Source organism: Ovis canadensis, chromosome 12 (assembly GCF_042477335.2).
Source record: "Ovis canadensis isolate MfBH-ARS-UI-01 breed Bighorn chromosome 12, ARS-UI_OviCan_v2, whole genome shotgun sequence".
Classification (NCBI taxonomy): Eukaryota; Metazoa; Chordata; class Mammalia; order Artiodactyla; family Bovidae; genus Ovis; species Ovis canadensis.
Genome location: NC_091256.1, coordinates 54,016,158 through 54,304,515, shown reverse-complemented (window position 1 = coordinate 54,304,515; position 288,358 = coordinate 54,016,158). Strand labels below are relative to the sequence as shown.

Below are 288,358 nucleotides of genomic sequence, written 5' to 3'. Positions count from 1 at the left end.
CAGCGTGGCCTGACTGGAACCATCCTGCAGTTGAGCAAACAGAGGCCTTTGGGGCGGCTGGCCCTGACCCACCCGGCTTCTTTCCCAGGACTGCCCCATTGCCTGGGCCAACCTCATGCTGTTTGACTACAAGGACCAGCTCAAGACAGGCAAGCGCTGTCTCTACATGTGGCCCTCTGTCCCAGGTGGGCCCAGGCCAGGAGGGAGAGGTGGGAGTGTGGGGTGTGTCCGGACGTGGCAGCATTCCCCTTGCAACTCCGTCTGTCCCTGTGTCCAGACGAGAAAGGGGAGCTACTGAACCCCTGTGGGACCGTGCGGAGTAACCCCAACACTGAGAGTGCGGCCGCCCTGGTCATCTTTCTCCCCGAGGTGGCCCCTCACCCTGTATACTACCCTTCCCTGGACAAGGTCAGTGAGGGGGTCCTCGCCATTTGGGGTCCAGGGCCCACCCTGCCCAGAAACCTCAAGGCTAAAGATGAGCTGTTCCCACCCTGCCTCTGGGGCACCCAGGTCATGGTCCCTGCACCCTGTGAATTGCCCAGGGCTGGGGGCTGGGTCCCCACACACATTTGAGGGCTTCCTTGACTGTCTGGAGTCCTCACGTGCCCTAGAGTGGTGGTTCTCAACTGGGGCCACTTGGCGTCTCAGGGGACTTCCGGCAATGTCCAGAGACAATTTTGGTTGTTAAACCTAGCTTGGGAGATGCTCCTGGCATGTCATGGGTGGAGGCCAGGGATGTTGCTAAACGCCCTGTAGTGGGCGGGATGATCCCCACCACTGAGGGTCACTCGCCACGAAGGCAGCAGTGCCAAGGTGTTCACACCGACTCCCAGGGGCCCCCCAGGCTCTCCCAGGCCCCAGGGGCACTGCTGATATCAGGGTCACTTGCAGATCCTGGAGCTGGGGCGGCTTGGAGAGCACGGACGCTTCACGGAGGAGGAGGTGAGCTGGGGGCCGTGGGCGGTGGGTGTGGACCTGGCTGCAGCCCTCACCACTGGCCCCCCACCCCAACCCCGCCCCGCCTGTGCCCCTCAGCAGCTGCAGCTGCGGGAGATCCTGGAGCGGCGGGGTTCCGGGGAACTGTACGAGCACGAGAAGGACCTGGTGTGGAAGATGCGGCACGAGATCCAGGAGCACTTTCCCGAGGCTCTAGCCCGGCTGCTGCTGGTCACTAAGTGGAACAAACACGAGGACGTGGCCCAGGTGGGCGGTGGGGGCGGGGCCGGGAGGGGAGGGGGCGGAGCCCAGGAAGGGCGGGGTTGGTGGGGCGGAGGCGGGGAGGGGCGGGGCCTGGAGCCAGACGCAGCCCTCGCTCCCTCCCTGACCGCTCGCATCCTTCTCCAGATGCTCTACCTGCTCTGCTCCTGGCCTGAACTGCCGGTTCTGAGCGCCCTGGAGTTGCTAGACTTCAGCTTCCCCGACCGCCACGTGGGCTCCTTCGCCATCAAGTCCCTGCGGAAACTAACGTGAGTCCCGCGGGCTTCCTCATCCTCAGAGGGCAGCTTGGCCCCCACCGCCCTGGGCCTAGGCACCGGGTGGAGACTTGCCCTAGGGGTCTGCTCAGGTGAGGCGGGCCTCCCGCCCCAGCCCCGCCCCCTCGCCAGCCGCAGACCCTCTCCCAAGACGCGGAGCTCCAGGCCCCAGCCGGCCTCCCTTCTCTGCAGGGACGACGAGCTTTTCCAGTACCTGCTGCAGCTGGTGCAGGTGCTCAAGTATGAGTCCTACCTCGACTGCGAGCTGACCAAATTCCTGCTGGACCGGGCCCTGGCCAATCGCAGGATCGGCCACTTCCTCTTCTGGCACCTCCGGTAGCTGGACTCACCTGCAAGGCCACGGGGAGGAGGGGCCTCTTGCCTGCTGGCCTCCCGTTTCCCACCAGCTGGCCGGCCGGGGTGTCCTTGGCAGCCGGGTCCTATAGGGCTGGGAGGGGCTGTGTGGCCCCTCCAGGCGAGGCTCAGCTCCTGCTTCCTCCCCCCAGCTCCGAGATGCACGTGCCGTCGGTGGCTCTGCGATTCGGCCTCATCATGGAAGCCTATTGCCGGGGCAGCACCCACCACATGAAGGTGCTGATGAAGCAGGTGAGGTGTGGCACCCCACAACCCAGCCTGCACTCCATGACCCCGCCTGAGCTCCGCTTCCAGGCAGAGTAGCTCCATGCCCCATCGCTGTAGAACCCCGTGGGCCCCGCAGCGGCTCGGAGCCTGCTCCTCACAGGACACCCTCCCATCCTCCCGGCCAGGGGGAAGCACTGAGCAAACTGAAGGCCCTCAATGACTTCGTCAAAGTGTGCTCCCAGAAGACCCCCAAACCCCAGGCCAAGGAGCTGATGCACCTGTGCATGCGCCAGGAGACCTACCTGGAGGCCCTCTCCCACTTGCAGTCCCCACTCGACCCCAGCACCCTGCTGGCTGAAGTCTGGTAAGTCCAGGTCCCCGGCCAGGGTCTCCCCTCCCCCAACCCCACGCCAACCCCAGGCCTTGGGGAGGGCCGGCTGCTGACTGCTCTCTGCCCCTTAGCGTGGAGCAGTGCACCTTCATGGACTCCAAGATGAAACCCCTGTGGGTCATGTACAGCAACGAGGAGGCAGGCAGCGATGGCACCGTGGGCATCATCTTTAAGAATGGGGACGGTGAGCAGGCGGGCCCCAGGGAGGCCATGGCTTCCACACACCCTGCCATACTGCCCTGGGTGGGGAGGGGGACCCTGCTGGGGGTGGAGGACTCCTGGAAGGTGAGCTGAGGAAAAGACAGAGTCCCGGGACTCGGGGGCCTGGGCACGGCTGGGATTGGTAAACCCACTGGAAACTCATGCTGTTCCTCCCCGGGGCGACTGTGCAGACCTCCGCCAGGACATGCTGACCCTGCAGATGATCCAGCTCATGGACATTCTGTGGAAGCAGGAGGGCTTGGACCTGAGGTGAGAGGCCTTCCAGTCATCCACGTGTGCCCGTGCCAGGCCTAGGACTGTATCCTGTTGCAGGGGTCCCCTGTCAAAGCTGACATGACTGCCTCAACCTGAAATAAGACTGGCTGGTCTAAGAAGAATTTTGTTGTTTTTGTTTAGTCACTAAGTCATGTTCAACTCTTTTGTGACCCCGTGGACTATAGCCCACCAGGCTCCTCTGTCCATGGGATTTCCAGGCAAGAATACTGGAATGGGTTGCCATTTCACCCTTTAAGGGAGCTTCCCCACCCAGGGATAGAACCCCTGTCTCCTGCATTGACAGGCGGATTCTTGACCACTAAGCCACCCAGAGGGACCAGTTTAAAACTCAGGGTCAGGGAGGCAATAGGGCCACAGGATGAGGATAGAGAATGCCAGCCCTGGCCAGTGGCACCTGTCTCCCTCTATGGTTTCCTTTGCCCCCCAGCATCCCTGGCTTTCTGCTCCATCTTCTCCATCCAGTCATGGGGATTTTTCTTTTTGAACAAACATGGGCTTAGCCAAGGTGCTGACTTTTCCTCTCTGCATCTTGGGTTCTGGTATGACCTCTCTAAGGAACTTTCCCTGGAGCCCTGGGAATCAAGGGCTCCTCCCCAGCACCTCCTCTTTTGCAGCAACTTGAGTAGCATCTCCTTTGGCTTTTGTGGGTTAAGCTCCTCAGGGTCAAACAGCCCTTGGGACAGCCCTTGACCACTATGTCTGCCTGCCCCTCCTCCCACCCGGCTAGGATGACCCCCTACGGCTGCCTCTCCACTGGGGACCGCACAGGCCTTATTGAGGTGGTGCTTCACTCGGACACCATTGCCAACATCCAGCTGAACAAGAGCAACATGGCGGCCACGGCCGCCTTCAATAAGGATGCTCTGCTCAACTGGCTCAAGTCCAAGAACCCGGGGTAGGTTTTGGGCCCTCGGGACAGACACCCTCTCCTTCCCAAGGGGTGGAGTTTGGGAATCAAAGGCAAGAAGGGCTTGTGACAGTCTCTGGGGCTTCTTGCTCAGCCGAGGACCATCCCATAGACACTGTTGAGAGGTGGGGCAAGTCTCTGTTCCCATAGGTATAGGTTAGTTACTGCCATGTAACAACCACTCTGAACTTTGCTGCTGCTGCTGCTGCTAAGTCACTTCAGTCATATCTGCACCAGGCTCCTCTGTCCATGGGATTCTCCAGGCGAGAATACTGGAGTGGGTTGCCATACTCTTCTCCAGGGATCTTCCCGACCCAGGGATCTTATGTCTCCTGCACTGGCAGGCAGTTTCTTTACCTCTAGCACCACCTGGGAAGCGTTCCCTCGCCTCCAAACTTCAGGAGCATAAGTCACAAATCTGCAACTTGAGCTGGCTCAGCTGAGTGGTTCTTCTGCTGGAATCACTCAAGTAGCTAATCTCATCAGGTAGCTTGATTTGCCTGGAGGGTGGCGCATCTGGGGCCTCTCTTGCCTTAGCTTCACTCTGTGGCAGTGAAGAAGGTTCAGGAGCCATAAAGTGCCTTAAGGACCCAGCTCCAGAATGCGCCCAGCATCACTTCCTCCATGTTCCATTTGTGCAAGCAAGTCACAAGGCCAGAGTAGAGGGAAGGGGACAAGGACTTAGTAGAAGAAGCTGCAAAGTGGCGTGGCCATGGTTTCCTTCCCCAACCCCAGGGAGGCCCTGGATCGAGCCATTGAGGAGTTCACCCTCTCCTGTGCTGGCTACTGTGTGGCCACCTATGTGCTGGGCATCGGCGATCGCCACAGCGACAACATCATGATCCGAGAGAACGGGCAGGTGGGTGCCTGTTGGCTGGCCCCAGGCCCTGGCCTTTCTGCTCTGCACAGAGCTACCGGCAGAACCCCCTCCAAACCCTCCCAGCTCCTTTGGGCCAGGCACCCTCCTTTCTGACTCCTTTTCGGTCTTTGCTCTCCCCTCCCCTCAGCTGTTCCACATTGATTTCGGCCACTTTCTGGGGAATTTCAAGACCAAGTTTGGAATCAACCGTGAGCGGGTCCCGTTCATCCTCACCTATGACTTTGTCCACGTGATCCAGCAGGGGAAGACGAATAATAGTGAGAAGTTTGAAAGGTGGGAGTGCCTCAGACCCCTCGTGGTGCTGGGGGCCCCAGGTGGAGTCAGCTCATCCCTGGAAGGGACAGTGCTGGGGGTGGGTTAGAGGAAGCTGGGGCTTTGTGTACATGGCTCTTTCCAGGGCAAGAGTAGGCTGGCCGGCTGGCTGGCTTGGGTGGAAGTGGCCAGGAGGACCCAAAACCCCCTCCCCGGCCTCTCCCCGCAGGTTCCGGGGCTATTGTGAGACGGCCTACACCATCCTGCGGCGCCATGGGCTCCTTTTCCTCCACCTCTTTGCCCTGATGCGGGCGGCAGGCCTGCCTGAGCTCAGCTGCTCCAAAGACATCCAGTATCTCAAGGTAAAGGCCAGGGCAGGGCCCCACCGGGCAGGAGACCAGGGAGCCCAACTTCCTGGGGCCCCCCAACCCCCAGGTGTGATGGACCCACAGGGCCCATCAGCCTGGGACCTGGATCTGGCAGGAAGCAGCCGGCATTAGCCCGTGTTCTGCTGGTACCTCCTTTGGCCCACCCGCCCGTCCTCCACAGGCTGAGGGTATTTCCACTTGCACAGGCGGGTTCCCTCTGTAGTTAAAAGATATTTTTCCTTCCTGTGTCTTTCCAGTCTGTGAGACTCTGGGGTGGGGAGTGCAGGGCGGTGGGGCCACAGCCCCTGTCTGGTGTTCTCTTTGGTGCCCAGTTCCCGGGATGCAGCGGCTCCCCTGCTTCCTCCTCCGGCCAGCTTCCAGGGGAGAAGGCCAGGTCCTGTCCACATGGGGATTTGGGGCCAAGACCTCCTGGCACAAGCTGACATCTTATTTTGAGGATGGGTTGGGGGGCTTCCTTGGTTTGGGGTCAGAAGGAAGAAGCTCTTCCCCAGAGAGATGTTGTGGGGTGCTCTCCTGACTCCTCTGTGAGGAGGGGGTGTTACCTGCCCAGAGAGGGCAGAGGTGCAGGAGGGCTGGGGTCCCTGTTGAGCAGGGCCCAGCCCATCAAGGGGACACCCATTCCTTTGATTTTGCCCCAGGATTCTCTGGCATTGGGGAAAACGGAGGAGGAGGCTCTGAAGCACTTCCGAGTGAAGTTTAATGAAGCCCTCCGGGAAAGCTGGAAAACCAAAGTGAACTGGCTGGCCCACAACGTGTCCAAAGATAACAGGCAATAATAGCCCCTCCCAGCCCTGCGCCTGGAGACGAGCAAACTGTCAGTCTTGGGAGGCGAGCACCCTCAGCTACCCTCCAGGGCCAAAAGGTTGGACTGCATCCTTGGGAAAGAACCTACACGACTGCCTTTTGTTTACACTGGTTATTTATTTATGACTTGAAATGTTGCAGGAACTGAACAGCCATAGAAATGTACCCTAGAGCAGGGGCGGGGCGCTGTCCTCCGCGTGCCCATCAGAGCCCTGGGCTTTGATGGGAAGACACTGTGAGCCACACACCTCAGGCTGCATCTTGCCGAGGGTCTGTAACCTCAAGTCTTCCAGCTGGTGGATCTGGAGCCAGCCAAGACTCCTCTCTCCTGCGCGAGGGCTGTCTCCTCCCCAGGCTCCCACTGCGCTGCACACGTGTCCACGCCTGGCGGTCCAGACAGGGCGCCCACGCCTGCTCACCACCTCCACCTGCGTGCTTTCCACTGACTGAGTTCTGGGCAGTTCCCAGAGGCAGCCTGGGTGCCCTCCAGATTCAGGGAGGGTACTTCTGGATACGGGAATTCTCATCTCTGCTGTAAAGCGATTTTGTTTGCGGGTAAGAAAAAAAAGTAACCCAACTACTTACTGACCTCTGTAGCTCGGGGTGAAGGTGGGGGGATGGCCCTAGCCCCCATTAGTAGAGCGCACACTGGTTCTCAAGCCACATTAGAAAGACGAGAGCTTGACTGAGCTCACCCTGGTCATGGATCAAGAGGCAAGCTGGTGCAATTGTATGTAACCTCTCTCCCCCAAAGCAGGTTTTAGGTAGTGAAAGACCTACCTCCTCTCCGAAACACTCACTTTTGAGACTCTGCTCCGTGGACCTAGGTAGCAGAGGCATGAGTCAGGGGTGTGGGGGCATCTTTTCCTCGGACAGTACTTAGCCAGAAAATGGTTCAGGCTCAGCCTTGGGTACATCTGAGGAGCTTCAGGAATGCAGGTCCCTGGGCCTCTGTCGGCCTTTTGGAGCTAACTCTGGAGACAGGGCTAAGAATCTGGGTTTCCAGTACCCCACGGGTGGGCATAATGGAATCAGCAGCTTACTGGGGACCCACAAGGCAACACCACTTACCTCTCAATGGCCTTGCAAAGCTCAGCAGTGCCAGAGGTAACTGTCCTCTCAACAGCCCAAGCACACAGCTTCCAGAAGAGCCCAGGGGACTAGCCTGTTTCTCTGTTCATTAGAGGTGGCTGAGCCGCATTGGCCCTAGAAATCCATGCCACCCACAAAGCTCCACTGACCAGACCCTGGTTCCCAACTAAGTGCTGAATTCATCACACCCACCTCACCTGTCTGGGAATAGGAAAAGCTGAGTGTACATCTGTCTATTTATTTAAATGTCTGTTCTTCCTGGCATGGACAGCACACTGTGTATACACAGCAATGTTTGGTTTGGATGCATGGCCTGTGTGCCCAGCAAGAAAAGTATTTTCTATGTTTTTTTTTTTAAACCATTTGATGTTTCTGTATGTGGAAGGTGAGTTCGACGTAACTGATGAAGGTTCAGACCAGTAATCTGAAACCTTGAAGTGAGAGGTAAAAACAGATTAAAAGAAACAAAAGCCTTTGTATGTTATGTTCTTGGCTCAGAAAGAAACCAAGGGAATGTAGGATTCATATGAAAATGAGACCAAAGAAAAGCCGCTCTCCCGCTGGAGTTAGAACCAGACTTTATTGTATGTATACACTTTCTGACCTATTGTCAATATACACATCTGAAAAGTGATACCACGGCCGCTACAGACAGCGCGAGAACAGTCCTGTCTCTGCATTGGCGTTTACCCACGGTCTAAACAGAGCAGCTACAGTGACAGTACATGGAGGGGTGGCCACACATGACACGGGACAGCTGGCAGTGTCCTTGAGACTAGCGGTTATGATCACAGCGTAGTGTTCAAAATGATTTTCTCCCAGTTTTAGAAATCTAAAATTTTACATGTACATTAAAAACCAAGTGCTGTAGGGTTTTAGCTCCTGACTGCTGTTCTCTCCTTTCACCACCTACTGGGCGTGGGTTGTATCCCTGGGGCGGGCTCTGGGAGGAGGGGGCACAGCAGTTGCTTGGGAATGGAGTGCTGCCCTCTGGCCACTGGGCGTCATTTCAGCAAGGTTCTGAGTATGGATTCCCCTAGGCCTGTTGCTGTCTCCAAACCAAGCAGTTAGAGGGGTCTGCACCATCTGGACGGTCAACATACTCTCACCAGCAAGGAAAACTACATCTATTTGGTACAGACCCCAAAGCTGCACCTCCGGGAGGAGCTGCTGGTCCTCGGAGAAGCGAGTACACACAGCCAGGGACCCCAGCTCCCCTCAGCCCTCTGCCAAATCAGAAATGGGTAGAATCCCAAAGAAAAGACCTGACCTTTTCTAGCCTCTGAAGAGGGGTCCCTGGCCCGGTCCCCTCCTGCCAGGCAGCACAGTTTTGTGCCTGTCTCCTTGTCCTGGGTGGGGGTGGGAGGTGGGGATCAGGGGGGTCTCGGTCCCTCCCACGCTCAGTGTCCCCACTTCACTTTGCATCCAGCCCTGGGTTATACTAGCACAAAAGACACAAGGAATCCCAGTTTATTTACAAAATATTAAAAAGTCAGTTTATCATCTACATATTAGCCCCATTCTGCCATTTTATACATGCACTAGTGTGGAAAAATAAAAACTTTAAAAAAAAGAAGAAAGGATTACCAGGTGGGAGTGAGCAATTCTAACTCTTTGTCAAGGAGTCCAGTCACTGCAGCTTTTCTGGAGTTGAACGAGCATCAGCTCCTCACATAACTTAAGAGCGATCCCGGCGAGCGGGAGAAAGGGGGGTGGCGGGGGAGGGAGCCTATGGGCCTACACACCAAGCAGGGCAGAGACTGGCGGTGGGGAGGGTCTGCAGACCTACTGGCCAGAATGACTTTGTACATCATGGACCCTGGGGGTGGGCAGCGGTGGCAGCAGAGTCTCCGGAAGCAGGAAGGAAGACAGGGTGGTGGGGCTGGTGGGGGGGGTGCGCTCAGTAGCTGAGGGTGGAGTCGTCCCACTCCAGCTGCTGCTGCCGGTTCGCAGTCTGCGGGTCCCCGTGCTCCCCCTCGTCCTCCTCACTGCTCTCCGACTCGGCACTGGTGATGTCGTCCTCCTCGTCCCCATCCTCGCTCTCCTCTTCCTCCTCCTCCTCTTCCTCCTCACTGCTATGCTGGTCCTCGTATGTCTGACAAAGGGACGACCCAACTGACCGGGTGCTGAATCCAGCCCCAGCCACTGCTGGGAGTCACATCCCACGACCCAGCCAGAGGGGCCAGACTAGGCTGGAAGAAGCCTCACCACAGACAAAGGGAAACAGCTCTGGTCACCACCCACAGTGTGACCAGGACTCTGTATCAGGCCCCATGGGCCTCACTTTAACTGCAGGGTTGTGGTAAGGACCACACAAGCACAGAATCGTCGGGGGTGGGGTTGGGGGGTGGGGTGGGGTGGATGAGGAGCCCCACACCTACCTCCATGGGGTTCACGGTGATGGTCAGGGCAGAGTCGTCCCAGTCCATCTCGTTTTCTTTCCCGGTGTCCTGGTCCCGCATGGTCCTCTGGTGTGCAGCCCGGATCCGGAACACCCCCAGGATGATCATGAAAACCAGGAAGCTGACGCACACCACAATGACGACGGTGGCAGTGCTGGGAACGACTGGGGTGAGAGGAGACAGGACGGCTGTGATGACAGAACCCGTCCTGGGCCCGTGTGCCCTGGGCCTCCCTATTGCTGGCTCCATCAGCCCCCAGAGAACAGACAGATCTCTGAGAAAATGCTTAGTGCAGCGGTTTGGCCCCTTGCTGCCTTGTCTGTGCTCCAGTTTCCTTGTGTGATGGGGAATAAAAGCTGGGTTGGCCAGTGGCTGTTCTGAGCCAGGCGGAAGCAGGTGCTGAGCTCACAGCAGGAGTTGGGGCAGGGCAGCACAGTCCTACCTGCAAACGGGTGGGGGTTGGCCAGGTTGTGACCAGAGAGGTCAATGAAGGAGCGGTGCTCGGGATGGACGAACTGCGGCTGGGCGGCTATGTGGCTGGCGTGCTCCATGGGGTTGGCCGTGTGGATGACATTCACCTGCAGAAATGGAAAGGCAGCCCGGATGTGTCTGGGGAATGGACATGCACTTGACCAGCACCACCAGTGGGCCCTGGATGGGTGCTGGTGGGCAGAGAAAAGGACAGAAGAAGCCAAGGAGGGTGTTGTAATGATCTGATGTTGTCACACAGCCAAGAAAAAGCCTCCTCTTGTAATAACTCATTTTTATTGTGCCTAATAAAATAATTCATCCACAACAGACTGGAGAAGGCACAGCACCACCAGTGGCCCTTTACCTCGGGTCGTCTGAGAAGCCTGGGCACAGACCATGTCCCTCTTTTCTCAAAATCACAGCCACATGAGAGAGGACAAATCACAGGCTTTCTTTTCTTTCAAATCCGCTACCCTCGGCTCAGAGAATACCCTCGTGGACTCTTCAGCCTTGTGAGTCTAATTCTGGGGCTGTGGGGTCACAGTGCAAGGGCTCAACTGCTGAGAATAACTTCTGGTTCACTCCTCTGGGGCACAGAAGCTCTGAGTGACACTAGACATGTCAGAGTGGCCACCTGGGCCAGAGTCACCATGCCCATGTTCCTCGCAAGGCAGTCCTGCCCTGGGCAGAGCATTCACTCCTAGCAGGGCCAGGCCTCTGCAGATAACCTCTGGATCCTGGGCACTGCTCCTTCGAAAGCAGTGTTAGATCTCAAGACACACCCTTGCTCCTCAGCCCAAGGTATCAACTGCCACTCAATCCTGACCACCTCCCTCCAAGTCTCAGGCTGAGGGAGCCTGTGAAGGGGGTACCGTGCTGGATCCCAGCTCACCCCATGTACAACCTGTCACCCTAAACCTGTGCAGGTCTAGCCTGGAGCAGCCCCACCCCCGACTGGAAAAGGTGACCCACCCCCCAATGAACCCCAACAGTGACCACTACAAATGCCCTGGAAATAGAATTTGCAAACATCAGGGTCTTAAGTGGGATGCTGAGTCACCACGCCACTGGCCTCTCTCTGCAGAGGCCAGCTCTCACCTCCACCTGGAACTCATTGCTGACATAGCGACCATTCAGCTCAGAGCAGACAAGCTTGAACTTGCGGTCAAGCAAGGACCTGGTGTGCCAGTTCCGATAGCGCAGGAGGTGTAAGATCTCCTCGTAGCTGGCCATGGTGTCAACACCTGCAAGCAAGGAGGAGACAGCAGTGTGGAGGTTAGGAACACAGGCCGCAGGCAAATGCAGGCGGTTCCCAAGGCACTCAGCCACGCCTGGCTGTCCAACTGCGGGGTATCTCCCCCTGCTGAAGGGCGTGTGCCATAACGTGCCCAGACGTCCACCCTTTATGGGGATGCGGCACCAGGCAGAGCTGCCCTCCCCTCCCCATCTGGAAGCCAGTAGCCACCGCTCAGCCCAGTCAACATTCTCCCTTCCCGCCCCCTCTAGGGCTCCCTCCAGGTTTTGAGCGCGGAGGACAGCTCCCAGCTGTCACTCTTCCCACCTGTGAAGACCACGCCCACGTCAGAGCTGCTCATTTCGATGCCCTTCTGCTGCAGGCGGGCCGCGTCCACCTCCAGGCTCTCCTGCTCTCCATTCAGTTCTTCTCCCTCCACTGTGACCTCACAGGTGTCCAGGTCGTGCACGATCTCCTCCGACACCAGTGACTCTTGAACTGCAAAAATAGCCCAACCGGAAATAGCAGAGGCCGCAGAGCCTGGAGCGGGGGTCACAGCGACGGCCCGCCTGCTCATCCGCAAACTCACAGAGCCCTTTTAGGGACCATGGATGGAGGTACAGGACAGTCACTTTCAAGAGTTGGGGGTGTTTTATGCGTCTAAGGAGGGCTGTATGAATAGTGAGAAGGCCTGAGAATGGGGGGCAGTCTGTCCTGCTGGGACTGCCAGCCAGCAGGAGCATCCCCCAACTGTATCCCCTGCCCTGGTCTCCATCCTCTCAACCCCCAAGATCTACCCCAGACTCTGATGTCAAGCTAGAAAAAGATCAAATGACCCCCCCCATAAGTGGGTTTCCAAAGATCGGAAGGAGCTCCAGCCTACAATCAGATTCTAGAAGCAAATCCAAAACAGCAGAGAAACATTCAAGTTTCCAAAACCACAGAAGAAAAGAGCCAGGATTTTTCACTGGCAGCCACAGTGGGGTTTCAGCTGCAGTTTCGAACTGAGGCAGGGATGACTGTTCTGGGCTATCACCTGTTGGGTCCTCATCCCCTTCCCCTTCGGGCTCCACTTCTCTCGTGATGGTGCTGATGATCCGAAGCTCAGGGAAGAGGAAAACCCCCTCTGAGCTTTCAAATTCAGAAGCCGCTCGAGCAAAATGGTGGACGCCGCTCAGACTGATTTTGGGCTCTTCTGGCTGCAAAACCATCACGTAGCCATCCACCGGGGGGATGGAGATGCAGGCGGCCTCGCTAAAACACCTGTCAACAAGGGAGGCGAGGGGAGGGTCAGGGCTTGAAAAGATGGCTTCCCAGGCTATACTCCCGGAGGAGGAGATGGCATAGGGTCACTCCAGCATTCCTGCCTGGAGAATCCAATGGACAGAGGAGCCAGGCAGGCCACAGTCCATGGGGTTGAAAAGAGTTGGACATGACTGAGCGTAACACACACACACACAACTCAGGCCACACGAGGGCGCTTGGAGGTGGCGCAGGCAGGATTCCACAACCACCTGGGGGACAAGACGCTGGCTACTCCCAGAATGTACTTCCAAACATCACTCAAAGTTTCTGGTAACGAGTGACCATAAGCTTACAGAAGGGAGGCTGGTTTGTCCTAAAAAACTTAAATGCACACGTTTTCTTCTCAAGGATCGCTGGGCAAAGAAAGACAAGATTTACTGCTAACAAATCATCACCTACTTGACTATGCTGGTGATTTTGAGTCTTCGGATCCCTGGGGTGGGGAACTGTCGTGAATTAAGGTAGGAAATGTGTTGCATGGCCTTATCAAGCTCCCCCACGTCCTCTCCCTCCAAGGTCAACATCGACTGACTAGGGTTGGCCTGGATCTGTAATGGCACCAAAACAGACAGGAGAGAAGTAAGGTTCTGTCCGCAAGGAGGTGAAACCATGAACGCGCTGAGAAAGAGAATTAGCTTGGGATTGATATGAACTGGTGACTTAGGAGAAGAAAAGCTTGTAGGATTCAAATGACCATGACCCTATGACATGACAGTAAATATCAAAGGCGCAAACAGATCTGTGATATAAGAAAAAAAAATGTTTGGTCTTTGTCCCTGGTTTCTGGCACAGACCTCCTAAAACCCTTGGGATTTCTCGAGGGATAGGAACACCTTTTGTTATTCCTGATTAAGCCCCTTTCAACCCCAGAGTTTACCTTAACGAGGTGACTCTTGGTGGAGCCCTAGATAGTTTCTCGGCTGGGGGGGGGGGGGTACTGGTTGCTAGAGAAATAAACTGTGCGGTGAGAGTGGGCCTTCAGTCCTGCCCTTGAAGGGAGAGAGGCTGGAGACTGTGTTAACTGATCACCAGTGGTTACTGATTTGATCCATCATGCTTATATAATGGAATCTCTACAACCCCCATCCCCCAAACAACAGGGTCTGGAGAACTTCTGGGTTTGCAGACAGCAAGGTGCTGGGGGTGGGGTGGGTAGAAGCCTTGTGCACTCCCCTCACCCCAGGCCCTAAACATCTCTTCCACCTGCTTGTTCCTGAGTTGCATCCCTTACAATAAACCAGTAACCATAAGCAAAGTGTTCTGTGGGGTTTTCTGAGCAGTTCTGCAAATTATTGAAACTGAAAAGGGGGAGGGGTTTTGGGAACCCTGGACTTGCAGCCAAGCTGGATGAAGTGTGGGTACCAGGGGCCTGGAAGCTTGCACCTGGCAGCTGAGGAGCAGGCGTCTGGTGGGCAGTGGGGCCTGGTGCCCAGTCAGTGTCAGGATGGAAGCAGACTACAGGACGACTGGGGAACAGGGGCCCAAGGAGCTGGAGAATTAGGGTGTGGTGCCGGAGGTGCTAAGAATAAAAACAGATCAACCCTTGTACCAGCGGCCTCTGCACTTGAGGTCAAGGAAGCTGTGGGTGCAGGGGAGTGGGGTGCCAGGCAGGGGGGTGCCTGTGTTACCTTGACACCTCTGCCATTGCCTTCGGGGGTGTGCAGGTCTAGCCCCTCTTTGCAGGTATACAGACAGTCAATCACCTTCTTATCTGTGAGCTTCCCAGAACGGATGGTGAGGCCAGCCAGATTACCTCGGAAAAACTGGGTCATGCGCAAGTCACCACCTGTGGAACGTGGGGGAGGGAAAGCAGAAATTGTGGGGGCGGCCTGGGGCCTCCCATCTCACTTTTCAATGTGGTGTTACCGGTGGTGGTGGCTTGATGGGTGGACATGCGGGTTAGTTCCTATCAGATCCTGTTAGCCTTGCAGCTGACATGGAAGCACAGTGAGGAAATTAAATGGTTTATGATCATGCATGTGGCCCGGAGAAGAGAGGAGCTGGTGGTGATGTGTCAGAGGTCCCATGACTGTCCCCATTCGTGTGGCCACTCCCCAGTGAGGGGGGTCCATGCTGCACTGGTCACCGTGGCACACAAGGGACACCGTACTGGAGCCAGTCTCTTCAACCACTGCCTTCTCAATCAGCTGGGTCAGATGCTGGGCTGCCTCTTAAAAACTTATTTTTGGCTGCACCATGTGATGCAGGATCTCAGTTCCCTCACCAGGAATCATACCTGGGCCCCTGAAGTGAAAGCTCTGGGTCCTGACCACTGGACCAAAAGGGAATTCGCCTTAGGTTGCTTTTTTTCTAGCTGAGCATATTCCCAGAATATATACAAACTCGGGGATGAACATACACAAGCAGGAGCAGAAAGATGAATGTTAAAAAACACCATCCTGCACTTAGAAGCCTAGTATCAAGGCCACTCAGATGGCTGTTTCATTGACTGGCAGCATGCCTGTCTCCAACTACTGAGGATGAAGATGTTATAAGAAAAAGCCAGAAAGCGGCCCTTGACAGGTTGTCACAAAGAGCCAAAACCAGGAGGTAGTAAACCCTGTGGCTACACTGAAGGAGAAGAGCCTGACTGTCAGCAGCATGTCTCAATTCTGACAAGGAGATTACACACAACATCATTGTTAGGGATTGAGATCTCTAAGAAACATTATTTAGAATTTATTATCAGGCAGGACAGAATATCTAGACATGAGTCTTTTCCTGTCTGGTGGTTCAGACACACAAGAAGCAGGAGGTAGCCTCCCAAGCCTGGCCTGTGAGATTTCAGCAAGGTGTCTCAGGCAGTGGGATGGGGTGAGATTTGATGGAAGGGGTAAAAGATATTCCCATTAGTGCCTCGCATGAATGAGTCATTTGCTCTCACTTCAGCTGGGATCAGCACGGGCAGAAAAAGGAAATCCCATGATGCAATGGGGCAGCATAAGGCAAAGCAGCAGCTCAAGACAGTGTCTGGGACCCAAATGCAACTGGGGTGTCGCATGCGGAATGGGCAATGAATGGAGGTCTCGTCTTTAAATGAAACACAAGAGTGAACCGTAGGCAAAAGAGTCCAGGGACCTGCGGAGGCCAGAGGCACAGGCTCAGTTTCATTGTCACTTTCAACTCCTGAATACTCTGTAGAAAAGCAAGACAGACAATATAAAAGGACCAAGAGGTTAGGCTCTTCAGAACTGGACCTTGAAAATTAGTTTCGAAAAGTTACCAAACCCAAAGAGAACACTTCGCCTGTCATCCCTCTTGACACACTCCACCTGGATGAAGCTTGTACATCATCACCTTTTACGACCCCAGTGCTTCTTCCCATCCTTTTAAAAAAAAAGTTTAAGTGTAGTTGATTTACGAAGTTAATCTCTGCTGTACAACAATGTGATTCAGCTACACACACACCCTTTTTCATATTCTTTTCCATTATGGTTGATCAGAGGATACTGAATATAGTTCTCTGGGCTATACAGTAGGACCATGTTCATCTTTTTCCAGTCGTTTATTTCACCTTCCTATAGCCTCCTTGCCAAAACACAAGTTGGATTCAAAATAAGACAGTGAAAGCCGTGCGCTCAATTCACTGATCTCAACCTGCCCAGGCAGGACCCAGCCAGATGGTGGCTGACGCTGGTGGTAGAGATGGGCCCTGTGCAAATGGTAGCCCTCCCAGACCACAGCGCCAGCCTTCCTGACAGGGACACATGCATCGGCACCCAAAGGTTGGTATGTAGTAAATGTGTATGACTTTTGAAGGCTCGAAGGGAGTACATAATTGGTCGAGACTTTGACTTCCAAGGGACAGAGGAAGGAAGGCATTTTTAACCAGTTTTTCTGAACAGGAAGGGAGTCAGAGATTAGGGAACTTAACCCAGAGAAATATACTCAGTGATGGCTCGGGGACAGCAGCTGCTGCCCCCACCAGGCGCCCACCCACCCAATAAGAGGACAGAGTCTCCACTTTCTAGACTGCTTCCCTGTGTCCGCCCCACCTTGCAGAACAGGCCTCTCCACCTTTAGCTTTAGCTGCAGATGAGTGCGCTCCAGGCCAGGTGTGCACAGGTGAGCCCTGGGGCCCACACAGCTCCTCTGTCTTCACAACCCACAGTTAGAACTGATGTTTCTGTTGATGTTCTGTTTCTCAGACCTCCAGCCTGAGTTCCCCATGGTGAATTTGAAAAGAAAGGGATCTCAAATCCCCTGAAAGGAAAAAGGAGATCTTTTTTCCTGTTAACTACAATTTTTAAAAACTTGTGTTTGGTTTGGAGATGTAGGGAGATTTTTCTGGCTGAGGATGCCGAGAGGGCTGAGGCAGAAAGAGATGAGAGAGGGTGAAAGGGACGGCCATCTGACAGCAGAGGCACCAGGACACGAACAGGAAGGCAGACTGGAATGTGACCCATGCAACAAAGTTCTCAGAACACAAAATAACACTTAGGTTGGCCCTTATATTCTTATTCAAGTCTTTACTGAGAAACTGTGGAAGCTAACATGAACTGAAATTTTAAGACTAACAAACACTTCCGATATGCCTAACAATTTATTCCTCACTCCTTGGTCTCATGTTCCCATTTCTTACGAACCGACTGTCACCAGAATTAAATCTGGGGATTCACTGAAGAAGTTCACTGTGAATACTGTCATATTCCTTTTCATTTGAAAGGATCTGCAGGAAAATTATGAAATTCAGTCCTCCTAAAAGCAGCAAAACTGTCCTGGAAACTGTTGTTGTTCAGTTGCTCAGTCGTGTTGGACTCTGCAACCCCATGGACTGCAGCATGCCAGGATTCCCTGTCCTTCACCATCTCCCAGAATTTGCTCAAATGATGTCTTGGAAATTAGGCTCTTTCATAAATTTCTAGTCTAACTCCAGGTAACAACACTTCCACAGATAAGGAAAAGGAGGGCTGATTTAGCAGGTACATGTGATGATGATGACACCCTGCAGTCACACAACAGAGTCAAGGGCAAGGGGTGGAGGCAGGGCCCCATGAACCTCAACGGCAGACCAGGGGCCCATGAACTTGGGTGGGAAAAATCACATGCTTATTTTCACTAACTTCTAATACTTAGTTTTCCCTTTCCTTATAAATGTCAGCTACAAACGACAAAAATATTGGAAGAAACCGTGACTTTGCAAATAGAAATCAGGTCCCATTGCAACGACAAGCCCCTTGCTATTCTGACTCACAGCAGTTAACAGATGTGCCTGGTCTTCACACGTAAACAGTGGCGCAAATGTACTGTTTCACAAACAAGGGCTTTAAGCAGTTTCATAACTGTATGTACTCCAATCTAATTAGTCATCTTTGAAATCCTATATATTTTATTTTATAGATTCATAAGAAATTATCCTTCTGAGAAGGGATCCTCAGGCTTCCCAGACTACCAGAGGAATCCATGGCACAGAAAAGGTTAACACTCCTCGTTCGGTGGATCAGAGACCCTGGCCTGAGTGCACCAGCTCCAGGGGTTCAAACCCTAGTGCCATGTGATCGGCTGATTAACACAGCTTGCTTCTTTTCTTCATCTCAGTTTTTCAGCTGTGAAACAGGAATAAAAAGAGCTTCTGCCCCATAGACGTATCACTTAGAATTAATGAGATAATGTATGTTAAGCCATAAGCACACAGCCTGCCATTTAGTAAACAAAAATAAGCTGTATCGTCTTGCTGGTGATTGTCAACACATCCCATCTCGGTCTTTTGGCAGAGACGCCCACAGACTCTTCTCTAGTCCTCACTGAAGTGCTTCTACCAGGCTACCAAGCACAAACACTCTACCAAGCAGAGACATCCACAGACTCTTCTCTAGTCCTTCTACCAGGCTACTAAGCACAAACACTCTGATGTGCCCTCTGGGCCAGAGAAACTCACATTATCTGCTGTTTCTGTGCTTTTGTAAACTTTCCAATCAACAGACTAATTTATAAACATGTGCCTCAACACACTCTCTCTCTGTACAATGCTCCCTCCCAGGCCCTCAGGAAGGGCGTTCCCATCCTTCACTGCCTCCAGCGTCCATCACAGAGCTGCCCCAAAGCCTTGCACAGCAATGCCCCCAGAAAGGCAACACCAGGCAAAGGAATGAAAAGGTAAAGGACAGGACAGCAAGGAAGGAGAATTCTGAGAAGAGCCTGCTTCTATTAATATCAACACAGCAGAGAAAAAGTAAGACTGAAGGGAAAAGGGGTGCCCGTGACCGTTACCTTGCCAGCAAGCCCCAACCATGAGCTGGGTTTCGATCTTGGATGGATGAAGTGGGTAATCTTCAGTGACAGAGAAGGGCTCATGAGGGACACCGTCCACGTAGAGGGTCACACTGGGAATTTCCACGTTGAGGACATAGTGATGCCATTCCTCGTCACAGACCTGTGGGGCCAAAGGAAGTGTTAGGTGTGTAACACCCCCTTCCTTCTCACCGTCTCACACAACTGGACACGAGAATGAATTTCTGTTTTCCTAGAACGGAAAGGATTTAAAGCAACAACAGGGACTTCCCTGGTGGTCCAGTGGTTAAGACTTCACCTTCAAATGCAAAGGGTGTGGGTTCCATCCCTGGTCAGGGAACCAAGATCCCACATGCCTTGTGGCCAAAATATCAAAACATAAAACAGAAGCAATATTGTTAACAAATTCAATAAAGACTTAAAAAATGGTCCACACCATCAATAAATTTTAAAAAAAGCAATAAAATATGTCTCTTCCCACCGTGTCTCACCCAAAGGGCCCAGGTGACAACCACCTCAAGGACATGTCAGACTCGGGGGGCAGGGAGGGGCACTTCAAACAGTGAGCTGCCCAACCCTCTTCTGCCAGGAGCGTGACACCAAGGAATTCTATTATTGGCAGGATGGACACCACTCGGGGGGGCTGGCAGTTCCTTTTCTGGATCAAAATGAAAAACACCTCCTGTCTCAGAACGAGGCCCGCTGTGCATCATGTGCTTTCCTTTCTCGCTTCAAAGGTGATGCTCTATACAAGTAGGAACATAAAGCTCAGGTGGCCAAATTCAACTGAGTTCCTCTCCTATCACTGAGTATCTCCCTTGCTGTCACACAGGGAGTGCTGGTCTGCCGTCTCCGAGGCCCCAGCTGGTCTGGCACTGGCCTGATTTCTGGCTTATATTTTATGCAAGAACAGGGACAAGCAGAGGAGGAGATACTGTTGGATGAAATTTCTAAACATGCCTTTCAAAAAGTTTGCCCAAAGCTTCCCTGGTGGCCCAGTGTTAAAGAATCTGCTGACAAATGCTGGAAATGCGTTCAATCCCTGATGTGAGAAGATCCCACATGTGGCAGAGCAACTAGGCCTGTGCGCCACAACTGCTGAGCCCACGTGCTGCAACTACTGAAGCCCACACATCTTAGAGCCCATGCCCTCCAACAAGAAAGGCCACTGCAATGAGAAGCCTGCGCACTCCAGCGGGGGAGAAGCCCCTGCTTGCCGCAACCAGAGACAAGCTCAAGCAGCTATGAAGCCAAAAATTAAATAAGTGAATGATTTCTGTTTTTTTTTTAAGTTTGCCCAATTTACCTTTTAGTTCTAAGAAATTGAACCAAGGAGAAATCAAGAGCTTAAACAGGCCACTAACATCAAAATGAATGAAGACATTACCAAAGATTACTCCCAAAAGAAAAGCAACTGCTTTTGAGCCTGAGGAAAAATTCAAACCTATAACATTGTATATATGTTTACTATATGCTCATGATATGTGTGTATATAAATGTGTCATCACGTATTTCTAAATAAAGGAATTACACAGTAATTCACTTTTGAGATAGGTAAGATCTTAATTTTAGTTTAAATCTTTATTTCAAACAAGTTCTGTAATAGAAGTTTCTTCAGAAAGTGATTTATATTACATTCCTAGTTTTACAAATATTACAGGTTTCTAGGGGATTAGTGGAGAAGGCAATGGCAACCCACTCCAATACTCTTGCCTGGAAAATCCCATGGACGGAGGAGCCTGGTAGGCTGCAGTCCATGGGGTCGCTAGGAGTCGGACACAACTGAGCGACTTCACTTTCACTTTTCACTTTCGTGCGTTAGAGAAGGAAATGACAACCCGCGCCAATGTTCTTGCCTGGAGAATCCCAGGGACAGAGGAGCTTAGTGGGCTGCCATCTCTGGGGTCGCACGGAGTTGGACACGACTGAAGCGACTTAGCAGCAGCAGCAGCAGGGGATTAATAGAATAACACTGTACTTAAATATCAGTAATATTTGGTCAAAGTCCATGAGCATATTCTGAGAAGAGAGTAGTCAAGTTCAAGTGCATCACTAAGTCGTGTCTGACTCTTGTGACCCCATGGACTGTTGCCCACCAGGGTCCTTTGTCCATGGGATTCTCCAGGCAAGAATACTGGAGTGGGTTGCCATGGCCTCCTCCAGGGGATCTTCCCAACCCAGGGATCAAACCCGTGTCTCTTCTGTCTCCTGCACTGGCAGGCGGGTTCTTTACCACTAGTGCCACCTGGGACCACTCCAACTACTCACTTTACATCAACAACAGCCTCGCTCCCCTTTGTGTGTGTGTGTGCTCGGTCACTCAGTTGGGTCTGACTCTCTGAAACCCCATGTGCTGTAGCCCACCAGGCTTCCCTGTCCACGGAATTCCCCAGGCAAGAATACTAGAGTGGGTAGCCATGTCTTTCTCCAGGGGATCTTTCTGACTCAGGAGTTGAACCCAGGTCTTCTGCATTGCAGGCAGATTTTTTATCAACTGAGCTACGCAGGAAGTGAAGATAGCAGTAGAATTAATAATTTTTTAATTTCCTTGAAAACAGGGAGATGAGGAGAGTAAAACCCCAAGCCACAGACAACACCCACGACAATACTGCTGATGAGGTGACTACATGAATGCTGAAACAAGCAGGTGGAGAAAAGCAACAGGGTTTCAGATTTCAGGAGATACCAGAGGGTGTGAAGCCACATAAAAACAAAAAAAACCTTTATAAAGACAACAGAAGGGAGAGTTCAAAACTTAAAGCTATGGGGAAAAAAAGTCCTGCTGATCAACTATCTCTTTTCAAAGTGTAGGAAAGCTAATTTCATGTAAAACTGAGGGTGGGGGAGTGGAAATGATCATGACTCAATTCCACATGAAGTTTTTAAAAGGAAAAGAAAAGACAACCAAAGGGAATAATATCCCTTCAGGTAATGAAACCATACCTGAAAGTCATACCTAACAAAAGAGATGAGAATGATGATCTATTATTTTAAAATATGCTAAAAGACATTAGGAGAATGACATAAAACAGTAAAAACCAAGTTCATAATTAAAGCAACTCACTACAAATTCAATGCAATCCCTATCAAGCTACCAGCGATATTTTTCACAGAACTAGAACAAATAATTTCAAGATTTGTATGGAAATACAAAAAACCTCGAATAGCCAAAGCAATCTTGAGAAAGAAGAATGGAAATGGAACTGGAGGAATCAACTTGCCTGACTTCAGGCTCTACTACAAAGCCACAGTCATCAAGACAGTATGGTACTGGCACAAAGACAGACATATAGATCAATGGAACAAAACAGAAAGCCCAGAGGTAAATCCACACACCTATGGACACCTTATCTTTGACAAAGGAGGCAAGAATATACAATGGAGTAAAGACAATCTCTTTAACAAGTGGTGCTGGGAAAACTGGTCAACCACTTGTAAAAGAATGAAACTAGATCACTTTCTAACACCACACACAAAAATAAACTCAAAATGGATTAAAGATCTAAATGTAAGACCAGAAACTATAAAACTCCTAGAGGAGAACATAGGCAAAACACTCTCCAACATAAATCACAGCAGGATCCTCTATGATCCACCCCCCAGAATTCTGGAAATAAAAGCAAAAATAAACAAATGGGATCTAATTAAAATTAAAAGCTTCTGCACAACAAAGGAAAATATAAGCAAGGTGAAAAGACAGCCTTCTGAATGGGAGAAAATAATAGCAAATGAAGCAACTGACAAACAACTAATCTCAAAAATATACAAGCAACTTATGCAGCTCAATCCCAGAAAAATAAACGACCCAATCAAAAAATGGGCCAAAGAACTAAATAGACATTTCTCCAAAGAAGACATACGGATGGCTAACAAACACATGAAAAGCTGCTCAACATCACTCATTATTAGAGAAATGCAAATCAAAACCACAATGAGGTACCACTTCACACCAGTCAGAATGCCTGCGATCCAAAAGTCTGCAAGCAATAAATGCTGGAGAGGGTATGGAGAAAAGGGAACCCTCCTACACTGTTGGTGGGAATGCAAACTAGTACAGCCACTATGGAGAACAGTGTGGAGATTCCTTAAAAAATTGCAAATAGAACTGCCTTATGACCCAGCAATCCCACTGCTGGGCATACACACCGAGGAAACCAGAATTGAAAGAGACACGTGTACCTCAATGTTCATCGCAGCACTGTTTATAATAGCCAGGACATGGAAGCAACCTAGATGTCCATCAGCAGACGAATGGATAAGAAAGCTGTGGTACGTATACACAATGGAATATTACTCGGCCATTAAAAAGAATACATTTGAATCAGTTCTAATGAGATGGATGAAACTGGAGCCGATTATACAGAGTGAAGTAAGCCAGAAAGAAAAACACCAATACAGTATACTAATGCATATATATGGAATTTAGAAAGATGGTAATGATGACCCTGTATGCAAGACAGCAAAAGAGACACAGATGTGTAGAGCGGACTTTTGGACTCAGAGGGAGAGGGAGAGGGAGAGGGTGGGATGATTTGGGAGAATGGCACTGAAACATGTATACTATCATGTAAGAAATGAATCGCCAGTCTATGTCCAATGCAGGATACAGCATGCTTGGGGCTGGTGCAGGGGATGACCCAGAGAGATGTTATGGGGAGGGAGGTGGGAGGGGGGTTCATGTTTGGGAACGCATGTACACCCGTGGTGGATTCATGTCAATGTATGGCAAAACCAATACAGTATTGTAAAGTAAAATAAAGTAAAATTAAAAATTAAAAAAAAATGAAAGCAACTCAGAAACGAGGTGACAGGATACAGAAATGATTTAAATGAAAGGGATGGTTACAGTAAAAAAGGTGAAGAATATCAACAAAAGATAAAAAAGAGTCCCCAGGGAGGAAAACCAAAGCAATGAAAAGGAACACCGAAAACCCTGCATGAAATACCCAAACATTTGAAACTAGATACTAAAAGGGAATAACACATATTTGGGAAAACAGACCTAAAACCACTAAGACGTATTCATAAAATTAAAAAGAAGAGGAAAAGAAAGAAATACATCCTATGATCATCCAAACAAAAAGGCTAAACATTTTATAAATGAAAGAAAATCAAGTTGTTGTCAGAGTTTAATAGCAACATTTTATGTTAGAATTCAGTGAAGAGATTTTCTGTTCTTAGAAATCTTACATCTGAGCCAGAGATGAGATATCCAGCCAAAGTGACCTTCAGTATAAAGGCCACAGACAAACTACTAAAACAACATGTAAGAACTTAGGAATTAACTGTTCCCATGAGCCCTTCCTGGGAACACACTTCCTACCACCCAAGTGACCAGAAAACAAATGCCACAAGGATAGTGATACTGACCATTGATGGCTGCTTACATCACGAAGAGAAGAAACCAGACCCAGGGCTTAAACAGATCAGAAACATTAAACCGCATTCTGATTAGGTCTTTTAGAGCCCACTCCCAATGTACAGGGTACAAAGAAAAGAGAGAAGGGACCTCCTGGGTGGTCCAGTGGTTAAGAATCTGCCTTCCCATGCACGGGATGCAAGTTCGATCCCTGGTCAGGGAACTAAGATCCCACGTGCGGAGGAGCAACTAAGCCCACGTGCCTCAACTACAGAGAAGCCCACGCACTCAACGAAGAGCACACGTGCTGCAACTAAGACCCAACACAGCCATGAGGAGGTAGACAAACAGACAAATAAATAAATATTCTTAAAAGGAGGAGCAGACAGAGGAGCATGTTACATTACACCCCAGGGAAGCAAATCTAAACTCTTGAAGACTATGGGACTAAAGCCTGATTTTATTACCAAATGAATTCAAGGGAGAAGAGTCTATAGATTAAAATAAACTCAAAAAGTCTATCAGTCACAGTCAATCTCAATATGTGGCCTCTTATTGGATCCTGATTCAAACAAACAAAACTGTAAACACAAAAACACCTATGAAACAACCTGAACACTGGATGGATATTGAGAAATTATTAACAGTGGAGGTAACAATGAAATAAGACTGACCAAGAGCTGATAACTGCTGAACCCACCTGAAGGGCGTGTGGAATTGTGCCTTATACTCATCTGTCCACTCTTACCTGTGTCTAAAATTTTCCATGATAAAGTTTCAAATGTAAACAGAAGAAACTGAACACTGGGATGCCCCTGGCAGTCCAGTGTTAGGACCCTGCTCTTCCCCTGCAGGGGGCATGGGTTTGATCCCTGGCTGGGGAACTAAGATCCCCCATGCCGTGGGGTGAAGTCAGAATTTTTTTTTTATTTAAAAGAAAAGAAGAAACTAAATACATAAATGCAGACTATGATTATGAAAACAGAACTATACCTAAAATGTCTACCTACGCTGCAAAAAATTTTTTCTGGATACCTTTCTTAGTGTCTTGAAAAAATTTATGACAATGGTTTCTGAGAAAGAAATGATCTAGGTAAATAAAAATGACAACAGTAAGAGATGAATGCTGTCACCTGGACAGTGACCTCATCTTTCTACCAAAACACACTTTCTTCCTCTCATATGGGCTCTTATGTGTCTATCTTGTAACAGTTTCAGACAATGTTATATTTCACCAACTATAAGCACATATAACACTATGTCCGCTCATATCTACTAACTCCAGGAGACAAATAAATTAAGCCCAGGCCAAAGGTTTCCTTCTTGTCCCAACTGTAAATCATGAGACAAAACAACCTGCTGTGATCGTAATGGAAAGGCTTTCTCAGTTCACAGCATCTCCTTGTTTCCTATAATGGCACCGATTCTTTGCACATGACACTTGCTTTTTTACCACTGTAACTGCTAGGAAATCAGCCTTCCAAAGATATGACATCATCACAAGAAGTATAATATGATCTAATGCCAAAACTGTAAACTCCCAAGACCTAGCAATTCATGTGATGTCTGAAAGATGTCAAGACTGCTGGTTCCTTGAAAATTTAAAATATCCCCTGAATTTGCTGAGGCACCTAGAGTCCTGGGCACAATTTGGGAGCCAAAGACTTAGACAATGAATAAACAAATAAAAGGATCTCAATTTTTAAGTAAGTGCTGCTTATCTCAATAAATTATAACATAGTATTTTATATTTGAAACATACTATTTCTTTATATAGGCACTCCTTGGAGATACCACAGGTTTGGCTCCAGACCACAGCAATGAACCAAGTATCACAAGAAAGTGAGTCACATGAATTTTTTGGTTTCCCAAAGCATAAAAAGTTATGTTTACACTATGCCATAGTCTATTAAGTGTGCAACTGCATCATGTCTAAAAAATACCTGTGTCTGTGTGTCTGTGTATTTTAGTCGCTTAATCATGTCCGACTCTTTACGACCACATGGACTGCAGACTGCCAGGATCCTCTGTCCATGGAATTCTCCAGGTAAAAATCCTGGAGTGGGTTGCCATGCCCTCCTCCAGGGGACCTTGCCTGACCCTGGGATCAAAGCCAGGTCTCCTCTATTTCAGGCAGATTCTTTACTGTCTGAGCCACCAGGGAAGCCCAATTTAAAAATACTTTACTAAAAACTGTAACTATCATCTGAAAATGCTTAGGACTTCCAGGGCAGTCCACTGGTTAAGATTCCATGCTCTCAGTGCAGGCGCTGGGGTAGGGGGGGCACAGGTTTGATTCCTGGTTGGGGAACTAGGATCCTGCATGCTGCAGAGTATGACCCCCCCAAAAAACCCAATATCTGAGAAGTGCAATAAAATAAGGTGTGCCTGTATAAATATTTTATGTATAAAATACACACATGTAAAAAAACAAAGTCTTTCAATGTAAAGGAGTCCAATGGATTTAATGTGCCAATTATCCTATTACCCACAGACACAGAAATCGTAAAATCTTCAATACACCGTGCCCATAAATTGTTGGTCCTGTGCAAGGTTTCAGTGCCCATTTACTCTCTCTGAAAAAAATCCGATCAGTGAGTTCTCCATTCCCTCACCTGACTCAGCTTCCAGTGGAACTCTGCAGGTTTGTATTTCTTCTCTTCTGAAGGATCCTGACGGAGGAGGAAAACCAGCCGGCAGCCGTGGACATAGAGTGAGTAATGGTGTCGGTTCATCTCTGCAGAGAGAAATTCTACTGGTAAACCGCCAGCTTAACTCACTACTCACCAGGCAGCTTTTGCAGAAACTAACACCTGTGCCCAGCCATTTTTATTCTGGCTGGCCAAAAATTAATTCTGTTATTTTGCTGACACTTTGTGGGTTATTACATTCAATGGTTACACCTGACACATCTGTAAATCTTCTCCAGCACCGTGAGTTTCATTTTCACTTTCTGCATGAGAATTAATCACTAAGGTTTTTTGTCTTTTTGTTAGTTGAATATTCACATCATCTGAAGTATAACTATATTCTGAAGAACTACCATCTTATGAGACTCCAGTATACATGTCACTCAGACAATTAGAGAAAGTATCTGCATAAAATTCACCAAAGAATTCTTTTTCACTCAAAATTTCATGATGCACCATTTTAATAAACTTGTGTTTACAATATACACAAACTTGGAACAAAAACCTAAGAGCAAAATGTGAATAACAATTGTTAAGTTGTGCAGCGAATCCTTGATCAATTTTAAGTTCTAACAACTTAACACACTGATGTTAATCATATTACTCTCTAAAAATATGCGTCTCCAGTCAATAATGTGTTAAGACCCAAAGGAAAATAAAAGCTGTTATTTCTTCAGTGGATTTTGAAGACAGTTTTACCAACATAAACGAACTCTCCAGGGTAGGCCAAGGCAGGGTTTAGGACAGACACACTTGGGTTTTGGGCTTCCCAGGTGGCACTAGCGGTCAAGAACCCACCTGGAAATGCAGGAGACGTAAGAGCTGCAGGTTCAATCTCTGGGTTGGGAAGATCCCCTGGATGAGGACACAGCAACCCACTCTAGTATTCCTATCTGGAAAATCCCACGGACAAAGGAGCATGGAGGGCTGCAGTCCATAGGGTCACACAGAGCTGACATGACTGAAGCGACTTAGCATGCATGCATGCATGCAAATACACACACTTGGGCTTTACTGAGAAGTGGAGCCTGATCCACTGAGTAAAACTAACAAACGCCTAGATACCAGGGCCAGATCTTGAGCAGAGAACCACAAGGGTCACCAACAGCCTGTGGGAGCCTTTGGGGTTAGAATAAATGCGGGCTCCAGGCTCCACTGCAAGGATGTCCCTTACAGCAAAGCTGACCTACCTGTTTTGTCTGAGCTGCAAAGAATCGTCTCCTTCTTCTTGCCAAATGGCCCGTGCCTCATCCACACAGAGATCGTAAAGGGCCCCTTGGGGTTGACGGAGATGATGCCATCCGGGACCCTCACCGCCTGAGTGCCGTTGAACTCGAAGACCTGGTCGCTGTCGTGGCCGTTGTCCGTGGGAAGGCCGACGGTCCAGTTCCAGGAGCCTCCTGGGGAAGGCAGCAGCTCAGCCGTGCCAGACGCAGCACCTGAAGCAACACAGAGACGCTTACTGTGCACTGTGCGATGAGCTCAAATGGGATAAGCATTTCAAGGCCCACAAGGTACAGCCTTTATTTTAAAACTGCTATTGAAACACACTTAACTTAAAATGTTGTGCTGCTGTGAGGTACACAGCAAAGCGATTCAGTTACACATGTACGTATTATTTTTTTACATTCTTTTTCACTATAGGTTGGTACAAGATATTAAGTAGAGTTCCCTGTGCTACATAGCAGGTCCTTTTTATCTGTTTCATAAATAGAAATGTGTATATGTCAATCCTCTGCCCCTTCTCCTTTAAAAAGCATAAGTTTGTTTTCTACGTTTATGCATTTATTTTGTAAATAAATTCATGTGTATCTTCTTTTTTCTTCTTAGATTCTACATATAAGTGATATAATATGATATTCATCTTTCTCTGTCTGGCTTACTTCACTTAGTTTGATAATCTCTAGCTTACTCCTTGAGGGGAAAGTTATGACCAACCTAGATAGCATATTCAAAAGCAGAGACATTATTTTGCCAACAAAGGTCTGTCTAGTCAAGGCTATGGTTTTTCCAGTGGTCATGTATGGATATGAGAGTTGGACTGTGAAGAAAGCTGAGCTCTGAAGAATTGATGCTTTTGAACTGTTGTGTCGGAGAAGACTCTTGAGAGTCTCTTGGACTGCAAGGAGATCCAGCCAGTCCATTCTAAAGGAGATCAGCCTTGGGATTTCTTTGGAAGGAATGATGCTAAAGCTGAAACTCCAGGACTTTGGCCACCTCATGCGAAGAGTTGACTCATTGGAAAAGACTCTGATGCTGGGAAGGATTGGGGGCAGGAGGAAAAGGGGGCGACAGAGGATGAGATGGCTGGACGGCATCACCAACTCGATGGACGTGAGTCTGAGTGAACTCCGGGAGTTGGTGATGGACAGGGAGGCCTGGCGTGCTGCGATTCATAGGGTCGCAGAGAGTCGGACACGACTGAGGGACTGAAATGAACTGAAGTCCACCCATGTTGCTGCAAATGGCATTATCTCATTCTTTTTCATGGCTAAGTAATATCACACATACATACTTTATCCATTCATCAGTTGATGGACATATAGGCTGCTTCCATGTCTTGACTATTGTAAACAGTGTTGCTCTGAACACTGGGGTACATGTATTAAGGTCCCATATTTATCCTAATGGTTAAACAATTTGCTAATTCAGTTTTCTTTTCCTCAAAACTAAGAGTTTTTATTACTAAAAAGATTAAAAAATAACTGTGGTTATTATCTTTAAAAAAAAAAAAGGAGAAAAGAGGAGTTTTAACTTTTAAAAACTGTGAATCACTATGTTGTATAGCAAGTAGACTTTAATCAAAAAAAAAAAGAAGCATTACTTGTGATCTCACCCCACTGTATACACTGTTAACATTTGGGTATAAACACTTCCAGTCCTTTCTTTATGAATATACACGTTATTAAAATATGTATAATGTGTATGAAAATATATTATAAAAATGGAGTCCTACTATGTACTTACATATATGACCATTCACAGTCTAGAGTACAATTTAAAACGTCTGAACAGTACTTTATTGTATAGAATTTGTACAATAATTTATTTAACTGATCTGTCCTGTGCACAGTCACCTCTAATTCTTTTCTGTGATAAACCTTGTGTCGACGAGGACCTCTGTATGTATGTCTCCATGATTATTCCCTTAGGATAAATTTCTAGAAACAGGATACTAAGACAGAGTACATGAGACATTTTCACAACAGCTGTTAAACATTGCCAGGCTCAATTTTTTTTTAATTTGTCCACAGAGAATTCTGCAACCTCTCCCAGCCCCTGGACCCTTAACTTTCCTATTCCTAGGATCAGCAGGACTAGGCTGGAACAAACTGGTCTTTCAAGTATCATCCGATCTCAGTCCAAATCTAAGCTCAGGCTCTTTTTAAAAGTGTGAGGTGACTCAGCCTCCCTCAGTCTCAACTAATTCCTCTGGAAAGATGAGAAATGTAACTCCACTTGCCTTTGTGGGCCTGATGGGATGATAAAGAAAATAACATATGTGCAAGTAATCTAGTGTATAGGAAGCACTCGGACAGGAAATTCTATCTTTGAACTGTTCTGCTGAGAAAATGCTTATTTAATATCAAATAAATAATGGCAGCAGCAATATGGATGAAGCAAGAGACTATTGTACTGAGTGAAGTTAAGTCAGGAGAGAAGGAGAAATATTCTATGACATCCCTTATATGCGGAATCTTAAAAGAAATGATACAAATGAACTTACAAAACAGATACAGACTCATAGACTTGGAGAAGGAACCTATGGGTGCCAGGGGTGATGAACTGGGCGGGTGGCAGGGGGGTGGGTGGGGAGGTGGGGATAGTCAGGAAGTTTGGGGTCGACACTGCTATATTTAAAATGGATAACCAACAAGGACCTACTGTACAGCCCAGAAAACTCTGCTCAATGCTATACGGTGGCCTGGAGGGCAGGGGAGTTTGGGCAAGAATGGATACAGATATATGTATGGCTGAGTCCCTTTGCTGTTCACCTGAAACTATCACAACATTGTTTGTTAACTGGCTATACCCTAGTACAAAATAAAAAGTTTTAAAAAATAAAAAGCTAAAGAAGAAGAATGGCATTATGAGAAAGCATGGTTTTTACATTATACTTACATAATTTAAAACAGAAAGTACTCCAGACCTCTTCACTTACACATTTTTAGGTACCTGATTATGAGAATTTGGACTCAGAGTCAGACACCCAAGTATATTCACCACAGGGATGAGCCAACAGAGAATATACTTTTTCCCTGTTGCTGTTTCTTCATATGACAATTTCCAATTATGTAAGAAAACCAGTTGCCCAAGTCTGTTATCACTTAGTGAAGAGAAAGGTGAACATCAGAAAACTTCACCTCCAAAGCTCTTACTGAGCAGCTCCTGGAACACAAGAGGCCCTTCTGATCATCAAGAAGCAATTTAAGTTCGTGGTGTTCTAGGACTTCCTGGGCGATTCAGTGGTTAACATACCATGCTTCCACTGCAAGGGGCACAGGTTCAGTCCCTGGTCCAGGAACTAAGGTCCTGTGTGCTGAGCAGCGTGACCAAAACATAACATAATAAAGTTACTGGTGTTCTACCACCAGCTGCATGAACGATTCTTCCTCAGCATTTTCCCTGAAAGGTATCCACACCTCTCCTCTACCTGACTTACATAAACCCAAAAAATATCCAGACTGATGGTGAAGATGGAGAACGAGCCTTGGGTCAAATTCTCGACCATTCTGTGTTCCACCTGCTCCATGCCTTGTTTGTGGGAGACAAAGACTATATATTCAATGCAGGTTTAGTTTTCATTTCCTATTTCACATTTGTCAAAAGCTATCACATTACCTAGTTTTTTTTCTTTAGTCCTTAATAATTTCATTTCATTTAAAGCACACTCCTTACAGAACCCTTATTTGGATGATTCCCAACGTATGTTAGAGAAAGACATGCTTGAAACCAGTGGGTCTTAAGGTAGCACACGCACACACCCTTCTGAATGGGCTTCTGGGATCTGGGGTTCTCTCTTGCCTCCTTACCGCAGAGCCGGTGAAGTGATTTCTCGGAGTAGGTGTCACGGTCACAGCCCTTCCCGATGTGGCTGGTCTCCAGCTCCACCACTACCTGCACCGAGGCCACCGACTCGTCACACGTTTCCAGGTGGACATTCGGAAAGAGTGTCAGAGCGCCGGTGCCAGGCTCATATTCGACCCTGCTGTTCCACCCTGCGTGGGCCCACAGGGAGGGTGGGGTAGAGGGGAGAGGAGGAACACTCCTGTTAGGTCTCCATGGTGGACAGACTTTCGCAGCAGGTGCGAGAGCAGCACAGAGAGGGAGGCTCACCTTGCCACCCAGGGGTGCAGGTGGGCTTGATGCTGATCTTCACCAAAACGTCTTCTGCCGCTCTTTTCTTCCCGCAGTCATAGGCCGTGACAGTCAGCTTGTACTGGTGCTCTTTACCATAGTTCAGCTTCTCTGTGTTTTTTATGTAACCTTCCAAAGGGAAAAACAACAGTGAGAACCCAGACCCATTCTGTTTCCCTCCTCCTGATTTTTTTAAAATTGAAGTACAGTTGATGTACAATACTGTGGCAGTTTCAGGTGTACAGCAAAGTGATTCATGTATATATACATTTTTTTCCAGATTATTTTCAAACCCACGTTGTGTTTTACTTCTGTCATCCTATGCTGAAACACAAAATGCACGTGCTTTCAGCCCTGGAAGTACTAACACAGAAATAAACTGATGCTTCAGATAATTAACACTCAGTTTGGCTTTCCTGAGCTTGAACACACACCAAATCCACCTTGAAAGATTGTTTACACAGAAGAATGAGTCTACAGAATGCAGCCTCCATTCATTCTTACAGCTGTATTTGATTTTATATTTAATATGTAAGGGCTTCCCTGGTGGCTCAGTGGTAAAGGAGACATGGGCTTGGTCCCTGGATGGGGAAGATGCCCTGCAGAAGGGAATGGCAACCCACTCCAGTATTACTGCCTGGGAAATCCCACAGACGGAGGAGCCTGGCAGGCTACAGTCCATGGGGTCACAGAGTCAGACACGACTTAGTGACTAAACAACAAGATAATGTATAAAAGCATAAATAGACAAAATAATCCAAGTATTTCAAATATTAAATACTTTTTGCTAAAAGATTTACTTTGTTAGAGAGACTTCCTACCCTCGCCAAGCAGGAGAGAAGCCTGCTTTCTGAACATGAGTGCAGATATCTGCAAAGTGTTTGCATCATGTCCATCATTTCATCGAAGATTCTGGACTGTGTGTTAACAATGGAGACACCACAGCATCATCAAGAAGCCATAACCAAATAAAGAAGCTGAGCTCCAGACTAAGTTAATACTGTTCAATTACTAAGGATGGAGGAGGGGCTGGCAGTAAGATATCAACTGCATTTTCAAGATGAGGCAGAAGATTCCAACCTGATGGAGAACAGAAAACAAGGCAGATTGAGAAGCAGTCTTGTTCAGATGCAAGCTGGCTGAAAGGTAGGGAAATGATAAAAACATCTTAGGCAGTGGATTTTTATTAGATTTTGGTGGGAAAGGAGAAAAAGGATCATCCTAAAAGAGAACACAAAACTTTGGTGTCAGAAAACAGGCTTTCAGGGGACAGAGTAAAAATTTAAACGTAATCTAAACAGATATTTCTCCAAAGACATACAGATGGCCAAAAGGCACCTGTATGAAAAGATACTCAATAAGGCTAACTATTAGAGAAATGTAAATCAAAACTACAGTGAGGTAGGGAATTCTCTGGTGTTTCAGTGGTTAGGACTCCGAGCTTTCCTGCAGGGAGCAGGAGTTCCTGCTCAGGTAACTAAGATCCCACAAGCCACTCGGCATGGACCGCCCCCCACCCCACCCCCCCCCCCACACACACACACATACAACTGAGTCACTGTGCTGTACACCTGAAACTAACACAACATTGTAAATCAACTATACTTCAATTAAAAATAAACCTTAAGTGTGAAGCAGACACACCAAGTTAGGTCTTGCTATGGACTGAATGTGTGTGTCCTCCCAAATTCTTACACTTGAAGCTGTGGCTCTCATGGTAATATATCAGGAGGTGGGGCCTTTGGGAGGTGATGAGCTTTAGGTAAGCTCACAAGGGAGGAGCCCTCGAGATGGGATCAGTGTCCTTACAAGAGAAAGAGACTAGGGCTTTCTTCCTGCCACCTGGGGACACAGCAAGAAGCAGGTCCTCACTAACACTGGATTACTGAGCACTCTATCCTGGACTTTCCAGCCTCCAGAACTGTCAGAAGTCAGTGTCTGTCAGTTTGTGTTCGTGGTGTTTGGTGAGAGCAGCCTGAATGGACTGACTGTGAGTTTCACTGAAGTGCAGACAAAGGCTGGGTTTGAAGCCAACCGGTGTAGAGGGGGCTGCCTGCCCCATCTCCCCCTGGGGGAGGAATGCGTCCGCTTCTGGGTTCTCACCATCTTTGTCGACAGTGAATGGCACATCAGGGGTGACGATCTCATAGCTGCAGATTTGGCTGAACTGGGGGGAGCAGTCTGCGTCCACCGCCTCCACCCTCAAGATGCTGTCGTACTGCCTCCCCTCCACCACTGTGGCTTTGTAGGACTTCTCCTTGAACACGGGCGCATATTCGTTGACGTCATTCACCTGAATGTGGACAGTTGCTCTGGAAGAAGGAGAGGAAAAAAGCTGTCAGTTTTGCTTTTTTGTATTTTTACCCGAAGAATAAACTTCTGCCCTATGGTTAAATTTCCTTTTTTTCCGATATCCTGTTTTATTGACTTCTATGACGGAGATGAAAATTAAACTGCTCACTGTTTTTAATTTAGCGTGGGGACAACAGAAAGTTAAAACGGGAATTTGGGTTGATGCTACCAAGTCCTACCACGTAAGGCAGCTGGTCCATAAGAGACTTGGGAGACTTCCCTGGTGGTTCAGTGGTGAAGACTCTGTGCTTCCAAAGCAGGCAGCACAGGTTCAATCTCCAGTTGGGGAACTAAGATCCCGTACACTGCATGGAGCAGTCAAAGAAAACAAAACAGAGAGACTTCGGATTTTCTTGACAATGTAGGGCAGGGCACGCACAAGGGAGGTAACTATATACCAGGTATCTGTTTGTGCTCAACCCAGAAAGTTAAAAATATTTTTTACAAAATCTGGGGGAAAAAAAATTAGGAAGTAGAGGTAAAAAGCAGAGATAGAAAATGGGAAATTACGAGCATTAAAACAAGTTTTATCCTGCTTCTAAGGAACAGAGAGCATCAGTAAACCACTGCTGGGATATCATCCCCTACTGACCAACAAATGGAGGACTTCAACTTGCCCTCCCTGATCAACCACATCCCATCTCCCCAGTGTGGGCACAAGAAAACTAAGGCATCATCAGACCAAGCTACTGAAAACCATCAGTCTCAAGTGCTACTGACCAGGGCATGTTTTGAATCAGACAAGGTCCCTGACTGAAACAAGCCCTTTGTCAGGGAAAACGGTAACATCGCACTTTGTAAAACGCAGGAGGCATGATTCACTGGCATGTATCACTCCAGCTATTCACCAAGACCCTCCCCACCCCCCTGGCACCCGTCCATCCCGACCCTCATAATGGGGTACATCACCTCACCCCCGGAGCTTCTTTCCTTAACCAACACAGTAAGCAGAAACTGATACTTGGAAAAATTAAATTTGCTTAATGCTGGGGGACTAGTAAATGGTGGAGAAAAGACCCTGGAAAAAGACTAAATCTAGGTCTTGCCCAATCGTCTCCATGACACCAGTAGTTCTCAACTGGTAGGAAGCATGTGAACACACCCAGGATTGGGGGCAGAAGTAAGCTTTCTTTCACCAGCTCAAATGCATTTCATGCCCTTAAAATTTGTAGAAAAATAAAATACATATATATAAACATAACAAAATAATATCTTCCTCCAGGAAAAGTGGGCTTGTAGAATTTTCAATGGAAGGCCCAAGTGTCCGATACTTGTTAGATGTTGAATAAAATTACTCATTCATTTATTCAACATCTAACAAGTATCAGACACTTGCTGGGAGCCATACACAAGGGTAAACACACAAGATTCCTGCCCTCAAAGAGTTGACAACCTCAATAGGGACAATCAGAGGCTATCCTCTACCTTGTGTTTTAAAACTAGAAGTCGTGGGACTTCCTTGGCAGGACAGTGGCTAAGACTCTGCACTCACAATGCAGGGAGCCAGGGTTCGACACACACTCTCTCTCTCTCTCTCTGTCCCGCTCACTTACTTGTGAGATCTTTTTACACTGGCCCCGTCTGGCCCCTTCCCACAGTCATAGGCCTGGATGGTGAACGTGTAGTCCTTCTGCAGCTCACAGTCCAGCTTCTCTGTGGAGCGAATGACCCCCTCGCCAGTGGATTTATCCACCACCACTGCGTCAAAGGGCACATTCTGTCCGTGAATCTTAAATCCACAAATCTCACCTGGGGAGTCAAGGTGGCATGGGTTAGGATTTCTGCCACACAAACCCAGGGTGCGCTCCCCTCCTCCCCTAAAGAAAATAAACAACGACAATTCGGCAGCCAGGGGTTGGGGGGGCGGGGAGGGTCTGTGGATAAAGCGAGGGCGCTTGTGCTTTCATAGGGGGTAAGTTCTGAGGGCTTTAGTAAAAAGAAGCATGTTCTGGCTTTCCAAGCAACTTGTTTAACTTTGCATCCATTCATGCAGGAATACAAAAGAGAGAAAGAGAAAATATAGACAGGCATTTCACAGGAGTACTTAGGAGAGCTCCGGGGTAAAGTAGTTTCATTAGCAAACAGCCAAGGCCTGGTAACACAGAGGAGCTGCCCAGGGACCTGGGAGGGCCAGGCAGTGGTTTTGATTTGGACTAGAGAGGAGGCTAAAAGGCACAGTTAAGTGTTGAGAAAGGGAGAAGCGTGAGGCATAGGTTCAGCACCAGAATTACAGAAGGTCTGTCCAAAAAAAAAACAAAAAACAAAAAAAACCTAAGAAACAAGTCTTCCTGTGCAATGAGCCTGGCTAAAATTAGGGAATCAAAACAAACTACTAAATGAGAAAAAGGTAGAAATACCAACTTTTCAGGCATCCATTTCAACAGCTATCAGCTACGACTGAGATACAGTCGCCACTCTGGGGAGGGATGTGCTAGACTGCCCTTGGTTTTGGACTTTATCCTATAAGACCTGAAGAAGAAGCCTGCCTGGGAATCGAAGTGCATCCAAGTTCGTTTATGAGCTTCATTGGGCGTTAAAGTGTAGGTCTCCATTCTGGCCCAGGGGAGAACACATATAAACATTCTGATGCGTGTAGAATATATTTCACGTAGAAACAAAACTTCCAAAATTACAACAAGCAGAAAATGGTTACATAGTGAATCTCTCAGATCCAATTTTTTAAAAAAGAATAGGATTATCCATATAGTTCAAATGGATGTCTGATTTCCAGATATTTCTAACCAAGGGTTTGGTTACATACAATTTCCATCAATAGACTTAAAAAATAGAAACAACGTAGGAGAATAAATAGGGGGAAAAGAGCATGACAGTTTCTTCTGTTTGAGGGCTGATTCCCAATTTCATAAACATAGTTAGTGGGTTAATGTTCATAAGAGGGATAGAAAGAACCCTTTATCACCTTCTTTGGTGACTGTCACCTCAAAACTCTCTAAAGGGAGAAAAGATAAACCCATGTCAGTAATACAGGAAAGAACGAACTCGAAACAATAAGAAAAAAAAAGTCAAAGATGCACATATTACACAGAAAAGCTTGACATCATTTAACAATACACTCAGTAGCCAGTGGCTAAAATTGTTGGAGCAAAACTGAACCTTCAAGAACAAAAAGTCTCTGCATCGCACTTACCACAGACGACACTAACCTAGGGATGAAATACTGCTGTAAAGCTTCCTCACAGCCACAGGTGTCATGGGGATCTCTCTTTTCAGGAATACTTGGATGACAACAGTGTCTACGTCAGTCTACTTGTTTTCTAGTTTTCGGATTTTCATTTTGAAGCTAAGTTCTTGGTGGCTGAATACTGAAACGTTCAACTCATCATTGGACTTAAGGCAATAGTGGGAGGAAGGGTTTTATTTCAACCCCTTTGTTCTTGGCCTGAATAAATAACCATGTTTTCTCAGCTAAGGTACCCAAACAAGGCAACCTGTATCCATACAGAGACCTCTTCTCCTGGAACATCTGCTTAAACATGAACTGAAGCCAGATTCAGTGCTAACTGTAGCGATGCTGCCGTGATCGTGGTTTTCACTTCCTGAAACACCTGTTCTTCCAAGTCAGTATAAATCCTGCTCACCTCCCCCTACGACCCACTACAGAGCACAAACGAGAAGGTCAGGGGTACCCTGCCCCAGACTTGGCGTGGCCTCGCCAGGGAAACCAAAAGGTTACCCAGCCTCAATTTCCTGCATTTTTTTTAAAATGTATATCCCTGAACAATATTGTTTCATTGTGTTTGTGACGTCCAGTTCTTGTGACTTGATTTTTCACTCCACCTTTTCCAGCCGTGTGCATCTGAGATTTATTTTTGCTAGCACCTGCGGTTACAGAGTTCATTCACTCTCACTAGCACACACAGTTAGAAGCCAGTGAGTTAAAACATACGTGCTTAAAACATTGCCCAGCATAAAGAAAGCCTTCCACAAACATTGGCTGTCGCTGTAATGATTTCCCATTGTGTGAACACACTGGAATTCCAGTGGTCTGCTGTATGAACAAGGCTCAAGCCAGCCACGTGGGGCTGCTTAAAATTTAACTGAAATTCATATTAAAAGTGCATAATATTGGGCTCCCCTGGTAGCTCAGTGGACAAGAATCCACCTGCGAGTGCAGGAGACGCCGGTTCGATCCCTGAGCCAGGAAGATCTCACATGCCTCACAGCAACTAAGCCCAGGAGCCACAGCTACTGAGTCTGTGCTCTAGAGCTCAGAAGCCACAACTACTGATGCCTGCGTGCCTTACAGCCCGTGCTCCACAACAAGAGGAGCCCCCAGCACTGAGAAATCCATACACCACAGCCAGAGAGTAGCCCAGCTCGCCACAACTAGAGAAAAGCCTGAGCGGCAATGAAGACCCAGCACAGCCAAATAAATAAATACTTTCAAAAATAAATTTAAAAAAAATTTTTTAAGTGCATAATAATAAAAACTCAGTTCCTCAGTCGCACTGGCTGCATTTCAAGTGCTCAAGAGCCACAAGTGACTAGCAACTATTCAGTGGTGATGTAGACATGAACATTCCATCACACCGCAAGCTCTACTGGGCAGCGCTGCTCAGGGCAGGGGGCAGGCAAAGCGGCAGGCCAAGTCCAGCCAGTGCGTACTTCTGAATGGCCTGCGAGCTGAAGATGGTTTCTGTGTGTTATTTCATGACACAAGATAATTATAGGAAATTCAAACGTCAGTGTCCATAAGCAATGTTTTACAGGGATGCATAAAATATAGACCTGCTAATGTCTGGTCTCGGGCTTCTTCCCCCTGCCTCTCCCCCACAGTGGCACAGCTCGGTCACTGCCAAAGAGACCACCCCCCCATGGACTGCAAAGGCTCAAATCCTCACTGCCAGCCTTTTAGAGAATGACTGGCTGATCACTGCTCTTTAATCCACCATGAGCAGAAACTGCTGGGTACCAGCTGTGTCCAACTGTTTTCCAGAATGTGGTAATTCGCTTGACTATGTTTGCACTTTTGGGGTATAACTAATAGAGTGGGATATATATTAAGACAATGTCAAGTTGCCCAGCTTTAATTCAGTGGTATAATAACATCTCGGGTTTTTGTGTGTGTGTGTGTGTGACTTGGGAGTCTGCTGTTCTAAAGAGAAAATGGTAAGACGTCCTACGTCACTCACAGTGAGTGACAAGGCTTTCCCAGCAAGGTCACTGCATAGGGAAGTAAGGTTTAAGACCTCAGATGAAGCCTCTGACCTGGGTGATGCTGCCTACACAGTGCAATGCTGAGTAAGAATTCAAAGACACTCACCGGGGACCTCCCTGGTGGTCTACCGGCTAAGACTCCGCACTCACAGTGCAGGGAGCCTGGGTTCCATCCCTGGTCAGAGAACTAGACCTCACATGCTGCAACCAAGATCCCATCTCCCACAGTCAAGAGCTGGCACAGCTTAAAAAAATAAGACACTCAGTCAAGCACTGTCCTTGGGATTGCTTCTGACCACGGGACCACAAGAAGTGGAACTGTCTTCTAGAAGCTGTAAACTACCTGCTTCATGCTACCAGGCTGGGAGGAGGGGACAAACTTAGGCATCTCTCAGCCTTGTCAAAGAAGGACATCTCAAAATCAGTTCTCGTATTCTACTTCCTTTCTGTCCTGTTCCTTCCCACTCAATCCAGACCATGTACTATTGCTCCAGGCTTCCCAGGTGGTGCGAGTGGTAGAGAGATGGGGGTTCGATCCCCAGGTTAGGAAGATCCCCTGGAGAAGGAAATGCCAACCCACTCCAGTACTCTTGCCTGGAAAATTCCATGGATAGAGGAACCTGGTGGGCTACAGTCCATGAAGCTGCAAAGAGTGGGACACGACTGAGCAACCACCGCTCCACTAGATAAATCTACAGCTCTGCTCTCATTATGTCTGAAATCCCCCACTGGGTGCCCTGGACAACCGGGCCCTCTAGCCCTGTTGGCCTCAGAATGGACAAAACCTCCCGTTTCTCTCCACTCTTCATTCCCCTAAGATCATCTAAAATAGTCAAAAGGAGCTTTAGTAAAGAATTTTTAAAAAGCAAAACAGAAAGATATAACAATGGATGAACCCAGCAGAGCAGAGCTCTCACTTCTCTCTCTCTGGCCATGTCCAGCTCTCATCTGACAGTGCTGAGCCCTCACTTTTCACATTGGTCCTTTTGGCTTCCAGCTGGCCTGGATTCTTTCTCAGTCTTCTTCCAAATCTTAGTTCAAGCTCTTCCCCACACAAGAGAGGGTGTCTCTGGAGCTGTTCCTGCAGCCTCTCCAAGACTGGTGCTGTCCTGCCCTCCTGCTGCAGCCCCAGTGGAGGTCACCAGCGCCAGCTCAGATACTTCAGGTTCTCTGGTGTGACAGAAATCCACTCCAGCCAACTCAGCGACAGGGCCTTCACTGAAGAGCCACCGGGAGCTCATGGAATTGACTGCAGGCCAGAGACAGGGACTTGGAGATGGTCAGAAACCAAGGCAGCTCCAGAGGCCAGCGAAGAAGAGCCACACTGTTCCACAGCAAGAAGGCCTGGATGGAAGGACCATGCCCACAGCTGGTATCAGCACCCATCCCTCTGCTGGACATTCACATCCCAAGAGAGAGTGTCTTTCGGCCCGGCCTGGGTCATGCCTGTGCTTGGCTGGGGGAGCATGGTAACAGGTTGTAGACCCACCAACCTGGACCCAATGGGAAGGAGACCAGAGGCTGCTGAGGGAAAACTGACATTTTCTGAGCAGCAAGTGTCCACTACAACGTCCCTGCTAATCCACCTCTCCTCCTTGACCCACTTCTCCCTCCCTGGCCTTGGCACCCTTGCCCACCAGCTAGACGTCCAGGCTGACTCTTACTTATGGTGACGTTTGAATTCCTTGCTTACTGGTCCAGGCTAGTTTCTGGAACCAGCCCACGTGTGGCTCTAATCAAAACAGCTTTTCCAGGTAGCTCAGATGTATAGTAACAAAAAGCACACACCCAAGGGTTATGCCCTAATGGCCCAGGCACAACAACCCAAGGGCTATGCCTTCCCCAGAGGACTGTGATGGCTCTCACATTCCAGTGCGCCAGGAACTGTCCGAGAAACTTGCTGAACATATCCTCTGCCAAGCCCCCTTCCCTGAAATTCAGATTCAGCAGCTCTAGGGCAGAGCCCTGTCATCTGCGTTTCTAGCAAGTGCTCCCAGGAGGCTCCAATGCCGACAAGCTGCAATCTGCACTTGAGAGATTGGCCCATCAGTGGTTTCTGAACCTCACCGGCTGGTTATAAATTTCTAAGCTGTGTTCCTGCAAGTACAGACTCAACTGGGCAAGAGCACACAAGGGAACCTGACGGATGCGCCCCAGGACCGTCTGGATGCAGTACTAGAAACCACGGGCGAGGTGACATCCTGTCTACTCAGCCTGGCAACAGAAACCATGCAGCTCTGGGCTCATTTCCAAACCTCTGCTCCTTCGACACACCAAATGGGCTGACTCTTAACCCACCTCTTTGGGACCCCTGCCAGCTCCCACCTCTGTTCCATCCTCCCCACTGCCCGTTACTGCCCAACCACGTATATCCTTCCCATCCTTGGCAGGAGCTCAAGTCTGCCTTTGGAAATCACATCCTTATCTTTCCATGAACTCCAGTCCACCCAGTGCTGCCCCTCTCACTTGACAATGACCTACAGATGTCCAGGCACCCCTGCTTAACTCTCGGACGATGTTGGTCTCACCTTCCCACCTAGAAGATCAGTGTTCTGAGAAATGCTTTTTTGCATTCTCTGGGAGGCCTAGCAAAGCTACCTAATATTTAATCATTATTGATCTCAAACCATTCCTTGTTTATTTAAAACTGCTACTCAACCGATTACTGCCTTGCACTAGGCTGAGTTACACAAGATTTCTGACATTCCAATTTTTCACATATTTTGACATTTTCAGACAAAAATGGCATTCTCATGTGACTTAACCTAATATATCCAACTCATGGCTGCAGACACAGTCCCAGCCCAGCTGCATGTGTTGACAAAGCAAAACTGGGTGGAGGTGTATGGTGGTGAAGCCCGTGGGCCACCCTCAGGGCACGTGAGTCACAAGAATTACACAGAATATGGAGAAAAGCAGCCCAGGCGTGAGCCAGTTCTAATTAAATGTCAACAGAAGTCAAGCTCCAGTTCTTGCCCTGAAATTTCTTTTCGACTCCTTTCATATCATAATTGTTTAATCTTGTAAAATATCTATACTCAGACTAGGAAGGCAGGAGAAAGAATGCTTCTGTAACCACATATGAAAGGGAAGAGCTTCAAAAAAGGTAGGGGGTGGGGGTGGATGCAGGGCTTCCTAGGTGGCAGGGTGTAAAGAATCCACTGGTTAATGCAGGAGATGCAAAAAATTCAGGTTGGATCTCTGCATCAGGAAGATCCTCTGGAAGAGGAAATGGCAACCCACTTCAGTATTCTTACCTGGGAAATCCCACGGACAGAGGAGCCTGGTGGGCTACAGTCTATGGGATCACAAAGAGTTGGACATGACTATGCATGCATGCAGAGTGTTCAGCTCCCAATACAGGCAACTCACTGGGGTCAAAAGCGTCACCATAAAAACAGCAACAATGTGGCTGATAAAGTGGCTCCAGCCTGTACCTGCCCATTAAATGCATACAACGTACACCACATGTTTTATCCCCACCTCTACTCGGGCTTTTAGCGGATTAAAGAAAAGGGGCTGACCTGAAGGGCGTGGTTTTCATTTTCTAAAACGCTTGACCAATACCAAGACGTTATTTGCCTAGTCTTACCCCAATGGCACTCATCTCACATGCTAGTAAAGTAATGCTCAAAATTCTCCAAGCCAGGCTACAGCAATACATGAACCGTGAACTTCCTGACGTTCAAGCTGGTTTTAGAAAAGGCAGAGGAACCAGAGATCAAATTCCCAACATCCACTGGATCATGGAAAAAGCGAGAGAGTTCCAGAAAAACATCTATTTCTGCTTTATTGACTATGCCAAAGCCTTTGACTGTGTGGATCACAATAAACTGTGGAAAATTCTGAGAGAGATGGGAATACCAGACCACCTGACCTGCCTCTTGAGAAATCTGTATGCAGGTCAGGAAGCAACAGTTAGAACTGGACATGGAACAACAGACTGGTTCCAAATAGGAAAAGGAGTACGTCAAGGCTGTATATTGTCACCCTGCTTATTTAACTTATATGCAGAGTACATCACGAGAAACGCTGGAGTGGAGAAATATCAGTAACCTCAGATATGCAGATGACACCACCCTTATGGTAGAAAGTGAAGAGGAACTAAAAAGCCTCTTGATGAAAGTGAAAGAGGAGAGTGAAAAAGTCGGCTTAAAGCTCAACATTCAGAAAACGAAGATCATGGCATCTGGTCCCGTCACTTCATGGGAAATAGATGGGGAAACAGTGGAAACAGTGTCAGACTTTATTTTTGGGGGCTCCAAAATCACTGCAGATTGTGACTGCAGCCATGAAATTAAAAGACGCTTACTCCTTGGGAGAAAAGTATGACCAACCTAGATAGCATATTCAAAAGCAGAGACATTGCTTTGCCTACCAAGGTCCGTCTAGTCAAGGCTATGGTTTTTCCAGTGGTCATGTGTGGATGTGAGAGTTGGACTGTGAAGAAGGCTGAGCACTGAAGAATTGATGCTTTTGAACTGTGGTGTTGGAGAAGACTCTTGAGAGTCCCTTGGAATGCAAGGAGATCCAAACAGTCCATTCTAAAGGAGATCAACCCTTGGATTTCTTTGGAAGGAATGATGCTAAAGCTGAAACTCCAGGACTTTGGCCACCTCATGCGAAGAGTTGACTCACTGGAAAAGACTCTGATGCTGGGAGGGATTGGAGGCAGGAGGAGAAGGGGACGACAGAGGATGAGATGGCTTGATGGCATCATGGACTCGATGGACGTGAGTCTGAGTGGACTCCGGGAGTTGGTGATGGACAGGGAGGCCTGGCATGCTGTGATTCACGGGGTCGCAAAAAGTCGGACACAACTAAGTGACTGAACTGAACTGAACCCCAAGAAAACAATGTGGCCCAAACTCTGTGCATTTCACATGATCGTCTGATGAGTGACAAATTACAAACACACTTCGGTGACCAGGATTCCCACATTTCACGGGTGTTTATTTAGAAGCTTAGACAAGTCATCTGCAGTGGTTACCCACACACAGGCCCTGCTATGGGATTGTGACCAGGGACCAGAATGTTTATCGTGTCGTAAAGTCAGTGTCATGAGAGCCGACCTGGTGAAGCTAAGAACCACACTGGGGTCAGGCTGCCTAGTTCCAAGGCTGAGCTGTCTGTCATTTGTGGGCTGAGTGATCTCAGGCAAACTCATTCGGCCCTCCTAGCAGAATTCACGGATCACTGACTAGTCCCAGGGACTTCTCTGGTTGTCCAGTGATTAAGACTCCCACTTCCACTGCAGCAGGCACAGGTTCTATCCCTGGTCAGGGAACTGAGATCCTGCTTGCTGTGAAGCATGACCAAAAATTAAAAATAAATCAAAACAAAAACCCAAACACCAACTAGTCCCGGGGGCTTGGGATTAGATGGAGAACCCGGCAGTCATGCTGCTGACAGATGTGCTCTGAGCCTCCGTTTCCTCATCTGGAAAATGGGGGCATGACAGTCTCTACCACATGAGACTGCTGGAAGGAATCAAAGGAACCATGCAGAGCTGGAGAACACCCTGTGCCACACCGAAGAGAGCTCAATAAATGTCAGCTGTGGCTGCTGCCACCACCATCCTGATGCTAAAGTAAACTCAACGTCACCACCAACTGCAACCTAAGATCAAAATAAGGCTCAGACCTGTCCTCCACTTTACCCAAAAAGCATTTAAGAAACTCAGTGAGAAAATGGACTACTACTAAGACTACTAGAGGAAGATGGAAAACAGTTCTCATGTAATGTTATGTGAAAAAAAAATTTTTTTAAGATTCTTAACAGCAGCAGTGAACACTGAAAATAGCACCTACTACATACCAGGCATTGTTTTAAGCTCTTCATATTTATAAATAAATAGGCTAATATTCTCCAAAGCCTGTAAGGTATATGATATTATCTTCATGTTACAAATGATGAGAATGAGGCTCAGAGATGTTAAGTAATTTGCCCAGAGCCACACGGCCAATGAGCCTCCAGCCAGGATTCAAGCACTAGGCTGCAGGATTTGTGTTCCTTATGTACCTGTCTGCTACAGCCCGGTGGGGGCAGTGCTCTGCATAGCAGCTGGATGGGAGTTGGATCGGTACCTTGGTAACAGAAGAGAGAGGGAGAGAGGAGGTCTCTTCCCTGGATTGTGCAGCTACTAACTTCAGTAGGAAGAAGACTATGCTTCAGGAAGAGTAGATGAGCACCAGTTCCACCTCTAGGTGTATAATTGAGAGCACTGAACATCCACACAGAGACTTGTACACGGATGTTCACAGTATCACTACTCACAGTGGCCACAAAGTGCAAATGATTCTGATGCCCATTACCGATGGATGAATAAACAAAATGTGGTCCATCCATACACTAAAATATTATTTGGCAATAAGAAGGAATGAGGGACATGCCACAACGTGGGTGAACCTCCAGGTCATCATGCTAAGTGAAAGATGCTAGTCACAAAAAGCCACGTGTTCTTGTGTGAAATATCCAGAATACAGGCAAATCCAAAGACACGTAGTAGACTAGTGGCTGCCAAGGGGAGTGGCTGCTAACAGAGGCAAGTGTTTCTTGTTGGGGTGATGAAATGTTGTAGAATTAGACAGTGGCTGACGGTAGAACAATCTTATGAATACACTAAAAACCAGTGAACTGTATACATTACGGTACATGAACTGTATTTTTTAAAAAAAGACTATAAGACCAACTGTGCTCCCCTCTGAAAATCTCCAGAAGGAAAATATTTATTTTTTCTGTCCACTATGGCAAATGTAATCAAGGTACCACTATACTTGGCTCTACACTGCTTCTCCATATAGTTTTTTAAAATCCCAATATATAACTTTGGCACATCAGTAAAAAACACCTGAGAATCTCTAAAAACATAAAACTTCATAAGTACTATTTCATTTAAGATTATATGTCAAGGATTTTTTTTTTTTTGCAATACTCATTTATATTTTAGCCAGAAACAATTACACAAACACTAACAACTTATATCAGGGGCCACACAGCATGCAATACCTAAAAAGTTAGATAAATCTTACATTTAATAATTTCACAATTAAAATGGTGTTTTTATTCCCCCAGTAGTAAATCCATATATCAAAATAAAAAAATTATAAAAATGAACCTATCTTCAATTGTGAGGGTAATAAATATTTTTGAAAAGAGAATTTACCATAAGGATCTATACTGTGCCCACCAAAAATAATGTATCTGAACTTAAAACAAAATTCACATTTTACTTAGGTTGAAATAAACTATATCCCCTGGAGAAAGGAAAGGCTACCCACTCCAGTATTCTGGCCTGGAGAATTCCATGGACTGTATAGTCTATGGGGTCACAAAGAGTCGGACGCAACTGAGGGACTTTCATTTTCAAACTATACAAAATTGATTTTCTTCACCAAAACTAAGAGCAATATTTTCTGTATTATTCCTACACACACCACAAAACACTTATTTTTGTAGGTTTTCTAGGTGTTGCTTAATACATTGAGTTTTAATAAATGACACAATAAAATTAAATTCAACAAGAAAAAAGTGACATATAAAATGACTTCAAAGTTAGTACTCAATGTACATTCACTTCCTACTTCCCGTCCTCTGTCACTCTCTGTGCTGCCTAACACAGCATCACAGTTAGGAGCCACCATGCCCGACTTGGAATCTGGCCTCTCACACATCTAAGCCGTGTGACCCAGAGCTGGTAAGTTAGCAGCTCTGTGCTTCAGCTTCCTCTCTTTAAAGAGGGGTGACAAGAAGTATACTTACCTAAAAAGGCTGTTGAGGATTAAACACAAATGCATATTTGTACAGTACTTACAACAGTGCCCAGGACACTGAATGCTTTATAAGGGTTATGCATCATGAGTGATATAACGGGACAGAGCTCCACCAAAAACAGGACTGGGTACAGCTGAGAATTTGTAAAGAGAGGCCTGGGGGAGTAGATGCCAGAACTCCTGACTGCAATTGCTTCTCAAAATCAATCAGATGTCAGAGACATGCAAGTACCCTCAGGAACATAAGCTAGATGACCCTAGTAAGGTTAATGACAAGGCCCCGAAACGTCACACCCACAAGGAGGAACTGTATATAATAAACAAAGGTGTTGCATGCAAAGTGTGTGTAAATATATCTATGCAAATACTCAAAAATTTAGTGATGCCCAGAGGAAACCACAGGCAATGCTAAAAATGATTTTAAATCAGGGGAGGGGAGAACAACCAAAAAAAAAAATAATCACCTTGGCTACCAGACAGAGACTGTGTGTGTCTTCCTAGCACAGGGCACTTCCTCTACCATGCATCTAATTGGATTTCTCTCTAAAAACCAATAAACAAGTAAAACTAATCAAGAAGGTCTGTCCCTACCACTGACTCAATAGCACAAGCTGCTTCTCAGGTTACTCCACTGGAAATGGGATGTGGCACTTGAACAGAAAGAAGAGAAATTCAGTTTTTAAGTAGCTCTTCCGAGACACCCTTGCATTCATGTCTCCCATTTACCATAGTAAATTCAATGTATGGAATGATCTGTATGAGCCAATTGAATTTTTCTCATTTGTTTTGAGGCAAACAGAACAAACAGATTTTGTTCTGGAAAAACATCAGGCAAAAACCACTCTTTAAAAATTAACTTCACAACGTCTCTTTTGACTCTGAGGCAAAGAAAGGGAGAAGCAGCCTGTTCCTCCGCCTATTAAGGACGTGACCACGGCCTTGACGTAAAGCAAGAACAGTTCTGATTTGCAAAGTGCTGTTGGAAGCCATCGAGACAGCAGATCTTCAGAGCAACCCTCGACCTGTCCCAGTGAACACTGAGCTTACAATCTTATAAAGTAACTCATGCTGAAGATTTACTGAAAGTAACATCTAAGCCAAATGAAATCACTTATAAAAGACTGCTCAATATTCTCAACTAAGTCTCTTCAGGTAACTGAAACCTAGGTAGTGCAAGGAAAATCATGACCTGTAATCACGTATATCAGGGGCCCCCAGCTTCTGGAATCTGAAGCCTGATGATCTGAGGTGGAGCTGATGTAATAATAAAGTGTTCTATAAATATAATGCACTTGAATCATCCCCAAACCATCCCTTACCTCCTGCCACAGCCCATGGAAAAATTGTCTTCCATGGAACCTGGTCCCTGGTGCAAAAGGCTTAGAGACCACTGTTCCAGATCCTTGCTGCTCAGAGACCAGGAGCACCAGGAAATAGGTTAGAAAGGCAAGGTCGCAGGTGCCCCCAGAACCACTGTATCCAAGCCTGCATTTTAAGCACGATCCCGTGCTCTGCACAGACACAAAATCTTGAGATGCACTGATCTGGATGCTCTCTCACTGGTTACATCAAGACAAGGAACACAGCGATGCAATTAAATGTTCTGCCTTTCAACAAGTACAGGCTTTGCAAGGGCAGTCAGGTACCCCTGTGGTACGTGGGGGCTACACACAACCCTTAGCTATCAAGACATTCTCAGAAAGGCTCAGAAACAACCCAAATGGGACACATGAAATGCTTCCCAGACTCACGACAGGGAGTGAACAAAGACAGGCTGGTACCTGCGAAGCGCAAAGGAGCGTCTTTGTCCAGGGCGATGAGAGGGGGGTCGAGGAGCACGGTGCTGTCGCTCTCCGTAACTAAGCCATGATATGTGGGCTCCAGCCACGGCTTGTGCTTGTTGACTGTGTTTAGAAACAGAAGAAGGAGAAAGGACATAGGCCAGGTTAGGATCGTTATTTTCAACACCACCGCTTTTGAAAACATACATCCGTATCATTAACAATAAAACCCTCATGAGTCTGAAAGGCCACACTGCTATTTTTTGTGGCCAAGTCTGGTAACAAGACCCCAGTGGGATGAACTCCTAAAGAAATGCAGAAATTATCTGAGGCCAACCCCCAAAGCAACCAAAAATAAGAAATGAACTGCTCTAGAAACTGAAAGAAAGAAAAAAGATTGATGGTTATATGGACAGTTTCACAGACTAACTCATACCACCTCTGTTTCCAGCCGATCCTAGAAGAGTTACAAATAAAAATGTTATTTCTTGGATTAAAAGATACAAACTAAACAACAAGGCCCCACTGTATAGCACAGGGAACTGTACTCAAAATCTTGTAACAAATCATGGGTTTGCTGTTCAGTTGCTAAGTCATGCACCCCCATGAACTATAGCCCACCAAGCTTCCCTGTCCTTCACTATCTCCTGGAATTTGCTCAAGTTCCTGTCCACTGAGTCAGTGATGGGAAAGAATATGAAAAAGAATATACAGATATGATAAAGATATAAAGATAAAGAATAAAGATAATGTATATGTGTATATGAGAGAGAGAGAGAATATATATACAAGACACCTCAGACTGTAGCCCACCAGGATCCTCTGTCCATGGAATTCTTCAGACAAGAATCCTGGGATAGGTAGCCATTCCCTCCTTCAGGGGATCTTCCTGACCTAGGGATTAAACTCGGGTCTCCCAAACTGCGTGCGTGCTAAATCAAGCAGATTCTTTACCATCTGAGCCACCAGGGAAGCCTACATTTAAGAGTATATACTTAAATATATACATATATTTTTAAAGACAGAATCACTTTGCTGTATACCAGAAACACATTATAAATCAACTATACCTCCAAAAAAACAACTATTTTTTAAAGAGATACAAACCGCTACATATGAAATACAGAAGCAACAAAGGTAGACTGTATAGCAGAGAAATACAGCCATTATTTGAAAATAACTTTAAACAAATGTAACCTATAAATACACTGAATCACTCTATCTTACACCTGAAACATAATATTGTAAATCAACTATACTTCAATTTTTAAAATGTTATTTCTTTATGATAATAACAGTATTACTTAAAATTAGCATTACAAAAAGAAATGTAAAACAAATGGGTGAAACAAGATTTATGAATATAAAATTACAAATATAATGAATTAAAAGAAAATGATACGCAAAATTCCTGAAAAATCTGACTGAAAACAGTGATCAAGAAAAACCTGTTTTAAAAAATAATAATAATCTGCTCTGGGATCAGGACAGCCTGGACCCAGAGCCCAGCGGCCCTCTGTAATGTGCTGTGTGACCTGGAACACGAACCTGATCTCCTGATCTCAATCCCCTTTTTGGAATGTCTGCTTTTGGCTGCCCTGGGTCCTCACTGCTCCATGCGGACTCTCTCTGGTTGTGGCACTCGGGCTCACTGCAGTGGCTTCTCTTGCTGCAGAGAACAGGCTCCAGGCACAAGGGCCTCAGTACTTGCAGCACAGCGGCTCAGGAGTTGCGGCGCACGAGTCTAGTTGCTCTGAGGCATGTGGAATCTCCCTAGACCAAGGATCAAACCCATGTCCCCTGCATTGGTAGGTGGATTCTCATCCAGCGCACCACCAGGGAAGTCCTCAATTTCCTCTTTAGTGAAGCCTGGACCCCCATCCCCAACAACCCACAGGGCTGTGGTGGACAACAGGAGAAGTGATTGTTTTTCCTTCTCAGTTGGGTACTAGCACTGCTCCTTTCGTGTTTAGGTTAAGAACATCTGCTCTGACAGCCCGCTGATCTGCGAAAATGAATTTGTGGTTTCTGTCCATTTCGTTTTTCCCCAGCTGTGGCCCCCAGAGAGTCTGTGCTGAGACTTTCCTCTGGTTGAGGCCACCAAGCCCCTCCCTGGGTTCCTCTCTCCACCAGCCTATTTTGAGCTCCTCTCACAGTTAGAACCTTTCCATTTTCCTATTTTCACCTTCTGAGTATTCACATTATAACCTCAGGATATAGATTAACCATGGAATGACTCATGAAGCTGATCTGATTAAAAGGAATGTTGTTGTTGTTCAGCCACTAAGTCATGTCTGACTCTGCCACCCCGTGGACTGCAGCCCACAAGGCTTCCCTGTTCTTCACTACATCACATTCATGTCCATTGAGTCAGTGATGGGGAAACAATGGAAACAGTGAGATGTTTCACTTTATTTGGGAGGGGGCTCCAAAATCACTGCAGATGGTGACTGCAGCCACGAAATTAAAAGATGCTTGTTCCTGGAAGAAAAGCTATGACCAACCTAGACAGCAGAGACATTAACTACTTTGCCAACAAAGGTCCGTCTAGTCAAAGCTATGGTTTTTCCAGTAGTTGCGTATGGATGTGAGAGCTGGGACTACAAAGAAAGCTAAGCGTTGAAGAATTTATGCTTTTGAACCATGGTGTTGGAGAAGACTCTTGAGAGTCCCTTGGACTGCAAGGATATCAAACCAATCAATCCTAAAAGAAATTAGTTCTGAATATTCATTGGAAGGACTGATGCTGAAGCTGAAACTTTGGCCACCTCATGCGAAGAGCTGCTCACTGGAAAAGGCCCTGATGCTGGGAAAGATTGAAGGCGGGAAGAGAAGGGGACAACAGAGAATGAGATGGTTGGATAGCATCACTGACTCAACGTACATGAGTTTGAGCAAGCTCTGGGAGGTGGTGATGGATACTGAAGAGTGCTGCAGTACATGAGGTTGCAAAGAATCGGACACGACTGAGCGACTGAACTGAACTGAGTCAGTGATACCATCCAACCATCTCATCCTCTGTCATCCCCTTCTCCTCCTGCCTTCAATCTTTCCCAGCATCAGGGTCTTTTCTAATGAGTTGGCTCTTCACATCAAGTGGGCCAAAGTACTGGAGCTTCAGCTTTAGCATCAGTCCTTCCAATGAATATTCAGGGTTGATTTCCTTTAAGATTCACTGGTTATTAAACTTTATTTCCACATAGTTGGGGCCTATTTCTTGAATGAACTACCCAGATTCTCTTTGGGCAGTCAACCAGAAGTGACTGAAACTAAATTTGACTGTTTAACTGTTTTTCATGCTGTTGTGACCGTGATGTGGTCCTACTTTTTTTGTTTCAACCATGATGGGACGAGGGGAGACGGTGAGGATCAGAAGCACCTGAGCCCCACTTGCACTAACTCCCACATGACCTACTGAAGAAGCAGAGTGCTCACATGTGAAATTCCAAAGGAGCAGGCCTGTGTCTGCGAGGGGGAAGATGAGCGACCCGCTCTCTCCTTAATGACGCCTCCACCTGACATTTTATACAGGCTGCACCCAAACCAACAGCAAGTTTCCTGCTTTCACTTTCAAAGCAAACCCAGACCCACAGGGAGTTGGCTAAAGGGTATAGAGGGTTTTGGTTTTGCAACGAAAAGAGTTCCAGCGGTTGACTGCACAACAGTGTGAATGAATGAACCCAATACCACTGACTCCAACACTTAAAAATGGTGAGGACGGGAAATTTTATGTTATGGGTATTTTACCACATTAAAAAAAATTCCACACCCACAAAATAAACCCAGATGTAGCCCTTTCTTATCCCCTGTGCTGTCCACTGAATAGTGAAGTGAAACAGTCATGTCCGACTCTTGTGACCCCATGGACTGTAGCCCGCAAGGTTCCTCTGTCCATGGGATTCTCCAGGCAAGAATACTGGAGTGGGTTGCCATTTCCTTCTCCAGAGTATCGTCCTGATCCAGGAATCGAACCCATGTCTTCTGTATTGCAGGCAGATTCTTTACTGACTGAGCTAGGAGGGAAGCTGTCCACTGAGAGCTATTACAAAAGCCCAGTAATGGCCTCCTCCCCATCTCTTGCACTGACTCGTCCCACAGCAGCTGGCGTACTGCTGTGATCATGGGGGTGGCTCAGAGCCTGCACTCTCAGAACCCATCTACACCAAAGGTCCTGAGGACCCGAACAACTCTGCCTTAGGAGGGCTCGTCTATCTATCAGTAACAATAATAATAATCAGTGCTGAAAATTAAAACCAAAGAAAAGCGTTAGTACTGATATTTATTAATTCATTTTCAAAAACAAAGCCACTGTGAATTGAAATAATATATTAATGAAAATAGATATATATTTTAAAACAGAGTTTACTAGGAAGACTGGCAATGCTTTACATTCTGCAAATCCTTTCATGGCCCGGCTTAGCAGAAGACAGCTGGGTTCTCACCTCCACTCCTGCAGCCGACTGGCTGCATTACGATGTGTCACGCAGCCTCTAGGAAACTTCAATGTGCATTCATGATAAAATGAGGCAAAAGCAAGTGATGTCTTAATATAATTAAAACAGCTTTGACCTCTCGGATGCCCTGACAAGGTCTCTTGCCTCTGGCCTCTGTTGAAGCATTTCCTCCTCCAGCGCCAAAGACTCTGAGTGCTGGAAATAAAGAGTCCCCATAACAACGACCAGAGACCTGGAGTGCCAAAACTAAGACTCAGTGCAGCCAAAAAAAAAAAAGAGATTCCCCTCTCCAATTAAGACAGAGCCCGCTGCTCTGCCCCCCACCCCCACTTCCTCTTTCTTTCCTCTGCTACTCCTCCTGACCACAAGCAGTCAGCCTAGGACCTGGGGCAGGCTACTTGGCTTCCCTGGGCCTCAGTTTCCCCATCTTTAAAATGGGGACAGCAACAGCATCCACCTCTGAGATTCCCACGTGATCTAACCCGTCCCATGTAAAATGCTCAGGACGGGGTCAGGCACTTGGGGGAATGCCATAAGGGGCTGAGTTGTTGTTAATTCTCCTGTAAACATACACACACAAAACCAGGGATTCCGGGAGGGTGTGACCCTTTTTCTCTACTTATTCCCAGGACTTAGGATCTCATTCCTCAGGAACTATCTAGTAAGTGAGTGAGAATATACCCATGGATGGTACAAATACGCTCAGTGCCCTGGTTCATAAATTTTCTCATAGAGAAGAAAGTTTTGGTGTGGAGAATTGAAAAAAAATGTATTGGTGTTTTAGATATTGGGAAGATGTTTATTGTCTGTTTCTGGCAGTTGGATGTTCCAGGAAAAGGAGATAAGAATGTTGGAGACATCAAAATATTGAGGGATCTGCCTGGACAGGTACGTTCTCGTTAGATTACGAAGGGAACTGTTAATAATATGAAAGGGAACCTAGACCACACAGACCAGAACCATAGTGCCTCTGGAAAACGCCCCTCCTCTCACGACAGCTGCCCCTGGAACCAGAGACCCAGGAAAGAAGAGCGCTCGGCTGGCTGCAGCACAGCCTCCCCTTCTCCTCCAGAAGTGCCCCCCAGGGGAAGGCTGGGAGAAAGAGAGAGTTAGGGAGTTTGGGACAGACATGTATGCGCTATTATATTCGAAATGGATAACCAACAAGGACCTACTGTACAGCACAGGGAACTCTGCTCAACAGTATGTGGCAGCCTGGATGGGAAGGGAGTTTAGGAGGGGATTGGATACATGCATATGTATGGCTGAGAGGCTTGGTTGTTCACCTGAAACTATCACAACATTGTTAATCAGCTCTACTGCGATATAAAATAAAAGTTGAAGGAAAAAACAAGAAGTAACCCCCAGGACCCAGGACAGTGGTGAGTTAAGTGGCCTGGTGCTCTACACGGGTCCCACAGTTAGCTGCAGACTTTGAGAGAGGGTTCCAGAGAGCACAGAAAACAGCCTCACTTTGCAACCAGGTTGATTGCTTCCCCTTACTGCTGAAACTCCTCATCCTCTCCAGATCTTGTTAAACCATCCTACAAGATAGGCTGGAACACTGGCTGGAGTTACAGATCTAAGACAGATAAACAGGCCATTTTAAAGAAAGCACTCCAAAAACCTCCGCTGTTTGTCACTAATCTCTCATTTGAAAACACAGAAGGCTAGGAACTTCCCTGGTGATCCAGTGGCTAAGACTCCACGCTCCCAGTGCAGGGGGCCTGGGTTTGATCCCTGGTCAGGGAACTAGATCTCACATGCTGCAACTAAGACCCAGCTCAACCAAATAAATAAATACTAAAAGGAAAAAAAACTCAGAGGCTATTAGTTCAATTCACTATTGATAATGTACTACTGAAAGCAATATTCAATTCCTATTTGTTTTCACATTTAAGATTTTATTAATAAAGTTACAAGCACAGTAAATAAAATTGAAGAACTCTTATTTCAATATGTGAGTCAATAAAACTCCTGAGACTTAAACTAAGTGGGTTTACTTGGTAAGAAAGTAAAAAGTACCAAGCCAAGCAAACTGCAGAAAATCTGTGATGAATTTCTGGCTACCCTAAGTGGAAAGGCCTGCAACTGAAAATGGCTAATGGTTCAAGGGGAATAATGATTGAACAGCTATAGTCCCAGCTCTTTTATTTTTCCCCACTATTCTAATTTTATAGCTCAAATTTCTAAATTGCTACTTAAGCTGGCAGTAGAATGAAGAGATTTGGCCAGTTCCACTGACTGAGCTTTTAAATATTTAATAAGTGATATTTTTAATATTTCATCACATTCAAGTGCATTATAAAATATTGATGGAAACAAGTGATTGATGTTTCTGTCATCATCCAAAAAAAGATCACAAATAAAGACATTAGACTACTGGCCATAAGTCCAGGAGCGGGTCACCGTATTTATAGTCTTTACCCAAGTCATTTCATTGCATTCTAGATCATTTTAAAAAGCCAACTAAAGTTTGAATGGCCCAGCATTAACCAAAACCACAGAATAGCAAGGCTAGCAACCAAACCTCTGCATGTGTGCTCAGCTGCTTCAGTCGTGTCCCACACTTGGCAACCCCATGGACTGTAGCCCACCAGGCTACTCTGTCCATGGGATTCTCCAGGCAAGAATACTGGGTTGGGCTGCCATACCCTCCTCCAAGGGATCTTCCCAACCCAGGGACTGAACCTGCATCTCCTGTGGCTCCTGCACTGCAGGCAAGTTCTTTACCACTAAGCCACCTGGGAAACCTGATTAAACCTCTAAGTGTAGGGTGTTCCTGGGGTAGATACCTATCATTTTAGGACATGGCAAGTTTTTATGGTTGTGGTAGATTTTAATCATTAGAAACTGCCACTAATTGAAAAATTAAAATGAAAGAATACAGCAGTCGACTCCAGGGTTAACCTGAAATATAAAACTTATGTCTCTCTAGCATTGGGTTGGCCAAAAATTCGTTCAGGTTTTCCATACTTAATATATCCCAACTCTCTGGACTAAAAAGAATGGCCCCTTATCCAGGTCACACAAGTCACAGACCCAGGCAAGGTGGTTTCAAAGCCTTCGTGCAGTGGCCTTGACATCAACCCAGCACTTCTTTGGTTACAAAGAGAAATCTATTGTTTTTCAGAAATCACTGTTTGAGGTGTGACCCTCCTCACTCCAGAACACCTAGCTTGGTCATATAGGGAAGATACTGACATCATAACATATAATGACAGGTGACTTAGTTTTAAGAGTCTGTAGGCATCTCCCGTAAATCCTAAATGATGTTACATGTTTTTGTTTGCAGATTCAATGTTTAACCTCAATTCATCAAAAAAAATCTGCAATTAATGAACACTGCCACTAGGTGGCAACATGGCTCAGTGGTAAAGAATCCACCTGCCAAGGCAGGAGACACAGGAGAGGCGGGCTTGATCCCTGCAGGTTGGGACGATCCCCTGGAGTAGAAAATGGCAACCCACTCTAGTATTCTTGCCTGGAAAATTCCATGGACAGAGGAGCCTGGTGGGCTACAGTCCATGGCGTCACAAAGAGTTGGACACGATTAAGCGGCTGGGCACAGGACAGGCTTTGATTTAAAAATCCAGCTCTTATCAAGGAATGGGAATGTAATCTGAGTTAGCAGGCCGTTTGTTAAAGATGGGGGCTTCCCTCGCAGTTCAGTTGTTAAAGAATTGGCCTGCAGTGCAGAAGACCCAAGTTCACTCCCCGAGTGTAGAAGATCTCCTGGAGAAGGAAATGGCAACTCACTCCAGTATTCTTGCCTGGAGTTGTTAAAGATGATATGCATAGATAGGTGTCATAAATGATATGAGTATAAAATATCCACCTGATTTTTTCTCAAAAATATTGAAAATATTAAATATTCTGAAATATTCATAGCCCCCTAATCAAAATATATTGCCTCAGTCATAAACTCTTATTTAAATTAAACCATCCCTGATTCTTCAAAGCAGCTTAACATCAAAGGTCCCGTTGGCTTCCCATCATCACTGACTGGGACTCTAAGACATCTTCCTTGAACACCTACTATGCACGCACACACTGAAAGGAGCTGGGCTCTCAGGAAATCAAGTTACAAGCTTGGGAGCACACAAACATGTCACCATTCTACATTCTAGACGATGTGGCTACAGTGAAGGGGTTATGCGGTATACCAGGAACTTCATCAGTCAGCAGGAGCCAAGATGACCGAGGAGCCACCATCACCAACGTGGCAATGCCCCCTGCAAGAGGAAGGACAGGGCCCTGGAGCTGGACTTTCCGTCCAAAAGGGACACAAGCAGCTCCTAACTCATGGCCAGAACCAGCCACACAGCACCATGAAAGCTCCCGGGGGTAGGGAGGTGCCATTCTACCCTGTGTCTGGTGAGAGAGCTGGGAATACCTGAGGTCAACTCTAGGAAGTGAGTATTCCCACTGGAAGTACCAGGGGAGACCCTCTTCCCCAGGAATAGCCCTAACAAGACAACAGGTTTCTCGGGAGTAAGAGTATTTTATCAGAATAAAGATACATATAAAGGTACCTTTAAGAACTCAAAACAAAGTTGCTATATGATCCAGCAACTCCACTCCCTCAGCAGGTATCTGACAAAACTATAATTTGAAAAGATACACGCACTCCAATGTCCAAAAAAAAAAAAAACCGAAGCACTGTTTACAAAAGCCAAGACATGGAAGCAACCGAAATGCCCATGGCTATGTAAAAGGATAAAGGTGTGCTACATATACACAATGGAATATTACTCGGCCATAAAAAGCAAGAAATAATGCCATCTGCAGCAACGTGGATGAACCTAGAGATTATTGTATTAAGTGAAGTAAATCAGACAACGACAAATATCATATGACATCATTTATGTGTAGAATCTAAAAGATTTATACAAATGAACGTTATTTATAAAACAGTAACTGACTCTGGAGAAGGCAATGGCAACCCACTCCAGTACTCTTGCCTGGAAAATCCCATGGACAGAGAAGCCTGGTAGGCTGCAGTTCATGGGGTCGCGAAGAGTCGGACACCACTGAGCGACTTTACTTTCACTTTTCACTTTCATGCATTGGAGAAGGAAATGGCAACCCACTCCAGTGTTCTTGCCTGGAGAATCCCAGAGATGGGGGAGCCTGGTGGGCTGCCATCTGTGGGGTCGCACAGAGTTGGACATGACTGAAGCGACTTAGCAGCAGCAGCAGCAGCAACAGACTCACAGACATAGAAAACAAACTCATGGCTGCCAAAGGGGAGAGTGTTAGTCACTCAGTCGTGTCCAAATCTTTGCAACCCCATGAACTGTAGCCCATCAGGCTCCTCTGTCCATGGAATTCTCCAGGCAAGAATACTGCAGTGGGTAGCCATTGCCTTCTCCAGGAGCCTGCCAGGCTCCTTTGACCATGGGATTTCCCAGGCAACCAGTAGAGTGGGTTGCCATTTCCTTCTCCAGGAATCTTCCTAACCCAGGGGTCAAACCTGGGTCTCCTGCATTGTAAGTGGATTCTTTACCACTGAGCCACCAGGGAAGCCCTCTTTAGACAGTAAGAAGCTGGGACTGTGGGATCAGACAGAACTTAGTAAGTGAGTTCTGTTTCTTACTCACTCTGTAACTAGGGGCAGATTGTTGGAACTATTCTGTATCTGGTTCTGCATTCTAAGTAAGGAACGAGATCACCTTTCACAATCTTGTGTTGAGGATTACAAGTGAGGTAAGTGAACGGTCCACTCTATGCCTGACACATGGGTATCCAACAAATACTTGTTGATAAATTAATTGTAAGCAAAGGGTATACTTTAGAAGTAACAGCGAGTGCAAAAGGACCAGGGCTTAGGAGGCTCAGGAGGTGTTCCCATGACAACCTTCCTGTCACCATCTCCCTGAACACGATCTGCAGTGAAAGGGAATCCCTGCAGCCCCAGACTCAGGTGTAATTTCATCCCCCTCTACTCAGCAAAAGGAGAGAGAGGAATATTATACAGAGTGAAACTGTTAGGTGTGAAACAACAGTGAAAAAACAACTGACTTTTTATCAGAAGAGGAAACCTTTTAATCAACCAAAGTAACAGTGCATGGAATTTATAAACAACAGCTCTCCTTTCCAGCTGAGGTTATTCCTGGTAACAGTTCTGGCTAATACAACATGGACTTCCTCTGACTTTGTAAAATACGTTTTTAAATTACTTCTTTTTTCTAAAACTCAGCATGTTCAAAGAATCACTAGACAAACTGTGTAGGCAGGTCTAAGGGCCTCTTCATCACAATTCCCAAATAAATTTAATGTTAAATAAAGTGCCTGAAAAATCTGTATGTGTTAGATATTGTTTAGATGAGGGTTTTCAACCTCCGCACAGCTGTCAGTCTGAACAAGATATTTCCAGGTGTGGCTCATCCCGTGCATTGCAGGATGTTCAGCAGCATCCCTGGCCTCCATCCACTAGATGCTGGCAGCATCTCTGCAGCTGTGACAACCAAAAATGTCTCTAGCCTCTGCCAAGACTCCTCTGGGGGCAAATGTCCTCCCCAGCTGCCACAGAGCCACTTAGACCTACCACCTTAAGGAAAGCCAAGGTTTTCCATGTTAAAATCATTTAAAGGGTTCAAAAATAGTCAACTTCACAAACTGTGTGTACACCATCAATGGTGAAGTTCATTTCTAAACTAAAATCACCTTTCAGTGTAAAATAAATCCTTGAGCAAACAAGCAATCGTTTTAATGGTACAGTGAAACACTGCTTGTGTCTATTCACATTTCAAGTTCACCTACTGTGAGCATGCAGCCCTGCATGTGAGGTGGTGCCATCCTATAAGAGAGGATGGCGACCTGCCTGCGGCACCCATAGTTCCGTGTGTCGAGGATCAGGATGCATGCCGCGAGGTGAGACCAGACAGTAAGCAAGAGTTGAAGGGGAGGAGCATGGATGCCCTTCTCCCAAGTTCAAAATGCCAAGAGGGAAGCAACAGAGACAGAAGCAAGGGAGAGAGATGGTGAGGGAAGACTAACAGCCTCAGGATGAGGGGACAGGAAGGGGCAAGAATGCAACTGGGGAAACCAGCTAAAGATGCTGGCAGCAGGGACAAGATGAGAAACAATAAGGGGCTGATCCAAGACTGTGGTTTGGTGTCTCGGCTTCCACAGCACATGGTAGATGGACAGCTGTTCCCCTCCTGGACTGAGAGTTAAGGAGGGATGACAGCTGGGGAGGATACAGGGAAAGGGGCTTCTCTCTCTGATTCTCTTCCTTCTTTCCATTGTCCATCCATCCATCAATCCATCTGTCCATCTCTCCACAGTCCATCCATCATCAACCTATCCACTGTCCAACATCCATCCACACTCCATCCATCCACAGTCCATCTATCCATCATCCACCATCAATCCATCATCCATTTCCACTGCCCATCCACTCATCATTCATCCACCCATACATGCATACATCGTCCACCCATCCATGGCCATCCATTCATCTTTACTGAGCCACAGGTAATCTTCTAAGTGCTAAGGAAACAGTGGTGAAGAGAACACCTCCTGCCCCTGAAGAGCCTGTGTTATGGTTGATTAAAATATTAATTTTAAGCACATTCTGCAAAGGAATTCTTAGGGAACAAAATCACACTTTCTACTACTCCAACTTTGCTAAGCAAGGGGCCCTTCTAATTATCCCTTCAAATTTCAAACAAGGTTTTTAATTGCTATAAATAAAATATGCATTTACCATCTCAACCAGTTTTAACTGTACCACTCAATGGCATTAAGCACATTCAAACCCAGGACACTTTTCAGCCTGCAAAACTGAAAATCCGTCCCCACTGAACAGATTCTCCATCCCTTCATGCCAGCCCCCAGCAACTATCAGTTTACCTATCAGTTACCTCTAAGCACCTGAGAAAAGCAGGCATCGGTACTTCTATGATTGATCTGCTTTCATTAACATAGTGTCCTCAAGGTTCACTGTTACAGCATGTGTCAGAACTCCCTCCCTTTCCAAGACTGAATAGTACTCCACTGTATGTATATACTGCCTATGTGCTCAGACACTAAGTCACGTCTGACTCTTTGTAACCCCGTAAGACTGTAGCCAGCCAGGCTCCTCTGTCCATGGGATTCTCCAGGCAAGAATACTGGAGCGGCCTGCCATTTCTTCCTCCAGGGGATCTTCCCAACTCAGGGATCGAACCCGTGTCTCTTGTGTTTCTTCCAATGGCAGGCAATTCTTTACTACTGAGACACCTGGGAAGCCCATGTGTATACTACTCTGTTTATCCATTCTTCCATCAGCGGACGCTTGGGTTGCTGCTATCTTTCAGCTACTATGAAGAATGCCATCATGAACATGTACACATACCTTCTCAAGACCCTGCTTTCATTCTTTAGGCTACATACTGTGAAGTGAATCATAGAGTAACTCTACTTTTAATTTTCTGAGGAAGTGACATACTGTTTTCCATAGCAGCTGCACCATTTTACATCCCCACCAACAGTGCACAGGGTTCCAATTTCTCCACATCCTCACCGCCACTTCTTACTTTCTGGGTTTTGACAGTAACCATTCTAATGGGTGAGAACAAACAAGTTCTACATCAGGTGATTTAATCTTTTTATATAAGATATAAAAGACAGATTAGAAGAATGAGTCCCATGGTCCCATGATTCAACCACTACAATTACCAACACAGTGCCAATCTTGTTTGATTTATACATTCCCATTCCTACCACAGATTTCAAATATTCTGAAATGAATCCCAGACATCATATTAATTCCACCCTTCAATACTTCAACATATATCTCTAAAAGATAATGATTCTTTTGGAAACTAACCATAATGGCACTAACATCTAAAAATTCACAGCAATTAATGTCAAATATCCAGTTAGGATCCACACTTACCTGTACATCTCTCTGTGATGTGTCACTGTGAACTGTACTTTGATCACCCTCAAACAATAATGCTTTAATGGTTTCCACAACATCCCAATTTTTGTTTCATCATCGAGCATGTTTATTAAGTAGGCCTTTTGTAGATGTTCTTTATCAGGTTGAGACAGCTCCCCTCTATTCCTAGCTAGCTGGAGTTTCTATCATGAATGGGTGTGGAATTCTGTCAAATGCTACTGCTGCATTAACTGATACGCCCATGTGATTTTATGAATTTTCTTTAACCTGCTAATATGATGGTTACTGATTTTTTTAATGATGAAACAGCCTTGTGCATACAGAATAAATCCCATTTGGTCATGGCGTAAAATTCTTTTTGTATATCACTGGATTTGATTTGCTGCTGTTGTATTGAGGACTTTTATTTTGTATTTGTTGCTATTTATTCAGGGCTTCCCTGGTGGCTTAGATGGTAAAGAATCCATCTGCAATGTGGGAAACCAGGGTTTGATCCCTGGGTTGGGAAGATCCCCTGGAGGAGGGCATGGCAATCCACTCCAGTGTTCTTGCCTGGAGAGCACCCACGGGCAGAGGAGCCTGGTGGGCTACAGTCATAGCGCTGCAAAGAGTTGGACACAACTGAGCAACCAAGCACCCAGCACACACACTGAGATTGTCAAATGTGAAAACACACGACACACGGCAAGAGGTCTCAGGGGCCTCAAATGCCCGCTGACACGAGTCCAGGTAAGAATCACTATTCCCAAACAGAGTGAAATCTCTATTAGCTGGCCCTCAGAAACCTGGCATCTTCCCCTTGCACCTCAATGTAACTGGAAATCGAACTGTAAAATTATGTTTCTTATATGCATGTGGTTCTCAAATTGTACTTGTATTTCATGGTCTTCCACAGCAACATCCTACCAGTTCATGGAGACTTCCCCATTGACCCTGGGAGAGAGCCAGGGAAGAAATAACAGATTAGGAAAGATACTGTTGCTGCATTTTTAAAGTTTGTAAAGGTTAATGACACAGCAAGGCTGAAGGCAACAAAGAAGTTAATTTGAAGCTGAAAAGATAGTCTGCTTTGAATAATGGTGAGGAGTCCAACTGATAAACATAAAAGCCTTACACATTTATTGAGAATAACTTTAAAAATAACTTTCAAGAGGACTGCTTCCATCTTGTCCCCCTAATTAATTTTATAGAAGGGCATCTTTGTTATACTAGTCAAGAGGTTACTTAAGTAAATATTCTTAACTTCACTGTTAGCAGAAAGATGCAAAGGCAACTGAGTGGGTGGGTGGGCAGATGGATCCACAAGCAATAGAATAACGATTTCCTTCTTTCCTTCTTCAAACAAGTTCCAGGTCTGCTCTACAGGTGAGTCTGTGACAATCTACTTGTACCATCCACAGCATAGTATAATTACTGATCCAAAGTCACCCAGGGAGTTATTTAGCATATTTCATTCACTATTATCAGGAAAATGGGGACATTTTAAAGTAGCCTCTAATAAAATTTTTTTTTTTAACATTTAAGGAGGCTACTGAAGGACTTTCCTGGTGGTCCAGTGGCTAAGACTCCACACTCCCACGCAGGGGGCCCAGGTTTGATCCCCGGTCAGGGAACTAGATCCCACAGACTGCCACTAACAGTTTGCATGCTGCAACTATCGATCCCATATGCTGCAACTAAGACCCAGTGCAGAAAATAAGTATTTTTTTAAAAAACAGACGAAAAACCTTAAAATTTTTTTAAATAAAGAGGCTACCTACCCTTCAGTTATCCATTATCTCATTTTTTTAACACTCAAATTTCCACAGTAAGTTGTATTTAACTCTCCAAAGTAATAATTGGCAAATCTAACTGTAATGCCTGTGTACCATGGTTAGTGTCCTGAGCTCCATGGATGCTCTCTCACTGGTAACTGGGAACCTCTTGTGAATGTCACAAATGTGAAGCAGCAGCCACTCCAGTGTGGGAGCCTCATGTCCAGCTGCAGCATGGCTTCCAACAGCGAAAGGCCCTGCCCAACTCCTCCAGAAGGTCTAGGTGATGGGCGAGGAGCACAGGGCAGACAGTCTTTGAACTTCCGGGAAGCAGGGGCGGGGTCTCCCTCAGGGTTTGCACTGGGAAGGAACAGGCAGAAGTGCTCCAGGCTCAAAGGATTTCTCTAGGGACCTGGTCATGAACACTCCACAACCACCTGGCCCCTGTGCTGGGAGCCCTCTCCTCAGCTGTAGCCTCCCTGGGAACAGAGGAGGCACCTGGCCCCAGTCCCACAAGACCCCACAGTGATGCATAAGGGTGGTCTGCAGGCTGACGTCCCCAGGGAAGCCTAGCTCTGACCAACATGGTGGGCATTCAGGTTAGGTTGAGGGGGCCCTCTGAGCTTTCCTTGAGCTCTCTTTTCTCTGGTAGTGGCTACCTGTGCATGAATACTGAGATATCTCAGAATGCAGCCTTGTGAGGCAAAGAAGAGGTGGGAAACTGGAGGAGCTTATTAAAATTAGCCTCCTACCAGAAAAGGGGAGCCCAAACCACAGAGGGCAAAGACTATACTGAATTCACATACTACAGCAGTGCTCTGTAACTGGGGTGTGGGGCAGAACCTTCTAGACCTGGTCTCCTGGGCTGACCAGGACCCAGGCAGGTTGGAACCAGACATTCGCCCAGAAGTTCTGCTGTGCTCCCCAACAATGAACAGACATATCACGCGAAATTCATGAAGAGGCACTGGCAGAGTTCTCTTTAAGGGAAACTGGGCAATTCTCACTTGTGCTCTCTTAGATGCTTTCTTGCTCTCTGTTACACACCAACCCCTGCCCCCTCCCCCCAGCCCAATCACCACTAGCCCCAGAAAGCCATTTTGTGAGACACCTGTCTTCGGCTTCATTCTTCTAGGATACTTGTAACTGGTACCAACTACAGCCCCTGCTTTTGTTTCAGCACAAGAGCCCTCTTTAACCAAGAGCATTTCATGCTTGACTCTATTCCCTGAAATGAGACGTACGGCAAGGCCATGCATTGGTTCTCAGGTCACCCCATCGCCTTTCTGTACACGCAGTGCTGCCAACATACTCATCCGCCTCACCCCATCCCCACCCCATCAGAGTGTTTCCAGATTTTTATCTCCATTTGTACCAAATCCACACTCACCTGCTCTGACTTTCCACCTTTCACAACCCTTCTAGGACTAGTCTGACAAACTAATTTGAGTTGGGTGCAAATGAAGGATAATGACCAGATACCCACAACTGCATTTTGCGACATATTTATTTCAATGATTTAACATAAAAGTAGAAATGAAGGTAAGAAACGCAGGCACCCTGCCAGGTGGTTGAAGAAAATATTTTTGGAACAGAGCCGTTGAACGCATCTCAGTTCGTATCTTATGTGCATAGAAATTATTCAGAGTACATGTATTTTCATGCAGTTTCCTACAGAATTAGACAGATAGAATGACGGGAACAAATCTACTGCCAAACCACTCTCAGAGCATTTCAAGTCACTGATATGTACACATCCATTTCTCAGTTTACTCTTACAATGCAAGTCAATCAGGAATCTAGTTATGCAAAAAAGCACCTGCCAAGAATTCCTTAAATTTCCTATTCTGCAATGTTATCAGGAAATACAGGCTGGGTTTGCCCTTTTCTTTCTTTTTTATCATCATCACACTGGTCTTGAATTAAAACAGGACAGGGTGCTGTCCTAAATCATAACATAATAGTCCGGTGGTAGTTTCCAAGTTCTGTGTGCTTTTTTAGTCTCCTGACCTTCATATACAATGGAAAACTTTATCATATATAGTTCAGAAAAGGCCACAGAGTGTTCAAGACTTTGTGACATTCACTATCAACGTTATGTTCTTAACAGCTATTACGCAAAGTTCTGTCGTAACTTGACTGGAATTGTCTAATAAACCTGAGATAGCTGATTGGGGGGGATAAGTGTTTTTACGTAGAAGTTTGACATTATTTAAAATATAGGGACTTCCCTGGCAGTCCAATGGTTAAGACTCGAGGCTTCCACTGCGGGGGGCACAAGTTCAATCCCTGGTCAAAAAACTAAGATCACACATACCATGCAACATGGCCAGAAAAATAAAATAAACCTAAAGGTTTTGTGATCAACACAGAATATGAAACAGCTCAATCTTATTTTGCCAATGAGTCTCTCAAGAAGCACATTTATGTTAAGAAAAGCAGACTCAACATAATGATGAGATAAAGTCCAAGACTGGGGCAGACATGAAGGAACAAAACGAGGACATAGATTCCCATAAGTTATTCTAGGTGTTTCAAACCCCAGGGCGTTGAAAACACAGAATTGCAGAGGAAATAAAAAGTTGTGAACATACACTATGGCCAGTCTTTAAGGAATCTGTGAAGAATATGGTATCTGGTTCAAGAACTGGAAGAAAACGAACATTTTTAGCTATATTTCGGTAAGTCTGCACTGACCCTGGGCAAAATTCTAGATTGGTTTCTATGCCTTTAGAGAAGAAAAGAAAATCACAAATAGCTGGTGACATTATTCACAAGAACAGGTATTAAATAAACATTTTCTCTTTTGAGAGTTATTAGAAAAGTCACAAGAAAGCTGGAAAAGTAACATCAGTTTCAAGTTATGAAGCGCCTTGATAAAAATTTTACTTAACTACGAGGCATTTGAAGCTCTAAAAATAATATATTAAACCTTGAAAAGTATTTAACGAGACGTTCCTCATTTCCTCATGACTGAGAACAAGATGGCAAAGTGGAAATTGGATAGAAATAAAAGTGGGTGGACCACCCCACCACCCCAAAAGGTCACTGAAGAAATGCACCCCAGAAACCTGGACCAGACTCTGGTAACCCTTCGAAGGCTCATTCTCAGTTAGTGCTCCTCTTCCTCCGTACCAAAGTGGAGAATCACACGAAGCTAGAATGGATACTCAGAAACGTGAAGTCAGGATTCAACATCACCTCACAGTGTGGACAGGCAGATCATGAGCAGCAAGAAGAAACACAATGGAGACGAATGTGAACACCAGCATCAGTGCACAGCATCTGGTTACATTTCAGGACCAATGTGGAGGTTCCTGGGGTCAGTAAACTGGCATGAAGGGAAAGCCAAGAAGCTTAGACAAGGGGTAGTGGCCACATGCCACTCGAACTCCACTCCTGTTGTGCGGAGCTCTGTTAAACCTTCTGCCCCATCTGAAAGGTGGCGTCTACACCAGGGAGCACCCAAAGGGAAAGTAACCAGGCAGGCTGGCAGAAACAAGCTGGTACATAAAAAGCTGGTGTGGGGAGGGAAGGAAAGAAGAAGGGATGGTAACTCCCTTTGTGGGTGGGGATGCAGAATGGTTCAGCCACTGGTTTGGCAGTTCCTCAATAAATTAAACACAGGATTACTGTATGACCTAGTAATTCCACTCCTAGGTATATACCCTGAAGAATTTAAAACTCAAATACACACTCAATTACCCATATGTGAATATTCATAGCAGCACTATTCACGACAGCTGACAGCTGCAAACAACCCAAAATGTCCATCAACAGATGAATGGATAAATAAAATGTGCTATATACATATGGTGGAATACTACTTGGCCAAAAAAAAAGGAATGAAGTACTGATATATGCTGCAATGGGAACAATTGTCAAAAACATTAAGTGAAAGAAGTCATACATAAAAGGTCACATACTATATGACTCCACTTACATGAAATATTCAAAATAATTAAATCCACAGAAAGCACAGAAGCGGTTGCTAGGGAGTTGGGGGAGAGGGGGAGGGAGCCACTGTTTAAAGGGTATGCGGTTTCCTTTTGGGTAGTGAAATGTTTTGGAACTACCCAGAGGCGGTGTCTGAACTCCACTGTAAAATACTAAATATCACTGAACTACACACTTTAAAACATTATGTTGAGCGACTTCCTTGGCAGCCCAGTGGCTAAGACTCTGAGCTCCTAATGCAGGGGGCTTGGGTTCAATCCCTGGACAAGGAATTATTAATAAATCCCACGAGCCGCAACTAAGACCTGGCACAGCCAAATAAATAATTTTTAAAATTAGAAAAAATTTTTAATTGTATAAAAACTATAGAGAAGTAGAATGAGTGGCTGGTTGCTAGGAGTTCGGGGGCAGGAGGAATGAACAGATGAGCACACAGACTGGGGACAATGAAAGTACTCTGTATGATAGTACAACGGCAGAGACCTGTCACTATGCATTTGTCAGAACTATGGAGCACACAAGTGCGGACCTGAAACTCTGGACCTGGCAAGGACGTATCAAAGTTCTTCAACTGAACAGCAATACTGGGGGAAAGCGTGCATGTTGTCGGGTGGGGGCATATGGAAATTCTCTATACTCTGCATTCAATTTTGCTGTGAACTTAAAACTGATCTAAAAAACAGTTTATTAATTTCTATTCTTTTTTGAATGCAATGGAATGGATTCTCGAAGCATCTTAACATTTATTTGATTCTGCCTTTCTAAGTAGATCCATGTTTCCTAAATGTATGCACCAGAGAGTCCCTGTAAACTACAAGGGAGATGCAGGATATTTTAAATTTGAGGGAAATGAGTGACACTTTAAGTCAGGTAGAGACAAGCTGCTGCTCTGCTGTGCTTAGTTGCTCGGTCATGTCCAACTCTTTGCAATCCCACGGACTGCAGTCCACCAGGCTCCTCTGTCCACGGGATTCTCCAGGCAAGAATACCGGAGTGGGTTGCCATGCCCTCCTCCATGGGATCTTCCCAACCCAGGGATCAAACCTAGGTCTCCTGCATTGTGAACAGATTTTTTTACCGTCTGAGCCACCAGGGAAGCCCAGACCAGCTGCCAGTTTGGGGTAATTCATAGCTTAACAGCAGACTGCACTGCATTCCTTTTGATGGTGTCATAGCTTTGCAAGGCTGAGTTTTCAGCAGTTGCTGTGATCCAAAGAAGTGTCCTGGGAAAATTCATATGGAACAGAGAAGAGGGCATCAGTGTCCGATCACACTCCAGCTTTGAGAAGCTGTGCCCTGATCAACAGGAGCACCCAGTCCATTAGTAAGTTCTTGGAATTATTTTAAGATGAATTAAAAGTATTATTATATTTTGTTTTCAATTTCTCTGTACTTTTTTCAAACTTCTACTATGCTGTTAAATTGTTGGGCATTTCTTTTGGCTCTGTGAAAAGATTACTGAGGCACCAAGGTACTGTGGGCAGAGACAGGCTAGAGGGGCTCTGAAGCAGACAATGAACAGATACAGTCAAGACACGTGTTAAGGCTAACAACCCTGTAAGGTAGACACTATTATTGCCTTTCACAGAGGGAAAAACTGAGCCACAGAGAGGTTATGGAAGCTGCTGGTGAGCACCCAAAAAGCGAGCAGCAGAGCTGGGATGTGAACCCAGGAATCTGGCTACAGAGTCCATGTTCTTCTCCATTCCATGGCACTTACAGACAGCCAGCACTTCTGTGGAGAGGAAGAGGCAGAGCTGAGATCAAGGTTGTTGTTTAGCCACTAGTGAAAGAAAGTGAAAGTCGCTCAGTTGTGTCTGACTCTTTGCTACTGCAAATCCTCTAGGAATTCTCTAGGCCAGCAGTATACTGGAGTGGGTAATTGTTCCCTTCTCTAGGGGATCTTCCCAACCCAGGGACTGAACCCAGGTCTCCCACATTGCAGGCAGATTCTTTACCAGCCGAGCCACCAGGAAAGCCCAAGAATACTGGAGTGGGTAGCCCATTCCTTCTCCAGTGGATCTTCCCAACCCAGGAATCGAACCTGGGTTCTTGCATTACAGGCAGATTCTTTACCAGCTGAGCTACCGGGAAACCCCAGTAGCTAAGTCGTGTCCAACTTAGTCGCTAAGTCATGTCCAACTCTTTTTCGACCATTTGGACTATAGCTTGCCAGGCTCCTCTGTCCATGGGATCTCCCAAGCAAGAATACTGGAGTGGATTGCCCATTTCCTTTTCCAGGGAATCTTCCTAACTCAGGGGTCGAACCCATGTCTCCTGCATTGGCAGGTGGGTTCTTCACCACTGAACCACCAGGGAAGCGCCAAGACCGAGGACTTTCTGACAGTGAAAACTGCCCTCCAAAATGGGAGACACTCTCTGATTAGATGACTTCCAGTGTGGACTGGCCAACTAACACCAGTGCTCAGAGAGCATTAATCCGAAGTTTCACAACACCATTTCTAAAGCTCTTGTCAACTCCAAAACTGTGATTTGAGCACAGTGTGAAGACTTCTGAGATAGTCACATAAAAACAAACGCTACAGAATTTAAGAGTATAACTTTATGTTAATACAATGCACCTTCCTTCAGAATTTTTAATAATCCAATTTCATCATCTTCCCTGACTCAATTGCACGTGAAAAGTTCATAACAAGTCACCCAGATGTATGCTTCCTGAATATTATTTATTACAGAAAGGAACGGGGTTAAAGATACTCTTGACTGGTCTCCACTATGTTTCCTACTTTTCACATTCTGAGCTATAAAAAGATTATACTGACAACAATAACAACGTCACTTGTTTCCTCTATGGGCAAATGGGCTGACTGAACTAAAATGATTTCTAAAACCACTTCCTTTCTAGAATTCTAGCCATATTAATTCAGAAAGTGATTTTTTAGATAGATAAGGAGCTTTTTTTTTTTAATTTAGTGGTTTAAAAATACAAATACTTAATGTTCTAAGGCAATGATATTCAGGTAACCAGTTATTTAAGTGGGATGACAAATTGTGAGATTTCAAAAGTAAAGGACTTTATCATTAACGAGGAGAAAGGATTAGATGACCTCTCAAGGGGAAATCGAATTTATGGAATGTAGACTAGCTGAGAACTAGCTCTCTGGCCATCTGAGGGAAATGCCAAAACAAACAAACAAACAAACAAACAGTCATTCCCCACCTAGACAAACAGAACACGTACACACCCATGCACAACACACTTCAGATTCTGAGAGCACCCCAGAAGATTTTTCAGGAAAGTAAAGCAAACAGACTTCTTTCACTGTGGTAGTTACAAAAACATTTTTACAATGATATCAGTCATTTTAAAGTCTCAAAAGGCCCATATATTGAAAGGAAAAACAAAGACATTAACCTTTCAGTGTAAGTATTCAACTTTTTCTTTTTAAAAAAAGACAAGTTTTCCCCAGATTTCGTCTAGAAAACATTGAGTAATTATACAGTACTAAAAAAAATCCAAATAAATCTGATTTTTAACATGTACTCATACTTTCTCACCTATTCTTGCCTTCTCCCTCATTAAAAATGTGTCCCACAGTGAACTTAAAAAGAAAACCAAAGGAATAATCCATAAACACGCGAGAGCTGGACTGATAAACGGAGGGCACTGACTGCGTGCTTGTAAGGGTCCCTCTCTGGCAGCAGAACGTGCTGCAACAATAGGCAAAGCCAGTCTATGAGGGCCATTAAGTCCCACCTTCCCCAGTCAAGAAAGCAAGTGACAATGTAAATAAGAGGAAGACATGATTACAGGATGGGGAAGGAAATGACAACCCACTCCAGCTGCCTGGGAAATCCCACGGACGGAGGAGCCTGGTGGCCTACAGTCCACGGGGTCCCAAAAGAGTCAGACACGACTTAGCAACTAAACAACAACAAATAATTACAGGAATTTAAGTGAATTAACCCTAATTTCTCTCCCTTTTTAAGTAAATCACTTGCAAGATTTGCTTTGCTGCTTCAACTATTACTTAGAAGCAGAGTTCTGGTGACAGTCCCCAGCTGCATTTCGACATGAACCACTGCCCCAGGGCACCAATTATTAGAACTTGGTGGGAAGACTCCTGTTGGGGGAGGGGGTCCCCAAGACCCTCTAAGAGCCTCCTCACAAAGTCTCCCTACATGTCTCATGAGGCCAAATTTTCTTCACCTACTTCAACCAAACAACAGATAGCAACAAGTTGAATGCAGAATCCCCCTGCCTTCTCTTAAACCCATGGCAAGGGATTAACAAAAATATAAAGCAGTACCAGTCTTCCTAGTAAATTGCTTTTTGTTTTGAAATATGGAGGGTTTTTGTTTTTGTCTTTTGTTGTTTCTTTGGGCCACTCTATGCAGCATATGGGGATTTTATTATTTCCCCAACCAGGGATTGAACCCATGGCCCCTGCAGTGGCAGCAGAGTCCTAACCACTGGACTATCAGGGAATATGCAGGTATTTTTTTTATCAAAAATATGTTGTTACCATCTAATGGGCTGTTACTGCTATTTTAAATAAATTAACAATTAAATATTTTAATATTAATAGGTTCTCAGTTTAATTTCTAATAGAGTGAATACTGAGAGATAAAACCCACATAAATACAAGTTCTTGGAGGTCCTCAATAATTTTTGAGAGCATGGGGCTCCTGAGCCCAAACAGTCTGGAAATCCTAAAGGACTAGTTAAATAGATCCTACCACAGCCTGCTAATGGACTATTAGACCCACCATACCTGAGACAAATGATTAATGAATGACGCTGAGAAAGTTATAAAATACGCTGTATAAAATCAACTCATTTCTTTACAATTCTGACTTACGTAGATAATTTTCTATAAGAGGAAGAAAAAAATCTAGAGATAGACACAGAAGTGTTAAGACTAAGGATCTCACAAAGGTAGTATTTCAGGTCATTTTACCTTTTTCTTTTTTGTCCTAAATTGTATAACGGGGGTCGGAGGGCAGAATTTGGAGCAGCATCTCCCAGAGTGTGTACCAAGCAACACCAGTGCCACAACAGGCTCCAGAAGAGTTTGTGTTCTACTCAGTTGGATAAATGTTGATTATACCTGGGCTCAGTAATTCTTCAACACACATGATGATACTAAAAGTTCCAAGAAGTCATATAGTAATGAAACGTGTTTAACTGCATGTCCCAAACTTAGGTGACCAACAGACCCTTTGGCTTCCCTGTGGCTCAGAAGGTAAATCTGCCTGCAATGTGGAAGATCCAGATTTGATCCCTGGGTCGGAAGATCCCCCGAAGAAGGAAATGGCAACCCGCTCTAGTATTCTTGCCTGGAGACTTCCATGGACAGAAGACCCTGACTGGCTAGTTCACGGGGTCAAAAAGAGTCGGTCATGACTGAGCGACTAACACTCACTCATTTAACACCTATCCATATACCATCCTTAGGGAAACGCTGCCTCAGAGATCAACTTATCCTACATAACAATTCAAGGAGGAAGCCCATCCTTTAGCATTTACTGTCAGAAGTCACCATTATTCAGAAGGGATGCCCTCCAGAAATGACACCTAAAAACTCCAATTGAGAATTTGGGGGGTTATGTCAAGCACATTTTTTTTACATTTGCTTTAGTAAAATAATTTTATGAAGGAGTAAATTTAATTCATATAGATTCAGGAACCTGGAAAATTCAAGAAAAGTTTTCAATAGCACTTTTTTCCCTTTTTTTTTTTTTTGACCTTGCCACAGCATGTGGGATCTTAGTTCTCTGACCCGGGATGGATTCCATACACCATGGCTCAGAAGCGCGGCATCTTTACCACTGAACCACCAGGGAAGTTCCTTGAATAGCAATTCTTAAGTAAAATTTTCTTTGATGAAAACATTCAGTACATTGGAGCAAATGACACACACCAGGAAGTACTCTCCTGAGAAAATGACCTGCACAAACAGGCGTTGTCCCGGGGGGCTGCTGGCAGCCTGCATCTCCTCCCTGCTGCTGCCTATCTTCCTTTTCAGGACCACAGTGAACAGGCCACACTCCCTCCCTTTCCTCTCACTCAGATCCTCAGGCTCCTCTGTCCTTCTTGACCTTTCTCTTCCTTCTGGGCTCTTCCATCCAGGCCTCAGCCAACATGTCTCACATTCTCTGAAGCTACTCTACAACTTTAAGATGTGTACCACAAAACATGAACTAGCACTTCACTGTTGATTAATGATTAATATTGTAATATATAACATATTATAATGGGGAATGTGTGTGATGCGTGCTACTGCAAATTTGCTTGATTTTCACTCGTTCCAGATTAAACCGGTTTCTGACCATCACCTTTGGAGTTTTAAGCAGTCTGTAACAATGTATCCATGGAAAAACATAATCCAAATTCCAATTTGTATTCCTAATAAAGGAGCACCAACTCAATGGACATGAGTTTGAGTAAACTCCAGGAGGTGGTGATGGACAGGGAGGCCTGGCATGCTGCGGTTCATGGGGTCGCAAAGAGTCGGACATGACTGAGCGACTGAACTGAACTGAATAAAGCAATATGAATTGCTTTTTCAGGTTATCTGGGAATCAGAAATGGATCCCAGGAAACAATACATCAAGACAAAGCTGGGTGAAGGCAGCCGAAAAACAGGCACTAGAAGACAGCATGGAGCTGGGGGTGGAGCAGGTAGACTCACCTGGGCTGAGTTCAGCAGACCCAGGCAATCCACTTTCACAGAAGAAAAACGTGCCTGAGAGTTTGGACAGACAAGACCTAAATCTGACCGGTTAGACACAGGTTAATTTTTGTTGGCCACCAATGGGGGTTTCCTCAGATGTCAGGGTTCCACCACTGCCCGCTGCACTGGCCTGCCTCCGTTACCCTGTCTGTACCTGGATTTCCAAAGATGAGCAAGTACAGTCAGGACTGCTCTGCTCCAAGGCAAAGCTTTGGCACCAAATACCTGTCGGCTCTCCTACACCCCTGAGTTGAGTTTTCAGACAAAACAGAAACTTCAGGAAACATTCAGCCTTCTCCCTTCAGGCTTAAACAACCAAAACCTGGCCTGAGTGGCCTGAGTTTGCTTTCTCATTGCCCCTGGCTTCACTCTGTTCATCAACACTGAAAACCACGTAAGCAAACACCATTTTAATAGAAAAGAAAAAAATGCAATGAAGACATACTTGCCTTATGCATTGCTTTTTTAAAGTAGTAATAAACACAGCAAACCTTTCAATACTCAGAAAGGACTAACTCTAGAAAAAATGGGGTTACTAAACTCTATCAAATGAATAAATAAATATACATTAATTACTGGCATTTATGACCTTTCTAAAACATTTCATCAAATAAGTATTAATATTGCAGTTATTATTAATTGAAGTCACCATTAGGGGAAAGGCGAGACCATGTTATTAAATTATTCCACTGGTACATTTTCCTCCAAATGGAAAAGGTTTTTAAAATGTCAGCTTTCATATGAAAAAGCATTCAAACTCATTTTCCATTCTAGGCTTTGAATGTTTCTAAAATACTTGTAAACTGCTTCTTTTAATTAGGCAGGAGGAGGCTTCATACACTTGGGCATGGACTTTTGAAAATCCCTGCCAAATACAAGTGCTGTATTCGGAATCACGGGTAGACATTAATGGATATTCACAAACAACTCAGAAGCAAGATCAGAACACTGCCAGTTCGGGGCTTTATAATTCAGGCTGATGGATTATCAAGGGACCTTCCCATTAACCCACCACTAGCAGAGGAGGTGCTCAAAGGCTGGGAATGGCTACTGCCCACCTCTCAGCCTCCCCACCGTTCTCTGTAATAGTGGTCCAAAGTGAGAGTGGCTTGGGGAGAAAATTAAATTCAAGCCAGTGCATTCTGCTCTTTACCAGCCACTCTGATAAACGTTTGCAACACAAGGCAAAAGAGAAAAAGATTAGGGATTATCCAAGAATTTTAATTATTTCTGTTATCCTTGCTACTAATTCCATGAGTAATAGGAAACTGGCATGAATTAGTCATGGCTTTTTCAAGGTAAACATAATCTGCTTGACGCAAAGGGCTTTAATCCTGCAAATAAAAAGCGGCCCTATTCCTCAATTAGCATCTACCTCCAATGAGCTCTGTGAACCAAGCATAGTCTGCCCTTCTCCAGGTGCTGAGGGGCATGGCAGAGTGTGCAGCCTCCACCCCAAGGCCACCAGGGAATAAAAGTCTTCAGCGGGGGGGCGTGGGGGTGGGCCATCAGTGGGGAGGTGCCACCCAGGAGGGGTGGGGCTTCATCTGAGAGGGTGCCCAGAGGACCAAGGGCTCTGGCTAAAATCTCAGTCTCAGGACCACATTCAATGGATACCCTGGCCATATTAAGTCTATCAATATACAGGGCCGGTTTCCTGGGCATGCTGGGCCCCACGCCTGGTTTAACGCTCTGCTGCCATCTTGGAACTCCGAATAGTGTTTGAACAAAGGAGCCCCACATTTCGATTATGCAGCTGGTCCCATCAATATTCATCATTAACTACATTTTAAATATGCAAAATTAAATGTGACTGGATTCTGCCTTTCAGATGGAATACATTTTGCTCTTTAAAAGCCACTTAATAGACAACCTCATGCAAATCCTTCTCAAGTTTTACACTATCTACAATTTAAGTTTATGACCTTCAATTTTTTTTTCTTGGCAGTTCTCAAAATGAAAGCACTCTATTAATACTTTTAAGATTTAGGAAGAGCTCAGAATAAATGCATCTTCACTATACATTAAGTACGTATTAGAGAAAGATGACATTCATTTTTACTGTTTTAAAATTCACTTTCAATCTAAAGATATTTCTAAGTGTTTTATACTATGATTGAAGACTAGGTAAATCATGAATAGTTTAAAGAATAAATCAAAGGACCAAACTAGTTTACTTTAACAGTACTTTCTAGGCAATGAAAAGGTAACGAATGAAGAAATCTCATTTTCTAAACTAGTCACAGTTTAAGAATTCCTTTGATAAAGCCCAGCCCTAGCTATCTACTCTGCTTGTGACGGGGTGTCCCCCATCACTGGGTCGGCAGCACTGTATTGTACTAGTTCATTTCTCAGATCACAGGCAGAAATGGCGGGGGCGGGGGGGGGGGTGGGTAGCTTAGGGAGCTTGTGGGGGGCAGCTTGGGGCGTGGATACTAGGTTACATTTTCTCTCAGTCTGGGTGTCTGCAGAGGCTTCAAGAACTGGTGAGATTTTGTCCTAAGGAAAGTTGATTGAAGTACCAAACAGTGCTTTGAAGAAAACAGGTGCTTTGTGAGCCAGTAAGTGCCTAGGCTGGATGATCAATTTTCAGGGACATGTGAAGAATCATCTGTCTTATAGAGATGGCTACTTGAGTTCCTGCATGCTGGTAGCTCAGAAGGTAAAGAATCTGCCTGCAATTCAGGAGATCTGGGTTCGATCCCTGGGACTGTGAAGATCCCCTGGAGAAGGAAATGGCTGCCTACTCCAGTATTCCTGCCTGGAGAATCCATGGGCAGAGAAGCCTGGCAGACTACAGTCCGTGGGGTCGCAAAGAGTTGGACAAGACCGAGCAACTGACACTTTCACTTTTTTTCTCCTTGAGTGCAGAGGACCAGAATGATACGGGAGATGGAGGGAGAGAAGTAAGGAGCTGGTTAGATAAAATGCCAATTTATCCTGAGCGGAGGAAAAAAAACTCAGCAACTTAAAACTATCATAAGAAAACCCTGAGACAATTGTGAGATATGTATCTCCTTAGAAAGACACTCCTGGGAGTGATTACAGGGGTCAGGACTGAATGTAGAATGGTGTGGCAACTCTGGAAAACAGTTTGGTAGTTCCTCAAAATGGTAAACACAGAGTTAAAAAACTCAGTAATTCCACTCCAGTTATACACCCAAGAGAATTGAAACTATATGTCCACACAAAAACCTGCACATGTATGTTCACAGCAGCATTATTCATAGTAGCCACAATGTGGAAAATAACCCAATATCCATCAACTGAGGAATGGATATACAAAATGTAGTCTGTCCATACAGTATGGAATACTCTCTTAGTCTGTCTGGGCCCTGTAACAAAATATCATAGACTGGGTGGCTTATAATCAGCAGAAATTTATTTATTATAGTCCTGGAGACTGGGAAGCCCAAGATCAAGGTGCCAGCAGATCCAGAGTCTGGTGAGTACCCACCTCCTGGTTCACAGGCATCTTCTTGATGTATCTGCCGGTAGCAGAAGGGGCCTGGGAGCTTTCTGGGGTCTCTTGTACAAGGGCATTGACCCCATTCATGAGAGCCCCACCCTCATGACCTAATCACTTCCCCAGAGACCCCACCTCAAAATACCATCACATTGGAGATTAGGTTTCAACAGTGTATGAATTTTGGAGGGACACATACATTCAGTCTATAGTAAATATTATTCAGTCTTAAGATGGCACGAGGTACTGATCCCCGCTATGATGTGGATAAACCCTGAAAACACCATGCTAATTGAAAGAAGCTAAGGCCATATGTTGTATGATTCCACTGACATGAAATGTCCAGAATAGAGATAGGCAGTAGATTACTGGTTGCTGGGGGGGAATGGGGAAAAGGGGGAATTTGGAGTGACTGCTAAGGGCTTTCATCACTTCTTTTTCGAATGATGAAAACGTGCTGAAAGTAGACACTGGTGACGGTCGCACAACTGGTAAATATACTAAAATCATCAAACTGTATATTTCAAAAGGGTGAATATTATCGTATGTGTCAATAAACCTGCTTTTTTTCCCCAAATTTTTATTGAAGTTGTCACAGTATTGTTTCTGTGTTAAGTTTTTGGGTTTTTGGCCACAAGGAGCGTGGGATCCAAGTTCTCCAATCAGGGACCAAACCCGCAGCCCCTGCATTGGAAATAAACCTGTTTTAAAAATGAAGAGAGAGTGGATACAGGAAAAGTCTTCTTTTGCCCTAAAACAGTAAGTTCCAGAAAGTACAGATCAAAGTAGCCTTGAAGAGTAGCAGACTGGACAGAAGTTCTTGTCCCGAGAGAATTATGGTCCGAAACATATTCACGCCTGACCAAAGGTTAAAAGAGAAAAACATGATTCTTCCTCTACTGTGCTACTGCATACCTCTTACTGGGGTTCTGGAATGGAAGTTTGCTTTCAGATGTGTCTTACAGGTTTTTAAGATGTTCTAAATTCAGTTACTTTGAAGCAACTGAATCTTCCCATAGAACTTTAAAAGTAAAAAAAACAAAAGCCTTAGCAACAAATCTTGTGGAAAATTTTAATCTAATAATAATATCACCCTACAGCTAAGGGAGAAAATGAACAAAAATAGCCCTAAAGCATAGGGAAGAATGGACTTATCACATAGAGGACAACTGGATGCTGTGCTCAAATCCGAGGCGATGGAGGCTCCATGGAAAAACCGACCCCTCGAATCAGGCTGATGTGTTGGCAGGGGGACCATCACAGCCTAAAAGGCTCCTAACTCTGGCCTTTGATAGCCTTTACTGGTGTCAAGATGTTGCTTCTGAGGGTTTGGCTTTTGTTGTTTTTTAACAGCGCAAGAACCTGACACTGCATAAATCATTTCCACCAACTCTGAACCCATTTACATTTATGAGGCTCTACTAAAATCTGCATTTTAACACGAATCAGTATCTTAAATTTCAAAATACATTTCTTAAGTACCTCTGCTGTTACCAACTCATAACCACAGAAAAAGCAAGGTATATTTTTAAAACCCTAATGATCTAAAACCTCAATTAATCAGAACAAGTGAGAAATAACTCTTGGTTTTCAGAAGCACCAAATATACTTTGTTTCAAACCTTACAAATGAAAAGTCTACACAAAAAAATTACATTTTATTGTCTTCAGTTCAGTCGCTCAGTCGTGTCCGACTCTTTGCAACCCCATGAATCCCAGCACGCCAGGCCTCCCTGTCCATCACCAACTCCCGGAGTTCACTCAGACTCACGTCCATCGAGTCAGTGATGCCATCTGGCCATCTCCTCCTCTGTCGTCCCCTTCTCCTCCTGCCCCCAATCCTTCCCAGCATCAGAGTCTTTTCCAATGAGTCAACTCTTCGCATGAGGTGGCCAAAGTACTGGAGTTTCAGCTCTAGTATCATTCCTTCTTAGAAAACAATAATTCAATCACCTTTTTTCATTTCTTAGAAATTTAACATCTCTCAGGTTCCTCATTTTAAACATCAAGAATTGGCTTAATGGGACTTCCCTGGCAGGACAGTGGTTGGGACTTTGCCTTCCAACGCAGGGGGTGCAGATTCGATCCCTGATCAGGGAGCAAAGATCCGACATGCACTGTGGCCAAGGCACGAACAGAAACAATACTACAACAAACTCAGTGACGACTCTGAAGGTGGTCCACATCAAAAAAGACAAAAAATTGGTTTAGTAAGCTTAACCAAGTCCTGAAACTAATGTCGTGGAATTATAGCATTTTCCAATTTCATTAGGAAAATAACGTTATATTTCACAAAAATTCCAATTATTGGATTATATTCCTCATACCTAAGACTTAATTCACTGTTTTCTTTTTGGCTCAAAAATCAACTAGTACTGACCCACATAATAGGTGACATGAATGCTTAAAATTTTCTTTTGAAAAAGAATTTCTAGGAAACTGCTTGGTTTTCTGCTTCTTTTCCTGAAAGTAGCATGCAGCCAAAAGCTAGGTTCCAGTCAACTGAGGGTTCCAGTTAACCAAGTCATAACTCTTAAATTGCAACACATTCAGAATCATTAATATTATTTCTTCAGTACTAATAGGTATCATGTGAAATAACTATATTTAGTTTCAGCAATAAAAATATTAAATTATAATATTTAAGTCTATGATAAACTTATTTTTCCTCAAAATGGCTTCTGAAAAGCAAGGTAACAAATTAAGAAACTGTTTTCCCAAAAAGGTGAGAATTACAGTATTTTTGAAACATGATCTCATCATGGTAGCCACAGAGTTACAGTCTACAAAGCCGTTTAATGATCTAATGTCCCAACACTGCAATGAATAGAATGAATCCTTGAAAAATTACCTACTAGTGAATTCTCATATCCATGTTGTAGAATTCAAGTTCCTTTAGAGTCTCTGTCTGTAATGCTTTTCTCAGCATGAAACATCTACGTCAGGTGAAAATCAGGATGTAAAAACACATTGGTGCCTAAACTGAATACGAGTATACATTCATTCACACAGCACTGAGAGTCCGCTGAGTGCAGGTGACAGGATACACAGGTGACCACCACAGGCCACTCTGGGGTACATGTTCCAGCGAGGGGAGGCAGGCAATGAACACAGTAAGTAAATAACAGAGCGTGCTAGGATGGGGTAAGTGCCATGGAGAAGTAACAAGTGAAGCAGGGGAGGGAAGATTCAGGGGTTCAGAGAGATGAAATTTCAACCAGGATGGCGAGCAGAGCCTCTACTGAGAAGTCTGTGTGCAAACTGGAAAATAACAGTGCACATTATTTATTTGGCTTTGAAATCCATTTCAAGATTGCATTTGTGCTTATTTAGTATTCATAGTAACTTTCCATTTTCTCTATTTCAGTTTTCTATTTCCTGATCATTGACAGACTGGAGAAGAAGGCAGGCAGCCTTGAGCATGCCAAGGAAATTTCTTCTAATTTTCTGGTTTACTTGATTTTTTTTTTTTTAAAGAGAACTATAGCTACAATTAAAGTGAAATTTAGGGTTCTCCATAAAACAATGAATAGTCAAAATGGAATTTATATTATAAACCTTACAGTAGCTTAGGTTATCTTCCTCCCATTGTTTTTAGAGGCAGCTAGAGTATGAACCAACAGCAGATCACAGTGTCACACTGTCTGGCAGGATTAAGAATTCACGTATTAGCTGAAAAGATCATCTTTTAAAAAGAGCCCACAGAAGGTGTCTCCACAAATTGCCCGTTTACGTACAAAATATGTTTGTAATAGCTCAAAAGGAAATCATTTTATTCGCATTTCATGAAACACATTTTCTAACTTGTAAGCTAGAAAAAGAAAAAAGAAAAAACAAAACTAACAACACAACAGAATAACTGAGGTTTAAAATGCTTTTATTTTGAAGACTAAGAATTCTTAAATACTAAAAATGCACCAAGAAATCTTACAGAAAGTTAGCAAATGACAAAGGACTCGAGTCCTCAATGTCTTTCATGTGAGATTTCTGTTAGTCCACCATAAAAACTATACTTGATAGCGGAAATCTTCAGCAATGCTAATAGGCTAATTAATTAGCCCATTCCTAATTCAATAATGAACAGTAAATGTAGATGTGTGGACACACTTAAGAAAAATGTGGAGTTTTAATAAGAAATATTATCACTGACTAAATACTTTTGTTCCCCAAATATCCAATCCCAGCACATATTTTTAAGCTGTGTGGGTTTTCCCCAAGAGAAGCAAACTTTGACATTTTTTCTTGGATATATTAAACTTACAGACCTCCATCCCACATCTAGAAAGAACATTCCAAACTCAGCTTGATGTAACTTTTAAAAATCAAATTGAGAGCAATTAGATACTTAGTGACTGAGATCTGAATTTGACAGAGTCAACAGAATGTTAGAAATGAAATAAATGAAAGAAGTATTCAAAGTTTATCATCCTCAATGTGATGAAAGGAACATAGAACAAAAGATGCATTTGCCTCTCCTGCCCTTTAATTTGTGAACACCATACTTCTCTTGATATGTCATGCCCAGAAAGAGAAAATGAGATTTTTTTTTAAAGCCTTGCTAAATTGAAATATGACCATTCCATCTGGTCTTCCATCAATCCTCCCTCCCTCCAATTTTTATTTTAAAAAAAACCATAAGCACAGATCTAAGTACTCTCTATAGACTACACCTAGATTACTTTGCTCCAAGGCCGAGAAAAATGTTTACCATTCCAAGATCCACTCCGAAGCATATATCTGCAATGCGTAAGCTTTTCGTTGGCAAGATCAGTCAATATCACAAGGCGTGCAACGTTTAAAAGGTTAAGTGGTTGAAGGTTAAAAAATAACAACAAAACAAATCGATTCACTAAGAAATATTTTTTTGTCAAGTAACCATGAAATAATTTCGACCCTAATAAATCAAAGAGGGGTTTCTCCTTTTTGTACGGTGTAAATTACCGTCAGAAAAACTGCACCAATGTGTCGGGAGCGGAAGAGGGGAAGATTTCTAACACCGGGTGAGACCACGGTCGTAAACCTCATCACGATTTCACCTTTGGGTGAAAAGGTGGGAGGGGAGCCAAAAGTTTCAGCCTCTGCTCCTTTGAAAACAGACGTTGGTAAGACCCTGGAAGGAGACGGAAAGGGGCGCAGATGCCGCGTCCGCGGTTGCAGCCGCAGATAATCGAGATCTGGGAAGGGATGCGGGGGAGTGGTTTCTTATGTAAGCATACACCAAAAATCGTGCATGCACCCCCGGCCTGATGCACATCTGAGCACACAACACAGGCACACGGCATCCCTCCCCACGAATGCAGCCCCAGCCTGCGGGCGCTGCCGAGGAAGGCGGACCGATCCTTCCGCCAGTCCGCACGTTTCCCCCGATCCATGCAGCCACCACCCGGATGCGGGTGCAATGCGGGCGGCCAGGGCCCCAGTGCGGCGCCCGAGACGGAACCTGGCTTCCCCCCGGCGCCTGCAACGCGCGCGCACGGCCTCCGGCGCCCCGACCCAGAGCCGCTGGCCTGACCCCGACCCCTCGCTTCCCCACCCGGCTCCCGGCGCTCGGCCCCCGCGCCCTGACCCGGCCCCGGGGCTTACCTCGCGAGGCCCAGCCCCCGCCGCTGCAGAGCAGCCCGGCCAGCAGCAGCCAGGCGGCCGGGGCCAGCGCGGGCGCAGGGCGGCGCAGCATCGCTCCGGCTCCCGGCGCCGCGGCCGGCCCGAGGCGGGAGCGGCAGGGACGCTCGTGGGGCGCCTAGCGGGGCTCTCGCGGCCCGGAGCCGGCTGCTTGCCGCCGCGGCGAGCACCGGGGTCCGAGGAGGAGCCGCCGCCGTGACGCTGGGCCGCGGGCGCCCTCCCCTCGGCGGAGGCAGCGCTTCGCTTGAGGCAGCGGCAGCAACTAAGATGGCGGCGGCGCTCTCTCTCGGGTCCGGCGAGGGTACCCGGCCGGGGGCGGGGTGGCGGCGGGAGGGGCGGGGAGGGGAGCGACGGCGAGGCGCGCGCGCGGCGGCTCGGGGAGCGCGCGGGGCGTGGGGTGGGGGCGGGGCGGGCGCGCCTCCGAGTGCGCCCGCGGGGTCGCGCCGAGAGACAGGCTCCCGAGAGGTTGGGAGAGTCCGGGGTTAGGGAGGAGGCTGCATCCCCCTCCCTGGTCGGCTGCTAACGAGGGCATCAACGCCTCCTTCCCACGCGCGCTCCGAGGCTCCGGAGCCGACCTAGCGGTACCCTGGGGCGCGTGCCCCCCCTTTCTCCCTTTCCCACCCCCACCCTCAAGGATGCAGACCCCGTTTGGAAAGTGCGGCCAAGGGCCCCTGAGCGACAGCACCCTGTGCCACTTCCAGCAAATCACGTCGCCTCCTAGAACCTTGGCGTCCTCTTCTACCAAGTGGAGGTGCCAAGAGGGAGCTTGCGGGGTCGCAAAAGGTGTTCAAGGAGACGAGATCAGCGAAACGCGCTTTGTAAACAGTCAAGGCTGCGCAGCATGTGCTGCGGTGGTTCTAGCCCTGGGAAAGGGCGTGCTTATCCCAAGTCCGTAGTGAATTTGCAAGTCGGGGGTCCCTCCATTTGCTGAAGAAATCCGTATGTGGCTTTTGAAAGGCCGGTGGTGCGGGTGCCCTTTCTAGATTTTAGTGTGATGCTAACGGTCCCTTAAAAATGCAGAGATCCAAATGGATAAAGAAGGATCCCTTCACAGCTCTCTCAGTTCCTTCTCTTGTCCTGGGGACCCTACCTCCTCCTGCCCCCACCCCAGAACAATCATGAATGGTCTCCCGCGAGTCATAGAGCCACCGTACCCTGTGGGTCGACTTTACTGGCTCCATTTTGCAGAAAGGCAAACTAAGACGAAATGACTTTCCCGGCTGAGACAACTGCTGTAAAAAGATCAGTCCTCAAGGACAAGGCTAGCATGAGGGAGACACCCACAGCCGAAGTCAAACAGCAATAAAATGTTAATTATTGAAGACACTGCTGGAAGACCTATCAGAGGTAATTCATAGCACAGTGATTGGCACAGTGATTGTCTGGCCATGTTTGCTGAGAAGGTCTGGCTGGCTGGTGGGCTTTGTGGGGACCAGCTTGGGGTGGGGGTGGGGTGAAGGAGGGTGGGCAGCCGGGGAGGCTGGGAGGAGAATGAGTCACTCAGATTGTGAAGAGCAGAGGACTTATTTAGGAGAGTAGTGGGCGAAGAGCCCAAAAAAGGTAGACGGTGGCCAGAGGGAAGTGCCTGAAATGTCAGAAAGAGGGATTTGGACCGAATCCTGCAGGCCACAGGAAGCCTTGAGCAGCAGTGAACAGAGGCATGATGTGACCTTGGAGGGAGTTTCAAAGCCATCTGTGATGGAATATGCTCCTCCTTGTCTTTATGCCTCAAAGTCATCCTCCTCCAAAGCCTGGAGACTCCACCTCTGCTCCCCTGTCCACCTGGCCCCTGAGCCCAAGAGGACCAGACTCCTGTAGGCGGACCCTTCCCGAGACACCTGCCTGGCCCTTGTGTCTGTAAGCCACACCCACCCCCTCCTTCCAGCCAGCACTGCAGAGTCATACTCTCCAGGCGTGGCTGTTCCCTCCCTGGTTCCCAGATACTCACTGCTGCCACCTCATCAGGTCCAGACAGCTCTGCTGGGCTTCCCATCCCTCAAGCCTGGGCCCCACCCAGCTGAGTTCAGGATCCACTGTCTCGACACAATCGGAGCTCAAGTTCATTCCTTCCCGGAGCCAGCATCACGTGGCCCACCATCCACAACCTGTGCCCTGAGCCTCCAGTCCTACTAATACACTTCTGAGCTGCCTCCTCCAGGAAGTCCTCCAGACTCTCAGGCCCTCCCTCCATAAACCCACACGCTCTAAACTTGATGACCCAGGCTTAATAATCTGCTTTTTTCGCTGTTGATTGACTACTCCTCATACGTCCTTTTCTCCTCCATGCTATTCTAGTGGGAAGAACCAGTGCTGATTCAGTCAGACAGCACTGGCTGAGAATTCTGGCTCCTGCTACTTCAAATGACCTTGGACAAGTTACAAACCTTCTGAGTCTCTGCTCACTTGTGAAATGGGATAATGATACCTATTTCCTAGAGTTGTGAGAATTAAGTAAGATGATACTGGACTTCCCTGGTGGTTCAGTGGCTAAGACTCCAAGCTCCCAATGCAAGGGGCCAGGGTTTGATTCCTGGTCGGGGAACTAGATCCCACGTGTCACAGCTGAGAGTTCATGTGCTGCACCTAAAGCTCCCACATGCCACAACTAAAAGCTGGTGCAGCCAGATAAATAAATATTTTTTAATTAATGAGATGAGGCAATTAAAGTGCCTCACAGAGACCATAAAAAATATATATACACTATATATACCTAATATACAGTAGGTCTGAAACTATGGTATAGGGGATTCCCTGGTGGCTCAGTGGTAACGAATATGCCTGCCAATGCAGGAGACACAGGTTCAATCCTTGGGTCAGGAAGATCCCCTGGAGAAGGAGTTGGCAATCCACTCCAGTATTCTTGCCTGGGAAGCCCCATGGACAGAAGAACCTGGTGGGTTACAAACCATGGGGGTCACAAAGAGTTCGACACAACTTAGTGACTAAACAACAAAACTATAGTAGTGTCTTCTTTTCCTTCAGGAGGCTTCTGAGCTCCTAATATACTGCTGAACGGACAGTAGGCACTCAATAAACACTCCTTGATGAAATAAATGAATTGTTGTGTTAGTTTTTTTAATCATTATTATTATTATAGAGATCACATCTCAGAGAGTAAAAAAAATACCCTGTAGGTTTCCAGGGACCCTGGAGACTTACAAAACATAAAATCAGAAAGGTATAATCTCAGATCTATGTTTTGAGTCAATAAGCTGATGCCAAGAGGGAAAATGTAATGTATTCAGTTCTATAAGAAACACAAACAAAAGCTCTTTGGTGTCTGCAATCCTTATCTTCTCTCCCTCTCTGTCCCTTAGAGAAACAGAGCGATAGATCTAAGCAGGTCCATCAGCAGGTGGGCAGACAGGCAGCCCCAGAGCTCAGTGAAGCCTGCACATGCTGAGATTTTGCCCACAAGAGAGTTCCTGCAGCTGCAGGACTCAGCTTGAGCGTGTTGGAAGCCAGGGAAACCAGTGAACTCAGCCTCTGGTTGGCCTGACAATAGCCTCGGCCATATTGGCACTTTTCAAAGGTCTCCATGTGATGGATTAGTTAATTCTTAAAGTGGCCCTGAGATGGGGATCGATCCAGACTTAGGCTGTGGATAGCAGAGATGGTCTTTGACTGAGCTGAGCCAGCTGCTGACCCAGCAGCAGCCCTAGTAGTCCTAGAGCAGGGAGAAATGAGACACCACGCAGGCCCATCCCTCGGGGGAGACTGTGAGGATGAGCTGGTGCCTTTGTCTTCTGAATGTATAGTCAGCCTGACTGTGCAGTAAGTAGAGAGGGCACAGAATGTTGGGGGGCTGCATCCTTTGAAATGGCTTTCACTACTAATAATAACAGCAGCCTGTGTACTGAACTCTTTTCCTGAAAGTGCCGTATCACTTCTGCCTCCAGCAACCCTTTCCAGAAGGTACTTTTGTGGTTCTAGATGAGAAAAATGGAAAATGTGCTCAAGAGCTAACTGCTAGAAAGGACACCCGGGATTCAGTTTCATGTCTCAGTCCCTACAGTACCTTCGCTGCTACTTGAAATGACACCTCAGATGGCAGCTTCTCTGGTGGCTCAGTGGTAAGGAATCCACATTCCAGTGCAGGAAACATGGGTTCGATCCTCGATCTGGGAAAATCCCATGTGCCAAAGAGCAACTAAGCCTGTGCGCCACAACTACTAAGCCTGTGCTCTAGAGCCTGAGAGCCAAAACTACTGAGCCTGCGAATCCTGAAGAAATGAAGCCACCGCACTGAGAAACCAGCACACCACAACTAGAGAGTGGCCCCCGCTCACCGCAGCTAAGGAAGACCTGTGTTCAGCAATGAAGATCTAGCACAGCCAAAAATAAACAAATAAAAATTTTGAAAAGAAAGAAATTACACCCCACATACAAATAAATAAAGCTCTGCATAGGATCTCACAGCTCAGAGCCAGCCTACTCCACCATGTCAGCCCCTCCAGGTATGCAAGGCCCTGTGAGACCGTCCTCATTCAGGCTGGGGTTCCTCACTGGGATATTCATTCCGAGGTCTAGAGTTGAAACGGATGGACCAAGGTCTCAAGTGGGAATGCTCTTTGCCAGGAAGCCAAACTTTTCTCCACTGATCACATCATTCCTGTTAACGCAGCACGTGCTGCTCAGCCGATGTTTGTGGAACCCAGCTGGAGGCAGATAAGTCGTCACTGAGGTTCCTCTCCTAATGATGTGCTTAGGAGGAAACCTACTTTGGGGTTGCTCAGGAGAAGGTTGTGAGACTCTTGATGAGAGCTACAGATTGTAAATTCCCAAAAGTACTAAAACCACAGCCCCCAACACCATCACCAGGGTCCCCTGAGACCTCAGAAGATGCGAGCTCTGGCCCCATCTCTGACTTTTGGTGGCCTGGCCAGGTCACTCCATCACCGTTGTTACTGTTGTTGTTTAGTTGCTAAGTCATATCTGACTCTTTTGCAACCCCATGGACTGTAGCCTATCAGGCTCCTCTGTCTGTGGGATTTCCCAGGCAAGAGTACTGGTGTGGGTAGCCATTCCCTTCACCAGGGAATCTTCCCGACCCACGAATCAAGCCACTGTCTCCTGCACTGGCAGGCAGATTCTTAACCACTGAGTCACTGAGGAAGCCCCCTTCACTGTTAGAAGGGATAATTAATGAGGGACAAGATGACTTGTGCTTAGAGCAGGGACTCTGGTGGGACAGATCTGGGCAAAACTTATATCTATCCACTTCCTTCCGTTTTGTAAAATTTCCTTTTAATCGTGTATGGTTATAGTAAATATTTGCATGGGTACAAAGTCAAAACTAGAAAGCAAGATGCTCAGACAAGTCTAGTTCCATTCCTGTCTCTTCCTTCCTGAACCCTCCTCCCCTTAAAGATGACCATTTAATCTTTTTTGGCTTATCCTTCCATTATTTTTTTTACAAGTGAATATTTAAATATATGTCTCTCTTAGATTTAAAAAAAAAAAAAAACAGCCTATCACAGGACTTTTCTGGTGGTCCAGTAATTAAGCCTCTGTGATTCCACTGCAGGGGACATGGGTTAGATCCCTGCTCAGGGAACTAAGATTCCAAGTGCCTCACTGGTGCAGCCAAAAATAGAGCAGCAAATTGTACCAGATACTCCGCTTTTTTTTTCTGGGTAAAATATCTTGGAAATGGTTCCATCTCAGTATACAAACAGAGTTTCCATTCCTTTTAATATTTGCATAATATTCCCTCACATAATGTGATATAATCAAAAATCCATACTTGGCCTTTGTCCCTGAATCTAGGATTCCTGGGAATCCCTTGAAATTTCCTGATGATAGGAGCATCTTTTATTCTAATGAAGTGACTCTTGGCGGGCTTTCAGATAGTTTCAGGATAAGGGCCAGTCACCAGAAAGACCATGCCATGATCAGAAGCTTGGAAATTTCTGCCCTACTTTGCCCCTAATCTCAGGGAGGAGAAAGGGGCAATCATACCTTCATAATGAAGCCTCTATAAAAATCCCTGAACTGTAAGATTCAGTGAATTTGTGGGCTAGTGTCCACACCCACTTGCTGAGAAGGTAGTGCCCCAAATGCCTGGGGACAGAAAGAAGCTCCAGCACTCGGGACCCTTCCAGACCTTGATATAGACACCCCTTTCTCTAGCTGATCATTTGGATCCTTCGTAATATCCTGAGCTTCCCTGGGGCTCAGACGGTAAAGAGACTTCCTGCAATGCAGGAGACCCAGGTTTGATCCCTGAGTTGGGAAGATCCCCTGAAGAAGAGCATGGCAACCCACTCCAGTGTTATTGCCTGGAGAATTCTGTGGATGGAGGAGCCTGGTGGGCTACAGTCAATAAACTGGGAAAGTGGGTCGGGTGTTTCCCTGAGTTCTATGAGCCATTATAATAAATTATTGAAGCTGAAGAAAGGGTCACAGCCAAGTCAGACAGAAGTATGAGTAACCTGGGGACCCACTACTTGGGATCTGCAAAAGCAGTGGGGGCAGTGTGGGGCTGAGTGCTAACCTGTGGAGTCTATACTAATTCTAATTAGTTAGTATGAGATTAATTCATAGGACACCCAGTTGATATCCACAGAGAATCAGAGAGTTGTTTGGTGTGGAAAACCCACACATATGGTGTCAGAAGTGTTGTGAGTAGGGAGTTTTCCTTCCTGCAGTAAGCCTTTTTGTATTTTTTGTCACTTGTGCTGGTTTAGGGTTAGGGTTAGCCATCTCTGTGGCTGTGGATAAGGTTTCCTGCTCTGCAATCTATGTATCTCCATCTGTAAAACAGAGATACGTTCATGCCCGCCTCACTGAGGAGTTAGAAAAACCAAAGCATGACATCAGCTTATTATTATTATTCATTTCTGTCCATACCTCAGAGCTTTAGCAGTCACATAAGAAGTGAGAGTTGGACCACCAAAGAAGGCTGACCACCTAAGAATTGATGCTTTTGAACTGTGGTGTTGGAGAAGACTCTTGAGAGCCCTTTGAACAGCAAGGAGATCAAACCAGTCAGTGTTAAAGGAAATCAGTCCTGAACAATTCAAGGACTGTGGCTAAAGCTGAAGCTCCAATACTTTGGCAACCTGATGCAAACAGCCGACTCATTAGAAAAGACCCTGATGCTGGGAAAGATTGAAGGCAAAAGGAGAGCAGCAGAGGATGAGATGGTTAGATAGCATCACCAAGGCAATGGACGTGAATCTGGGCAAACTCCAGGAGATAGTAAAGGACAAGGAAGCCTGGCATGCTGTCGTCCATGAGGTCGCATGGACTTAGCTACCCAACAACAACAACAGAGCTTTAAGCCTCTCTGGCAGTGGCAGAAACCCTAACTTAGGAAAGGTCATTCCCGTGGTCTCCAGCAAGTCGGATTAGTGCCTGTGGGCTTATTTCAGACTCTCGCCATTTGCAAAGGAAACAAGGAATTCCCATGTATGAAGCACCAGGTACCTCTGGCTGGTGAAATTTTCCGGGAAAAGAAAACCCCACCTTGACGCAGAAGCCAGGACAAGGTTGAGGTTTCCTGTTTATCTTCCCACCCAAAGGTAACATACAGCATTTTTTCCTCTCTTTGAGCTTCCAGGGGATGTGCTGGAGCTGCTCAACTTCTGCACACCATGGGGGGAGGGTGGCTGTTTGATTCTGGAGCACCAACTATACACCCAGTGCACTAGACACACACACACACACACACACACACACACACACAACATACGGAAAAATATGATCTCTCTGAGGGCACACAAGCCAAATATGGTGTGCCCTGTCTGCATACAACACACTGATGGAAAGGACTAGACTGGGTTTCCCGGGAGGAGGGAAAGGTAAGAGCAGAAACTGCCCAGAGGAAACGCAGCTGCTGTTTGGGCCCAGCGGAAACAGCCCCAAACCTGGGTTCTGTCTGTAGCGCCATCATATTTCCTAGAATTAAGTGGGAGGCTGGGGAGGTTATAGGATAAAATAGTTTAAAAAAAAAAATAGGAAGATTATCTTACTCATGTGGTCTTACTTCAGACATAGCTGGCTTCCAGTTACTAGCAGAAAAGATCAGACAACCGAGATACTGTGTGCTTCAGTTCCTCATTTATAAAATGGTCATCATTGGACTTTTCTGGCAGTCCAGTGGTTAAGACTCTGTGCTCCCAGTGCAGGGACATGCCTAGCTGGGGAATTAAAATCTTGCATGCCAAATAGCGAGGATAAAAAAAAGAAAGTGGTCACTGTCACCATCATCATCACAATCATTGTCATCATCATAGCTCCCTTAGATTACTGTGGCGATCAAGTGAGATGATACATATATAAAGGGTTCAGTTCAGTCTGAGACACACAGTTGTTGTTGCTGCTCAGTTACAAAGTCGTGTCCAACTCTTTGTGATTCCATGGGCTGCAGTATGCCGACTTCCCTGTCCTTCACCATCTCCCGGAGTTTGCTCAAGCTCATGTCCATTGAGTAGGTGATGCCATCCAACCATCTCAGCCTCTGTTGCCCCCTTCTCCTTCTGCCTTCAATTTTTCCCAGCATCAGGGTCTTTTCTAATGAGTCAGCTCTTCATATCAGGTAGCCAAAATATTGGAACTTCAGCTTCAGCATCAGTCCTTCCAATGAATATTCAGGGTTGATTTCCCTTAGGATTGACTAGTTTGATCTCTTTGCTGTCCAACAGACTCTCAAGAGTCTTCTCCAACACCACAGTTTGAAAGCATCAATTGTTTGGCACTCAGCCTTCTTCATGGTCCAACTCTCAAATCCCTACATGACTACTGGAAAAACCATAGCTTTGACTATACAGATCTTTGTTGACAAAATGATGTTTCTGCTTTTGAATACACTGCCTAGATTTGTGCTTTTTTTCCAAGGAGCAAGTACCTTTTAATTTCGTGGCTGCAGTCACTGTCCACGGTGATTTTGGAGCCCAAGAAAATAAAGTCTGTCACAGTTTCCATTGTTTCCCCATCTATTTGTCGTTAAGCGATAGGGCTGGATGCCTTGATTTCAGTTTTTTGAATATTGAGCTTTAAGCCAGCTTTTTCACTCTCCTCTTTCACCTTTATCAAAAGGCTCTTTAGTTCTTTTCCGCTTTCTGCCATTAGGGTGGTGCCATCTGCATACATGCTCAGTTAGTGGATACTGCTCTCGACATAACAATGCTGGTGATGGTAATGGTGAGGATGTACGTGGATGGACTTGACATGTCTAAGGAGTTGATGATGGTTATAATAATGACTTTTCTGCAGCCGTTTACACTTTGCATCTGTTTAGTATACTTCCTTTCTCAAGGGCATCTGATGCATATGGGACTCACAACAATCTCCCTCATAGGGGTTTCTATTTAACTGATGGAAAGCACGGTTCAGAGGGTTGAGTGACTTGCCAAGACTGTGCAGCACAAAAGTAACAGAGCCAAAAGTTCCTCTGGCCTTTTTGTGTTTCTTCCTTGGCCCAGAAGCTCCCTGGACCAATAAACTCCAATAAAATATCATGAGTCAGATTTCAGAAATCCTGGCTCTTTCAAGCCTCCAGCTCATTTAATTGCTCAGGGATATCTTTTTTCCCCTCCTTCCTCATCTGTTTAGCAGGGATTAATCACCCCCCAGAGATCAAGAAATAACAAGCTCGACTCACATAGAGAGTGTTTGCTGTGCATGGAGCATTCTGGGCGTTATCTGATTTCATTGCTGGCAGCAGTCACCAGCAATGATTATCCTGGTTTTTCAGAGGAGGATGCTGGGGCTGAGAAAGGTAAAGTCATTTGCCCAAGGTCAGTGACAGAGCCAGGATTCACACCTAGATCTGTCTGGCCCCAAAGCTGAAGCTCTAACCCACAGCATCACTAGCTCCCAGAAACGGCTCTGATGGTGAAAGTGACTGCAAGGCCAGGAAAAGTCAGTAGGGCACCCAGATGGGAGAACTGCCCGGCTGGTCTCTGGCCTAGCCAATACCTCTGCCAGCCCTGGGAGCTCCTGGTACGGCAGATGGATGGTCATGATTAGGCCTGGGTCAGGAGCCTAGACATCTTCAGGGCCCAGAAGGTCACAGCAAGCCTTGTGCCCACAGGCCTGGTGCTGCCCGCTTCCTAGTCCAGCAGGCAGGAAGGACAAGGTAAGAACACTTACCTATTGAGGGACTTCTGCTCCTGTGCCTCTGTGCCCTCCCCAGGGCTTCTGGTTTCCAGTTCCCCTTGGGCTGCAAGAGACAGCAGGAAGGCCTTTCTCCTCTCCTCTGCTGTGGCATCATTGACGCTGACATGCTGGGTTTCCATCATCTGAGGCATCGACTTAGAGGATGCAAATGAGGAGGCTACCTGTCAGAGGCAGACAGTCTGCCCCCACTGACCCATGGGCTGACCAAAGAGAGGACCCAAGAATTCTCCATGAACTGTGCTGTGGCCGGCTTAGCAGGAGCCGGGCAGGAGGCCCAGCATAGCCTGGAAAGGCTGGCAAGCAAATTTCAGGAAGGCACTGGAGCGAGAAGGGCCTCCCTCGCCCTCTGCCCACGCCCTGGGAGGCAGGGACACCCTAGTGGCCTGGAGGGGAGGGCAGGGGCCAGCTGAGGAGTCTGTTAATCTTGCTCCCTCCCTGGCTGCACAGGCTCAGCTAGGAGCCCAGATGGATGGAGGGTGGGGAGAGGGTGCAGGTGGCAGGGGCACCACCCAAACTACAAGACATAGGGGCCCTGGGGCAAGACCTGGGAGCTGGAGGAAGAGGGTGGAGGCAGATGGAGTAGCTGAGGATGAGGAACTCCAGACATAGGGTAGGTGGGTGGTGCGGGAGGAGAGGCTCTGCCGGACGCTTGCTGGTCGGGGGATGCTACAAGTCAGCACTGAAGCTTGGGCCAGCCGCCTCCAGGCCTGAGCAGGGTGCTTTGCAGCTGAAGGAGGAGACGCAGACAGAGCAGGCTCCAGATGGCTATCCCTGGGGTGGCAGAGACACAAGGCAGTCAGGCCTGAATGCCAACAGGGCAGAGGGGCTTCAGTCTGCTCTTCTGAAGGGGTTTTCCATCACTCCCTGCACTTGACCACCATCTCAAGACTGGAGGAGAAGCAGTCCCAGTGCTGAAGAAAGGGGGACTCCTTTCAGGGCCTGAGAGTAGGCTCTTGTGCAACACTTGGAAGCAAACTGAGGAGACACGTGCTAACAAAGGAAGAGACTTTACTGGGAAGGGATGCTAGGGAGATCAGGAGGGTAAGGGAACCCGGAGAACTGCTCTGCCATGCAGAGCTAGGGTTTTACAGTGAAAGGATTAGTTTCCAGGTTGTCTCTGGCTAATCAGTGTGACTCAGGGTCCTTCCTGGTGGTGCTGCATTGCTCAGCCAAGATGGATTCCAGTGAGGAGGATTCTGGGAGGACCTGTGGACTGGAGTCTCCTGTCTCCTTCTGACCTTTCCCGAATTCTTGCAGCTGGTGGTGTCTTGTTAGTTCTGTGTTCCTTACCAGGACCTCCTGATACAAAATAACTCATGCAAATGGTTACTGTGGTGCCAGGCCAGGGTGGGCAGTTTCAGTCAGCCTGACCCTAACACCAGCACTGAGCCTCAGTTTCTAAATCTGAACCAATGCTGCCCTGAGCCCAGACTACTTGCCACTTGCACATGGGCCATGCGCATGCTCCAGCCCACAGCCATCCTGGCTGGGGAGGGTGGGGTGCAGAGAAGGAAGGTGTGGGGGGATGGGTGGGTGTCTGCCAACGCCCCAGTGTCAGGACTTGTGGAAAGCTCTGGACTCCTCACTCCTTCAGTGCCCTCATCTTGCCCACACTCCAAAGGCAAGCCTGGTTCTGGACAGGCTCCAACCAGTGTGCCCGCCAAGCATCCCCCTCCCCAAGGTTCCCCCACAGTTCCCCTCAGAGCAGGGTGAAGGGGAAACGGATGTTAATTTGCTCGTCTTTGCTAATTTGAAAAGGAGCATAAACAGCGGAGCTCAGTCACACGGCTCTGCCGAGGGTGTAGTTTAGGTCCAATTATGTGTTATTAGTGCATTTGCTCTTTGTTCCCATGGCATATTAATTGCAGATGTGGTATTGTGGCAATTAACACAATTATGGGCCCGCTCTCTCTTCCAGGAGGCCACAATCCACGTGCTTTTGGGCCAAGGAGTTGGGCTGGTATGATGGTGGGAGATTCCCGCTTAGGAGAAGGCCCACCATTATGGGTTGAATGTGTCTCCCCAAAATTCGTATGTTGAAGTCTTAACCCCCAGTACCTTGGAATGTGATCATATGTGAAGATGGGGTCCCAACAGAAGGAACCAACTTAAAATGAAGTCATTAGGGTGGGTGCTAATCCAATATGACTGCTATCCTCATAAAAAGGGGAAATTTAGCCACCCAGAATGAAGAGGATACAAAGAGACCTGGGAGAAGACGGCCAAGGAGAGGAGCCTGGAGCAGCCCTCAGAAGGAGCAGCCCTGCCAACACCTTGATTTCATTTTTATTGGTTTTATGTGTGTGTGTTTTAATATTTATTTATTTGGCTGTATTCAGTCTTTGTTGCAGCATGCAGGATCTTTAGTTGTACCATAAGAACTCTTAGTTGCACCATGTGGGATCTAGTTCCCTGACCAGGGATCGAACCTGGGGCCTCTACATTTGAGAATAGCGTCTTGGCCACTGGCCCACCAGAGAAGTCCCCCAACACCTTGATTCTGGACTTCTGGCTTCCAGAACGGTGAGAAAATGAATTTCTATTGTCACTTGCAGTGTTTGTTAAGGCAACCCAAGCAAACTCATAAACCCATCTCTGTTCCAGGCAGAGTTCTCCATGGGAGAAAAGAAAGGCTCAAGGAGGGAATACCGGTAATGCTGTCTGTTCTGAAGTCTTAAGAAAGAATCAGTAGAAAGAATCAGTACTGCCCTCCCACCCAGCACCTCTCTCCAGGTTTGTCCATCCGTGTGGCTTCTGTTGTTCTGGCCCCTGAGCCCTTAGCCTCCACAGCACTGCTGTTGGAATTCCTCTGCACCCCCCTTTAATTAGTCACCTGTCTGGCATGTCCTGAATGCGTCACTTCCTCTCCATTTGCCATCCCCTAATCTTGATGACACAAGGTTACTTTCCTTGTAAGGTAAACAGTATATGTTATTTCCCAGGTTAAACCAAGGAATGGTCAGGTATCTGCACAGTACTTTCAGGCTCACGATATACTTATCAAAGACCTGCTTCCAGTCCATATTTGCAGCCACCCTATGGGGGTTGGTATTATTACTAATTTCATAGGTTTCCCTGGTGGGTCAGATGGTAAAGAATCTGCCTGCAATGCAGGAGACTGGGGTTTGATCCCTGGATCAGGATGATCTCCTGGAGAAGGGAATGGCAACCCATTCCAATATTCTTGCCTGGAGAATTTCATGGACACAGGAGTCTGGTTGGCTTCAGTCCATGAGGTTGCAAAGAGTCAAACACAACTGGTCAGCTAACACTTTCAAACTTTTACTTTCACAGGTGGGGAAACTGAGGCTTGAAGAAGTCACACACAACCCATAAGCAGCAGGGCTCAGAATTTAAGAGTTCTGTGTTCAGGGACTTTCCTGGTGGCTCAGTAGTAAAGAATTTGCCTGCCAATGCAGGAAACACGGGTTTGATCCCTGGTCCATGAAGATCCCACGTGCCGCAGAGCAACTAAGCCCCTGAATCACAACTTTGAGTCTGTGCTCTAAAGTCCAAGAACTGCAACTACTGAAGCCCGCATGCCCTAGAGCCCATGCTCCACAAGAAGCCACTGCAAAGAGAAGCCCGCGCACCACAACTAGAGAGTAGCCTCTGCTCCCCACGACTAGAGGAAGGCGCATGCAGCAATGAAGACCCAGCAGAGCCACAAATAAACAAAATTGTATATGTAAAAAAAAGAGTTCTGTGTTAGGATAGGTGAGAGAAGACCTAAATGAAAAGCTAAATGAAATGGGTGTCTTTATTGCAGGACTTCTCAGGACCTTTAGCATGCTGCAACTCTCCAAAAGAGTGCCTACAGCGCACAACATTTCCCAGTCTTGTACTCTTGTGGGACACCTACTATTCTAGGCAGGGGCTATGTGATACCACAGTGCTGCTCTAGGATGGCAAAACCAGGTCTCCACAGGGAAGAAGAAAGCTCTGATCTCAAGGGGCAGGTCCACTTTCTTCCCCCGTGGCAGGTTGGCTGAGCACCCAGGGTTGATGTCACCATGGGATTTCTTACCCCCTGGGGTTCAGCCAGCACCAGACCCCAGAGGTGGATGGCCTGTTCCCGATCATATAGCATCATTCCCTGTAGGTACCACTGCTATGCTACGTGTCGCTACGTGTCAGTAGCCTGTCCTATCTTGGTCACAGGAAGGGAATGTGGCTAAGGCTTTAGTAACTGTGATTGGTCCAAACGTGTCATGTGACCCAAGCAGAGCCAATCAAGAGACTGCTCTGGGATTGTTTGGAGCACTGAGGATATTGTAGAGGAGACAGTCAGTCTCAAAGGAGATGATGAGATCAAAGGGCAAGGTCAAGAAGAAACCAAAAGAGATGGACCTAGAAGAGGAGAATCCCCTCAAAAGCACTGAGTCTCCAGTTCTAGCCCCTGAGGCCCTGGTTCTGACAGCAATCACCTTCAGCCTTTAAGCTGCCCCAGACATTCCCCAGCGATGAGATCTGGCTGGAGATGGGTTTCTGCTGCCTGCAAGTCAGAAGGTCATGACCACTGCCCATCCCTGAGCCTGGTATTGTTTTACCAGCCCAGACAGGCCCAACAGGGCTGTGAGTGTGGGTGCCACACAGGTGCCAGGGCCCAGCCTCCCTGAAATGTGCCCGGAGGCCTCAGCCAGAGAAACAGACAATGCCCTTCTGTCTGTAGGTCCCACATTTCCTTATTTTAGTTCAGAAAATAGGGTCACTGTAGCTGGGGGTCACAGAGGGCTCAGCAGAGGAGCCATTTCAAGATCAAGGTTATTCATTCATTTAACAAACCTTTATTGACAGCCCACAATGTGTCAGGTACTGGGGACACAGCTGTGCAGAAGCCAGATGAGGATCTTGTTCCCACAAGCTTACCTTCTAGTGGGAGGAGTAAGAGATAAACAAAGGAAGAAAATCATAAATAAGGTTATTTCAAATAAGGAAAATAAACAGAAAAATGGGATAGAGGGATTTCCCTGGTGGTCCAGTGGCTAAGACTCCATGTTCCCAATGCAAGGGGCTCGGGTTCCATCCCTGGTCGGGGAACTAGATCCCACATGCTGCACCTAAGAGTTTGGGTGCCACAACTAAGACCTGGCACAGCCAAATAAATAAACGGGATAGAGAATGTGAACGTGGAAGTGAAAGTCACTCAGTCCTGTCTGACTCTTTGTGACCCCATGGACTATAACAGTCCACGGAATTCTCCAGGCCAGAATACTGGAGTGGGCAGCCTTTCCCTTCTCCAGGGGATCTTCCCAAACCAGGGATCAAACCCAGGTCTCCCACATTGCAGGCTGATTCTTTGCTAGCTGAGTCACAAAGAAAGCCTAAGAATACTGGAGTGGGTAGCCTATCCCTTCTCCAGCGAATCTTCCTGACCCAGGAATTAAACCAGGGTCTCTTAGGTTGCAGGCAGATTCTTTACCAATTGAGATATTAGGGAAGGCCTGGGATACCCCATGTCAGAGAGCAAAGTAAGGTAGTCAGTGAAGACCCTATGTTATGGTCTGAATGTTTATGCCTCCCCCTTCCCAAATTCGTATGGTACAATCCTAACCCTCAACATGAAGGTGTTAGGAAGTGGGGCCTTAGGGAGGTGATTAGATCATGAAGGTAGAGCCCTTATAATGGGATTAGTGCTCTTATAATAGAGATCCCATAGAGCTCCCTGGCTCCTTCCACTGCACAGTAGGAAGCTGGCAGTCTGCACCCCAGGAAAAGGCTGTCCCCAGAACCTGATCAGGCTAGCACCCTGATCTTGGATTGCCAGCCTCCAGAACTGTGAGGAATAAATTGCTGTTGTTTACAAGTCACCCAGTCTGTGATATTTTGTTATAGCAGCCTGAACAGACTAAGACGGGGGGGTGACATTTGAGCTGACATCTGAAGATTGAGGCTCAGCCATGTGGAAGAGAATTGTAGGCAGAAGGAAGAGCCCTGAGCTGGGGGCAGGCTCAGGCTGGCTGAGGGATGAACGGAGCCAGGGGCTGGTTTCAGAGGGCAGGGGAGAGGGGCAGGAGATGGGGTCAGAGGTTAGCAGGAGCCAGGTCACCAGGTTCTTGGGCTGCCCCTGACAGGGAGCAGAGATTTTATCCTGCATGCAAATGGCAGCCATCCTTGCAGGGTCCCGGGTGGGAACATGGGCAGCAGTTTCCTCAGTCCCAGAAAAGCAAACGGCTCCAGACATAAGCTTTCGGGGGAGCCCAAGTGTAAGTGAAACAGAGTAGAGCAGAGCCTTCCCTGACACAGCAAGAGTCAGAATGCCCCTCGCCCTCAAAGGCTTAGGGTCTCTGGTGCTACCTAGTGGTCCACAGAGGTTGGGTGATGCTGCAGAAGCAAACAGGCCCAAGACCCTCAGGGCACAAAACAACAACATGCTTCCTCACTGGTGGACTAGTGAGGGATCTGCCAGGACCCAGGCTGGTAGACCAGCTGCCTCTGGAACATTACCAAGCAGTTCTTTTTTTTTTTTTAATATTATTTTTGGTTGTGCTCTGCCTTCATTGCTGCCCATGGACTGTCTCAAGTTGTAGAGAGCAGGGGCTACTCTCTAGTTGTGATGCACCAGCTTCTCATTGTGGAGGCTTCTCTTTGTGCAGCCCAGGCTCTAGACACCCTGGCTTCAGTAGTTGCAGCATATGGGCTCAGTGGTTGCAGTTCATGAACCCTGCTGCGGCTGCTGCTGCTAAGTCGCTTCAGTCATGTCCAACTCTGTGTGACCCCATAGACGGCAGCCCACCAGGCTCTGCTGTCCCTGGGATTCTCCAGGTAAGAACACTGGAGTGGGTTGCCATTTCCTTCTCCAATGAGCTCAGTAACTGTGGCTCACAGGCTTAGTCACACCCAGGCATGTGGAATCCTTCTGGAAGTGAAGTGAAGTGAAGTGAAAGTTGCTCAGTTGTGTCCAACTCTTTGTGACCCCATGGACTATACAGTTCATGAAATTCTCCAGGCCAGAATACTGGAGTGGGTTGGCCTTTCCCTTCTCCAGGAGATCTTCCTAACCCAGGGATTGAACCCAGGTCTCCTGCATTGAGATTCTTTACCAGCTGAGCCACAAGGGAAGCCCAGAATCTTTCTGGACCAGGAATCAAACCCATGTCCTTTGCTTTGGCAGGTGGATTCCTATCCACTGTACAAGGCAAGTCCCCAAGCAGTTCTTAAAGGCTCCACCTGAGGGACTTCCCTGGAGGTCCAGTGGCTAAGACTCTGTGCTCCCAATGCCCAAGTTCCATCCCTGGTTGGGGAACTAGATCTTTTGTGCCACAACTAAAAGATTCCACATGCTGCAACTAACTAACTAAATATTTTAAAACAGAGGGGGAAAAAAAAAGCCTCCACCTGAGATGGCCCAGCACTTCTGCCCATGTTCCATTGGCCAAAGCAAGTCAGGGCCATGCTTAACTGGAAAGAATGAGGGGAAAGGGGGTACACAGTCCTTCCGTATGCCTGGAGGGGAGACAGCTCAGGAGTGTTTGGGGAGCAGCATCAATAACTCCTACAACCCTCTGCTTTATGGTGGGAAACTGAATCTTAGACACAAGGAATGGAATCACCCAAGGTCAGTGGCGGAGGAGGCTAGGCAACCAGACCCTGGGGGTGATCCAATGCTCTCTCTGTGCTATCCTACCCCTTCCCCACCCTGCCCCAGCCTCCTCTTTTGCCTAATGACCTTTTTGCAAATAAATTTATTTATTTTTAATTGAAGGATAATTGCTTTATATTATCATGTTCCTTTCTGCCATACATCAACATGAATCAGCCATAGGTATACATATGTCCCCACCCTCTTGAAGCTTCCTCCTATCTTCCACCCCTCCCTACCCCTCTAGGTTGTCACAGAGTCCTGGTTTGAGTTCCCTAAGCCACATAGCAAATTTCCATTGGTTATCTATTCTACAAATGGTAGTGTAACTGTTTCCATGTTACTCTCTCCATGCATCCCTCAGCCCGCGTCCTCTTTTTCCTCCCCCAGCCCATGTCAAAAGTTTGTTTTCTGTGTCTATGTCTCCATTGCTGCCCTGCAAATAGGTTCATCAGTACCACCTTTCTAGATTTCATATACATGCATTAATATACGATATTTGCTTTTCTTTGTGACTTACTTCACTCTGTATAATAGGCTCTAGGCTCATCCTAATAACTTGTAAGAGCTTTATCTCATAAGCTGCATGCACCCTCCACCTATAAGGGTGAGTTCATCCTCCCAACCTCTCAGCGGAGGGACAGGGTCCTGGGACACCCCCTCTCACCCTTCTTCTCTCCTGGGGCAAATGTTTGGGCCCTGAAGAGATCACACAGCCTGGAGAGGGACTGGCTAGAGCAGACCTGGGCTCGTGCTGGCAGCTGCCCATCCAGCAGCAGGAATCCGCGAGGCTGAGCAGGTCAGGCTGCACAGATGGCTGTTCTGAAAGCATCAGAATCCAGCCTGAACTCCCAGGCCTGCCCTGACGCATCACCCCACACATCACTGTTTTCTCCTTCAGAAGCTGTTTCCTGGGCTTCTCTGGCCACCCTCTCTGGGTCTGGGTGCTGGGGAGGAGCCAGGGACCAGTGGCCCCGGTGGACACACAGGCTTCTGCCACCGCCCTGCCCTGACCCTCCATGTGCCGCAGGACAGGCAAGGAGAAGGACAGCCCCATGGGCAGGTGCCGGGGCTCCCAGGGACCCTCCTGGCTGCCTGGGCTCCGGGAGACAGGCCTGAATCTGCTGGCTCCGGATCCGCCTTCTCTGTAACAGGGGCTCTGTTTTCCCTAGGACACTGCCCTATAGTTTGTTTCCAGACCGGTCACCCCAGCAGCCTCTGCCGGGCTGAGTCCCTGTATGCCACCTTCCAGCTCCCATGCAGGGGGTCCTCAGTCAGTGTTCCCGTGGCCCAGCTGGGGCAGCTGGGCTGGGTTAACTCTGCCAGAAGCTGGAGAGGTCCTGGGGCCAGCCAGAGGACTCAGGGTGCCCCCTCTGAAGCCGACCACCCGAGCCGGGAGGACACCTCAAGGGGCCAGAGTTCAGGCTGCCCCTCCCAGGGCATGGCCTTTTGCAGCCCCAGCAGTTTCGGATGAGCTATGGGGGTGGTGAGAAAACCCAGAGATCACCTTCCTCCGGGATACTGGACCAGCCAGGAGAAATCTCCAAGGGGGCAAGCAGGCCGGAGCGGTCCGGTGGGAAGGGTGTGTGTGGGCAGGGACAGCCAGGCTTCACCTCTGGACCTGCCCCAGGCCTCCTGTGGGCTGCAGTCTGGGGGCAGAGCATTTCTGAGCAAGCACCGCAGGGGCTGCATGGTAGGCCTGGCCAGGAGTGGCCTGGCCAGGAGTGGCCAAGCCATGTCAGGGAGACCCAGCGGGGCGGCTTTGGGTGCTGCCTGGGGTTAGGTGGGTCTGTGGAAACAGCTGAGGGTGAGGTGGGCCCCACCGGGGCCCTGTCTGGCCTGCCCCTCATCTGGGTGCTTTCCCATTCAGAATCCGGCTCCTCCCCGCCCCACGCCTGGGCCTGGGCTGCACTGGGTCTGGTTCCCTAGGGTGGTCTGCGCTTCTCTCGTGAACGAGGACACAGGAGGACATGCAGCCTTGGGTAAACAAAGGGCTATTTTTACCACCTCATTGTTTCCTCCTTCAGCTCCCAGCCAAGGTACACCTCACACCTCCCTCCTCACAAAGGCTGCCAGGTGCCGGCGGCTCAGCCATCGCCTCTCCCTTGGCCAGCTCACAGCAGGCTGGGTTGCAGGCAGAGGACAGGAGGCTGTCCCTGGGCTGCAGGTGGTGTCCTTGAGGCTGGAGAAGTGCACGGAAGGCCCCAGAGCCCAGCGTGCAGGACCATCACCTCAGTGGGGGGCTGCAGTCTCCCCCGCTCCTCTGGGTGGACTCGCAACCCACCCAGACCCACATGCTGCTCAGAAGAAGCCACTTAAGGGGAGGTCAGGGCTTGAGGGCAGGCCCCATACCCCCAGGGTTTGCAATGCTGGTACATGGAGACCCAAAAATAAATAAATAAATAAATAAAGCAGGCCAGATCTTTAGCTGGTTTTACTGTTTTTGAAATTCCCTCCAGCCAACTCCCTGCTGACCCCCAGGCAGGTTGCTCCCAAGGGCAGCCCACTCTGGTCCTGCCGCTGCTGCTGTCCACACTGCCTCCAGGCCGCAGCCCACGGTCTGGTATCATCCCATGGTCCAGATGGGGAAACAGAGGCTTGGAAAACTCCAGTGGCTTCCTGGGTTACACAGCTGGTAACTGGCAGAGCCTGGGTTTGAACCTGGATCTGTGTGGCTCCCGGGTCCCGGGGCTAGCGGCCCTCACCCCCAGAGACTGACAGGGGCTTTGTTCCACTCCACAGCTCTGGTTGGGGAACCCTCAGGCCCAGGCCCGGGGGTAGGGGTGGGGCTGGGGGTCTCTGATGATGGAGGGGGAGAGTGTTGGGCATTCAGAGCCAGTGGCCCCATCCCCCTCCTCCTCCTGTTTTCTCCCAGGCAGAGCCGGCTGCAGCTTGAAGCAGCCTCTGGCTGTGATGGGTTTTTTTTAACCACTTGATCATGATCAAGGATTTAATTTTATCCCCTTCCCTGGCTGGCTCTGATTCTATTTGGAGTTGAAGCACGAGCCAGTGAGCAGGAGGGTCCTTGGAGCCGCCCACCCCCAGGCTCCTAGAGGCCCCTCCCTGCCTGTCCAGACATGGCAGGGTCCATCTGGGAGACCCTCTCAGCTCTGCAGGCTCTGCAAGGCTGGGGGCTTCCGTTCCAGTTACCGATATTCCTCTCTGCAAAGCTGCTTAGCAGCAGGAGAGGCCCTAGGGTGGGGGTCTGGGGAGATGGGAGCGGGAGGCAGCCTTGGCCACAAGGGAGCCTTTCAGCTCTTTCATCCTCATCAAAACAGCGTTTAACAAGCACCTGATTGGACCTGAGGCTTGTTCCCCTACCCCACCCCACCCCACCCCCAGGATCTCCAGGAGCTGCAGGCAGACGAGGCCTTGCTGGCGGGTAGGGGTGGGGGTGGAGGACACCATCACGGTGACTTAATGATGCCCATATGTGCTGACCACCCACTGTGGGTGGGTCACCAGGCTAAGCTTGTCATGTGCATTATCTTGTTAATTCTCAGCAACCGCCTTATCGGATAGATGCTCCAGTTTCCTCTATTTTTCCAATGGTGGCTAATTTGCCCCAAGTCACACAGCTGCTGAGTGGTAGATCCAGACTTCAGTCCCACCAGGTGGCCTTCAGAGTTCTTGCTTTGAACCGTAATGCCTCCCCAGCCCCCAAAGACATAAAGATTTACACTGTGGGAGAAAACAGCATAAAGTGAGGTCTGGAGAGAACAATGTTTGTCCACGACTTTATTGGATTCAAAGAATCTTCTTTCTTCTTCTTTTTCTTTTCTATAGAATGTTTCTTTATCTGGCTGCATGGGGTCTTGGTTGCGGCGTTCCAGGTCTTCACTGCGTCGTGCGGGATCTTTCGCTGTGTCGCACGGCCTCTCTAGTGTGCCATGTGGGTTCAGTTGTACATAGGCTTAGTTGCTCCAAGGCCTGTGGGATCTTTGTTCCCTGACAAGGGATTGAACCCGCGTCCCCTGCATTGCAAGGCGAATTCTTAACCACTGAACCACCAGGGAAGCTCCTCAAAGCATCTTCATGCAGAATTTGTCAAAGGTTCAATTGTTTCTATTATTTTTCCCATTTTATAGATGAGAAAAAAATCAGACTGAGACCTGCCCAAATGTACAGAATTCACAAACCCGGCCTGTTGTCCCCAAACCCAGAGCTCTCTCATTGCCCTCTCTTGGACATAGGTGTGCTTCAGGGTGGGATTGCCAGGCGCTGGCAGGGCCTGTGACCAGGAAGAGTTAGGGCAAAGTGGAAGAGGAACTTATTCTAGAAAAACCAGCTTAGCCTGGAGAAGTGCCAGGTCTGCATGCTGAGGCCCCAGAGCGCCTGACAGGTGAGGAGCAAGAGTCAGGATGGATGCCTGCAACAGCAGCTTCTTCCTGGGGAGGAAGGCTGTACGGAGGACTCAGCAGTTGGGCTAACCCACCTGACAACCTACTAAAGTCACATACAACCAGACTTGGAGAACAAGGGCAAGTGCCAGACTGGCCCTGGGGTCATAGAGCTGGCTGGCAGGGAGAAGGTGCTCACGCTCAGTTACTCAGTCGTGTCTAACTCTTTGTGACCCTCCTGGACTGTAGCCCACCAGGCTCCTCTGTCCATGGGATTTTCCAGGCAAGTATACTGGAGTGAGTTGCCATTTTCTCCTCTGGGGGATCTCCCTGACCCAGGGATCGAACCTGCACCTCTTGCATTGCAGGCAGATTCTCTACCTGCTGAGCCATCAGGGAAGCCCAGGGAAAAGGTGCCAGGCTGCAGGGTTTACTCCCCATGACCTCCTGCCCCCTCCTGTCAAAGCTAGAAGTAGTAACTATAAGCCTGGACTCTGGGGTCACACAACCTGGGTCCAAGTTCTGGCTGAACCACACTGACTTTTAGCAAACTAAGTAACCCTCTACTTCCTCATCTGTAAAAAGGGGATAATAACATACTTAACTCACATGTGATTGAAGAGGGTGTATGTAAAGTGCTACACACCCTTACACATGTAACACCTGCCTACGACACAGTCTCTGTGTTATTCAGACTGGGACAACTGGGAACTTCCCTGGCAGTCTAGTAGTTAAGACTTCAGGCTGCCAGTGTAGGGGGTGAGGGTTCAATCCCTGGTCAGGGAACTAGAAACACATATGCTGCAAGGGCAAGAGATTTAAAAAAAAAAAAAAGACAAAAAGACTGTGACATGGGAGATACCCACGTAAAAATATTTGCAAAAACCCAACAATGGGCTTCCCTGGTGACTCAGATGATAAAGAATCTGCCTGCTGTGCAGACCTGGGTTCAGTCCCTGGATCAGGAAGACCCCCTGGAGAAGGAATGGCAACCCACTCAAGTATTCTTGCCTGGAGGAGTCCATGGACAGGGGAGCCTGGCTGGTTGCAGTCCATGGGGTCACAAAGAGTCAGACATGGCTGAGCAACTAACACTTTCACTTTCACTGCCTTCCACAGCCAAGGTCAAGGCCTGGAGGAGGAAACTATCAGAGGCTTAGGGACTGTGAAAGTGGGTGGGGCTCCCACAGGTGTGCCAACAGGGTGGCCACCTGTTGCTCACTCTCCTCCTTCCCTGGGGGTCCAGAAGGCCCAGGTAGGGCCAGCAGGGTGGGGCTCCTAACTTTCTGGCCCCCCTCAGAAGCCATACTCAAGGGCCAGTTCCAAGCTTAGTCAAGGCACTGGGTCATATTCAAAGGGTATTTTCTGCCCTTGTCCTTTGAGGAGGACTTTCTTTAAATCCCTGGTGGCTCAGAGGTTAAAGCGTCTGCCTGCAATGTGGGAGACTTGGGTTCGATCCCTGGGTCAGGAAGATCCCTGGAGAAGGAAATGGCAACCCACTTCAGTATTCTTGCCTGGAGAATCCCATGGATGGAGGAGCCTGGTGGGCTACAGTCCACGGGGTCGCAAAGAGTCGGACATAACTGAGCAACTTAATTTTCACTAACTTTTCTTCAAATCACTATATGGTACCGCAGATGGTAAAGAATCTGCCAGCAATCCGGGAGATCCGGGTTCAATCCCTGGTTCAGGAAGATTCCCTGGAGAAGGAAATGGCAACCCAATTTAGTATTCTTGCCTAGAGAATTCCATGGACAGAAGAGCCTGGTGGGCTATAGTCCATGGGGTCCCAAAAAATAGGATACGACTGAGCAACTAACACTTTAACTTTTCTTTAAATCAGGACCAGCAGTCATGGTTCCCCAAGTCCGATAAACACCAGTTGTTGCCCTAGAAGAGAAAGCTCCTTCATTGGCTGGAAATGTTTTTGTTTTTTTGTTTGTTTTATTCCCTGCCCAGGGATTTAACCCAGGGCCACTGCAGTGAAGGCCTGGAATCCTAACCACTAAGCCACTAGGGAACTCCCAGAAGTGTTTTCTAAACACGGCCTCAGAGTCTTCTGCAGTGGTTAAGACTCACTTGCAGAAGTGAGGGCGGGTTCCGTTCCTGGTCTGGGAACTAAGATCCCACATGCTGTGCAGCATGGCCAAAAACAACAAACAAACATGGCCTCAGGTTAGTCTAGGCCTAGTTCATCCACCAGGAAAAGAATGGGTGGCCATGAGCCAGAGAGAAAGCAAGAGACAGAGAGGGAAGGAGGCCATGTGAGCAGGCAGGTGGGTGATGGATGGGTGGTCCCCTGGGGCCCAGAAACCTCCCCTGCTCTGGAAGCCGCCACCACTGAACCAGGTGCCACAGAGGGATCGTTTTCCCTGCCACAAAGGGCCTGTTCAAAAGCCAGAGCAGCCTGGATTCTCATAGGTGCTATTCACTCTGGGGCCAGGGGGAAGGCTTCATTCATTCTCCACCACCCTCTCCCCAGGCCTGGGAAATGTCAACAAAAGGCAAGGTGCCCTGTCTCCCTCCTCACCCCATACCCCCTCCCCCGCCCCCCGCCCCCCGCCCTGGCCTCCCTCAGGCTCAGGTGGCCCCAAGCTGTCTTGGCCTCAGCAGTCCTAATCCCGCTGTTGGGGTCCCCTGGAATTAGGAAGGTGGACCCAGAAGGTTGCTTTCTATGGGGGCTGAGGGACCCCGAGAGAGACAATCCTGCCTGTGTTTCCCCTTCACCTGTTGAAGCAGTTATGGGAGACTCCTCCCTCCCCACCTCCAGCAGCAGACTCCAGGCAGGTGGGACCGGGGCCAGCCAACCCCTCCCTCTGCACAATGGCCGAGCTTAAAAGAGCCGATTAAGTCCAAGGTTAATTACCAACAGTGCCACTCAGGACTCAGGCTGGGGGTGGGGAGGTCCTGTACATAACTTAACCTACAAAAGCCCCTTGGTATGTGTCTCTATGTAGTTTTTAGCTAACACAGCTATCTTTTTCTGGTCTCTCAGTAACTATAATTTCCTTCTTGGAAACGAAGTTACAGGGAAGGGCAGACCAACTCAATACAAGGCTGAGCGTAAATTACCTGGAGGCAGAAAGAGCTATCTTGTGAGGCAGTGAGTTCCACAGCCCTAGACTGGGCTTCCCTGGTAGCTCAGATGGGAAAGCCTGCAATGCCGGAGACCGGGGTTTGATCCCTGGGTTGGGAAGATCCTCTGGAGGAGGAAATGGCAACCCACTCCAGTATTCTTGCCTGGAGAATTCCATGGACAGAGGAGCATGGAGGGTGACAGTCCATGGGGTTGCAGAGTTGGACACTACTGAGTGATTAGCACTTTCACTTTCACAGAGGATACTCAAGAAAAGGCTGGACAAGCCCTTTCCAGAGATGTTTCAGAGGAACCCACACAGCTGTCTACTACATGAACTGCTCGACAAGCTCCATCTCTTCCAACCCTAAGATTGAATGATGTTGACTGCGCCATCAGTCCCCATATTCTGTAAACCTCATAGAATTCAGCACCCAGTGAAACTCTTCGAAAAAGGAAATAGAAGCAGTGAGTCTATGTAAGCAGAAAAAAAAAAAAAAAGACCTAAAATGGGACGATGAAGGGTGGAAATGAAAAATCCTAGAAAATGCTTCCAAAGCAAAAATTGCTCAAGAGGAAATGATTTCAGCTTCTAAAGCTGAATAGACAGCTGAATACCCACAAATCTTCTGTTTCTGGGACGATGGAAGGGACAGATACTCTGGACCTATGTTACAAGCATTCTTTCTTGTTTTGTTTTTGCGTGTGCACTGGGTCTTTGTTGCTGCATACAGGTTTTCTCTAGCTGTGGTAAGCAGGGGCTACTCGCCAGTCGCGGGGCTCGGGCTTCCCATTGCAATGGCTTCTCCTGTTGCAGAGCAGGGGCTCAAGAGCACAGGCTCAGTAGTTGTTGGTGCCGGGGCTCAGCTGCTTGGAGGCATGTGGGATCTTCCAGGACCAGGATCGAACCCTGTTACGAATATTTCTAAGAATACTGCCATTACACAGGATGCTGGGGTGTCTAGGATGGAGGGGGTGCTGTGTCTGCTGAGTGGGGCACTCACGTTTGAAGATGGCTGTGACCTCAGCCCAACCAGGAAAAAACGTGGAACCGCCAGGTCAAAAAGGGGGCTCACCCTCCTATAGACGTGTCAGCTGGGCTGGGGAGATCTGGAAATTCTCCCAAACCCCGATCTCTACTCGAGACCACAGACAATTCAACCAGCAAACATGGTGCTTTCACCCGCTTGGCGGGGATAGGCCCCAGCGGCAGAGTCCATGTGACGTGGGGAAATTAGCTCACACCCCCAACTATTAAAAATCTTTATTGTTAATTGTTTTCTCCAGCAGAAATACTTGTAGAGATATGAACCCACAGCAACATTTTCACTTTTCTTCAGGAGATGAGATAGGTTAGGGCCACTGTCATTACAAGAGGGAGGCCTGTGAACTTGACAAGGAGAGGAACACACCTTTATGGGAGCCACAGGTACTAGGAGAGGGGGTGGCCAGCAGCATCAGAACTGATGCCTGATGACAGATGTTACAACCCTGGGTGGTGGTGGGGTGACTGAACAAAAACTCACGTTTCCCCAGGTGGTCAGCTGGAGCTGCGGGCCACAGAGCTGGGAGTGAGAGGGTATGTGTGTGTGTGAGTCTGTGTGTGTATACTCACACATATGTGCATCCACACACTGCCCCTCCTGAAAAATGTCCTTGACCCTTGGGGATCAATCAACTTTCCAGGCTAACAGTCAGCTGGCCAGCGCTGGGGGCCTGTTTGTGCAGGAGGACGTGGGTGTCTAGGTTGTGACACTTGAGTCTTCCTCTGGGGCAAGGCTCAGAGGAAGCTCAGAGTCCAGCATGAATAGCCATGGGGCTCCCAGGCTTGGGCCCTGGTCATGCAGGTGTTCGGCTCCCATGCTCCATGACCACGCTGAGAAGGGGAAATTTGGCTCTGAGTGTTTTCTCCTGGCTCTGGGTTCTTGGGGCAAGAAGCAGGCCTCAGCTGTCTATGACCTCCACGGGTGGAGGTGTGGGGGGTAGGGGTGGAGACTTCCCCTCCCCAGGCCCGCATCCTTCTCAATTCCTCACCCACACTCCCCTCCAGAGAGAGATGCAGGAAGCAGGACGGCCGCCTTCAGGGGAGGAGGAGGGCAGCTGGGAAGACCTGGGGTTCCTGCAGCCCTTCAAAGACCATTCAGTGCTCTGTAGTGTGTTTCTGGCGGCCAGGGTGGAGGGCCCGCCTGGTGGGACTTGTTCAGTGAAGGCCCAGCCGGCTGTCCCAGCGGGCACTTTATAAATAAACAATGACACTGTCCCTTCCAAGCTGCCATGGGGAGAGAGTCTTCCGAAGTGAAGGGCACAGCCTCAGATGAGAGTCCTCTGGGAGCTGATCAGGACCCACTGCCCTGGCAGCACACACCGAGGGAGGAGCCTGGGGGCAATGGTGGTGGTGGTGGGGTGGTTGGAGCCAAAGGCCTCCTGGGCCTTGTAAGCCAACCTGAGGCCTTGGTGTGGGTTCTGGGTTCCCCGGCAGAGACCTCTGCTACGTTTTGGGGTCTTAGAGCTGAGAGCAGCTCCTGCCCGGATGAGATCTCAGGAAGTTGGCTACAGACGGAATGATGACTGAAGGGAAAGAGGTACCCTGCTCAGTGAGAGCAGGCTAGGGAGGCCGGCACGGTGCAAGTGAGCAGTTCCATTCTCACCGAGGGAGGCTGGATGGTTGCCAGCTCGTGGAAGTCATTCTGGTGAACCGTCTCCTCTAGGCCCTGGGCTGCTCATTCAGGACAATCATGGGGGCTCTGTTTTCCAGCTGTAGATCCTGCTTGGGGTCCTGAGGGGGGAGGTCCCCTTGCTGATGAAGCCAGGTGTGGTCATTACTGCAAATGTACTCTCCAGGTGGACCTCCCCCCCAACCCCACTGGAGAGGGCCTACCCACCACAGGTCGGGTGGGTGGCCCATGGTGACAAAAGTCATGGGTGAGCCAATGGAAAACGAAACACGCCTAAACCAGTGGAAGGCAAACACAAAACACATGAAAACAGCAGCAGGCTCTTTGTGTAATAAATATTGCAAAGCGCACTTGGTTTCTTTCTTTCTTTTTTTCAAGTCAAATATAACAACCAATGTCCCAAACCCTGTTTTCGACATTCAAAAGAGAGGAGCTGTTGTGATCAGCCTAACACCTGCAGCCAATCAAAGAAAAAAAAAAAAGGTTCCCATTAGCCAGCCAATCAAATCCTTTTCCAGTTTAAGCCGCCAATCGGACCTCCTCATGTTCCTCAAGAGTGACCCAAATAAAGCACCAGAGCTCGGAGAGCTTCCTGGGAAGCCATACACCCGAGGCGCAAATTTTTTTTCTTTTTTTAAAATAAGAGTCAGAAAATAAAAATAAAAAGGTTTCCATTGGTCAAGATTTAAAAATAAAAAGGTTTCTTCCTGCAGCCAATCATGAGTCCGTCTCTTTAAGCCAATCGTGACCGCACCACTGGTGTCTCCCCCAAGGATGCTGAGTGGCCGTGGGGTGGGGTAGTGTGGGGTGGGGTGGGGGGCCAGGGGGAGGGGAGATGACCCTCTGCCACTCAGCGGTGAGGTCCACACAGATCTCCTGGCCTTGGCCAGCTTCCAGGGTGTTCCACGGGGGTTGCGGCTACTGCCTCCGGTCCTCCGTCTCCGACCTGGAAAACGCCATCACTACGTCCTCCGCACCTGCAGATCGTGGGGAGAGAACCGCTGCTGGATGGGCCTCTGGCGCTGGGCTGCGGCCCCCATGTGGTGTCAGTCCTTGAAGGAGGGGTGCTTTCTGAGAACAAAGTGCTTCTTGGGAAGCCCACTGCCCTTCTTGAGCCTCCCCTACAGCCTGGCCAGGATTTGCCAGCAACCCAGCTGCAGGGGCTCTTGAGGCAGGTTGCCAGGGTGAAGCTCAGAGGCTCACTCTAGGCTACACCTCCAAGAGCAGAGAGCAGGACAAGAACCCAGGCTGCTGTCCTGAGCAGGGCTCTCTCTGCCGGTGACCCTTGCTCCAAGGTCACCAAAGCCAGGGGCCCTTGGGAAACGCCTCTTCTTTCTGAAGACTCTGGCCTCCACCCCTTTGGAGGATCTCCCTCCTGATTTCTAGCACTCATTCCTTTGTCCAAACCCCATCACCTATTCAGAGGAGCACAGCCAGGCCCACTTCCAGCCCGGCTCCTACAGAGACAGATAATGGCCATAATCTTTCCGTTGCTATTTTTCATGGTAGATTTGAGGATTCTGGTCCAGGGTCTCATGAAACCACTTCCTTTGTCTTGTTTTCCCTGAGACAGGCTCTGACTTGCAGCCAGAAAAGGCAGGAGGGAGGAGGGGGAGAGTCTGGAATGCGGACTTGCCTCCCCCGGAGCTGCTGGGAGAAAGGCTGAGCACAGGCGCTGTGGGGCAGGTGAGGTCACCTACAGGTCCCGCTCTGCCTCAGGTGCCTGGGTCCTGCCACGTCTCTCCCCTTTTTTCTAAACCTAGGTTCTTGGTCACACCCTGAACGTTAAAGAGCAGTCAGTTGCCTTTGGCCTTTCAAACATACTTCTGTTCTGCTGGAGGAATTCTCCCTGGGAGGGGAGGGTCGGAACTGCAACACAGGGGGTGTGGGGCCACTGAGCAGGAGGTAGGGGTTGGCGGGAGTGATGCCTGGTGGAGCTGCTGGCATGGGAAACCAGAGAGAGGGCAGGACTCCACCACTGTCTGCCCCCCAGGGCATGGTGTGGGCCAGCTCCTTCCATGCCGCAGGGAGTTGCCACTTCCCAAGGCAGCTTCTTGGTGCCTCCTGCCTAACTGTCCTGCCGGGAGGAGCGGAGGAGGTGCCCAGCCCTGGTGCTACAGGAGGAGGGCCCCTCCGAGAAGGATGTCACATGACAGACCAGTGCCTGCAGTTTAGCACCAGAGAACCAAGGTGCCGCTGCCAAGGGGAGTCACCCTGCTGCAACAACCCCACCTGACCTGATGTTCTGCTGCTACCAGCACAACCTCTATTCCCGCCAAGGGGAACAAGCTTCTAGAAAGGAGCGTGGGTCATCCAACTTCTCCGGGCTCCTGTGCTTGGGAAGCCCTAGCAATCCTTCCCGTCTTCTCGGGAACATTCTGTACTCGCCTCGCTCCTCGGACCACGCAATATCACTGCGGGCAGAATTTTCCTAGCAACCACAGGATCCAAGATTACATCATACCCTGCATGGCAGCTGAGCCAGTTACCTAACAGATGCTGGCTTTTCCCGAGTGTCGACTCTCCAGCTCGCTAAGCAGGAGGGGGCTGGAGGGAGACCGTGAAAGGGGAGTTGTCAGCAAGAGGCCATGCACAGTGGCAGCCCACTCACTGCTTTCCTGGCCTGTCCCATGGGCTTGCTTGCAGGGACCTTGGGCCTTTGTGCTGAGCTGCAGGCACAAAAATAGCACCAGCCACCCCGGGAGGGAAGAGTGAGCCTGCAGAGGGAATGGCCATCGGTTCCTTGGAGGAGCCCAGACGCAGGGGCTGCAGGATGAGTGCACCTGGGCTGCACTCTGAGAGGTGGGGAAAGAAGTCACCTCCTCAAGGTCATTGAGGGACTCCAGCAACTCCCTAACAAGACATCTGCACCAGGGCTGCTCTGCCAGCTGGTCTGGCTGGGGGGGAGAGGGCTGGGGACCCGCGGCTCCTGTTTATAGGGCTTTTCACTCTGCTGCTGGAGCCGTTGCATAAAGGGCCCACAGAGCCACTGCCCACCCCGGCTCTGTTCTGTTCCTAAAGGACTCACTGTTTTCCAGGGCTCACCAACAGAGATCTGCTTTCCTTTGGGGACCCAGAGCAGGGCAGGCTCTTCCAGAGCCTCCTCTGACCTTTGTTACACTGGTTGGCCTGGCATTCGTCACTCAACAAGCGCCTGACCCTGCGGGCTATGAGGTGAGGATGTGACCCTTCCCCTTCTCCGAGGTATTGGGGCCGATCACCCAGTGGAGAAGGCAATGGCAACCCACTCTCAGTACTTCTGCCTGGAAATCCCATGGACAGAGGAGCGTGGTAGGCTGCAGTCCATGGGGTCTCAAAGAGTCAGACATGACTGAGTGACTTCACTTTCACTTTTCCTTTCATGCACTGAAGGCAGCTATGGCACCCCACTCCAGTACTCTTGCCTGGAAAATCCCATGGATGGAGGAGCCTGGTGGGCTGCCATCTATGGGGTCGCACAGAGTCAGACATGACTGAAGCAACTTAACAACAGCACCCAGTGGAGAGTGAGCTGCTTAGTTCATTATTATGATTCAAGTTCTTAGAACTTTAGAGCCAAGAGGGATCTCCAAAGTCGACCCTCATGAGCCCTCCTTCTCCTTTGAGGCCAGAACGTGGGGCTTTCCTTAGAGGCTCTGTCTGTCCTGGAAACGCAGGGCTCACAACAGGAAGATACTACAGAGAAGCCAGCAGGACCAGCTCACTGAATCTGGGCCATCAGCTAGGTTTACCATCTCATTTTATAGACGAGGCTGGTACATCCCATTGGTACTTTTTGCTGACCCTGTCTGGACGTGGGCTTAGAGCTTCTATTTGTCCTTTTCAACCAGATGCAGTGAGCACAGGAGGGGAGAAGCTGATCAGTCTCTCCTGTTCCACACTCTCTGACCCATTAAAAGATAAAAGAAAGCCAACACCAAATGAAGGCATCCCAAGGAAAGAGAACTGCAGACCAGTATCTCTTATGAATACACATATTCATAACACCTATGGTATGCAAGAACACTCACAAAATACTAGCAAGCAACATATAAAAAGGATTATATACTCTGACCAAGTGACATTTATCCCAGGAATGCAAGGTTGGTTTAATACCCCCAAATCACTTAATGTAATAATTCCTATCAATAGAAAAAGGAACAAAAACTATATAATCATTCGAATAGACACAGAAAACACATCTGACAAAATTCAATACCTCTTCATGATAAAAAACACCCAACACACTAGGAATAAAAGGGAACTTCTTCAACCAGATAAAGGGCATCTACTAAAAACTCACAGCTATTATCATACTTAATGGTGTAAGATTGAAAGCTCTCCCCCATCAAGATTAGGAACCAGTAGACAAAATCCACTCTCACCACTTCTATTCAATACTGTGTCTAAGGTTCTATCCAGGGAAATTCGACAAGAAAAAGAAATAAGAGGCATCCAAATTGGAAAGAAAGAAGTATTTTTGTATTTGTAGAGGATATGGATCTCACATATAAGAAATCCTAAGGAATCCACTGAAAGACTACTAGAACTAATAAATAAGTTAAAGTTGCAGGATATAAGGTCAGTATACCAAAAATCATTTGTATTTCTATAAACTAGGGATGAATAATCTGAAAATGAAATTAAGAAAATAATTTCATTTACAATAGCAGCAAAAATAATAAAATCCTTAGGAATAAATTTAACAAATGGAGTACAAAATTTGAACTCTAAAAAGGACAAAACATCAACGTCTAAAACATTGCTAAGGACTTCTCTGGTGGTACACTGGATAAGAATCTGCCTGCCAGTGCAGGGAACATGGGTTCGATCCCTGGTCTGGGAAGATCCCACACGCTTTGGAGCAACTATGCCCATGCTCCTCAACTAGCAAGCTCCAGAGTCTGAGAACTGCAACTACTGAGGCCAAGTGCTGCAACTACTCAAGGCTGCATGCCTAGGGCCCATGCTCTCCAACGAGAGAAGCTGCTGCTCATCAAAACTAGAGAAAGCTTGCACACAGCAACCAAGACCCAGTGCAACCAAAAATAAATTAAAAAAAAAAACATTGCTGGACGAAATTCAACACAATTTCTATCAAACCCCAGCTGCCTTTCTTGCAGAAACTGGCAACCTACTCCTAAAATTCATATGGGAACACAAAGCATCCAGAATAGCCAAAATAATCTTGAGAAAAAAGAACAAGGCTGGCCCCACACTTTTGAATTTTAAAACTTACTACAAAGCTACAGTAAACAAGTTTGGGTAGAACTGGCACAGATCAAGGGAACAGAATTGAGAATCCAGAAATAAACCCTTCCATTAGTGGTCAATTAAATTTTGACAAAGGTGCCAAGGGTTCAATTTGAAAGAACTGAACAAATGGTGCTGAGACAATTGGATATGCTGCTGCTGCTAAGTCGCTTCAGTCATGTCTGACTCTGTGCAACCCCATGGACGGCAGCCCATCAGGCTCTCCCATCCCTGGGATTCTCCAGGCAAGAACACTGGAGTGGGTTGCCATTTCCTTCTCCAATGCATGAAAGTGAAAAGTGAAAGTGAAGTCACTCAGTCACGTCTGACTCTTAGCAACCCCATGGACTGCAGCCTACCAGGCTTCTCTGTCCATGGGATTTTCCAGGCAAGAGTACTGGAGTGGGGTGCCATTGCCTTCTCCGGACAATTGGATATACTTACATGTAAAAGATGAAGCTGAACCCTTGTCTTGTGCCATACATAAAAATTAACTCAAAATGGAGCAGTGACCTAAATATTCTAAGGGCTGAAGTATAAAAACTCTTAGAAGAAAACAGGAGTAAATCTTTATAGTCTTGAGTTAGGAAATGGTTTCTTAGATAAGACACCCAAGGCACCATTAACAAAAGAAAAATATATATATATAAGTTGGGCTTTATCAAGATTAAAACCTTTTATGCTTCAAAAAATACTATTAAAAAAAAGTAAAGACAACCTACAGAATGACAGAAAATATTTGCAAATCTGGTAAGGGATTCATATGAAGAATATATAAATAACATAATTCAATAATAATAAAAAGTCAAACGACTCAATGTTTAAATTGGGCAAAGAATTCAAATAGATATTTCTCCAACAAAGATATGTGAATGGTCAACACGTGCATGAAAAGATGCTCAACATCATTATTCGTCATGGAAATGCAAAACAAAACCACAAGGAGACGTCGCTTCATATCCTTGGACAGCTGGAATCAAAAGACAGATGATAACAAGTGTTCAGGAGAAACTGGAACCTTCAGACACCGCTGGTGGAATGTCAAATGGTGCATCCCCCAAGCCTGCTGCACCTGCAGCCTCCTCCACCTCAGGTGATGGCACCTCCAACCCCGGGGTCTTCTTGATTCCTTCTCTCTCACACACACTCCACATACAACACATCAGCCAGTCCTGCTGACTCTACTTTTAAAATGCATCCTGAACTCATTACCATTCCTCGACTGCCATCCTGGTCCAGGCCACCACTACCCCTCTCACTAGCCCCCTGCACCCTCCTTCCCTGGATCTCTCTGCTCTAGCCCCTGACAATCCATTCACACAGCAGTCAGAAGGAGGTTCTTAAAACCACGAGTCAACTCCTGCTGCTCCTCTGTTCAAAACTCTCCAAAGGTGGCTTATTGTAAGATTTCTCATCACTCTCAAGGGACACTCCAAACTCCACCCTGTGGCTGCAAGACCCAATGCAATTGGGCCTCTGGCTGCCTCCTCCCCTCCTTCCTTACGCCTCCTCTACCTTCACCCCATTCCAGCCACAGGTGCTCCTGCCTGTCCTTCAGGCACAGGAACCTGAGCCTCAGGGCCTTTGCACCTGCTCCTTCCCTGGCCTCAATGCTCTTCCCAAGTCCATCTCACAGCTCTCACACCTCATGCCAGTTGGTGCATAGTCACCTCCCCAGGCTTTCCCTGACCACAATCTCTAAAACAGTGACACAGGATGAATCGTTGGAGGTGAGGAGCTCAGAGAGATGAAACAACCTGGTGAATCAGAGGCAGAGAGAAGACCCGGTACAGACTTGGAAGACCATGCACGCAGCATGACATGCTTTGTTGTTTTCTATTAGGAGAAGGAAATAACTGGTCCTGCCCCAGTTACCCTGAGCACTAAGGCTGCTCCTGGCAGAGCGTGCACCCATATCTGCCCCCATGAGAATGGAAGCAAGACCGAGGACTCACAAAGCACACAGAAGCAGGCCTGGGATGGATGCCCTAGAAGAAATTGAATGTGGAGTCCAGAAAGCCCACCTGGGAGGTGCCTGGCCAGACCCTGTCCCCTGCCTGGGCCCACTGCTCTTCCAGATCCCCCCCTAGTCCCATGGCTCGCCTGCTATGAAGAGCAGGGCCAAGGCACTGGGGAGGGCGTAGCTCTCTGAACCAGAGTCGAGCACCCAGTGGGCCTTTCCGTCCCATGTCCCACTTCAGCTCTGCCTCTTTAATGGAGTCCAGTCAAGTGACTGGGGAGAGAAAAATGACAAACATTCAGGAGCTTAGAAAAGGGAAGCTGGCCCCCAGCTGGGGGCGGGAGACAGACAATGGGGTCACTGGTCTGTTTGCAAGCTCAGGGTGAATTCACACCAACAGAATCAAAAGCCCAGTACAGGCTCCACACACCAGCACCACCCATGGCCCCAGCCCGGCCCGGCTCTCTGAAGGGAACCGGCGTGCTGCGACTGGGGAGCAGCTCTCTGCAGGGTGTGGGGCAGACCGGCAAGAAGCAACAGGGTCTGGAGAAAGGCCCAGGGGTGAAAAAGAGCAGGAAAGAGGAATAGGGGAGATGACTGCAGCCCTGAAGCAGTGGATGGAGGAAGGGCACGGGTTCTCCAGTCCCTTTCCAGGAGAGGCACAGACCCTCACTGGAGCAGGCCTAGTCCCAGCGCCCACGAGGACAGCTCCAGATACCACCCCTGACCCTCTCCAAGAGGGAACCTGTGGAGACAGAGAGACCAGGTGGTAGAAGGAATAGACAGAGCCTCCTGATATCTGGGATGTGCTGACCGTGCAGTTCCAGCCTCCATCCAGTTGCAGCTCCCTTAAAGCCCAGCTCGGAGGAGGAGCCCGTGCTCACAGGATGTGGGGAGCCCTGAGGGAAATCCCGCCCCAAGAAACTGACACAAGGTACAAGAGCCTGGGCCAGCTTCCAAGGCTGCCAGCCCCAGGGCCCCCAGTGCAGGACACAGCCCTGTGCAGATGTCACCAGAGAAAAGGGGGGCGCCCAGCTCCAGTATCTGCCATGGGTGGGGACACCCACACCCCCTGATCCAGGGTCACGGGCGCCTCCAAGTCTGTGCCCCAGCTGCTCTGAAACCTCACACTCACCCCTGGCTGGAACCTCCCAGGACGACTTCTTTCTGAGCTGGAGATCTCATGACCTCCTGACTTCTTCCTAATGAGGGCAAAAGACCGGGGACTGGAAAACTCAGAAATAAAACCCCAACCCCCAGAGTTTCCCTGGAGGAGGAAATGGCAACCCACTCCAGTATTCTTGCCTGGAGAACCTGGAGAATCGCCATTGTCACACACACACACACACACACACAGAGACACACACAGACACACACACAGACACAGACACAGACTCAGAAATAAAACCCCAACCCCCAGAGTTTCCCTGGAGGAGGAAATGGCAACCCACTCCAGTATTCTTGCCTGGAGAACCTGGAGAATCGCCATTGTCACACAGACACAGACACACACAGACACAGACACACACAGACACAGACACACACCACACACACACACACATACAGAGTCCCCCAAGTGCAGCTGGAGGTTAACCTGGGCAAAGTTAACTCTGCAGAGGGAGTTAACTGGTAAAAGTTCTTCAAAACTGTCCAGGGAACCACAACTGCCAGGTCTGGGTCATCCCTCCACGCACACAGCCACAGGCTCCAAAGTGTCCAGGGTGATTCCCATGTCCGCTGTTTGCCCCTTCTCTGAACATGTCACTTGGGTTGTGGCATTCCCTCTCAGTCCCCTGAAGTCACTATCTTGCCATCCATGGCAATCAGCATCTGCTACTCGGCTACCTGGCTACCCCAAACAGCACGGCTCAGCTACCTGCTCTGGGGAGATGAGCAAGGTAGCAAGGCTCCCTCACGGAAAAACAGATCCAAGACACTCTTCCAAGGGCAAATGTGTCCACCGAGCTGAGGCCGAGCCCCACCCTGGACTAGGCCTCCCCCCACAGAGACCCAGACCCGCTGGGTGTCATATGCTTCTCTGAGCAGCTGTGGCCTTGGAGCCCAGGGTTCTGTGCCTCTCAGCTCTGCTGAGAGTATGGCTTTTCCCCAGAGATAGCACGACACTGGCTGCCATGGGAACAGCACCCCAGATCCTCCACAGTCTCAGCAGCCAAGCGGGCTCCAGGCTCGGTGACGCCTTCTGGGCTCCAGGGTGGCAACCATGTCACCGGGTGCCCTGGCTGCAGAAGGCGGGGCACGTGGGCTTAGGTGCGAGGGGGCTCCTGGAAGAGGCACTGGGCCTCCTGATAGGCCAACGCAGGCCTCCCCAGACTTGGGCTCCTCAGGTGGATAGGGGTACCTGGGCCAGAGTCTGAACCCTGCCCAGTCCCTGCATGTCCACCTCGGTTTCCTTATCTGCAAAACACATGTATCCTGTCCACCCGTTGGACTGACCCAGATAACACCTGCAGCATGAAACATCGCAAACAGCACCTGGTGGGGTCACACCCCAGAGGTGCCATTACACCTGCTCTGCTCTAGACCCAGGAACTCCAGGCCACCCACCCCTCCTGCACTTCACTGAGCCCAACACACACATCCTGCCTCTGGGAGTTGTTTTCCAAGGTATTGTTGTTCAGTCACTCAGTTGTATCCTACTCTGTGACCCCATGGACTGCAGCACGCCAGGCTTGCCTGTCCATCACCAACTCCCAGAGCTTGCTCATACGCATGTCCATTGAGTCGGTGATGCCATCCAACCATCTCACCCTCTGTCGTCCCTTCTCTTCCTGCCTTCAATCTTTCCAGCATCAGGGTCTTTTTTCCAAGGTGAGGTGCCCCTTATCAAGTCTCTTAGTTCCTGCAATGGAAGCTCTCCTACACTAGAGAGAGTTGTGTGAAGGGACAGAATCTGGAAGGGGCAGGGGGGGTCCCTCCAGGGGTCAGGAAGGGCCAGGTCTTCACCCAGAGTCCCAGCACATTCTCAAATTCTGGAGGGCATCACAACCACCTGGGGTCTTGCTTCAAATGCAGATGTCCAGGTCAACCTGGCAGACACTCTAACCCAGGAGGGCTCGGGTGGGGCCCAGGCATCTGCATTTTTAGCAAGTGCCCTCCATGATTCAGGTGCAGTGGTCTGTGTAGCCCGCATTCCAAGAACTCAACGCTACAAAAGGTCCCCACCCCTGAGCTGCCGTCTCTTCTCATCCAACCTTCTGTCCTGCTTCCACGGCCTCACGCCATGTACTCCCGGCCCTCAGCAATCTGCCTCCAGCCAGGATCCACAGACACTGTTTTGGGAAAAGGCACCACGGACATGACTTAGGAACCCTGGGGGCCCTGATGGTGAGCCAGCGGCTCCTCTCCTCCTTTCTGCGCTCCCCCACCCCCCCTGCTGGCCGTGGTGCTGTGCTCACAGGGTTCCACTTCCCCTCCCTCTGCCTGCTTTCCCTGGGGGCCAATCCCCAAATCTGCTCCCTCCTTACACCTGGGTTCTGACCTAAGCCCTGCCTGCTCCTGGAGGATCCCACACACTGCCCACTTGCGGGGCCCCTGCCTGCCCCTCCACTGTAGCTGCTCAGTCCAGGAGCCCCGTCCACATGGCCTCACCTCCAAACCCACCCCCACTTGCTCACAGGACACTGCTGTGACCTTCTGCGTGTCTCTCTGCTCCAGCATCTGACCTGTGACCTCTCCCCAGTGCTCACCCTAGATGGACAGCTACTGGCCTGGCCATCCCACCCCTCAGGTCCTGGTAACCCCCGCGGCCTCATCTCCAGAATTTACTTTGTTCCGAGCTCGTTTGCCGTTCCACTTACTTACCACCCACACTCACCCCTTGGGGGACACTTGCCCGGGGCTGGGCAGGCTCCAGGACTCCCTCAGTCGGTGCCATCCTTCTCCTAGTCTGTCCACATGCACTCCTGTACATCCTTCACCATTAGGTGCTCAGTTGGGTCCAGCTCCTTGGGACCCCATGGACTGTAGCCTGCCAGACTCCTCTGTCCATGGAATTCTCCAGGCAAGAATACTGCAGTAGGTAGCCACTTCCTTCTCCAGGGGATCTTTCCAACTCAGGGATCAAACCTGGGTCTCCTGCATTGCAGGCAGACTCTTTACCATCTGAGCCACCAGTGAATCCTTCAAGACCCAGGCAAATAGCACCTTTTCTCTGGGGCTTTCTAGGTGGGTTCCCTGCCCATGGGGTCAGTCATCCTGGGATCTGTGCCCAGAGGTCTTTACATGTTTACTCCCATTTCCATCTACCTGGCTGCGCTGGCAACTTGAGGCTGGGAGCCATTGCCTGGCATCCAGATCAGTGGGTGACTGTGTGCCAGAAGGAGCCATTGCTGACCCCAGGGGCCCCTGATGCTCTTCTCCAGGACAGAGGTTTGCCTCTCCCAAGCAGGTGTCAGGAGGAAGGTACAGAGGTGCACAGGGCTTGGAGGTCCCTGCTCTCAGCTCCACACGATAGCAGACGTCACACCAGTGAAGGAGGGAGGGTCAAGGCAACCCTTCACAAGCCAGAGCCAGATGCTGAACAGAGCTACCAGCCTGCTGCTCAGCGTGATCCTCACCCTTTCTTAAACCTTTTTCTTTTTCTGTGATACAAGTTATCTCCTATCAAGTCTTCCTGGTTGACTTTTTCAGTTGAATTCAATTTATATGAGATTTTTTTTAGTTCACGTTTATCATTATTAGGTTACAAGTAATTCTCATGAAAGTGTTGATTAAAGTTTAAAAAGATTAGCTTCCCACCCCACTGACTGGCATTCTCCCAGGGCCTGCCTGCAATTTCATCCAGACTTGGTCATTACCTGGAGGCCCTGGGAGAAGCCTGGGAGCCACATGTGGGCAGAGAGGGGTCCTGGCACCTGGACAGCTGGTCTGCACAGAGAGGGAGCCTCTGTCCACAAGGCGATGGGAGAGAGCCCACTCGGGGCCGGAGTTGGACCATGGACTCCCGATGAGATGTGACAAGGGCTCCGTGGAAGCAAAGATGCGCAGGCAGTTCAGGAGCCAGAGGAGGAGGTCGGGGCCAACCCTGGAAGGGCAGACAGCATGGCAGAGGCAGCCCAAGAGCAGAGGCCAGAGGGTGTAGGAGAGGATTCCAGGAAGGACGCTGGCTGTGACACTGCGCTGCTGAAGAGGGTCAAGAGGGGTGACGTGTAGAGGGGTGATCCTGCTTGATCCCTGGAGGAGCTATGCACTGGGTGGGGTGAGCCCTGCCCTGCCCTCCCCTCCCCTGAGGCCCTGGCTCCCCGCTGGCTTGCTCACAACCACAGCTATTTTAACAAGGCTCTCAGTGTAACCCTGAGACCAAATGACCTATTTTAGGCTCTCTGGCTGCAGACTCAGAGCCTGCAGCCTTGGCTTCCACGGGGGAAAGCCAGCAGTGCCCCGGGACTGCCCAGCTGGCTCAGGCTGGGGACCTTCCCTGGAAAGTCTCTTTGAGAAAGAGTGTGATCAGACAGAGGCTGGAACAGGCTGGGGGAGCCAGCACGCCAACGCCAAGAAGAGGGCAAGAACAGCTCCAGGGCAAGAGAAAGGATGCGGGCTTCCTTAACACAAGGGGCCATGTCTCGATGGGGTCTCTCCAGCTCCGGGACGGCCAGATGAGGGTCCACAGGAGCATGGCTGGAAGATGGCAGGTCTGCAGGTGAATGGCCACAAGGAGGATTCTGCCAAGTGAGCTGGGGGCCTAGAACTGGCACTGGCCAGGCGTTCATCCTGGAAGCAGCTCTGGGTCAGGGAGAGACCCAGAGCTTAGAGTGAACACGTTTAAAGGGGCCTGGAGGTGAAGTCCAGAAAACAGCACCAGGAAACCCTTCCAACTTTTTGATGCCCTCTTGAAATGCCATGCTAACCACCTCCATCACACCTGCCCCTCCGGTAAAACACTGTTATGCTTGGAAACACACATGGCCTGTAAGCCACATCTAGAACCACATGACAGGAACCACACAACTGATTCTATGGCCTTGAGCATCTCACTCAACATCTCAGGGTCTGTTTTTCCATTAGGAAAGTGGGGCTGTGATCACCCCTGCCTCACAGCCCTGTTGGGAGGATTCCCTGGGATAACTTTATGTGCTACTTGACACAGAACCTGACACACAGTAGGAGCTCAAGAAATTAATTAATTAATAATTATTTATTTATTTATAAAATTATTAATTAAAGCAAAGATGAGAATCACATGTCCAACAGTAAAGGATCGGTCAAAAAATGATGGCACAGCCACATGGCTGCATATCATGTGATTGCTAAATTGCTTTCTCGAAAATTAAGGCCATGGTAAAATTCTCGTAGGCTTCCCAGGTGGCTTGATGGCAAACAATCTGCCTGCCATGCAGGAGTCATGGGTTCAATCCCTGGGTCAGGAAGATGCCCTGGAGAAGGAAATGGCCACACACTCCAGTATTCTTGCCTGGAGAATTTCATGGACAGAGAAGCCTGGCAGGCTACAGTCCAGGGGGTTGCAAAAGAGTCAAACATGACTTAGTGACTAAACAACAAAATTATCCTAAGTAAAAAAATGGAAGCTAAAATGGATATCATAATGTTTACATTGTATGGAAATCCATTACAACTTTGTAATGGAAATTCATGCATATTTTTTTAAAAAGCCTGCTGGTTAACTAATGCAAGGTAATGCATTCAGCTATTTGCAGTCAATCCTTTAGGCGCCTCTGCTGTTTCTATCTTTCCCAACCACTTTCAGTGATGAGTATGCATTCTTTCACAGCCAGGAAAAATTATCAATATATGGTACAGACTGAACAGCACTGACAACAAGCAAGGAACGAACTCAGCATTCTGTTGAGCCTGCTTCCGGAAGCTACAGCTCTCTGTCCCCCAGCCTACAGCTGGGCCTTCTCAGCAAAGTGATCTTCCCAGAGAAGCACTGGTTGCCTTTGGTTCAAACTCAGCTGTCGGGTCTGCTCGGCCACCATGGGGACCAGGAGACAGCGCTTCACGTTTCTGCCTTTCTGGGGACTCTGAGCTTCCAGACCCAGAGGGCAGTCTATTCATTCACCCAAGAACATGCTGGGGGCCTGGGGGGCCAAGCCCCACAAATGCGAAGAGGGAAACCACAGGAGCTCAGAGCTGGTCCAGAGCTGGACCAGGTAACAGCGTGCGGAGCAGCACAGCTGAGGTGCTAGTGTGCGGTGGGGACCACAGGAGGGCCTGGCCCAGCCTGAGGGGGGCAGGGGAGGGGGCGAGTCAGCACTGGGCTCCTGGCCATCGAGAGGCACATGCGGGGACAGGAAGGCATGAATGCACAAGGCTTGAGACAGGAGCAGAAATCCACTCAGTGTGGCTGTTTATGGAGTATGAGGTCCTGGTGTCTGGGACGGAGGTGGGGGAGGTAGGTGGAGGGGGGCGAGGGCCGGGGAGGTAGGTGGGGTGGGGGGGGCGAGGGCGGGGGAGGTAGTAGGGGCAGGGGGTCCCACACATCATGGCTAAGGGGTTTGGATTGTATCCTCAAGGCAGTAGGAAGCCACTGAGAGACTTCGAGGGTGGTCTCGGATTAGCAGAGGCCAGGCAGGTCCATCCCCGTTTCAGTACAGGGTAGCAGGGGCAACTGGCAGCCTCTGCTGGAACCAGTCGATGAGGCCGTAAGGTGCAGGCCTGTGCACTAGGGTCTCCAGCAGCTGTCTGCACCCAGCAGGTACTGAAGACACGTTCACCGAGGGAAGGATGGGATCTGGGGCTGGGGGGAGCAATGCCCAGCCTGCTCTCTTCCCTGGGTCTGGGGAGGGCAAGCAGTGCTCCTGATACCAGACCCCTCCAGCCCCAGAGGAGAAGCATGGGCAGGTCTAAGGTGGTGGGCAGGACCCTAGGACGCTAACCGGTGATGGGGCGGCCCAGGCCCCCTACCGAGGGCAGCTGGTACAGCAGAGTTAAGAGCTGCAAGGGCTCCCAGGAGCAGAGCGAGGGCATCTGCTGAGAGACAGTGCCACCTAGTGGCAGGAGGCGCGCACACCAGACTTCTCTGGGACTGCCCTGCCCACCACCCCAAATGTTCCTAGGCCTTTCTGGGCTTTTCATGCTGGTGTCCTGAGCAATGGAAGCAATGATCTTGGGCTTTTGCCACCTGGGCTGCACCTGAGCCTCTGAGAGCAACAGGCCCTGTGGCATCAGCTGAGGGCAGCTCTGCTGAAGAAAGTGGACAAGCTAGAATGTTATTCGAGCCCCACGTGGCCCAACGGCGTGGCCAGAAATGTAGGGTCCTGTTCTCATGCTTGAACCTCCACAGTGGAAGAGATAAAGGAAATACAGTGTGCTCCGGAAGCTCTTCCAGGCACTGCTGACCCCTCCCCCCTTCCAACTCACACTCCAGGGAATTCTCCTTCAGGCCCTTCTGCAGCCTGTTTTCTCAGTGGTTCAGGTCAGAGGTGACCGTGGGAGGAGGGGCAGACTGAAGGACACCCCAGCAGCAGAGAACCATCTCCCCAGATAATCTCCCCCGGCTCCAGGTTTAGTCCCAGGAGTCTGTTCCTGGGAGAGAGAAGTACAAGGCCAGCCTGGCTGTGTGCGGACGCCCCAAACCCGGGAGGGTCCGGATTCCAGCACCACAAATTCACAGCCACACGCCCACAGCTCACTCCTGACTGCTCAGCAGTTTCAGGCCAGGTAAGGTCACCGTGACTGCCTTAAATAACTCAACAGAGTTTGTTTCCAATTGTTGGTTTAGCCAAGCAAGATAAAAAGTACTTTTTACAACTTCCCCTTTAAACAACAAGGTCCTACTCTTTAGTGCAGAGCTATATTCAGTATCCTATGATAAACCATAATGGAAAACTATATTAAAAAAAGAATGCATATATGTACATAACTGAATCACTTTGCTGTACAGGAGGAAATAATGCAACATTGTAAATCAACTATACTTCAATTTTTAAAAGAGAAAGAAAGAAAGAAAAGAAAGAAAACTAGAAAACCAAAAATAAAAGTTCAGAGACTTAAAAAAAACACTTCCCCTTATTGTCAAAAAAAAAAAAAAGTACATGCAACGTTAAAAAATTAGTTTTAGCAAAAAGTGTTTGACGCAGAAACTCAAGGTGCCTTATATGGTCCCACCCTCTATCAAAATTTTCTATGAACAACCTGCTAAATATTCTTTCCGCTACTTCTGTTCTATGCATGAGTATGTGGATATGGGGGGGGGCAGGGGAGTACATGTGGTAGTGTTTTCTACACTGACATACAGTTTTATAGCTTCTTTTGATTTTTCCCATTAACAGCATTCTTCTAGAGGTAGTCTTAGAACCAGAGCTCAAAGTCAGGTTAGCCCAAGACCAGGCTGGCAGAAAATGTGAAGCCCCAGGAACTCAGAAAGGAGGAAGGTTTCAGAAGGCAAGAGGGACCCACACTAAAACCCAGATCAGTCCCAGAAAAGAAAAGGCCTCTCCCACAAGAGATATCCCAGGACAGGGGCAGGGACACACCCCTCATCTCCTCCTCTCCCAGCGGTGGCTGACAGTGCAGCTGGTGTGGAACAGGCTGTGGCATGAGTGTGGCCGGGGTGAGCGGCCGACCCGGGAGCTGTTGGAGCCGCTGGAACACCCTGTACATTTCTGCTGAGCTGGGTGCACAGGCCGGGTCACACCCAGCGTCAGAGCTCGGGAACCGGGCCCTGTGCCAGGGCAGAGCCCTGCCTGTGACATCCAGGGGAACAAGGGCAGCCTCAAGAAAAGCTGGCCTGTGTGCCAGAGTGGCTCTCCTCCCTGGCCTTGGGGGTCAGCAAACACGCCCACCAGGGCCCAGCTCCTGGGAGCCTGCTCACACCAGGCAGGCTCCTGGCTGCATGATTTCATAGCCAATAATTCCAAGCCAGTGTTAAGAAGAACAAAAGGAAAGGACTGAATGAAGATGGTGGGCAGGGTCCTGGGCTCCAGGGCAGAGTGGAACCCAGCCCTGCAGTCTAGCTGCAGGTTTGCATTCTGGGCCCTCCCAGTAACTGGCAGCATGAACTGGCTGCAGTGGCTTACTGCTTCTGAACTCCAGTTTTCTTGCCTGCTAAGTAGAAGTAACACAGCTGGTAGCTCTTTAGGTTAAATGTAATGACGTGTATCAAGCACTCAGCCTGAGCCTGCTAGACAACAATCACTCAGTGTTACCCACTACTATCATTACCGCTGGCTGAGGGTGCTCAAGAGAGAAGTAACTCCCTCAGGCACACAGAGACCTGCAGGGCCACTGGGGCCACCCCCCGGGGCACAGCCAGGAACACAGCAGCCACCCTAAAGCTTGTGACCAGGCCAGGCCGCTGCACACAAGGGTGGTTTTCTTGTCCTGAACAGGGTGGACAGGGGTCAGGCAAAGGCTAAAGACATGCAACCACAAGAGCCTCTGCAGTTACAGGGCCCCCAGATACCTCCACTTCTTCCTCCGCCAGGCCCAAAAGGGATTTCCCCCACCCATTACCTGATTGGGTCCTTGGCTCCCACCTGGGGAAAAAGGGACCAGCCCAGAGGCTGAGGAGGCACCCCAGACTCCACGCTTAGAGGCTGCCGCCATCCAGGGTTAGCTGTGTGGGTGGGGGGAGCTTCAGCCCCTCCTTGTCTGCCCCAAACCTCTCCCTCTCTCTCGGGGATCACCCGTCTGCAAGGGCTGGAGCTATGCATTCTAAAGGAACCACTGCTTGTTGCCCCTGGGAAGGGCATGCAGGCCCTTACTCACCCTGGTCGATGGACTCACCCTGGTCGATGGAGTGCTGGGGCAGCTGGCTGAGCTGGCTGTTGACCACCCCCGCGTAGGTGCGAAGGAACTCCTCCTCGCTGGCCGTCAGCTGCAAGGATGAGAGAGCCGGGTGAGAGGTGGCTCACAACTGCCCCTGGAGGCACCTGCTCAGACTGGCTTCATCCCCAAGGGGTGCCTCCTTTTCCTCTCCCTCGGCCTCTATTCTTGAGATGTGACCTTGCCATCCCAGGGTGAGATTCTGACCCCTCTGCTCCCACCCCTGAAGCTTGGACCATTGGGCCCACAGGGCTTGCCACTGGGATTAGATCTGGAACAGGGATTCCAGCGTAGGGCAGGCCAGGCTCGGAGAGCCCCCCTGCCCTCTCGGGTGATCCTGTCCCCTGGAAAAGAAGGCTCTTGGGAGAGGGGAGGAAAGGAAGGTCAGGGCCTTTAGAAAACCTCACCCGCCTGGCCCAAGCTTGGCATAGGGGGTAGGAAGACTGTCCTGCAGGGCCGGCAGGACTAGACATGCTGGTGTCTGTGCCCGGGAGCCTGAATCGGCCACAGCCTAAGCAGAGCCCCCGCAACCCCCTCCCCAGACCATGGCTACGGAAGGTGGCTGTGGCCCTCTGGCTGCCTGCGGCAGGCGCCCTCCCCAGGGGCCCTGCTGCCTGACGCCCTGCAGGCACTCACGTTGGAGCCCATCTTCCGCAGCATGAGCAGCACTCGGACCTTCTGCTGAATGTACACCTCCTCCGGACTCTTCCCGGGGGCCCCCTCGCGGTTCATCCCCTGGCCAGCTCTGGGGACTGCTGCGGAGTGAGAAGCACGGGGGCAGGGGACGGTGTCAGGACGACACAGACCCGCACGCGGGCAGGAGGTGTCAGGCAGCCCACGATGCCTCAGGGGCTCGTTTCTGAGAGCCCGGCGTGGAGGCGAATTGCCAGTCCCTCCCTCAACCCTGCTGGCCCAACAGCCAGCCCGAGCAGCTACCCGCCCTCACCCCACCACTCCTCGCAGCAGGCGCTGGTGGCCAGTCTCTTCTGTGCATGGGGCTGCTGGGCCCCCGGGGGCTGAGCTGACCCAGACTCCTGACCAGCATCCCCTTCTAGTCGCCCCCTCAGCCAGGCTCCAGCTAGGACAAGCCCAGGGGATATGCTGCACAAAACCCCAAGTGTCCCCAGCTCTCAAAGCAGGCAGCTTCCATGAGGAGCAACATGACACAATCAAGGCAGCTGACTGGGGCCTGTAGCTGGAGAAGCCGTGGGATCAGTACCCAGCCCCCAGACACCAAGACAGCTCCCTCTGCATAAGTCTCTGACGTTCGAGAGGCCGGCTCCCGGGCCGGGCTCCAAGGAATCCCTCGATGGGGACGGCGAGCTCGGGGCTGCGGGCACAGACACCCGCCCGGGCTCGCGGCTGCTGCCCTCGCCCGCCCACCCACCTGTCACAGGGCAGCTCCTGCGGGCAGCAGTGCGTTCAGGTGCAGTGGGGACCCGACCTGCAGTGGCGAGGTCCCGGGAGAGAAGTCCTGGGGTTTCCTCCCTCCAGGAGGAGCCAGTGGGGAGGAAGCCGGGCGTGGAGGGGTTTGGGTTACACACTTGTAACTCCTGGATGAGTCAGAAATAACGCAGCAGCTGGTGGGGGTGGAGCCTCGGCAGCCCTGGTGCCAAGGAGCTGCGCTCGCAGGAGAAACACTCCTCACACCGTCCATCCCTCAGGGGCCAGCGAGCCCAGGAAAGGCCAGTTCTCCTGGGTGAAAGGCAGGCTCAGAAATGCAGCAGAGCCCTGGGCAGCAGCCTCCCTGGAGGCGCCTGTCAAAGCTAACAGGGGCTCCTGCCCTGAAGCCCGTACAACAGGGCAAAGTGCAAAATGTGTTCGTGGCAGCCTTGCGCTCGATGCAGTGCCTTACGGGGCCTTCCTTCCACCACCAAAACCCACGTTCCTCTTCCACTGTGTGCCCCTCGTCACCTCCGGGCTCAGAAAAGGGCCCGATTCACAACTGGTAATGGGGAAGGAGGGGTGAGCTGCCTCCAGAAGGACCTTGAATGAGCAGCAGCTGGCCATCCGCCGGGGCATCCCCCGGGCCAGGTGCACAGTGTAGGGACAGTCCTAACTTCCCAGCATAGCTGAGTGGGATGGCTTGGTTATGGGGGATCGCTCCTCCACCTGCTGATGTGTTCGCGCCTCCCCCACCCCACACAAGTAGCCAGAATGATCACTTTAACAAAGCAGAACACATGACATTTCTCCTCACTTCAGCTTATGCCAGGATACATTTCATGTCCTCGCTGGGACCCCGCAGGCTGGCCCTGCCTCCTTGTTCCCACTCCTCCCCTGCTCCCCTCCCCTTCCCGCCTCCCTGCCGGTGTCCAGGACCTGCCTCGAGGCTCCTACCCCACCAGCCTCTGCCCCGGGGTCTCCAGGCCTCGCTTAGAAGGCTTCTGGGGGAGCCTTTCTTGACCGTGATCCAAGCAGGTGGTGCACCCCTGCCCAGGCCCTCCTGTCCAGCTGCCCCATCTCGTCCTGCTTCCTGAGGGCACCTGCTGGGTGTTCAATGACTGTGTCTCTGCACCGGCTGAGGGGCTGGGGCCACAGGTGCTTCACTCACCCATTCCTCCCACAGCCTGAGCCCGGGTGGCTGAAGGGACAGTCCAGAAAGCCCGTGAGGTCTGGCCTCTGGGGTCCCCCCTCCACCCCATGCAACAATATCCACATCACTTAGAGTCAAATTTGTTGTTCAGTCGCTAAATCATGTCCAACTCTTTGCGATCCCATGGACTGCAGTACACCAGGCTCCCCTGTCCTTCACTATCTCCTGGAGTTAGCTCAGATTCATGTCCATTGAGTGGGTGATGCCATTCAACCATCTCATCCTCTGTTGCCCCCTTCTCCTTTTGCCTTCAATCTTCCTAGGGCTGAATGCAAATCTCTAATCCAGTCTCCATAACCAAACTCAGCTTTCCCAAATACTCTTGTTCCTGAGTAACTTGTCTGCTTTGGGCTGTCATGTTCTCCGAGGACATTGAAATTCTCCATGAAGCCTCCGAACTGGGAGTGAGGGCTTCCAGGGATAAAAGCCCTCTGATTCTGTACTGTGGCCAAGGGCTGATGGTCAGTTGACTGTCTTCTTGTGGAAGACAAGGGAATGGCCACTAGGTGTCGCCACACACAAAAGAACCAGAGCTCCAGTGCTGTCTGCCCCCAAACCCCAGCACAAGCCCCCAAAAGGCCCTTCTGGTTCAAGCCACCCTAGCCATGGCTTGAACCCTGTGACCTCCTGCTGTCACAGACCACCCTCAGTCCCCCCAGAGCAAGCTCTGTCCCCCCGTTCAGGGGCCAGCTCCATCTAGCTAAGGACACTTCTCGGTTTTGCTTAGCAACCCAGGACCTTGGGATGCTGGCTTCACAAAGGTCGAGAGTCCCTTCCTCACTGGCCTTTTCTGACTAGCCAGGCTTCCTCCAGCAGAGGTGTGAGAGCTCGGAACCAACAGGACAGTGTGTGTGTGTGTAAACGTGTGCAAAATCATTTTGTTATTGCTGTTGTTTAGTTGCTAAGTCCTGTCCAGCTCTTGAGATCCCATGGACTGTAGCTCACCAGGCTCCTCTGTCCATGGAATTCTCCAGGCAAGAATACTGAAGTGGGTTGCCATTCCCCTCTTCAGGGGATCTTCTCCAACCAAGGAATGGAACCAGAGTCTTCTGCATTGGCAGGCAGATTCTTTAGTGCTGAGCCACCTGGGAAACCATTTTATATTGGGTCTATTTCACAGAATCTTGCTCCTCCCAATAACCCTACCCTTGGTGTTCTGTACTCACTGCCCAATCCTCTTACACTCACTACCCCCACACTCACTACCCTCTAGGATCCCCTGCCACACACTCATGCTGTGATTACCAGGGGGCCTTACAAACCCAGCCTTGGGCCTGGGGTGTCCTTGGTACCTGAACGGGTCTTTGGGGCTGGGTCATGCCCCCATGATGCTTCCCTGGGAGAGACTGGTTCTTAAACTGTCTTTCCTTGGGGAAGACTCCTGCCATTCCTGAAAATTCTGGTCTTCTAGGATTCTTTCAGCTCTAGCTAGAGCTGACTCTGTGCTGCTGCCTGACAGAGGGAACACCCAGGGCTGCATCAGGGCAGATGGTTACATAAGCGCACCTTCCCACCCTCCACACTCCAATCCTGATGGACAGGAACATCAGGACTGATTTACAATCTCGTCCTCAACAGAATCTGCATCCAGGGCGCCAACGTTCGGGAGAAAACTGAAGAGAATAAATCACAATGAACCCAAACACCACCAACCTTTCAGTTGCTGCTGTGCTATGAGTTCATTACAGAGTGTTTGGGTTTGGCACCTATCCAAGTGAACATGCTATTAGGTCTTCATCACAATTTTGACAGACATCAGATTAACTTCACTAGAGAATTCTTACTTTCCCCTGCAGGGATCAAGAACTGGTCTCCACTGAAGCATGTTTAAATGACATAAGCCCAAACTACAGTGAATTTGGACACGTTAATCATTTATTCGGTCCTCAGCTGTGAGATCCGCTTCTCAATTGTGTTCTCCGGGTGATGCTGGAAACATCCCACCACTTGAGATGAGGGCGCATTTGTCCTACATCCTAAGAAAATCCTTGTGTGTTAACTGCCCAGAGAGGGAGACCTGCTCCCTCTCTGAAGGCAGAATATTCTGGAGGCTCACCAGGGAAAGGCCAAAAAACAGAAAATGGATAGATATGGGCAGCTGTCGAGTACCCAAACAAACGGCGAGGTGAGGGGAGAGGTTGTGGTTGAGTGGATGACATGCCACTGATGTCAGAGGTCATGGGGAAAGTGGGCATGGTTCCAGAAAATCACATCTGCTTGGGACACACACAATTCAGAGAAACTGAGGTCTGTACATTCACTGGAACATGCAGACATGTCCACAAGCCCCCCAAACATGTCATACACACACTGCTGTTGCTTCTGAGCCCTCATCTCTGCTGAAGGAAGACTGGTGGGTGAAAGACAGTGAGGAAGGGGTTCCCAACCACTGGGAAGGAGTCACTTCATTGTATAGCAGAAACTAATATGACATTGTAAAGCAATTACATCTCCCTTCCCCCCCAAAAAAGTGACAAAAGTGGGTCATGGCCTGGGAGGAGGCGCTGCTTCTCGGAGCCATGGAGGTCATCTGTGAGATACCACGCTCCTGCCCAGAGATTAGAAGGACCCACTCTGTGCACATGAGCCCCAGCTCGGAAGCAGCTGCCCTCAAAGTGGAAGACTCAGGAGGCAGTGCTGGAAAGACCCGGGAAGGGGATGTGCGGCCGTCAGACCCAATTGATCAATGGCTCTGAAAGCTGGCTTCCCCATGACAAACACAGTCCCCTGCCCTCATTTTTACCGATAAACCTGAAGCTGATGCTGTTTAACACCCACACTTACACAAACTGGAATATACATTTATACCCAGGGTAGTCTAGCACCCGCTTGTATTATAAACGCTGAGTAACTGCAGGCTGGGCCAGACAGCAGTAGGGGCCTGTAGATACAAAAGCTACCTCTGCCCCACGGATCCCGACACTTGCCTTTTGTTTTGTCCATTTAAAAAATTCTGCTATATTTTACATGCTCATGTTTCAAAATTTATTCTTACAACTGTACAGTATCTACATTGCATGAAAATACACCACCATATAATGGTGTACTTCATGGAGCTTATATAAAATATTAATTCAGACTACACATATCTTAACAGCCTAAAAGACATCAACAAAAGCACAAAGCACACCGTTAAGAGCCCACCCAGCTGAAGCCATGAGCATCATTAGGGACAATGAAGAAAGGACACAAGATGTGCCCACTTCACGGTCAGCCCAGGAGCCGGTACCCAAGGCAGGACCCTCCCCAGCACTGACCTATGGACAGGTTACCAGATGTCCTGCCCCTGGAGTTCTTACCTGCTTCTGGAAATCAACTTGAGGCAAATGGTGCTCAACTGTGAGCTCAGCGGTGCTCCAGATACTCAACTGTGACAGGCGGGCCGTGGCCGGGGAGAAATAGGAAGATGCCGCCCTGTGGAAACAGAGAACGGGTCATGGGAGCGGCTGAAGGAGTCCACACCCCGTGCTGAGAGACACAGGCTGGCTGGCGAGCAGCTCATGGCGATGGGCCCCACGCGGCAGTCCGGAAATACCTGTGTGTCTGGCCAGCCCAGGAACTTGCACTAGCACCTCTGGGATAAGGTGCTGATTGCAGCTGTGGACTCCTGTCATTTCCGGCCAAAGCAGGTCGCCACATACCCTTCTCCCCTGGGGTTAGTCACCCAGCCGACTGGGAGCCGTGCTGGGAGACGACGAGCACCTGTGTGAATCACTCCTGCCAGCTGGTGGGCAAGTACCTGCCCAAGAAGGTGTCCCACCCACCCGACAACGCAACCAGCCAGGCTAGGTACCTTGGCGCCCCACCCATTTTGTAAGCTCAGATGTGCGTGGGGTTTCTGTGCTTTGGGAATACCTACAGTTGTATATGGAAAAATAAGTTCTCTCTCCCCTCCTCTCACAGAGAAACAGATTCGCACACGCATGCTCTACAGTTGCACATAATTTACAGCCTGTTAGCCTGGCCACACATCTGCTGGCCCTAAACACACCTCTTCCAGGAATCAGAGAACATTCTCTTTTCTTCTTCTGCCTCCCACACACAACCTCATGGTTTGGGTCCTTTGCAGGTTAACAGGGCAGGAGCAAGGCTGCGGATGGTGGGCAGAGTCACAGGGTGAAGCCGGCAGGGGCACCCAAGTCTCGCCCGCCTGTCCCCTCTTCACTGCGGCACGTGGGCTTCCACCTGGACTTCAGGCTTTCAGCCCACGGTAAGGACAGATGTCTCTGGATAATTGAGAATCCTATTCTAAGAGACCAGAGGAAGCTCTGCAACCCATCTGTCTTCAGCTATCCTGCAAAGAAAGCTACTCACGTACCCAAGAAGCTGAGGAACACGTGTTTTTCAGAGAAAGTGAGATTTCAGAAGCCTCTGCTATAGGTAGGCGCTGCTTTGGCCCTGGGTCTCTGGTCTGCAGAGCCCTTCAAGCAGTGCCGATGGCCCTGGGAAGGAAGAGCAGTCACCTGCCACTGCCACCTCTTCCACCCTCAGCCTACCCTTCGGGAAAGACATTTATAGCAATTAATTGCTCCTTTATTCCTCTAGACATCAAAGTTCCAAAATACCAAGGCTCCCTGGAGAAATGTCTACCCAAGTCCCCACATTCTTTCAAAAGGAGATGAAAAGAGACAACCTTCTTCCACTTCTGAGGGGCTTTAATTTCTCCAGCTATCACAACAGCCAATTAGCCCCCTACTGTCTACCGGGGTCAGACTGTCCAAGGTGCAGAGAGGAACCGAGGATTCGTGACTTGAAGGAGAGGGCATCTGAGGGATGCGGGAGCTCCTGGTGGGACCATGCAGGGACTCACACCAGCTGACCCATTTGCCATCTGATGATCGGGTCAATGTCCCCAGTTTACAGAGGAGGAAACAGAGTCTCAAGGCTTCCAGGGCCCCAGAGCCAGCAGAGACAGTGAGCACGCCCTGGAGCAGGACTCTGTTTCCAGTTCAGTTCTGTCCCTGGTCAACCATGCAACCTGAGGTCGGTCACTGCCTTCTGGGCCCTGCATTTTGTCACTGGTCAAGAGGAAATCAGGACCTCCGCCATGTCTTCCCTTGAGAGAGGCAAGGAGATTGGGGCTGGTTTCATAAGTGAGAGGCCAGGCACCAGGAAAGGACCGGGCACTCACAAGGGCCTCACTCCTGGTTTAATGCTCTCCTGTCGACGTCTTGAAATTCTGAATATTTTTCTAAACAAGGGGCCCTCCACCAAGCCCCACAAACTATCTAGCTGGTCCACAATGAGGGAGAGGATGTCAAGTGCTCTCAAACTGCCGAGGGCCCCGTAACCTTAAGTAGACAAGATGTGGACTCCAGAAGGATTTACTAAAGTAAACCCTCTCTAGGTGTCCACAGCCTCGTGTCAGGTGAGGAAGCAGGAGATACAGAGGACACTACGCCTGCCTTCCAGAAGGCACCTGAATGGCTGAGGAAACCACTCTGCACAAGTCAAATAAAACACAAATCATAGGTAACAATGAATCAAAAAGATAGGTCAGGTTAAAACAGAATACTTCGAAGAGTGCCAACTGCATGTAAGGTGCCATGCCCAGGACTTCCCACTGAGCAGCTCAGAGGTGACAGGAAAAAACCCAGGGCCTTAATCTAGTGTAGTAAGTGGTGGAGTAAAGGGATGTGCAAACCTCAGTGACAACACAGAGGAAGGGGAGGGACCAGCTCCCAGTGGAAGACCCTGAAGCTGTGTCTTGAAGGATGAATAGGAGTTTGCTGGTAGAGAAGATGGGGAAGGGCACTGCAGGCATGGGGAACTGACATTCTTTGAACAAACTATTATTGAGCATTTGTTTATTATATGCCAGGCCCCCTGGGTTGGGCATTGAGGATACACAGGTGAGCATGTGACAGTCTGTGATGATGGAGTCTAGTGAGCAGGGGAGACAGGCATGAATCAAGTCACACCCAGGTGAACACAGCTTGCAGACACTCTGATAAATGAAGGAAGAGTGGCGTGGGGAGTGCAAGGTGCCCAGGACATGGAGCTGGATATCTGACCTCGCCCTGGGGACAGGCACCCCTCGCGGGCGACTTCTGAGCTATTACCGAGGGTGAGGAAATGAGGTGTTGTCTTGTGTGTGTGTGAGTCACACCCCCCCTACACACACACACACACACACACACACACACACACACACAGAAGTAAAGGTCTTGAAACAGGAAGGGGCTAGGCCTTTGGGAAAACTGAGGAAAAAGATGTGGCTGAGGCCTGGGAAGCAAGTGAAGGGGCTTGGAGGTGCTGGACCATACCTGAGAGGGGAGGAGAGGTTCAAGCAGGGGAATCAGGTTAAGTCTGAGACCCCTGTGGCCGAGGGGTGGAGGAAAAATGGGATGGGGCTGGAGGGACGGTCCCTGCTGGGCCAGGTGAGGGCCGGGCCTCAAGCTGTGAGTTGAGGATGGGAGGGCCTGGGACGCTTTGGCAGGTGGAACTGTGGGCCAGTGGCAGCATCAGAGCCTGGGGTGGCTGCAAGTGGGGATGTGGGGAGGCCTGACGTGCCAGCTTCCAGTCTGCTGTCGACGGCCCTGAGGACAGGCTGAGCAGCCAGGGCTGAGCTCCAGGGTTCACAGAGAAGCTCTGGAAGCACAGCAGACTCACTCTTCAGAGGAAGTTGGTACCACTGTGCACATCCCCAAGGTGTTCTGGAGACAGAGTCAGAATGTGGGAACTGACCAGATCTGGGAAACATTAGGGGCACTGCTGGGAGACACTGTACTGGATGGGGTAAGGGGTGGGCGGCACTCTGGGAAGAAGGAATGACGTGAGTAACCGCAAAGAACTCACATCCTGGCCAGTCAAGTGGCCTTCATTCATTCATTCAAACAATGAATTCATTCATTCAATGAATTCATTCATTCAAACAATCAATAAACATACTGAGCGCTTACTGGGTCCTGGGATGTTGTGCTGCGCTGTGCTTAGTCACTCAGTCATGTCTGACTCTTTGTGATCCCATGGACTGTGGCCCACCAGGTTCCTCTGTCCGTGGGGATTCTCCAGGCAAGAATACTGGAGTGGGTTGCCTTGCCCTCCTCGAGGGGATCTTCCCAACCCAGGGACTGAACTCAGGTCTCCTGCATTCTTTACTGTCTCAGGCAGATTCTTTACTGTCTCAGCCAGCATGCTGCTGCTGTTAAGTTGCTTCAGTCGTGTCTGACTCTGTGCGACCCCATAGACGGCAGCCCACCAGGCTCCCCCGTCCCTGGGATTCTCCAGGCAAGAACACTGGAGCGGGTCTCAGCCACCACACAGCAGTGCAAACACAGTCAAAAGTCCCCATGCACATTCTAGGGAGGGGGAGAACAGACAAAACAAAATAGAAAGGAATCAATGTGTAAATAACCTAGTACGGAGGAAGAAGACGGATGCTATGGTAAAGAAACTGAGCTGGAGGAGGGGAACAGGAGTGTGGGGTAATTGGGTGAGGGGGTAAGCTGAGGGAAGCTCAGGGAAGCTGGACCGAAGCTGGACTAGCGCTTCAGTCCAGGAGGGATGAGAGCCAGGGGAGGAAGGGGAGGGGACTGGATCACAGGAAGGATAAACTGGAGGGATGGGGAGATAAGACCTCCTTCCGTGCTCCACGTGCTGCCCAGAATCCTTGGTTTCTCAACCCCGGCACTGCTGACACTGGACTGGATAACTCTTCATTGTGGGGACTGACCTGCATGCGGCAGAGTATTTAGCAGCATCCTGTGCTGTCTGCCCAAAGCGCCTGCCCCTCGGCTGTGACAGCCCAGAGTGTCTCCAGACTTTGCCCTGTGTTCCGAGAGGTAGCCAAAGCCCCCCAGGGGAGAACACTGCTTGAAAGGAACCGCTGACACACAGTCTGACTCTGCTGGCTGGGCACTGTTCTGAACCCTCATGTCAAACATCCCTATGAGGTCCTATTATACAAATGAGGATACCAGTCTCCCCTCACCCAGCTGGTAGGCCCTAGTCTATTGTGGGGCAGGATTTGAACCCAGACCATCCAGGCCCGACCCCTCTGCTACACTGCTTTCCAGCACACAAGCAGGTGGACAGAGGTGCGCTCAGAGCCAGTGGAGGGAGGCAGGCCTGGGCCTCAGCCTCGGCTGCGAGTCCCAGTCGGGGCGGCACCTCTGGCCCCCCAGCAACATTGAAACTGGGGCACCAGAGAGAACTTCCGTGAGCTCCACTCTCAGTAATTAAACTGCAGCCTCTCGGACTCAAGGGCCCCATGAGCAGCTGCCTTAATTAATCAATTCCACATCTCCACCTCCTCAGCCTGGAGCCAGGCTTGGCATCCCGGAACCGCGCTCCACCGGCAGGCGCGAGACAGGTGTGAGCACGGCTCCTTGGGTCAGGGAGTTTGCAGGACGCGGCAGCAGTCTTAGGAGATGAGCTCGGGATGAAGAATTAGTCCTGAGGTCGCCAACCCAAGTGCCAACCTTCTCCCAAGCTCCTTCCTGCTGTGTCAGGCCAGGCGCACTTGCAGAACAACACTGATAATTACTGTGGTTGCTAGAGCTTTCCTGGGGGCCGCACGGTGTCAGGCCTGTTTAGCACACCGAGTCCTCAGGACAAGCCTGCAAAGTAGGAATTATTCCCTTTTTATAGATGAGACAACCAAGGCTCAGAGAAGGCAAGGAACCCACACAAGGCCACGGAGTTAATACATGACAAGCCTGGAGAAAAGTTAATATGGAGTATTTATTAGATATTATATTGTTTCACCATTATATGTGTTGAGTGCAATGAATACATTGTAGTCACACTGTAAAATATTCTGGTTCTTAAGAGATACAGGCTGAAGTGTATAAGGGTGAAATGTCTCAATGCTTGCAACTTACTCTAGTTTCAGGGAAAAGGTGTGTGTATGAGTATGTGTATATGTGACTGTGTATGTTTGTACATATATATGTATGTATGTATGTGTATATGTGTGGGTGTGTATGTGTATATATATGTGTATTATATATGTAAATATATCAGTGTGTATGTGTGTATGTGAGTGGGTATATATGTGTATAAATGTGCATGTATGGGCTTACCGCATAGCTTGGGCTTCCCTGATAGCTCAATTGGTAAAGAATCTGCCTGCAATGAGGGAGACCTGGGTTGGATCCCTGGGTTGGGAAGATCCCCTGGAGAAGGGAAAGGCTACCCACTCCAGTATTCTGGCCTGGAGAATTCCACGGACTGTATAGTCCATGGGGTCGCAAAGAGTCAGACACGACTGAGCGACCTTCACTTCACTTCACTGTGTATGTATGAGTATGTATATATATGTGTGTGTAAACGTGCATGTATATGCATGTGTGTATATGTGTGGGATGTGTGTGAGTATGAACAGAGACAGAATGTGTGAGCAAAGGTTAACTTTGGTGAATCCAAATAAAGGGCATGGGGGTGTTCACTGCATTATTTAGAACTTTCTGCAGATTTGAAATCCAAATGAAAAGTCAGGAAACATTAGAAAGTCCCTGGGACTTTCGGGTTAGGGTTAGGGTCACAGCAGGAGAGGCTGCAGTCGCTCTGGAGGCCCCTCGCGTCGGCGGGGAGCAGCTCTGAAACTCAGACCCTGATGGGGTCCTACTCCCCCGACAGGCGCAAGCGTTCTGCACTGGAGATGCTGGGACTCCCAACACCTCGAACCTCGGCACTCCCACCTGCCCTTTCCCCAGCAACAGGGCACCTTCTGTTCCAGGTGGGAGCTGCTGATGACGGCCCTTTGGGGAAGCTTCTCGAAGCATCAGGACCAAATCATCATGACAGTGTGGCTGCCCTGCCCAGCTGTCCAGACACCACCAGCAAAGGCATCAACACTGAAAACTATACTAAAGCTGGGAAGGGGGCTTCAGGGGGCACCTTCCTTCTGTGGCCTGACTCCCCTCAGAGAGCCTGCAGGCCACTCTTGCATGTGGCACGTCACACACACCAGAGGACACTGGGACAGGCACGACCTTGGTTGCTAGACAGGAAGGGCTCCTCCCACTACCCTTGGGCAGACCCCGGCCATCTACCACGCTCCCCGCCCAGCACTGGCTCTCAGTAGGGGGCATCTGGAGTCGTCTGGAGAAAGGAGATTTTCAATCATCACAGTTGGGAGGACACTCCTGGGTAGAACCACCTAGAATGCACAGGACGGAAGCCACATCCACAGCGCCAAGGGCGAGGAGCCCTGCCGGGTAGTCACCTCGGTTACCACTTGCACCAGGCTCCTTCCACACCTCTGGCCTTCACATCTGCTGGTCCCTCAGCCTAGAACATTCTTCCCTGTTCACTGCTCACTGTTGTATCGTTACCTTCTGCAGACCGTGTTTGTACACTGACCCGAATCTCCTCCACTCATGGCACGGCCCTGGTTGCGTCCGGGTGTCTGTGCATCTGGTTTCACCTCCACTTTAGAAGCTCCCTGAGGACAGCCACAGGGTGGGGGTCAGGTCTGCGTGGCTCCCAGGCAGCCCTTCTCACAGACATATTAAAATGGACCCGCATCTCCCAGTGAACAGAATTCTCATCTAACTCCTTAGAGGGGGATGATCCTTTTTTTTCTCCAGGTCTCCAGTATTTTTGTGGACCCCTGAAAACCCTGAAGACCACAGACTCTGTGCTGCAGGACCTGGTGGATGAAACACTGCTGCCGGTCACACCTGGAGCTCCATGCATGATGCAGTGAATGAACAGATTTCAGATCCACTTGGGAACCATGTGGGAAGAAAGCCCCCAACCTCAGAATACCCTCACCTCAGAGAGTCCAAGACATCAAGGAACTGAAGGAACCTGTGTGCATAGATTATTTAACATTGCTATGACTGGATTGGTAAAAAGGCATCTGTTGAAAGCTTCTGATTTTAAAAAAATGTTTCTCCTGCGAAGTTGGCCTGATTGGTAGAAAAGTGCCCAGCTCACACTGTCTCTTCAAGTCCTCTTTACTGCTAAGCAAGGCTACCTGGTAGGCGTGCTCTGACAGCCTCTGCAGTTCAGCCAGCACAACGCAAACAGGAAGGGATCTCAGAGCTGGGGGCGCTTCCGCGGCTGCACTGGGACACTCCGATCCTGGGCAAAGTTCTCAGGCTCTGACTGAGGGACGTGCAGGTGGTGGCTTTATCCCTGCACAGTAGGGGGACAAGGACAGGAGGAAAGGGAGGCATCTTCTGACCTAATTTAGAAAGAGGTCCTTTCTTCCTTCCCAGGGAACAGCTGGAGCCCTGGAACCTGGGCAGGCCAGAGCCTGAGACATGAAGTCAGGAACCAGCGCGCCTACGGAATCCGGCTCCAGGTGTTCCTGATTCAGTCTGACCTTTGGCCTCTCGCAGGTCCCAGAGGGCGGGTAATGCAGACTGCAGAGCCCTTGTCTATTTATGAATGGGTGCCAGGGCAGGAACCCTCAGTTCACAAGTGGGTGCACGCCCCCCTCCCATACTCCTGGGCAGGGCCTCTCAGGCTGGGTGACCTTCACTGTGGGCTGGGAACCTGGCAGCGTCAAAAGCCCACCTGTGCAGGCTGGCGGTGGAAGGACACTTCCCTCCTGTGGCCGACATCTGAGATGCTCCCAGCATGCTGACAACCTGCTACCCATCCCCTAGGGAAAAGTCAATTTGCATTGCTGGTCAGTCTTCTTAGAGGTGGGGCTGAAGTCAACTTGGGGCTGGAAGGACCAGCTCCAAGACTAATAATCTCAGGGCAGGAGCCTGACCAGGTTTCACAGACCTTGGGTCACCTCCAGAGAAAGAAGCCAGCGTGGAAATTTCAACCCAGAAGCTCCATCAACTCTGCTGCCCACAGCTATGCCAACTCTCGAAGGGTCACCATTTAAAACATTAAATAAATTGGGAAACTGAACATTGTTGCTTTCTTATTTGTTCTTCTTAAGAAGGGGTAAAACTGACACAGTGCTGTTTATCAGGACACCAGTAAACTCCCTTCACTCAGCCACATGGACTCGTTCACACAACCTCCTGCTGAAAGCAACAAGCCCTGTTCTCAGGGGCAAGCCCAGGCAAGGTGGCCCAATTTTTCCAGTGCCTGCCAACAGGCTGGCTGCTTCTGCCTTTGCCCCTACTCTCCCACCATCCCTTCCCTCTACTGAAGTCTCTGATAATTGGTTCAAATAAATAGGCTTCCCAGGCCAGGCTCACTGCATCCCCTCGGAAGGGGGCCAGGAAGGCCTCCAGCTTCCTGTTGTGAGAATTAGGTCATTAAACCAATTGGGCTGCTTGCAGGGTGAGGGCTCAGTCCCCCTGTCACGGCCTCCAGAGTCAGCCCCCTCCTCACTGTCCAGCTCTGGAAATGGGGGTCCTCGAGACCCAGCTGAGAGGCCCCAGGCCCAGCCTCCTGGGTGAAACTTCTTACAGACTCTTAGAATAGGAAGTTTTAGGATTACTGCCTCTTCTTTCCTATAGGCTTTCAGCATACAGGTATGTGCTAATTTGCATTAAAATAAAGCTATGTTTGTCTACCTGGAAAACATTTCCACACTACCGCAATACGCTGCAAGCCTTCATCACACCCTCATGTCACAGAAGTACACTATTTGTTTGGATAACTGCTTCTGCTCCATTTCACAGTCTGTGACCTTCCCTCTCCTTTCCCTCCAGCCACTTCAGAACAAAAAATAATCTGAGGAAAGAGGAAACCTCCCCCTAAGGGGTTGCTGAAAACTCAGTTTCCTTCCTCCCTAAATGTTTAACAAGCTGCTGATCAAAATAAAAAATATTTTAAATAGACGCAACTTCCAGAATCTACATGCGTTTATCCCATTAAGTCACTGGGGAAGCAGCATGAAGATGAGGACTTCTGATGTGTAGCAAGACTTGTCCAGTCTGGAGGCAGGGAGGCTGGCGGCTGGAGAGGAGAGGGAGACAACTGGGGAAAACACAGCGCCACAAACAGCAGGAATCCACCCACAGTCACCTGCTCAGGGCTAAGGGCACTGCAGAAAAGCTCAGAAGAGTGGACAGAAGTGGGAGGCAGGCTTTAGGTGTCTGTGTGAAAGCTAGGAACTATCCCTATTCCCAGTGAGGTGGACACAAACACCAAGACCAGCGGAGGGGAGGAAATCTTTTCCCTTCTTCCCTCCTAGAGCTTTTGGCTGGCCTAATAATTAAATTGACATAAGACATTAAAGGGGTTTCCCTGATGGCTCAGCAGCAAAGAATCTGAAAAAAAAAAAAAAAGAATCTGCTGCAATGCAGGAGATGGAGGAGATTTGAGTTTGATCCCTGGGTCAGGAAGATCCCCTGGAGAAGGGCATGGCAACCCACTTCAGTATTCTTGCCTGGAAAATTCCATGGACAAAGGAGCCTGACTACAGTCCATGGGGTTGCAAAGAGTGGGACATGACAGAGCACACACAGGCAGGAAGGCAAGGCATCGAGGGAAATAAATTTAATTTCTTATGTACGAGAGCCTCAACGAGATAAGGCTTAAAGAAGTGATCAGAGCAGGCACGTTTTGTATCTTATAGACAAAGGAATGATAAGTTTGTGAAGAATTGACAAGATCAAGAGGTTTGGGCTTGGAGCAGTAAACAAGTGAGAAAATTAACAACAGCCTTCTCAGCCTGGAACTCCCTGTCTCTGGTGATGAGGACACCTTCCATCCCCGGTATGGGGAAGGTACGTTTCACGTGAGAGATTTATTTCCTGCTTTCAGGGGAATAAAGAAGGGTCAGACTGTCTTTCTTGCACCGACTATTTCTCAAGCAACTTTAACTCCAAATAATCAATACGCCAAAGTGGTATATGTAGGGCTGGCTTATTCTGCTCCCCTGCACTTGGCACGCCCAGACAATCCATTTCAGAAGCCAAGTCCCCATCAGCTATTTGTAAAGACATCCTTCATTTCCTGAAGCCATGAAACCATTAGTCACCAAGTCGAGGAGAAGTGGAAGAAGCTCCTAGCAAAACTAGCCTGTGAGTGTTTCCCCAGGCAAAAAGACTTCTGGTTTTACAGGCCAGCTACTCACCCAAGACTGTCACAATTCATGAAACGAAACCCGGGAGCCTTTCACAAGCCCATGCCCACAGAACGCAAGCAGAATCTGACCTCTTGCAAAAACTCTCAACTGAGAGGAAAAAGCTTCTCTGGAGGTTAGGGGGACAGAGAGGTTCATTACACTACAAGTTAGTTTGATGGTATTCCTGATGATTAAGACTTCAAGTCTCAGAAAACTAAAGTTCCTCACAGGTTTACTTGGAGCATATGACATAATGTTAAAAACAGAACAAAAACTACAGGCACCAATGCACACCTGTTCTGCTTCTAGAAAAGTCATGTGAGTCTGCCAGAAAGATAGTCATAAGATTTCCAAGTTCAAAAATGAGTAACTCACCCCCCAAAAGAAGTTCCTACGAGAAATGGAAATCAAGGACTGTGCACGCCATAAAAGAGGGGGAAGGGGACTTCCCTGTGGTCCAGTGGCTAAGACTCCACACTCCCAATGCAGGGGGCCTGGGTTTGATCCCTGGTCAGGGAACTAGATCCCACATGCTGCAACTAAGAGTTCACATGCCACAGATAAAGACCCATATGCCCCAAGGAAGATCCACGACCCCAAGTGCTACCACCGAGACCTGGTGTGGCCAAATAAATTAAATAAATAAAGTTAAACAATAAAGCAAGCAAGTTGCAGATATCAGATACCCGGCTAGACATCTCACCACTAACCTCCTAAGGTCATGCTCTGACACTGTTCCAATACCATTTCTCCCACCCAAGCAATTTACTACCGACCCAGTGGTGTTCTCTGACGCATGGCCCACATCCACCTCTCCCAACCACACCCCTCACTTTGGCCTGGACCGGTTTTTAATCTAGAATCCAATCGAAGATCTCACCTTCCCTTGGTTCCCACGCTCATTCCTCTCCCTGAGCCTAGAATGTTCACCAGCTTTTCTTTGTCTATCATCATGTTAACAATTTTTAAAAATCAAGGACCACTGACTCTTTGTCCAGTTTTCCTTAGAACTGGAGTAAGGGTAGACATTTTGGCGAGAAACAATGGTAGCTGATGTTGCCCATGTCCCACTGGAGGCACACAATGGCAGCCTGCCCCGTGTCTGGTGATGCTGAATTGTGGATCACTCTGTTACAGAGCAAAGTTTTAAACATACAAAAGAGAGAGTAAGTAGATTAAAAGAAAACAGTAGAAGGAAGTAACACAAAATGAAACCTAGAAGTTATAAGATTAAAGACTTTAAAATCTAATTATATGAGAATCAAAACTCTCTGCCTAGAAAAAACAATATAATCAAAAGGACAATGACAGACTGTATTTCCACAGTCATAGGACACACTGCTGTAATATACAAAGAATGCCTACAGATCAATAAGAAAAAGACTGCCAACACAAGAAATAATGGGCAAACAACATAATAGATTGCTCTTAAAGATCTGAAATGATACTCTATTTCCTCAAGAAATTAAATTTAAGTTATAATGATATACCACTTCTTTCCTATCAGATTAGCAACAAGGCATGGGAAAAAGAGCTATTTCTGCATAATTTTGGTGGGCATATAAGATGTTACCATGGAGGCCAACTTGGCAATACTAAAAATTTAAACAGATGTACCCTTTGCTCTGGGGCTTCCCAGGTGGCTCAGTGGTAAGAATCTGCCTGCCAATGCAGGAGACACGGGTTCCATCCCTGAGTTGGGAAGATCCTCTGGAGAAAGGAATGACTACCATTCCAGTATTCTGCATGGACAACCCCATGGACAGAGGAGTCTGGGGGTCTACAGTCCATGGGGTCCCCAAAGAGTCGGACACAACTGAGCAACTAAACAACAACACAATCCTTTGCACTAACAGACTGTAGGAATTTATCCTATAGATACACTTATACAAAAGCACAAAGATATATGTAGAAGAGTATTTCTTTTTAATAGCAATAAAAGATAGGGAGTTTTGTAGTGCTCCAGGGGTTAAGATTATGCAGGTTCACTGCTGCAGCCCATTGTATCTGCAAACTGAGATCCTGTAAGCCACATGGTACAGCCAAAATGAATAAATAACAACAGAAAATTTAAATACTCAGCATCAGGGGACACTGAAAAAATTTAAAGTATAAGCAATCCAAAGAATGTCAGGGAACCATTAAAATGAGTCAGACAGTTGTAAATGACCTCAGACAGAAACTTAACTTCTCTGTGCCTCAGTTTACTCACCTGCAAACTGTGGAGAATAACAGTATTTAGTTCATAAAGTTGTTGTGAAAAATAAATGTGTCAACATAAGTAAAGCCCTTTTAACGATACCCAGCACACAGGAAGTGAAGAGGTATTAGCCAGACGACAGCAATGGTGATGACAGTGGAATGGAATGTTGGGTTCCAATATTTAGCGTGAAATGAAAAAGATAAGGTGAGTATTACAGTGTGTGTGTGGGGGGAAAGCAGTGCAAATCAGGCGTGTGTGCAGCCAGTGTGTACCTTATGCACTTGTACGTGTAGGAGTCTCTTGTTAAGATGAACAAGACAGCCACTAACAGACATCTTCTTCAAGGCATCTCTCTCCCCAATTAGCCTTTTGAGTTCTGTACTATGTATATATTACCTACTCAAAAAAAAAAAAAGTGTTCTTTTTAAGGAGGTGAAACGGGGTCAGAAGAGGAGAATAAACAAATATCTCCCTCCAGGCGGCCCCGTGCCATGGCTGATGTTGAGCATTTACGCTCTGCCACCACCATCGCTCATAGGCTGTGAGACCCCTTTCTCTTCCTTGGAGACAGGAAGCCAGGGTGGACAGCCAGCACTCAGAGCAGAGGTTAAATGATGGGCATGTACCATTTCTCAGGTGGCGGTGGGCAGCTTCCCCCAGGGAGGGAGGAAGGACTCTGCTTCACCATGTCCCACTGTAATCTTCAGGGAAGTAGAGCTGGGGCCCTGAAGAAACCCCACCACCACCTCAAGCCAGCTTACTAGCCTGTAGGTCCTACTCTGTTCCCCCTACAAATTACCAGCACCCCATCTTCCGGCCACTTCAGTGATTGGCCATAGCACACATGCTGAGGAACGGTGCTCCCACAGGTCTGAAATCACAGCCTAGTGGGCCTGAGCGTGGTGATTTCTCTATAACCTTCTGTTCCTTCCTTAGTAAGACTGGATCAGGGGCTCATCTCGTCTTTAAAATCTCTGGATCATGTTGACAGCACCTATGGTTCTGTGTATTTAAATCATATTCTTCCATCCCCCACTCCCTCCTGCATGAGAAACACAAAATTTTAAATGGAAAATCATTCAAATATCCTCTCCCTGGAGAGAATGGAAGAAACCTAGAGGGTCCAAAACCTGTTTTAGTTCACATTCCTGTGCAGAACAACATTCTGCAAGGACAAGGGTCAGGATGGAGCTGTCAGAAGCCAGGGCTGCCTGGGCTAGGGGGCTGGGAGTCCTTGGTCTGGGCAGGGAGGTCAAGGCTAACCCATCTCCTTGGAAACTGAGCCCCTGGTTCGCCCGGGGGATTTAGCAGGAAGAACAAGGGTGGGGCCCACACTGTGAAAGGTATCTGAATCCAAAAGGGACCCAACCCCTGAAGGAAGCATCCCCCGCCCCCGCCACGGCCCCCAACCAGCTTGCAGAAGCCAGAACTGAAGAACACGAAGGCGGTAACTTCATCTGTTTGGGAGTTGTTATTCAGTTCAGGGACACGAACCACAGGATTCCAGCAGCAGGAAACATGTGGGCTGGATACTCAGGAGATGCTCAGGCCTGAAAAAGCCTTAATTGGAACTGGTTTCCCAAAGCCTCCCACCCAGCCCTCCACGTGGGAGGGGAGATGGAAGTGGGTCACATTCTCCCAGCTGAACTGGCGTCACCGTGGGCTCCGACCACATGTGAACAAGTCTGGGGGCACAGAGTGGCCTGGTCTCCTCGCCAGGCCGGCCATTTCCTCCTGCTCAGATGCTGGATGGCTCTGGGGCCCTCTGGACCAAAGGGGCAGCTGGTTGGCACCAGAAGGGCAGTGACACCGAGGGGGCTGGGGGAACGAACATCACCCAGGAGCGTAGCCCCATCCTGGCGCCTTCCTCGCTCTCTGAATGTGGGCAGGTGCCTCTGCCAGCCTTGAGTCCTCTCTATTCCAGCTCCCACCCAAGGGTGAGTGGAAGAACACTGGGTGCTTTTCTAGGACCTGTTGGGCCTCCCTTGACTGGGCTCTTCGGAGGGAACACGAGGCCTGGAGCTGGGCAGACTTGGGGAAGAACGACCCTCCTCTACCCTACTCTACATATACTGACCCCTAGTGGGGCTCACAGACACAGGTGTCCCTGGCTTCATGCCCAGTGTGCTGATGCAGCCAGCCCACAGCCTGCCTGCTGCCATAAGCCTGCATTCCAAAGTTGGCAAAGAGAGGCCTGGAAGGCAGGGAAAAATTCTGGAAAGCGAAGGTCTGATGGACTTTTCACAAGAACAGGCACTGAGAACTTCCCTGGTTGGCTAGTGGTTGAGACTCTGCCTTGCAATGTAGGGGAAGCAGGTTCAACCCCTGGTTGGGGAACGAAGATCCCATATGCCTTGGAGCAACTAAATCTGCACGCAACAGTGAAGACCCAGTGCAGCAAAAAAGAAAAGAAAAGAAAGGCACCAGATTGATGGTATCACTCCAAAACAAAAACTCTGGAAAGAGCGGATCACCATGATCACTCCTCCTGACTTGAACCCAAGTGACAAAGCTTTAAGGCTTTAAGAGGAAACATAGTTCTTACTAACCATGACTGCCAAGGTGCTGATTGTTTCTGCAGATGCCCACATGAGTGCAGCTTTCGTCAAGTGCAACACACAAGGGCTCTAATCTCCTAACTCTTCCCGTGTTCTTCTGGGAAGCCAAGCAAAACTTCCACCTTAACATCCACCCAGGGCAGGTGCCCTTGGGGCTGATGGGGATATCTGGAAATTATATCCTGACTGCCCCCCACTACTACCCCTGAGAGTTCAAGATACTCTCACCAACATGTTCTTGCTTTATTCACATGGCTCCAACTAGATAATAAACCTCTTGGCCCTAGACTAGAAGCTCTGTATGATAAGAACTATTTTTACCCTGTTCTCCGCAGTACTCCCAGTGCCTGCCATGGGGCCTGGATAGTAATAAAAGTTCAGAAAATATTTATTAATTGAAAAAGGAGCCATTAGAAGGAAGGAGGAAAAGAAGGACCAGTGGAAGACAGTCATCACGTCTTGCTATCTCGGTGCTCTTGGTTGACATTACAAAGACATCACAGCAGGGATCAGAAACCAAGCCCTATAAACCCCTTCTCCGCTCTGCCATCAGAAGTCTTCCATCCTGTTATGAGTCACAGTTTACATACCTGCTTACAGAAGCATCTACGGTACAACATGGACATGAGAAATGGAGAAACACAGACTTCCCTGGTGGCCCAGTGGTTAAGAATCCGCCTACAGAAGACATAGGTCCGATCCCTGGCCTGGGACTATCCCACTTGCCTTGAAGCAACTAAGCCTGTGTACCACAACTACTGAGCCTGTGCTCTGGAGCCTATGAGCCGCAACTACCGAGCCTGCTCATCCTAGAGCCGTATGAGAAACCACCACAATGAAAAGCTCGTGTACCACAGTGAAGAATAGCCCCCGGCTGCCACAACTAGAGAAAGCCCAAGCAGCAGCGCAGCCAAAAATAAATGAGTAAATAAGTGTTTTTTTAAATAAGAAAGTAAGGAATGGAGAAACATTCATGACCTTCAGCCCTTAAGAAACTTCAGAAGGAGGAAAACGATGTTTGGTCCAGCGACACCCACCATGGAAGGACACCCTTCCCTCCAGGGACTGTTGTCTTCCTCCTGAAAAGGCTGTGTGGAGGATCAGGGCATAATCAGTCTTTAACAACCTAGTATAACAGCAGTCGGGGCTCCATGCCCTTTCATAAAAGAAGTTCAAAAGCACTTTGGCTCAAACATCATAATGGCCCTGGGAGCTATGAAGGCACAAGTATCATTATCTCCATTTACGATGGAGGAAAGTAAGGCAAACGGAGGTTAATTAGCTTGCCCAAGGTCAGATGAAATGGGGGAAAAAGGCGTAGGATTCAAACTCTGCAGCAGCCTCCAGTGTGCTAACTCTGGCCTCCCCACAATGTCACCCACGCTGGGCTTAAGATGTTTTTTCTTCTCTGTTGTTTCTGCTGAAACACAGCATCTGATAGGAAGCGCAGAGCTCGCACATGAGAGTGCCATCAACTGGGCTTGAGTCTTGACTCTGTTTTCTGACCACAACTACTGAGACCGCGCTCTGGAGCCTATGAGCCGCAACTACCTAGCCTGCTCATCCTGGAGCCGTATGTCCTGTTGTTGCTGTCCTGAGCTCAGCAACAACAGAAACCACCACAATGAAAAGCATGACCTCAGTCAACTTACCTAACCTTTCCAGGCCTCAGCTTCTGAATGTGTGCTAAGTCATTTCAGCCGTGTCCAACTCTGTGCAACCCCACAGATGGCAGCCCACCAGGCTCCCCCGTCCCTGGGATTCTCCAGGCAAGAACACTGGAGTAGGTTGCCATTTCCTTCTCCAATGCATGAAAGTGAAAAGTGAAAGTGAAGTCACTCAGTTGTGTCCAACTCTTTGCTACCCCATGGACTGCAGCCTACCAGGCTCCTCCATCCATGGGATTTTCCAGGCAAGAGTACTGGAGTGGGGTGCCATTGCCTTCTGAATGTGTAAAACAGTAATAATGCTACTTACCTCAGAAATTAACAGTGAGGACCAAATGAGAAAATATATGTAAAATGTCATTATCATTCATTTTCTCATTTTCTAAATGAGTACATATCACTCTCATAACAATAATTTTTAAAAAACAGTTACATGAGAAAAAGGTGGCACCCACTCCAAGTTTAGTTTCTACAAGGCCACAGATAACATGCGACTGACAAGCAAGTCTCAGTCTGCCAATGAAATATACCAGGTCCCTGAGAGGGACTTGCAACACAGAAGTCCTATTTGATTCATTCTGACTCATGTTGGCCTCTCAAGGTTAGCAGAGCAGATGGTATCTCGGACACTGACAGACAAGTGGATGTCTGAGTAAGGATCCAAAAGGCTGGCCAACTGCCCCCAGTCTACAGAGGCCAACTCTGGATTCCTGGTGAGCTGAACTCCTGGCTTTGAAACACCATTTATGAGTGCTCTGCTGAGCTGCTCAACTCTGCTCAGCCCAGGCTAAAGACAGCTTTCTAGGTACCACTATACTCCTGGATCAAGTGATGTACAGGACTATAGATCAAATAACCAAACAGGAGGTGTTCAGAGGTGACAATGTGGCCTGGTGGTACTCAGCAAGAGACTGGAAGAGAAGTGGGGGATGGTGTGGGAGAGGAAAACTGCCCAGTCACTCTCGATACACTTCCAACAAAGACACTGTGACATGGAATTTCCTGTTGGTCCAGTGGTTAGGACTCTGCATTCTCACTGCCGAGGGCCTGGGCTCAATCCCTGGTCAGGGAACTAAGATCCCACAAGCACAGCCACCAAAAAAAAAAAAAGACTGTGACAAATAGGTGTGTGTGGGTCCCTGATGCACATAAGAGCAGTAGCAGAACTCCAAGGTTACACCCGAGGCACGACCACCATAAGAATCTTCCTGATGCAGAGAGAAGCAGAAAACATAGGACATGCCACTGTACAGGACAAGACGCTAAGAGCTGGTGATGCTCATTCACTCAACTCAAGAAATGTCTACCCATTACCTACACAGTCAGAAGGAAAAGACGGCTTGAGGGAATCTGCAGGACACACAGACACGCACACCTGGACCTTTGTTAACCTAGCTGATGGCTCCCACGCCTCCCAGCTTTCTAGGCCAGAGACGTGAGAAACTTGATGGGAATAGACGCAACACTGCTGACTTCCGAAAGCCTTCCAAAAGCAGGGCAAGGAGAGCATGCTCACTGCTCTTCCTAGTGTTGAGAAGCTCTCCTGGGATGGACCCTCAGGAAAAGTTCCCACGCAGTGACTTCCCGCTGTTCAGAACCGAAGAGTAAAATCCAAATTCCTCACCGTGGCCACAGGTCTAACTCCTGCCAGCTCTTTATTCAGCCCACTCCAGCTTCCTTGGGCTTGTTGCTTCTGCTGCCCTCTGCCCATCAGCTGGGTCTCCACTCAAAATTACCTCCTTAGGGACTTGCCTGATGATCCAGTGGCTTAGACTCCGTGCTTCCAACGCAGGGCGGCTAGTCACGGAACTAGATCCCACAGGCTGCAACTAAGAGTTTGCATGCCACAAACAAAGATCCTGCATGCTGTGACCAAGATGCGGTGCAGCCAAATAAATAAATAAAAATACATTTTAAAAAAACACACCAAAGTTACCTCCTCAGAGCTCACTACAGTTATGACCCAGGCATTCTCCATCTCACTGCTCTCTTTTATTCTCCCTGCATCTCTTTTCACCATCCTGTTTTATTCACATGTGTACTTGTTTACCATCTGTCTCTCCCACTAGAACATGAATTTCATGCATCTTGGTGATCTTGTTCTTGGCTCAGTCCCCACCATCTACAACAGTGCCTGGCATATAGTAGGTGCTCAATAAGCCATTCAATTTAAGAAATGTTTATGGAGTGCCTACAAACTTTAACAGTAGACCAAAAAAAAGACAAAAATCTCTCCCCTAAAAGAGCTTAAATTCTGATAGGAGATATTAAGTAGATAAAAAAAATAATGGTGAAATAACAACTACTGCTTCAACCAAGCCCTTACCAAGGGGCTCAGTGTAGTTCTAAGACTCTAATAGGTAATTTAATCCTATAGGCAATTTAATAGGTAATTTAATAGGTAATCTAATAGGTAATTTAATCCTCCCAACAACTCCATGAAGGAAGTATTAATAGTTTATCAATGGGGAAACTGAGGCACAGAGCAGTTAAGTTACTTGCTGAAGGTCATGAAGCTCATGATGGCAGAACCAAGATCCAAACCCAAGTTTAGTCCTGTCTTTGGACGAGTCCTGTGTTTAGACCTCGGGCTCTGATTAAGAGCTCTGCTTCATATTTGCTGGGTGTCGAATAACTAGTTGCTCAGCACCCTTAGCAGCTGTTCCCTGTAGGCAGGGCTGGAGTGAGAGCCGACCCATCAAAGAAGGGCTGCCCTGCTCTGTGAGCGTGGTGACATGGAGACTGCTGGGCTGACCCCCGTGTTAGACTCTGGATGAAAAGGAAAGTGATGAAAGGACATGGACAGGGCTTCCCCGGTGACTCAGTGGTAAAGAATCCATCTGACGATGCAAGAGACACAGGTTCAATCCCTGATCCAGGAAGATCCCACCTGCCGCAGAGCAACAAAGCCTGTGTGCCCCTACTATTGAGGCTGTGGTCTAGACCTGTGCTCTGCAACATGAAAAGCCACCAGAATAGAAGCCCAAGCACCACAGCTAGACAGCAGCCCCACTCACTGCAACTAGAGAAAAAGCCAGAGCAGCAACAAAGACTTAGCACAACCACTAAGTAAATAAACACATTTTTCTTTTTAAATTAAAAACACAAAAAAACATAGATAAGGTCAGCATTCCTGGGCTCTAGTTTCAGGTGCTGTGAAACACCTAGGCAGGTCCACCAGTACTTGATGAGTATACTTTGCGGGTGGGATTTAGATGCTGTGAGAGATGGAAAGCTGAGTCCAATAGAGACCCTGGCCTCAGAAAGCTTAGGGTCATGCACCTGCACATGAAGCTGAAAGAGAAGTAGAAAGTGACAGGTGCCATTAGCAAATGTATAGACTGGTATGGGATTTCAAAAGAGTTACTCAGGGTACTAGGTCCAGAGGCTAAAACTCCACGCTTCCCGGGTTCAATCCCTGGTCAGGGAACTAGTTCCCACATGGCGCAACTAAGTGTTCTCACGCCTCAACCAAGAATCTGCATGCTGCAACTAAAGATCCCACCCATGTGCAGCAAAGAAGATCCAAGATCCCAGATGCCACAACGAAGACCTGGCACAGCTAAACAAATAATTTTAAACAATAAATATTAAAAACAACAACAGTTACTCATCTCTGGGGGCTAGTGCCCAACAGTAAGAGGGGCCTGACCTACATAACCCCCACGGTCCTCTAGCTCAGAACCTGTTCTGACAGCACAGGTTTGGTGCGGCATGGAGATCCACGTTTTATTCCGGTTAATGGTTCAAGTTCATGGGCACTGAGCACTTCTCCCACCCACTGCGAGATCAGTCCCAACCTCTTTGGGCAACATCGTATAGCAGTGGGAGGGCAATCATGCTCTCGTTTAGATAATGCAGCCGGATGTGGGAATGAAATCCAGTGCATGCTGCCCTCCTCCTCCTTGAAATGGTTTTTAAGCCCACAAACCCTCTTCCCTTCAGGAGGAGGTGATCCATCTGTGGACAACTTGTCAGAACGTGGAGGCCTAGTCACCCTGTTCCCGTCAGGATCTCTAGAGTCTAGCACAGCGTCTGGCTCACAACAGGTGTTGAATACAGTTTGCTGAGCTAAACCGGAGGATAGCCAGGTCTAGAAAGTCTCTGCCAGACATCTAAGTCTCAGTCGGTGTTCCCTGAAGTTTCGCTCTCAGTCTCTCCCCAGGGGATCAGACTGGTTTCATCTCTTTACTTATGCTACCACTACCCTGGTTCAAGCCACCATCATCTTTTGCCCAGCAGTTGCAATGGTCAGTCTCCCAACTAGCATCCTTGCCTCTACATGCCAGGTTAGACCCTGCTAACCTGACAGCAGGGACTGCTCAGACGTGTTCCGCACACCAGAGAGGCAGACATATGGGGTCTAAAAGAGGCTGAGTATCCAGACTTAGGTGTCTTGGTTACCAGGTGCAAGAAAAAGGAAGGTGGTTGGGGTGGGGATGATGGTAATCATCCCTACTCCTTACAATCCAATCTCCATATGGAGGCCAGCATGATCTTTCAAAACTTAGATTTTATCACCTCTCTGCTTAAATCCTCCAATGATTTCTAACTGCACTTGGGGGAAAAAAAACCAAACTGGTTCTTCCCACCTTCACAGCACTTACCACTTACCACTACTAAACTTACTTTGTCTGCTTATTTATTTACCCCTTTCTCTTGAGAATGTCAGCTACAGGAGGGCAGGGGCTATGTCTCCAGAATCCAGTGCCTGGAAAGCCACATAGGAAGCGCTCATAACTGAATGGATGAATCTCCATCCCAGGGAGGCGACTTGTATATATGAGGGCCACTCACTCCACCAGGAAACCAGGAATGACACACTGGCACCTTTATTTATAATTCGAAATCCTGCTTTAAACCAGGGGAAACTTGGTCTCTCTGAACACTTTAATGGCCCAAGAGATCAGTATCACTTAGAGTCTAAAGCCAGGAACTAGATAGAGCCCAGGAGTTGCAGCAGGGAGCTAAGAGTCAGAACCTAAGGACTAACTTTGACTTGCCTCCAGGTCCCTTAGCCACACCCCCACGCCTCAATTTACCCAGCAGTCGGCCAGGCACACTTTCCTAAGTTGTGTGAGTGACAGGAGACAAAGTAATTAACAGTACTAGCATACTTGATCCTCGGACAGGAGGTGATGCAAGCCTCACATCGCGTTATTTGTAAAACTCTTGATTTGCAGCCAACACAGGCCTCCTGGGCCTTCCCAGGGGCTAACCTGACAACAGGGACTGTTCAGACACGTTCCGCACACCAGAGAGGCAGACATGTGGGGCCTAAAAGAGGTTGGGTATCCAGACCTAGGTGTCTTGGTTACCAGGTGCACAGGAAGGTGACTGGGGTGGGGATGATGAGGAGAAGGCAAGAAGTGCAGTTTGGGGCTCCCAGTGGTCAATCGTGCAGGTTCACAGATACATGCCAGCCATACAGGCGAGACATGTGTCTACAACCTGCACCTTCCAGGAACACTCACGGGGGACACGACAGTTCAGCCAGGCTAGAGAGAGGAAGAGCGGCCCAGGGGCCAGACCTTGGCAGCATTTAGTTTGGGGAAATACGGGGGGCTCTTTACAGAGGTTCAGTCAGGATGCTAGAGCGGGGTGCAGGTGAGGAAAGAGACAAGAAGGCGCGGGATCTGAGGCTGATAGGCGGCGACAACCACGCCGATGCGGTGGGGTGAGCAAGAGTGGATGGCTCGGACACCTGTGGAGGCGACCTCCGGGGGAGGAGAGGTTGAGGACGGCTCGATGGTGGTCTGCCGCGGGATCGGGGGCGGGGGCGGCGAGCGGCAGGAGGCAGCGGCGGCCAGGCGGGGCAGGAAACCCGGCCCAGACCAGGGCTCCGTGCCGGTGGTACGGGCGGTGGGTCCCAGTCGGGTCGGGGGCGCAGTCCGCGGCCCCTCCCCGGGAGACAAAGGGCTGGCTGCTCCCCGAGCTCCGGAGCGGCGCGGGCCCGGGCACTGCGGGTGCGGGCCGGCCTCGGCGCTTACCTGGGCCGCCCGACCCGGCCAGGCGGGCGGGGGCTGCGGGTCCGAGAGCGGCGCGCGGCGGCCTGTTCCGGGACGCGCACAGCCCGAGCAGCCGCGACGGCAGCAGCGGCAGCGGCAGCAGCGGCAGCAGCGGGAGCGGCCGCCTCAGCCTCCGCCTCCCTCTCCGTGAGTCACCGCGGCGGGGCGGGAAGGAGGCGCCAGGCCGCCAGGGGAGGGACCGGCGGAGAGGGCGGCATCTGGGTCCGCGCGGGCGGCGGAGGCGCGGTCACGGCAACGCCCCGGGTGGAGGGCGGCAGAGGGCCGGCGTAGGGGCGCGGTCCGACGATGTAATGGGCACGGCCTGGAATTCTCAGTGGCTCTCATTGGTTAAGTGGGCCAGTGGGGCGGAGCTCTCAGCTGAGAGGTGGGCACTGCCAAGTGCTCAGGCAAGCTCACTGGGCCCTTTGGGGTGGGCGGGGCAAGTGGCCCCGGGGCGGAGCCACGAGATGGGCGGGTGGAACCCGGTTGCGGGTAGGGCCTAGAGGCTCTCAGAGCAAAGGGGTGGAGCGGGTCGGGGGTTGGCAAAGAAGGAGGGGCGGGGGCTCCGAGGGGGAGGCAGCCTAAGGGCGGAGCCCGGGCTAAGGATGGAGCCGGCGTTGCGGTAAAGCAGCTCGGCTTGTCCCTAGCTGCTCCAGAAGCACAGTGATCCCGTAAAAATAATGGCCTCTCCCACACATGAGTCTGAGTTTAAAAATGGGGGCGGCCACACGAGGCGGAATCCTTAGCAAGACCCGTTTACTCAGGACCCCTGAAAAATCTGAAATGGGCAAGGCTGCAAAACATTTAGAGGCGTGGTCTTCCTGGGTCTTGGAACTGGATATAGTGCTACCTTTGAAGCAGTTGGGCCCACTCTTGAACTGGTGTCCTGTGTAACCTGGATCCACCGAACCCCGAGAGCCCAGGGATGGGCCTCTGTGGGTCCGTTAAACTTAGAATATCGTCTGTATTGATAGTGAATGCATTGCGGGGGCGAGTAGAGAAGGTTGCCTTTGGTTAAAATGTTGCTATAGAAAGTCTGACTCGATCTGCTTTGGAGAGAGCATAAACAGCCTCCTTTAGGCAAAATGCGAATTGCTCTGAACATCCAGCTTCCCTTTAAAGGGACACGTGTCTTCAAGCGTGTTCTCACTTTCAACATTTAACTTAACAATTGCGTAGTGTGACACTAACCACACTTTTAGAGGCCTTACTGTGCCGCTTTCCCCAGCCTTTCTGCTCCTTTTCTGTCCCATCCTCTTCCACTTCCCTCATTTTTCTTCCCCTTCTCTATGCAAGAAGGATACAAGATACTTTTTTTTTTCTGTTATATTATCTAATGTCCATATTACTTTTGATTTGATAACTTTTTTTAACTTACAATTGAGGAATATTTTATCAAAATCATGAGACTATGAACTTTTAAAGGCCAGAAATAAGTCAAAACAGTGTCTGTATCTCCCTTAGCATCCAGACTACCATGCCCATAACAAGAGTTCAACCAATATTTCTTTATACAGTTACTAGCTGATCCTTCAAGTTTCACAGAGCATACAAATATAACAAATTTACACAAATTATTTTCACATAAATATTGATGTTTAAACAAAACAAATGAATTAAAAGTAAACAACGTGCTTGGTTATTCAAGACAATGTATAAATTCTATTTCAGAAAAAGGTACATGCTTAAGGATAAATGTGGGAAAGGAATGTATTAAAAAATGTGTCACTGTGAAATAATGGAAGCTTTTTCAAAATTTTCATAAATATATTGTTTATTGTTCAAAATTACAGTAAATTCATCAGCATAGTCAGGCCTTCATCCCATCAGCTCAGAGTTGGAAAACTCTGCATCTCTAGATAGTAGGATTACTTCAGAATTAACTCAGCCTCTCCCCATCTGTAGTCTTAGAACGAAACACTGAAGGCTTCGGAGGCAGGAAACATCTGCTAGCTCTGACAGCCCAGCCCTGTCTCTGCCCCTTGGGGAACTGCTCCTCGCCACCCTCTACCCACCAGAGGTGCTGACGAGATGACCATTTATAGTATCTTAGCCTTTCCCCTCTGCAAGAAAAACAAACAGGGAGACATGAACTCAAGCTGGACCAGTTCACATGCTGTGTTCTCTGGACCATTCGCTAAGAAGAGGATATGACCTGAGGTGAGCCAATTGGAATCCTTCTCTGAAACTTTGGGGGGTTTTTTTTGGCCACATAGCATGTGGGATCTTAGTTTCCTGACCAAGGATGGAATCCATGCCCCTGCATTAGAAGTGCAGACTCTTAACCACTGGACCACCAGGGAAGTCCCTAAAACTTTTTATATTAGAAATGAAGGGAAGCTCTTTTCTCTCCTATTAGATCAAGAGCTGTAAGGATGTGACCTCAAAAATGTTTACCACCATCGTCTGCTCATCTCGTGGAAAATTCTGAAAGAATGAGGCAGTGTAACTGGACAAAGGAACCAAGATTTGGAGGGAAGGAAAGTGAAAAGGACAGAAACTATCATGGTGTGTTCCATGGTTTCAGTAGACCTTGTACCAATTCTGCACACACCCTCCCACACTTAAGAGGTCCCCAAATAGGTCTTTCCTCCATCAATAGCTGGCCCCACTCCACCGGAGTTGCTTATACCGGAAACTTAAGCGTATCTTCCACACCACAGTCTCCCTTTTCCCTCATATTCAGTCCATGTTGTTTCCACCCCCAGATCACATCTTGACTCTCCCCAGTTCCCACCATCTCCATTTCTGTGCTCCAGTGTAACCCATCATCAGCTCTCACCTAACTCCAGCACTAACTTCCAAGAGCTAGTTCAGGCTTCCCCTACCATACTCTATCCATTGCCCACACAGCAGCTAAAGGGATCTTCTTAAAATGCACAGATCTTGTCACATCTCCACTATTCAATGAGTTCTTTTTGTTTTCCTGAAGTTCAGTATCTTTAGCATGGCTACCAGGCCATGCATGACCTGGCTCCAACCTGACCTTGTTCCACCTTTGCCAGCTGGGCTTCTGCTACACACAGGCATTCTCCCTATTGCTTGATCACAGTGTACTTCCTTCTGCTTTGGTACACCTGAGTGTACAGCTCCCTTTGCATCAGTGGCTTTTCCCCACTTCTCTCCCCTTTACCTGACAAAATATTTGGTTTTCTTTGGTCATTTTCAAGGAGACTTTTTCTATTGACGTATAGCTGATTTACAATGCTGTGTTAGTTTCAAGTGTACAGCACAGTGATACAGTTGTATATATATGTATGTATATATATATATATATACACACACACACACACACATACATTTTGCTTTTTTTTACTGCTGAAAAAGAAGGGAAAATATGTATATGGATATACTTTGGCCACCTGATACAAAGAGCTGACTCGCTGGAAAAGACAATGATGCTGGGAAAGAGTGAGGGCAAAAGGAATAGAGGGCGGCAGAGGATGAAATGGTTAGACAGCATCACTGACTCAATGGACGTGAATTCGAAGAAACTCTGGAAGATAGTGAAGGACAGAGAAGCCTGGCATGCTGCCATCCGTGGGGTTGCAGACAGTCAGGTACAACTTAGCAACTGAACAACAACACATATTTTTCATGTTCTTTTCCATTATGGTTTATTGCAGGATATTGAATATAGTTCCCCATGCTATAAAGTAGGACCTTGTTGTTTACCTATTTTATATATAGTACTTTGTATCTGCTAATCCCAAACTAAAGGAAACTTTTCTTGACCTATACTAGGCCAGTCCCGGTCCCAACAGGGCCATTAATTCCAGGAGGATAAGGAAGTCACTGTGAATCACTCCTACCTAGCACAGCATGTGTAGATGCTCAACAAATATTATTGCATGAGTAAACAAACATGTAAAGACTGCACCCAGAACTTTCCCTCCACTGATAGCCACTCCTATTTCCCCATCTCCATCTGAGACTCCAGTGCTCCCAACCCTCTTCTCATTCTTCACTAAGTTCATGAGTCTATATTTTTATTTTTTCAGCTTTCGGGAAGGTCTCTCTGCATTCCTTGACATAGATATATCTTTTTATGGTATATTAATTATCTATTTATTTGTTTTTGGCTGCACTGGGTCTTCGTTGCTGCTCGTGGGCTTTCTCTAGTTGCAGTGGGCAAGGGCTACTCTCTAGTTGTGGTGCACAGGCTCATTTATGTGATTTCTCCTGTTGCAGAACATGGGCTTCAGAGCTTGGGCTCAAGAGTTGTGGCCTGTGGGCTTAGTTGTCCCACAGCATGTGGAGTATTTCTGGATCAGGGATCAAATCCGTGTCTCCTGCATTGGCAGATGGATTCTTAACCACTAGACCACCAGGGAAGTCCTATGTATATCTTTAAACAGTTGCTTTCTGGAGGAAAAAATCTCTGTCCTCTATGAAAGTCAAAGTGTCAGTCGCTCAGGCGTGTCTGACTCTTTGTGACCCCATGGACCGTAACCTGCCAGGCTCCTCTGTCCATGGAATTATCCAGGGAAGAATACTGGAGCAGGTTGCCATTTCCTCCTCTGGGGGATCTTCCCCCAACCCTTGGACTGAACCCAGGTCTCCTGCATTGCAGGTGGATTCTTTACCGTCTGAGCCACCAGGGAAGACCAAAAGCTTTGTGTTGCCCCTTCTATACCAAAGGGATAACTCTAACAGTAAAATTTTCAGGCCAAGTATGAAACAACAGTGGAGCATCAACAGGATACAGGGAAAGAAAACAGTTTGAAGTAGTTATGGCAACAGTGGTCCTCAAATTATACTCCATAAGGGGGCCTCCTGACTACAGGTTGAGAAGGCACAAGGTAAGAATTTGAGAGAAAGGAAGAGAATAAAGAAGAGATTTTTTAGGAAAGGAAAAATAAGAACCAACTCTATGTGTTTTGAAAACCAAATTTTAAACACCAATAATTTCCAGTAATACAGAAGTTTGTTATCCTGTTTACATGTAACACAACTCTAACTTCTCTGCGGACAGTGACCAAGGCTAAGCACACACCTCAGACAAAGCATGCTGCAGCTGTGCGTCACTCTCCTTTTTGCCTGGGCAAGTAACTTATCTAATTTTACTTTGGAGATAATAAGGAATTATTAAAGGCCATGATGAAAGCATTTTGTAGACCAGTGGGTATACATATTTTGGGTCATGAGTGGGGTATGTGCAGCTGTGAACATCTGGCTCATTGCCAACCTATCCCCAGAATGTTGGTTCCTGCAGCATCTGATACCTACAGTGCAGGTTTCCCACGTCACGGGACCTTGCTTGTACTGTGCTTGGGAACAATGTAAATAAACAATCATTCATTTCTTTGGCTGAATGTTTTAACAGACCAACATGTCTTGTAAAAGTATTTTGTCTGTGTAGCCTCAAAGGTTCTAATCATCTAGTAAAGAGAAAACAACACAAGGCCTCAGTTTGGATCCAAATATTCAGCCTATTAGCCTTGGATCCTGGGATCCAAGAATATCCACTCTTCTCCCAGTTCATTTATCACCTTTTATTCCCCTTGCTGGTTACTGTCCAACTAAGTATAAAAAATTACCAACCCTAAAATCAAAGAGTCTCTACTCTCTGGGAATAAATGACAAAACAGCTATCTTTCCCCCCAAGCACAAATCAATGGATTTCATATCTGTAGATGTTGCAATGCTATCAGTTTATTTAGGTGTGACTTAAAAGATTGTCCCTGACAAGCAATTCTTTCCTCACCCTTTGGACCACCAGCTTATTGTTGCTAACAAGTAGTGGGGCCTGTTATTATCAAATATTTGTAGCTCTGTGCCTGCCCTTCACTGTTCTGAGTAGAAATTTTCAAACCTACCTGAGAGTATAAACCCTCCTGTTACACACTCGTATGTTTAGCTGTTTGCTATTTGTCAGACTGAGGTCAGAATTTGCAGTGATGTGACAGACATTTAGATTTTGCATTTGGGTCCAGCAGAGGTTGCTCAATCTAAATGAACTTTGTGGTTTTCTTTTCTCCACACCCCGCTCCTCACTTTCTTCATAACTGTTCTTCTGGGAAATTACTTCCCATCAGCAATATTTGTCTCCAGCTGGTGAACTGGATGGGGCTTTTTTTTTTTTTTTTTAGTTAATAAACACTAAAAGGCTGAGGGCAGCAAATCTACACCCCGGTGGTGCCAGCTAATGAAGAGCCTCACATGAAAGCTTATGCAAAGGGGACAGGCAGAGTGCAAATGTCCCGGGATCCAAGATTATCCACTCTTCTCCCACACGCTGCATAACAGACACTAATGATTATTAATTATTTAAGCAAAGAACATGAGAGCCAACACAGGCGGCAAAAGGGAAAAGAAGGAAGCTGCCTTCTAGGAGCTTCTGCTGAAGTCATTTTAATTAGGACAGGCTATAGAGCCAAGGGAGATAGACCAAACTACTTAACAGCTAAAGAAATCTTTAAAAATCCTCTACCACTTTTTTTCCCTTACAAAAAGGAAAAGACAACTTAGGTTATACTTGTATACATTGCTGACAAACTGGAATATGAAGTGGCTGCCACAGCCTGTCCTCTCTGATGGCATCACAGGCCAGCAAGTGACAGGAGGCTCAGCCAGGTCTTCACAGATTCTAGTGAATCCTGAAGCTGTGAGTCCCAAGTCTCCCCTCGAAATACGTCTTTCTTGCTCATACACACTAAGGACACTTGACTATCTAAGCTGAAGCTCCATCCATCTTTTCTCTGTACTGAAACCTTCATGAGATATTCACTTCAAATTTCAAACACTGTTGGGACTTTCCTGGTGGTCCAATGGTTAAGACACTGCGCTTCCACTGCAGGGGGCATGGGTTCAATCCCTGGTCAGGGAAATAAGATCCTGCATGCCACCAAGCGCAACCAAAAAATAAAATAATTTTTTTCGCCAAATATTGTGTCATTTCTGGTAGGTTTTACTTTTTCTTTGGATATATCAGGATACCTAGAACAGTTTCTTCCTATTATATAAGCTGTGACACTATTTTAAAAAGTTAAGAGCCCTAAAAGGCACAGTTTGATCTTATTTTTAAATTCTTGGGTGATCTCCATTTATTTGAAACTCATTGGTAGTTCTGCAGTGCAGCCTTTGCAAATTATCAATTCCCTGGCAGCTAGTGACATTTCCTCTTAAAATCAAGTTTTCATTTCTAATTCACTAACATTTAGAGATTTAATGCTCATTATTACTGTAGCTAACCTGGCTCTGTGACTAAGGAGAGACTGTGTTTTCCTTGCAGGTGTCTTTTTCTGACCTTGTTCCAATATTCACATTACCTTTCACTAGTTTCCTACAGGACGTTTCATTTGAACTGATTCAGAACTTCATTAACATTTCACATGTGAGCTATTATGTATCCCGACTTTTGTTCAAGCCTAGTCGCTTTAGCCAATTACAGGTCACTGTTCTAAGCAGGGGATAATGCAGTAAATCAGACACATGTTGTCCTTGCCCTCATGACGGGTGAGACATAGAACAATGAATTACACACTTCAATAATTCATTGCAATTATAGTTAAGTGCTAAAAGCTGAAATACAAAGGGCTCTGAGGCCATATAATTGGGAACTAGTGGCTTGGGGGTTAAAAATCCACCTGCCAATTCAAAAGTGAGTGAAGTCACTCAGTCGTGTCCGACTCTTTGTGACCCCATGGACGGTAGCCTACCAGGCTCCTCCATAGGATTTTCCAGAGACATGAGCTCAATTCCTCGGTCAGGAAGATCCCCTGGAGAAGGAAATGGCAACCCACTCCAGTATTCTTGCTGGGAAATCCCATGGACAGAGGAGCCTGGTGGGCTACCGTCCATGGGGTTGCAAAGAGTCGGATATGACTTAGTCACTAAACCACAACCACCACCTTGTATTAGGGTCAGGGAGAGCTTCCTTTGGAAGTTCTTTGGAAAATAACATTTAAGCTTACACCTGAAGTATAAGTAGGAGTTAACTAAGCAAAGAGTAGAGAAAAAGGATAGCACACAGTGGAACCAGCCCATAACAAGGTCATCAGGAAGAATGAGAGGGTGGTGAGATTAAATTACTGAGAGAGAAGGCTGGTGACTAGAATGCAGAGTGATGGGGAATGAGGTCAGGCCCCTCTCATGCAAGAATTTATAGGTCATGCTGAACATTTAGAATTCATTCCCCAAAGGTTTAAACAACGATATAACATGGTTTGATTTGTACTTAAATAGATGACTATGGTTTCTGCAAGGAGAATGGACTCAAGTGGAATAAGAATGGCATATTAGTGAGTGCGTGCTGCATAAAAACCCACCTCGAAACTCAGTGGCTTAGCAAGCATTTGTGGCTTTTGTTCCGGGGTCAGCAAATTGGCTGGTGTGGGTGTGCTTCAGGCTGTGGGTTGACTGTGACTCTGTGGGGTGAGGCTGAAATCAACAGGGTTTAGCGGCAGACTGGGATTAAATCTGCTCTATATCGGCTTATTCTCCTTGAACCAGAGGCCATACAGGGCACTTCCCTCTCAAGATGAACAGAAGAGCAAGGGCCCCAAGTCAAACTGTGTGAGCATGCTAAAGACATCTCCATAAACATCCCATTTGTCAAATTCAGTCTAATGGCCAGGCCCAAAACTGCAAGATAAGGCGGTGTATTCTACCTCAAGGGAAAAAGATCTGAATAAATACTTGTCGAGTGATACTCCAATATATCAAAGCAGATATGATCAAGGTATTTTCCATGCTTTAGTCCAGAAGCTCAGTCATATCCGACTCTGCGACCCCATGAACTGCAGCACACCAGGCCTACGTGTCCATCACCAACTCCCAGAGTTCACCCAAACTCATGTCCATCGAGTTGGTGATGCCATCCAGCCATCTCATCCTTTGTGATCCCCTTCTCCTCCTGCCCCCAATCCCTCCCAGCATCAGTCTTTTCCAATGAGTCAACTCTTCGCATGAGGTGGCCAAAGTACTGAAGTTTCAGCGTTAGCATTATTCCTTCCAAAGAACACCCAGGACTGATCTCCTTTAGAATGGACTGGTTGGATCTCCCTGCAGTCCAAGGGACTCTCAAGAGTCTTCTCCAATATCACAGTTCAAAAGCATCAATTCTTCGGCACTCAGCCTTCTTCACAGTCCAACTCTCACATCCATACATGACTACAGGAAAAACCATAGCCTTGACTTGACAGACCTTTGTTGGCAAAGTAATGTCTCTGCTTTTGAATATGCTATCTAGGTTGGTCATAACTTTCCTTCCAAGGAGTAAGCATGGAAAATAAATTTGTAGAATCTACTGCTTTCCCCATCCTAATCCACCTTGCCTTAGTCCCCAAACAATTGGTTTCATTTTGCCAAAGACTTTACTGGATAGAATATATTGTTGTTTGGTCACTAAGTCGTGTCCAACTCGGATGCAGCATGCCAGGCTCCTCTGTCCTCTACCATCTCAAATTTCAGTTCAGTTGCTCAGTCATGTCCGACTCTTTGAGACCCCATGAATCACAGCACGCAAGGCCTCCCTGTCCATCACCATCTCCTAGAGTTCACTCAAACTCACGTCCATTGAGTCGGTGATGCCATCTAGCTATCTCATCCTCTGTCGTCCCCTTTTCCTTCTCCCCCAAATCCCTCCCAGCATCAGAGTCTTTTCCAATGAGTCAACTCTTCGCATGATGTGGTTGAGTTTGCTCAAATTCATGTCCATTGAGTTGGTGATGCCATCCAATCATCTCATCTTCTATCACCCCTTTCTCCTCCTGCCTTCAATCTTTCCCAGCATTGGTCCTTCCAATGAATATTCAGGGTTGATTTCCTTTAGGAATGACAGGTTTGATCATGGATCACAACCTTGTGAAGGGGCTTGCATAACTCAATGAAGCTGTAAGCCATGCCTTGCAGGGCCACTCCAGATGGACGGGTCAGAGTGAAGAGTTCGGACAAAACGTGGTCCACTGGAAAAGGAAATGGCAACCTCTCCAGTATTCTTGCCTGGAGAACCCCATAGACAGTATGAAAAGGCAAAAAGAATAGAATATAAAACTATATAATATTATCAGTTTAGAAAGGCATAGTAGAAACTCAGTTTACAATGGAAAAGTCTGGCATAGTGCTATGTACTCTCATCAATTTTTAGATCTAATTTATTTTGGGGGGTATGGGGTTTTTTGGTGCATTTTTTCTTAAAAAAAATTATTTGAGAGGAAAGCAAATCTGTCCCCCCCCCCCCCCAAGTCCTGATTTATGTCACATTTTTGTGCTCAGATTTAACTAGGATTCATTCTTTTTTCTCTTCTTACAGTTAGGCACACATTCACAGCAACAGTCCTGGATCTCTAATAAGAAGCTAGTCTTGCTGTGTGGACATCAATATTTTTGGTGGGGTGTGAGGCTGAGGAGAGGAGAGTTCATGCAGCTTGGAAGCAGCCCTGGGGAGTGAAAGTGAAGCATTTTTAGCTGAATTCAAGTGGAGGCAATTCACTTAAAGAATCCAAAGGCTTTAGCAGTATCTTGGATTGACTTTAATGAGGAGTTAGACGGAAATAGCTACAGGCTCCAGGGGGCAGCCCAAACCTATTGAGGATCCCTCCTGGGAGATAAAAAGGCGCTCACAGAGCTCGCATCACGAAGTGGTGTCAGCCTCTTCTATGCCCCTAGCACAGTGCTCAGCATGGGAGTGTTTCTGCTCATCTTTACTAATTGGTGGCTAACTACAGATAGAACAGAAAAGGACACTTATTTTTTACTAATAAGTGAAAAAGCTTTCTTAGAACAGAGCAGAAGACATGCTCATAGGGAAGAGGTAGGAATCCTCAAGCTAGCATACAGGTGACATGCGTGACTTTTTAAAGCAACTTTGAGCAGGCAATTTCCACTTAATTTCTTTTCAAAGAAGATATATAGAAACAGCATGCTGAAGGGGCTGCAGTGTCTGGAAAAGATAAAGGGGATGGTTGTAATTTGCCTTCCACTTCTGCTGCTAATGACACCCTATGGAGACAGACTATCATATTAACACACAAATTCCCACAAATCCAGTTAACAACCTTTCACTAGAATGTCTTGGGTTATTACAAGATCTCTTTAGCACAAATTATATCATTAAAGGAAACTTAGAAAAGGTGATTTACCTCACATCCAAGAAAAGGAAAAGACAGGAGAAACAGAATTGTAGGCTTTTCCCACATTAGATACTCCTAGTTAATTTATGATTTTAATTTCCTCCTACTTCAAATATCTAGATATGAATACAAGCTGCCCTTAGCCAAACCAAACACACATGAACTGTAGCCCACCAGGCTCCTCTGTCTATGGGATTCTCCATGCAAGAATACTGGAGTGGGTAGCCATTCCCTTCTCCAGGGGATCTTCCTGGCCCAGGGATCAAACCCTGGTCACCAGCATTAGAGGCAGATTCTTTACCATCTGAGCCACCAGGGAAGCCCCAAAGCAAACAAAAACACCTCCATTTTACTTAGTATTCTTAAAATGTATATTTAAAAATTTTATATAATTTTAATGAAAATGGCATTATTTAATTTCATACAGTTCCTTATACTGTAGCTTCAAAGCAATTTAGACATTTAATAACCATCCTTCACAAAGTATCTACGTGAATATATAGAGGTGACTTAACAAACTGGGGCCAAAGTTAAATATGAAAGAGTGGCACAATTAGGACTAGAAATGCAGTGACAGGGTTCAGAGGACACACCATCCCACGATATGGCACCTTTGCAGATTGAATATTTTAAGCTGAAGGAACTTGAGAAATGGCATGAATAATACTTTTGACCTTCCCATGAAGCAGGTCACAAAACCCTCATATGAGATGTACCCTCCCCAACACCTGGAAGGAAGGAGCATCCTTACCTTTGAAGACGAAACATAAAACAATTGGAACAAACAGATACGGCTGTTTCTCTCAGTTTATTACACTTAGCTCACCTCTGTTCTATCACATTTTCCCAAGACTTTTCACTCATCAACAAATCTAGCATGAAAACACTCAGGTTTAATGGCTTCTCTGGGTCTTCCATTTCCTTATGAAGGCTCCCATGTCACATAACACTTACAGGAAATAAATCTGTATGCTTTTCTCCTGTTAATCTGCCTTTGTTATAGGGGTACCAGTCAAGAACACAAAAAAGTAGAGGAAAGATATTTTTTCCTCCCCTATAGGAGTATTCTCACTTTCTCTCCATTCAATATTCTCCAAAACAACTTAACCTTTGAACAACATGGGTTTGAACTGTGTGGGTCAACTTATACCCAGATTTCTTTTACTAAATACATAGTACAGTACTACACAATCTGTGGTTGGCTGAATGCATGGATGTGGAACCATGGTTACCAAGGGCTGACTGTCAAGTTATACATGGATTTTCAATTGCACAGACGGTGCAACCCCCACATTGTCCAAGGATCAACTGTATTTTAGTGAGATATGCATTTTAATGACTTGATTTTATAATTTTAGTATTTTGCCCCTCTGCGCAGCTTGCAGGATCTTAATTCCCTCACCAGGGACTGAACCCAGGCCCACAGCAGTGAAAGTCACTAGAAAACCACTTAACTCCCTACAAGATAGATTTTAAAATGAGGTAAATATAGATGAAAGAGATCATTTAGTTCAAATTGTACAGATCAGAATTATTTCCAAGTGTAATCCTTCTTACAATATGTGAATACACATCTGAAATAATGATTCTAAGGACCCATCCAACTAAAACAGAGTAACAGACTGGGTGGAGATTTAGGTCTATTTAAAACACGATTTTATCATTATAAAATAAATCTCTTGGTGATACAGTCTGACATCTAAACCTCTGTTACCATATAAACACTTAAGAGTCTTATTTTTTAAAGACTCTATCCAATATATATTTTAGAAAATTTAACAAAAAAGAGCTAGGTAATGCCTGTCATGTATCAGCACTCAATAAATGTGTGATGAAGAATAGACAACATCACAATCAGACGAGGGAGCAGATAGAAGAATCTATCCTGGCTTCCACATAGGAATTACTGTTAAGATTTCTCTAAAGCACATTCTCTTCACTTTCAAGACCTAATTCTCACCAGGAAAAAGTACATTTTGGGTTTTTCAAACCAAAAGGGCCTAGTATCCACAATCTGTCCAGTACTTTGTAACAAAATTAACCTGGCATAATCAACCACCCTCTCTGGCAAGAGCAGCACCATGGGCAGTCATCTGAGCCAGCACTGTGGGAGCAGTCAGGCTCCCTGGAGGCAGGCACACACACGAGTACACACTCACATCCCTCATCTCTACCCCAAGCGCACAGGTTAGAGACAAGAGTCTACGTTTTCCTTCCTGAGAGTGAAAAGCACATTTAGGTTCTGTCTGCATGTACTCTTTTACTTGCTCATATTTTCTTGCAGAGGAATAAACAGTGCACACTTCTGGAAGGCAGGATGAAAAGAAACGCCACGAGGCTGAGGCTAAGGGACTAAGATTTTGCCTGTCCGCTCCAAAATTACAAATGCTCATCTCCTGGGTAACTATGAAACAAAAATATTTAAATAAAAGAAAAAGCCCAGAAGCTTTTGTTTGTTTTGGTCGTTCAAACACAATAGAAGTTTATTTCTTGCTTCCAAGAGTTTAAAGTGAACTTTCCTGATTGGTGGGTGGCTCTCTTCCAAGCACTGACACAGGATGCCAGACTTACTGCTTCTTACAGTTCTGCTGTCTTTAAAAAATTTATTTATTTTTACTGAAGTATAATTGATTTATAAGCTCAAAGCTTTATAAATCAAATCTAAGGTATAATTTACCAAGACCTAGAATAAACTTGGTGTAAAATTTGAGGTGTTAACAAAGTTTAAAAAAAAAAATTAAGGGAATTCCTGGGCACTCCAGTGGTTAGGACTCTGCATATCTACTGCAGGGGGCATGGGTTCGACCCCAATTTGGGGAACTAAGAGCCTGCATGCTGAGGAGGGCAGCCAGAAAAAAAAATCTTTTTGAAAGATGAAGTAAAAAAAAAAAACCCACCACATTTTCTAAAAACATGGTCAACCATAGGATTAAGGCAATCACGTATAGTCTAATCTAGGCCAAATATCTGCTTTTACCTAAATTACTTATCTCTGACTATCATCAAGGGTCACTGCCTCAGTTTTCAACTTGGCCTAGTTTATGAATACTGTGGGAATTAAGGCCAGGCCTAAAGAATCTAGTTACCACAAAAGCCAAAAGTGGGAAAAAAAAAAAAATCATTGAACTCTTTCTTACAGGAAAGAAAAGTCCCATGTATATATGACAATTTAGCAGTAACCAAAAAAACAGTACTTGAACTACTAAGACATTTTGGAGTAAACAGACAGTTAAGATGACAAACTTTTAAACCATGTAATGAAATTATGACAGAAACACACAATCAGAAGTTCTTCTGGGAAGGCTTCAGAAGTTCACGGTCACAGTTACCAGCATTTGGGGCAGAGGACCTGTGACTGATGCATAATCTTAATAAGAATTTTTACTAGCATTATCTTCTTCTTTTTTAATTCAAAAGAAAACTGGTGGCTCTCCTTGACCTCCTTTATGGAAAATATTTTTACTTGTTTATTTTCAATGGTTGTCCATTGTCTGAGGCTGCAAGGAATCTGATGTTCTCAGAGGAAAACAACCAAGCATTAGGAAGCTACAAACTGACAGCCTCAAACCTCTCCAGTGGTCCCTCTGCCTGGAACAGCATGGACTTTCCACTGCGAACTCTCAAGAATGCCACTGACCCCTTGTTTTCAGGTCCCTTCAGCAGCTCAGTGTCTCCGCTTTGCTGTTAGTGTGAACAGGGAGAGGGGCTTTCAAAAAGAGAGTGAGGGTGTCAAAAGGCCATACCTAGTAGAACCGTATTTCTAACCTACTTTTTCCAACTTAATGAATATACTAAATACTAGTTTCCTCAGTTTAATTCCAAGGCTACACAGACTGGAAGCAATTACAGCTTATTCATGGGGGTCTGTGGGAATGCTAACAGTTTAAATTTACATATTAATGCCTGAAAAACATTTTCAGAAGCAAAGAGTGTTTTTTGGTCTTGGTAATGACTAGAATAAGAAAAAAATGGACAGGAAAGTGGTTGAAAAGCTCCAGGCAAAATGGTCCAGGTTTATTTTTGCTGTAATACTTTCAAACTATCCACCATTCCCTGTAATAAGACACTCTTCTAACAGTGGATTTGCTCAGTCTTTCATTTTGCCTTAGATGATCGTTCTCTGGCTGAGCGTCTTCAATAAGAGGCCTAACAACCAAAGTTAAAAATCCATCTGTTCCAACTCCAACTCATTCCTGGGGATAACTCATTCTAATGCTTGATTCCTTCTTCTACCACCCACCTAGAATACCTAACTTAACCACTCACCAGGTTTAAAAAAAAGCTAAACATTGAAACAGAAATTGTTTCAAATTATATTTCCTTAAACAGCCAGGTTGGGCACTTGATCACTAGAATTTACTTCTGTGGCAACCCCAGTTTTTTGATAAATGCAGGTATTCTTTCATTAAAATATTAGCTTGACCTAATTAGTTATTGCAGTCTGAGACCTCCCAAGCGGTCTAAAAAACCAGAAGATTAAATACAGCAAAATATGAATATAAACATACTTTACAAGTAATTTAATAACTACAGTTATTAAACAGACTTTTCAAAGTATTCACTTTTCAAATTAAACTGATACCAAATTTGTGAAACAAAATATATCATATGGCTCTTGAAAAAACTTAAATGGTAGATTAGCTCCAATGTAAAACATCTTTCTATATTAACAAAGAGAGGACAATGCACAGTAATCCTATATAGTGGGTAGCTCCCACTCAACTGAAGAGAAAAATTAGGCTCAAAAAGATTAAGTAACCTACCATAGGTCACACGGCCCTGACTGACAGTGTCTTGCTAGGCACTGCAAACCTGGCCACTATCAAAGGAAGATTAATTTTAAATTGAGTAGTAGTCATTCCTTACAAAATGAATACATTATTGTGATTAATGCCAAAATATTTCACTTAGGTTAGTCTTACAGAAAGTTTAAGGGAAACCAAAGTTTAAGGACTCCAGATTTATTTAGGCCCCTTTCAAATATAAAATACTTCCAATTTTCCTTGTCCTACTACTACTGAAAGGGAAGGGAAAATATTGCTATGAATTTAAAAAAAAACCCCAAACACCCAAAAGAGCAATTCTGTTCCTAGGTACATACCCAAAAGAAGTGAAAGTAGGTATTCAAACAAATACTTATGCATTAACGTTCATTGTAGTGGTAGTTTAGTTGCTAAGTCGTGTCCAACTCTTGCTACCTCACAGACTGTAACCTCCCAGGCTCCTCTGTCCATGGGATTCTCCAGGGAAGGATACTGGAGTCGGCTGCCATTTCCTTCTCCAGGGGATTTTCCCGACCTAGAAATCGAACCCAGGTCTCCTGCACTGCAGGCAAATTCTTTACCAACTGAGCTAGCAGCAGCACCATTCACAACAGCCAAAAAGTGGAGAAAAAACACAATGTCCATCAAGAGATAAATGGATAAACACAATATGGTACCCACACAAGCAAGTATTTTCAACCATTAAAAATGAGCGAAGCACTGATACATGCGACAATGTGGATTAACCTCAAAAACAGTATGCTCAGTGAAAGAGGCCAGACACAAACGGTCCCATACTATATAATACCATTTATACCAAATGTCCAGAATAGGTAAATTCACAGAGATAGGAAGTGGATGAGTGATTGCTGGAGGAGTGAGTAACTGCTTAGTAAGGATGGGGCTCCCTTGGGGGTGATGAAAATGTTCTGGACTAGATAATGGTGATCACCACACAGCACTGTGAGTGTACTCAATTGTACGCTTTAAAATGGTGAATTTTATGTCATGTGAATTTCACTTTGGTTAAAAAGAACACACAGAATAATGAAATGATGATGACTGACCGCAAAGCCCTAAACAAATAGCAGGTAATCTGCTTTTCCTTAGTTTGTCACAATTTAATGAGTTTTGGATCATCATAAACCAATACATAAAAAATTACCCATTACAAGTTCCATATAAGGCATTAATATAGCTGAGTTCCCCTAATTTGTCCAGTTGGCAGAGCACCTAGATTTTACAGTATATAAGAAGCTTTAAACATTTTAAGAATGTTTTTCATTTTAAAAAGAAAAAGAATACTGAGAAAAACATGTAAGAATATAAAGTGGCCAGAGCCTGGGAAACAAGCTGACGTACATACGTATGTGAAAATCCACATATTTGAGTGTGCAGAGAGACTAAACACTCAGGAGCGAGAAACTGGCTACTCCTTGGAACTTATTTTGTGTTTCTCCAAAAACTGAAGAGTAAATAGTAGTTTACAGTCACCACCCTCTGGGTGGTGAGGTCACACACAGGGAGGGCCTCGAGCTGCCACTTCCAATTGCTTCCCTGGTGAAACAACACAGGAGGTTAAGTCACCTCAGGAGACTCGCAACAGGGCTCCCATTGTTCCAAGCTCAAAACTCAGAGACACAATGGGCACCATTCATACTGAGAGGTTACAGGCTGGAGAATAGTCCCTCAGTGACAACTTATTGGGACACTGAATTTTCATAAACACAGACTTGTACAAATACGTCTTAATTATTTTTTAAAAGTAGCACAAAATAAACAAATAAAACTCAATGGACATTACACTGACAGGACACCCAAGTCTTATCCCCAGCTCTGTCTCTAATAAGACTACAAACAAGTCACTTGCTCTTTCTGAGCCTCATTTTCCTTGTATGTAACATGAAAATGATTTCTAAGATCACATAGAACTCTAAAATGCTATGAACATATATGAGGTCTATTGATGTTGCTACATTATTTACTCCAACAAATGGGGATAAATTATGAGCAGAAAAGAACTGTCACTTCACATCTTTTCATTTACTATCAGCACTTAAGAGCAGAGAGGTTTAATAAAAACAGGCAGAGACACTGTTTTCTCTTTAACAGACAAACTATAATGAACAAGGTTCATGAGGCCTTCCATCCCAACAAGGCCAGAATGACTGAAGTGTGTATCCCTACACAAAGCACAATGACGAAGGGCATAAACAAAAGCAATGAGTACGTTTTTCTGTCACCTTTTCTTAGGTTATGTATACATTTCATGAATCTCTTGACTTCTCTGCCATAACTCAAACTCCCCAGAGGAAAAATACCATTTACAATAAGAATGTGATCAATCTCCCAAGCTTTCACACCATATCATTTTTTCGTTTTTTCAACCTCAAAACTTGCCAGAGCAAGAACTTTGTCTCCAGAGCCTAAGGAGAAAGACACATAATAAACAAAGATGTCATTTCAAATGCATTTACAGTTCCAGGTAAAGAAAGGAAAACCTATCACATTGATACTAAAATAGGAAATAAAATGAGCTTCTATTATTGGTGCATTATCCCTAAACCTTCCCACTGCCATCCCAATTTCCTTCCCTTGCACAAACAGCTCAGCTACACAGGCAATTTATTGGTTACAGACACTTTAATTCAGGTATGAAATAGAACCTATAAAATCTTAATTTACTTTTATATTTACATTTAGCTTACAAATGTTTTTAAAACATTAAGCTATACTAACTTGATTATTTTTATTTAAAAAGTATTGGGAAATAAACCCATTAAAAGAGGTTTATAGAGAAAATAATTCTGGTTTCATTGCTAACTCAAGAAAAGACCATCATTTTATCTCACCCACACCATCTGTCAATCTGAAGCAATAATTTACGTCCAGCTTTCAGAAATACAAGAGTACTCACCAAGGTCTGTAGAGACTTTCTCAAATTGGCTGAGAATAGCACCTGCATTTGCTGACAAGAAGTTCTCATCATCTGCAGTCAGCTAAACAAACAAGACAAAGCCCAAAGGACTGAGTTCAGATGTTAACAAGTGGTTCTAGGAACCACTGTTAAGAATGTCATAGGACCACAAACTAAATTACAGATCAAGAAGCTATATACTAGGGACTTCCCTGGCGGTCCAGTGGTTAAAGACTCCACGCTTCCACTGCAGGGGGCACAGGTTCTAGCTCCAGGAACTAAGATCCCGCAAGCCAAGAAACCAGCAGGGGCGGGGGTTCTATATCAAACACTTCCCACATTTTCCTTATACCTAATATTCAATTAAATACAGATACCTTCTCTCCAAGTTTCCTGAGAGCTGTAAGTATCTCCACTTTCTGTTGAGTATACAGGTCTCTTTCCAGCTTTCCTACCATGAGATCTCTATCCATCTATAACAGATGAATGTGAAGCATATGGTATTTAAGTTAAAAACATTCTTTGCATAAAATCAAGCTTTTTAGATCTACTTCTTTAAGAAAAGATCCTTTACTGATTAATATTATAAAAAAACTATAGAAACAATTCAAGGTAAACATGATAGGAATGTTCTCACACAGTTCTAATATTTCTTGGTACTAATCATCACCATGGTCTTAGTTACAAACTCTACTAAGGAATTAATAGGTCAACAGCTTCCTTTAAAGAGGAGCTACCTCTAAGAACTCCATTTCATTACACTGAAGCATGGTGTACAGGCCTGAAAGAGACAACTGGTTACAGGTCCCCCGGAACTTCGATTAAATATCACCTCTACCACCAGAAACATGGACAGCATGTACTATGCCTTGGTATTATTCTATGTACATAGAAACTGCATTAGTAATAGTGCACATACACATATTACTCCATTTAAACCGCATAACAACCAGAAGACGTATCATTACTGCCTTTTTACAAATGGGGAAACAGCAAAAGAGACCGAAGAAGAGAACTCCGCCAACATCACATATGTCCATAGTAGAACAGGGGTACAAATTCAGCTGATCTGTCCCAAGTCCATGCTCTTAATCACTAGGCTATTAAATTACCAATGGCTGCATTTTTCACAGAACTAGAACAAATAACTTCAAGCTTTGTATGGAAATACAAAAAACCTCGAATAGCCAAAGCAATCTTGAGAAAGAAGAATGGAGCTGGAGGAATCAACTTGCCTGACTTCAGGCTCTACTACAAAGCCACAGTCATCAAGACAGTATGGTACTGGCACAAAGACAGACATATAGATCAATGGAACAAAATAGAAAGCCTAGAGATAAATCCACACACATATGGACACCTTATCTTTGACAAAGGAGGCAAGAATATACAATGGAGTAAAGACAATCTCTTTAACAAGTGGTGCTGGGAAAACTGGTCAACCACTTGTAAAAGAATGAAACTAGATCACTTTCTAACACCGCACACAAAAATAAACTCAAAATGGATTAAAGATCTAAATGTAAGATCAGAAACTATAAAACTCCTAGAGGAGAACATAGGCAAAACACTCTCAGACATAAATCACAGCAGGATCCTCTATGATCCACCTCCCAGAATTCTGGAAATAAAAGCAAAAATAAACAAATGGGATCTAATTAAAATTAAAAGCTTCTGCACAACAAAGGAAAATATAAGCAAGGTGAAAAGACAGCCATCTGAATGGGAGAAAATAATAGCAAATGAAGCAACTGACAAACAACTAATCTCAAAAATATACAAGCAACTTCTGCAGCTCAACTCCAGAAAAATAAACGACCCAATCAAAAAATGGGCCAAAGAACTAAATAGACATTTCTCCAAAGAAGACATACGGATGGCTAACAAACACATGAAAAGATGCTCAACATCACTCATTATTAGAGAAATGCAAATCAAAACCACAATGAGGTACCACTTCACACCAGTCAGAATGGCTGCGATCCAAAAATCTGCAAGCAATAAATGCTGGAGAGGGTGTGGAGAAAAGGGAACCCTCCTACACTGTTGGTAGGAATGCAAACTAGTACAGCCACTATGGAGAACAGTGTGGAGATTCCTTAAAAAATTGCAAATAGAACTACCTTATGACCCAGCAATCCCACTTCTGGGCATACACACCGAGGAAACCAGAATTGAAAGAGACACATGTACCCCAATGTTCATCGCAGCACTGTTTATAATAGCCAGGACATGGAAACAACCTAGATGTCCATCAGCAGATGAATGGATAAGAAAGCTGTGGTACATATACACAATGGAGTATTACTCAGCCGTTAAAAAGAATTCATTTGAATCAGTTCTGATGAGATGGATGAAACTGGAGCCGATTATACAGAGTGAAGTAAGCCAGAAAGAAAAACACCAATACAGTATACTAACACATATATATGGAATTTAGGAAGATGGCAATGATGACCCTGTATGCAAGACAGGGAAAGAGACACAGATGTGTATAATGGACTTTTGGACTCAGAGGGAGAGGGAGAGGGTGGGATGATTTGGGAGAATGACATTCTAACATGTATACTATCATGTGAATTGAATCGCCAGTCTATGTCTGACGCAGGATGCAGCATGCTTGGGGCTGGTGCATGGGGATGACCCAGAAAGATGTTCTGGGGAGGGAGGTGGGAGGGGGGTTCATGTTTGGGAATGCATGTAAGAATTAAAGATTTTAAAATTTAAAAAATAAAAAACTAAAAATTAAAAAAAAAAAATAAATAAATAAATTACCAATGGCTGCATATAACTTATTAACATCTTAATTATATTCATGACTATAAACAGACTTCTTCAAGTATCAGGTTTACAAGGATGTTTGAAATTCTTAGATAGGGAAGGCCACACACGCATAAGCACTGGTGCTGCTAATGAATGCTAGATGGGATTTCAATTCAGAGCTCCAGAATTAAATAGTAAAACTTTAAACGTGGCGTCTTGGTAGAGGCAGTCAGTACCAATTTCAACTGCCATATGCTGTTTAAACCTCTGTATTTGTTATCAATAAAGGATTAATTTTATCAGGAAACTGTGGGTTGTAGCTCTAAAATCAACTGACCAATTTTTTAAAATAAGACTACTTTTTAGAGCGGTTTTAGGTTCACAGTTAATTGAGCAAAAGGTACAGAGATTCCTCATACATCCCTTGCCTCCCCCACTCATGCACAGTCGCCCCGTTATAAACATCCCCTATCAGAGTGTATATTTGTTCCAACTGATGAACAAACACTGACACATCATAATCACCCACAGTCTATACTTTACATTAGGGTTCACTCTTGCTGTTGTACATTTTCAACTGACCAAGTTTTAAACTTCAGAACATCACACTGAGCAAATTCTTGGGCTGAGAAAAGAAATACACAAAGTGATTAGCTCAACTGAAAGAAACTTTACCTCTGCTAACCTTGTCCGAAGCTGACCTGGTTGTTTCTTTGCAAATAATCTGATGACCTCTGGGGTTTTAAAGGCCTGGCTGATAGCTGCCTGAATAGCCTAGAAATACAAGAAGGTTTAAAAAAAAAAAAGTTCAACAAATCAAATATTACAATATTTGACTGATGGGTCTTCAATTTTTAATAGGTCTTCTTTGTTCATCAAATACTGTTACAACTTTAATTTCCATTTGCTATTTCCATGCAAGTCACTGGAGTAAAACAAACAACTAGATGAAGATCTGGAAGCAAATGCTGTTTTATCCATCAGTAGCACTCTTGCCTGGAGAATCCCATGGACGGAGGAGCCTGGTAGGCTGCAGTCCATGGGGTCGCTGGGAGTCGGATATGACTGAGCGACTTCACTTTCACTTTTCACTTTTATGCACTGGAGAAGGAAATGGCAACCCACTCCAATGTTCTTGCCTGGAGAATCCCAGGAACGGGGGAGCCTGGTAGGCTGCCGTCTCTGGGGTCGCACAGAGTCGGACACGACTGAAGTGACTTAGCAGACATTCCTCCAGAAGTTAAGCCCTCAACAGGGTATATTTTCTATTAATATTTTAAATATATTTACTGAGAAAACAAACAACAAATTGTGTCATCAATGTAAGTAAATTATGCTTACCAGTTGCATTCCACTTAGTTCATCGACCAAAGTCATATTTCCGGACATAATTTTCTTCAGTGAATCATTAAATTCACTTAGTTGCTCCAGAGTTTCCTTTTTGGTTTCTTCATATTCATCTGTATCAAGTTCCTCTCTGAAGTATAATGGACATAATACCAAAAAATATAGAGTTTCAAGAGAAGACAAAAAAAAATCAGTATTTATACACCAAGGTTTCAAATACATATATATATATACAAAAAATATGTTGGTGGAAAAAAGGCTGAAAGGAAATATATCAAAAATACATCTAATGGATATGTTCAGATACTACTGTGGGCATTATCCTGCAACACTGATAACCTTGTTGTTTTTTTTGTTTGTTTGTTTTTTTTACCAAAGTGAGGCATGCTTAACAAACTATATAACTTCCTTTTAGACAGTCTCTGAATCAATGGTATAACCTTAGGTATAACCTTAGTTAAATATAAGATATTTAACTAGCCAAGACTCAGTTTATTTATAAGCTGCAGATGATAGTACCTTCCTTGCATTAAATATGAAAAGTTCTTGGTATAAAATAGGTATTTAATAAATAGCCATAATTATCATCATCATCATTGTTCAGTCACTAACTCATGTCCAACTCTTTGCAACCCCATGGACTGCAGCATGCCAGGCTTCCCTGTCCTTCACCATCTCCCAGAGTTTGCTCAAACTCATATCTACTGAGTTGGTGATACCATCCAATCATCTCACCCTCTGCTTCCCTCTTCTTCTCCCACTCTTAATCTTTCTCAACATCAGGGTCTCTTCCAATGAGTTGGCTCTTCCCATCAGGTGACCAAAGTATTAGAGCTTCAGCTACACAGCATCAGTCCTTTCAGTAAATATTCAGGGTTGATTTTCTTTAGGATTGACTGGTTTGATCTCCTACTGTCGGAGAGCCAGAGAACGTCATTTCCATACAGGTGCTGAGGGAGTTTCGTTACCTACTCTGTGATTCCCTATCAGGGAAAAGGCTAGCTGAAGATTTTTCTGGGTGAGGAAGCTCATCCACTATCACCACCACCAGCACAACTGTTCTCTAGCCCACCCGCCCCTTCAGAGCCATCAAAATATTAATGGTGGATAAAATTTTATGTACTTTGAAATACAACAACAATGCACCACTTGCCATCTGGGGACTCCAAACAAGCCATTTAATAAACATTTGCTTTGGGCCAAGCATTAAGTCAGTCTCTTCATCTGTAATGTTTACAACAATCTTCAAGGTTATTAAAAAGGCAATGAGCAATCTTAGACCTTTGAGCAGTTAATGGTGAGAGCACACACCAGAAAGTTCAAGTAATACTTTTTCAGTTTGATACAAGGCAGGGCTACTTTAAATACTGAAGACAAGATGGGTGTTATTATTTCCATTTCACACTTGGGGAAACGGAAACTCAAGGTGGTTAAGCATTTTGCCCAAGTTCACACTCACTTTGTAATTAAGCTAAAGACTTGCTCTTTAACTCTAAAACCTATACTGAATTTAGTTGTCCAGCAGACAAAGCACTGTGAAGAACATTACAGGGGAAATCAGAATCACACATAGGACTGCACACACAGAGCTTATAATCTAACTATAGAGAAAAACGCCATTTTACAGCATAGCAGTATACAATTATACTATTACCTGCATTCCTCCAGATCTTGTAATTGCTGCATTAGTCTATCCAACTGTTCTTCTAAATTCTGCTTTAGTTTGCTTGTCTCTGTCTTTCCTCTGGAAGCCATTTTAATCTCTAAGGAGAACAATAAACCCACATGCAGTACTGGTTATTTGAAATGATTCAATATAGCAGTGTAATTTAAACTAGATTATACTCTTTCTGAGCTACAGGTGTGGGGAAGATAGCTGTGCAAAGAAACAGAAAAGTTTAAATTCATATAAACACCCCCACAAAAATGCCTGGCAGTCTTAATTGACTTGACAAATTAATCAGAAGTTTTAACTATTGATCTATCTTACTAAACAAATTTGATAGATGAAAAGACAGCTTCATAAGGAAACAGATCAGGTGTGCCTCTGCTCCACAAGATTCATTTTAACATCCTTTTTCATTCTTAGTAAGTACACTCCAGGACTCAGAATTCTCCTAGTGTTATCTTGTTGACCTTTGTGTACATTTACCTAATGACTTGTAGGCATGAACAACTTTTGATATGAATTTCTTCTCTGGAAATGTGCCCATTTTTCTATGGGATTATCTTTCTCTTACTGATTCATATAATATGGATATACAGTCTTTTGTTTTTATGTTGCAAATATTACCTCTTATCTCCTAATTTAAAATTTTACCTATGGTGTTTTTTGTTATGGTAAATTATTATTTTTAATGGCCAAACCTATCCTCTCTATGTCTTCTTAGTTTTGTGTCCCATGAAAGCAGGCTCTAACCCTACAAGATTTTCAAATATATACTATTTTGGTTTTGGGGGGGGGGAGGGGCAGAGGGGTCTGTGCCACAGAATTTGCAAGATCTTAGTTCTCCAACCAGGGATTGAACCTGAGCCCTGGCAGTGAAAGCACTGAGTCCTAAGCACTGGGCCACCAGGAATTCCAAAAAATATACTATTTTGTATTGTAAGACTTTTATAGATATTTTTTTACATTGAGCTCTTTAAGCATCCACAGTTTTTTGTTGTTGTTGTTAGTGCTGTGAAATAGGGATCTTTAATTTTCTTTCAAATGGATAACTAACTGCCCCAAAACTGTTCTACTGGTATTTATTTATGCTACCTTTGAGATTCAATAGAAACAGACTCTGTTTCATTGACAATATTCTGGTCCTAAGGCATTACTTTGCTATTTATTACAGCTTTAAAGTTTGTGTATACAGATGACTGATAAGGAGTTACTTTTATTATTGTGGGTTTTTTCCTCCAAATTCTTGGCTATTCTTGTACATTTTCTCTTATAAATAAATTTAAGAATCAGTTTGACAACTAGTTCCCAAAATTCAACTGAAATTTTGACAAGAGTTACATTAAAATTAATATCGATAAAACCTGAATCCTTGAAATTTGAATCTTTCAATTAAGCAATATATCTCTCCAATTACCTAGGCTTTCTTTCATGGTCTTTAGTTAAAAAAAAAAAAAAGCATTACTCACAAAGGCTTTGAACACTGGCTGTTCTTAGACATTTTGTATTTTTTGTTAATATTGGAAATAGTGGTTTTGTTATTACAGTTTCTCTATTTTTTTTTTAAATATTTATTTATTTGGCTGTGCCAGGTCTTTGTTGCAGCATGTGAGATCTTAGTTGCAGCCTGTGAGATCTAGTTCCCTAATCAGGGATTGAATTCAGAGCCTTTGCATTGTGAGTACAATCTTAGCCACTGGACCACCAAGGAAGTCCCTGTTATTACAATTTCTGATTATTGCTAAGGTATAGGAAAGCTCCTGATTTGGTGTATTGATATTGCATGCATTTACCTTAACATTTATAGTGTTTGAGTTTTTCCATTTACAGAAATTACACTCACATTCCCTTTAGGAAACATTAATATTAGGTATATTCATCAAAACTTAAATCCTAGGGTAAATTTTTGGTTTCCCTGGTGGCTCAGCTGGTAAAGAATCAATCCTTGGGAAGATCCACTGGAGAAGGGAACAGCTACCCACTCCAGTATTTTGGCCAGGAGAATTCTATGGACTCTATAGTCCATGGGGTCGAAAAGAGTTGGACAAGACTGAGCAACTTTCACTTTCTTTCTTTCAGGGTAACTTTTGAAAGCACTTAAAATTTTCCTACACTTAATCATTTCCAAGTGATTCCACATGTGGAACTTTAATGAAGGAGATTCCTTATATGATATTCAAAACAGGATACAGTCAGTGAAAAGCTAGACTTACTACTGCATATTTTTTTACTGTATTTTAAAAAATTGGCTGAAATCATCTACAATCATGAATATGTAAACATAAATGAACTACATTATAGCCAGAAGTGTAATTTATTATAGCTTAGTTCATGTATAATAGGTTAGCCAGAAAGTAATTTACTGTAACTATGTCTCATGTATAATTTCTCCTGGAAATACACATTGAAATTTTATTTTAAATCTGTTGAATTTTTCAGTGTAAGTCAAGGGAAACCTAATGTAAAATAAAGTGTCTTTTCAGGCTTAATTTCCTACAGTCTAACCACACTGGACTACTCACTGTTTCAAAGCATATCATGCACTTTCATCTTTCTCTTTTGAGCCTGTTTGTTTGTTTTTTTTTTTCTATTTATCAAGGCCAAATCATTCATTCTTCAAGGTCAAATTTCGCCTTCTCCATACTGCCTTCCTTGGTTCCCTCCCAGTCACTCGATTGTGACTTATTTGAGAATAAGGGTTTTACATTTTCTTTACACACCACCAACTAGCACAATGCTGGGCAGACAGAAAGTACTGGATAAACAAACGAATAAAAGTAAACGAATAATGAGAATTGACTGCTTTATCCACTGCATTCTACATCTTAGTCTCTATTAAGCACTATATCTGACGAATTATATGTGATTTCATTATAGCTTGTGGTTTGTCTTCCTCTCCAGACTGTAAACTGCGAGCAGAAAATTGAGTCTGAATCCTTTCTTAGAGTCTTCAGCACTTAATACAAACTAGATAGTCAATAACTGAATGAACTGTATAAAGGCACTAAGTGAAAGGAAAGTGAAGTCGCTCAGTCGTGTCCGGCTCTTTGCGACCCCATGGACTGTAGCCTGCCAGGCTCCTTTGTCCATGGGATTTTCCAGGCAATAGTACTGGAGTGGATTGCCATTTCCTTCTCCAGGTAAGGGTATTTTAAAACAATTTCAGGGAAGATAGAAACTCTTTAAAAACCCTACCCTGATGCTACATTATTTGAGATTTAGCTCAGAAAGATTAACTCGCGGGCACCACCTAGTATCCAATAAAGGTGGTGCACCTTTTACCAAAACTACAAAATACTCTCAAAAATTAATCTGGAGACGAAGTTACTCATTCACGCTCACCTGTCTCTTAGTACTCTTAACTCTGCTCAGTGCTGACCGGCCTCAATTGGCATAAACCTCCAATTCTTGAAGTTCCAAGCGTCTTAAACTTGAGGAAAGCGAAACTTCTCATCAGGACTAAACAGGCTCAGAGTTCAAACCACCTAGGGGTGGAGTTGTCTGGGAAAAAGGAAACGATTAACGAGTGGTTTTATTTACTATATATAAACGTGGCCTAAAGCAGTCCCGAAAATTCCACTTAGGCAGCCAGAGAATATAACAAAACCTCTCTTTCGAGGAAGACTTCAAATGGGCGGTAGGGGGTTGGAGGAAGGGGGAGAAACCCATTTTCTCTCGACTGTGTCTCCGACAGTCGTTCTCAGGTTTTTCTGAAGTCAAGAGGGGTGACAAAGGAGAACCCCGCACCCGGACCTGCCTTGAGGGAAGCTGTCCAACCCAGAAGCACGGAAACAGTCAAGGTGGAGCGCACAAGTTTTCCTGCCTGGAAATGAGCAGCGGACCTCAAGCATTCGGACGCGGTAAGGAAGCAGCTCCGGTCACAGCCCCAAATCCCACTTCCCACCGGAGAACTTGAAGCTCCCACATTTGGGCCCTGCGGCGGCGGGCTCGACTAGGCCCGGCTGCCACCAGAGGTCGCCGGGAATCCGCTGTCCCCAAAACTCTTCCGCTCGTCCCAGACCAGAAATCAAACTACCTCCTCAGGGCTCTCGAGGTCCCCTCTCCACCTCCGCCTACCCGAAGGTTCCAGAGTTAGGAGCCAGGGGCCCCGCCTACCTGAGCTCGGCGGAAGCTTGCCGGAGAAGCACTTCACTCAGACGCACGCACATCCGGTTTCCCGGAGCCAATGTGGGTGTGGCCGTGGGTGTTACCCTCATTTGTGTTCGGGCTGCGGAGCGTCTCCCGGAGGATTCGGGCCGCTCTGCCCTGAAAACGTGGTGAGGCCGTGGTGAAGCCGTGGTAAGTCCCCACACCTAGCCGTTGAGAATCTGTCTCTGGCCGAGGCAGCCCAGGATTCCTTTTTAAAGCCGCCAACATAGACGAGTCCAAGATGTTAGGCTCTTTGAGGGTCAAATACAACTGTCCCTGAAGCGAGATCACATTCAACTTTGGGACAAGGAGTCTTGCCCCTTCATTTTTTCAGCTTCTCTCCGTGGAACCAAAACCCTTGGTAAATTTCCCTTTGGCCTTTGGAACAGGTGACTTAACTCTGAAAAAAAACCTAAATTCTTTCCTAGAAGCTTCTTGGGCTTGGTGGAAGCGAGGTGGAAGCGAGGTGGAAGCTTGGGCGCTTCTCTTTTTTCTGAACTGCTTCTTTCCAAATCTGTAAAAGACCAGATCCACCTTCCTGGTAGCGGTTTGATACTCACTCTTTTTGAGAAGACTATTAGCTGTTGGCACCATTCTTAAAAGTTACTCAGAAATTAAGTGAAAACCGTCCTCAGATGTTCGCAGCCCATATCCTTGAAGTTATTAGTCCACAGGACAACATCAAGGTTTACGGAGAAATTGTTTCTCCGGTTTTGTCTTTAAAAATAATTGTTTCTATCACTCAGGATAAACTTCCAAGATTACCATAGAACTCCACCAAAATGAATTATCTGTCCGATCATAGAATTTCTTGCTTATCACAGTAAGTTGTCTTTTCAGGGTTACAGTTTGTATGTGAAACCACTGTTCCAAGTTCAACTTAGGAAAGACTGTTGACACACAAGTTGGAATGGTTCCAATAGCCTACTTTGCAAAACGCTTTGGATTCACAGAACTTCCGTTGTAAAAGTAAGTAAGTGTTATATTAATAAAATTAGCTCTAATTTTTGATATGTGAATATGGGTGGAAGTGTCAACGTTTGGGAATGATATGGATCTCCCAGTGGCAAATAATTAGGGTCAGTGCCACAGAAAACAAAATTGGGGAATATACGCCTTTTATCTTTTGACGATGTTGCTGAATAAACATCTCCCTGTGTTTGTACCCTAATTTTGATGATGATAATAAGATGTTCTATTTAGGCATTTGTGTTGGTTTTAGTGTGTGTAATTTTAGAAGCAGTGAAGGAAAGGCCTCTCCATATGTGCATTGTATTAATATTTGCCTGCTCTTTCATGGTGACTTAATCTGATTCAGAGGCTCTGTGTTGAGAGTTTTCTTACGTACTTTGGGTTCTTGTTTAGTTAGTGGGTAATGAAAAAGTATTTCTAGTGCATAGGCAAGATAAATTGGTTTAGGATCCACTTCTCAAACAAAAATAGAATCCAAGCCTGGAGGGAGGTTGGGAAGAGAGGAGAAGAAATTGGAAAAAGGAATGAACGTTAAATAGGTCATCACAGGAGAGACCGTTGGGGAATGTAACCTCAGAACTGGGAGTCATAACTGGAAAACCAGATAGATACTATCTGGCAGCTGGAGGAGTTTAGGACACTTCAACTTGGACTTGGGATGAGAGTCCAGAGAGCTCTCCAGCTAGGTAAGGAAAATGCAGGGTCAGATGAAACTTAAGTGGCTAACAAGAAGTACCATGAGCCAAAGGCACTCTGAACACATGGGCCTCTTTTAAATGTCTGCCAGTAGATAATGTACCATTGTAAGTCTGTGTAGTGGTTAAGAGCATGAACTTTCAGAGTCAAGGTTGTTACACAAACTGAGATCTTGAGCAAGTTGATCAGCCTCTTGCAGCTTCAGTTTCCTCATCTGCTAAAAAAGAGATGACAGGGGACTTTCCTGGTGGTCCAGTGGTTAAGACTACACTTGTACTGCAGGGGGCATGTGTTTGATCCCTGGTCAGGGAACTAAGATCCCACATGCCTTCCCCCGCCAAAAAAAGGAGGGGATAATAATAGTACCTACTTCATTGGAATGTTATAAGTATCACATCATTGTTGTTGTTATTTAGTCACTAACGCAGTCCGACTCATTGCGATCCCTTGAACTGCAGCTTCTCTGTTCATCCCTATCTCCCTGAGTTTGTTCAGACTCATGTCCATAGAGGCAGTGATGTCATCCAACCATCTCATCCTCTGTTGCCCCCTTCTCCTCTTGCCCTCAATATTTCCCAGCATCAGGGTATTTTCCAGTGAATCAGCTCTTCACATCAGGAGGCCAAAGTATTGGAGCTTCAGCTTCAGCATCAGTCCTTCCAATGAATATTCAGGGTTGATTTCCTTTAGGATTGACTGATTTGATCTCCTTGTTGTCCAAGGGACTCTCAAGAATCTTCTCCAACACCAGTTTGAAAGTGTCATTTCTACGGTCCTCAGACTTCTTTATGGTCCAACTCTGACATCCATACAGGACTACTGAAAAAATCATAGCTTTGACTATATGGACCTTTGCCATCAAAGTGATGTCTCTGCTTAGTATCTTGCTTGGTACACAGGAAGAATTCAATGGATGTTACTGATATATTTATCACCATCATTACATAACCATAATTGGAGATAAATATATAGATATATTTGTCTGCACTGGGTCTGCATTGCTGCATGTGTAGCTAGTGTGGCTAGCACGGGCTACTCTTCATTGTAATGTGCAGGCTTCTCATTGCAGTGACTTCTTTTGCTGCAGAGCATGGGCTTTTGGGCAATTGACTTCAGTAGCTGTGGTACACAGCTGCCCTGAGGAATGTGGAATCTTCCCAGAGCAGAGATCAAACCTGTGTCCCCTGCTTTGGCAAGTGGATTCTTAACCACTGGATAACCGGGAAAGTCCCCAGTAGTTCCATATTAACTTTTAAAAATTATAGGAAAGTAGAAAAAGAAAGAGAATTCTTCATGGAATTTTTTGACGTTTTCCCCATGAAATGTTTTAACTATGACATATGTAATTAGGAATCCCATTTTTACATATCTTTATTTTTACAGTAAGTAGAATATAAAGACTAATGATATATTAAATATAGCCAAGGTTTCAGATTAGCTGAGCATTTAGAAATTCAGTGTTCCATTCAATTCAATTAGTATTTAGAAAGTTTTCACTGTCAGGATTTAACAGCTGTGAAAAAAGTAGTGGAAAGACTAACTTTAAATTTCAATTTCTTTAAATTTTAAATGGAGTGTAGTAGGTATCAAACATCAAATTTTTTTTTCTTATAGTAAATTTAATGAGTGTGATGCTTAATGTTTTATTTTCTGAAACTTCCTCTAACATTCTCCCAGAAAGTTGCTTCTAGGTGCACATACCCAACATTTTGCTTCAGAGACATTATACCCCTGGATCCCAGGTCCCACATGTGTGATGTACGTGTCTGACTCTGTGACCCCACGGTTTGGCCCACCAGGCTCCTCTGTCCATGGCATTCTCCAGACAAGAATGCTCCTCATTTCCTCCAATAGGGGATCTTCTTGACCCAGGGATCGAATCAGTGTCTTCTGCGTCCCCTACATTGGCAGATGGATTCTTTACCAGTGTGCCACCTGAGAAGCCCAGGTCCCAGATGAAGAACTACTAAAATAAAGCATCCCCCCACAGTGTTGCTCAGACGTTTTCCACTCCAAACGAATATGGTTAATATCAGAAAGTGTTGCCAGTCTGTGAGAGAGTACTGCTGCTAGTGGCTGTTCAAAGTATGAGGGGGCTAAAAAAAAGGCAGTTTTAAAACTGTGTAATTTTCACCTGTATCAGAAAGAGCATAATTTATATTTCATAAGATATGAGTAACATCAAATAAATGTTGTTTAATGAATTTAAGTCTGGTAAAACAAGATTTGGTTTCGGAGGAAATGATACAACCATAAAAGCAAATGAAAATTCGAAAAGGAATGAATTCAGTCTTTTGTAGAGCTGTGGATGGACTTGGAATCTGTCATACAGAATGAAGTAAGTCAAAAAGAGAAAAACAAATATCATATATTAATGCATAGATACGTAATCTAGAAAAATGGTATAGATAAACCTATTTAGAGGGCCGGAATAGAGATGCAGATGCAGAGAGCAGACATTGGATATGAGGTGAGGAAGGGGCGGGTGGGATGAGTTGTGAGAATCGTGCTGACCTATATACACTGCCATGTATAAAATAGAGCCCCGCAAAAAGCAGCTGTAGAGCACAGGGAGCTTAGCCGAGGTCTCTGTGGCGACCTAGAAGGGTGGGTTGCTGGAGGTGGGAGGGAGGCTCAAGAGGAAGCAGAATATGTATACGTGTAGCTGATTCACTTTGTTGTACAGCAGAAACTAACACAACATTGTAAAGCCATTATACTCCAATTAAAAAATGTATATACATGTAGATTCTTTTACTGTTTGAGCTGTCAGGGAAGCCCTAAAGAATCTGCCTGCAATGCAGGAGATGTAGGTTCAATCCCTGGGTCAGGAAGATCCGTCCCCTGGAGAATGGAAAAGCAACCCACCCCAGTATTCTTGCCTGGAGAATTCCACCAACAGAGAAGCCTGACAGGCTATAGTCCATGGGGTCACAGAGTCGGACACAACTGAGCGAGTAACACTTTCACTGTTCATGTAGATAGATTTTAAAATATAATAATAATAATAATAAAAGGAACTAAAGAGAAAAGCAAGTGAAGATTCAGTTTTGTAGGTTGTGGATTAAAGTGCTACTTTAATGCTTATCAATTAAGAAATAGAACTTCATTTTCTGGAGTTATGTTCAGAATGTTGCATAATTTTAAGACACAAAAGTATTAAGCAGCCTTGGTCTTAAGGAGCAGCCTCTTGTATTTAGAAAGAGTCAGTTAAATTTTTTCAGCTAGAGAAAAATGGCTGGATTCTGAATGTACTTTGACGATGGAGCCCTTGAGATTTCCTAATGGGGTATGAGGAGATTTTGGATGATTTGAGGTACTTGACTTTAGCAACTGGAAGGGCTGGAGTTGTCATCAGCTCAGATCTTCAAGTAGATCAGATTTGGGGGTCGGAAAAGTGAAAGTGAAAGTCACTCAGTTGTGTCCAACTCTTTGCGACCCCATGGACTGGGAGTGGGTTCCCTTCCCCAGGGGATCTTCCTAACCCAGGGATAGAACCCAGGTCTCCCACATTGCAGGTAGATTCTTTACCAACTGAGCTATCAGGGAAGCCCAGGGGCAAGATAGTTCAGAAAAAAAAAGAGAAACTTCTGATAAAAATCTTGAGGTAAATTGACATTTGACGTTTATTTGACATGTTAATAAGATCTAAGGAATGTAAAAAGGCTGTTAAAAGTGAAAGTGTTAGTTGCTCAGTCGTGTCCGACTCTTTGGGATCCCATGGACTGTATCCCGCCAGGCTCCTCTGTCTATGGGATTTCCCAGGCAAGAATACTGGTGTAAGTAGCCATTCCCTCCTCCAGGGGATCTTCCTGACCCAGGGACTGAACCTGGGTCTCCTTATTGCAGGCAGATTCTTTACCATCTGAGTCACCAGGGAAGCGCATGTTATTTTTAAATAGTTTCTGTTAATCATAGTAAGAGAACTACTTAAGGGGATTTCACTGTCAACATACGAGTTACTCGAGTTTCTAATTCCTAAGTTTTAGTGCAATGTTTGGAACGTGGAAGGTGCTCAGTAGGTGTTGGTGTGGAGAATGGATAGTGTGTTGAGGTGGAGGTACCACCTGAACAGAGAAGCAGATGGAAAGCAGTCATTCCCATTTGTGAAGGTCTGTGTCTGTCATCAATGTGCTTGAAGATGTATGTATTAAACTTGTTCCTTCTGGGACTTCCTGGGCAGTCCAGTGACTAAGATTCCACACTCCCAGTGAAGTCCCAGAAGGAACAAGAACTTAGATCCCACACGCCTCAACTAAAGATCGCAAATGCTGCAACTAAAGAAAAAAATCCCACAGCTAAGACCTGGTGCAGCCAAATAAAAAAATACATAAATAAATATATTTTTAAATGAACTGATTTCTTCTGCCAAGAAATACTCTTCTTTTTCCGCAAGAAACAGCATTTTCTCCCCATCCCAAAGACTTTAGAGCATCTATGAGTGGCTAGCTCCTTCTTAAAACCCCTTAGAATCTATGAATACATACAGAACAAGCCAGGATACAGGGTAGCATGGCAGGTCAGTTGGCTGTTTTCTCTAGAGAGCAGTTTACTATCATGATGCAAGAAATTGGTGTCACCCAGGTGGAGGAGTTCATGATGATTTTTACTCTAAAAGTTCCCACTGCACCTTTAAAGAAGCCATAGATTAACCTTGTTCAAATATACAGTCTGGATCACTGTGTTCTTTTGAAATTAGACCCCTTGTTCATTACTAAGATTTTTATTTTTATTTTTCCTTCTCTGTACTTATTTTTATCACAGTCATCCAGTAGATGCTACTAGCTTTACTGAAACAGAATAAAGGAGGTTTAGGAAGTCCAAGTGATGTTCTTAAGAATATCTAATAGGAGATCCTTATTGAGGCTGAATTTGGTTGTGATGTCATCCCAGTGATTTTGGTTGAACTGTTCATCTTTATCCATCATCAGTGCTCATAAAACTGTCACCTGACAGCTTTCTTGCTAATGACTGGTCTTGACGTGCTTCCTGTTGTCATGGCTCTGATGTTCTACTGACCACTTCATCTAGGAGTAGCAGGGTGAAGATGGTCATATGTGCTTGCTTGCAGCTGTTAGGTGACAAGGCTCCTGGAAAAGATTCAACCTGCTAAAGATACCTGTCTAAAGCAGGGGACCAGCAGGGCTCAAATGCTAGCTTCAGACTGTTGGTTTAGCATCTGGCCTTGGACAGATCACGCTGGACAGCCAAGTCAGTCCCAGGCTTGAGAAAAGCACTGTAAGATAAAAAATGGGATCTAATTAAACGGAGCAGAAATAATGTGAGAAAGATGACTTTTTATTTTTTCTAATGTAGACCATTTTTAAGGTCTTTATTGAATTTGTTACAATATTGCTTCTGTTTTATGTTTTGGTTTTTGACCCCAAGGCATATGGAATATTAGCTTCCTGACCAAGGATCAAACCCACAGCCCCTGCTTTGGAAGGAAAAGGGTTAACCGCTGGACTGCCAGAAAAGGATTGCTTTTATATTCCATTCTAACCCTCTCCATTTTTGGGGGCCATTCTGCCTTCGGAATCTTAGTCCTTGACCAGGAATTGAACCTGTGCCCACTGCAGTGGGAGCATGGAGTCTTAACCACCGGACCACCAGGGACATCCCAGGGAAGGATGGCTTTTTATATCCCATTCTAAGCCTCTCCTTTTTTTTTGGCCATGCTGCCTGCAGGATCTTAGTCCTTGACCAGGAATTGAACCTGTGCTCCCTGCAATGGAAGCACGGAGTCTTAACCACTGGACCGCCAGGGAAATCACTCTCCACTTTTATGTGCTTCTTGGAGCACCTGCTTTAAGAGGAACTAGGGCTTCCCCTTGTAACGTAGCAGGTTGACCATAAGTTTCCACTTGTGGGAAAACCTGAGCAAACTTTTTGGCCAACCTATAACAATTCTAGCTGAGCATTTACTTCCCTTGAAGGACTGGCACACCTTTGACAGGGATAGGTTACTCTGGAAGTTTGTGATTACCTGTAGAAACCAAGCTGCTCACTGAGAGCAGCGCAGACAAGTAGTACAGTTCAGGAGTGGTTTTTGCCTGTATTGGGGAAGAAAAGAGCACTGTGAGGAATTACTTGTCTTATAATTGCAACACATATTTTAAATGTTTTTGCTGAAAGGATTTTTAAAAAGGCACCAATTTAGCAAGAGATGGAAGGCTTGCTGCTTAATGTGCCAACCCAGTTCCACTGTTGATTAATGTCTTAACTTTTTTTGTATGTATAGTTCTGGTAAAGTGGAATTCACCCTCCAAAAAGAAAAATCTCTCATGGAGTTTTTAAACTTCCCTGGTGAAATGTTTTAACTGTGACATGTGTCTAATTAGGAGGTCTGTCTCTCCATCTTTATTCTTTCAAAAGGTTTGTTTTTAAAATATTTTGGCTGTGGTGGGTCTAATTGCTGCCCTTAGGTTTTCTTTAGTTGTGGCAGGTAGGGGCTACTCTTCATTGTGGTACCCGAGCTGCTCGTTGCAGTGGCTTCTCTTGTTGCAGAACACGGGCTCTAGGCACACAGGCTTCAGTAGTTGCAGAGCACGGGCTCAGTGGTTGCAGCTCATGGAATTAGTTGCTCTGCAGCATGTGGGATCTTCCCAGACCAGGGATCGCACAGGTGTCCCCTGCATTGCAAGGCGGATTCTTAACCACTGGACCACCAGGGAAGCCTCCATCTCTATTTTTTTAGTTTGAGGTAGAAAATAAATGTTGAAGACTAAAAGTGCATTGTATACAGCCAAGCTTTCAGATTAAGATGAGCCTTTAGAAATTCAATATTTAAAAACGTACACAGTCGGTTGCCAAAAATGTTAACACTATGGTGCAGACTCCCTCAATGAAGGATCCCACACCAAATACAGAAAACATCCTCTTTAGTGCCTGTGGGACCGGTTCCATCCGAATAAGCAGCACGGTAAAACCTAAAAAGATGGCAGAACAGCATCAGTTTACTGGGTTGAATTGCCTCAGAAATATTCTTTTTTTTTAGATTTTATTAAAATATAGTTAATTTATAATGTGTTAATTTCTGCTGTGCAGCCAAGTGATTCAGTGGTACACATTCTTTTTTATATGCTTTTCCATTATGGTGTTTCACAGGATATTGAATATAGCTCTCTGGGCTGTACCTTAGGACCTTGTTGTTGATCCATCCAGTGTGTAATATCTTGTCTCTGCTAATCCCAAACTCCTAATCCTTCCCTCCCCCACCCCACCTCTGCCTTGGCAACCACAGTCTGTTCTCTGTGTCTGTGAGTCTATTTCGGAGATATGTTTCAGAGATACGTTCATTTGTGGCATACTTTAGAGTGACTACAAGTGATACTATGTGGTATTATCTTTCTCTTTCTCACTTCACTTGTGGCTTCCCTGTGGCACAGCTGGTAAAGAATCCCCCTGCAATGTGGGAGACCTGAGTTTGATCGCTGGGTTGGGAAGATCCCCTAGAAAAGGGAAAGGCTACCTACTCCAGTATTCTGGCCCAGAGAGTTTCATGGACTCTATAGTCCATGGGGTCACAAACAGTCAGATACAACTAAGCGACTTTCACTTCTAACTTCACTTAGTATAATAATCTCTAGGTCCATCCATGTTGCTGTAAATGGCGTTATTTCATTCAGAAATATATTCTTGAATGCAAAGCTAAATCTTGGTGTTTCTTTGTGTATCTATTGTAGAACAAAAGTGCTCAAAACTTGGCCAGGCTAAGGTTTTCCTCAATAGAGGTCGTGTTCTTACTATTGGCAATGCTGGTGATAGTAACTGTGACAGTTCTTTTTTAAAATAATAACCCCATTATCTCATTTAAATCTTACAGCAAAACTGCGAAGCAGGTTTTTTAATCTCCTTTTTTTCTTTGGCTGCACCAAGGATCTTGTGGGATTTTAGTTCCAGGTGTGTGGGCCTTGACAGTGAGAGCATGGAGCCCTAATTGCTCTTCCTCCAGGGAATTCCCTTAGATAAGGCTGGGAAGCTCTGGGAGGTGAAGTATTAACAGATTCTTCTGTTTGGGATGTGGGAGTTTGAACTGGCCTCCCTCAGTCTCCATAGCTGGTGCTCTTGTCCATTGGACACACTGCCTCTTGTGGAGGTGGGGTTTAGTAGAGACTCTTTCTAGAACCCTGCCTTATGGCACCCCAATAACTATTTTCATTTTATAAAAATTTATAAAATGTCTTTATTTAAATTGCACATCACTATTAGAAGTTCATACAAAAGAAAATATAACTAAAATATATTAGCCAAAATATTCCTAAAACTTCTACACATTTCAGAGTCCAACTCTTCTGTGTCACTTTTTGACTTCAAGTAGTCGAGGTCCCTGTGTTTCTACCCATGTCATCCTCTCAGTATCTAATTATTAAATGAGTGGGTAAATCTGATATTTTTATGTTATAACTATAAAGAATTTTATAATATCAAAATGTTTATATTGAGTTGGCTGAAAAGTTTGTTTAGAAAGCCTGAATAAACTTTTTGGCCAACCCAATATTAAATTGGTTTCATATTCAAATAGTAGGACAACTCAAAGAGACACTAAGGAGCATTTTAAAATTTTCCTTCATCTGAATTTTATTTCATTAAAAAAATGAGTTAATTTATTTTAATTGGAAGGTAATTACTTTACAATATTGTGGTGGTTTTTGCCACGCATCGACATGAATCAGCCATGGATACAGGTGTCCCCCACATCCTGAACCCCTCTCCGTGAATTTTAAATGTGAGTTTTTTCTCAGGTTTCAGTCTGTGAGCTCTTGCAGAGCAACAAGTCCTGTCTTATCCATTTTTGTTCTAGCAGCATCTGGCAAATAGACAATAAGTATATGACTACACTTATTAAGAATGACTCCACACTTACCAACTGTGAAGAAAGTAAAGATGATATTGCTAACCAGGTTGGTAAGGAGAGGTTGACTGCAGTATCGAGAAGATCTAGGCCTACAAATCAATATACCAGGTCATACACTAATTGAGTACTAGAAGAAATCCACACTGTTAACATAAAACCAGATGGCGCTGACCCTTGAATTCTAATTGTGGCATGAGGTTCATTTGGCTCCAGGCAACTCCCTTCTCTTAAGAACCTTTGTTCTTTACCATGACTGCAAATTAGTGCTAGCATTAATGACAATATTGAGTTATGAATATTCTTAATGCGAAGAGTTATTAATATTCTTAATTTGTGGACAGTGTTCACCATTTTTTTTCCTACTTTAATTTAAAGAACTCTTTTTTATTTTTGACTGTGCTGGGTCTTCACTGCTGCTCTCGGGCTTTCTTTAGTTGTGAGCAGGGCCTTCTCCTCGCAGTGGTTTCTCTTATGGAGCACGGGCTCTAGGCACACAGGCTTCAGCAGTTGCAGCACGTAGACTCAGTAGTTGCGGTGCACAGGCCAAGTTGCCCTGTGGCATGTGGAATCTTCCCAGACCAGGGATCAAACCTGTGTCCCCTGTATTGGCAGGCAGATTCTTAACTACTGCACCACCAGGGAAATCCCACCATTTAAAAATTCATGTTAATTCGATACGTTGGTGAAAAAACATTTTGTGGAAATTCTGGCCTCTAGAGTGAGGAAATATACCCTGCATCTTATAGTAGAAGTACACAAACCTCTCCTAGTAGAAGCTGGCAAATTTGAATTAGGCAAATTACAAGGGGTAATTTAGGTAAATTACAAGGTAGTTTCCAGCCCTTCCCCATCACTTAAGTGGAATCTCAGTTTTCAGATTTCTATTAGAATTTTCATGTTTTTAGGACTGCAATTTATTTTAAATGTGTAAAATTGTATTTGTTTCATTTGACCATTGAAAAAGGTGTTAACTGACTTTTTTGGCCAAGGTGGATTTCTGACATAGAATCAGAAATAACAGGTCAAGTCATAATCTAGTTGAGTGTGCTTGTGTTGCCCTCAGCCTTGAGACATCAGCTAATGCTAGGCTGTTGGCCCTGGTCTCTTGGGAATCCATAAAGTGAAATATTCACACCCTCATTGTTTCCCGTTTAAGGACTTCTTATTACTGGAAGTGTAACTTTTAACCTGTATAATGCTGGTTTAAAGTTAAACTCTGTCTGCCCAAATCCCAACTCTCCTCACTGGACTGAGAGTTTTGACTTTTCAAAGAGGTGGAGCAGGTGACTGCCATTGATAAGAGGGGCAAAACAATGGGGCAGGCTGCATTTAAGCACATAACAGGAATGGCAGCGGGCACCCAAACCAACCCCACAGGTAAGATGTGTATGCTGAGCTGCCAGGTGCGGAGGTGGCTGGAGAGAGAACTTACCTTAGCAGGACATAGAACTGGAGGGTCAGAATGGTGATGGCAAACAGGAACACTGTCACTTGGCTGCATGGGACACAGTGAATTACATTGTACATTACTGTTTCAGTGATTTGAATGGCTTTAAGAAACCAAATTCAGGTTCTGTTTCATGGTAATGTTACGTCAAACCTCAGAAATAAAATTTTAAACAGAGCAAAGATGAATTGAGATCCATCCCATTAGAACAAAATTGTCTAATGATACTACACTAAGGACAATAGTTAGCATTTATCGAGTTCCTACTATGTAGCAGACGGGCTTCCCAGGTGGCACCATGGTAAAGAGTCCTTTTGCCAATGCAGGAGATGAGGGTTAGATCTGTGGGTCAGAAAAATCCCCTGGAGAAGGAAATGGCAACGTGCTCCAGTGTTCTTGCCTAAGAAATCCCAAGGGCAGAGGAACCTGGTGGGCCCCAGTACATGGGGTTGCAAAGAGTTGGACATGACTGATCACGCACATACTATATAGCAGGCACTGTGACACTGGTCTCTAAGGAATCTTGAGAACCTTGATTTATTTACCATGGCTGTAAATTAATGCCAAAAGACAACCCACAAGCAATAATAAGAGTTATTACTGTCCATAATTAGTAGAGAAATATGTCACATTTTAAATTTACTTTTTCGCTTAATATGCATACAGTTCAGACTTCCCTGGTAGTCCAGTGGTTAAGAATCTGCCTTGCAATGCAGGGAACACAGGTTCCATCCCTGGTCTGTGAACTAAGATCCCACATGCTGAGGCACCACAACTACTGACTCGAGCCTCAATTAGAGGGTCCAGGCACCTCAACAAAGATCTCATCTGCCCCAACTAAGACCCAACACAGCCAAATAAGTAAATATATATTTTTAAAAATGCACACAATCCTATGAGATGAGATTGTGGTTTCCTATCTTATAAATGAAGAAACTGAGGCTCAGAAAAATTAAATGTCTTATCTCAGGACAAACACCTAATATAGTAAGTGGTAAAGTAAAAGTGTAAGTGTTAATTGATCAGTTGTGTCTGACTCTTTGGGACCCTATGGACTGTAGCCCACCAGGCTCCTTTGTCCATGGAATTCTCCAGGCAAGAATATTGGAGTAAGCGGTAAAGCTACAGTTTAATCCAGTTCTGAGAGTCAGGAGATACCTGGAGTAATAGGCAAGTTTGGCCTTGGAGTACAAAATGAAGCAGGGCAAAGGCTAACAGAGTTTTGCCAAGAGAATGCACTGGTCATAGCAAATACCCTCTTCCAACAACACAAGAGACAGTTGTACACATGGGCATCACGATATGGTCAATACCCAAATCAGATTTATTGTATTCTTTGCAGCCAAAGATGGAGAAGCTCTATACAGTCAACAAAAACAAGACCAGGAGCTGACTGTGGCTCAGACCATGAACTCCTTATTGCAAAATTCAGACATAAATTTAAGAAAGTAGGGGAAACCACTGGACTATTCAGGTATAACCTAAATCAAATCCCTTACAATTATACAGTGGAAGGGACAAATAGATTCAAAGGATTAGATCTGATAGACAGAGTGCCTGAAGAACTATGGACAGAGGTTCATGACATGGTATAGAAGGCAGTGATCAAGACCATCCCCAAGAAAAACAAATGCAAAAAGGCAAAATGGTTGTCTGAGGAGGCCTTACAAATAGCTGAGAAAAGAAGAGAAGCAAAAGGCAGAGGAGAAAAGGAAAGATACACCCATATGAATGCAGAGTTCCAAAGAATAACAAGGAGAGATAAGAAAGCCTTCCTAACTGAACAATGCAAAGAAATAGAGGAAAACAACAGAATGAGAAAGACTAGAGATCTCTAGTAAGAAAATTAGAGATATCAAGGGAACATTTCATGCAAAGATGGGCGCAATAAAAAACAGAGTGTGGACCTGAAAGAAGCAGAAGATATTAAGAAGAGGTGGCCAGAATATATAGAAGAACTATAAGATCTCAGTAACCTAGATAACCATGATGGTGTGATCACTCACCTAGAGCCAGACATCCTGGAATGTGAAGTCAAGTAGGGCTTAGGAAGCATCACTACAAACAAAGCTAGTGGAGGTGATGGAATTCCAGCAGAGCTGTTTTAAATCCTAAAAGATGATGCTGTGAAAGTGCTGCACTCAATATGCCAGCAAATTTGAAAACTCAGCAGTGGCCACAGAACTGGAAAAGGTCAGTTTTCATTCCAATACCAAAGAAAGGTAATGCCAAAGAATTTTCAAACTACCACACAATTGTACTCTTCTCACATGCTAGCAAAGTAATGCTCAAAATTCTCCAAGGGAGGCTTCAACAGTACATGAACAGAGAACATCCAGATGTTCAAGCTGGATTTAGAAAAGGCAGAGGAACAGGAGATCAAATTGCCAAGATCTGTTGGATCACAGAAAAAGCAAGAGCGTTCCAGAAAAACATCTGCTTCTGCTTTATTGATTACATCAAAGCTTTTGACTGTATGGATCACAACAAACAGTGGGAAATTCTTCAGGAGATGGGAATACCAGACCACCTTACCTGCCTCCTGAGAAATCTGTGTGCAGGTCAAAAAGCAACAGTTAGAACCAGACATGGAACAATGAATTGGTTCCAAATTGGGAAAGGAGTACATCAAGGCTATATATTGTCACCCTGCTTATTTAACTTTTATGTAGAGTACATCATGTGAAATGCCAGACTGGATGAAGCACAAGCTGGAATCAAGATTGCCTGGAGAAATATCAATAACCTCAGATATGTAGATGACACCAGCCTTATGGCAGAAAGAGAAACTGAAGAGCCTCTTGTTGAAAGTGAAAGAGGAGAGGAAGAGGCTGGCTTACAAATCAACAGTCAAAAAACTAAGATCGTGGCATCCAGTCCCATCACTTCATGGCAAATAGATGGGGCAACAGTGGAAACAGTGACAGACTTTATTTTGGTGGGGAGGGGGGAGGCGCTCCAGAATCACTGCAGATGGTGACTGCAGTGAAATTAAAAGACACTTGAAATTAAATGACACTTGCTTCTTGGAAGAAAAGCTATGACCAACCTAGACAGCATATTAAAAATCAGAGACATTATTTTGCCAACAAAGGTCCATCTAGTCAAAGCTATGGTTTTTCCAGTAGTCCTGTATGGATGTGAGAGTTGGACTTTATTTATAAAGAAAGCTGAGCGCCAAAGAATGCTTTTGAAGTGTGGTGTTGGAGAACACTCTTGAGAGTCCCTTGGACAGCAAGGAGATCAAACCAGTCAATCCTAAAGGAAATAAGTCTTGAATATTCATTGGAAGAACTGATGCTGAAGCTGAGGCTCCAGTACTTTGGCCACCTGATGCAAAGAACTGACTTATTGGAAAAGACCCTGATGCTGGGAAAGATTGAAGGCAGGAGGAGAAGGGGGTGACAGAGGATGAGATGGTTGGATGGCATCACCAACCTGATAGACATGAGTTTGAGCAAGCTCCAGGAGTTGGTGATGGACAGGGAAGCCTGGCGTGCTGCAGTCCATGGGGTTGCAATGAGCTGGACACAACTGAACGACTGAACTGAACTGAGAGTCCCAGCCACGCCCTTATGTTATGTTAGCCCTACCTGCAGTTCACACTGGGTAACTCACATTGAGTGAGTTAACTGCCCACCACAACTTACACAATGAAATGAGGTCTGTGGTTACTGCTCAAACATTTTTAAAATTCTTTTGAAATTACATGTACATAGCTTCCATGCACAGAGAAGGCAATGGCACCCCACTCCAGTACTCTTGCCTGGAAAATCCCGTGGACCGAGGAGCCTGGTGGGCTGCAGTCCATGGGGTTGCACGGAGTCGGATATGACTGAAGCAACTTAGCACCAGCAGCAGCAGCTTCCATGCATATAGGAAAATCTTTCTCCTTAACTAGTAGTCCTCTTTCTTCACTGTAAACTATTATTTACCTTCATTATTTATTTTATTAATTGGATTTAGCACTGAATGACTTTAGGGCACTTGTAGGAATCAGATCTCCCCTCCAAAGACAAAGGTTTATCCCCAGTGAAGATACTCAAAACAATAAGCAGTTTGAAAATATACCCCCAGACTATTTATTTATTATTTTGTTTTATTTTTTGGCATGTGAGATCTGAAGCTTGGAGTCTTAACCCCTGGAATGCCAGGGAAGGCCCCCTCACCCCCAAACTATTTGAAGCAGTGGCACATGGAACTAAAAGAGTCTCGGGTTTAAGGTTACTATTATAAAAGCATAAGTGTCCCTTTGCTTTTTTGGTAGCTCAGTCGGTAAAGAATCTGCCTGCAGTGCAGGAGGCCCAGGTTCAATCCCTGGGTCGGAAAGATCTCCTGGAGAAGAAAATGGCAACCCACTCCAGTATTCTTGCCTGGAGAATTCCATGGACAGAGGAGCCTGGCAGGCTCCATCCAGGGGGTGGCATGGTCGGGCTTTACTGAGCTAACTAACATCCTAACTAACTAGTGTACCTTTAGAGCTGTAAATCTGAGGGGCTGCCAAGTCAATCCCATTAGCAGTCGGGCAACATAGATTTAATTGTACTGAGCATCCTGAAGTGTGACAAGAAAACCAGTTTTTTTTTAAGTTTATGTTTTAAAAGCTGACTTAATGTTTGCAAAATGTTTCATTAACGTTTACACATCAGTGTTTTTGAAACTTAGTGATAATTTTAAAACTGAAAGTAATTTCCCTTCAACCTCCAAGTGTGTTAGTCGCTCAGTGGTATCCCACTCTTTACAACCCCATGGACTATAGCCCGCCAGGCTCCTCTGTCCATGGTATTCTCCAGGCAAGAATACTGGAGTGGGTTGCTGCACCCTCTTCCAGGGGATCTTCCCGACCCAAGGGTCGAACCTGGGTCTCCTGCATTGCCCGCACATTTTTTACCATCTGAGCCACCAGGGAAGCCCTTAAGCCTCAAGACAGCCCCAGGAAGAAATGACCTTTTTGCCACAGTGGGCTGGGGAGGGACACTTACAGCCTGAGCTGGTGAGATCTTGGCAGCCAACAGTGCAAGTGATAGGCTGAGTGAGCCAAACAGAAGTGAATCATGGTGACCCGGGTCCCGGAGCACCTGGAGCAGGGCACGGAGGATCCGGAACAGTCCTGTTAGAGCTTCTAGACCTCTTCTCCACCTGCCAGGGCCTCCATCCCTACACACCAACCCTGCGAACCCTGGGGGATACGGAGGAAGTTCTCTCCAGGGGAGAGGGACAGGTCCTAGTTCTTTTAAAGCCACTCTAGGCTATGATAGGAGCTCCCTGTAACTTGATTCTTCTATGGCTTTAAGGTTCTGAAGTCTAAAGCTGGCTGTGTTAACAGTGAATTAGTAACACTGAGTTGGATATTTGAGACAGGTCACGAATGTGAAAAGAGGGAAAGCTTCCTTTAGGCTGAGAGATCAGCTTTCCCTTCTCAGTCCTTCCCCTGGGGAGGACCTGGAAACCTGAGCCCATCCCCAAGGACAGGGAGAGCGCTTCAGGCTCTTCCATCCTTCCTTCTCTGAACAGCAAGCAACTCCCTCCCTCCGAGACCTGCTCAGTCTCCCTGGAGAGTGGTACCTGAAACTTGAGATGGTTGGGACCAGAACCAAGGCTGGACTCCAGCTGAACCGAGAGCCTCCACCAGAGTCCTTGAGAGCACGCTCAGTAGCTGAACAGACACCCTAATTTCCCGGTGGGCCCAGACCACCCCATAATAGCATAGGTGCTTTGTTTGCATGAATATGGGGTGGGGCAGGTAACTGGTGGGCAGAGGCAATAAGCCCCAAGTGAATCCTGGTGTCATCCTTGGGATGATAATTGAAAGGTACATTTAAATCATTCTAACCCATGAACTCTTTTTTAATGTTGTGTGAAGCATTATTGATCCTTGTCCCCTTTATTTCCTCTTCACAGTTAGCAGTGTCCCTGTGATTCCTGCCGCTGTTTGGAGTACACCTCAAGTATTTATTGAATACATGTTTCCTAATTTCCATTCCCACCAACTGTACTTAAATGGAAGTTCTCATTACTTTTAACTGGACTTCCTCTCTTGCTTTGCCCCTTCTAGTTAATCTGATAGCATCACTGACGTCAGTATTATCACTTCCTTACAAATAACAGCTACCATTTATTTTGCCACTGTGCCAGGCAATATGATCAGCGTTTTGCCATATCATGCCATTATCTCTATTTTACAGATGAGGACACAAAGTTAAATGGTCAGGTCAGGGTCATATAGCCATTTGCTGCTATTCAGTCACTAAGTTGTGTCCAACTCTTTGTGACCCCATGGACTGCAGCACTCCAGGCTCCCCTGTCCTTTACTATCTCCCAAAATTTGCACAGATTTATGTGCCTTGAATTGGCGATGCCATCCAACCATCTCATCCTCTGTCACCCCCTTCTCCTCCTGCCTTCAATCTTTCCCAGCATCAGGGTCTTTTCCAATGAGTCAGTTCTTTGCATCAGGTGGCCAAAGTACTGGAGCCTCAGCTTCAGCATCAGTTCTTCCAATGAATATTCAGGACTAATGTCCTTTAGGATTGACTGGTTTGATCTCCTTGCTGTCCAAGGGTCTCTCTAGAGTCTTCTCCAACACCACAGTTCAAAAACATCAATTCTTTGGTGCTCAGTCTTCTTAATGGTCCAACTCTCACATCCATACACGGCTGCTGGAAAAACCATAGCTTTGACTCTACGGACCTTCATTGGCAAAGTGATGTTTCTGCTTTTTAATATGCTGTTTAGGTTTATCATAGCTTTCCTTCCAAAGAGCAAGCGTCTTTTAATTTCATGGCTGCAGTCACTATCTGCAGTGATTTTGGAGCCCAAGAAAATAAAATCTGTCATACAACCATGTAACACCAACATCACCTTGTTTTTCTAGAACCCTGTTGCCACGCCATTGCTCAGAAACCTTCAGAGTTTCGTGTTATCTATGGAACTGAGGTTGCCATTTCTCAGCTTCTCAGTTAGGAGGGCTCATTTCCAATCTACACAGCCCCAATTTACCTCTCAATTTTCTCTTTGGTGCTGGAGAACCTAGGAATCACAATACCTAAATTCTAGCCCTGGGTCGCCACTCAGTAACTCTGTCCAATGAGAGCAAAAAATTGGAGCGAAAGTAAGTTGGTCATCCTAGCAATTTGGTCTGAACACTATTGGGCTATAAATAAATGATCCTTATGCAGGTCTTTGAGTGTTGGCAAGATTTAGGAGCACACAATGAGGGGTTTTATAGCCTTAATTTCCAATTCATTTTCAACTCATTATTTCTTCTTTGAGATGTTCGTAATAATGGAGAATTAGATAAACCTAAATGACTAATGATAGACGATTAACTGGAAAAACTAAATATGTAGCAATAGGTTATTATTTGGAATAAAGTAAATGTCCTCAGCCATTCTTTTTCTTTTTTGGTGAAAATTAAATGATAATGTGCATGAAATTAGTTTATAAGTAGAGTATCCTATAAATGTTGTTGTGGTCATTCATTGTATTTCTACATTAATCATAAAAATACTTTGAGCTCTACAGGTGATCCCCCAAAAGTTCCCAAAGTGCTTTCAGCATTTTGGCATCATTGGAATTATCTTTGTAAGTGCTCAGAATTATTATTTTGAAACATAACTTGATATGTAAGAATATTTTAAACTTCACAGTAGTGAAGGTATTTTTTTTATTGATAGTTAATAGACTGTTTGTTAAAGAAGTGATTAGAGCTGGTACTTCCCTGGTTCTCCAGTGATAAAGAATCTGCCTGCCAATACAGGGGACCCAGGTTCAGTCCCTATTCTGAGAAGGTCCCGCACACTGCAGAGCAACTCAGTTGGTGCTCTAGAGCCCATGCTCTGCAACAAGAGAAGCCACCACAGTGAGAAGTCTTCACGCTGCAACTAGAGAGTAGCCCCCACTTACTGCAAGTAGAGAAACCCTGTGCATAGCACCAACATGCAGCCAAAAATAAATTAAAATATTTTTAAAAAGAAGTAAGTTATTAGAAATGAGTGATATGAGTTGGAAAGGTTCACCAAGTCCCTCTGCTCAATATTCTGTAATAACCTAAAGGGGAAAAGAATTTGTAAAAGAGTAGATACATGTATATGTATAGCTGAATCACTTGACTGTACACCTGAAACTAATGCAACATTGTTAACTATGCTCCAGTATAAAATAAAAATCGGAAAGAAAAGCAATAATAGAAAGTATGAGTTTATTTTTAAGACATTTGGGTAAATTCCTCCTAATTAAAAAAAATTAAATAATTTAAAATAAGTTGCCTTGCATTACTTCAGTAGGGTTTTGGAAGGATCAAATGGAATAATCAGTATCAGGAAGAGTTTGTCAATTGAAAACTGTTACTCAGTTGAAAGTGATAATATGACCTTGTTGACTAAGAGGAAAAGTACAGTTTCGAAGGACGGGTTGTTGGGGAGTTATCTTTGGTGGATAATAATGTCATTGTGGGCCTTCCCCGGTGGCTTATCAGGTAAAGAATCCACCTACAGTGCAGGAAACACAGGTTTGATCCCTGCGTCGGGAAGATCCCCTGGAGGAGGAAATGGCAACCCACTCCAGTCTTCTTGCCTGAAGAATTCCACGGACAGAGGAGCCTGGTGGGCTACAGTCCAGAGGGTCTCAAAGAGTCAGACGTGACTGAGCAGCTAGACATAGTGGCACACTGCACAGTGTCACTGTTCTGTTACCCATGGCCACAATAGTGCAATCTCAGCACCATTAAGCTTTCATGTTTGCTCATAAGTCTAGGCCCACCTTGTGGGCCAGCTGATCCAGGCTCAGCTGACCTCACCTGACCTGCTTGTGCTTCTGGGCAGATTGAGGCTTGACTGATCTAGGATGGCCTCGGCCAGGCAGCTGGCTATTGGCTGTCTGTCAGCGGGAGCATCGTCTCTGTCCTGCAGGTTCTGTCATCCTCCAACAGGCTGGCCTGGGCTTGTCTTCATGGAAGGGCAGGAGTCCAAAGGAGAGTGGGTGTGCACAATGCCTCAGAGGCCTAGGATCAGAATGGGCATGTTTTCCCATGTGCCACGTTATTTGGGCCAAAGCAAGTCACAGAGGGTGGGAAGATTCCATTCCTTTATGAAAAGAGCTATAAAATCACATTGGAAAGGAAGGGTGGGGAAATGGAGCCATTTTTGCAATTCACCCAGTGTAGTCACTGAAGCCAAGCATTTTTTCCATCTCTTTGGTTTGTGGGTTTTTTATTGGTGATGTTTTTTGTTTGTTTCTTACTTTTTGACTGCAGCATGTGGGATTTTGGCTCCCCAACCAGAGATTGAACCCGAGCACACTGCATTGGAAGTGCAGAGTCTTAACCACTGGACCACCAGGAAAGTCCCTCCATTTGCTTGAAATGAGTATGTGGAAAGACATCAAAAGACCTTGAACTGAACTTACTTTCTTTTTCCTTTGCAGGCAATAAGAGAAGTGTCAGTTTTCCATTTAGATCAACAACTTCAAATTCTCAGCATGGAGAACTCAGAGAAGACAGAAGTAGTTCTCCTTGCTTGTGGGTCCTTTAATCCTATCACCAACATGCACCTCCGGCTGTTTGAGCTGGCCAAGGACTACATGAATGGAACAGGTAGGAACAGTAACCAGCAGCAACGATGGGGTTCAGGATACACTGCCGTAAAATGTGGCACCTTGGCCTATTGGACATTTTAAGCTGGCGGATTTTGATAAAACAGCAGAAGCAGGAAGGTCACTTTGCCCTCCACCCCTCTTCCCTGAAAGTGAAAGTCCATGGAATTTTTCAGGCCAGAATACTGGAGTGGGTAGCCTTTGCCTTCTCCAAGGGATCTTCCCAACCCAGGGATTGAACCCAGGTCTCTTGCATTGCAAGTGGGTTCTTTACCAGGTGAGCCACAAGGGAAGCCTATGAAGCAGATTGTAAAACATTCACACAACAGATGCCCTCCCTAAACTCAGAGAAATGGAGCATCCTTATCTGTGAAGAGAAAGGAATGCCAAGCAGACAGGACTTGTTGGATTCCCCAAAGCTCCTACACTTACCTTGTACTCTTTGTTGTTAAGTCGCTCAGTCTTGTCCGACTCTTTGTGTCCCCATGGACTACAGCACACCAGGCTTCCCTGGCCTTCACCGTCTCCTAGCGCTTGCTCAAATTCATGTCTATTGGGTTGGTGATGCCATCAAACCATATCGTCCTCTGTCGTCCCCTTCTCTTCTTGCCTTCAGTCTTTTCCAGCATCAGGGTCTTTTACAATGAGTCAGCTCTTTGCATCAGGTGGCCAAAATATTGGAACTTCAGCTTCATCATCAGTCCTTCCAATGATATTAAGGATTGATTTCCTTTAGGATTGACTGGTTTGATCTCCTGCACTCCTTGCTCTGTCATTTTTCCCCATGACTGTTCACTCTTCATCAAACCTAGCATAAGAATACTTAGGTTTAACTGTGTCTTGGGCTCTTCATTTCCTTATTAAGGTTCCCCTGTCACATAAATCTTACATTAAGTTAATTCATATGCTTTTCTCCTGTCAATCTATTCTTTGTCAGTTTACACCAGCCAGGGACCCTAAGAAGGTGCAAGAAAACTTTTTCTCCCCTGCATATACACAGATTCATTTTGTTTTGTTATGGAAATAATCATGCTATGTGTTGATAGATGGATGAGTGTGCCAACTCACTAATAATCAGGGAACTAAAATAATAGAGTGATATTTTTCCCATCACCTTGACAAGAATTTTTAAAACTTGATAATGTCAAATATCAGGTGTTGGGAAGGAATGGGCTCTTGGATATTCAATGGATTAAGGCTTTTTACAAGGCAGTTTCGGGCACAACTGATCGACTAACATACACATAAGACAGTTTGGCAATATCAATCAAAATTTATTAATAAACTGCTGACGAATGGGTGGTCTGTTTGATGGGTACGAAATTTCAGTTGGGGAAGTTGAAAGAGTTCTGGAGATGGATTGTAGTGATGGTTGTATAACATGTGACAATATTGTACACTTAAAATGGTTTAAATGGTAAATTTTATGTATGTATATTTTACCACATTTAAAAATAAATAAGTAAACTTGTGTCATTGTTTAAAAAAAAGGAGGAGGGGACCTGTGACTATGAAACCATATTGATGATTCTATTTCCTGTACATAAAATCTAATCTGTTATACCTTATGTAAAGTCTAATTCTTTACCCCAGGAAAATATAAAGTTATCAAAGGCATAATTTCTCCAGTCGGCGATGCATATAAGAAGAAAGGACTCATCTCTGCCTGTCACCGAGTTATCATGGCAGAACTTGCCACCAAGAACTCAAAATGGATAGAAGTTGATACATGGGAAAGTCTTCAGAAAGAGTGGACAGAGACAGCCAAGGTGCTAAGGTAATCATGGTGAAGTCCTGCAGTTCCTGTGTGGGGTCATCACAAGGCTGCGAAGCACATGAACAGGCCTGGGTACTATTCAGCCTTTGTGTCTTTCATTGTGTTTTGAGATGTTTGCATGCTTGTTAACTGTGTACATCCCTGTAAAAGAACAGGAAGTATACTTGGCCTGTCTGTGCCCTGGTGAAAAAGGTAAAGCTGTAAGATGATGACACTGTGGTCAGTCTTCTCAGGTATAAAAGACAAAGGCAGATAATTGGGCTTCCCTGGTGGCTCAGCGGTAAAGAATCTGCCTGCCAGTGCAGGAGGCACTGGTTCATTCCCTGGTCCTGGAAGTTCCCCTGTGCCACAGAGCAACTAAGCCTGAGCACCACAGCTACTAAGCCTATGTGCTACAGTTAGTGAAGCCCATGCTCAGCAACAAGAGAAGCCACTGCTCACTGCAGCTAGAGAGTAGCCTGTGCTTGAGAGTAGCCTCTGCTCGCCACAGCTAGAGGAAAGCCCAAACAGCAGTAGAGACCCAGCACAGCCATAAATAAATAAATAAAATGTTATATATATGTAGAAAGATGAAGATAGGTAATTTAAGGAAGAGAGGCCATGATTCTTGATCACAGAGAGACCTGGTTTGGACGCTGCTTCCATTATAGCATATAGGGAGTTGTCACAGATCACTGTGCTCAGGACTCTGAAACCGTTCCAGTTTAAGGATTCAGAACCCAGAGTGAGTGACATCTAATTACTACTTAATGTTCTCTTGAGTGGCACATCCCCGGTGGCTCAGTGAGTAAGAAATCTGCCTGCAAGGCAGGAGACACAGGAGGCGTGGGTTCAGTCCCTGGGTTGGGAAGAACCCCTGGAGGAGGAAATGGCAACCCACTCCAGTATCCCTGTCTGGGAAATCTTATGAACTGAGGAGCCTGGAGGGTACAGTCCCTGGGGTTACAAAGAGTTAGACACGACTGAGCTACTAAGCAAGCAAGTTCTCTTGAGTATAAAACACAAGGGCTTTCTGAAAAACCTTTCTGTCTCATGTCTATTCTTAGAGATGTCTATTAGAAATGTCTATTCTTTGAATCTTCTGGTTCTAACCATATTAATTACGATTTGGATAGGAAATAGAACCACTCTGAGCATTTTAAGCAGAAAGGGACTTTAGGTTGAAAGGGCTGGAGGAGTGGAAGTGGTGGTTTGTTTCAAGATCATGTCCCCTTAACTGCAGCTGAAGTTCAGGAAACTATTCCTGCTTCTGCTGCCACAAATGCGGCGGTTAAACTGTCCCAGGCTCCTAGCGTGAGGGACAGGACGGTGGAATATAGGGTCTGGCCTCCATGCCAACCTGTCAAGGTCCAGAGCCTCCCAAATCTCTCTGCCTCTGAGGACCTCTGGGAAGTGATTTCAGGGTGGGATTGAACCTAGCCAGCAGACAACGTCCAACCCAGTGACTTACCCAGAAGCTTAGCAGGGAGAAGAGGGTGACTTCTATTCATTGGTCAGAAATTCTCCCATCAGAGACCAGGCCCCTCCTCACCCAGCCCTCTTTGGCTCCAGAATAACCTTCCTGTTCATTCCTGAGGGAAGGGGGTTACGGGCACCAGGGGCCCACAGTTGTCTCTCACACATGTTGCTCCTGTTACCTGGGTAACTACTACTATAAAGCCGTGGACATCCTGCCAGCCGGAGTGAAGCTGCATACAGATCCTGCCTGTGGGCCCTTCCGCTTAGGCTTCAGACACTTGTCACACCCTCAGACCTTATCCTCGGCATTGAATTCTTCATTACTAGGTTAGGCCATACTCTTTTTAAAAAATATTTATTTTTATTTATTTATTTGGCTGTGTCAGGTCTTAGTTAAGTTGCATGGCATCTTCAATCTTCGTTGCAGCATGAGGGATCTTTAGCTGTGGCATGTGGGATCTAGTTCCCTGACCAGGAATCGAACCTGGGTCCCCTGCATTGGAAGCGTGGAGTCTTAGCCACTGGACCACCAGGGAAGTCCTAGGCAAGCCATACTCCTCAGTGGTCAAGGGTGTGGGCTCTGAAGCCAGGCTGTTGGGATTCAAATTCTGGCTCTGCCATCTATAAGCTAAATGACCTTGGGCAAATTGGTCACTGTCCTTCTCTCTCAATAGGTATAATAAACAATTCTGATAGAATGCTGGCAGTACTATAGTTGCTTTATAGTAACCAAAACATTTACTCAATCTGGTTGTTCTTGACTACCTCCTATGTCTAAGAGGCTCTACTAGAAGCTGGGGGTACAAACTCTAAGCCTGTACTTCCTCTCCATTATGGGGATAATAATACTATGACATGGGATGTTGAGAAGATTTCATCAAATCATTCATGCAAGAGATTTGGTGTAGTGGTTAACACATAATAGATAATCAGCGTTTTAACTCTGGTCATTGTGACACAGACACATACAGCTTAGGATAGTAATAGCTACCATTTGCTGTGCTCCCAGGAGTTTCCCTACTCTCTATTCTTTTAATTTATTTCCTTAGTTTAGTTTTGACTGTGCTGGGTCTTTGTCGCTGTGCAAGGACTTTCTCTAGTTACCGTGCACGGGCTTCTCTTTGTAGTGCCTTCTCTTGTTGCAGAGCACAGGCTGTAGACCATGCAGGTTTCAGTAGTTGTGGCACATGGGATTTAGTCTCTTAGTTCAATTCCAGGGATTGAACCTGTGTCCCCTGCCCTGGCAGGTGGATTCTTAACCACTGGACCACCAGGGAAGTCCCTGTTGCTTTCCATTCTTGACAGCCAGAGCCCAGGGCCACTGCGTCTTGACTAGCATCCATCTTGACCTGACAGTACTGTGTACTTGAAGGTATCCTTTCTGAATAATCAGGTATTGTGTGTACCTGTGGTTACACATTTTTAACAGCTCCCAACCTTTAACTTTGTGTCAGAGGCTCTCAGGCCTCTCCATGGGGATGATATTTCAGTTGAGCATTGTGAGAAAGAGAAATAAATATTCTGTTGCTTTGTTGTTTTATAGACACCATCAAGAGAAGCTGGAGGCCAGTATCTGTGATCCCCAGCAGAACTCACCCGTGCTGGAAAAGCCTGGACGGAAGAGAAAGTGGGCTGAACAAAAACAAGATTTTAGTGAAAAGAAATCCCTAGAGCAAACAAAAACGAAAGGTCTGTATGTTTTCCCAGGACTTAGCAATGCGGGCTGTTAAGACTCTAAGGCTGGGCAAGCCCCCTTTGTATTTGCTTTCATATTCAATGTGTGTGGGTGCCTGGAAAATGCCCCTTGTTAGTTTTCTTTTTTCTTTCTTTTTTTGTTCTTCCTTTGGCTGTATCACACAACTTGTGGGATCTCAGTTCCCCAAACAGGGATTGAACTCAGGCTGCGGCAGTGAAAGCCCAAATTTGTAACCACTAGGCCACGAGGAAACTCTCCGCCCCGTGTTAGTTTTCTGATAGGAGGAAAGGAGAGTCAGAGGCACCCTGAGTTTATTTCTCCTGCGGTAGGTCAGGTCTGGATCTCTTTTTGGAAAAGCTGAATCTGATAAAAATTATGAATCCTCAGAAAAACAGACATACACATTTTTTTTTTCTGCACTGGATCTTTGTTGCTGCACCAAGGCTCTTTGTAGTGGCAGTGAACAGGGGCTACTGTTTGTTGCTGTGCATGGGCTTCTTATTGAGGTGGCTTCTCTTGTTATGGAACACCAGCTCTAGAGCTCAGGCTCAGTAGTTGTGGCCCATGGGCTTAGCTGCCCCACCGCATATGGGATCTTCTTGGACCAGGGGTTGAACCCATGTCCCCTGCATTGGCAGCTGGATTCCTAACCGCTGGACCACCAGGGAGAGTCCTACACATTCATTTTGATGCCAGGAGTTATTAAAAAAAACAATCCCTGAGGCTCTATTTTCTCTTTTTCCCAGGTGTGCCAAAGGTGAAGCTGCTGTGTGGAGCAGATTTTTTGGAGTCCTTTGGTGTGCCCAATCTATGGAAGAGTGAGGATATCACCAAAATCCTGGGAGACCACGGGCTCATATGTATTACTCGGGCTGGGAATGATGCCCAGAAGTTCATCTACGAATCCGACGTACTGTGGAAACACCAGAACAACATTCACTTGGTGAACGAATGGATCACCAATGACATCTCCTCCACGAAGATCCGGCGAGCCCTCAGGAGGGGCCAGAGCATTCGCTACTTGGTCCCCGATCTTGTACAAGAATATATTGAAAAGCATAATCTGTATAGCTCTGAGAGTGAGGAGAGGAATGTTGGAGTGGTCCTGGCTCCTTTGCAGAGAAACACTACAGAAGTTAAGGCATAAGAAATTCTACAGCATGGTATTTTAGACTTCTTTTTTGGGAGTTTGAAACCATGTGGGTGTTAGTAACTAGGGGAAGAAATTGTTATTCTCTTTAATAAAGTTTAACAGTTTGGTAAAATCAGCAGTAAATTAAAGTTAGGTTTATCTTTTTACTAGAAGTTGCTAAGATGAATGTGTTCAATATGTTGTTTTTAGTTTGGCCATGCCATGCAGCATGCGGAATCTTAGTTCCCCAAACAGGGATCGAACCAGTGCAGTGGGAGCACAGAGTCTTAACCAATGGACTACCAGGGAAGTCCACAAGTTCCTTTATCTTTAAAACAAGAGATTAGCAGGACTAAAACCAGAGGAACATTCCATCAAACTAAGTACAAAAACAATTCAAAAAGAGCACCCTGACTTTACCACATAAAGAGAAGTGAAGTGCGAAAAGTGAAGTCTAGGAATTTCCTGGTGGTATAGTGGTTAGGACTGCACTCTCACTGCCGAGGGCCTGGCCTTAATCCCTGATCAGGAACTAACATCCCACATGCTGTGCAGCGAAAAAAAAAAAAAAAAAATAGAAGAAAATTAAGAGTCCACTTAAGATCCTGACTTAAGTTATGAAAGGAATGAACATTTTATGCATGCCTATTTCTGCCCGCCCCCCCAAAGTGGCCAAACAACTCTTAAAATAATGATCTTGTAAAAGGCATCAGCTATCTCCAGCTGTGCAGAATACAACCTGTGAATGATCTGGAAGACACTTTACACCAGTTGTTCATTCTCTCTGACACATCTCAGAAGGCCAGTGAAGCTTTGCTAAGGCATGTTGCCTGCAGCATCACTTTTGGAGGTAGGAAGAGGCGTCCAGGCCCTGGAGCGTTTAGAAAGGTACACAGGTGTTTCTGATGCCCTTGACAGATAGGGAGCCTCTGCTGTCCACATGTTATGCACGGATTCTCTTAGCACATAAGAGACCTCTGAGAGTGAGGTCTCTTATTCAAGGAGTCTCATGCCAGAGAATGAAAGAGGCCTCATTCAAGGATTTTATGAAGTGTGAATGCTCTTAGCCTTTACTAATAGCTTAATAATCAAACAATGAAGGGACATGAGAAATACCACACTGAGTCAGCCCAGCAGTTCCTTTAGCTCAGAGTTTTGAGGCCCTGATGAATGGTTTGTGCAAGAAAGCTCCACAGTCTCAATCTAAAACTCTTGAGTTTTGAAAGACCCTTGCAGTTTCTGTTCCATTCCCTGTGAATCTGCCATTTGTGAATTTAAGCAGAAAAAGAGCCTGTTTTTTATGCTTTGTCTCTTGTTCTTTTGTATGAACTTTAACCAAAGTAGAACACTCAAATAATAATTGAAGTCATAACATTATGTTAAAAAGACAAACTTGTTATATGATTTGCTACTGATTAAAATTCTGTGGCAGTTTTACCCATACCGCATAATTGCACTCATCTCACATGCTAGTAAAGTAATGCTTAAAATTCTCCAAGCCAGGCTTCAGCAATATGTGAACCAAGAACTTTCAGATGTTCAAGCTGGTTTTAGAAAAGGCAGAGGAACCAGAGATCAAATTGCCAACATCTGCTGGATCATCAAAAAAGCAAGAGAGTTCTAGAAAAACATCTATTTCTGCTTCATTGACTATGCCAAAGCCTTTGACTGTGTGGATCACAATAAACTGTGGAAAATTCTGAAAGAAATGGGAATACCAGACCACCTGACCTGCCTCTTGAGAAACCTATATGCAGGTCAGGAAGCAACAGTTAGAACTGGGCATGGAACAACAGACTGGTTCCAAATAGGAAAAGGAGTATGTCAAGGCTGTATATTGTCACCCTGCTTATTTAACTTATATGCAGAGTACATCATGAGAAACACTGGGCTAGAAGAAGCATAAGCTGGAATCAAGATTGCTGGGAGAAATATCAATAACCTCAGATATGCAGATGACACCACCCTTATGGCAGAAAGTGAAGAGAAACTAAAAAGCCTCTTGATGAGTGGAAAAGGAGAGTGAAAAAGTTGACTTAAAGCTCAGCATTCAGAAAATGAAGATCATGGCATCCAGTCCCATCACTTCATGGGAAATAGATGGGGAAACAGTGGAAACAGTGTCAGACTTTATTTTTTTGGGCTCCAAAATCACTGCAGATGGTGACTGCAGCCATGAAATTAAAAGGCGCTTACTCCTTGAGAGAAAAGTTATGACCAACCTAGATAGCATATTCAAAAGCAGACATTACTTTGCCAACAAAGGTCCCTCTAGTCAAGGCTATGGTTTTTCCAGTGGTGATGTATGGATATGAGAGTTGGACTGTGAAGAAGCTGAGTGCCAAAGAATTGATGCTTTTGAACTGTGGTGTTGGAGAAGACTCTTGAGAGTCCCTTGGAATGCAAGGAGATCCAACCAGTCCATTCTGAAGGAGATCAGCCCTGGGATTTCTTTGGAAGGAATGATGCTGAAGCTGAAACTCCAGTACTTTGGCCACCCTCATGCGAAGAGTTGACTCATTGGAAAAGACTCTGATGTTGAGAGGGATTGAGGGCGGGAGGAGAAGGGGCCGACAGAGGATGAGATGGCTGGATGGCATCACTGACTCAATGGACATGAGTCTGAGTGAACTCCGGGAGATGGTGATGGACAGGGAGGCCTGGCGTGCTGCGATTCATGGGGTCGTAAAGAGTCAGACACGACTGAGCGACTGAACTGAAAGCACAAAGGCCAGAAATAGCTTTTTTTAGAATAGTTTTATGGTTCATGAAAATCATTCTGTGATAGAAACAGGACTAAAGTTAACTTTCTAAAGGAAGTAGAATAATTTATCTTTGCTTACCTACACCGAATGATTCACATTGCATACTACACTACTCCGGATGAAGGATTTATGCCTCTGCAGAAGAAAAAAAAAAAAAAAAAACACTTAAATCTGTGCAGTTGAATAGTCTTATCTGAAGCCACAGTTTTAAAAAGGAAATAAAGTTGGCAAATGTAAATTATATGGCTCTTGGCCTCTTCTTTTAATTTTTACTTATTTATTTATGGCTGCATTGGGTCTTGGTTGCAGCCTGTGGGATCTTTCATTGTGGCATGCAGACTTCTCTCTAGCTGAGGCCCCCAGGGTCAATAGTGGCAGCTCACCAACTGTGGCATGTGGGATCTAAGTTCCCCAACCAGGGACTGAACCTGTGTCCTTTGCATTGGAAGGTAGATTCTTAACCACTGGACCACCATGGAAGTCCCCATTCCTGGCTTATTCTTACTGAAGTCAATGGATCTGTTTCTCAAAGACAGAGAATACAAAGCTTGACACTCAGTGGTTTCAGTCTCTCAACCTGCTGAATGAATGAAAGGTCATAACCTCAGATCATAGAAATGAGAATCATTCCCCTGCTCCTCAGTTTTTTGGAGTTTAAAAATTGGAGCAGTACTGAAAAATAGCAATAGAACTATTGCTAGAAGTCGATGAAGTTATCAAAATTTAACTTTGATTTCTTCTCCTGGAAAACTACACAAGTTTATCTGAAGTATGTCTGAACTGCAGGAAGGTTCCAGTGCTAGAAACTTCTTTTCTACTATGAAGCCTTTTCATCTAGAAGTGCCCATAGTTTGCTGAGTGTATTGACCTCAGGGCCTGCTGGGTAAGGCTCATAGGGACCCTCCCAGGAGACCTGGTAACAGTGAAATGGTCCTATTGTTGTGGCATTTATGAATCAGCAACTTTATACACAGAAGGAGCTGCTTGGCTTTTTGTCCCCATACCAGGATGCTGCTAATGCCATGCATAATAACATGTTTTGGGGCCTCCTTAAGGCCACAGGTTCCTCTTTGGATAATGAAATTAGGACAATGAATTGAACAAGACAATAAATAGTAACTGTTGCAGCTTTCATTGAGGAAGAGGGGAAAATGCCATTGTTTATTGTCTATCATGTCTCATATTTGGCACTTATAATGTGAATTTAGGAATTGTGCAGAGCTGGTGTATTATTTGATGCTGGTAGGGGTGGTTGTTTGCTTATATGCTGCTGCTGCTAAGTTGCTTCAGTCATGTCCAACTCTTGTCAACCCTATAGACTGTAGCCCTCCAGGCTCCTCTGTCCATGGGGTTCTCCAGGCAAGAATACTGGAGTGGGTTGCCATGACCTTCTCCAGGGGATCTTCCTGACCGGGGGGGTTGAACCTGGGTCTCCTGCATTGCAGGCAGATGCTTTACCACTGAGCCACCCAGAATGCCTAATAAATACTACAAATTATTTATCATGTATCTGAAACTTGAGAATCCTGTTTCTAGTTTATTTTTTGCCACTTCCAGCAACCTTAGATGGGAGGAACAAATCTGAGAGGAAGTATGGAGAAGCCCATTCATGGAGCCAGCCCGACTGAAGTCAAGTGTGTGGGGTGGGATGTGGGGCTCATAGGAGGGAAGCTTGGTGGGGTCCACATACAGTTTTTGACCTGTTACAGTAGCACCAGCACATGGTGGGGAATTCCTGTCTGTTGGACTCCTCCTCTGGGACAATACCCCTACTCCGCTCAGGAAATCACCTTGGTTTCAGTGCTGAGATTCAGATCCATGTCTGCCTCAAGTGCCTTATCAGTCAATAATGCAGCAGACAGTGTTTCCCAAATCAAGTGCCCAAGTTTTTCCAGACCAGTGGGTAACATGACAACAATGACACGTTTAAAAATGTTAGGGAAATTTTCAAACAGTGATAAAAGTAAAATAGGGGCTTCCCTGGTAGCTCAGTGATAAAGAAAGTGAAAGTGAAGTAGCTCAGTCGTGTCTGACACTTTGCAACCCCAGGGACTGTAGCCTACAAGGCTCCATGGGATTCTCCAGGCAAGAATACTGGAGTGGGTTGCCATTTCCTTCTCCAGGGGATCTTCCTGACCCAGGGATCAAACCCAGGTCTCCTGTATTGCAGGCAGACACTTTAACCTCTGAGCCACCAGGGAAGCCCTGGTGATAAAGAACCCTTCTGCTAATGCAGGAAACATGGGTATGATCCCGTCTGGGAAGATCCCACATGCCTTGGAGCAACTAAGCCCATGCGCCACAACTACTGAGCCCATGTGCACCAACTACTGAGGCCCATGCACCTGGAGCCCATGTTGCGCAACAAGAGAAGCCACCGCAGTGAGAAGCCCGTGCTCCACAACTAGAGAGTGGGCCCCACTCATTGCAACTGAGCAAAGCCCGTGCAGCAACGAAGACCCAGCACCGCCAAAAAGAAGTTTAATAAATCCCCTGTGTATCTAGGTCTTATCCCCGAAATGGGACCAAGCTCCCTCATGGCGCTGCCTCCTTGTGTTAGGAGGGGAGGTATAGATGAGGTGAAGTTTATTTTATGTCTTTACTGTATGCACCATTCTTTCCTGGACCAGTGTCAGATTTCATCAAATGCCAGAAAAATGCCTCCACTACAAACGCCCCCCACCATTCCTGCTCATCACTGTCTAGGAGAAAGCACTGCTCGTCCACAAGCATAGGACTGCATCTTGGCTCTTAATTTTATGGTTCACTTTGCCAGTATCAAATGGAAGGAAAGAAAGCACAAATTTGGACAAGTAACATTTGTCTTTCCTTTCCAGACATAGCTTTGGTCCTAGTCGGGAAGAAAGATCTTGGAATTGTAGAGGAGAAGATTTCTCCTTCTCCCATGGGCAAGTCCAATCTATGTCCAATCTACTTCAACATCCATTCAACCCTACCCATAATAGATGGTCCTTGCCCAAACTGGCCAAGAGCCATACTAACCAGCACAGTTGCTGACACTATTATTCCTATGAATTTCATTTTCAGGCCAACATTTAGAACAATAAGATTTTAAGGGTAGGAAGGAAATATGATTTCTCCATGTCCTGTTCCCTTAGTTATCTGGAATTTAAATAGGTTTCATGCTCCAGAAATCTGGTCAGAGTTCATAGTTCTGTGCCCTTAAAGTGGTAAAGTTTATCTAATCTCAGGACTTAATATCATCCCGTCATATTCCACCAAAGGAATCAATGTTTTGTACTTATGAGGATCAGTAGCCTCATTTTGAGTAAGGCAATGTCACTATGGGCCTTAGGAAGCATCACTACAAACAAAGCTAGTGGAGGTGATAGAATTCAAGTTGCAAATCCTAAAAGATGATGCTATGAAAGTGATGCACTCAATGTGCCAGCAAATTTGGAAAACTCAGCAGTGGTCACAGGACTGGAAAAGGTCAGATTTCATTTCAATCCCTAAGAAAGGCAATGCCAAACAATGTTCTACTATCACACAATTGCACTCATCTCACATGCTAGCAAAGTAATGCTCAAAACCCTGCAAGCCAGGCTTCAACAGTACATGAACCAAGAACTTCCAGATGTTCAAGCTGGATTTAGAGAAGGCAGAGGAACTAGAGATCAAATTGCCAAGATCTGCTGGATCATAGAAAAAGCAGAAGAGTTCCAGAAAAATATCTACTTCTGCTTAGTTGACTACACTAAAGCCTTGACTGTGTGAATTACAACAGACTAGAAAATTCTGAAAGAGATGAGAATACCAAACCACTTCACCTTGCCTCCTGAGAAATCTGTATGCAGGTCAAGAAGCAACAGTTAGAACTGGACATGGAACAACAGACTGGTTCCAAATTGGGAAAGGAGTACATCAAGGCTGTATATTGTCACCCCGCTTATTTAATTTCTATGCAGAGTACATCATGCGAAATGCTGGGCTGGATGAAGCACAAGCTGGAATCAAGATTGCTGGGAGAAATATCAAGAACCTCAGATATGCAGGCAACACCACTCTTATGGCAGAAAGCAAGGAGGAACTAAAGAGCCTCTTGATGAAAGAGGAGAGTGAAAAAGTTGGCTTAAAACTCAACATTCAGAAAAGTAAGATCATGGCATCTGGTCCCATCACTTCATGGCAAATAGATGGGGAAACAATGGAAACAGTGACAGACTTTATTTTTATTTTCTTGGACTCCAAAATCACTGCAGATGGTGACTGCAGCCATGAAATTAAAAGACACTTGCTCCTTGAAAGAAAAGCTATGACCAACCTAGATAGCATATTAAAAAGCAGAGACATTACTTTGCCAACAAAATTCCATCTAGTCAAAGCTATGGTTTTTCCAGTAATCATGTATGAATGTGAGAGTTGGACTATAAAGAAAGCTGAATGCCAAAGAATTGATGCTTTTGAGCAGCATGTTTTCTAAATAAAACAAAGGCCATTAGTTTTGACACTCTTTCTGCTACTGCTGCTGCTGCTAAGTCGCTTCGGTCATGTCCGGCTCTGTGCAACCCCATTGGACGGCAGCCCGCCAGGCTCCGCTGTCCCTGGGATTCTCCATGCAGGAACGCTGGAGTGGGTTGCCATTTCCTTCGCCAATGCATGAAAGTGAGGGGTTGGGGTGGAGTCGCTTGGTCATGTCCAACTCTTGGCGACCCCATGGACTGCGGCCTACCAGGCTCCTCCGTCCATGGGATTTTCCAGGCAAGAGTGCTGGAGTGGGGTGCTATTGCCTTCTCTGCTCTTTCTGCTAGAGCACTAATTAATGTAGCGTTTGCCTAACAGTAAAGAAACACTTCACTTAAAAAAAACCCCAACAACTGTATATATATATACTTAAATGCTCAGTCGTGTCTGACTCTTTGCAACATGAATTGTAGCCCTCCAGGCTCCTCCGTCCATGGGATTTTTCAGGCAAGAATACTGGAGGGGTAGTCATTTCTTCCTCCAGGGGATCTTCCCCACTCAGGGATTGAACCCGCGTCTCTTACATCTCTTGTATTGGCAAATGGATTCTTTACCACGAGCGCCACCTGGAAAACCCAGTGTGTGTGTGTGTGTATGTGTGTGTGTGCATAATAAAATTATAATTGTTTACTATTTGAATTTTATTAGTAAAACTAGTACTGTAAATAGCCTCTTCTTGGTTTGACAAGCAGTAGAGAAGACTCCTCTGACTTTCCTTCCACACAAATGTAAAAATGTACAAATAAACATTTATCTGTGCTTTTTCTTTTAAACCTTAAAAAAAAAATTGATGCTTTTGAACTGTGGTGTTGGAGAACAGTCTTAAGAGTCTCTTGAAAAAAAAAAAAGAGTCTCTTGAACAGCAAGGAAATCAAACCAGTCAATCCTAAAGGAAATCAGTCCTGAATATTCATTGGAAGGACTGATGCTGAAGCTGAGGCTCCAGTATTTTGGCCACCTGATGCAAAGAACTGACTTATTGGAAAAGACCCTGATGCTGGGATAGATTGAAGGCGAGAAGAGAAGGGGACGACAGAGGATGAGATGGTTGGATGGCATCACTGACTCAGTTGACATAAGTTTGAATAAGCTCCAGGAGTTGGTGATGGACAGGGAAGCCTGGCGTGCTGCAGTCCATGGGGTCACAAAGAGTGGGACATGACTGAGTGACTGAACTGAATGTCACCATGTGAAAGTGTTAGTCGCTCAGTCATATCTGACTCTTCGTGACCCCATGGACTGTAGCCCGCCAGGCTCCTCTGTCCATGGAGTTCTCCAGGCATGAATACTGGAGTGAGTAGCCATTCCTTTCTCCAGGAGATCTTCCTGACCCAAGGATTGAACCTGGGTCTCCTGCATTGCAGGCAGATTCTTTACTGTCTGAGCCACCAAGGAAGCACAATGCTGCTACGGTTTCCTCAGTAAAAATAGCATCTTTCCTCTGGAAAGTTCATAGCCATTCACTCAACAAACATTCAATAATCACTTGCCAGGCATGCTAGGCACTGGGGATACTGTAGAGGTGAATAAGATGAACACAGTCTCTACTCTTGACATTTTAATGAAAAAGGTAGTCAGTAAACAAAGCAAAAAAAAAAAGATAATTATGGACTATGGTAATTACAAAGGATATAAGCAGAGTTGTGATGCAGAGTAATTGTATACCAGAAGGTTGCTCTGAAAAGGTGACTCAGATTTTTTAAGAGATTCAAATATTTACACACTGAAGCATTTGAATCTTGGGAGTAATGAAATCTGAATTATATTTCTCAAAAGTTTTCTTGGCTGCAGAATGGAAAATAGTTTGGTTGGATAAGAGTAGAAGCAACAAGCCCAGGGAGGAGGCAAGACATGATGGTGGCTTGGAAGAACCAACAGGATTTGCTGGTGGATTGGATATGGGTGAGTAGAAAAGGGAAAAATCCAGTGTTTACTGGGCTTTGGGTTTAACAGGTGACTAGTGGTACAATTTATAGAGATGAGGAAAGCTGAGGAATAATTTTATTTTATGCTTTCTGCTTTGGATATATTACATTTTAGTGCCTTTAGGACATCCAAGAGGCAGCTTCAGTGGTGAGAGGTGACACATGAGCTTGGTAGTCGAGCTATCTGAGATTGAAACCAGACTCTTCCACCAACTGTACGACCTTGGGTAAGTCACTTAACCTCTCTTTGTCTCAGGTTTTGGCTTTTTCAAATGGAGATAAATAAAGTAACTATTGGAGAGGTAGGATTTTGTAATAAATGATAATACACATAGTAATCACTCAATCAGTTCAGTTCAGTTCAGTCACTCGGTCGTGCCGGACTCTCTGCGACCCCACGAATCACAGCACGCCAGGCCTCCCTGTCCATCACCAACTCCCAGAGTTCACTCAGACTCACGTCCATCGAGTCAGTGATGCCATCCAGCCATCTCGTCCTCTGTCGGCCCCTTCTCCTGCCCCCAATCCCTCCCAGCATCAGAGTCTTTTCCAATGAGTCAACTCTTCGCATGAGGTGGCCAAAGTACTGGAGTTTCAGCTTCAGCATCATTCCTTCCAAAGAAATCCCAGGGCTGATCTCCTTCAGAATGGACTGGTTGGATCTCCTTGCAGTCCAAGGGACTCTCAAGAGTCTTCTCCAACACCACAGCTCAAAAGCATCAATTCTTTGTCACTCAGCTTCTTCACAGTCCAACTCTCACATCCATACATGACCATAGGAAAAACCATAGCCTTGACTAGACGGACCTTAGTCAGCAAAGTAATATCTCTGCTTTTGAATAAAGACTAATAGAGTTTTGCCAAGAAAATGCACTGGTCATAGCAAACACCCTCTTCCAACAACACAAGAGAAGACTCTACACATGGACATCACCAGATGGTCAACACCTAAATCAGATTGATTATATTCTTTGCAGCCAAAGATGGAGAAGCTCTATACAGTCAACAAAAACAAGACCAGGAGCTGACTGTGGCTCAGATCATGAACTCCTTATTGCCAAATTCAGACTGAAATTGAAGAAAGTAGGGAAAACCGCTAGACCATTCAGGTATGACCTAAATCAAATCCCTTATGATTATACAGTGGCAGTGAGAAATAGCTTTAAGGGCCTAGATCTGATAGATAGAGTGCCTGATGAACTATGGAATGAGGTTCATGACATGGTACAGGAGACAGGGATCAAGACCATCCCCATGGAAAAGAAATGCAAAAAAAGCAATATTGCTGTCTGGGGAGGCCTTACAAATAGCTGTGAAAAGAAGACAGGTGAAAAGCAAAGGAGAAAAGGAAAGATGTAAGCATCTGAATGCAGAGTTCCAGAGAATAGCAAGAAGAGGTAAGAAAGCCTTCTTCAGCAATCAGTGCAAAGAAATAGAGGAAAAGAACAGAATGGGAAAGACTAGAGATCTCTTCTAGAAAATTAGAGATACCAAGGGAACAGTTCATGTAAAGATGGGCTCGATAAAGGAAAGAAATGGTACGGACCTACCAGAAGCAGAAGATATTAAGAAGAGGTGGCAAGAATACACAGAACTGTACAAAAAAGATCTTCATGACCCAGATAATCATGATGGTGTGATCACTCATCTAGAGCCAGACATCCTGGAATGTGAAGTCAAGTGGGCCTTAGAAAGCATCACTATGAACAAAGCTAGTGGAGGTGATGGAATTCCGGTTGAGCTATTTCAAATCCTGAAAGATGATGCTGTGAAAGTGCTGCACTCAATATGCCAGCAAATTTGGAAAACTCAGCAGTGGCCACAGGACTGGAAAAGGTCAGTTTTCATTCCAATTCCAAATAAAAGCAATGCCAAAGAATGCTCAAACTACCGCACAATTGCACTCATCTCACATGCTAGTAAAGTAATGCTCAAAATTCTCCAAGCCAGGCTTCAGCAATACGTTGAACCGTGAACTCCCTGATGTTCAAGCTGGTTTTAGAAAAGGCAGAGGAACCAGAGATCAAATTGCCAACATCCGCTGGATCATGGAAAAAGCAAGAGAGTTCCAGAAAAACATCTATTTTTGCTTTATTGACTATGCCAAAGCCTTTGACTGTGTGGATCACAATAAACTGTGGAAATTCTGAAAGAGATGGGAATACCAGACCACCTGACCTGCCTCTTGAGAAATCTGTATGCAGGTCAGGAAGCAACAGTTAGAACTGGACATGGAACAACAGACTGGTTCCAAAGAAGTAAAGGAGTACGTCAAGGCTGTATATTGTCACCCTGCTTATTTAACTTCTATACAGAGTACATCATGAGAAATGCTGGACTGGAAGAAACACAAGCTGGAATCAAGAGTGCCGGGAGAAATATCAATAACCTCAGATATGCAGATGACACCACCCTTATGGCAGAAAGTGAAGAGGAACTAAAAAGCCTCTTGACGAAAGTGGAAGAGGAGAGTGAGAAAGCTGGCTTAAAGCTCAACATTCAGAAAACGAAGATCATGGCATCCAGTCCCATCACTTCATGGGAAATAGATGGGGCAACAGTGGAAACAGTGTCAGACTTTATTTTGGGGGGCTCCAAAATCACTGCAGATGGTGACTGCAGCCATGAAATTAAAAGATGCTTACTCCTTGAAAGAAAAGTTATGACTAATCACTCAATAGATGTTGACTATTAATGTACTTGAGTCTGGCGCTTATGTGAGAGATCAGAAATGGACAGATAAGCTGTACACCTAAAACTAACACAACATTGTAAATCAACTCTACAGCAATAAAAATTAAAAAAAGAAAGAAATGCCTCATGTCCAGAGAACAAAGCCTCATTATCTTCCTCCAGTTTTGTTCCTTCTCCAAACTCCGTCTTCCCAGGTGGCGGGACTGCGTGAAGGCCGGGGGAGGGTCCCTGAGCAAGCCAGCACTCAGCATGTGAGGGAGGCCATGGAAACTCTGCCTAACTGCATCTTACCTCACAGGACTGGTGTTCAGAGCTTCTTCAAGGCAGCAGATGAAACTCTTGCCACAGTTGAGAAATTGACAAAAAGCTTCCGTACTGTGTACATGTTTCTCTTTCTCTCTCTCTTTTTTACCTTTAAAAAGAAAAACCCAGAAAAACGTATTAGATTTGTGTAAATGAGGGTATGCCAACAGGGTGGCCAGTTTTGCTTCAGGTTTTATGAAGGATAATTTGTGACCGTATACACACACATCTCCCAAACCAGCAACAGGACTTTGTTTATAATGCAAATAAATATTATTTTTTCTTTAAAGGAAAAAAAAAAGAAATGAACAGGTAAGTCTTGGAGCCAGCCTATAGAGATGCTATTTGGGGCTAACATTATAGGTTAGCCCATATCCCCAACACCCTCCTCTTTTGCCTTTCTCTACTGTCAAGACTGAAGACCGGATACTAGATTTCCCAGGTTCCCTTGCAATTAGAAGTAGCCTATGACATGGTTTTGGCCAATGAGTGTAAACAGGAATCTGGTGAAGGGACAATGGCAGGTGGTTCTCTGCCTCTTCTTTCCCACCTTGAATGTGGATGTTCCAGCAGCCAACTCATGACAGTGAGGTAACCAGCAGGGATGAAAGGCCAGGAGAATACAGAGATGCCACTTTTAAAATATGTAATATTTTAAATTAATAAGTTTTTTTGGCTGTGCTGGGTCTTCATTGCTGTGCTCAGGCTTTTCTCTAGCTGCGGAACGGGGGACTACTCTCTAGTCGCAGGCTGTGGGCTTCTCCTTGCGGTGGCTTCTCTTGTTGCAGAGCATGATCTTTAGGGTTGGGGCCAGGTAATTGTGGCGTACCTGCTTAATGGCTCATGGCATATGGAATCTTCCCGGACCAGGGAGGGAACCCATGTCCCCTTTTATGGCTGTGGATTTTTAACCACTGGACCACCAAGGAAGTCCAGAGATGCCACTTCTATGTCATGGAGTTGCCACTTATCCCAGGACAGCTTGATAGGTAAGGAAGATAATCACCTATTTATTGAGACCAGTAGCATTGGATTTATTGGTATATTATTTGCAGTTGACCCAGCAATCCATGCCATGTATTTGAAGGAGATCTCTTGGTTATTAATGTGTGTGCGTGGGCTCAGTCGTGCCCAACTTTGCAACCCCACGGACTGGAGCCCGCCAAACTCCTCTGTCTGTGGCTTTCCCAGGCAAGGATATTGGAGTGGGTTGCCATTTCTTTCTCCAGGGGATCTTCCCAACCCAGGGATCTAACCGGGTGTCTCCTGTGTCTCCTGCATTGCTGGCGGAGTCTTTACCACTGAGCCACCTGGGAAAGGCATATTAACATGTAGGCAGAGAAAAGAGTGTAGCTCTGATCCTGGTGTGGGGTACGTCCACTTTGGAGTTAAAGCAGAAGAGGACAGAGGCCCAGGAGCACGTCAACAGGGAGGCTGGAAGTGGACCGGATTTCCAGGAGGCCTGTGCCCAAAGCTCCCCGCAAGGCCCCTCCCTGCTCTGTCCCCTCACGGTTCCTCCGGGCCTGCCTCCCCGGCCAGACATTGGCCTCCCAGTCCCCGCTGCCCCTGGTCAGTGCCGTCCTCAGCCCCGCCATGGCTTCCGACCTCAGAGGCACCTGGAACCTGCTCAGCAGCGACAACGTCGAGGGCTACATGCGGGCCCTAGGTAGGCGGGAGGGGCCGTGCGGGGGCCTCCGGCTCGGCCACACGTCCAGTTCGGGGCGGAGGCGGCCGGGCTTGCCTGCTGGTCCGTCTCCCTGCGTCCCCTCACCTGCACCCGTGTGTCCCCCGAGTCTTACTACGGGTTCACCGGGTCCCCCACTTCCCCACCCTCGTCTATCCTCCATCCCCCTGAACGTCCATCTGACTGTCGTCGGTCTCCCACCTCCGTGCGTCTGCCAGTCCTTCAGTCCAGCCGCCTGTCCCCCCATCCTTCGGTCTCCCGCATCCCCCTGTTCTCCACGCGTCTGGCCGTCTCCTGGTCCCTCCCGTCCTTTCTCTCCTACTCCGCCAGTCTGTCTGTCCTCCCCTCTGTCCGCCGGTGCCCGGTCCACGCGGCCAAGGCTCCTGTCCCATCGCGGACTCCCAAGCAGGTGGGGGCGACCGTGGCGTAGGCCACCTCGCAGGGAGAGTTGGGGACACGATGGGGTTCCCCATGGGTGTCGGGGGAGGTGCTGCGACCCGAAGCCTCTCCCCGGAGATCCTCGCCCCGCCGCCGCTTTAACGCGGGTCTCTGGGCAATGGGCTGAGGGAATCCCCGAGTCCAGGGGAGGTCCCGGCCCGCAGCATCAGCGCCCCCTGGAGATGCTCCGGGACGCAGATTCCGGGACCCCAGAGTAGCGTCCCGAGCCTGGCCTCAGGCCCCGCCCTCGCCCCGCCCCCCGCCCTGAGACCTCCGGCGGCTGTAGTGCGGGTTAGAGTTCTGGAGACACATTTGAAATCTTTAGTTTTCTGGTTTCCTCTTCTCATCGAGGGGCGGGGATTAATAAACCCAGACCCTTTAGAAGCCGCTACCCCCTCCCCGCCCTCCCCCCGGGGCCCAATTCCAGCCAGGAGGACTGTGGGTCAGTGCTTGGAGGGTTTGCTTCCACTTTCCCCTGCGGGGCAGGGAGAAAGAAGTACGGGAGGGGCCTCAGGGGGTGTAGGGGGGCGACGGAGTCCGCAGAGTTTCTTTCCTGCCCTGACGGTAGAATGCTTCCCTTTGGTACTGATGCTCAGTTCCTCCTGCGGGTAATACAATTCGTCAGCGTTGGTGGTTCTGAGCACCTGCTCATGCCTAGCGCTTCTGACTAAATACCAGCAATCAGAGGCACCTTTTTGTGTTGCTGTTGTTAAATAGGAGTTCATTTTAAGCTGGCAGCATACCTCAAGCCAGAAGTAGCCATGTTCCTAATATTCAACGGACACAAGTGGAAGTTGGCTACCCTACCAGCCAGCAGAACTTGCGAAGGCTATCGGAATGGTGAAAGGAGATAGGGCATCTTCTTTGAACTTTACTTTTTTATTTGGCTGCGCTGGGTCTTAGTTGCAAGATGTGAGATCTTTAGTTGCAGCATTCAAACTCTTGGTTGGGGCAGGTGGGACGTGTTCCCTGACCAGGAATGGATCCCAGACCCCCTGCATTGGGAGCATGGAGTCTTAGACACTGGCTCACCAGGGAAGTCCCTCATCAGGGACAATTTTGATAGGGCCGGAGCTTCCAGAAGTCTGGCGGACTGGGGGCTGCTCTGGCTCCTCTTCTGCATTATCTGACCTGGGCTTGGGTTTCTCCATCTGCAAACTGAGAGTAGCGGGTCCATTTTTTTTTTTTCTTTTAACCACACCTAAAAAAAAAAAAATAACATAAAATCAGGTATTTTAGCCGTTTTCGAATGTACCATTTTGGTCTTCCCAGGTGGCTCAGTGGTAAAGAATCAGCCTGCCAACACAGGAGATGCAGGTTTGATTCCTGGGTTGGGAACATCCCCTGGAGAAGGAAATGGCTACCCACTCCAGTGTTATCGCCTGGAGAAACCCATGGACAGAGGAGCCTGGCAGGCTACAGTCCTTGGGGTTGCAAAGAGTCAGACATGACGGAGTGACTAAACAGCAATTCTAAGGTTCCAGTGTGTCTGTAAGATCTCCCAACCTATGGTAGAATTTTACCCTCCCTTTCTCACACTAAGCAGGGAGGCCTGGAACTTCTCAAAGTAAATCAGATTAATACTGACAGAAACCTTATAGGCAAGGAAAAAAATGTTAGTTCTCTACCTTTCTTAGTTTCATTGGTTGGGACCCTGTAAATTATACTAAGAGACAGAGTAACACGGAGAAGGCGATGGCACCCCACTCCAGTACTCTTGCCTGGAAAATCCCATGGATGGAGGAGCCTGGTGGGCTGCAGTCCATGGGGTCATGAAGAGTCGGACACGACTGAGCGACTTCCCTTTCACTTTTCACTTTCATGCATTGGAGAAGGAAATGGCAACCCACTCCAGTGTTCTTGCCTGGAGAATCCCAGGGACGGGGGAGCCTGGTGGGTTGCCGTCTATGGGGTCACACAGAGTCGGATACGACTGAAGTGACTTAGCACAGAGTAACAAACAAAGAGAAACAAACAACAAACAGAAGCTTGTTAACACATGCATGGTGAATACACTCTGGAGCATTCAGTGATGAGTATCTCAGAGTGGTTAGAAGCTGAGCTTAGGAAACTTCCCTGGTGGGCCAGTGGTTGAGATTCGACTTCCAATGCAGGGAGCATGGGTTTGATCCCTGGTTGGGGAACTAAGATCCCACATGCCACCAGGTGTGGCCAAAAATTTTTTTAAAAGAAGAGGAAAGAAAAGAAAAAAAAAAAAAGGAAGTTATATGGCACCTGAGCAAAGAGTAATAATTCTGTAGAGAAGTGACAAGACAAAGAAAAGGGCTTTGAGATTCCAGGGGTGACAAATTGTGGGAAGATAAATACATGCAGGAACTAATGGTAAATAGGAACGAGTTAGTCAAGTCTGTTATGTAAATTCTCCTGGTGCCATCTCTAGACTGATAGGAGTTCAGAGTTGTGTCCCTAATTTCTGTCCAACCTGGTAGAGGGAGAGCAGGGGACACGTTTACAAAATGATGTCCTGCTCTGGGGGAGGGCAGGGCTTTTCTGCTTTCCCATGGCCTTCATTTCAAAATTGTCAATATGAAAAAGCGGCATATCTTGGAGTGGCATATTCTGCTACCCTTAATCCGAATCTCATTTCCTCTCTGTTTCTAATTCATAAGGAGGAATTAATGATTATTTTTCCTAAAGGTAGTAAGCCCTGACAATTTACTTATCACCTCACCCCCAAATTAGTGGGGACATATGATCATAAGCGCTTTATTTTTCTGCTTGTTTGTGGTTTTTTGGTGGGGAGGTTGCTTCTGGTCACAACCCACGGCATGTGGGATCTTAGTTCCCCATGTAAGGATCAAACTTGTGCCCCTACATTGGGAGTTTATGGGTTGTTAATCACTGGACTGCCAGGGAAGTCCTCATAAGTGCTTTCTTCCCTGGTTTCTCTGGCTAGCATCTGATGTCTTTGTGGAGGATAAAGTGTTAGAGATCAGGGCATGGCTTTGAATTTTGCCTTGCAGTGCTTTGTTTTTAGTCATTCCCATGGCTTTTAGAGCAAATTTCTTAGAGAAGAAAACAGGGAATGGAGTCAGGGTGACTGTTTCAAGTGTGTGGAAACATCTTTTGTTAAGCCTGTTGAGTATCGCAAAGCAGCCTTCTGACTGTTGTAATCAGTGTTTTTCAAATGTGTATTCGTGAAATCCTTCACCTGTCCCCAATACTGTCTTACTTTTCTGTACGTTATGCTGTGACTCCTTGTTTGAGACTTCTTTTTTCATGATTTCTGTAGAAGTTTATCCATTATCTACCATTGTATGAGATCCTAGAGGCTAACAGAGGCTCTATTTATTTATATTGCGCACATTCATGCTAAGTCAATTCACTTGTGTCCAACTCTGTAACCCCATGGACTGTAGCCTGCCAGGCTCCTCTGTCCATGGGATTCTCCAGGCAAAAATATTGGAGGGTTGCCATTTCCTATTCCAGGGGATCTTCCCGATCAGGGATTGAACCATCAAACCTGTGTCTCCTGCACTGGAAGGCAGATTCTTTACCACTGTACCACCTGGGAAGCCCTTATTTATATTAGTGTATTCATTTATCATCCAACCCATTTCACAAAGGATTAAACCAAATAGTATTGAATCAATATCCTGCCTCACAGCTCCTATTTTTTAAAGTTTTAATTTTGTTTATTTATTTTGGCTGTACTGCATGGCCTGTGGGAGACTAGCTTCCCAACCAGGGATTGAACCTGTGCTCCTTGCAATGGCAGCATGGAGTTTTAACCACTGGACCACCAGGGAAGTCCCACAACTCCCTTTTTAATGTTTGGTTCTGGTTCCAGAAAGATACTGGATCCAGACAACACATTAACTCTTATTTGCAGTCTGTTTCCCAAAAGAAATATAAGTGTGCTAGGGATTTCTGGAATAGAGAGGCTAGTTTGTATAGCAGAGCACCAAACTGGAAACCCAGAAGTAGCCATTGATTGTTGGTAATAGAATCAAAGCTATACAGCCTCTGAATTCTGTTAGATTCCCAATTTGTTAGAGGTGGCTGGATGATATTTGATATTCTAAGAGTGTCTAAAATACAAACCAAGAGATCTTGCAGTGTCACCTGAAAATCGAATTCTCCTCTTCGTGGGCATGCATCCAAGAGAAACAACAAGCCAAATATCAGGAGAAGAAAGGATTTATAATTACTTAAAGCAAATAAGGACAACAGTGGAGATCTTTCTCAAAGTAGTGTCTCCTTGAATGGCAAAATTGGGGAATTTTTAAGCTATTCTAGTAGGGACTTGAGCAGAGGAGATTCCAGAGAGAATTGGGGCAGAGTCCAAGCTTTCACTTCAGTTCAGTTCAGCCGCTCAGTGGTGTCCCACTCTTTGCAACCCCATGGACCGCAACATGGCAGGGTTCCCTGTCCATCACCAACTCCCAGAGCTTGCTCAAACTCATGTTCATCGAGTCGGTGATGCCATCCAACCATCTCATCCTCTGTCATCCCCTCCTCCTCCTTTCTTCAATCTTTCCCAGAATCAGGGTCTTTTCCAGTGAGTCAGTTTTTCCCATCAGGTAGCCAAAGTATTGGAGCTTCAGCTTCAACATCAGTCCTTCCAATGAATATTTAGGACTGATTCTCTTTAGGATAGACTGGTTGGATCTCCCTTCAGTCTAAGGGACTCTCAAGAGTCTTCTCCAACACCAAAACCATGAATTCTTTGGCACTCAGATTTCTTTATAGTCCAACTCTCACATCTGTATATGACTACTGGAAAACCATAGCTTTGACTAAACAGACCTTGGTTGGCAAAGTAGCTTTTTAATATGCTGCCTAGGTTGGTCATAGCTTTTCTTCCAAGAACAAGCGTCTTTTAATTTCATGGCTGCAGTCACCATCTGCAGTGATTTTGGAGCCCAAGAAAATAAAGTCTGTCACTGTGTCCATTTTTTCCCCATCTATTTGCCATGAAGTGATGGGACTGGATGCCATGATCTTAGTTTTTTGATTGTTGAGTTTTAAGGCAGCTTTTCCATTCTTCTCTTTCACTTTCATCATGAGGCTTTTTAGTTCCTCTTCGCTTTCTGCCATAAGGGTGGTGTCATGTACATATCTGAAGTTATTGATATTTCTCCTGGCAGTCTTGATTCCAGTTTGTACTTCATCCAGCCTGACATTTTGAATGATGTACTCTGTATATAAGTTAAATAAGCAGGGTGACAATATACAGCCTTTACAAATTCCTTTCCCAATTTGGAACCAGTTTGTTGTTCCATGTCTGATGCTTGACGAAGAATCCATATTGCTTCTTGACCTGCATACAGATTTCTCAGGAGGCAGGTAAGGTGGTCTGGTATTCCCATCTCTTGAAGAATTTTCCACATTTTTTTGTGATCCACACAGTCAAAAGCTTTAATGTAGTCAATGAACCAGAAGTAGATGTTTTTCTGGAACTCTCTTGCTTTATTGATGATCCAATAGATGTTGGCAATTTGATCTCTGGTTCCTCTGCCTTTTCTAAATCCAGCTTGAACATCTGGAAGTTCTCAGTTCACGTACTATTGAAGCTTGGCTTGGAGAATTTTGAGCATTACTTTGCTAGCATGTGAGATGAGTGCAGTTGTGCAGTAGTTTGAACATTCTTTGGCATTGCCTTTCCTTGGGATTGAAATGAAAACTGACCTTTTTCAGTCCTGTGGCCACTGCTGAATTTTCCAAATTTGCTGGCATATTGAGTGCATCCCTTTCACAGCATCATCTTTTAGGATTTGAAATAGCTCTGCTGGAACTTCATCACCTCCACTAGCTTTGTTTGTAGTGATGCTTCCTAAGGCCCACTTGATTTCGCACTACAGGATATCTGGCTCTAGGTGAGGGATCACACCATCGTGGTTATCTGGGTTGCTAAGATCTTTTGATGGTCAACACCGAAATCAGATTGATTATATTCTTGGCACCCAAAGATGGAGAAGCTCTATACAGTCAACAAAAACAAGACCAGGAGCTGACTGTGGCTCAGATCATGAACTCCTTATTGCCAAATTCAGACTGAAATTGAAGAAAGTAGGGAAAACCGCTAGACCATTCAGGTATGACCTAAATCAAATCCCTTATGATTATACAGTGGCAGTGAGAAATAGATTTAAAGGCCTAGATCTGATAGATAGAGACCATCCCCATGGAAAAGAAATGCAAAAAAGCAAAATGGCTGTCTGGGGAGGCCTTACAAACAGCTATGAAAAGAAGAGAGGTGAACAGCAAAGGAGAAAAGGAAAGATATAAGCATCTGAATGCAGAGTTCCAAAGAATAGCAAGAAGAGATAAGAAAGCCTTCTTCAGCAATCAGTGCAAAGAAATAGAGGAAAAGAACAGAATGGGAAAGACTAGAGATCTCTTCAAGAAAATTAGAGATACCAAGGGAACAGTTCATGTAAAGATGGGCTCGATGAAGGACAGAAATGGTATGGACCTGACAGAAGCAGAAGATATTAAGAAGAGGTGGCAAGAACACACAGAAGAACTGTACAAAATAGATCTTCATGACCTGGATAATCATGATGGTGTGATCACTCATCTAGAGCCAGACATCCTGGAATGTGAAGTCAAGTGGGCCTTAGAAAGCATCACTATGAACAAAGCTAGTGGAGGTGATGGAATTCCAGTTGAGCTGTTTCAAATCCTGAAAGATGATGCTGTGAAAGTGCTGCACTCAATATGCCAGCAAATTTGGAAAACTCAGCAGTGGCCACAGGACTGGAAAAGATCAGTTTTCATTCCAATTCCAAAGAAAGGAAATGCCAAAGAATGCTCAAACTATCACACAATTGCACTCATCTCACATGCTAGTAAAGTAATGCTCAAAATTCTCCAAGCCAGGCTTCAGCAATACATGAACTGTGAACTCCCTGATGTTCAAGCTGGTTTTGGAAAAGGCAGAGGAACCAGAGATCAAATTGCCAACATCCGCTGGGTCATGGAAAAAACAAGAGAGTTCCAGAAAAACATCTATTTTTGCTTATTAACTATGCCAAAGCCTTTGACTGTGTGGATCACAATAAACTGTGGAAAATTCTGAAAGAGATGGGAATACCAGACCACCTGACCTGCCTCTTGAGAAATCTGTATGCAGGTCAGGAAGCAACAGTTAGAACTGGACATGGAACAACAGACTGGTTCCAAATAGGAAAAGGAGTATGTCAAGGCTGTATATTGTCACCCTGCTTATTTAACTTATATGCAGAGTACATCATGAGAAACGCTGGACTGGAAGAAACACAAGCTGGAATCAAGATTGCTGGGAGAAATATCAATAACCTCAGATATGCAGATGACACCACCCTTAAGGCAGAAAGTGAAGAGGAACTAAAAAGCTTCTTGATGAAAGTGAGAAGGGAGAGTGAAAAAGTTGGCTTAAAGCTCAACATTCAGAAAACAAAGAGCATGGCATCCGGTCCCATCACTTCATGGGAAATAGATGGGGAAACAGTAGAAACAGTGTCAGACTTTATTTTTTTGGGCTCCAAAATCACTGCAGATGGTGACTGCAGCCATGAAATTAAAAGACGCTTACTCCTTGAGAGAAAAGTTATGACCAACCTAGATAGCATATTCAAAAGCAGAGACATTACTTTGCCGACTAAGGTCCGTCTAGTCAAGGCTATGCTTTTTCCAGTAGTCATGTATGGATGTGGGAGTTGGACTGTGAAGAAGGCTGAGCACTGAAGAATTGATGCTTTTGAAATGTGGTGTTGGAGAAGACTCTTGAGGGTCCCTTGGACTGCAAGGAGATCCAACCAGTCCATTCTGAAGGAGATCAGCCCTGGGATTTCTTTGGAAGGAATGATGCTAAAGCTGAAACTCCAGTACTCTGGCCACCTCATGCGAAGAGCTGACTCATTGGAAAAGACTTTGATGCTAGGAGGGATTGGGGGCAGGAGGAGAAGGTGCCGACAGAGGATGAGATGGCTGGATGGCATCACTGACTCGATGGACGTTGAGTCTGAGTGAACTCCGGGAGTTGGTGATGGACAGGGAGGCCTGCACTGCTGCGATTCATGGGGTCGCAAAGAGTCGGACACGACTGAGCGACTGAACTGAACTGAACTGTGTATTCTGGCCATCTCTTCTTAATATCTTCTGCTTCTGTTAGGCCCATACCATTTCTGTCCTTTAATGTGCCCATCTTTGCATAAAATGTTCCCTTGATATCTCTAATTTTCTTGAAGAGATCTCTAGTCTTTCTCATTCTATTTCTTCCTCTATTTCTTTTCATTGTTCACTTAGGAAGGCTTTCCTATCTCTCCTTGCTATTATTTGGAACTCTGCATTCAGATGGATATATCTTTTCTTTTCTCCTTTGCCTTTCGCTTCTCTTCTCTTCTCAGCTATTTGTAAGGCCTCCTCAGACAACCACTTGGCCTTTTTGCATTTCTTTTTCTTGGTGATGGTCTTGATCACTGCCTCCTGTATAATGTCACAAACCTCTGTCCATAGTTCTTCAGGCACTCTGTCTATCAATTCTAATCCCTTGAAACTATTTGTCACTTCCATATAATTATAAGGAATTTGATTTAGGTCATACCTGAATGGTCTAGTGGTTTTCCCTACTTTCTTCAATTTCAGTCTGAATTTGGCAATAAGGAGTTCATGATCTGAGCCACAGTCAGCTTCTGGTCTTGTTTTTGCTGACTATATAGAGCTTCTCCATCTTTAGCTGCAAAGAATATAATCAATCTGATTTCAGTATTGACTATCTGGTGATGTCCATGTGTAGAGTCAACTATTGTGTTCTTGGAAGAGGCTGTTGGCTATGACCAGGGCAGTCTCTTGACAAAACTCTATTAGACTTTGCCCTGCTTTATTTTGTACTCTAAGGTCAAACTCCTACTTTTGCATTCCAGTCCCCTATGATGAAAAGGACATCTTTTTTTTTTTTTTGGTGTTAGTTATAGAAGATCTTGTAGGTCTTCATAGAACTGTTCAACTTCAGCTTCTTTGGCAGTGGTTGGGGCATAGACTCGGATTACTGTGATATTGAATGGTTTTGCCTTGGAAACGAACAGAGATCATCGTGTCATTTTTGAGATTGCACCCAAGTACTGCATTTCAGACTCTTTTATTGAATATGAGGGATACTCCATTTCTTAAGGGATTCTTGCCCACAGAAGTAGATATGATGGCCATCTGAATTAAATTCGCCCGTTCCAGTCCATTTTAGTTCACCGATTCCTAAAATGTTGATGTTCACTCTTGCCATCTCCTGTTTGACCACTTCCAATTGACCTTGATTCATGGACCTACCATTTCAGGTTCCTATGCAATATTGCTCTTTATAGCATTGGACTTTACTTCCATCACCAGTGACATCCACAACTGGGCGTTGTTTTCACTTTGGCTCCGTCTCTTCATTCTTTTTGGAGTTATTTTTCCACTCTTCTCCAGTAGCTTATGGAGCACTTACCGTCCTGGGGAGTTCATCTTTCAGTGTCATATCTTTTTGCCTTTTCATACTATTTATGGGGTTCTTAAGGCAAGAATACTGAAGTGGTTTGCCATGCCCTTCTCCAGTGGACCACATTTTGTCAGAACTCTTCATTATGACCCGTCCATCTGGGGTCATCAGAAGTGACTTAGTATGCACACATATACACAGTGTGGTGGGGAGGGAGTTAGAGAGGAAGGCCAAAAGACAAAGAATTTTTATGTTTAAATTTCCCTTGTCTTGTCATAAACTATGAATTTTATTTTATGATGGTGAGACCAAATAAACTGAAACATCAGAGTTTGGAGCAGAGAAAGCTTTATTGCAGAGCCAAGCAAGGAGAATGGGTCGCTCATACTCAAAACCCCTGAACTTACTGATGATTTCCAGTCGCTCAGTCATGTCTGACTCTTTACAATCCCATGGACTATAGCCCACCAGGCTCCTCTATCCAAGGGATTCTCCAGGCAAGAGCACTGGAGTGAGTTGCCAGGCCCTCCTCCAGGGAATCTTCCCAACCAGGGATTGAACCTAGGTCTCCCACACTGCAGGTGAATTCTTTACTGTCTGAGCCACCAGGGAAGCTGAATGAAGTTTATTTTCTAAAAAAAAAAAAAAAAAGAAAGAAAGGAAAGACACAGAAGAGATTTGCAATGAGGTGGGCCCCACAGAGTTTGTTTCAATGAGTCCCAGCCAGCATCTCTTCTGAGGAGGGAAATAACTCCTTTTTGAGTAGAGCCGATCCTGCAAATCCAACAATATTGCTCTTTCCTAGCTTCTGCCAAATCGAAGGGAAAAGAAAGGCAACTTGTCCTTTGGACACTGAAGGAAGTTTGCTTGGGTTCTATAGTCTGGAGAAGTTGGCTGCAGATTTGAGAGTTCTTGGTGGGCCCCACAATAGCCAAGGATGACCCAGGGTATGACACTCTAGGCAGGAAGGAAGCTAATGCCTACAGAGCTTGACCATCTTGTCCAGGACTTCCCTTTAATCTCATCATGAACATGAGAACATAAGGATGTTACTACCAACTTATTGAAAGTTACTGCATAAGATGGGATTTAAAGCCCAATTTCTGTTGGCTCCAAGACCCACATGGCCTCAAAATTAGAAGTAGCTTTGGGGGACTTCCCTGGTGGTGCAGTGGCTAAGAATGAGCGCCCAAGGCAGGGGGCCCAGGTTTAATCCCTGATCAGGGAGCCAGATCTCACATGCTGCATGTTTCACATGCCACAGCTAAAGATCTTGCTGTAAGACAAATTAATCAAATCTGACACAATATTCACATGTAATGGGATAAAAGTTTGACAATATTAAATGGCTATTTTTTATTTTTTTACATGAGATTTAAACTCTGTGTATGAATGCACTTTTAAAACATAATTTTGGTCACATCACATTACACACTGTTTATTTTGTCACTCACAAACTATAAAATTTTTTGAATGAAACGTATCAGTTATATATGTATAAAAGATCCTGTATGCTTCAAGCAAAAATCCCACATGCCACAACTAAGACCCGGCACAGCCAAATAACATAAATAAATAAAAATAAAAAATTTTTCAAAAAGAAGTGGCTATGAAATAAAGGGTTAATGTGAACAGATGAAGTTTAAAAAAGTATGTGTTTGTGTTGGCCTCTTTGAGATCCTGCCCTAAAATGCATATGCTCACATGCTTATAATGGTATGTGTGCCATGTAGATTGTTACCTGGGTTCCATCCCTGGGTTGGGAAGATTCCCTGGAGAAGGGAAAGGCTACCCACTCCTGTATTCTGTCCTGGAGAATTCCATAGACTATATAGTTCATGGGGCCACAGAGTCGGACATGACTGAGCGACTTCCACTTCACTTCCTTCTGCTGGAATGTCATACTTCCTACTTAAAAAATAAGTGGTGTGGAAAAGTATGGTTTGACCTGGACAAAAGCCTTGTGAGCAATTTGGTCACTGAGGTCATGTGTAGACCTGGCAGAAAATGACCAGAACCTAAGCTAGTTTGAATTTTGATCTTTAAAAAGCCAGCCGGCAACCACCAATCTGTTAAGTGACAGTCTTATAATGTGGTAGTACCAATTATAAATTTACTAGCAACAAATCATCTCACTGATTGTAAAAGCATAATTGATATACAGTAATCATCTAAAGTTTGGTTTCTTATTTGTTTTTGTTATACATAAAGAAAAGGCTTTAAGGAAAGTCAGTGATAACTATTTTAAATTTGGCTTGATCATATTAATAATCAGATAAATATTTTAAGGGTTTAGCCTCCATGTTTAAAGATTGCTGAAAATAAGTAAAGACTGGATCATTTGCATTTCATGCTAAAAGCTAGAGTTCTAGGTTAAAAGTTTTTTTCATTTTATTGAAAAAAGTTGATCTATAATATTCTGTTAATTTCCACTGTATAACAGTGACTCAGTTAAATATATGTATATATCTTTTTTATATTCTTTTCCATTATGGTTTATCACAAGATATTGAATATAGTTCCCTATACTATACAGTAGGACTTTGCTGTTTATCCATCCTATGTATAACAGCTTCTTCTGCTAATCTCAAACGGGAAATATTTTCCTTCTCCACTCCCTGACTCTCCACAACCACAAGTGTATTCTCTACGTCTGTTAGTCTGTTTCTATTTCATAGATAAGTTCATTTGTATCATATTTTAGATTCCACATATATTAGTAACTGATATCACACAGTATTTGTCTCTTTCTGACTTATTTCATTTAGTATGATCATCTGTAGGTCCATCCAATATATTGCAAATGATGTTGTTCAGTTGCTAAGTTGTGTCTGACTTTGTGACCCCATGGACTGCAGCATGCCAGGATTTCCTACCTTCACTGTCTCCCGAGGTCTGCTCAAACTCATGTCCATTGAGTCAATAATGCCATCCAACCATCTCATCCTCTGTCGCCCCCTTCTCCTTCTGCCCTCAGTCTTTCCAAGCATCAGGGTCTTTTCCGATAAGTCAGCTCTTCCCATCAGGTGGCCAAAGTATTGGAACATCAGCTTCAGCATCAGTCCTTCCAATTAATACTCAGGGTTGATTTCCTTTAGGATTGACTGGTTTGGTCTCCTTGCAATCCAAGGGACTCTCAAGAGTCTTCTCCAGCACCACAGTTCAAAAGCATCAATTCTTCAGCACTCAACGTTCTTTATGGTCCAGCTGTCATATCCATGGGCTTCCCTGGTAGCTCAGCTGGTAAAGACTCCACCTGCAATGTGGTTCGATCCCTGGGTCAGGACGATCACCTGGAGAAGGGATAGACTACACACTGCAGTATTCTTGGCCTTCCCTGATGGCTCAGATGGTAAAGAATCAGCCTGCAATGCAGGAGACCTGGGTTCGATACCTGGATTGGAAAGATCCCCTGGAGAAGGGCATGGCAATCCATTCCAGTATTCTTCCCTGAAGAATACTCATGGTCAGAGGAGCCTGGTGAGCTACAGTCTATGGGGTCACAAAGAGTCAGACACAAAGGGTAATTAAGCATAGCACATTCATACATGACTACTGGAAAAAGCATAGCTTTGACTATATGGACCTTTGTCAGCAAAATGAGGTCTCTGCTTTTCAAGATGCTGTCTAGGTTTGTCTTTCAAGGAACAAGCATTTTTAATTTCATGACTGCAGTCACTGTCCTCAGTGATTTTGGAGCCCAAGAAAATAAAATCTGCCACTGTTTCCATTTTTTCCCCATCTATTTACCATGAAGTGATGGGACTGGATGCCATGGTCTTAGTTTTTTGAATGTTGAGTTTCAAGCCAGCTTTTTCACTCTGCTCTTTCACCTTCATCAAGATGTTCTTTTAGTTCCTCTTCACTTTCTGCCATTAGGTTAATATCATCTGCATATCTGAGGTTGTTGATATTTTCCTGGCAATCTTGATTCCAGCTTGTGATTCATCCACCCTGGAATTTCACATGATGTACTCTACATATAAGTTAAATAAGCAGGGTGACAACATACCAAAAATGACATTATTTCATTCTAAGAAAGCCTTTTTTTTTCCAGGCAGCTAGCTTTTAAAAAATTATGTATATATTTATGGCTGCACTGGGTCTTTGTTATCGTACATGGACTTTCTCTAGTTGCAGAAAGCGTGGGTGTTGGGGGGGTTACTCTCTAGCAGCAGTGTGCCAGCTTCTCATTGCAGTGGCTTCTCTTGTTGGGGAACATGGGCTCTAGGGCACACGAACTTCAGTAACTGCTGAACATGGGCTAGTAGCAGTGGTACAGGGGCTTAGTTGTCCTGTGGCATGTGGGATCTTCCTGGACCAGGAATCAGACTGGTGTCCCCTGCATTACAAAGCAGATTCATGACCGCTGGACCACCAGGGAAGCTGGAAAAAAAACCAGCTTTCTTAAGACAACGACATTCACACCATCATCCAGCAAATGCATAGAACTCGAAGCTCCCTGGTGGTCCACTGGTTAAGACTCAGCACTTTCACTGCTGAGGGCCTGGGGTTCAATCCTAGATTTGCGGGAACTAATAACCTGCAAGCTGTGTGGTGCAGCCAAAAAATACATTAAAAAAATAAAAAGAAAAAAGAAATGGGTAGGGGCTAATGCGATGTTCATGGAGCCCTATGAAGGGCTTGGCTATATTTTCTAGGCTGGAAATGGAGATGTGAGGCACCCAGCCCTGAAAAGCACAGCTAGCTCTGAGGGCCAGTCATGTCAGAAAAAAAGAATCTGTTAGGCAAACAAGTTAAAACAGGGACAATTCTGGGACCAAGCTATCTGCAACGAAGTATATAAATCTCTGAAATGATTCCTGAAACTTCATTCTACATGAACAGGACATTCCCTAAATAGGAGAACCATGTCCCATGACTCATAGGAATGTTCAGGATGACAAGCCAGCAGTTGTGGCTGCCTGCCAATGATATCATGTCACCTGCTCTAAATATTCCAGTGGCTCCCATCCAACTCCATCATGCTCTGAATTAAAGCCCGATGGTCCTTTATGCTACCCTGAATCTCATCTCTAGGTCCTCCCCTCCTCCTCATTCTCCCTCATTCTTCTTCAGCCACCCCAGTCTCCTGAAGGTTCCTGAGACCATCTGACATGCACCTCCTGAGAGTTCTAGTGAGCTCTGTTGTACACTTGCTGTTGCTGGTCAGTTGCTAAGTAGTGTCCAACTCTGTGACCCCTCTGATTGTAGCACACCAGACTCCATGGAGGTCTCCAGGCAAGAATACTGGAGTGGGTTGCCATTTCCTTCTCCAGTCCTATATTTCTTTCCCCCCAAGATCTGCACAACTCACCACTCACTTTGTCACCTCCCTCAGCTCTGGCTAAAATTGCACTTTGCTTCCTGGTGGCTCAGCTGATAAAGCATCTGCCTGCAATGTGGGAGACCTGGGTTCAATTCTGGGGTTGGGAAGATCCCCTGGAGAAGGGAACCCACTCCAGTATTCTGGCCTGGAGAATTCCATGGACTGTATAGTCCATGCAGTCACCAAGAGTCAGACATGACTCAATGACTTTCACTTTCACTTTCACTTTTTCTCTATTTAAAATAGCAACCTTGGGACTTCCCTGCTGGTCTAGTGGCTAAGACTGCGCTGTTAATGCAGGGAGCCCTGGTTTAATCCCTGGTCAGGGAACTGGAGTCTACATGCTCCAACTAAGAGTTGCATGCCACAGTTAAACATCCCACGTGCCACAACGAAGACTGAAGACCTCGCCCCTTGCTAACTAAGACTCGAGGCAGCCAAATAAATAAATATTAAAGCAAATAAACAAAATAAGCAGCCTTTATCTCTAGTTCATAATGCGTTCAAAGCCATTGAATGGGAACTGTCTATACCAAAACTCTGAGAAACACTAGCCATCAGATGCAATGATTTTGAGGACAGCTGCCAAATCCTTAGCTTTTGCATCTCAAGTAAATGTTTAAATGTATTTTCTTTCTAAAAAATTATTTTTAAGATATTGACTTTGCCACTCATAAGATAGCTAAGATGCTGAAGCCACAGAAAGTGAGCAGAATGGGGATTCTTTAACCATCCATATGAACAGCACCTTCAGGAACTATGTTGTGAAATTTAAAGTCGGAGAAGAAGTTGATGGGGATAACAAAGGCATGGATAACAGAAAATGCAAGATAAAAATCATTTATTTAGTCTCGGCTGTGCTGGGTGCTTGTTGCCATGTGGGCTGTTTTCTCTAGTTGTGGCGATCATGGCTACTCTCTAGCTGTGGTGCAAAGCCTTCTCATTGCAGTGGCTTCTCTTGTTGCAGAGCATAGGCTCTAAGGCACGTGGGCTCAGCAGTTGTGGCTCTCAGTCACTAGAGCACAGGCTCAACAGTTGTGGTGCATGGGCTTAGTTGCTCCGAGGCATGTGGGATCTTCCCCGATCAGAGATCGAACCTGTGTCTCCTGCATTGACAGGTGGATTCTTTACCACTGAGCCACCAGGGAAGCCCGCAAGGCAAAAATTAAAGTCGTGACATAGACTTTTAGTTTTGCAAGGTCCTTGACACCTTCTCTAGTCATATCTGAGGATGCTGCCAGAGCAAATCAGTATTTTCTCCCATCCCTCATGCAGAGCTTGGTCACTTGGGACAATGACAAATTCACCTGCGTGCAGAAGGGGGAAAAGAAGGATTGAAGAGGACCAGCTTCACCTGGTACTGGCCCTGTTTTGTTCCTGTATTTTTTAAATTGACATAGTTGACTTACAATGTGTGAATCTCTGCTGTACAATAGTGTGGCTCAGTTATACATACATTCACGCGTGCATGTGTGCTAAGTTGCTTTAGTCGTGTCTGACTCTGTGCGACCCTAGAAACTGTAGCCCACCAGGCTCCTCTGTCCATGGGATTCTCCAGGCAAGAATACTGGAGTGGCTTGCCGTGCCCTCCTCCAGACATACATACATGCATACATACATACATATATATATGTGTGTGTGTGTGTATACACATTCTTTTTATGTTTTTTTCCATTGTGGTTTATCCCAGGACATTGAATGTAGTTCCCTGTACTATACAGTAGGACGTTGTTGTCCATACATTCCATACATAATAGTTTGCATCTTTTAACACCCAACTACCAGTCCATTCCTCCAGCATCCCCACCCGCACCCTGTTGGCAATCACAAGTCTGTTTTATACGTCTGCGAGTCTGTTTGTGCTTCATTGAGAAGTTCATTTGTGGCATATTTTAGACTCCATATATAAATGACATCATATGGCACTTGTCTTTCTCTTTCTGACTTACTTCATTCAGTGGGATAATCTCTAGTTGCATCATGTTGCTGCACATGGCATTATTTTGTTCTTTATTATGGCTGAGTAGTATTCCATTGTATACATGTACTACATCTCCTTTATCTGTATATCTCTCAATGGACATAAAGATTGTTTCCACGTCTTGACTATTGCGAATAGTGCTGCTGTGAACATAGGGGTGCATGTATCTCTTTGAATTATAGTATTGTCTGGATATATTCCCAACAGTGGGACTGCTGGATCCTATGGTAATTCTATTTTAGTTTTCTAAGGAACCTCCATACTGTTTTCCATAGTGGCTGCACCAATTTACATTCCCACCAACAGTGTAGTAGGGTTCCTTTTTCTCCACACCCTCTCCAGCGTTTGTTATTTGTAGACTTCATTGACTTTTGTGAGGTGGTACTTCATATAGTTTCAATTTGCATTTCTCTAATAATTAGCAATGTTGAGCATGTTTTCATGTGCCTACTGGCCATTTGCATGTCTTCGTTGAAGAAATGTCTATTTAGGTGTTCTGCCCATTTTCAGGTTGGGTTGTTTGTTTTGTTGTTGTTAAATGTTCTTATTTTTCAAATGAGGTTAGGAAACCGTGATCAGCATCCTACCATCCCAACGCAACTGTTTTCAATTTGATGTCTTGCCTTCCAGTCTGAGAGAGTATTCTGCCTTTTCATTTAATAGAAAAACATATTCCAACTTTCTAACAATTGTCCTGTTGTATTCATTTTGTGTTAGTTGAATCCATATAATAAGGTAGCCAACCACTGTGTACTATTCCATCAGATTCATGAACTTTCATTTTAGTAAAATGTTTTCTTAATTGCAATGTCCAGAAATATTGTTTCAGAGTGTTTTCTGCTGTCTCTTAAATTCACATAAATAGAGCTTTTTGCATCCATGGATTTATTTCCTTAGGAAAAATTTACAGAGGGGATCAGTGTTGTCCCAGACATTGTTGCTTCTTGCTACTATGTTGCCTTATCCACTTCCAAAAGGGGTATATCAATTTCTTAAGCCACCAGCACTTCAAGACCATACAAGTTATAGATCAACCTAATCAATAATTTCTAAATATAATCTATAAAGTATAAAATTGTGCATAAAGGCTTAATTATGGCTTTTAAAATGAGAATTCCTTCTTGCCATATATGTGTGTTACAATGGCTTACATTTTCGAATGATGACTTTGTGTGCAATTACTTAGTTAAATCCTTTGAGTACATTTTCTGACTTAGTCTTCAAGCCAATCCTGTGAAAGAGACACTATTTTTTTCCCATTTACAAATGATGAGATTTAGGTTTAGAAATTCCCCAAGGTGCAGAGTGAAGATTCAAACCTAGGTCTGACAAGAATGTGTGCTTTCAACTCTATGCCTTTTTGGTCCCAATGTACATGTGAAGTCTAGGTCAGATCCATGAAAACAAAATTAGAGCACTTAGAGTGGGATATGGGTGGTCTTTGAGGTGGTGGTCTTTGATTATGAAGGCATTGAAGATACTTCAATTCTTAGATGGACAAATCTCACACTCTTCTGGCAATAAAAACAAAGTTAAGAAACTTGCCATCACAAAAATGTAGTATGGAACTACAAAGGAAATACAAATATGTTTAAGAATTCAGATTATGTGGCTGTAAGGAGTAATGTTCAAATTGCTGCATCCTTCTTTGGCATGTCCAAGAACTCTGCCCAAGCAGAGGGTAGAAGGATCCTTGGTCTAAGGACATTCTTGAGATGATTCTTATTGTTGCTTTTGTTCAGCTGCTCAGTCATGTCTGACTCTTTGCAACCTCAGGGACTGTGGCACACAAGGCTGCTCCGTCCTTCATTATCTCCTGGAGTTTGCTCAAACTCATGTCCATTGAGACAGTGATGCCATCCAACCATCCCATCCTGTGTTGTCCCCTTCTCCTCCTGCCTTCAATCTTTCCCAGCATCGGGGGCTTTTTCAGTGAGTTGGCTCTTCCCATTGGGTGGCCAAAGTATTGGAGCGTTAGCTTCAGCATCAGTCTTTCCAATGAATATTCACAATGGATTTCCCTTAGGATTGACTGGTTTGATCTTCTTGCTGTCCAAGGGATTCTCAAGAGTCTTCTCCAACACCACAGTTCAAAAGCATCAATTCCTTGGTGCTCGGCCTTCTTTATGGTCCAACTCTGACATCTGCACATGACTCCTAGAAAAACCATAGCTTTGACTATATGGACATATATCAACAAAGTAACATTTCTGCTTCTTAATATGCTGTCTAGGTTGGTCATAGCTTTTATTCCAAGGAGCAAGCGTCTTTTAATTTCATGGCTGCAGTCACCATCTGCAGTGATTTTGGAGCCCAAGAAAATAAAGTCTGTCACTGTTTCCATTGTTTCCCCATCTATTTGCCATGAAGTGATGGGACCAGATGCCATGAGCTTAGTTTTTTGACTGTTGAGTTTTAAGCTAGATTTTTCACTCTCATCTTTCTCCTTCATCAAGAGGCTTATGATTTTTATAAGCTGTGATATAATGAAAACCAATGAATATTTGGCCTTTGTACCTGGTTCTTAAAACCCCTGGAATCTCCAGAGTAACGAGAGTGTCTTCTGTATGCTACTGAGATGAATGGTGGCTGGGAACCCTAGAGAACTTCAGGATGGGAGCTAGTCCCAAGAAAGATCAAGGTAGGATTAGAAGGTTGGAACATTCAGCCCAGCCCCTGAACTCAGGTGAGGGGAGAGGGATTAGAGATTGGCCATTACCAATGGCCAATGATTTAAGCAATCATGCCTATGTAATGAAACCTCCATAAAAACCTTTACATAAATGAGTTCATGGATCATGGAGAAAGCAAGGGATGTTCCAGGAAAACATCTACTTCTTCATTAACTACACAAAAGACTTTGACTGTGTGGATCTCAATAAACTGCGGAAAATTCTTAAAGAGACTGGAGTACCAGACCACCTTACCTGTCTCCTGAGAAACCTGTAGGTGGGTTGAGAAGCAACAATTAGAACCTTACATGGATTAACTGACCTAGTTCAAAATTGGGAAAGGAGTACAACAAGGCTGTATATTGTCACCCTGTTCATTTAACATCTATGCAGAGTACATCATGTACGTGAAATCCTGGGCTGGATGAATCACAAGCTGGAATCAAGATTGCTGGCAGAAATTATCAACAACCTCAGATATGCAGATAACTCCACCCTTATGGCAGAAAGTAAAGAGGAAGTAAAGAGCCTCTTGATGAGGGTGAAAGAGGAGAGTGAAAAGCTTGCTTGAAACTCAATATTCAGAAAACTAAGATCATGGCATCTGGTCCCATCACTTCATGGCAAACAGAAGGGAAAAAAACTGGAAGCAATGACAGATTTTATTTTCTTGGGCTCCAAAATCACTGTGGATGCTGACTGCAGGCATGAAATTGAAAGACGTTTGCTCCTTGGAAGGAAAGCTATGACAAACCTGTGTGTGTGTGTGCGTGCTCAGTCAGTCAGTCATGTCTGACTCCAAGGACTGGACCCCAGGCTCCTCTGACCGTGGGATTTTCCAGATAAGAATACTGGAGTGGGTTGCCATTTCCTACTCCAGGGGATCTTCCAGACCCAGTGTTCAAACCCACATCTGCTGCATCTCCTGCCCTGGCAGGTGGATTCTTTACCACTGTGCCACCTGGGAAGCCCCATGACAAACCTGGACAGTGTACTAAAAAGCAGAGACATCTCTTTGCCAACAAAGGTGTGCATAGTCAAAGCTATGATTTTTCCAATAGTCGTGTGTGGATGAGAGAGTTGGACCCATAAAGAAGACTGAATACTGAAAAATTGATGCTTTCAAATTGCTGTGCTAGAGAAGACTCTTGAGAGTCTGTTGGACTGCAAGAAGGTAAAACCAGTCAATCCTAAAGGAAATCAACTCTGAATATTCATTGAAAGGACTGCTGCTGAAGCTGAAGCTCCAATACTTCGGTCACCTGATGTGAAGAGCTGACTCATTGGAAAAGCCCCTGATGCTGGGAAAGATTGAATGCAAAAGGAGAAGGGGACAACAGAGAATGAGATGGTTAGATAGCATCACTAACTCAGTGAACATAAATTTGAGCAAAATTAGGGAGATAGTGGAGGACAGAAGAGCCAGGTGTGCTACAGTCCATGGAGTCACAAAGAGCTGGACATGACTTAGCAACTGAACAACAAAAACAAAGGGGTTCAGAGAACTTTCCAGTTGGTGAAGACACAGAAGTGCTGGAAGGGAGCTCTGCTAGACTGGTCATGGAAGCTCTGTATGCCCCACCCCTACCACAATACCTTTTCCTATGCCTCTTTTCCATTTGGCTGTTCCTGAGTTGCATTCTTTATAATAAACCTGTAAGTGTAAGCAAAAAGGGTTTCTGTGAGCCATTCTAGCAAAGTATTGAACCTGAGAAGGGAGTTGTGGGAATCCCCGATATGGGATGATCAGTCAGATGTATAGGTGACTTGTGATTGATGTCTGAAGTAAGGGCAATCTTATGAGACTAAGCCCTTGACCTGTGGAGCTCTGATCCTCAGTGTCCAAACTAAATCAAATTGTTGGCTGTCCAGTTTGTTGTAAGAGGGTTGGAGATGTGCAATTGGAAAAGACATCATGTACCTGGTGTCAGAAGTATGACTAATAATAATAATAGCTGCTGCTGCTGTTCAGTTGCTCAGTCATGTCTGACTCTTTGCTACTCTTTGGACTGAAGCCCACCAGGCTCCTCTGTCCATGGGATTCTCCAAGAAAGAATATTGGAGTGGGTTGCTATTTCCTTCTCCAGGGGATCTTCCTGACCCAGGGATCGAACCTGAGTGTCCTGTGTCTCCTGCATTACAGGTGGATTCTTTACCTGCTGAGCCATCGGGAAAGCCCCAATAATAATAGACTATATGCCAACTCATCTCTGTTCTCCCTTCCTCCCTGTCCCTAGGAACTATTCTGTGAAGGCCAAGTGTGCAAGCAGATGTTCCAGAGAGCTTGATCTGTATCCAACAGCAGAGTCCACATGTGGGGGCAGCTTGATGAATTATATCCCAGAATGAACAGGACAGGAATGATCTGTTGGGGTTTGGTAGATGGGGGCCTTGTGATCAAAGAGACGTCACACAGCCTATACCAGAAGCCATTTGGATTGTGAGAAAAACTCTCAGCTTCAATAAACCTGTCCAATGATTCTGACGTTTTCCTTCTAACTTTAACGTATCTCCTTATTTTCAGAAATATTTGGAAGCTTTCTAGGCATACCATTGACACACCAATGATGAACAAGTTGTAATTCCCACCTTCCAGGGGGTGAGCAAGTGGCGGTAAGGGCCTGGGGTATTTCTGGAAGTGATCTTTAATCTGGGACCTGAAGTAAATGTAGGCAGGAAGTATCAGGAAGCACCCTAGTCAAAAGTTGGAGGAATGTTTGAAGAACTGAAAAGATTACTTTAACCGTAGCTTAGGGTGTGTTGGGTGGGATAGGGTAGGTAGAGATTGCAGGGGTAACTGACATGTCAGTGGCTCTACCATGAAGTATCTTGAATGCTAGGGTAAAGAGGTGAGATTTTTGTCCCTAAAGTAACAGGAATATGGTGACCTGTATTAAGCAGATATGTACAACCAGGTTGGCTCACAGAAAGTAACTCTGGAGACTCCTATGGTGGTCCCATGGTTAAAAACCCACCTTCCAACGCAGAGGATGCAGGTTCAATCCCTGGTCAGGGAACTAAAATCCCATGTGTCCCAACTAAACAGAAGCCCACGCACTGAAACTAAAACCAGACGCAGCCAAAAATAAATATATGCCTTAAAAATAATAACAAAGTAATTCTGACTGCTGAGGGAAGAAAGGATTGTAGGTGGGGGATGCAATTCAAGAGGCAGTTTAGAAACCCAGTAGAAATCAGAGTGTAAGGTGACATTGTTCAGGATCATCCAAAGCCCAGGTCTGAAAAATAGAGAAATAGACTATTGGGCCTCGGAGAGAAGTAACAAGGTATTTAGGAGGCAGAATCTATAATCCAAAGAGACGGATGTGATGGAGGGATGCTGGCTAGGGGAAGAATCAAGGAGGTGTTCTGTTTTGGATCAGGCAGTTATAGCAAGGTTGAGGCCCATCAAAAGAAAATAACAGGGCTTCTCTGGTGGCTCAGTGGTAAAGAATCTAGCCGCCAATTGTCGACTAAAAAAAGATGTACAACTTGAGAGTTGTGAGTTAAGTTTTATCTGGGGCAAAATGAGGACTGCAGTCTGGGAGGGAGCATCTCAGATAGCTCTGAGAGACTGCTCCAAAGCGGCAGTGGGGGAAAGTCAATACATAAGGTTTTGGTGAAGGAGGAGTTCAATGTTGTGAAACACTCATTTTACAAAAGGTTTTTTGTTAGTCATGAGGGTCTGATGTCACCAAGAAGGGATTTAGTGCTTCTCTAGATAAGAGGAGATGCAAGGATTGAGATCATAAGTTCTGTTGCTAAAAACATCCAACTATCTAAAGACCTGTCCCACCAGATTCCTTGGAGCACAGAATGCCTACTCCCTCAGGCACTGTTGAAGGGCAGCAGCTCTGGCAGCATGGGGTTCAGTCTCCGTAGAGGCAGATGGCAAAGGCCTTTGTTCTTCAGTCATTGGCGATGCTCTTGGTAAGTGCCAATTTGTAGTTGACACGATGCAGAAGGTTCGCTCTCTGATCTGGGAAGATCCCACATGCCATGAGCAACTAAGCCCGTGCACCACAACTATTGAACCCATGCTCTAGAGCCCGTGAGCTGCAACTGAAACCTGTGCACCCTAGAGCCCACGCTCCACAACGAGAAGCCACTGCAGCGACAAGCCCACACACGGCAACTAGAGAGCAGCTTCCCACTCTCCGCAACTAGAGAAAAGCTCAAGCAGCAGCGAAGACCCAGCACGGCCAAAACAAACAAATAACACTTTGGAGAAAGAAGCGAAGCCAGAGCTTCAGCTTCCGAGGTGGCTGTGCCCAGTGAGAGCCAGGCTGCCGGGAGACAATGAATAGATGACTCCAGAGACACAAACAAGTTGTTGATGGCTTCTGGTGAACTGTGCTGGATTCGTGATCTCCAAAGAAGATTTAACTTTGGGACCGGGGACCAGGACTGATCACTCAAGAGCTTTTGTATAGCAGAGTTTTATTAAAGTTAAAAGGGACAGAGAAAGCTTCTGACATAGACATCAGAAGTGGGACGGAGAATGTCCCCCTCACTAGTGTTAGCAAGGAGGTTATATACTTTTTAATTAATTATTACAATAATTCAAAAAGATGTCTCCAGTTTATGAAAATTTTACCAGACCCACTCCCACAATTTAAATTTTAGGATGACAGGACTAGAATTCAACAACAGAGAGATCCTACCAGACCCACTCCCATGATATACAGTCTAAGATATTAGGATTAGTCAGAAGGTTTTCAGGAAGGAAAAACTGTCCTCAAGCATATACACTGTTGTTATATAATCTCTGAAAGTGAAAGTGAAGTCGCTCAGTCATATCTGACTCTTTGTGACCCCGAGGACACCAGGCTCCTCCATCCATGGGATTCTCCAAGCAAGAATACTGGAGTGGGTTGCCATTTCCTTCTCCAGGGGATCTTCCTGACCCAGGGATCAAACCCAGGTCTCTTGTATTGCAGCCAGACCCTTTAACCTCTGAGCCACCAGGGTACTCCCTAGCACAGAGTTAAAACTGAGTTGTTTGTTGTGTAATCATCAGTTCTGGACTTAAAGAAGAAAACGTTTTATGTGACTAAGACTAAGAAATGTAGAGGGGAAAAAAAAAGTTTGTCCTTTCCTTCTCCTTGAGAACCCCAGACCCCTGTCTCCTCGGGGACCCCTGGACTTCTTATCAACTTGCCTAGGAATTGACTCTCTCATTGTGAAGCATATAAACTATGCATATGGATAATACATAAACTAGGCAATGTCTGGGACATTGTATTTAAAGAGAGAAGAGAGAAACCTGAGGTATAAATCCCACAGTCCTGGGACCAGAGGGGCTGGAGAAATAAAGACGGCATCAGGGAAGCGAAGGAAGGAAATATTTCAGGGTTGAGGAGTGTCGAGCATTTGCTGAGATGACCAAGGTTTCCATAAGGTGAGACAGAGGATTTTGCCATGTGGGTGAGGATGGTTTAACAGTGCAACTGGTCCTGAAGATGCACACGAATGGTTATGGAACCAGAAGAGGTGAAGGGGTACAGACAGTGAGAAGCCAAAGGAATGTGGCGGTAGGACTTTCCTGGTGGTCCAGTGGTTAAGAATCTACCTGCTAATGCAGAGGACATGAGTTCGGTCCCTGGGCCAGCGAGATCCCACATCCCCTAGGGCAACTAAGCCACAACAACTCTAGAGCCTGTGTTCTGCACCAGAGCAGCCACTGCAATGAGAAGCTTACATATCGCAACTAGATAGTAGCCCCTACTTGCTGCATCTAGAGAAAGCCTGCTTGCAGCAATGAAGACCCAGCACAAGCATCAATAAACAGGTAATAAAAATGGTTAAAAAATAAAAAAGAAGGAAGGTGGTGGTACTGTCAGGGAATCTTAGCAGGGAGCAACTTGGTAAGATGGGCAGAACTGATGGACCATAGAGCCCCTGCCAGATAAGGCAAGTAAGGAAAGGGTTACAGTTAGCACTTGGCAGTCACTGCGTGCTAGGCTCTAAGCTGGGCTTTAGGGATTCCATGGACAACAGCAGAGGAAAGGTCTGTGCCCCTAAAGAGCTTACAGTCTGCTGGTGATGACAGAAATTTATAGGAAGTTAAAGTCTGAGTATCAGATACAACTCTTGTTTTAAGTAGGGATGAAAAATATGGCCTGCCATTTCAGTAAACCAAAGATATTCCAGCCATCAAGCCATCAGCCACTGCAGCCACCCCCAACTGTGCACCCTGAGGGGACTTAGGATGGAGAAAAATAGGATACTGGCCCAGGAGAGTTAAACTGCATATCAAGGGAATGATTTCAATGAGCCCACACTCTGACATCTTCCCATACATAGAAAAGTGCTAAATTCATTAACCTGAGATGTCTGCTTAGAGATGAGATGTCTTAATTCAAGAAAAAAAAATTAACTAACAATAATCTTTTGATGTCCTGACTACCTGGTTTACCTTACTTCTTCAGAGATGTCTCTCAGAGCTGAGACGTGGTATCCCTGGCTAAGTCCTTGGTAAGTTGGCCAAATAAAACATAATTCTCAACTTTAAGGTTGTGCATTTCAGTTTACATGAATAACAGACAACAAGTTGTTAGTTTGACTTTAGAAGCAGTGAGCTTGCAGCCAAATGAAGTCAGAAGACAATTGTAGATTCAATCAGATATTGTGATCCCACCATATAGAAAGAACATGAGATTTTTTTTCCAGGATGTTATTTTGTTCATTGTTCACATGCTAAATTGTGTTGGACTCTTTGCCACACCATGGGTTACACACCAGGCTTTCCTGTCCTTCACTATCTCCTGCAGTTTGTTCAACCTCGTGTCCATTGAGTCAGTGAGGCAATCCAACCATTTCATCCACTCTTGTCCCCTTCTCTTCCTGCCCTCAATCTTTCCGAGTATCAGGGTCTTTTCCAATGAGTCAGTTCTTCCCATCAGGTGGCCAAAGTATTGGAGCTTCAGTTTCAACATCAGTTCTTCCAATGAACATCAGGGTTGATTTCATTTAGGATTGACTGGTTTAATTTCCTTGCTGTCCAAGGGACTCTCAGGAGTTTTTGCCAGCACCACAATTAAAAAACATCAATTCTTTGGCACTCAGCCTACTTTATGGTCCAACTCTCAAATCTGTACATGACTACTGGGAAAATTATATTTTTGACTGTACGAACCTCTGTTTCCAAAGTAACGTCTCTGCTTTTTAATACATTGTCTAGCTTTGTCATAGCTTTTCTTCCAAGGAGCAAACGTCTTTTAATTTCGTGATTGCAGTCACTGTCCGCAGTGATTTTGGAGCCCAAGAAAATAAAATCTGCTACTGTTTCCACTTTTTTCCCATGTATTTGCCATGAAGTGATGGGACCAGATGCCATGATCTTAATTTTTTGAATGTTGGGTTTTAACCCAGCTTTTTCACTCTCCTCTTTCACCCTCATCAACAGGTTTTTAAATTCCTTTGTTTCCTGCCATTAGGGTGGTGTCATCTGCATATCTGAGGTTGTTGATACTTCTCTCAGCAATTTTGATTCCAGCTTGTGATTAATTCAGGCTGGCATTTCGCATGATGTACTCTGCATATAAGTTAAGTAGGGTGACAATATACAGCCTTGAAGTACCCCTTTCCCAGTTTGGAGGCAGTCCATTGTTCCATGTCCGGTTCTAACTGTTGCTTCTTGACCTGCATATAAGTTTCTCAGGAGGCAGGTAAAGTGATCTGGAATTCCCATCTCTTTAGAGAATTGTCCACAGTTTGTTGTAATCCACACAGCCAAAGTCTTTAGAATAATCAATAAAGCAAAAGTAGATGTTTTTCTGGAATTCTCTTGCTTTTTCTATGATCCAACAGATGTCGGCAATTTGATCTCTGGTTCCTCTGCCTTTTCTAAATCCAATTTGTACATCTGGAAATTCTCAGGTCACGTACTGTTGAAGCCTAGCTTGAAGGATTTTGAGAATTACCTTGATAGCATGAGAAATGAGTGCAACTGTACAGCAGTTCAAATATTTTTTGGCATTGCCTTTCTTTGGGACTGGAATGAAACTGAACTGCCGGGGTCCAGCCCCGGTGGATCCAGGGTGATTCGAAGGTGGGGGGACGGAGTCGGCGTCTTTGGAAAAATACATATTTAATCACAGATATAGAGAGATTAGAAATGGATAGTGTTGTAGGAAGATTAGTGGAGAAAAGGAGGCTGAATAATTTGGATTACGTGGAATAGCATCCATGCTCCAGATGGGAATTCAGCCAGAAAAACGGGAGCAAGAAAGAAGCGACATGGGGGAATCAGTCTTTCCGGAAACTGATCCGATTTCTTTATTTTTGGGTTTGCTTATATACCTTTTGTTACACATAGGGATGAATACAGAGTCACGCGGGGGTCAGCAGTCCTGACTTTTATCAAAATCAGGTGTTTCACATAAATGTATAAAAAAAAGGTCTTAGGAATATTACATCATCTTCTGGCCATGAGTGAGACCTGCTGACATTTTATGATCCTTTCTTTCTGATAACCAAAAAACTTATTTTTTCCAAGGGTGTTTTTTCTTAAACCAGGCACCACCCTCCAGATAAAGTTACATTCCTATAGGGTGAGGGTGTAGTGAGTTACAGTCAAGAAAGGAATTTATTTCACCCAAGGTTAACATGATTAATCTTAAAGGTTAATACTTATTTCTCCTATATGCTTAAAGGTTAATACTTATTTCTCCTATATGTTTAAAAGTTAATACTTATTTCTCCTATATGTTAGTTATATTCATTATAAAGGTAGGGAACATGGAGATTTAGCAGCAAACATCAGCCCAACAAATGAAAATCCTTTCACCAATGCTCCCCTTAAGATCTATTTAGTCTTAAGATATGATAAAGTTACATTCTTAGATAGCAAGGACACAGTGATTTATAACAAAGTACAGTGATCTATTACAAAAGAGAAAATCCATTAACTCAAAAAGTCTAGTATTGCTAACATCAAAAACTACTATATTTCCTTTGCTATACTCCAAATACATTGATTAATATATTCCCAAGTGCCTAAGGATATGGAGGCCTGGCGGCAATCATTGACTCAACAAGAAGAAAAAGTCCTATGCTAATTAAGACTCTCAAAATACTCCAAAACTCTCTGTGCTGTTTATGGTTGAGAGGTAGTAAACAATCATGTGCCTAGAGAGAGGTTTGACCTGAGACATCCTTGTCCCACCCAGAGCAGGGAATTAGCAGCAATTATTGACACAACAAATGAAGAGACCCTTCACCAATATAATTCCTAACCAACTATACTAGTAATTTCTAACTCCCCAAAAGAATTTGCCTTTAGTAAGTCTAAAACATCTCGTGCCTCTCAGGTTGGGAGGCTGTAAGCAATCACATGTGGCCGGACAAACCTATACAAGTGGGCTAGATAATCTTCAGAGGAGTCCGTAAGCTGAAACACTCTTGTCACGCCCAAGAATTTTTATCGCCTTGGAGCTGCACGTTTACTCCTTCTCCGAGAGAAACGGTTATGGGGAAGAACCCCCCGTAAAGTCAGAGGTGTAGGTGAGAGCATAAAACAGACTCTGGTTTGGGGGTTAGATGCTCGGGAACAGGGGGTTTCCTGAGGCTTGATCACGCCTTTGCGTATGCCAAGCCTCCTTCCTCATGACCTTTGCCATGGGCGGAATTCCTCACGCTGGCCCCCGGCACTGAACTTTTCCAGTCCTTGGCCACTGCTGAGTTTTCCAAATTTGCTGGCATATTGAGTGCAGCACTTTCACAGCATCATCTTTTAGGATTTGAAATAGTTAGGATGGAATTCCATCACCTCCACTGACTTTGTTCATAGTAATGCTTCCTAAGGCCCACTTGACTTTGGACTCCAGGATGTCTGGCTCTACGTGAGTGATCACACCATTGTGGTTATCTGGGTCATTAAGATCTTTTTTGTATAGTTCTTCTGTATATTCTTGCCACCTCTTCTTAATATTTTCTGCTCTGTTAGGTCCTTGCCATTTCTTTCCTTTATTGTACCCATCTTTGCATGAAATATTCCCTTGTTATCTCTAATTTTCTTGAAGAGATCTCTAGTCTTTCCCATTCTATTGTTTTCCTCTATTTCTTTGCACTGATCACTGAGGAAGGCTTTCCTGTCTCTCCTTGCTATCCTTTGGAACTCTGCATTCAGTTGGGTATATCTTTCCCTTTCTCCTTTGCTTTTCACTTCTCTTCTTTTCTCAGCTATTTGTAAGGCCTCCTCAGACAACCATTTTGCCTTCTAGCATTTCTTTTTCTTTGGGATGGTTTTAGTAAGTGTATTAACTAAGGCTGCAGACCTAATAGTGAAGTGAAGTGAAAGTCGCTCAGTCGTGTCCAACTCTTTGCGACCATGATCTATACAGTCCATGGAATTCTCCAGGCCAGAATACTGGAGTGGGTAGCATTTCCCTTCTCCAGGGGCTCTTCCCAACCCAGGGATCGAACCCAGGTCTAATAAGATTTGAGAAATTACATAGTGAGTAACCCAAATCAGAGACTGTGGGCCATGAAATCACCATTTTTTATTTATAGAAAATTCCTAACATAACAGCATTGCTTTGAGGCAGTTTGAAACAATAAGCTTTGGTGGGAAGGCAAAGTTTTATCAGCATTTATTAATTTATCCAAATATGGAAATCCCCTGGTGGTCCAGTGGTCAGTACTCCTCACTTCCACTGTCGTGGCCCCTGGTTCAATTCCTGTTCTGGGAACTAAGATCCTGCAAGCCATACAGTACAGCCAAAAAGACTCCCCTCCCACAAAAAAATAAACAAAAATTCTGAAGGACCTGCTATCCCCAGGACTGTGCTATTTCTTGGAATTTTTTAGCAATGAAAAATTCTTCCCCTTATGGACCAAAGGGAGGAGACAAATAAAAAATGTTTTAAAAAACGCAGTGATATGTGCTATAAAAAAAGTAAGAAATCAGGATAGATAAAACAGAATGTTGATGGTGCCCCTTTAAGCAAGACGGTTAAGAAAATCTCATAATAGTGACATTTAGGCAGAGGCATAAGGCAAGGAAGTGCTTCCCTGGTGGCTCAGATGGTAAAGAATCTACCTGCAATGCAGGAGACCCAGGTTAGATCCTTGGGTTGGGAAGATCCCCTGGAGAAGGACATGACAACCCAATCCAGTATTCTTGCCTGGAGAATTCCATGGACAGAGGCGCCTGGCGGGTTACAGTCCATAGGGTCGCGAAGAGTCGGATATGACAGAACGACTAACACATTCACAGTTTCACTTTCACATTAGACAAGGAAACAAGTTTCGTGGAGAGATGGAGGACAAGAGAACAAGTTCAGAGGGCCTGAAGTGAAAGGATATCTGCTCGTGGGATGCAGCAAAAGGCAGAGGAAGCAAAAGGCCTAGAGTAGGAGGAGATGAGGTGGCCTTTGGCAGAGCGAGGTGACTTTGGACAATCTTATCTGCTAGACCTCTGCTTGGGAGCACCTGGAACTTCAGCTTATGAGAGAGAGCAGTTTTTGTTGTTTGCTTGTTTTTTTCAGCCCTTCGAGACCCCAAGTTATGGGACTCAAAGGTTACAGGAAAAGAAAATCACTTTTAGCAAAGGCATGCTCTCTTCCAGCTTCCCAGGTGGCTCAGTGGTAAAGAATCTGCTTGCCAAGCAAGAGATGCCGGTTTGATCCCTGGGTCAGGAAGATCCCCTGGAGAAGGAAATGGTATCCCACTCCAATATTCTTGCCTGGGAAATCCCATGAACAGAGGAGCCTGGAGGGCTACTGTCCATGGGGTCGAAAAGAGTGGGAAGAGGCTTATTGACTAAACAACATCATGCTCCCTTCCACCTCCATCTGCAGGTTCACCAACTCTAGAATGGCTGGCTCTGCTCCATTCCTCTATCATAGGACTTGAATTAAAGCTGCAACAAGTAATCAGCAATAGCTAGTCCTTGTTTTCTCTTTCTCTTTCTTCTCACCTTATGACTTGGAAACATTTCTTTAAAAAAACAAAACAAACAAAAAAAAAATCCCCGTTTATCCCACGTACCAAATCAAGGTAGGAGCTGTTGTACTTTGAACCCTCATTCCTTTACCCTTGCAGATGTGTGTTTCTTCAGGCATTTTATTAAAAGTTTTAAGCATTAGAAATTAAACTCTTCTGTTCCAAGGACAAATCTGGTATACAGCTTCCAATGGGTGTTATTTTGGCTCCAGTGATGAAGGGCTCAGAAACTAGTCACCACGAGGGCGTTTTTGTTTCAATCAGGAGAGATCCACCGAGGGAGGGCTGCTGGGATTTTTCTAGGCGGCTCTGAGAGCAGCTGCTACGCTTCCCGCCACGTGGGAGGGTGAGGCACTGAGGCTGTTTATTCCCCAAAGTTACCGCTGGCCCCTCTGCCGGCCCCTGCAAAGAGCTGACAGTCTGGGAGAGCAGCAGTGAAATAGATGAACGGGCGCTGGCTCTGCCAACCTGGGAAGCAAAGGAAGGCTTCCGGGAGGGCAGGAGTTTTCGGGCAACCGTGCGCGCTGCAGATCAGGCAGCGTCTTGCGCCACCCAAACAGGAGGAGGGCCCGGAGAGTCCAGAAGAGGAACCCCTCCAGGGAATTTGCATTTACTGCAGCCTGGGGTGGAGTGACTCGTCTTACGTAGCATGCGGATGCTGCAGAGGAGCAGGGGGACCTCAGGGCGCCCCCTTCTGGACGAGCCTCGCATCCTCTTCTCCCTGGCACTGGAGGAGGGAGGGCCCTTAATGTTCTTATGTTCTTTTCTTTTTTCTTTTGCTTTTTTCCTATGATTTTTAAAAATTATGGTAAACTATACATAACCCCAAATTTAGCCATTTGTAAGAGTACAGTTAAGTAGCATTAACCCACTCACATTCTTGTTAAACTACCACCACTAGCCATCTCCAGAACTTTTTCATTTTCCCAAATTGAAACTCTGTCCCCATGAAACAACTTCCCAATCCTCCTCCTCCTAGTCTGTGGCAACCTCCATTCTACTTTCTGTATGTGGAATCATATATTTATTCTTTTGCGTCTGGCAATTTTGACACAGCATGTCTGCAAGGCTCATCCATGCTGTAGCCGGTGTTAGACGTTCCTTCCCTTTAAAGGCTCCACTGTATCCTATGAATGTGCCACATTTTGTGTACCGATGCATCTCTCAATGGATATTAGGGTTGTTTCAACCTTTTGGCTGTTGTGAATAATGCTGCTGTGAACATAGGTGTACAAATACCCATTCGAGTCCCTGCTTTCAATTATTTTGAGTATATTTGTTGTTTAGTCCCTAAGCTGTGTCTGACTCTTTTGTGACCCCATGGATTGTAGACCAGCAGGCTCCTCTGTCCATGAGATTTCCCAGGCAAGAACACTGGAATAGGTTGCTATTTTCTGCTCCAGGGGATCTTCCCAATCCAGGGATTGAACCCTCCTCTCCTGCATTGCAGGTGGATTCTTAATTCTGCATTTAACTTTTTGAGGAACTGCCAGCTGTGTACCATAGCAGCAATGCAGTTTACATTCTCACCAACAGTGCACAAGGGTTCCGGTTTCTTCACATTCTTACTGACAAGTGTTTTCTGCTTTTTTGGTACAATAGCCATCCTAGTGGGTGCATTTTTAAAAATTGTGGTAATTTATTAATACACATAACAAAGTTTACCATTTTAACTTTTTTGTGTGCAGTGCACAGCATCTGGGATCTTAACCCAATTCTTCAGCAGCAGAAGCTCAGACTCTTAATCACTGGACCACCAAGGAAGTCCCCATTTTGACTATTTTTAAAATGTACAATCTGATGGCAGTAAGTACACTCCCAATGTTGTGCAGTCATCACCACTGTCTAATTCTAGAATTTTCTTATTACCTCACATGGAAACCCCTTACCCATTAGCAGTCAACTCCTTCCCCACAGCCCCTGGAATTCATGAATCCACCTTCTATGGAACGGCCTTTTCTGGAGTTTTCATATAAATGGAATTCTATGATATGCAGTGTTTTGTGTTCCCACAACAGTCCCCTCAGGTTCAAGTGGAATGACTGACAGAACTCAAGAGAGGACTTTACTTACTGTTACTGATGTTGAAAACATGGCCTCTATGCTGAACCGAATCTTCAGTTCAGTTGCTCAGTCTTGTCCAGCTCTTTGCGACCCCATGGACTGCAGCATGCCAGGCTTCCCTGTCCATCACCAACTCCTAGAGCTTGCTCAAACTCATGTCAATCGAGTCGGTGATGCCATGCAACCATCTCATCCTCTGAATCTCCAAGAACTGAATCTTGGAGACTGAGTTTTGGGCCAAGTAGGAAAGAACAGCTTTATTGCTTTGCCAAGCAAAAGGGGATACAGCTGGCCCCTTCTCTCAAACACTGTGTGTCCTAGCAGGAGGATTTGGTGAGGGGTTTATAGCACCAATTCTAAGGTGGGGTTGCTGATAAGATTAGGGTATATGAACTCTGCACACACTCTAATCTTGTCAGCAATCCCTCTCCATTAATCTGGCCTCAGGTGGGCTCCTAATAACCTGGAAAGATGCTTCTTTCGTTCCTTTAATGGTTCCTTTAAGATGAAATAAAGAGTAGGAATACCTTTCACTTATTGAGGGATTTTTAGTTCTGTGAAAAGTTCAAAGGTATTATTACCTATATCCCTTGGAGCAGAACCAAGACCCTGCCTCAAGGCTGCTCCTTATTTGTCTCCATATCCCCTCCCTTCTCTGATTAGCAGCCATTCCATTCTATCCTTTGGGACTCAGGGAAGGTCATGGAGGCTGGAATCTATTCCCTACAAGTAACAATGGGGGACAGAGAAAGGCTTTGCTCCTGCTTGGTTTCATTACTGGTTTATAACAAAGGACATAAATAAGGGACAGCCAAAGGGAAGACATGCATAGGGGAAGGGTAGGGAGACATGGAGTTTCCATGTCCTCTTCGAGTCCATCCTCCTCCTGGAATATCCATGTTTTCACCAATTTGGAAACTATCCTGAACCTCAGACTTTTTAAAAATAGATCTCAATCTCCAGTTCTTCTCCCAGAGGCTGGCTCCTAAACTCTGATAAAGTATTTGGTGGTTCTGATGACCAGCTCTCATCCTGGGGTACCTGGGGTGGGCGGGGGAATGGCACTAGTGGTAAAGAACCTGCCTGCCAGTGCAGGAGATGTAGGAGACACAGGTTCAATCCCTGAGTCAGGAAAAGCCCCTGGAGAAGGGCATGGCAACCCACTGCAGTATTCTTGCTTGGTGAATCCCATGGACAGAGGAGCCTGGTGGGCTACAGTCCATAGGGTTGCAAAGAGTCGGACATGACTAAAGTGACTTAGCACAGCAAACAATGCCCTTAGCTATCCTGTTAGCACAAACTCAAGTGTGATCCATAGTTGTGCCTTATGAATGAAAAAGACATGCCTGATGAAACTGATTGGGACCACAGATTGGGACTTGAACCCATGTGCTGGGACTCAAACCCAGTGAAAACTCACTCTGGGACTTGAACCCACATGACCAGGACTTGTGCTGTGTTTAGTCGTTCAGTCGTGTCTGACTCTACAACCTCACAGATGTAGCCTGCCAGGCTCCTCTGTCCATGGGGATTTTCGAGGCAAGAATACTGGAGTGGGTTGCCATGCCCTCATCCAGGGGAACTTCCCAACCAGGGACTGAACCCAGGTCTCCAGCATTGCAGGCAGATTCTTTACCATCTGAGCCACAAGGGAAGCCCAAAACTGATGTGAGCATGATGCACTGGCTGGGAATTGAACCCGGATTTCCCCTGTGGGAGGCAAGAATTCTACTGCTGAACCTCCAGTGCAAACAAAACTTAAACCCAGCCAAAACCCTGCTTGGACTTGAACCCACCTGTCTGGGACTCAAACCCAGCCAAAACCCATGGTACCTGGTTTCAGGACCTAATGAAGCTCAGGTTCTTGATGTCTCATCACAGAAAGAATTCAGTGAGAGACAAAATGGTAGGTAAGAAGTGGGTTTATTCAGATTCAGAGAGAAGCACACTCCACAGGCAGAGTGTGGGTCATGCCAGAGGGCAAGTAGGGCTGAGAAATGTGACATGGTTAGTTTTAATGGGCTGGGTACAATTGATATGACCATTACATCTACTAATGGGGGCAAGAACCCCTTAGAAGAAATGGAGTAGCCCTCATAGTAAACAAAAGAGTCCAAAATGCAGTACTTGGGTCCAATCTCAAATTTGAAAGAATGATCTCTTCATTTTCAAGGCAAACCACTCAATATCACAATAATCCAAGTCTATGCCCCAACCAGTAATGCCAAAGAAGCTGAAGTTGAACGGTTTGATGAAGACCTACAAGACCTTCTAGAACTAACACCCAAAAGAGCTGTCCTTCTCATCATACTGGAATGCAAAAGTAGGAAGTTAAGAGATACTTGGAAAACAGGCAACTTTGGCCTTGGAGGACAAATTGAAGCAGGGCAAAGGCTAACAGATTTTTGCCAAAAGAACGCATTGGTCATAACAAACACCCTCTTCCAGCAACATAAGAGAAGACTCTACACATGGATATCACCAGATACTCATTACCAAAATCAGATTGATTATATACTTTGCAGCCTAACATGGAGAAGCTCCAGTCAGCAGAAACAAGACCAGGAGCTGACTGTGGCTCAGATCATGAACTCCTTATTGCCAAATTCAGACTTAAATTGAAGAAAGTAGGGAAAACTTCTAGACCATTCAGGTATGACCTAAATCAAATCCCTTACAATTATACAGTGGAAGTGACAAACAGATTCAAGGGATTATATCTGATAGAGTGCCTGAAGAACTATGGACAGAGGTTCATGACACTGTACAGGAGACAGTGATCAAGACCATCCTCAAGAAAAAGAAATGCAAAAAGGAAAAATGGCTGTCTAAGGAGGCCTTACAAATGGCTGAGAAAAGGAGAGAAGCTAAAAGCAAAGGGGAAAAGGAAAGATATATCCATCTGAATGCAGAGTTCCAAAGAATAGTGAGGAGAGATAAGAAAGCCTGCCTCAGTAATCAATGCAAAGAAATAGAGGAAAACAGTAGAATGGGAAAGACTAGAGATCTCTTAGAAAATTGGAGACCCCAAGGGAACATTTCATGCAAAGATGGGCACAATAGAAAAAAGAGAAATGGTATGGACCTGAAAGAAGCAGAAGATATTAAGAAGACCTGGCAAGAATACATCAAAAAGCTATACAAAAAAGATCTTCTTGACCCAGATAACCACAATGGTGTGATCACTCACCTAGAGCCAGACATCCTGGAGTCCAAAGTCAAGTGGGCCTTAGGAAGCATCACTATGAACAAAGCTTGTGGAGGTGATGGAATTCCAGTTGAGCTATTTCAAATCCTAAAAGATAATGCTGGTAAAGTGCTACACTCAATATACTAGCAAATTTGGAAAACTCAGCAGTGGCCAAAGCATTGGAAAAGGTCAGTTTTCATTCCAATCCCAAAGAAAGGCAATGCCAAAGAATGTTCAAACTACCACACAATTGTACTCACCTCACATGCTAGCAAAGTAATGCTCAAAATTCTCCAAGCCAGTCTTCAACAGTACATGAACCATGAACTTCCAGATGTTCTAGCTGGATTTAGAAAAGGCAGAGGAACCAGAGATCAAATTGAAAACGTTTACCACAGATTGGGACTTGAACCATGTGGTTGGGACTCAAACTCAGTCAAAACCTTGCTTAGGACTTAAACCCACATGGCGGGGACTTGAACCCAGCCAAAACCCACAGTATCTGGTTTCAGGGCCTAATGAAGCTCAGGTTCTTGATGTCTCATTGCAGAAAGAATTCAGTGAGATGCAAAGTGTAAGAAGTGGATTTACTCAGATTCAGAGAGAAGCACACTCCACAGACAGAGTATGGGCCATCCCAGAGGGTGAGTAGGGCTGAGAAATGTGACATCAGTCAGTCATTGAGTACAGTCGCTCAGTTTTGTCCAACTCTTTGCAACCTCATGGAATGCAGCATGCCAGGCCTCCCTGTGCATCACCAACTCCTGGAGTCTACTCAAACTTATGTCCATTGAGTCGGTGATACCATCCAACCATCTCATCCTCTGTTGTCCCCTTCTCCTCCCACCATCAATGTTTCCCAGCATCAGGGTCTTTTCAAATGAGTCAGTTCTTCGCATCAGGCGGCCAGAGTATTGGAGTTTCAGCTTCAGCATCAGTCCTTCCAATGAATATTCAGGAGAAATGTGACACGGTTAGTTTTAATGGGCTTGGTACAATTCATACAACCATTGTATCTGCTAATGTGGGCAAGAATCCCTTAGAAGAAATGCAGTAGCCCTCATAGTCAACAAGAGTCTGAAATGCAGTGCTTGGGTGCAATCTCAAAAACTCATAGGGCGAGTGCGGCTCCAAAGTTTGACTTGGTTAGTTTTTATAGGCTAGGTAATTTTATAGCTTATTGAGTTGGAGGATTATTCCAACTATTTTTGGAAAGGGGTGGAGATTTCCAGGATTTGGGCCATGGCTCACTCCTTGGTCTTTTAACATTGCCTTGGAACCGTCATGGCATCTCTGGGTGTGTCATTTACTTGCTCTTTGAGGATCAAGGTCTAGTCTTGTCTGCCATCTTGGTCCCATTTGATTCTAATTGGTTTATGTTGTTTCCTTGGGCTATGTCATTCTTTCAGAAGTTTTGCCCTGCCCCTTTCCCTCCTGTTACAAAATTGCCAACATCCATTGGATCATGGAAAAAGCAAGAGAGTTACAGAAAAACACCTACTTCTGCCTAAGCCTTTGACTGTGTGGATCATAACAAATTGTGGAAAATTCTGAAAAAGATGGGAATACCAGACCACCTGACCTGCCTCCTGAGAAATTTGTATACAGGCCATGAAGCAACAGTTAGAACCCGACATGAAACAACAGAGTGGTTCCAGATTGGGAAAGGAGTATGTCAAGGCTGTATATTGTCACCCTGATTATTTAATTCTATGCAGAGTACATCATCCAAAATGCCAGGCTAGACAAAGCACAAGCTGGAATCAAGATTGCTGGGAGAAACATCAATAATCTCAGATACACAGATGACACCACCCTTATGGCAGAAAGTGAAGAGGAACTAACGAGCCTCTTGATAAAAGTGAAAGAGGAGAGTGAAAAAGTTGGCTTAAAACTCAACATTCAAAACACTAAGATCGTGGCATCTGAGCTCATCACTTCATGGCAAATAGATGGGGAAACAATGAAAACAGTGAAAGACTATTTTGGGGGGGTTCCAGAATCATCGCATATGGTAATTTCAGCCATGAAATTAAAAGATACTTGCTCTTTGGAAGAAAAGTTACGACCAACCTAGACAGCATATTAAAAAACAGAGACATTACTTTTCTGACAAAGGCTCATCAAGTCAAAGTTGTGGTTTTTCCAGTAGTCATGTATGGATGTGAGAGTTGTGTAACAGGAGGGAAAGCGGCAAGGCACAACTTTAGAAAGAATGACAAAGCCCAAGAACACAACAAAAACTGATTATAATCAAATGGGACCAAGATGGCAAACAAGACTAGACCTTGATCCTGAATCCGCAAGTGAAATACACATCCAGAGGTGCCATAAGAGTGCCAGTTCAGTTCAGTCACTCAGTTGTGTCCAACTCTTTGTGACCTCATTGAATGCAGCACGCCAGGCCTCCCGGTCCATCACCAACTCCTGGAGTTTACTCAAACTCAAGTCCATTGAGTCAGTGATGCCGTCTAACCATCTCATCCTCTTTCATCCCCTTCTCCTCCTGCCTTCAATCTTTCCCAGCATCAGGGGCTTTTCAAATGAGTCATTTCTTCACATCAGGTGGCCAAAGGATTGGAGCTTCAGCTTCAGCATCAGTCCTTCCAGTGAATATTCAGGACTGATCTCCTTAAGAATGGACTGGTTGGATCTCCTTGCAGTCGAAGGGACTCTCAAGAGTCTTCTCCAACACCACAGTTCAAAAGCATCAATTATTTGGTCCTCAGCCTTCTTTATGGTCCAACTCTCACATCCATACATGACTACTGGAAAAACCATAGCTTTGACTAGAGCAGACCTTGGTTGGCAAAGTAGTGTCTTTGCTTTTTAATATGCTGTCTAGTTTGGTAGTAACTTTTCTTCCAAAGAGCAAGTATCTTTTAATTTCATGGCTGAAATTACCATATGCAATGATTCTGGAACCCCCTCAAAATAGTCTTTCACTGTTTTCATTGTTTCCCCATCTATTTGCCATGAAGTGATGGGATCAGATGCCATGATCTTAATGTTTTGAATGTTGAGTTTTAAGCCAACTTTTTCACTCTCCTCTTTCACTTTTATCAAGAGGCTTGTTAGTTCCTCTTCACTTTCTGCCATAAGGGTGGTGTCATCTATGTATCTGAGGTTATTGATATTTCTCCCAGCAATCTTGATTCCAGCTTGTGCTTTGTCTAGCCTGGCATTTCAGATGATGTACTCTGCATAGAATTAAATAATCAGGGTGACAATATACAACCTTGATGTACTCCTTTCCTGATTTGGAATTGGTCTGTTGTTCCATGTCCAGTTCTAATTATTGCTTCTTAACCTGTACACAGGTTTCTCAGGAGGTAGGTAAGGTGGTCTGGTATTCCCTTCTCTTTAAGAATTTTCCACAGTTTATTGTGATCCACATAATCAAAGGCTTTGGCATAGTCAATAAAGCAGAAGTAGATGTATTTCCGGAAATCTTTTGCTTTTTCTATGATCCAACTGATGTTGGCAATTTGGTCTCTGCTTCCTCTGCCTTTTAGAAATCCAATTTGTACATCTGGAAATTCTCAGGTCATGTACTGTTGAAGCCTAGCTTGAAGGATTTTTAGCATTACCTCAATGGACGAGTTTGAGTGAACTCCGGGAGTTGGTGATAGACAGGGAGGCCTGGTGTGCTGCAATTCATGGGGTCGCAAAGAGTCAGACATGACCGAGCAACTGAACTGAACTGAGTCTCTTTCTGACCTGGGTTTGATTTCTGGGTCAGATCCTCTGGAGAAGGAAATGGCAACCCACACCAGTATTCTCGCCTGGAGAATCCCATTGACAGAGCAGCCTGGCCGGCTACAGTCCATGGGATCTCAAGAGTAGGACACAACTTAGCGACTAAACTACCACCACAGTCTCTTTCTTATTTTAGAGAATTTAACAGCCATTACTATCAAAAGGGGAAAATAGCTCATTTATCTAGTCAAGGCTATGGTTTTTCCAGTGGTCATGTATGGATGTGAGAGTTGGACTGTGAAGAAAGCTGAGCGCTGAAGAATTGATGCTTTTGAACTGTGGTGTTGGAGATGACTCTTGAGAGTCCCTTGGACTGCAAGGAGATCCAACCAGTCCATCCTAAAGGAGATCAGTTCTGGGGGTTCATTGGAAGGACTAATGCTAAAGCTGAAACTCCAATACTTTGGCCACCTCATGTGAAGAGTTGACTCATTGAAAAGACTCTGATGCTGGGAGGAATTGGGGGCAGGAGGAGAAGGGGCCGACAGAAGATGAGATGGCTGGATGGCATCACCGACTCCATGGACATGAGTTTGGGTGAACTCTGGGAGTTGGTGTTGGACAGGGAGGCCTGGTGTGCTGCAATTCATGGGGTCACAAAGAGTCGGACATGACTGAGCGACTGAACTGAACTGAACTGAACTTGACAGCACCTGAGATAAGTGCAACTGTGTGGCAGTTCAAACATTCTTTGGCATTTCCTTTCTTTGGGACTGGAATGAAAACTGACCTTTTCCAGTCCTGTGGCCACTGCTGAGTTTTCCAAAGACATTGTTATAAGACCAAGGAGGGGGCAGTGACCCAAATCCAGGAAATCTCCGCCCCTTCCCCAAAATAATTGGAATAGTCCTCCCACTCATTAGCATATGGAATTACCCAGCCTTTAAAAACTTACTATGCCACATTTCACAGCCGCCACATTCACCCTTTGCGATGGCCCACACTGTCTGTGAAGTGTGCTTCTCTTTGTATCTGAATAGATCCACTTCTTACCTATCATTTTGTCTCTCACTAAATTCTTTATGTGATGAGACATCAAGAACCTGAGCTTCATTAGGTCCTGAAACCAGGTACTATGGGTCTTGGCTGGGTTTGAGTCCCAGCCAGGTGGGTTCGAGTCACAATCTGTAGTAAACGGTTTCAGTTGGACTATAAAGAGAGCTGAGTGCTGAAGAATTGAGGCTTTTGAACTGTGGTGCTGGAGAAGACTCTTGAGAGTCCCTTGTAGTGCAAGGAGACCCAACCAGTCCATCCTAAAGGAAATTAATCCTGAGTATTCATTGTGTCGGGGGAGTGTGTAATTTCCTTGGTTCTGTCTTACCGCAGCAAAAATTTGAAACAGTGGACCAGTGTTACAGCTCATTTACAGCTCAGTTTTATTTGGCAAGCAAAGGAAAATACAACCTCAAGGCATGTGGGCAGGCCTACCCAAAGAGGAAGAGAAGAAAGAAGCTCAGTTTTGGCTCCTCTTCTTATGTTTTTTCCTCCTCCCCCTGAGCCTGCCCTATGTAAACTGGGCTAGCCAGAAGGGCTCTTTGTTTCACCTGAGGTTCTCACTCTAGTCCTGGTCCTTGGACCTTCCTTTGTTCTATGTTCACAGGCTTTTTCCTTTGTCTTTTAGCCACTGCTATTTTGGACTCCTTTTTCCTATTCTAACTACCTGACAATTGGAAGGACCCATGCTGAAGCTGAAGCTCCAATATTTTGGACACCAGATGTGAAGAGTTGATTCATTGGAAAAGACCCTGGGAAAGATTGAAGGCAGGAGGAGAAGGGGATGACAGAGGACGAGATGGTTGGATGGCGTCCTTGACTTAAAGGACATGAGTTTGAGCAAGCTCTGGGAGTTGGTGATGGACAGGGAAGCCTGGCGCGCTGCAGTCTATGAGGTCACAAAGAGTCTGACGGGACTGAGTGACTGAACAAAAACAATCTTGCAAATATTTCCTGGAATGGCCAACCTCAGGGAGGGGCAGGGATCCCAGAGGCAGGTCCTTATGTATGATTATAATAACAAAAGCAACTAAAAGCAAAGGTTAAAGTCAAAGAACCAGGTCTATCATGGAGTCAGAATTGGCTCTTTCCTGCAACACTATCACTCAGTAAACTCCAAGGGTTTTTGGACCTCTGTGCTAGGAATCAAAGACAAAGACAAAATATTGTAAATTAGGCCCCACTGCTTTAATATCAATTTGGAAAGACATTTTGGAATGCTTCCATAAAACAAGCAAGAAAATATATTACGCCAAGGATCCCTCTGTCATTTTAAAATGCAAGAGGCCATCTTCATGAAGATTTACTATAGTTAACTGTTAGATGCCTTTTTATCACAATTGCTTAGATTTAATTCAATTCAGTGGGCATTAGGAGATGTTCAACAAGTATCACTAACTAGGTACTGAGAATATGAAGCAAAAGTCATAAAAAGTGAAGTCATAAAAAGAGCCACATAAATGACTCTAACATTAAGAGGGCTTCCCTGGTAGCTCAACTGGTAAAGAATCCGCTTGCAATGCAGGAGACCTGGGTACCCTAGATCCCTTAGTCAGGAAGATCCCCTGGGGAAGGGCATGGCAACCCAGTATTCTTGGGCTTCCCTAGTGGCTCAGCTGTAAAGAATCCACTGCAATGTGGGAGACCTGGGTTCAATCCCTGAGTCAGGAAGATCCCTTGGAGAAGGCCATGGCCACCCACTCCAGTATTCTTGGCTGGAGAAACCCATGGACAGAGGACACTGGCGGGCTATGGTCCACAGGGTCACCCAGAATCCGACATGACTGAAGTGACTTAGGGCACAGCACACCCCTGTGCACCAGTGGTTAAGAATCTGCTTGCCAATTGAGAGGATGCAGGTTCAACCCCTGGTCCAGGAAGATTCCACATGCCAGGAGGCAACTCAGCCTGCGCAGCAACTACTGAGCCCACGTGCTCTAGAGTCTGTGCTTGGAAACAAGCCACCTCAATGAGAAGCCCGAACACCACAACTAGAGAGTAATCCACTCACTATAACTAGAGAAAGCCTGAGCACAACCAAAATAAAAATAAATAAAATCTAAAAAAAGGAGTGAATTGTAACCCCCTAAAATTGTTTTTAAGTTATACCCAAAGAAGCAGCTTATTATACAGATAATTTTTGAATAAGTGTGAATAGTTCCTGAAATTATGTGATAACCCGCTTAAGAAAAGGAGGGAGTCCAGACATAGAGAACAGACGTGATTGCCATGGGGAAAGGATGGATTGGGAGTTTGGAATTAGAGGATGCAAACTACTATATATAGAATGGATAAAGAGCAAGGTCCTACGGTATAGCAGGGGAACTTTATTCAATATCCTGTGATAAACCACAATGAAAAAAAAAATGAAAAAGAATGTATAACTGAATTGTTTTGCTGTACAGCAGACATTAAGACCACATTGTAAATCAGCTATTCTTGAATAAAATAAATTTTTTTAAAAAAGGGAGTGAGTTGAAAATTTTAAATTTCTGGCTAAACTTCAATATTTTGGCCACCTAATGCGAAGAGCTGACTCATTTGAAAAGACCTTGATGTTGGGAAAGACTGAAGGCAAGAGGAGAAGGGGATGACAGAGGATGAGATAGTTGGATGACATCACTGATTCAATGGACATGAGTTTGAGTAAACTCTGGGAGTTGGTGATAGACAGGTAGGCCTGGCATGCTGCAGTCCATGGGGTCGCAGGGAGTTGGACATGACTGAGCAACTGAATTGAACTGAACTGATGAAGAGGTGATGAGTATGTTGCAGAAAACAGTTATTTAGAGGCAGTTAGTAAACTTGTTATCTTTCTGATTTTTAAAATTGACATTTGAGGCTAATTTTATATTCTGTTTTCTTAAAGAAAGCTTCCAAAATTGTTTGTTTTAGGTACTACAAAACCTAGCTCTATCCTTGATATCATCAAAATTAGCAACTTACCACAATTTACTTAGTCACTTATTTCTCAGGAGGAGCTGTCATTTAGCTTTCTAACTAATGAAGTGGATGATGGGATTTTCATTTTGCTTGGGGGATTTCATTTGGCTCCACTGAAGTTAACATGGCAATGTTGTCTTAGTCCCATTTTACAGATGAGGATATTGAGTTTCAGAAAGGGTAAGTGCAGGTCACAAAGTTGGTTAGTGACGGAGGACACGATATCAAGCTGAGGAGAGATATCTTTGGTAGTGAAGAATGAGTCTCAGTATGGAAGGGTATGTATGGTATATAGGGAAGAATAGAAAAAGCTAAAAGGGAAGTTGAAAAAATTGTTGATAATAATAAAACACATATATGTTTACAAAGGGTCAAGCAAAGTTCTAGTACTTTACAGAGCTCAACTCATTGATTTTCATAACATATGTAAGAGCTACCATTCTTATTTCCATAATTATTATTATGGCCATTTGGCATGTGAGATCTTAGTTCCCTAACCAGGGATCAAACCCATGCCCCCTGCAGAAGAAGCAAGGAGTCCTAACGCTGGACTGCCAGATAAGTCCCTTGTTCCAGTTTTACACCTGAGACAGTTTAGACATAAATTGTCTTATTTACCTACATTAAGTTACTTGCCTGAGATCACAGGGTCAGTATTGATAGAATGTTCGTATATACTCGCTAAGTTGTATCCAACTCTTTTCTGACCACAGGCACTGTAGCCCGCCAGGCTCCTCTGTCCATAAGATTTTCCAGGCGAGAATACTGGAATGGATCGCCCTTTTCTTCTCCAGGGGATCTTCCTGACTCAGGGTTCGAACCCTCATCTCTTGTGTCTTGTGCGTTGGCATTCAGATTCTTCATCACTGTGCCGCATCTGTAAATTTTAGGACAGTGTTTAAACTTCTTCAAATTTTCTTCTCTCTTTACTTTTTTAGACACACTGAGGTATGTTTTTGCATCCAAGTACTGCATTTCGAACTCTTTTGTTGACCATGATGGCTACTCCATTTCTTCTAAGGGATTTCCGCCCACAGTAGTAGATATAATGGTCATCTGAGTTAAATTCACCCATTCCAGTCCATTTTAGTTCTCTGATTCCTAGAACGTTGATGTTCAGTCTTGCCATCTCCTGTCTGACCACTTCCGATTTGCCTTGATTCATGGACCTAACATTCCAGGTTCCTATGCAATATTGGTCTTTATAGCATCGGACCTTGCTTCTATCACCAGTCACATCCACAACTGGGTATTGTTTTTGCTTTGGCTCCATCCCTTCATTCTTTCTGGAGTTATTTCTCCACTGATCTTCAGTAGCATATTGGGCACCTACCGACCTGGGGAGTTCCTCTTTAAGTACCCTATCATTTTGCCATTTCATACTGTTCATGGGGTTCTCGAGGCAAGAATACTGAAGTGGTTTGCCATTCCCTTCTCCAATGGACCACATTCTGTCAGACTTCTCCACCATGACCCATCCCTCTTGGGTGGCCCCACATGGCATGGCTTAGTTTCATTGAGTTAGACAAGGCTGTGGTCCGTGTGATCAGACTGGCTAGTTTTCTGTGATTATGGTTTCAGTGTGTCTGCCCTCTGATGCCCTCTTGCAACACCTACTGTCTTACTTGGGTTTCTCTTACCTTGGATGTGGGTTAGCCTTCCTCAGCAATCAATGCAAAGAAATAGAGAAAAATAACAGAATGGGAAAGACTAGAGATCTTCAAGAAAATTACAGATACCAACGGAACATTTCATGTAAAGATGGGCTCGATAAAGGACAGAAATGGTATGGACCTGACAGAAGCAGAAGATATTAAGAAGACGTGGCAAGAATACACAGAAGAACTGTACAAAATAGATCTTCATGACCCAGATAATCACGATGGTGTGATCAATTACCTAGAGCCAGACATCCTGGAATGTGAAGTCAAGTGGGCCTTAGAAAGCATCACTATGAACAAAGCTAATGGAGGTGATGGAATTCCAGTTGAGCTGTTTCAAATCCTGAAAGATGATGCTGTGAAAGTGCTGCACTCAATATGCCAGCAAATGTGGAAAACTCAGCAGTGGCCACAGGACCTGAAAAGGTCAGTTTTCATTCCAATTTCAAAAAAAGGCAATGCCAAAGAATGCTCAAACTACCGCACAATTGCACTCATCTCACATGCGAGTAAAGTAATGCTCAAAATTCTCCAAGCCAGGCTTCAGCAATACATGAACTGTGAACTTCCTGATGTTCAAGCTGGTTTTAGAAAAGGCAGAGGAACCAGAGATCAAATTGCCAACATCCACTGGATCATGGAAAAAGCAAGAGAGTTCCAGAAAAACATCTGTTTCTGCATTATTGACTATGCCAAAGCCTTTGACTGTGTGGATCACAATAAACTGTGGAAAATTCTTCAAGAGATGGGAATACCAGACCACCTGACCTGTCTCTTGAGAAACCTATATGCAGGTCAGGAAGCTACAGTTAGAATTGGACATGGAACAACAGACTGGTTCCAAATAGGAAAAGGAGTACATCAAGGCTGTATGTATATTGTCACCCTGCTTGTTTAACTTCTATGCAGAGTACATCATGAGAAATGCTGGGCTGGCAGAAGCACAAGCTGGAATCAAGAGTGCCGGGAGAAATATCAATAACCTCAGATATGCAGATGATACCACCCTTAAGGCAGAAAGTGAAGAGGAACTATAAAGCCTCTTGATGAAAGTGAGAGGGGAGAGTGAAAAAGTTGGCATAAAGCTCAACATTCAGAAAACGAAGATCATGGCATCTGGTCCCATCACTTCATGGGAAATAGATAGGGCAACAGTGGAAACAGTGTCAGACTTTATCTTTTGGGGCTCCAAAATCACTGCAGATGGTGATTGCAGCCATGAAATTAAAAGATGCTTACTCCTTGGAAGGAAAGTTATGACCAACCTAGACAGCATATTAAAAAGCAGAGACATTACTTTGCCAACAAAGGTCTGTCTAGTCAAGGCTGTGGTTTTTCCAGTGGTTGTGTATGGATGTGAGAGTTGGACCATGAAGAAAGCTGAGCGCCAAAGAATTGATGCTTTTGAACTGTGGTGTTGGAGAAGACTCTTGAGAGTCCCTTGGACTGCAAGGAGATCCAACCAGTCCATTCTGAGTGAGATTAGTCCTGGGTCTTCATTGGAAGGACTGATGCTGAAGCTGAAACTCCAATACTTTGGCCACCTCATGCGAAGAGATGACTCATTGGAAAAGACCCTGATGCTGGGAGAGACCGGGGGCAGGAGGAGAAGAGGTCGACAGAAGATGAGATGGCTGGATGGCATCACCGACTCGATGGACATGAGTTTGAGTAAATTCTGGGAGTTGGTGTTGGACAGGGAGGCCTGCCATGCTGGGATTCATGGGGTTGCAAGAGTCAGACACAACTGAGCAACTGAACTGAACTGAACTGAAACATGTTGGATCTTATTTTCCTGACCAGGGATTGAACCCATGTCCCCTGCATTGGCAGGTGGATTCTTCATCACTGGACCACCAAGGAAGTCAGACTTAAAAGTCTGGGTTCCAGAGTCTATACTTGTAATTGTAAACTTTTGCTGGAGAACATTTAGTATTTCCCACATAATGCATCACTTCATCCTGGGTCAACTTTGCTGCTTCATAAAATGTTGCCCCTTGTTCCTCATGCACACTTCTCCCCTTACATTTGCTATCTTGGCCACTAGAACACCAGGAGACTATGTCTATGAGAAAACTCTCAGTTACTCATTTCTTCATTCCTTCCATAAACACTTTGTGCTTGTACGTGCAGGTTGTTTGGAACCCAGGGACACTTAAGATGCTATGAACTTTGTATATTCCAAGGCTCCATACAAACAGCAGTTTTATCCCTAGGTTCAGGTCACTGGTCCTGAATTCAGATGTGTTGGTTTCTAACTATAGTAGTGAGGCGAGGAAAGAACTTGACAAAAAGGGAGTTGAAAACAGCACTCTCCATCTTCGGATTCTGTGAGTTACATGTTTTTTTCTCAAGGCTCCACATCATCTCCCAGGATAAGGCATGGCCTCCGGGACAAGATGGGCCAGATTCCGGTTTTGACTTGCCAACCAGCTGGGTCAAATAGAAAACTTGATTAAGACCACCATTATACATCAATTATACCTCACTAAAACTGAAATGAAAACATAAGCTCAATGTTTCTATTGTTCATAAAGAAACTTCATGGATTTTGACTCTGCATCTCTCAAGTTTTTATTTAAAAGGAGCACTGATCAAAGATCTTTCCGTGAAATCACTAGCAGATGTTGGCACTTCAGACAACCAGCAAGAAAGGCTCATCCTTAGCAAAAGAATACCTCTGTTATCTACATCCTCTGGATGCACTTGAAGGAAAAAGAAGAAGCAACAGGATGGGGAGGAGGACAAGCAATTCAATGTGGCTTGTAATAAAAATGCAATTACTTAGAATAAGATTCTTGTTTGGGGTTTTTTTTCTTAATTTTAATAGCTTTATTGAATTGCAATTTACATACCATAAAATTCACCTATTATAAAGTGTACAGTGCGATCATTTTTAGTCCATTTATAGTTGTGCAACCATCCTCACCATCTAGTTTCAGAGCAAGTCCATCACTTCAAAAAGTCCCCTCGATCCCGCTTGCTGACTATTACTACTTTACTTTATATAAAAAAATTATTTATTTATTTAGCTGCCTCGGGTCTTAGTTGCAGAATCGTTTACTTATGACATGTGAACAAAGCTACAGCATGTGGAATCTAGTTCCCTGACCAAGGACTGAACCCAGGCCCCTTGCATTGGGAGCGCTGACTCTTAGCCACTGGGCCACCAGGGAAGTCCCACTATTGTTACTTTATAACTTCTTCTGGAGTTTCAGATCTTGACTTCAGCAGATACACTTAAAATGAATGCTGTTTATGTTGCACTGCAGTTTGCAGATCTTCTTTCCAGACCAGGTATTGAACTGGGGCAGGCAGTAAAAGCATTGAGTCCTTGCCACTGGACCACCAGGGGATTCCCAATGAATGCTCTCTGTATTCACTCGTTTCTTCCCAGGGCAAGAAGCTCCACTTTATTTTCTGAGATCTTTTATAGGATATTATTTTCCCTAATTTTCCCAGCCTCCCTTCTTTTGAAAGTTCTTCAGTTTGCCACAGATGACAGGTTGTTTCTGAGACTTACCTGATGTACTCATTAGTATTCAATTATATCTTCTGGGTGCAATATTTTGGGCCCTTTGCAAAACAGTCATCTAACCAGTAACAATAAACAAGCTTTGGTTTAGGTTGTTTAACAGGTACATTTCCAATCCCATCTCCCTCCATGAAAATGTTTTCTGTGAATATAAAAGTCAGTAGCCATAAAATTAGGTGAATCTTTTTTTTTTTAATGAGGAGTTGTAGGTTTACCTCATCACTTTGAAGAGTGTTTATCTGTGAATAAGAGCAAGGAAATGATCACCACGGAAATCAGGACAGTGACCTCACTAGACGTAAAGGACAGGGTTGTGATTGAGAGGTGACTAAGGTCTACTAATGCAGGCTTCTTTGGAAGGTGGTGAATATACAGGTTTAACTTATAATCATCTTTATGCCTATTTCTGTATATGTGTTATATTTCACAAGAAAACATTTTTTTTTAATAGAGAAAAAAGATACCCTTAGAGAAATGGATAAGAGTTACAGATCTTTCACTGTTTGCTCTGCTATTTTTATCGTTGGCACAATTTTCCAGAAACAAAGGCACTACCTCCGTGATTAAGTCCAGTTGCAGAGAAATGTTCTAGAACATCACTTAAAAACCTGTTTCTCAGAACTGTGCAAACTAAAACTGTATCCTGGAACCTCATACACATTTTTGGATCTCTTAAAAACATAGATATAATGTTGACGAAAACGTGATTCTTATGTGATTGCAAAAAATTGAAATGCCTGTATGTTTTACAGTTTACATCATTGATTTGCCTTCTTTGTAATGGTTCTATTTCCTCTTCAATTGCTCTTTTTTTAAAAAAATTTTATTTATTTATTTGGCTGTGTCAGGTCTCAGCTGCAGCACGTGGGATCTTTGTTGTGATACACGTGGTCAGTAATTGCCTTGAAGGCTTAGTTGTCCCAAGGCATGCGGGATCTTAGTTCCCTAACCAGGGATCAAACCTATGTCCCTGCATTGCAAGAGGATTCTTAGCCATTGGACCACCTCAATTGTTCTTAAACACACACACTGCTGGAAGTTGCCAGAGGCAGGAATATGCTGTCTTTATCCTTCCCTCATATTGAACTTTTAGCCTTATAAAACAAAACAAATTATACTTTTTTGAATGCTTTCCCAAATTCAGTGTATAAATTTTTTTGGCCTCTGTTGGGTCTGTTGTGATGTCAGCCAGGTCACATTTGAAGCTACTGGAAATATTAAGAGAGGAGAAGTAGGGGAATGGGACACAATTAGTATTTTTTTAGCTTGTGATGTACTTTACTCTTCTCCCCAACCCCCTTTTTTTTTAATTAAAAAAAATTGTTTCCAAACCCTTTGAATCTGATGTGAGTGACTTATTCCTTTGTGAGGTGGTTTCTTCTATCATGTTCCATTGTTACGCTCGCTGACACATTTATCAGTTCTTTTCTAAGAGCAGAGAGAGAGGAAAGTAGGTGACATGACGAAAATATAAACAGGAGTTTTATGCAGGTAATACCCTTCACTTAATGAAGAAATGTAGATATTGAGTTTGAGAGTAGTTCATCTGATTGCAAACATGTTAAATCTTGTTTTTGTTCAAATACAACTGTTCATTAGGTTTTAAAAATTAAGTGAAACTTTTAATATTAAATTTTAAGTACATATAACAGGAATAGAAATTTTTTTATTGAAAAGAGATGGAGTCAGCTCATTTGGCTGTAAAATGAAATGTGGGGTCAAGATGCTCCGGCTTTTCAGGAGATCATGTTTTAAAATGTGGGGAAATACTGACATTAGTTGAGATCATTGGGAGGAAGGCTGTTGAGTAGATTATCTTCAGAATACCTGCCTGCTTCAGTGAGTCAGAGCAATGCCCTCCAAATCAGAAGTAATAGTCTCTTTACCCTGTTGGTTTCTCTAGTGCTTTCCTGGAACGTGTGTGTGTGTGTGTGTGTGTGTGTGTGTGTGTGTGTGTGTGATCTTAGCTCTCTGGGGATTGAACCCAGGCTTCTGTCAGTGAAGGTGCAGAGTCCTAACCAGCAGACTGCCAGGGAATTCCTCCTTATAATTTCTTTTATGGCACTTAAACACTTTGTGGGCTTCCCTGATAGATCAGTTGGTAAAGAATTCGCCTGCAAGACAGGAGATCCCAGTTTGATTTCTGGGTTGGGAAGATCCTCTGGAGAAGGGATAGGCTACCCAGTCCAGTATTCTTGGACTTCCCTTGTGGCTCAGCTGGTAAAGAATCTGCTTGCAATGCAGGAGATCTGGGTTGGATCCCTTGGTTGGGAAGTTCCCCTGGAGAAGGGAAAGGCTACCCACTGTATAGTCCATGGGGTTGCAAAGAGTTGGACATGACTGAGCAACTTTAGCTAACACTATGTACCATTTCTTATAGTTGTGTATGTGTTCTGCAGTTTGTTTTTAACTTTTACATTTTTTAACTTTATTGAAGTATACTTCATTTACAATGCCATGTTAGTTTCAGGTATACAGCACAGTGATTCAGCTATATAAATATATATGTGTATATACATATATTATTTTTCATATTATTTTCCCTTATAGGTTATTACAAAATATTGAGTATAATATTGTGCTACATGTAGATCCTATTTTATATATAGTAGTGTATATCTGGGGCTTTCCTGGTGGCTCAGATGGTAAAGAATCCACCTGCAATGTGGAAGACCTGGGTTCAATCCCTGGGTTGGAAGGATCCCATGGAGGAGGGCATGGCAACCCACTCCAGTATTCTTGCCTGGAGAATCCCACGGACAGAGGAGCCTGGCAGGCTACAGTCCATGAGGTCACAAAGAGTTGGACATGACTGAGTGACCAAGCACAGCACAAGACAGCGTGTGTCTGATAAGCCCGACCTCCTAGTTTTTCCCTTCCTCCCCTTTCCTTTCCGGTAACCATAAGTTTGTTTTCTATGCCTGTGGGTCTATTTCTGTTTTGTAAATAAATTCATTTGTATCTTTTTTTTTCAATCCTGCATATAAGTGATGTCATACAATAATTTATCTTTCTCTGTCTTGCTTACTTCACTTAGTATGATAATCTCTAGTTCCATCCATGTTGGTATAAATGGCATTTTAAATTTTTTTATATGGCTAAGTAGTATTCCATTTATATATGTATCACATCTTCTTTTCCTATTCATCTGTTAATGGACATTAGGTTGTTTCCATGTCTTGGCTATTGTAAATAGTGCTGCAGTCAACATTGGGATGCATGTATCTTATTGAATTATAGTTTTCTCTGGATATATATATGCCCAGGAGAATTGTGTAAGTGTTTGATTTCTCTCCTTGACTGTATCTTATGGGTAGGAGAACACTTAACATGTCTTATTCACCAGTTCATTTTTGTATCTTGCATAGTGCTTTGCTCATCATGCTGGTAAGTTGCTTCAGTCGTGTTCGACTCTGTGCGATCCCATAGACGGCAGCCTACCAGGCTCCCCGTCCCTGGGATTCTCCAGGCAAGAACACTGGAGTGGGTTGCCATTTCCTTCTCCAATGCATGAAAGTGAAAAGTGAAAGGGAAGTCGCTCAGTCATGTCCGACTCTTAGCAACCCCATGGACTGCAGCCTACCAGGCTCCTCTGTCCATGGGATTTTCCAGGCAAAAGTACTGGAGTGGGGTGCCATTGCCTTCTCTGTTGCTCATCATAGGCTTTCAATAAGTGGTTACTAAGTTCATGAATAGATGACAGACTGAGTCAGCAGCACTGGTTTTCTTTCTTGGCTTTGGTTAACCACATCTGCTGAGTATATCAAACAACCCCAGACATGAGGCAAAATCAAGTAACCTTATGAAAATAAAATCATACTCCAAGCAAGAGAAATTCTGAATCTTAAGCCCAAGTAAGAGTCAGAATAGGCAATTTTGATGTCCCAGGGCTCAGTCTGGAGACCTCTTTTCTTACTGGGCTTCCCTGGTGGCTCAGACAGTAAAGAATCTGCCTGTAATGCAATAGACCCAGGTTTGATCCCTGGGTTAGGAAGCTCCCCAGGAGAAAAGAAGGGCTACCCACTCCAGTATTCTTGCCTAGAGAATTCCATGGACAGGGGAGCCCTATGGGGTTGAAACGAGTCAGACATGACTTAGTGACTAACAGTTTCAATTTCTTACTATAGTCACTCAACACACCTCATGACTTTGGATTTCATCTATGCGTCGGAGATGCTCAACTGATGTCTCTAGTCTGGATTTGTCTCCAGATCTATATGGCCAGCTACCTATTTGACGTCTTTACTTCGAAGTCTAGTAGATATCTTAGACTTAATATGCCCCAAACTGAACTCCTAATCTCCCCTTAAAGTCTACTCCACCCATAGTCTTCCCCATCTAATGAATGGCAACTTCTTTCTCTAATAGTAGTTGGAGTCATCCTTGACTTCTCTCATTTTTCTCATTCTCCTGCCCCACTCCCAAATTCTGTTGGCTGTTTCTTCAAGACATATCCAGAGTGGCTGATTCACTTTGCTGTGCAGCAGAGGTTGACATGGCATTGTAAAGCAAGTATACTCCAATCAAATTAAAAAAAAAAATCCACTTCTCTCTGCCTTCATTGCTGCCACCTTAGTCTGAGCCCTCAGCACCTCTTACCTGTAGCATTGCATCTCTCACCTGACTGGTCTCTGTGCTTCTCTCTCTTGTTCCCCACAGTCTGTTTTCAATATAGCATCGAGAGAGTGATCCTTTTAAAACACCAGGGAGATCAGATCACTCCTCTGTTCAAAATATTCCAATAGGTCCCATCTTAGAGTAAAAAGCCACAGACATCCCCTTCTACTTTCCCCAACACTCATTCTTCTTTGGGCACACTGGCCCCTTGCCAGGCCTATTCCTAACTCAGGGCTTTCTATTCCCTCTACTTCTCATGCTCTCCCGCTGATGTCTACTTGGTTCACTTCTTCCATCCCTTCAGGTCTTTCTTCAAATGCTACTTGCTGAGTTAGATCTTCTCTGATCACCTTTTTTTTTAATTAATTTTTTACTTGGAGTATAGTTGATTTATATTGTGTTAGTTTCTGCTGTACAGCAAAGTGAATCGGCCATACATTTACATACTTGTGTGTGTGCTAAGTTGCTTCAATTGTGTCTGACTCTGTGACCCTTATGGACTGTAGCCTGCTAGGCTCCTCTGTTCATGGGATTCTCTAGACAGGAATACTGGAGTGGTTTGCTGTGCCCTCCTCTAGGGGATCTTCCCAACCTAGGGATCAAACCTGCATCTCTTACATCTAACTTGCATTGGCAGGTGGGTTCTTTACCACTAGCACCGCCTGGGAAGCCACATCCACTCTCTTCTAGACTCCATTCCTATATAGGTCATTACAGAACCATGAATAGAGTTCCCTGAGCTATACTATAGGTTCTTATTATTAGTTACTTTTTATATATGTAGCGTGTACATGTCAATCCCAATCTCTCAGTTTATTCCCCACCCCATTATCCTCTTTGGTCACCATAAGTGAGTTCTCCACATCTGTGACTCAATTTCTGTTTTGTAAAAAGGTTCATTTCTATGACCATCCTCTTTAAGATAAAAACACTGATCTCCAGCATTATTTCCCTTTTTGGACTTATTTTAATCTCCAGCACTTATGTTGGCAGACAGAAGAGGGCTTGGCACTGAGCCTGCGGCTCTACAATATTTAAAGCTTGGGGGAAGAAAGCAGCAAATGAACCTAAAGAAGAACTTTCAGTGAGGCAAGAGGAAACCCAGGAAACTGTGACCTTATGAAAGGCAATAATGGGGAAAGTGTTTCAGAAGTGCTCATCTGAACCAAATGCGACTGAGATGCTGATAAATATTGGACACATAAGTGAAACTGGTCTTAGGAAATCTCAACAAGAGAATTTTCTCAGAATGGCACAGACAGAGGATAGACTGGACTGAAGAGTAAGGGAGGAATGGAAATAATACATATATAGGTGTGCTCAGTCGTGATCCACTCTTTTGCGACCCTATGGACTGTAGCTGCCAGGCTCCTCTGTCCATGGGATTCTCCAGGCAAGAATACTGGAGTAGGTTGCCATTATCTTCTCCAGGGGATCTTCCAGACCCAGTGATCAAACATGCATCTCTTATATCTCCTGCATTGGCAGGTGGATTCCTTACCACTATGTCACTTGGGAAGCCTGGAAATAACATGCAAAATACCTTTTGAGATGTTTTGCTGTCAAGGGAATCAAAGAAAAGAGACATAGCCCTAAGTAGATGTAGGGTCAAGGTAGGGTTTTTAAAGTTAGTGTTCCTAGAGCAGAAATGTATCCAGTGGGGAGACAGAAAATGATGGTGCAGAAGAAAGAGGATAAATCTTGGACCGAAGTCCTTAAGAAGGTGGGAGGGAGAGGAATCCAGAGTTCAGTGCAGGGGTTGACCCTTGATGAAAGTGAAAGTGTCAGTTGCTCAGTTGTGTCCCACTCTTTGTGACAGCATGGACTATAGCCCACCAGGTTTCTCTGTCCATGGTATTCTCCGGGCAAGAATACTGGAGTGGGTTACCATTTCCTTCTCTAGGGAATCTTCTCGATGCAGGGATTGAACCCAGGTTTCCCACGCTGCTGGCAGATTCTTCACCATCTGAGCTACCAGCCAGTTGTGTTCCCCGATGGTTCAATGAGGAAAGAACATGCCTGCAATGCAGGAGACACAGGAGATGCAGGTTCAATCCCTGGTTGGGAAGATCCCCTGGAGAAGGAAATGGCAATCCACTCCAGTATTTTTGCCTGGGAAATAAATAAATTAAAAAATAAAAAGTTAAAAAAAAAGTGGTGAGATAGCTTTAAAGGTGAACTCTCTCAGAAATTCAAAATGTCATAAATCAGACTTCCCTGGTGGATCAGTGGTAAAGAATCTGCCTGCCAATGCAGGAACATGGGCTCAACCTCTGGTCTGGGAAGATCCCACATGCCATGGAGCAACTGAGCCTGTGTGCCACAACTACTGAGCCAGTACTCTAGGGCCCAGGAACCACAACTACCAAGCCCATGTGCTGCGACTACTGAAGTGCATGTGCCGTAGAGCCTGGGGTCCACAACATTACATGCCACAACAAGGAGAAGGCTGAGCACCACAGCCAGAGAGTACCCCCACTCATGGCAACGGGAGAGAAAAGGCCATGCAGCACAAAGACCCAGCACAGTTGAAAGCAAATAAATAAAGTTATTTTAAGAAGTCATAAAATGTTAAAGCAGGATAGGACATGGAGTTCCTGGTAAACAAAATACTGCGGCATAATCTTCACAGTATCACTACTCAATAAATAGTAATTTATCTTGTGTTTTTTGAATACTCATTTTGTGCTAGATATCGTGTCCTTGTAAATACATAGTCAGAGATATTTGGGTGATAGGGAAAGAATTCAGAAGGAAGATTCCTAATCATTTCCCCATTTCATTTGGGGCAGCCCATTTAATATTAACAGTTTCACTTTCTCGAACAACAAAATGAAAAGGATCTTTCCTATGACATTTGAATATTATTATGGTGGAATGTTTGTGTCCCTTTTCAAGTTCATATGTTGAAACCCTACCAACGTAATGGTATTAGTTCAGGAGATTATTAGGATTAGGGCTTCCCTGGTGGATCAGACGGTAAAGAATCTGCCCACAGACCAGGGTTCAATCCCTGGGTCAGGAAGATCGCCTGGAGAAGGGAATGGCTACCCATTCCAGAGTTCTGACAAAACATGGTCCACAGGAGAATAGAATGGAAAACCACTTTAGTATTCTTGCCTTGAGAACCCCATGAACAGTATGAAAAGGCAAAAAGATATGACACTGAAAGTTGAACTCCCCAGGTCGGTAAGTGCCTAATATGCTACTGGAGAAGAGTGGAGAAATAACTCCAGAAAGAATGAAGACACAGAGCCAAAGCAAAAACAATGCCCACTTGTGGATGGGACTGGTGACGAAAGTAAAGTCTGATGCTATAAAGAGCAATGTTGTAGAGGAACCTGGAATCTTAGGTCCATGAATCAAGGTCAGTTGGAAGTGGTCAAACAGGAGATGGCAAGACTGAACATAAACATTTTAGGAATCAGGCTCCTCTGTCCATGGGATTTCCCAGACAAGAATACTGGACTGGGTTGCCATTTCCTTCTCCAAGGGATCTTCCTGACCCAGGGATTGAATCTGCATCTCTCACTCCTCATGCATTGATAGGCAGGCAGGTTCTTTACCACTAGCGCCATCCATGAAATTACCCAAAACAGATTAGTGGTTGCCCCAAGAGAGGGGAGGGGAAAAATGGGAAGTGACTGTTAACAGGCATAGGGTTTCTTTCTGGGGTGATGAAATGTTCTGGAATTAGTGATGATGGTTGAATAACTGAATTTTCTAAGACCATCATATACTTTAAATGGGTGAATTGTAGGAAATATAAATTATATTGCAATGACTATGTTAAATGTACTAAAATACCAATGTCACCAGAAGTCTCACTTCTGACTTACACAGAATTTCTTTCTTGGAGAGCAGATAATATGCAAAGACATGCAGTCTAATTTTACTTACAAATTCCTTACATACCTAGGTGTCAGGTTACTATTTTAAGTAAGTAGCAGAAAAAAAAACTGTGGCTCTTTAAATTCTGGAATGCAATTTTTTCTTGCCTGGAGAATCCCAGGGACGGGGGAGCCTGGTGGGCTGCTATCTTTGGGGTCGCACAGAGTCGGACACAACTGAAGTGACTTAGCAGCAGCAAACCATCCCAAACAGTATATTCTTCATACAAGGCAAAATCTGTAATTTCATGATACTGTTAAACATTGACTGCTGTTTAGATTTGTATATTATAAAATATTTGCATTCTTCAGAGACCAGAATGATGGTTGCCAGAGACAGACAGTGCCTGGGCAAAATGGAGGTCAAAGGGTACAAACTCAGTTATAATAGTCCCTGGGGATGTTACGTACAGCATAGAGACTATAAGTAGCAATACTATAGCATACATTTTGGAGAAGGTAATGGCAGCCCACTCCAGTACTCTTGCCTGGAAAATCCCATGGACGGAGAAGCCTGATGGTCTGCCGTCTATGGGGTCGCACAGAGTCGGACACGACTGAAGCGACTTAGCCGCAGTAGCATACATTTGTGAAGGCAATCGCACCCCACTCCAGTACTCTTGCCTGGAAAATCCCATGGATGGAGGAGCCTGATGGGCTGTCGTCTATGGGGTCGCTAAGAGTCGGATACGACCGAGCGACTTCACTTTCATTTTCATGCATTGGAGAAGGAAATGGCAACCCACTCCAGTGTTCTTGCCTGGAGAATCCCAGGGACGGGGGAGCCTGATGGGCTGTCGTCTATGGGGT

The 288,358-nt window shown here is 45.8% G+C and overlaps 6 protein-coding genes and 1 non-coding gene across 32 annotated transcripts in view; 3 read left to right on the top strand and 4 right to left on the bottom strand.

The window, feature by feature from the left end:
* The window catches only part of PIK3CD (phosphatidylinositol-4,5-bisphosphate 3-kinase catalytic subunit delta), a 61,450-nt gene extending 53,710 nt beyond the window's left edge, over positions 1–7,740 (top strand). For 8 of the 15 annotated variants that reach the window (XM_069545744.1, XM_069545748.1, XM_069545749.1 and 5 more), the window contains 15 exons: positions 89–185; positions 278–408; positions 892–942; positions 1,036–1,203; positions 1,345–1,466; positions 1,665–1,808; positions 1,979–2,078; positions 2,240–2,418; positions 2,517–2,629; positions 2,838–2,916; positions 3,671–3,838; positions 4,586–4,709; positions 4,858–5,003; positions 5,212–5,344; positions 6,010–7,740. In XM_069545744.1, coding sequence (XP_069401845.1) covers positions 89–185; positions 278–408; positions 892–942; positions 1,036–1,203; positions 1,345–1,466; positions 1,665–1,808; positions 1,979–2,078; positions 2,240–2,418; positions 2,517–2,629; positions 2,838–2,916; positions 3,671–3,838; positions 4,586–4,709; positions 4,858–5,003; positions 5,212–5,344; positions 6,010–6,147 — 1,893 coding nt within the window. In that variant the 3' untranslated portion in view covers positions 6,148–7,740. The remainder of the gene's footprint in view (positions 1–88; positions 186–277; positions 409–891; positions 943–1,035; positions 1,204–1,344; positions 1,467–1,664; positions 1,809–1,978; positions 2,079–2,239; positions 2,419–2,516; positions 2,630–2,837; positions 2,917–3,670; positions 3,839–4,585; positions 4,710–4,857; positions 5,004–5,211; positions 5,345–6,009) is intronic. The other 7 variants (XM_069545753.1, XM_069545756.1, XM_069545755.1 and 4 more) reach the window with 3 other exon arrangements.
* An 88-nt stretch (positions 7,741–7,828) lies between these two features.
* CLSTN1 (calsyntenin 1) lies at positions 7,829–84,602 on the bottom strand. Of its 4 annotated transcripts, XM_069545761.1 has the most exons (19): positions 84,205–84,557; positions 49,401–49,523; positions 37,590–37,619; positions 36,223–36,418; positions 34,421–34,629; positions 32,297–32,446; positions 31,993–32,178; positions 28,150–28,398; positions 26,885–27,006; positions 18,890–19,052; positions 15,758–15,814; positions 14,308–14,465; positions 13,079–13,227; positions 12,411–12,637; positions 11,702–11,872; positions 11,239–11,384; positions 10,112–10,247; positions 9,649–9,833; positions 7,829–9,362 (listed from the first exon to the last, which is right to left on the bottom strand). In XM_069545761.1, exons 1-19 carry the CDS (start codon positions 84,293–84,295, stop codon positions 9,168–9,170), a joined length of 2,943 nt encoding a protein of 980 aa, XP_069401862.1. In that variant the 5' UTR covers positions 84,296–84,557; the 3' UTR covers positions 7,829–9,167. The 4 variants fall into 4 exon arrangements, with proteins under 4 accessions (XP_069401862.1, XP_069401864.1, XP_069401863.1 ...); XM_069545763.1 differs by lacking the exon at positions 15,758–15,814 and having other exon boundaries at positions 84,205–84,540; XM_069545762.1 differs by lacking the exon at positions 37,590–37,619 and having other exon boundaries at positions 84,205–84,537.
* Positions 84,603–112,389: 27,787 nt separating this feature from the next.
* CTNNBIP1 (catenin beta interacting protein 1) lies at positions 112,390–159,283 on the bottom strand. Of its 4 annotated transcripts, none has more exons than XM_069545742.1 (5): positions 158,927–159,283; positions 135,872–135,986; positions 130,613–130,731; positions 129,938–130,028; positions 112,390–113,015 (listed from the first exon to the last, which is right to left on the bottom strand). In XM_069545742.1, the coding sequence occupies exons 3-5, from the start codon at positions 130,706–130,708 to the stop codon at positions 112,957–112,959; spliced, it is 246 nt and encodes an 81-aa protein (XP_069401843.1). In that variant the 5' UTR covers positions 130,709–130,731; positions 135,872–135,986; positions 158,927–159,283; the 3' UTR covers positions 112,390–112,956. The 4 variants fall into 4 exon arrangements, with proteins under 4 accessions (XP_069401843.1, XP_069401841.1, XP_069401844.1 ...); XM_069545740.1 differs by having other exon boundaries at positions 129,920–130,028; positions 158,927–159,261; XM_069545743.1 differs by lacking the exons at positions 135,872–135,986; positions 158,927–159,283 and adding an exon at positions 131,364–131,762.
* A 1,670-nt stretch (positions 159,284–160,953) lies between these two features.
* Positions 160,954–218,253, top strand: NMNAT1 (nicotinamide nucleotide adenylyltransferase 1). Of its 3 annotated transcripts, XM_069545733.1 has the most exons (7): positions 160,954–161,104; positions 187,170–187,335; positions 188,465–188,593; positions 209,020–209,188; positions 210,781–210,964; positions 213,966–214,111; positions 214,865–218,253. In XM_069545733.1, exons 4-7 carry the CDS (start codon positions 209,074–209,076, stop codon positions 215,263–215,265), a joined length of 846 nt encoding a protein of 281 aa, XP_069401834.1. In that variant the 5' UTR covers positions 160,954–161,104; positions 187,170–187,335; positions 188,465–188,593; positions 209,020–209,073; the 3' UTR covers positions 215,266–218,253. The 3 variants fall into 3 exon arrangements, with proteins under 3 accessions (XP_069401834.1, XP_069401832.1, XP_069401833.1); XM_069545731.1 differs by lacking the exon at positions 160,954–161,104 and having other exon boundaries at positions 187,014–187,774; XM_069545732.1 differs by lacking the exons at positions 160,954–161,104; positions 187,170–187,335 and adding an exon at positions 187,720–187,985.
* LZIC (leucine zipper and CTNNBIP1 domain containing) lies at positions 175,883–188,501 on the bottom strand. 4 transcript variants are annotated; one of them, XM_069545736.1, is made up of 8 exons: positions 187,592–188,501; positions 186,818–186,976; positions 183,464–183,572; positions 181,804–181,939; positions 181,138–181,236; positions 178,077–178,172; positions 177,700–177,781; positions 175,883–177,208 (listed from the first exon to the last, which is right to left on the bottom strand). In XM_069545736.1, the coding sequence occupies exons 3-8, from the start codon at positions 183,562–183,564 to the stop codon at positions 177,150–177,152; spliced, it is 573 nt and encodes a 190-aa protein (XP_069401837.1). In that variant the 5' UTR covers positions 183,565–183,572; positions 186,818–186,976; positions 187,592–188,501; the 3' UTR covers positions 175,883–177,149. The 4 variants fall into 4 exon arrangements, with proteins under 4 accessions (XP_069401837.1, XP_069401836.1, XP_069401839.1 ...); XM_069545735.1 differs by having other exon boundaries at positions 187,512–187,624; XM_069545738.1 differs by having other exon boundaries at positions 187,318–187,610.
* Positions 212,886–212,958, bottom strand: TRNAW-CCA (transfer RNA tryptophan (anticodon CCA)). The gene has a single exon. It is a non-coding gene; the product is annotated as a tRNA-Trp (tRNA).
* Positions 218,254–228,946: 10,693 nt separating the features above from the next.
* On the top strand, positions 228,947–251,330 carry RBP7 (retinol binding protein 7). Its single transcript, XM_069545739.1, is given in 6 exon segments — positions 228,947–229,088; positions 244,950–244,997; positions 245,000–245,142; positions 245,570–245,625; positions 245,627–245,651; positions 251,185–251,330. Coding segments are annotated over 6 exon segments (396 nt in total). The 5' UTR covers positions 228,947–229,015; the 3' UTR covers positions 251,236–251,330.
* The last annotated feature ends 37,028 nt before the right edge of the window (positions 251,331–288,358 follow it).

Bases quoted from the DNA above. Each gene is read 5' to 3' on its own strand.
- CLSTN1 (XM_069545761.1), bottom strand. From the start codon at position 84,295: ATGCTGCGCCGCCCTGCGCCCGCGCTGGCCCCGGCCGCCTGGCTGCTG. The intron at 28,399-31,992 runs GTAAGGAGGCAA...GTGTTGCTTCAG, and splicing joins ATCACTTCACCGGCTCTGCG to GTGCTGCGTCTGGCACGGCT. The intron at 9,363-9,648 runs GTAGGTGTGGGG...TCCCTTTGTCAG, and splicing joins TCACCGTGAACCCCATGGAG to ACATACGAGGACCAGCATAG.
- CTNNBIP1 (XM_069545740.1), bottom strand. From the start codon at position 130,708: ATGAACCGCGAGGGGGCCCCCGGGAAGAGTCCGGAGGAGGTGTACATT. The intron at 130,029-130,612 runs GTGAGTGCCTGC...TCATCCTTGCAG, and splicing joins TGCGGAAGATGGGCTCCAAC to CTGACGGCCAGCGAGGAGGA. The intron at 113,016-129,919 runs GTGAGTAAGGGC...CACGATCTGCAG, and splicing joins GGGTGAGTCCATCGACCAGG to GTGCGGAGGACGTAGTGATG.
- LZIC (XM_069545736.1), bottom strand. From the start codon at position 183,564: ATGGCTTCCAGAGGAAAGACAGAGACAAGCAAACTAAAGCAGAATTTA. The intron at 181,237-181,803 runs GTAAGCATAATT...TTGTATTTCTAG, and splicing joins AACTAAGTGGAATGCAACTG to GCTATTCAGGCAGCTATCAG. The intron at 177,782-178,076 runs GTATCTGTATTT...TTGTTTGTTTAG, and splicing joins TCAGGAAACTTGGAGAGAAG to CTGACTGCAGATGATGAGAA.
- NMNAT1 (XM_069545733.1), top strand. From the start codon at position 209,074: ATGGAGAACTCAGAGAAGACAGAAGTAGTTCTCCTTGCTTGTGGGTCC. The intron at 209,189-210,780 runs GTAGGAACAGTA...TCTTTACCCCAG, and splicing joins GGACTACATGAATGGAACAG to GAAAATATAAAGTTATCAAA. The intron at 210,965-213,965 runs GTAATCATGGTG...GTTGTTTTATAG, and splicing joins GAGACAGCCAAGGTGCTAAG to ACACCATCAAGAGAAGCTGG.